This window comes from Monodelphis domestica, chromosome 7 (genome assembly GCF_027887165.1).
Source record: "Monodelphis domestica isolate mMonDom1 chromosome 7, mMonDom1.pri, whole genome shotgun sequence".
Taxonomy (NCBI): Eukaryota; Metazoa; Chordata; class Mammalia; order Didelphimorphia; family Didelphidae; genus Monodelphis; species Monodelphis domestica.
In genome coordinates, this window is record NC_077233.1 from 189125298 (window position 1) to 189413655 (window position 288358).

Here is a 288358-nt window from a genome sequence, read left to right on the forward strand (position 1 = left end):
CTTTTGGGATTGATGTAATATTGAACAATGGCCGCCAAGGAATTTTCTTATGAAATTTATGAAACTTATGAAACTTATGAAATTTATGAAACTTATGAAACTTATGAAAATTCCTAAAAATGAAACACTCAAGTCAGAATGGAGTTTATGGAGGTTTAATCACACTGGGAGTAGGGAAAGGAGAGGGAGAGAAGGAGAGAAGAGATAAGGGAAAGGGGCTACTCAATCTCTGACCAAGGCAGAGTGAGTTCTAGGCCCAAAGGGCCAAGGTGGAAAGAATCAGTCCTTAACTCAAGTGAGTGATCTGAAGGAAAGCTGTCTGCGGGCGTCCTCTCCCTCCAAGCTCCTAACACCAACTCCCCTCTAGCTCTCTCCACAGGAAGTGAGCGAATTCCGGAGGCTGTTCCCTACCTCACTTCCTGTGTCTCACAAGTGCCAATGGTTGGCTCTAGCTTAGCTTAGGACAGCCCAGGTGGGCAGTTAGTTATTTCTGATTTGTCATTGACTAGCACATGCCCGTGTGGTGTGGGTGTGCACAATTTTTGGGTGCTAGACCAAGATGGAGACTTTTAAAATTCATAATCCCTCCTGATGATGATTGGGAGACTAGTCTCCCCAATTGATCACTAAACATAAGCATACTGCACCCCAAAAATTTCTAACTGTAAGTGTATACAAAAATTTTTACCACTAAGAGGAAAATTATAATAGTTGTAAATATGGGGAAATAGAGGAGAGAGAAAGACAGCAAACCAATGTTTTGCTGGGCGCATTAACAAAAGCCAATTAGGGGGCAGTCCCCTTTGGCATAAGAGTGTACATTCAAAAAATGTTCAATCAACCACACCCCAAGGTTCATTCTGGATCTTCCTGTAGTGAAAAGGTTTAGATATCCTTCTGCAAACAGTTCATTCTCTGGATTCAGTTAGTTAGCAAGCTTCTTCTCTGAAGATTTATCTCGAACAAAATTTAAATCTTGGATTTGATGAAATACAATCCCCCCTGAAGAAAGTGTTGAAAAAACACTGAGTCCAGCTGAGGATTCAAGTTTTAGTTGTGGGAGTATGTGAGTTAATCCAAAAGAAAAATAAAACAAAATGAAAATAAAATAAAAAATCAAAATCAAAAGAAGAAAAAGGGAAAAAATTAAGGGGAAAATATAAACCCTTTATATATGCATATATTTATATTAAAGAAGAATTCAAAATCAGTATCAAAATTCAAAAAATCTATGTATACAAAATTTGAGAAAGCAAGAAAAAAAAATATTTTTTTTTCCACAGGCCCCTGTATTAGGGTCCAGTTAAGTAATTTCTAATCCCACAAGTCTGTAGGACAGAATGCAGCATATTTTTACTTCCCCATTTGCAGCCAAGGCTACAGGAAGTTGCCATACTATAGGAGAGAAAAAAGAGGACCAGATTTTTATTTTATCTCTAGGGAAGTGTTATTCCCTTGTCTGATTTTACCTTCGTTCTCAGGGATGGATGGAGCCAGGATGGTAGCCAACCTTTGGTACTTGTCTGTAGGTACTTTCACGAAGAGTGTGGATACAGGGAAGGCCTACATCTTAACGTCTGTCAAGTGTCGCAACCCAGAGTCTCACACTAGGTTCAAGTCCTTAGTATTGGCTTAGAAATGCATTAATCCTACCTGGATTGGTCTTTTGATTTTTAGACCTGTGAGCTCTTTTGGCATTATCCAGGTTATCTCTGTGCTCCTTTTTTGATCCTGTTCCTAGAATCAGACACAAACATTAATCATAGTCCCACAATAATTATCAATAAATGGCAGGTTCCCATAGTCTAAAGCTGTTTGGGTGCGTATTAATAATAACAGCAAGTATATATATTTAAACTAATATTGTAGAATAAAATTAATATTGATCATATGTACCTTAAGTACATAGAAATGAAAAAAGGGAAAAAATAAAATAATGTAAAAAAATAATAATAATAAAATAAGGAAAAGAGAAAAAAGGAAAAAAGAAAAAAAATTAAATTTAGGAATTCAATGTGTCAAAAGCAGAATAAAACAGTTCCACTTGTCAGTGGGTAGTTATCTCCAATGCATGTATAGGATAGAGTCAATCAGTCTCAACAGAGGATGCTCTCTTTACATGAGAACAGTGAATCCAAGAGTCCTTTTCTCCAACCTTTATAGATGTTGGAGTAGTTAACAATATTTGGAATGGTCCTTCCCAGGAAGGCTGGGTTGCTCCTGTAAGCTGGAAGTTCTTTATATACATGTTGTCTCCTGGGTTCAGGTCGTGAAGTGAAAAGTCTAGTGGTCCAGCTTGTACTGCAGCTCCAGATTCATGTAGCTCACGCAGTTTGTGCTGTAATTCCTGTATATAGGAAGCAATAGTAGTATCTCCCCCTAATAGCGATGTATAAGCCGGGGAGAAAGGCTTAGCCTGTATAGGCGGATGTCCAAAAAGCACCTCAAATGGTGAGATGTGTAGGTCTCCTCTAGGCCTGCTTCTAAGATAAAATAGTGCTAGAGGGAGAATTTCAGGCCATTTTAAATGGGTCTCAGTGCATAATTTTCCAATCATAGTTTTAAGTTCTTTGTTCAAAATCACACTGGGAGTAGGGAAAGGAGAGGGAGAGAAGGAGAGAAGAGATAAGGGAAAGGGGCTACTCAATCTCTGACCAAGGCAGAGTGAGTTCTAGGCCCAAAGGGCCAAGGTGGAAAGAATCAGTCCTTAACTCACGTGAGTGATCTGAAGGAAAGCTGTCTGCGGGCGTCCTCTCCCTCCAAGCTCCTAACACCAACTCCCCTCTAGCTCTCTCCACAGGAAGTGAGCGAATTCCAGAGGCTGTTCCCTACCTCACTTCCTGTGTCTCACAAGTGCCAATGGTTGGCTCTAGCTTAGCTTAGGACAGCCCAGGTGGGCAGTTAGTTATTTCTGATTTGTCATTGACTAGCACATGCCCGTGTGGTGTGGGTGTGCACAATTTTTGGGTGCTAGACCAAGATGGAGACTTTTAAAATTCACAGGGGAGGGGACTTAGATGGTTTCCTTAAAGATAGCGGGGTCTGAGGAGAGAAGGGAGGAGGTTTTGCTCTGAGCGAGGTGTCTCTGAAGGAGGACTGAGGAGGTTGCTCTGTGGGAGGACCAGGAGAGAAGACTGGCTCTGAAGGAGGAGAATTCTCTGGAAACATTTCTTGAAAGGAGGCTCTCTTGAAGGTGGAGCCTGAGGTTGGCATGAGAAGCCTTACCTAGAGAGATCTTGGGTGAGTGATAAAACCAACTGACTGATTTATTCATTCTTATTCCTTTCTTCCTTTCTCTCTTTTTCTATTGATTAATCAGTGTATTATAAATTAAAATTCTCTATAAAACCCAGTTGGCTTGGGCATATTCATAAATTGGGAATATATTCCCTGGCGACCATCTTATATTTATATAAAACCAAGACACAGTAGAAAACATATTTCAGTGGTCTTAATTGATATATATATATTTCCCTTGCTCCCAAACATTTTAATTATCACACTTGCTTTCCAGAATATCATATTCCATGCCTTTCGGTCCTTCAGTGTGAATGCAACCAGATCCTGAGTTATCCTCACTGTGTTTCCATGGTATCTGAATGGCTTCTTCTTGGCAGCTTGTAATATCTTTTCTTTGGTCTGATAGTTTTTGAGTTTGGCTATAACATTCCTGGGTGTTGTCAGTTGGGGATTAAATACAGGAGGTCATCTGTGGGTTCTTTCAATCTCCACTTTCCCCTCTTGTTCTAGGATATCGGGACAGTTTTCCTGAATAATTTCCTGTAGTATTATGTCCAGGCTTTTTCTTTTGTCATGGTCTTCTGGTAGACCTATGATTCTTAAATTGTCTCTTCTCAAACCATTTTCTAAATCGTCTGTTTTGTGAATGAGATGCTTCACATTTTCCTCAATTTTTTCATTCTTTTCATTTTGTTTTATAGTGTCCTGCTGCCTTGTGAGGTCACTTAATTCCAGTTGTTGTATTCTGATCCTTAAAGACTGGGTTTCATCCCTGCCTTTTTGGTCATCCTTCTCCTTCTGGTCTGATTTTCTTTGGAGGTCATCTTTCATCCTCTTTACCTCATCTTTCATCTCCTTTTTCTCCTTTTTAATCTTCTTCATCTCATCTTTCATCTCCTTTCCCTCATTTTCAAGCTGGTTGATTTTGGCTTTCAAGACACTATTTTCTTGTTTTAGTTCAAGTGCCTCTGTTTCCAGATCACTTATCTTAGTTTTTAAGTTCTTTTCCCAATTGTCTTCAGCCTCTTTTAATTGTGTTTTGAGTTCTTCCACAGCCTGTATCCAATTTACTGGGATTTCTGATTTATCGTTTGCTGATCTCTCCCCCTCTGTTCCATTTACTGAGTAGAAGCTGTCTATTGTAGTGTCTTTCTTTTTTTTCTGTTGTTTGCTCAAATTCACCCCTTCTTCACTCCCCATATTTGTCTGTGCTCTTGCTCCTCTCATTTTTTTTTTTTGATTTGGGGGCTTCTGTCAGTCTTCCCCCTTGGAGCTTTAACAGGAGATCTCTTGGTGTAGTGTCTGGTGGGGGGTTGTTGGGGTTTGAGCTTCCCTGTCCTCTGGAGGCTTTTGATTGGATTAAAGTCCAGCAGTCAATGAGGATGGGTGTGGAGCCTGGGCTTCCCTGTGTTCTGGAGACTTTTGATGGGATTAAATTCAGCTTAGTTGAGTTGGGTGTGCTCTGAGTCCAAAACTTCCTGGAAGGCTGGAGCAAATATGGAGGATCTCCACAGCTCTGGCCAGGCTGCCAGGTCTATGCTCCCTCTCTAGCTCCTTCCCCGCCGTCTGTGTTGGACACTCTGAACTTATCACAACCCTCGTTGCAATGTACGCCCTCCAGACCAGCACCTTTGCCCACCCAAAAGTTCCCACTTCCGCTGGAGTCTGGGAGTCTCAGTGCTCTGGGTGGGAGGGGGATATGGGTTCTGGGACCTTCCTTCTGTCGTCTCCTTAAACCTGAGTATTCTCAGATTCTGGCTTTTTGGGGGCGTACCTTTTGAATTAAGTCCAGCAGGAGGGTTCCTTGGCTCTGTCTTGTTGTTAAGTTTGTTTTTGTCTTCTGGGAGCCTTCAGTTTATGATCAGTTAAGAAAGGTATTCAGAGGTCTGAACTTCTGCTCCTTCTAGGCTGCCATCTTGACTCCGCCTCCCGATATGTGAATTTTTATTTAGGATTTAGTTGCAGCAAATAGGGCAAATGCGCTTTTTCACCCCCTGAGAGAATTTCCAAGAGCCATGCAGCATACAGCTTTTGGGTCATTTCTCTAAACAATTTAAGGTCAACAATATTACACAAGAGGAGAAAAATGTTTTTCAATATATATGGAGAAAAAAAATCATATTGTATATGGATGGATTTTGAATGAAAAGTTAAAGGAAAGCGTAAGAATGGCGACTATTTAAAATTGAAATAAAACCTTCCCAGTTCTCTAGCCTTATTTCCTATGAGAAATTTTCTTTTTAAAAATCAATTTCATTGATATCTTTAGTTTTTATATCACAAAAATTTCTCACTGTATGGAGCTATCCTTTATAATAAAGAATGAAAAAAGAGGAAGAAAAATAAATTCATCAAAACTAACCAACATATTGAAAAAAATCTGGCATATGTACGCTTTCCTTTTCTTACTAAAAATGTTCATTAGTTTATGAACACATGCAGCTAGGTGAAATAACATTACCGAGGCATTTAAGTCCTTAGAAATGAGACAGTTGGCTGAATCAGTAGCAGTTTTGTGCCTTTAAGAGTGAGGTTTATATTTATGTGGACTGATTATGTGCCCACTTTTGACTTGTGTGTTAAAAGAGGTGAGGGACCATTGAGTAGCAGATATATGGGTGAAATTGTGAAGTACACTCACTGTTCTATTCCCTACCATAATATTTACTTGTGCTAATACAAATACACCCAGCAATGTCTGTGTATAAGCATTCTATTGGCTGGGTAGACAAGATCACATCTAGGAAGGAATCGGAGCACTTGGTGGCATACACAGAGCAAGAGATCTAAGCCTAATTCAGTAGCTACTTCATCAGAAACAAGGAGGTTTTTCTGGGCTGCTTTGCCTATGTTGGAGATGATGGCAGTAATAGAGTCTCTTGGGAATATCTCTGCTGAGATGGAGAAATTGGCTCAGGATACAGTTCAAGCCATCTCCTGAACTTCTAAGGTTATCTCCTTCCTCCAGGAGACTGATTCCTTAGCAAAGACAGTCACACAAAATTGGTTAGCTCTCACTATGCTTACAACTGCTTTGAGGGGATATTTGTGCCCTTATTAACCAAACTTGTTGTTCTTATGTAATTAGATTAGGTGAAATTGTTACAAATGTTCATGAGCTTCAAAGGATTTTGAATGATACTTAGCAAATTGCTTTAGAGATCCATGTCTCTAAATGTCTGATGATGTGTGGTGGAAACTTTCATAGCTATAGGGAACAGGTTTGTTGGCAACTGTAGCCAAATGGGCATGTTTAATCCTGGGAATTTGTGGCTTTTCAGACTTTGCCTTAGTTGCATTAGAGCCTATGCCAAGCTTTTACCAAGAGAAAAAATGATATGCACTTATATTGAGGATCATGACCATGCTAAGGAGACAAGAGATTTAACTTTCTGTATTTCTCTTAATGCACATATTTGATTGTTACAGTGTTTAATGGGGTTTGAGCTATGATCTTCTTTTTTATTTTTTCCTTTATTTCCTTTTTCTCATTTACGTTTTTTTTCTTAAAAAACATCTGCGTTTATGGAATTATGACTGATATTTGATATTAAAGGATCAGTTTACAATGTCTAACAGTCTTGACAACACTGAATATACCAGGGTTGAGACTATTGAAACCTGCCATTGGTTATTAAATCTTATGGGACTATATCTGATGTTTGAGTCTGATTTCTGGGAAAGGGACTGCTAACAAACCCTGGATCAGTTTTGATGAGCACATGATGACTGATGTCAACGACCCCTGTGGGGATGTTGAATGTCAATGCCAAAGTAGGAGAGCTGTCTCAGGGGACTCAGTGAAGCAGCTATTCAGCAAATTCTGAGGTTGGCCTTCTCTGTTTTAGCCTATAAGATATGAGGCTAAAATATATCCTAAAAAATAGCCCTATTTGGCTCTAATTCTGGTTTGCTCTCCCTATGACTAGAGTAGAAATCAGAACAGGGGACCACATTCCCCTTTTTGCCAGATTTTAGTCCTATTTTTTTCTTTGGTACAGTAGCTTTCTTTAGTCAAGGCAGATGTAACTGCAATATTGCTGCACCTGTCCTACATGCTTGTAGGATATAAACTACTTCAACAAGACCTTGAATATGCATCAGGGATTTGTTATGATTTTAATCTATACATATTTAAATATTTTTTACATTTTCTTTCTCCTCTTGTTTTTGGGAGAGGTGATCTATATATTATTTGATGCCTTCTTAGATCAATAACCTAGTAGCCTAGCCACATATCCTCTGTCAAGACTATTATTGCTGTATCAGGTTATGTTAGATTAGATACTGGTCAGTATCCTATGTCCCTGAGGGGGGTGTTGTGAAGTTTTCCTAAAAGTCCATAGTCTAAGATCTTTTTAAAGCAATTTAGGGAAAGATATCACCAATAACCTGGGCCAGGAAGGCAGATCTCCTACAGAAGATGCTACAAGGACCATCATGATTCCAAATGGACTAAAAAGATAAGAACAATAGAGGATGTCCCTAGAATCAAACACTACATTATGAGATTCTGAGTGAGCCTTTGGATATAACAAACTGAACTGTGGTGGGTTGGACTCTCCATTCACTTTTGTTCTTCCCACTCACCATTATTTTATCCTGATTGTAAAACCCTTTTGCCAAAAAAGGGAATGCCCCAATGGCTCCTTGTCAATGCACCTATCAATCATTTTTTAAATGTGTTAAGAAGCATCCAAATTATAGGTACACTCTTTATGATATGTATATCTTTGTTCTCTTATGCACCCTGGTGAGACAATCCTGAAATGTAATAGACATCACATGTGGGATGATTCATTGGGGAGACTATCATGTTTGTCCCCCGAAGAATCAAGAGCAGGGAGACTAATATTAATCTCTTAAAGAATCAGAGTGAGGATTGTTTGGATTTAATATAAAATATACACCCTTACTCCACCAGACTAATCCCTTTAGGCAGGACACAAGAGATCACATGGCTCTCTGGCTTTCTAGAAGAGGTTGGCTTAATTGTCATGTGGCTATCTGAAGTCCTGACTTGTAGAAGTTCCTATGGTGTCTGGTCTGGACTCCGGGAATGAGGACCTGGACAGAAATTAAGCCTGGCCAATCAGAGATGCAGGAGGAGAGATGTCATTGGCCTTATAAGAAAGGGGAAGGGGGCAGTTGTGGGCTTTCTTTGGCATGGGACTTTCTCTCCTTTTTCTGGAGTGTTTATGACTTGGCCAGCTCTGGTCTTATCTGACTGGCCAATCTCAACCAGTGACTTCTTGCAGCTGCTTTAGTTGTGGCCAGGAACTGGGACCAAGAAAGTGTGCCACAGCTTAGAGGTTTTTTAGTTAGGGTGGACAGGTGTTCTTTATTTTCTCCCCCCTCCCTCCCTTCCCCCTCCCTATCCCCCCTCCCCTCTCCCTCTCTCTTCAACTTTTACTAATGAATAATTATGAATTAATATATAGTCTAAAGGAATTTTAATCATTACACTTAATAGCTAGCGTATATACCCTAATCCATTTTACAAATGAGGAAAGTAAGGCAGACAGGTCACTTCCTAGTGACATGTGGCACTATCTAGCTATTTCTTATTAGTCATCATATTTCAAAATTATGTTTAGGTTACATTGTGCAAAGTATTTCTCAATTCAGTATCTTCATTTATGTCATTCATTCTGGAATGTCCATGACTCTCCCTCTTAACTTAAACCAAATTTATGCTTCAGGACCCAACTCAAGTACTACCATCTCTGTGAAGTCTTGCCTAAGGGATTTAACCCTAATTTTTCTTTTTTCTTCTGAAATCCCATGATACTTGTGTCTGAACTCCACATTTAAGCACTTATCAATGTAACAGTTGTCTTATGAAAACAAGGGTTGGTTCACAGTCCCTACCTAGGAAATTAGGGAAAAGAAATACATAGTATTCTGTTTCTGGTTTACTTAGACCATTTTTTTTACAGAAAATAACTTTACAGTATTCCAGGGGAATATTTTATTAAAGGGGGGGAAAGGAGGAGGGACCAGAATCCTTGAGTGACCAACCAATGGTCCTAAGATATAAATAAATCTCAAGTCATAGTCACAAATGTAATTTCTTGCCAGTTAAAAGGTGATTGTTGAAGATCTGGGAATTGCACAGGACAATGTCTTTAATTTTCTCTCTTGTCAAATTGTTGATAACAAGATTGTTCCTCATGGCATTCTCAGTTCAGTAGAACTGCCGAGATAACCCATCACTTTCTCAGGCAAGGTGATAATAAGTCTCATATTTCTGTGCCATCTTCCCAGGACAAAATGAGGGCAACACTCACCAGGACTCACTTGCTATATTCTCCAGGTGGTTACTTCCCTCTTTCTTCTCTGGTCTTTCTCAGCTACCAGCCTTATAACACTATGCATACCTTTGGGTAGAAAACCTTTATTTTTCCTTAGTTATTCAAATGGATGAGAAAAGAGAAAGGAGGACAATATTCTAGCATTTGTTATATTTTCCTCTGGTAAAAAAAATATAATTCTTACAAATCATATCATATACCAAGTATAATAATTATCTAAAATATATGTATTCCCATGAATCATAAGATATATATTCTACAATGTTCATTCAATAAATTCCCATGTAAAAAAACTTTACTTACATTCTATCATTTGCTCGCTGTTCTCCCCAAGATGCAGTATTCTGCCTCATGATAGCAGACACCCATGTTTATATGAGTGACAGGTGGGCCAAGTTAGTTTGATCATTGACCAAGCAATCAGAGCACTTTTTGTGATTTACTGGTATTTTGGATCATATGGGACCTGGGGACTTCAGAGCCTATCTAGTTCACCCACCTCATTTTATAGGTGAGAAAATGAGGGAGCTATAATTAGTGAATCCAGAATCCCCCCTCCAAGAATTTCCAAGGGGTTCATGGATACTAATCATGAACTAATCTTTTTTTGCACTAAGCAATTACACAGATGTCTGCATTTATTTTCTGCTTCTGAAAGAAATGATATTCTCTTTCTTTGCTATACTCCCAAAGAAGGTGCAAGGAAAAAAGCAAAGAAGGAGTTTTGAAGTGAAAGAGTGTCTAATAGTTTCTTTTATGTAGACCATGAAGAGAGGGGCACCCTCTCTGATAAGAGTCCAGTTCCTCTTATTTTCAGTTATCATTCATCTTGGAGGCACCCCCGAGCCACTGGGAGTCAAAAGTGGAGCACCCCGTGTTCTCTAAAAGAGTTGTGTGGGCCAGCTTTTCTCAATGGGCGATGCCTTCCCAATGCATTTTGTGCCCTGTAATCACATCAAATTGATGAGGGAATTCATTAGACTGATTAGCATTTTGGTTAGTAACTCCCCCTCATCCCCTTACACCAATATGAAGAGATTAATTTTCCTCCATTTCTCTCATCTCCTCAATTCCTCGCCCTTTGAAGCCCAGAGAGGATAGCAAAGCTAGTTTAATGAAAATGTGTCAGGTTATCCAAGCCAATGTGGTCTCAAGAAATAGGTCTGAGTTCTTGGCATCTGCATTTGTTCTTCTCTGGTTTATTTGAAGAAGATTGGTGCCCTCAACCTTGGAATTTCAAAAGCTCAAGAGGACAGGCATCCTTTGGCACTTCAGAGTCCTGGTCTGCAGCAGTGGCAGAGGATGCCCTGAGGAATAATCAGTGATCTTTGGGACTGACCTTCAAGTCCAGTGGTAGCATTCAGCATCAGTGCTACCTTTGAATGTGAACTTGGTGGAACTAATATTTTAGAGGAACCAGGGCTAAGTCGACTTCCCTTCAGACTGAGGGGGTATAAGAAAGAGTATATACCCCTGAGATTCTGGGGGAAATATTTGAATGTTTCTTCTTCTTTTTTTAAACCCTTACCTTTCATATTAGAATCAATACTGTGTGCAGGTTTCAAGGCAGAAGAGCAGTAAAGGCTAGGCAATGGGTATTAAGGGATTTGCCCAGGGCAATGCAGTTAGGAAGTGTCTGGGGTCAGATTTGAATCCAAAATCTCTGGTCTCTAGGATTTACCCTCAATCCATTGAACCACTGAGGCGCCTCCATGCGTTTCTTCTTGTTTTCTCCCTTAGTAAAAAGTTTTTAAAATGTCATCCAGACAACTGTCTTAAACTGTAAATTGTAAAACAATTAGTCTGCATTAATGGATAGTTTTTTTTTATTGAGACTTTACTACATTAAATAAACTTACAAGTGTAACAACAAATCCAAGATTATTATCCACTATACCAAAAGTCTAAGCTCCTCACAGATCTCTCTCATCTGTCTCTCTGTCTTTCTCTCTCCCTCTTCTTGTCTCTGTTTCTCTGTGTTTAAAGGAGTCTAGGTTAGTGGCAGTGAGGTGACTCAGTGGACAAAGACACTTCCTAGCTGTGTGACCCTGGGCAAGCCACTTAATATCCATTGCCTAGCCCTTACTGCTCTTTTGCCTCAGAACCAATACTTAGTATCAAGTCCAAGATGGAAGGTAATGGAGCCTGGGTCCTTTTTCTTTTGATCAGCACATTAAAAAAAAAACAAAACCCTTACCTTCTGTCTTGGAATCAATATTGTATATTGGTTCCAAGGCAGAAGAGTAGTAAGGGTAAGGCAATTTGGATAACTTGCCCAGAGTCACACAACTATGAACTGAGGTCATATTTGAACTCAGGATCTCCCATCTCTAGGACTAGCTCTCAATCCACAGAGCCACCTAGCTTCCTACCTTGATTAGTGCTTTTAAAGTGCTACTTTATATTTCAAAATAAAAATATACAGTGTGCTCCAAATTCTTAATGTACTTATTAAGCTTTAATAATTTATTAGCTTGAGTAATTAATATATTAAAATTATAATAACTGTAATAAGTTAAATTTTCCCTAAGAATTTTGGGACGCCCTGAATGTTGTGATTCTTCATAGTAAACTAGTAGTATCCTTTGCTAGTTTCTCTGATTGCCTTTCTTGTAATGTAGTTGCCAAAGCACTCTTATTGCCATTTCAGGTCAGGATTGCATACCAGTCATCTTACAGAACCGTGATTGGTGTTTAGGAAGCAGATTTTGTGTGAGATTTGTAGCCTCAACTCTTTGGGACCCTCTTCTTCTTTATCAAGCTTACCTTGGCCAAATCTCTGAGGCTGAGTCAAGTGAAAAATCAGTATGGTTAGAACAAACGTTCACATCTGAAATTACACTCAGTGGAGATCAGGGCAGTAACTAAATCTGCAAGAGGATTCTAGGGAAAAAGGCCAAGTGAAGAGCTAGGCAGATCCTGACACCACTGACAAAATTAACTGGATACATGTTAAAAACTATTCTTGATTTTGCGTTTTGTCAACACAGCTTGACAGAATCACTTAAAGTTCTTTCTTCTTTTTTGTTTTAAACCAGGGTAAAGGGGTATAGACGATTGAGTTGGTTTTTCCCCCTCACCCCACCAACCCCAGCCAATTGTTTAGGTGTAATTTTGCATGCTAGTGAGATAATATCTCATTTTCTAAAGCAAGGACTACATCTATTTATCTGTCTATAAGCCATGCCTGCCTGCTTCCATTTCATGCCCCACATCTTTTTATTTTCTTGGCTAAACAATGAAATTACTAGTTATATTGTTCAGAGATGGCTCAGTAGGTTGAGGACATTGATGGAAGTATTCCACATTAATCTTGTGTTCTCAATTGACCATAATCACAATGCGCTGTGATAACATGGTATTGTTATGCTATTTCTTGCATCCTTCTACAGGTGTAATTTGGAGCATGATGACTATTGGTCAGGCATTATGTCTAATTCTATAGCTTGTACTCTGTTTAGCACATAATGCATTAATATTAGTAACATTTTATTTCGTACAGTATGATTCATAATCTGATCTATTTCGTGTCTCATTGCAACTAACAAATGTTCTCCTTCTGAATCAGCATTATCCAGATGGTATTACTGACCAAAATTAGACCACGTATCCCTCTTTTTTAGCCCCATGAACATCGAACAATATTAATATTTCTTAATATGGATTACATACCCAGGCCATGCAGTAAATATAAATTGGCATTTGTGTGGTATATGCATAGTACAAAATCAGAGGGGAAAATCAACAGTGTTTAAGTTGTTATGCAAGTGTTTTGTTCTAATGAATCGGTAGCATTAATTCGAGTTGAAGAATCATGTTATGATTATACAGCTTCTTTCCTACAAAATCCCTAAGGTTTATAAAAGAAAAAGCCTTTTAATAGAGAAATATAATTTGGAGCTGGCTCTCACTGTTTTGGTAGGTTTGCATGTATATCTTCATTCCAATAAGCACTGATTCTTTAGATGAACAAAAATATAAGATATCGTATATCATCCTTTCACTTCTCTGGTTAATAGATTTTCTCTGTAGAATGGGGAACTTTTAGGGGAATGCTTGGTGTTTAAAACATCTAAGAAAGTCTGTGGAAGATCTTTAGTGATTTTAAAAATAAAAAAAACACTCACCTTTTGCTTTTTTTGCAGGCAGGGGAGACTGATACATAATCCAACACAACCCAACACAACCAGTCCAATACACATTTATTATTAACTTCATGCTATGTGTGAAGTATCGTGCAAAGGCACTGGAGGATATAAATAAGAAAAAGACAGTCCCTGCCCTCAAGGATATTATAATCTAATGGGGGAGACAATATACAAAAGGAAGATGAAAAGAGGGGGCTGCACAATCAAAGGGTACCTGATGGGGGAGGTGGCCCTTTCACAAGGCATGAATGATGATGAGGGCAGAGTTTAATCCAAGCAGAACAGCTGGAGGTAAATGAAAGGATGGTTGGGATTCTAAGCCCTCTTTAGAGAGAGGTTTAGGGAAGAATTTTTTTGCTTCACCCTCCAGCTGTCCAGTGAGGAGGCAAAAGTATCTGGGGCACAGCTGAAGTATGAGCGCCAAAGTGGAAGTGGTCACCATGATGATGAGTTTTCTGGTGATGAATTTATTTGGAGGGGGGATGGGAAATAATTGTGATAGCAGAGTTGAAACCAAGTAGAGCAGCTGGTGGTAAAGAAGAAACTGAGCTGTAATCTGCCTCCTTACAGATTATACTCCTTTAGTTCCCTCCTCTGAAGCAACATAAAATAAAAAAGTACATTTCCAAATTCAAATTTTCTGTTTCTGAGGTTTCAAATGATGAATATGACTAGACTAGATGGGGCAATGGAGAGAGCATTAGACTAAGATCAGGAAAACCCAAGTTCTAATCTTACTTCAAACATTTACTGGTGTGTGACTCTGGACAACTCACTTAAATTTTCTCACACTCATTTTCCTCACTGGTAAAATAAGGATAATAATAGCACCTGGAGCAGCTAGGTGGCACAGTGGAGACAGTGCCAGGTCTGGCGTCAGGAAGACACTAAATAGATATAGAACTGTGGCCAAGTCAATAACCCTGTTTGCCTCAGTTTCTTCATCTGTAAAATGAACTAGAGAGAGAAATGGCAAGTTTCTCCAGTATCTTTGCCAAGAAAACCCCAAATGGGGTCATAAAGAGTCAGATAAAAGTGAAACAACTAAACAATAACAAGAATTGTACCCACCTCTCAGGATTGTTGGAAGGATTAAATAAGATAATAAATGTAAAACATCTCACAACACTGAAAGCACTATGTAAATGTTCACCTGTTATTCTTATTTTGTCTCTACTGTACACTCCACTGTATACTGTATACCCACAGTGGGAAAGGAGAGAAAGAGGCATTTGAAGTAGGAGCATGACATTGATGGGCTACTCCTGCACTTACTTATCTCTAAAATAAGAAGATTTGTGATGCTTTGGGCTAGTCATTTTTTCTCTGCCACATTCCCATAGAAGGTCATCTATATAATGTTGTGGGACAGGGGATGGTTCCAAAACCAAGGTAGCTTTTGGATTGCTTGAAGAACTTTGGGGTAGGTAGACTGAAAAAATCCTACTGAGTCAGTACAGATTCAGTCCCTTGGAGTACCAGGCTCAGGGACACTCATGAGATGCCCAAGTTGGGTCCAGTTTGATCTGAAGGTCCTGAGGCAGCTCAATGGTTCCCTCTTTCCCCACACTCCTGAATCTTCGAGGCACTGAAGGGACAGAATTAAACTTACCTGGACAAGCCCCAACTGTTCTGATTTGAGAATGGAGATGCACTGTTGTACAGTTGAGCTTGTCACAGCACAGATGTGGCACCTAGCCATTTTGGCTCCAAATTTGGAGCTTCTCTTGCCAAACCTTATTCTGCTTTCAACCAACTCACTACATTTCTGCCTTTGGATCACCTAATCCAGAACAACTGGTTGGCTTAATTTAGTTGTATTCAGATCTTCCCATTCCCAAACAAATAAGGTAATATTCACTTAGTTGTTCAAGTCATTCATAATTATTTTGTTTTAGTTTGAATATTTCATTTTTATCTTTTTTATTAAAACCTTTACCTTCCATCTTGGAATCAATACTAAGTGTGGGTTTTGAGGAAAAGAGTGGTAAGGACTAGGTAATGGGGATTAAATGACTTGCCCAGAGGCACAGAGCAAGGAAGTATCAGAGGTCATATTAGAACCTAAGACATCCTCTCAAAGCCAGGTTTTCAATCCATGGAGTCATCCAGTAGAATTGTGTGTCAGCTACAGGTGGGGGGAGGGGGGAAAAGGAAAGAATATGAATAATGTAACCATGGAAAAATATTCTAAATTAATTAATTAAATAAAAAATTTCAATCAATCCATGGAGCCACCTAGCTGCTCCTATTTCATTTTTAGCCTAATAATTTTTTTTTTTTGGTGGGGGCAACTTGGTGGCTCAGTCAAGAGAAAGTCAGATCTAGAGATGAGAGGTCCTAGATTCAAATCCCATCATAACACTCCCCTGCCTTATCACAGATGGGGAGGGAGGAAGCACTTCCATTGGACTGCTGGTCAAAGGGGCAGGTCATGGGAGAAATGTCCTCAGGTGTAGAGGGGGGAGGGGAACAGCCTCCTTTGGCATGCATGCCATAGGTTCTCCAACATGGTTCTAGCATCTTTTCTAGGACTTCTAGCTTTAGAGAGTTGTGTAGAACCCTGAGAGTTTTACGGACTTGCTCAGGATCACACAGCTAAAATATATTGGACACAGGACTTGAAACTCAGTCCTCTTGGCTTCAAAATCAGCACTTTACCCACTGAAACCTGCTACTTCCATTCCAGTGAAAATCCCAAAGTCTCATATCCTGGAAGTAACACCTTATCACTTCTGGCCACTGGAAGAGGTTTGTTTTCTCCATCAGATCATTCATTAGGACACAGATAGATGTTTTCTCCTCTTTTGTGCCTGCCATGATAATAATCACAACATATGGTATAATGCTTCTTTGGGAAAAGGACTAGATTGCTAGCTAGAAGCTGGAGAGGGTACAGTGTTCTCAGAAGAATCTGTAGGGATAGCTATGGATTAGTCATTATATTCATTCATTTCTAATGGATAATAGAGTCCTTACTTGCATTATTTCTGATTTTCCTAGACCCTGCTAAGATGAAAAGAAATCAGTCAAATGGATAATGTATTTCAAAGAAAAGAAATTGCTCTAGGTTCCTGGAGATATTAAGGGCAATTCGGTGTCAGTACTAAGGCCTTGAACAACTGGCATATGTATCAATTCCCACATTCTCTCTTCTTCCCATGACTTAGGATGGAAAATGATACATATTGAAAATGATTTGATATTTTTTTAGAGTGCTTCATGATGACATCTTAAGTAATTGGAATATTTGAATTAGATTCAACAAACAATTAAATGGTCACTGTGTACTATGCTAGGCACTGAGAAGATCTGAAATTTATTTATTTTATTTTTAAAATTTAATTTAATTGCCTCCCAATTACATAAAAAGTTTCCAACATTTAAAAAAATAATTTTGAGACTTAAATTCTTTCCCTCCCTTCCTTCCCCTCCCCTTTTATGATAAACCATCAGATACAGATTTTACATGTGCAATCTTGTAAAACATTTCCCCATATTCATTCTTTTGGGGAAGGAAATTCGAACAGAAAAATAAGAAAGTGAAGAAAGTTTGCTTTCTCTGGATTCAAACCCTGTCAGTTCTCTTTCTGGAAGCAGATGGCATTTTTTATTGTGAGTCCTTTGGGATTGTTTTTGGTTCATTGTATTATTGAGAATAGCTAAGTTATTCGCAGTTGTTCATTTTACAGTATTCCTGTCAATGTATATAATGTTCTCCTGGTTCTGTTTACTTCACTATGCTTCAGTTTGTGTAAGTCTTTCCAGATTTTTCTGGGCTCCTGCTCATCATTTCTTATACCACACAAGGATTACATTGTAGGCATATTCTGTAAGATACAAAATTTAAATAAGGCATATAGAGCTTATTTCTTCATAGAACTTACTCTATGGTAGCTGTATGCATTATACCTATCCTTTATGCCTATCATACAGATCCAGTAGGTATTTGTAGTACAAAACAATACATGCTAAGATTGGCATGGGAGGTTCAAATTTGGGATGGGAAAAGGTCATTATTGAATGAGTGGATCAAGGAAGTTCTCATGGAGAAGATAGTATTCAGGTTGTGCTTTGGGTAGGAATCTAGCAGGAAGAGAAGGGCTGTGAAGGAAATAGAGGCATAGTTACAGCGTTTGGAAGGAGTATCAGGAGAAGTTGGTGATCCAAAAGCCCAGGAAGAAAAAGAGTAACTTAAAGAAAAGCACCATTAATTGCTACCCAGCAGTCAAAGAGGTCGATTTTTAAAAGAAGTTTAACAGTAATTAGGGAACAATATGAAAGATGGGAAACTGAAGGGCATATATGAGAAATGGAGAGTAAATATGGCTTGACTGAAGGTTAGAGTAAATGAAGGGAATAGCAAGAGAAAAACCTGGAAAGTTAAGGTATTACGTTGTGAAGGGCTTTGAATGCCCACACAAAGGAGTCTGAACTCTGAGCGGAACTACCTGTTCTTTTTTTCTGTTCCCTACTCTCCTATGAGCCTCTCTTTCCCAAGTCTTCCTTTCAGGAGATTCCCAAGAGCTGCACCACACCCCTGCCTCAGAGGAAAACCTTCTCAAACTTCTATTTCCTAATCCTTCTCCCACAATGCTAGGGTCTTTTTATGTGCTCGGGGCTTTTTAGGACCACCTGATTTCCTTTTGATCTTTGCTTTGGGGGCATGTAATAACATGCTATCAATCTTTTAAAAATCTGTTTTCTTTCTAACTCCCATTAGCTAGAAATGTTAGTGATTAGAAACAGAACTTCGGATTGTTGACCATTCTTTTAGTCTACAGCTGACCTGTGGTTGAAGTCACTTAGGCACAGAGGCTGTAGCAGTTTGCCACTCCTAACCACTACTTTCAGCTCAGTTACACTTTCCCTGACATCATTGCCTCTCACAAATGTCTCTTGCTCTTCTCCTTCCTTTAGTTAGGGTAAGGACTGGGCTTCTAGTCACAGTCTCTAGGTACTCCAGAGATCAAATAGATAAGCTTTGGTGAATCCGTAAGTTATATGCATGTAAGGAAGATACCTCTTACAGCACTGTGGAGAATAACTTGGAGGTAGGTGGGAGAGAGGAGAGGCAGGAATACCTGCTAGGAGGCTATTGTACTAGTACAGTGGGTGGTAACGAGAGCTCCTACCAGGGTAGGGAGAGGTGAGTAGAGATTTTATGAAGGTAGAATCAAAATGATGATAATTGAAAATAAGAGATGAGAGAGATGGGGAGAGTCAAAGAGAAGACCAAGGTTTCTAGTGTGAGAGATTGGGCAAATGGTGAAGCTGCAGAACGAAATAGTGAAGTCAGTAGAAGGGAAAGGTTTTAGGGAAGAGTCATATTGAATTTTAGTGCCCGTGGAACATCCAAGTAGAGTTGTAAATGTTGGATTGAAGCTTGGGTCAGAGCTGAAGATATAAATTTGTGAATGACCTGCATAAAGGGGACACATAAAGTCATGAAAATGATTGAGATTTCCAAGGAAGATAGTTTAAAGGGAGAAAAGCATAAGAACCTTGGGGGAATACCTACCTTAAAAGGCCAGAATCCTTAGGGGAACACTTACTTTAATGGATGGAAACAAGGATCCTGTGACAGAGACATAAAAAGGAATGACTAGGGAAATAGAAGAACCAGATGAGTGTGTTGCTATGAAAGCAAGGGGAGACAAGAGTGATATAAGGGAGATATAGCAATATTGTCAAATATTGCATAACAGTCAAGGAGAGAACAAGAATTTTTTTAAAGGTCATCAGGTTTGGTCATTTGGTGATCATTAGTGATTTTTGAAAAAATAGTTTCAATGGAATGGAAACCAGATTTCAAAAGGGGAATGAAGTAGAGGCACTTATGTAAGCAGCTTTTTAAAGAACTTGAGCAGTGAATGGGATAGGAGAAAGATGGAATACTTGGAATTGGATTGGGGACAAGAATTAAATGAATTTTTAAAAAAAGATCAGGTAGACCCGACCTTATTTGTAGGAAGATATGAAGCTATTAAAAATACACAGACTAGACAAGCTCAGATTTCAGGGCAGCTAGGCAGCTTAGTGGATTGAGACCTATGCCTAGAGATGGAAGGTCCTAGGTTCAAATCTGACCTTAGATACTTTCTATGTGATCCTGGGCAAGTCACCTAGCCCCCATCACCGAGATGTTACCAGTCTTCTGCCTTAGAACTAATACACAGTATTAGTTCTAAGACAGAAGGTAAGGATTTAAAAAAAATACATTTAAAAAGGTTGATTTACCAGTGGAATTGCTTGTCAGCTCTGAGAGAGGGGAGGGAAAGAAAATAAATCTTGTAAACATGGAAAAAATCTTTAAAAATAAGTAAATAATAAAATTTAAAAGGTTGATTTATTGTTGTCTTCATGTATAGAAGTATAAGTACAATCCTAATAAGCCACTATATTATATATGCTATACACATCATGAATGTATATGCCTATGCATATTGTTAGTTTAATAGGTTTTCTCTTTTAGTTAGGAAGTTTTGATTCAGTAACTTCAAGGAAGATAAGAATGCAAAACATTAAATAGTTAAGAATCACTCATTGCTGGGAATATATACTTCTGATGACCTGGCCTTTCATAATTTTATCTTGTATCCCTTCTGAGTCATTGGTCTTCTGAGGGCATGCAAGGCACTGAGCCAGGATGTGAATCCAAGGATAGAAAATCACTCCAGAACTTTTTCAGTTATTTAAATTGCCTCATTGACACTGAGAAATAGTGCAAATAGGGAGGTGTTTTCCTTTTTTGCTTCAGGGTTGAAATTTTGTCTTTCACTAAGGTTCCAAAATTAGATTATTTGACTAGTATTTTTTAAAAGAATTATGGCTTAGAGAATAGGGCCATTGAATATAAAACACCAGATCCAACCCAGAAGTTAGTTGTTGTTTTTTTTAATGCCCATGCTTTATATTCTTAAAGTCACTCTATTTTGTGACGGACAATGTTATTCAGAGTTTCTGGAAAATAATAGCACTTGGCACTTTTTGTAAGCACTTAGGATCATAGACTTCAAAACAAAAGGGAGCTTAGAGGCTTCTTCAATGAGTGATTGTATCTGGGGATACGATATTCTTACCTCTCCCTTCACTTCACATACATACAGATATTACCATCACAGTTATACACAAAAATGCAAACGTTGCAGAGGTATATAAATGCACAGTCACACAAACACAACCTCCCCCCAAATCTTGTCCACACACCAACATTGACAGATTTGCATTCTTCCTTCAAAGATGGATACAGGGTCCACAGACATGCTCACGAATCTCACACAAAGCTGATCACCCTGCTTACAGATGACACATAGCACTCACAGACAACCATACACATACAGTCCCCTGACACTTTTAACCTTTCCTCAAGACTCAGAAGCAAAGATACATCATGGGACAAATATCTTGCTCACTTTCTCTTGGCTGTTCTGTTTTTGTTGCTGTTGTTTTTCAGAGTTATTTCCCGGCCCTCTTCTCGCAACCCAGCCCCCAGATCTTTCCCGAGACACTACTGCGCATGTGCTCCGCATCCCTCCCCTTCCTGGGTACCAGTCGGGCGCTCCCCAACTCTCCCGGCGGAAGAGATGCAGTAACGTCACGGGCGCCCAGCCCCTTAAAACGCTGCTGGCTGGAGCCACCTCCCTCCCTGCAGCCCGCTGGGGGGGGATGGAGTAGAGGAGACCCATCGACCCACCAGTGGAACCGGCAATGGAGTTAAAGCAATCCTTGTCCGCCCACCTGGAGGCTGAGAAGCCGCTGAGGCGCTATGGAGCCGTGGAGGAGACTGAGTGGAAAGCAGAGGGACTGGGGAGAAGTGAGTACCCGAGCGGGGAGAGTAGAGCAGCTCTGCAATCACGCTGGTGGTTGCTTAAGCGCGGTAAAACCTAGAGACCCTTCCCCGCCCGGCTGAAGAAGGCGCCCCCGCAGCGGGGCTTTTAGCTGAGGGGGGCGATGCGCAGCACTGCGCGGGTTTAGGCTGCTAACAAAGGGGGACCGGCACGTCATTCCGGCTGGCTTCTCAGCCTATGTCCAGGGGACTTTGAGAAGCGAGCCCACTGGGAAATGGAGAGGGGATACCAGTTCCTAGGCTCTGGTTTGGGCTTTCGAAATCCTGGTTTAGTCGCTTTGAGATAGCCCTTGAAGTGGGATCTCTTCCTCAATGGCAGGCAGGCAGGGGAAAAGATTAGGGGTGTAGGATGATTTTTCCCACCCTGATGCTATGAGAACTGGACTCTACATTTCTAAGCGAGTCAATTGTCCAGGATCAGTCTTCTTGGTTGAGGATGCATGTGAAATACTCAGCAGCATTCCTTCTTTCTCTCCAGGCATACCTACTTCACCTGTTTGATGGGGAAAGGTGGCACTTGGCTCAACTAAAGGTTTTGGTTTTTCTTCACTGTCATTGTATAACAGATGGGCTCTGCTTGCTGGTGCTCTCTAAGGTCTTCAGTGTAAAGAGCATCTTTCCAAAGAGGAAGCATTTTTTTTTTTTGCAGGATGCAACAGTTGACACTTCTGCCCCTGAGTGCAAAGGCAGAAGAGTGCTTCTTGGGGGCACTAGGGACATAATACTCCTTGCAAAAACATAATGAGACTCCAAGTGCCCTTCACCTTGCTTGCTTTAATGCAGCTGTTTGCCAGATGTGAAAAGCCATCTCCCTTTCTCATTCAGCTTGTAAATTCTTGCCTTTCCTCTAGACAACTGTTCTCAGAATTAGTCAGAAAGCAGGTATATAGATTTCCAAGCTACTGGGGATAGAAATGGGGATTTCATAGATACATGAAATATTTGGTTTAATTTTTATAAAGATTTCCTTGGGCAACTTCCAGTTCTAATGTGTGTGTGCTCCTTGCATCAGTACTGTCCAGTAGCAAAATGTATATTTTCACATTCTTACCTTCTCCAGTCACTGAGATTTAGAAAGTCCTCTTAGAATGGCACTAATGTGTACTGATCCAGGTGTATTCAGGTTGAATAGGGATGACAGGTTAATCCCTGTATGGACGTCTGGAGTGTTTTACAGGGCAGCACAGGACTCTCTTTACTATCTTAACCTTTTCTTTTTGTCTCTGGTTCCATCTTTTCCACACTCAAGTGTCAAACTCTCCTACCCTCTTATTGTTTCTGCTGTGATAGTTTTGTTGCAGTATCTGTTATGGGATCAGGACTGAATGTATCAATATTTCTTCAAACTAGATTGAAAAGACTCCCAGGATATTGTTTATTAATTTCACAAGCATGAACCAGTTCTGGCTGTTTCTGGTGTCTACCATGTTATAGCACAATAGGCATCTTTTTGGACCTGCAAACTGATGTTATTCTAAATGCAACTTTTTATAGCATCTCTTTGCATAGAAATATCCCGGAGTAATACTGAACTTTTGATCATCACTCACTCCTATTACCTTACTGTAGCCTTTGCCCTGTGAACTTCTTAATCTTTTGGGTCACAAGCTGTAAGCTGTCCAGAGCTTTTTAGATAACTCCTTTATACTTCTTTCTTGTGGTAACAAAAGCCCGTCATCCTCATGCTGTTTTAGAACTCTGATCACAGACTCTGGTCTGTTTTTATAGGTATCTTGAAATCCAAAGTTATTTTTTAAATTACTAAAATTTGGAATCTTTCTAATCTTAGTTGGCTAGTTGTTAGTTTTACCTTTTGGGGTTTCAAACTGTTGGTTATATAGTCTGGGCCATTTTTCTTGCTAAAAGATATTTGAGAGAAAAATAACAATAAGGAGCTCTTTGGGGACTCCTGCCCACCTTTCTATATCTACGCCATCATACATAACACTTATAAAATATATATATATATATATTCATATAGAATGATGATTATTACTATTGGTTTCCAAAAATAAAAACACCAAGCTGATGTAAGGATATAGCATTTGATGTTGAGGTACATTTTTATGTGCATAATGTGATGGAAATGTAGACTCAAGGTAGTGATTCATTTGCCTTTTTAACAGGAGAAAGAGCTCTCTGTTCATGGAATTCCCTACAGATTTAAATTTATTTTGTTAAACAGTAAGCATGTGCTTAATTAAAAGGCAGCATAAAAGAGAGAGAGACCAGAGGGCTGATTTTTTTTTTTTGTTAAACTGGATTATATCAGATTCTATTATTAAATGTTATTAGCAAAATAATAGAGAAGCTGAATATAGAAATGAATAGAGCAGAACAGTATTTGAGGATATTAATTCAGTTTTTCAGTTTGTAAATTCTACATATTCCAGTTTCTTCTTCTATATAACTGAGATAATAACCCTATTTTCCTTATAAGAAATTGCTTTGGATCCTTGGAGAGAGTTTTATAGAGAAAATGATTTGGTTTTAGAAAATGTTTGACCTTTTTTCCCAATTACTTCCCTCTGTTATTAAGCCTCATTGCCTTCTGGATTTGCACTGGGCTTTTAAGGGTGGGTAGGATTGAGAGAGGAGAGGAGGGGGCAGGGCATTCCAGGTGGGTGGAAAAGCATCAGAGAAAGTATGGAGGTGGGAAAGAGCATGCTGTGTGCAAAGGACAAGAATAAAGTAGAAGGCTCATGCAACAAATTTTCCCATAAGCAAAAGAGAACGTGACTCCAGTTTAAAGGCCCAAGCTTGTGGAATGATTAGTAAGTTTGTTGACACCAGTCAAACAAATGCATTTAGACTCAAACTGAACAATATTTCAGGTTTATCAAAATAGTAAAGATGGAAAGAACATAATATATCTTTTAAAAATAGGTTTTCTATGAAAGTTTGGTTTGCTTTGGTTACTTTCAGGTGTATGAGGCAAATGTTTCTTGAACTGATTAATAGGGTAGTTAAATCTTTGAAGAGCAGTAAGGACTTCCTCAGCAGCATGGAATAGTGAAAAGAGATCCAGATCTGGAGTCAGAGTATCTGGGTTCTTTCCAATAGCATTATAATCAATGTTTAAAAGCAACCAGGGGGTGAGGGGGGGGGGAAGGTACACATCACATATTTAAGCTTCATATGCATTATAAACACTTTCTCCATCATTTTAGTAAGTGCAGAAAAAAAATTAAGCCCTGATTGTATCATTCACTGTTTTCTGAGATGTAAAGGCTCACACTGAGAATTTTAAAATTGGCTCCCATGGTTCTTGCCAACAATATGACCTTAGGTATATCATTTTTTCTCCAGAGGCCTCAGTTCTTCATCTGTAAAGTGAGGGAGTTCAATTTAATGGTTTCTTAGATCCTTTCAAGCTCTACATTCTATGATCCCAAGATGTGAAGAAGGAGGCAAGGCTGTAGAGATGGTATGAAATAGTCATTAGTGAATAAAGCAAGCAACTGAGATATAAAAGCCTTGCATCTAAACTCCACACCATTGCCAGAATGGTAACCTATATTGTGCAAGTAATTGAGGGGACAGAATTGTAGAGTTACAAAGAAGATGACTATACACTCAATGTTTTAGTCTCTAGCGTCTAGCACAGTTCCATGCATGTAGTAGAATGGTGTCTGAATTAGGAAGCATTTTAAAGAAACATATCATTATTGACTTTTTTGTGTAGGTTCATCACTTTAAAAAGTAAATCTAATAAATAGAGAGACATTTTCATCTTCATCAGAATATTTAATGATCTTAGGGGTTCATTCTTACTCATTAACTGGTGGAGAAAAACAACCACTTGCTCTCATTCCTGTTCTCTACACAAAATTTGCAAAGGACAATAATATGAGCATTTATAGAGCTCTTCAGTCAGTCAATCAATAAACATTTATTAAACATTTACTATGTTCCAGGCAGTGTGCTAAGTATTGGGGTTACCAGAAGAGACAAAGGACAGGCCCTTCTCTGAAGGAGCTCACAGTCTAAAGGGAGAGACGGCATGCAAACGCTATGTACGAACACGGTATATACAGGATAATTTGGGGTGGGGAGTCTCTACACGTAAGGAGGGCTGGGTAAGACTTCTTGCTAAACATGAGACTTGAGGGTTTGCATACTTTAAAATTTGCAAAGTGCTTTACACAGGTTTAATGTTGTTGTTGAGTCATGTCTGACTTGTCATGGGCCCATTTGGGATTTTCTCAGCAGAGACACTGGAGTGGTTTGCCATTTCCTTCTCTAGTTCATTTTATAGATAAATAAGTGACTTGCCTAGCATCACTCCTTTAGCAAATGCCTGAGGCCAGAATTGAACTCGGGAGAATGAGTCTTCTAGACTCAGGTCTGGCACAATATAGACTGTGCTATCTAGCTGCCCCTTTACCCAAGTTGTCCCATTTAATCTTCATAACAAACCCTGTAAGATAGGTGTGATTATTATCCCTATTTTACAGGCAGAGAAACTGAGACTGAGAAAAGATAAGTGCATCATCCAGGTTCATACAGCGTAGAACTAAGTGTTAGAGGCTGAATTTGAATTCCAGTCTTCTCCAGAACAGCCCAGTGTTCTACCTACAACACTATTTAGATTTCAGGGCAAGGAAAAATCGTTATTGTCCAGTGTGCCAGTTGCCCACTCTTACTTTCCCTTTTAACTGGATGAAACTCATGTCTGCTGTTCTCATGTCACAGAAAACAATGTCTGTCTTTTCCACTCAGGTATCCTGTCTGCTGGTAGAACAGACTGGAGCTTGGCACAGATAGGGAATCTCTTTTATTGTGTCCTTTCCAAAACACTGCTCCCAAAGGCCCCCAAAAGTTATTGGCTATTTATTAACAATCACACAAAGAAGTAGATTATAGTAGTCTCTGTGCACTGGAAGCCAAAAAAGAGGAAGATCGATTCCACAAACTTATTAAGCACCAATTGTGTGCAAGAGAATCTAGCTTCTATTCTCCCATCTCCACTATCTCCGCTCTAATGATACCTTCTTGTAGAATACTGTGGAGACATCAAGGGACCAAAATGAAAGAATATATATTTTAGGGAATTCCAGGTAACTCCATTATTCCAGATAGTAAATTATTTTTATTTTTCTTATTTAAACCTTTGCCTTTTATTTTAGAATCGATACTAAGTTATCGGTTCTAAGGCAGGAAAACAGTAAGGGCTAGGCAATTGGGGTTAAGTGACTTACTTGCCCAGGATCACACAGCTAGGAAGTATCTGAGGCTAGATTTGAACCCAGGATCTCCTGTCTCCAGGTCTGGCTCTCTATCTACTAAGTCACCTAACTGACTCTGTAAATTATTTTTAGACATGTTTCCCCTCTATACAGGGGTTGTGAAATGGGAAAATAAAAAAAGGGAGGGTCATTATAATATGAAAAAACTCAATTATTATAATTATAGTATAAACATATAAATAAGTAAAGCGAGGAAGTGGGCCAGCTTGGCAGGAGCAGCAAGCTATCATAATGGAAAGACAGGAAGTAGCATGTGCCAGGTAGGTCAAACTATTGCCACTCTCTTGTCTACTTCCCTCAGAACTCAGAGAGATCCCTTGCACCCAATAACCCTGTGACTAGTAGAACCCCTAAACCATTGACGCTGCTTTGAGCCCAGCTCTTGTAACCATCATAGATGGGTGCAACCCTTATGGGAAGTGTTTGACATATCTATAATCACAAACTGCTGATCAGCTGTCAATAATGGGCAGGGTTTATTGCCAGAACCCAAGAATGGACAGCTCTTCAGACCATTGAACCTGCCCAGCCCTCTTTGGTGTAGTGGGGCAACCTTGTGGAACTGCATATAACAAATGTCTCTGCAAGTGTTATAGCCCCTACTTCAGGAGCCAAAGTTCCTGAAGACTCCCAAAATAAAGTTCTTAGCATCAAAGCCCTTGCATCATCAGAACATTCAACATCAGAGGAGATATGGTTTCATCAATGTATATAACACTACAGAAGATGCATTGCCATATGCTTTGCCCCTCTACTTTGAGAACCACTGGACCTTTCTAGCTGATTTGCAACTGATCCTATATGTGTTAGGTCTCGTGGTATAATATGATCTCCTTGCAATTCTCTTTGCAAAAGACAAAACATGATGTAAATCTTAGCTATTATTTTTCTCTGCATCCCCATGGCTTAGTATAATATTTTGCAAATCTTAAATGCTTTCTAAATAGTTTTCATTCATTCATAAAATATGGATATGGATTTGCGAAGTTGGTTCTCCCCCTCCTTTTTAATCTTGTTGATGAATATCATTGTCTGGTTTATTAATCTTCTTGCCTGTCCTAACTGGTCCTGGCAAATCTGAGATCTTCACTTGTCTAACTCAGAGTCAAATTACAGTAGATTGGAGTAGAAGAAGCAAAGTATCAATAAATCTAGCTCTAGAAGTAGGGAAGGAAATAAGCATTTATTAAGTGCCTACAATGTTCCAGGAATTGGGCTAAACACTTTACAAATGTTATATCATTTCACCCTCATAACAACTGTGGGTAGGTAGGTGCTGTTATCATTCCTATTTTATAGATGAGGAAACTGAGGCTGGCAAAGATTAAGTGATTTGCCCAGGGTCATAGAACTAGTAAGGGTTTGAGGGTAGATTTCAATGTAACATTTAAACAAAAACAAAAACAAAGAATCCAGTCTATTATCTTCACATGGCATTGGGCAGCGGTTGCTAGTAAGTTGCAAGCTCTGCAGTTACTACACTGATTGTTTTAAAATATGAGTTCAAAATTTGTTCTCTTTTTTTTTAAACCCTCACCTTCCATCTTAGAATCAAATAATGTGTATTGCTTCCAAGGCAGAAGAGTGGTAAGGGCTAGGCAATGGGGGTCAAGTGACTTGCTCAGGGTCACAAAGCTGGGAAGTGTCTGAGGCCAGATTTGAACCTATGACCTCCCGTCTCGAGGTCTAGCTCTCAATTCACCGAGTCACCCAGCTACCCCTCCAATTTGTTCTCTTGTCAAAAGTTTAATTCAGGTAAAGTTGTCAGGTGGTGTTCTCTCAACCTGAGCATTCCTCAGAGGCAGAGCACTACTATCATTAAAAAAAGGTCTGGTCAGATAACATTGAACCTTCATGGGATGTAAAAAAGAAAAAAATATCCTGTCATTGTTCTGCTACCAAAGGCTATATTTATCTTGATGGTACAATTTAGTATTGATGGCTTTATTCATATGAGCATCACCAAGGGAGGCTCAGAGTTTAGTAGTGTTCTCTCTCTGTCTCTCTTTTTTAAAACCCTCATTTTCCATCCTAGAATCAATACTGTATATTGGGGGGCTAAGTGACTTTCCCAGGGTCACATAGCTAGAAAGTATCTGAGGTCAAATTTGAACCCAGGATCTCCCCTTTCTAGGCATGGCTCTCAATCCACTGAGCCACTTGAGTGCCCACAGTGGTATACTCTTAAATGGACAGGGAACTCTGCAGGCAGAGCACCAAGGAGCACCTGGACAGATATGGTCATATGGTCTCATGTTACTAGCTCTTTGGACTTGAATGAAACAGATTATTTGATTTTCAGGCTGGACACTGACAGGCTTTACTTCTGTTTAAATAAGAGATTGAAAGACTAAATGGCATAGCTCTTTTCAGTTTATTACATGAATGAGTTGCATTAGTCCAAGTTAAACGCCAGAACCCAAATGGTTATATTATAAAAGCTGGGAGGTTGTAAAACTTGGGACAAGGGACAGAAGGGAATTTTTCTACTTGTTGCAAAGAAATTCTCACTTGCCCTGAGTCACACAGCTAGTCAAGGTCTGAGGCCAAATTTGAACTCAGGTTTCTCCTGATTTTAAGCCTAGTGCTCTATTTATTGAACCATCCAGTTGCCTTTCAGCAGAAGAGTTAGAAGTATTTCTCTCTCTGTCTCTGTCTCTCTGGCTGTTTCTGTCTTTTCTGCCTTAGTAACAACTCTAAGACAGAAGAGCAAGGGCTAGACAGAGTTAAGCAGTTTCTCTGGGATCACACTCTAGGAAGTAGATGAAACCAGATTTGAACCTAGGTCCTCCTGACTCCAGGCCTTTGCATTCTATCCACTATGCCACCTAGATGCCCTGTGTCTTTCTCATAAAGGGAAGAATTTTGGATCTCATACAGAAAAGAGAAAAAAAACTTATGAAGAGACCACTACCAAGGGGATTCACTAAACAGATATCTTATTGTCTTATGGGCCAATATAATTTTATTTCCCAAATGGGAATTCACTTATTCAACAAAATATTTAAAGTGCCTAATATGTGCAAATCACTGTGCTAGTCACTATAAAGAGAAATAAGACATAGTCCCTGTCCCAAAAGAGTTTTCTGTCTAGAAATGGAGATAATTTATATAAGTTGTTACAATGTTACATATATGAATTACAACTATTAGTCATGGTGGCATAAATCTAGAGCTGGAAGGGACTCCAAAGGCCAGTTAGGCCAACACCCCCATTTTACACATGAGGAAATTAAGGTCCTGTTAAACTAAGGTTAAATATCTTTCACCAGATTTGCAAACTATGACCCTTTAAAATGAAGGTAAAATGACTTGCCTCATAGAATATGCCACACACACACACACACACACACACACACATACACACACACACAGACACATCATACATATGAACACCAGAGGAAGGATTTGAACCTAGGTCCTCAAATCCCAGAGCCCTAGCTTCTCCCAATATACAACATGACAAAATCTAATGCCTTATTGCAGTTTGGAGGTGATACTAGGTTCCTGAAGGCTAGTATATTGGCCAATAGTATATTAGGCCAATAGAGCCTCAGTTTTGTCTGATTCTTCCAAGTTGGAAAGCCTTCAAGTAGTGTCCTAGCAACAGAGTATGACAACTTTTCAAGGACCAGCCTGACTAAGTACAGTGTGGCTCATCGCTGGGATGCTAGCTAGGTAGTGATGAATTCTTTGGCCTTGGCAACTCATGGAAGAAAGGAAAATGTGAAATGGCCTCCCGTCCTGTGCAGCCTCTTTCTAATTCTGTGGTGACCATGGTACAATGATTAAAAAAAAGGAAGGCAGAAGTGCTAAGAAACACAATTTTTAGGTCATCTATAATCATTAACTTATCTGTTGTCACTCTTACTAGGAGTTCCTTGACCCAGTGACCTTTTGGACATACTGTATGTAACCAGAGGGACTAAAGCATATGGATCTTGACATTCTAGGTATCAATGAAACCAGAGGACAAAAGGAAGTTACAGTTAGATGGAAGGCTAGCCCTCAGGTACCTCTTTGGAGAATCAAATAAAGGAGTTGACACAGTTGATTTTATTGTGTATACATCTGACAGTAACAAGAAACATCATTTCACAGACCACCTGGTCACCTAGAATTGCTGTGCTCATGATAAGCATTTGTAAAAAGACTATCATGGAGTTAATTGCAACTTATGTGCCCAACATCTGTTGCAAAGGATGAGGAAATGCAGAAATTCAGTCTCCCTGATAAGACCCTCTAAATTAAATTGACATGTATTTGGATGACTTTAATAAAGGTAGGCAATAGAAGTAAAACAGAAATCTCAAGCCTATACATGATGAATAATTTATTAGAGTTTGGAAACACTAGACTTGGGGACACCAAATAGCATAGCAAAAAAGTGACATTTATTGTACTTAATAAGTAGAAAACAACTAGTTGAATCCAACTTTTTACTGATTTATTAGAACAAAGATTACATTCAGTTCCAAATTGGGAAAAAGAATGAAAATTGAGATGATACTGTATACATTTGAGGTATCTCCAGAAAGAATAAAAGAACAGACATTGACATGGACTATCATCTTTTTCCTAAGCAAGTTTACTTGATATAAATTAGTTGGCCCAGTGAGATGACTAAAAGACTTTAGTCACCAAACATTTTATCTCTTTGTCAAATAGAGAGAAAAGAAATGACAAACAACAATGGTTTAGAAAAGGGTTTGCAAACCACAGTCCATAGTCCAAATCTGCCCACTGCTCATTTTTTACATTTAAAAATATGTTACCAAAAACACATGAAAGCCACTCTTAGCCAGCAAACTATACAAATACTTTTGAATACAATATTTAAAATATAAAACAAACAAACAAAAAACACAATTGTTCTTAATTTTATACAAAAATAGGGAGCAGGCTGGATTTGGCTTATGCTTCATAGTTTGCCAGCCTCTGGTTTAGAATGCAAATTGAATTTTAGAATCTTAAAGGGGAAGACAGTGGAAGATTTTGAACAACACTGCTTCATAAAACATTAAAAAACAATGAAGATTAAAGCAGGTTTCAGAAATCTTAGTGAGAGAAAGCCAGATCATCCCATGGCTATTTAAGGATGAAACTGAAAGAAGGTCAATGAAAAGACCAAAGCAGAAAAGATCTGGAAAGATTTCCAAGTAAACGGCACAAAAGCAAAACCACCACATTTGGACATTATTATCCCAGAGCAAAATAGGGCCACAAAGGATCTTTTCCAACAAAGTGTTGACCATCAGTATGGTAGAATGGTACAAGATTCTTTGAAAGATTTAACAGTGATAGCTTAACTCCATGACCCTATGAGGTTTAGTATCAAATTAGGCACCTAAGAGTGAAAGTTTTGTTCATCAAAAGTGTTTGCAACTACCACAGAAGATGTCCAGTACAGAGTCCAAGTGTAAGAGATGACAGAAGTTTTTCTAATACTCTTATTTACAAGTGACATTGTGTTGAATTCATCAAACCCTGACTGACTACAGATCTTTCTAAATGAAATCCACAATTCTCCAAAAGGGTTTGGGCTATCTGGTTGGGGAAACCCCCCATCCCAGAAAACTCATCGAGGTCAGTCCATCAATCCATATAATCCTATACTGGCATTGCAAATGCACAGTGAACTGGATCTAGGATTGACTAGAAAGAGAGTGGGATGGATTGACTTAGGGAAATTTCTGTGTGCTTTTCATGATTTCAAGTTTGTTTGTTTTTTTCCTGAGACAAAGATCCACCTTTTTGATGTCAATATTCTTCTGGTGACACTGTATGGCCAAAGGACTACCCAAATCTCTGAAGAATTAAAGTTGAGAGTCACCCGAGGGTCACTGGAGAGGCATGTGATGGAAGTGGATAGGATGTAACATTTTAAGGACAAAGAATTGCATGGGGAAAATCACAGAGAGGATGGTGATATATGACTCAGCACTTAGCACAGTGGCTGGCACATAATAGGTGCTTGATAAATGTTAATTGATAGACTGGAAAAGCAGGCAGACCAGTCAAATAGCAAAGTAGTAGACCAAGAAGTAGTACAGGAAAATGGATCATATCGTCTATGCATTTACAAGAGTTTTCTGAAGGAAGAATCCTGTATGATAGGTGGACCCAATGTAGAGCTTTTTGGGGAAGATAAAGACAAGAATTTCACAGGAAAAGAAGGTTTGGGAGAATTGCAATTTATGCTTTGGGAGGGAATACCCCCACACTGATGAAATTACTACTTGTTAAAGCATAGAAAAAAGGGAAAAACAAAGAGATGTACTCTGGGGACAACAGGGAAACTATACTGAGGAGGGGATATTTGAGCTAAACCTTGAATGGTTTTCATAGGAGGTTTGGGATAGTCAGAGATGGCAGGAAATGCATTCCAAGCATGCCACATGCCACGTAATAGACATTTCCAGCAAAGGCTGGAAAATGGACAAGTAGAAGACATGCTTGGAAAATAGAGAATGTCAGCTGCCTAAAGCACAGAGTACATGATGGGGAATGATTGAGACAGGGCAGAAAATATAGACCCAATTTAGCTTATAGGAAGCTTTGATTCGAATGATGATATTAAGGAGTATAGACTTTATTCAGTAAGTGAAAAGCAACTGCTTTCCTTGCTATGCCTCACATTTGTTTTTTATCACTCTAATTTTATCAATTATTTTTAATTTGTATCATAGTTCCCTCCTAAACCACAAGCTCTATGAGGGCAGGGGACACGGGTAAAATAAACTTTTATCTCCCTCATTACCTGGTGGTACAGTGTGCTGCATACAGTGCATTTTTTAAAAATGCTTCTGTTAATGAATTTAATTGAGTAGAAAGAGGAAAAATTTGTTAGGAGGCTATTGTAACAGTTCAGGGAAGGAAGGCCCTCAAGTGGGTGGTACTTATGAGAAAGGAAATGAAGATACAGATTTATGAGGTAAAAAAATGATTCTCCCAGATAATTATTCAACATTTTTTGAGTGCCTACTATATCCTTAGTATTTTTTAGGAATTGTGGGGAAACAAAAGAAATATGATTTTAATCTAAAAAAGCTTGCAATCCATTTAGGGACAAAACTGTTACATGAGCAATAGAAAACTATTAACTACAAAATTGTAGGAGCTGGAGTAATAAAAAAAAATCTTTATGAATCACGTACAGCTTTAACTAAGTCTTGGCAGATGAATAGGATTTGGTTAGGTGAAAAGGAAAAAAGGAAGAAGGACATTCAGGTGTGTTAAATAGCATCAGCAGAAAAATGTAGTGAAAAAGAATGGAGCTAAGGTCACTTGAAACCCTAACATTCCATTCTAATTTTTGGTCTTTTAGCTTTGTTTTAGTATTTTGTGTTGTTCTATAGAGTTATTAATTTCTGTTTGATTCATACTGCTTTTCAAAGAGTCTGTTATATAGGTAAAATTTTGTACCACTTATAGTAAGCTGTACCACTTAATTCTCTTTTCAAGTCTGTCCTGTTGCATAATGGTGTCAGACTCATAGGGACCACCACAGCCTACATAAACATCTTCCTGAGCAGTGCATTGATCTAGAAAAATCACATATGAATATTATCTGTTTTATTGTATTTTTATGTATTTTGTTAAATATTTCTCAGTAACATTTTAATCTGGTTTGGGCATGGCTCAATCATATGCATATAGCCCATAGGCTGTATTTTTGACATCTCTGCTGTAGGACTCTCTCTTTTTTTAAAAATTCCTTTCTCTAGAGCTCACATTTAATTTTGAATTCTTTAAAAAAAAAATCTCTTGCTTCCTTTCTTCCAGGAATTTTTTTTGACCTTGAAGCCAACTATTTTTTTCCCCTTTACTTGTAGGGTTTGGGAGTTATTCTTTTCTTCTGGAGTTGGACTTGTCTCCATAATAGCTCTTTATTATCAGTTTCTTTTTTTAATTTACTTATTGTTCTAGTCTTGCTTTCAGAATTGAGATTTTGTAGTAGGGCCAGACTCTGGTACTTCTGCAGGAAATGATGGGGTTTTGCATGGTCTTGGTCTGCATTATCTGCAGTCCTGCCATGTATTCTCCAGATTTTGAGAACTGTGTTCTTCAGTGATATTGGGGGCAGCTCATGTTAGGAAACTTCCCTTTCTTGTTTGAGCTTTGTAGGTCTCTGGACTCTAGTGTCAATCTAGGCAACACCACTAAGACTTACCTCCTGGTTGGGTCCCCAAAAGACAGGTACTGGCTCCAGATTCTGTTGTTTAGCTGGAAGGTTCTGCAGATACAAGGTGACACAGTTGCAGGCTCACCCCTACCTACTTTATACCCACAAGTTGAATCCTGCTCCTGCTCTGGGATCAGAGCAACAGAATTGCCAGCCCATCCTTACAGTGAAGTTCCTATCCTGGTTGTTTGCTTATGGGCTGAATTCATGACTAGGAAAAACATGACCCAATGTGGTTTCTCCTTGGATTTTCTAATTACTACTCATTCTCATCAGTCTAGAGCTCTTCATAGATCTATGCTCGAGTAATTGTGGGAGAGAGCTGGACTGCACAGCTTCCTCCTACTCTTCCTTTTTTGATGCTTTACAATTCTATTCAAAGAACCATTTCTTAATTATTTGGGTATAAAATAAAGTGATACTAAGATAGTGGCAGTGGGATTAAGATTTTAAAGAAAGAATCAACAATAACATAGTTACATAAAGGTTAAATATAGAAATATACAGGTTTAAGGATCTTTCTTCAAGCAGGAGATGACCAGTGTCTTATGTGAGGTTGTAGATCATAGAGATACAGTTAGAAAGGATTTCATTGCTCATTGAATTAGCACCCTAATTTTACATATAGGAACACAGCATCATAGGTTCAGAGCTAGAAGGGTTCTTAGAGGCCCTTGAATCCAATTCTTACATTTTTCAGATGAGAAAACTAAAACACAGAGGTTAAAAGACTTGACCAAGGTAACACAGCTAGTAAGTCACTAAGACAGAATTCAAATTCAGGTCTTTCTGACTCCAATTCTAGCATTCTATACATTATGCCACCTAGACCTAGAGAGGCTTAAGTGATTTTCTCAAGGGTCACATAAGTTTTTTTAGTATTTAAAGAAATCGGCATCTCTACATCCCCCATTGACTTTAAATTAATGTTGGCACCACCAGATACATAATTTTAAAGGACAAGGAATACAGGCACCATTAAGCAGAATTACATAAACATAGAGTCATGTAGCAAGGGGGTGGAAATTTGCTGTTTAGGTCAATTTGGATTCCTAAGATTCCAAATTGGAAAATTGAAACAATTCTTATTATTAATAGCTTATTTTATTTTTGGTTCCTCCTACAAATAGCCAAGGACTCAGTACAATTTGGAATGATAACAAAGCAAATACTCCAGGGGGTTAAATAACTCTTTTCAAGCCCTACCAGAAAACTGAAATCAGGATGGTTATCTGCCCTGCACTCTGTACCTGTCCCACCCCCACCCCCTTCCCAGGGCTCCTTGTGCTCTTAGCTAAAAGCCATCAAATAAATTCAGATGGAAAATAGCATTTGCAGATGGCCAATAGAACAAGCTCTGAAAAGGTCAAACCAAGTTTGATGGGTTAAACCAAGTGAGTCAACAGTTAATAATTAGGGCCCCAGACAGTGTTCTGTGTAACTTAATTGTGCTTTAGAATCATTTGCAAATATTTTATGTGATATTAAAAAATCAATCAAGGCAGCCACAGCAGAGTTTCTGTTGGTCTGTACAAACAAATTTGTGCCCGATTTCTGCAGTCGGATCAGCATCCTTGATCTCCTGCTCTCTCAGGTGAACTTACAGCTTTTCAGTTCAGATGTAGGCTTATCATGTGCTATATATAAGCACATATCTGTGCTTAATGCTTAGAATCTCCCAGGGTGGATCAAAATCTCATTTGAGTTAGATAAAGAACAGGGAAAGTCAAGCAATGATGTTCATTTCCATTGATGATGACTTTTCTGAGCTCTGCTGCCATTGAGCATTCCTCAAAGTTCTTTCTAATTGCATATTCCTCCTGGTAGTACTCAGGTTGGCAATTGGAAACTCATTGCTCTCTTTGGTTGTGATTCTTGATATAAACCTGGGATGGTGAGAACAATGATCAGAGGAAGGACAACCAGAGACTCATCCAAGCCCTATTCCAAATGATATGGTTTTTTACAAGGGAAACTGAAAAGTGGTCATTTGTTTTGTGTGGGGAATGAAACTACTTAATTTTCCTTTCACATCCAGCACCCCAGAGTGTGTGTCACCCACTCCATATTTGCCATGCATTTTTGCAGACTTGGCCCTGGCACCCATCCTAGAATCTCTACTTCTCTCTGCTCAAACATACATAACAAGGGGCAAATTTCCTCCCATCCTGCCTTTAAAATCCTATGCAAATGATGCAGATCCTGAAGAGCAGCTCAGCAGATGCTGGGGTTGTTTGAGCTCTGTTCAAGAAAGCCAGATATATTCCAGGTCCTAAAGACACAGAGGTTATTTTCTAGAGAGCAGTCAGATACTTCTCTTTGATGCTCAGAGCTCAGGCATACTATTTTTATTATATTTTTTAACTTCCTCCTTTTGTGATGTTTTATCAATTTGGCATTGGTCTTTCACTGTGTAGCTCTCCATCTATCCACCTTGCCAGTGACCATTATGTGGGAGATTCTATGAAGGAAACCAAATCGTCTTTCTGGAATTTATAGACTACATGACTACCTAAGGAGTTCTTGATGTGGGTTCCATGAATTTATTTTTTTAATTTAAATTTAAATATCATTTTATTTGGTCAATTTCAAACATTATCCATTGAATACAAAAATAATTTTCTTTTCCTCCCTCCTCTCCCGCAACTCTCCCCACATGAATTTATTTTTTTTTAAATGTCTTGGTAACTATTTTTCAGTATAATCTATATCCTTTGTAATCCCATGTATTTTTTTTTCCAAAACATTAGTCTAAGAGATCATGAAGGAGTTCATGACACAGAGAAGGTGAAGGGATTCCTGATCTGGATGGAGAAAGAAGACACATGACAAAGAAAGATAAATAACAAGACAAGGGATAAATGAAAGTTCAATATAAACAGTAGAAGATGTCACAAGGTGGCAGTGTATAATGAATTGTCATGAATGTACCCAGATAGCATGCCCTAGAGGAATTCAGAGGAGGGAGAGACCTCACTGAGGGCTAGAGAGGTCTGAGAAGGCTTCTCTTTGGAGGACTAGTGCCTGTTTCTTGAGGGACAGGTAGGAAATACATAGATGGAGAAGGAGTATTAACAGAAAATAGGGGGTACAAGAGAAACTGATTCAAGGCGAAAATATGAGGAATCTGGTTTTAGATATGCAGACTTTAGGGTTACATGACACACCCACCTAAGAAAGATCAATGATCTTGTTAGTGTAAGAAGCTCTTTCTAACAACCACGACCATCTTACTTTATTCATCAGCACTAGGGAATTGCATGAGACGTTTAGATATTAAGTGTCTTGTTCAGCATCAGAGAACAGAATTATTTGAAACTACGTTGCATATTAACATTGAGCTAGAACCACTGACAACATTTTACATATTTATAACTTTCTACTTATATGTAACCACTTCATGGTGAAGGGCAGTGGACTCATTATTTGTACTAAACAGAACAAAGCCCTGGATTTGAACCCAAGTACTATTTTTATATTAAAAATCTTACTTTCTATCTTAGAATTCATATTAGAAGAGTGGTAAGGACTAGGCAATTGAGGTTAAGTGACTTGTCCAGGGTCACACAGCTAGGAAGAATGTAAGGTCAGATTTGAACTTAGGTCCTTCTGACTCTATTCACTTTGCTACCACCAAGTATTATTTATCCACTATGTAGCTTGCCTTGATAGCAGAGTTTTTAACTTTAAGAGTATGTGAATTTAAAAAAATATATGGTTATATTTCAAAATAATTACTTTAATTTGTTTTTCTATGTATTTTGTCTTAGGCATTTAAAAACATTACTCTGAAAAGGAGGTCAAATACTTCGCCAGACTGCCAAAGGGGACCATAACACCAGAAAAGCTAAAAATACTTGTTCTACAGCAAGACATTAAAATAGAGATGCCCAACAGGAAGTTGGATATTTGGGAGGGAGGTCAAAACTGGCCAGCTAGTGGCCAGCTAGGAAGTTTTACTGGTCCAGAGTCAGATCTGCAGACCTACCTTTGGTTTGTGATTTCTGCCTTGGTTATTCCTCTGCAAGCCTTCAATTTGAGTGCCCTGGATTACTGGAGAGAGCTGAGGGAGGAAGTGCTTCCTTTGAGTGGCTGGGCAGAGGTGTGGGACATGTAAAAATGTCCTCAGGGGTTAGGAAGAGAGGGAATGGATCAGCTCCCCAAGTGCCGGCTCTGCATGCGTGCCACATCTTTACCAACACTGGACTAGAAGCTGGAACTGAGTGAGACCTGTGCTCCTCCTAGGGTCCAAACTATACTGTTGCTGCTTGCTCCTGTCTTTATATACAGGTATCCCTTCCACATTGTGATTTTCCCTATCACAGTTTCAATAGTTTGAGGGTTGGCAAAAGAAATTAAATGGACATTTTGGGAGAATTTTGTGGAAGCCACAGACAACACATGAAGGCCAGTAGATGATACAGAAAGAGTTTAGAAATTCAGAAATGCATAAAGTGTATGTCTACTATTGTATAATTGTATAATATCAACACATTTTATCTTTTAATACTGTAAATGTGCACAATTTCTTTTTTAAAGTTAAAAATATGTGAAAAGTGAAAGTTTGCAAAAAGAATGTAAAAGCTGGTACAAAAGCTAGAAATGTTAACTATGACCTACATAGATAGCCTGTGATCAAATATTTAACCAAAATTTTATAATAAGGTTTTGTAAACACCTTATAAAAGAAAAGAGAAAAAGAAAAAAATCTCACTTCTTTTCTCATATGAAGGGAGGGCCAAAAAATTGAATTTTTCAGAATGTGGAAGCATCCCTAACCCCATTGATATGAGACATCTGTATAGCCTGGGGCTTTCCACTACTCCCTACCTGGAAAGGCCACTCCATGGCCCAGGGCCCTTCAGTCTGCCCTAGAGCTGGATAGCATGCAACAAAATACCAGTTGGCATCCACTGCAGTGCCCTGGCATGGGTCTGGGACTTTCTTTTGCCCTGACATATAGCCAGACACCATCACCCCATCCTCAGGATCTGCATATCTCTCTGATTCTCTGTGCCTGGAAAAATGAGTCATAATGACTTTTTATTGGATCTATCCATCAGGATTCAATCTGGTGCATTTTCTAGATCTATTTGAAGGGTTTTTTTGTTTGTTTGTTTGTTTTGTTTTGTTTTTGTGAGGGTGGAGTGGGGAAGCAGAAGCTGCTACTCTGTCATCTTGGACCTTCCTTAATCATGTTTCTTTTGAAGTATTCATTCAAACTTGAGCTTTTTCTCTTAACTCTGGATTGGGGTGGGATGAGATCTATGTGCATTACTGAATTATCTTCAAGGAGCTTAAATTCTATTGGGGAAGATGACACATAAAGGGATTTAGAAAGAGGAGTCTAGGCCACAGGGTAGATGCATCTCTACCTTGAAAAGGTTCATGATGTGAAGGTGATGTTCAAAGACTGCGGTTGGGAGTGAAGTGAGACTGCCTTGGGTTCCCCAAGCTCTTTTGCTCAATCATTTACTCAAAGTTTCTTGACCTCATGGATAGGAGAATGCTAGTCAGCTCTACTTTGGCACTATATTTGAGTTTTGCTTGGGGCCTTGTATCACCTCCTCCAAGGTGATAGACATTCTAGCTACTCTGATAGTGTTGTGAGGATTTCTCAGATTCTCTTCCAGAAAAGTCATTGGATTTTGAATCAAAGACTGTGGCTCAAATCCCAACTCTGTCACTGACTACCTGGGGAACCTTGGTATACATTAGATGTCTATAGAGTCAGTGAGGGGTTAGGAGGGGACAGAAGGAGAAGAAAAGTTTGGACCTATCGTGTTTTGAAGAGAGACTCAGACCTTGGGGAGCCTCCTTGGTCTGGGAAGGACATGACTTCATTGTTAGAATTTCTTACTTGATATAGCTATTCCTCTGCTAGTTCATTGACTGAGGCAAATTGAAGGTGGCCAGGAGAAACTTATGTGTGTCTGATTCCCATTTCCCTGGGCATCATGGATGCTATAACTCTGTCTGGTATCTCCTCACTGGTGGACGGAGCAGTCTTCTGGTATTAAGTAAATCTAGAATGACAACCATCCTGAGATATCCTATGACACCATGTGGTCAAGGGGTCACTTAGCCTTCTGTAAATGAGGGAGTTAGACTCAATGGCCTCTAAGATCTCTTCCAGCTCTAAAACTATTAATCCTGCAAGCCTAAGATCTAGAAATAGGTCAGATTAGATAATTATGAAGTTCCTTTCATGAGACAGCCTAGACCTACTTCTCTGAGATGATATCTCTCCAAGACTCTCCCCATAAGACTCAAGAGTGTTTTTTTGTTGTTGTTGTTGTTTTTAAGGATTCTGGACAGAATACTAAGCCTCCTAGAGGTAGGAAGGTATATATACTGTCTTGATTTCTAGTTCAGGTAAGGGCATGGGACCAGAGACCCAAAGACCATTATATGGAACCCAAGGGCCGAGGTGAATAGGTCTAGCATGGTCATGTTGTGGGGGACTGAGGCCCCTGGTTTACTTACCTGGTTTAGGCTTAGTTCTAATTCTTTCCTGCATTTCCTGACTACCAAGTCATCTCTTCTCATTTTCTGATCTATGACCATATAAATTGCCAGACCAATTCAACAAATGTTTATTAAGTTCATGCTGTGCTAGGAATAATAATTCATATTTACCTAGTCCTTAAAGATTTATAGAACATTTACCTCACATCATCCCTATTAGTTGGGTGGAACACCTATTAGTTGGGTGGAACAAATGTTATGATCCTATTTTAGTAATATAGGATCATAAAGCTGAAAGGAGCCAAAGAAGACATCAAGTCCAATCCTCTCATTTTACAGACAAGGAATCTGAGGCTCGGGGAAGATAGTGTCTAATCTGTAGAACTTCTCCAATTTCCATTTGCAGCTCCATTTGGGTAAATGGGTTTCCTCTTCATTGCCCTTCATCACAGGCTTTTGTGTAACTGAAGTTTGATGAGATGGGGCAAAGCTAGCAAGGGTAAGCTAAAGGCTACCGTCTCTTCCCCTTAAGTTGTCCTGAACATTCCATACTCTTAGACTAGATATTGGAAAGGTAGAACATACTTAAAAGTCTTGTTCAATACTTATCTTAGAGATTGGAGGAGTAATTTCTTAGCGTTGGCAGTCTTTGAATCCTGCCAGTTCTGCCTCTCTGCCAGGCTGATGGGAGTGATATTATGATCTTTATTCCACTCTCCAAAGAGATGAGCCAGATTTAAGATAATATTTACTAATATAATACCATCTGGAAGCCCAATACTAATATTTCCCTTCATTTAGACAACCCAAATATATGCACACATATCATATATGTATATGCTATACCATGTTATACTATAAAGCTAGGTGGCACAGTGGATAAAGCACATGGCCTGATATCAGGAAGACTTGTTCAAATTCAGGCTCAGAAACTAGATGCTTGTTCCTGAGAAAGTCACTTAACCCTGCTTGCCTCAGTTTCTTCTTCTGTAAAATGAGTTGGAGAAGGGAATGATAACCCACTCCAGTGTCTTTGCCAAGAAAACTCTGAGATTAAACTTGAATTCAAGTCTTCTTGACTTAAAGTCCAGCACTCCATCTCTCCTACCACCTAATTGCCTAATTGAGTGTTTGCTTTTTTTTTTTAAATAAAAATCCTTACCTTCCATCTTAGAATCAATCCTGTGTATTGGTTTCAAGGCAGAAGAGTGTTAAGGGCTAGGCAATGGAGGTCAAGTGACTTGTCCAGAGTCACATAGCTAGGAAGTATCTGAGGCCAGATTTGAATCTAGGACCTCCCATCTCTGGACCTGGCTCTCAATCCACTGAGTCACCCAGCTGCCCCCCTAATTGATTGTTAATTGATTAGCACAAATGCAAAACCAATAGATGGAATTTATGGGGAGGCAGATTTCATCTCAATATTAAAACCTCTTTTTTTTAAGCAATTAGAGAACTCTAATAATAGAATGAGCAGCACCCAACTTTGGTACTTCTTGCATGCTCCTCTTCCTCTTCATTACCAAATCTGGATGACCACTTGACAGTGATGCTATAGAAGTAGTCACCTCAGGAAGGCAGTTGAATTTGATGAGCTTCATCATAACTTCAATGTTCTGTTTTTTCACTACGGTCCAAGTTTTTTGCCCTTTTCCCTTCAGAAATCTCAGTCTTGTACAAGAATATTCATAGCTATGCTCTTTGTGGTGGCAAAAAATTAGAAAAAGGAATAATAAAGTGGAGGAATTCCATGGAGACTGGAATGACCTCCAGGAAGTGATGCAGGGTGAGAGGAGGAGAACCAGGAGAACATTATACACAGAGACTGATACACACTGTGGTACAATCAAATGTAATGGAATTCTCCATTAGTGGCAATGCAATGACCCAGGACAATTCAGAGGGACTTATGAGAAAGAACACTATCCACATCCAGAGGAAGAACTGTAGGAAAATAAACACAGAAGGAAAACAACTGCTTGATCACATGGGTCGATGGGGATATGGCTGGGGATATAGACTCTAAAAGATCATCCTAGTGCAAATATTAATAATATGGAAGTAGGTCTTGATCAATGATACATGTAAAACCCAGTGGAATTATTCGTTGGCTACAGGAAGGCAGTGGGAGGAGGGGACGGAAAGAACATGAGTCTTATAACCATGGAAAAATATTCTAAATCATCTAATTAAATAAAATTTTCAAAAAAGAAATCTCAGTGTCCTATTTAACCAAAGAGCCCTGGAAATATGAATAAGGTTGGATGGTTTTAGCACTAATCCAGCCGTATTCAGTCATGCCATTTCCTGATGCAGAATGAAATCTCTCCATGCAGAAGGAGATTTGATTTTTGTTAAAGGCATTCCTGTCTGTGAAGATTCCTAGCTATCACAGGTTGAAGTGACAAAAACTAAATTGTCCCTTTCACTTATAAAGAGAAAAAAAAATTTTTTTTCCAGGTAAGCTGCACAGGAACACATTTGAAAACTAGCTTAGGGACAGCAAGGTGACTCAGTGGATGAAGAACCAGACCTGAAGACAAAAGGTCCCTGGTTCCAATCTGACCTCAGAAACTTCCCAGCTGGGTGACCCTGGGCAAGTCACTTAACCCCCATTGCCTAGCCCTTACCACTCTTCTGCCTTGGAACCAATACACAGTATTAATTCTAGGACAGAAAATAAGAGTTTTCAAAAGAAAAAGAAAAATAGCTCAATGTGGTTTAGTGGAGGCATCACTGGATTTGGAGTTTTCTTTTCCTATGGTGAGTTCTATCTCTGCCACTTTACTGTTTTTGTGACCTTGTGCAAGTAATTTAAATTTCAGAGGTTTCAGTTTTCCCATCTGTAAAATAATGGTTTTAAATTCATTGATCTCTAGGGTGTTTTTTTTTTAACCCTTACCTACTGTCTTAGAGTAAATACCATGTATTGGCATAAAAGCAGTAAGGGCTAGGTAATGGGAGTTAAGTGACTTACCCAGGGTCACACTGCTAGGAAGTATCTGAGTTTGGATTTGAACCCAAGACCTCCCATCTTTAGGCCTGGCTGTCAATCCACTGAGCCATCCAGCTGCCCCCTCTAGGGTTCTTTTCAGCTCTAGATCCTGTGACTATAAGTTCAGAAGAATTTATTCTAGGATCCTTAAAGATTGATTAAGTTTCCTGAAAAAAAATTTATCTTCCAAGACTGGTTTGAATAGTTCTTCTTTTCTTGTTTTTCAAAGTGTTTGTGGGGAATAATGAAAGAAACAAGAAAGTAGGATACTTTAGATGACAGATATTATATTGAACACTAGCAAATTGAAATAAGCATTTCTATTCAACCTTATGGCTGATGGGCATACTAATACTTAATTTAGTATTCCCAGAAAGATTTTGCAGAAATCTTGGGTTGTCAGTCATGTTTGATTCTTCATGACCCCATTTGGGATTTTCTTGGCAAAGACGTGGTTTGCCATTTCCTTCTCCAGGTCATTGTATAGATGAGTAAACTGAGGCTAACAGAGGTGATTTGCCCAGGGTCACACAGCTAGTAAGTGTCTGAGGCTAGAATTGAACTCAGATCTTCCTGACTCCTGACCCAGCATTCTATCCACTGCAGCACTTAGTTGTTCCTGATAATTCAAGTATATCAACTAGGTTGTATTTATGTGTATTCATTTGTGTCTATCTCATTTTTAAGAACTGAAGCTTCTAGTAAAATAAAGGCTTGTGCAGTGGGAGTCATCTCTTGGGATGCAGCTGAAAAATAATTCAGCCTGATTTACAGTGAGAAAGGAAGAGAGTGGGAGGAATGGACCATTTCCTTTTGTGTATTCACTGAATCCTCATTTCTTCCAGCTCCATCATAAGCCACGGAGTCATCCATGTGATCACCTAGATCCAGGAACAGAGACTGAGCACGATCTATTGGAGACTGGGGTGGGGAGGATAAGGTCCCTGAGTACTCTTATATGCACTCCAATTTGTTAAATCACTACTAGGGGAAAACACATATGGTCTGCCTTGTTTTAGAGGGTCAGTGGTACCATCCAATATTATTTGTGTTCTATTCTTCTGAGATGCAATATTGGACTGCTAGATGCCACAGTAGATAGAATGCTGGTCTTAAAATCAAGAAGATCTGAATTATAATCATTCCTCAGATACTTACTAGCCATGTGACTCGGGGCAAGTCACTTAACCTCTGTCTGGCTCAGGTTCCTCAACTGTAAAGTAGGGATAATAGATAGTTCTTTCCTCATGCAGTTGTTGTGAAGACCAATCGAGATATCTGTAAACTATTTAACATAATGCCTGTGCATAGTAGGCACTTAATAAATGCTTATTCCAGGGGACAGCTAGATGGCACAGTAGATAGAGAGTTAGGCCTACAGACAGGTGTTGGCCAAATGTGGCCTCAGACACATCCTAGCCCTGGTCAAGTCACTTAACTCCCATTGCCTAACCCTTACCACTCTTCTGCCTTGGAACCAATGCACAGTATTGATTGTGAGACCTTTTGTAAGGGTTTTTTTTTTTAAATGCTTATTCCTTTTATCCATTAAATAAGTCATCTCCCAAGGAAATATTCTGCAGTATGACGTTTCAGTTGTAGTATAAATCCACCCATAATTCCAATGCACAAAAATGCATGTTTAGAGAAAGAAATGAGAAAAATCATGATGACTTCTCTGGATCCTTGTAGAAGATATCCTGAAGAGGAATGAGCAGTGAAGTAATTCCTTAGTAACTAATTAATTCAGTTTATCAAGATCACTCTTTTTTAAAAAAAACTCTTACTTTTGGGGGGGCAGCTGGGCAGCTGGGTAGCCCAGTGGACTAAGAGCCAGACCTAGAGATGGGAGGGCCTGGGTTTAAATCTGGTCTCAGACACTTTTAAGCTGTGTGACCCTGGGCAAGTCACTTAACTCCCATTGTCTAGCCCTTACTGCTCTTCTGCCTTATAACCAATACCCAGTATTGATTTTAAGATGGAAGGTGAGGGCTTAAAAAAAACCAAACCCTCTTACTTTTTGTCCTAGTAACAGTTCTAAAACAGGAAAGGTAAGGGCTAGGCAATTGGAGTAAGTGACTTGCCCAAGGTCACATAGATAGTGTAGCATACCAGGCATGTTGGCATTTGGGAAGTATGGTTGACGTATTGATATTGTATTACCAGACACATGGTCAGACCTCTTAATGTTCATTGTGTAATAGGGACAGTCCAGGGGACGAGCAAGGGATGGGCAAATTCTTGGGCTGGGTGTGGACAGCCTCTGCTCAGAGTAAGGAGTAAGGTCATTAACATATAGCCCAGTTCCATTGGGGCGTTGCCCCAACTACACACATTTACAATTATGCATGGATTAAAACTCCACCTCTTTTATCTCATCATTGTCAATTCAACCAATGTTAAAACCTATGTCATGTTACATATAAAACCCTCCTACATATAAAACCCTCAGTAAATACTGGGATCTAGCGAGAAACTCCCTCTTACATTCTCTTAAGAACTCTCTTTCAAATTCCTTCCTTACTAACCCCTCTCTTACTCCTCTCTTGCTCTCTCTTACCAGCTCCCTCTGACTAGTTTTTTCGCCCTTCATTTCCTCTCTCCCTCCTCACCACTTACTCTCTTGCTTCACCATATCTCCTTCATAACGACTTAGTCGTTATGAAAAGTAAGACTCCACTTTTCCTAGCAACCATTGTTGCCCCCAAAGCAGACTCTCTTGTCTAGGAGTATCAAGGGGTTGATACTCCCCACCAATTTCTTGTTCCTCTTACTTCCTTGGAGTTTGCGTTACTCCCCATGTGTTTCCACTTCTGTCTTTGAGTCATTATTATTCTCCCATTTCCTTAGCCTCCTCTCCCCACCTCAGGTTATTCCCCCAGATAAATGTTATAGCACTCCCATGGGGTGTCACTAACCCTCCCACAGGGAGGCTATAGATAAAAAGTATCTGAGGTGGCATTTGAACCCAGGACCTCCTGATTCTGGGCCTGGCTCTCTATCTACTGTGCCACCTAGCTGCCCTCCGGGATCCCATTTTTCCCTCTTTTCTTCTTACCTTTTAGAATTATATAATTAGTAACCATCAACAAGAGCAAAAGAACATTTAAGTAAACAAATGCAAAAGAAAATTATGTACAAAACCACAAAATCCACATTGCTTACAAATTTATAAGTTATATATGTATGCTAGTATGAGCATCTTCTGCTTCTGGGTTTGTTTTCCTTTGATACTTTTTTCTCTTGATTTTGTGGCTGTTCCCAGGATCACGCTAAAGAAAATTCTGTGACTGTTAAAAATTGTTTTTACACTTAATTAGGGAAAAAAAAAGTCCCTGGCGTTGACGCTGAGGTACCACCTCACACCCATGAGACTGGCTAATATGGCAGAAAAGAAAAAAGGAGTCAGACTGCATGACCGAAGGCTTTGTCTACACGGTTACAGGGCAGAATCCAGCTTGCCGCCAGATACGTTGAGGTAGTCTCCCTTCAAAGCAAGAAGCCCCCAGCATAGTGTGCCTAAATCAATATTTCCGGACAGAAAGGACGTTCTTCACTCCCAAACAACTGCGAAAAAGAGTGCATCGGTCTCGCCTACGCGGATGGTTATCAGTTAAGGAGTGAACCTGAGTGGGGAAAGGGAAAATGACTTTGGTGGCTGTAGGACTGGAAACCTGCATCCAGCTTTACTCCATTTACTCGGCTGGTTTTCTTACTGTCCCAAAACAGATTCAGACAGATGAAAGCTGACGACAGTAAGTCAGAAAGCCTTCGCATTAGGTTACTTCCTCTTTTGACCATCTCTGTTTAACGTAGAGAGATCTGGTGGCTCCCCAAGGGAACCCACTGGAGGGAGAAGTAATGGGGCAAACCCAAGGAACAATCTGCGGTGGTCGTGGTGGGGAGGTTCTTCAGCCCTTACAACATCAGCCCAGCTGGAATTCTTGTTGCCCAGGGAAGCCATTTCCGTAATGGCTCTGGTCCTTTATCTCCAAGGTCAGATTTCCATTTCCAAGGTGAATACATTTCTACAGTCTTGGAAGGACAGAGAAATTACTTTTGACTAGGGGTGATTAAGTGGGGCTTCATGGAGTAGGTGGCATTGGAAAGTCTAGTGGTTGCCGGTTGCCAGACAATTTGGTCTCAGAACCTTACACTTAAAAAAAAAAAAAATTCTTACCTTCTGTCTTAGAATCAATATTGATTCCAAGGCAGAAGAATTCCAAGGCTGGGCAATGAGGGTTAAGTGACTTGCCCAGGGTCACACAGCTAGGAAGTGTCTGAGACCAGAATTGAACCCAGGACTTCCCATATCTGGGTCTGGCTCTCAATCCATTGAGTCATCCAGCTGCTCTCCCTCACCTTACACTCTTAGAAATTATTGAGGACCCCAAAGAGCTTTTGTTTGTATGACATATCTATCAATGTTGATGGTATAAGAAATTAAAATATACCATTTAAATGTGTATTCATTCATTTTGAAATTTGAATTCAATGAATTTTCAATTTGAAATGAAAATACCAACCCATTACATTCATAAATATTTTCATAAAAATTATATTTTCCAAAAAACATCAGTAAGAAGGGTGGCATTGAGAGTTTAGACTGCTAAAAAGTACAGATAACGGGTACATTAGGGCCACCTTCCTTCCTGTGAGATGGACTCTTTTTTATTTATTGACATTGCTGAAGGGCTTAAAAAAAGTTTGTTTTTTTTTAATTCCTTTTGGGTAGGCTGCATAGTGCATAGAGTTTTGAAATAGGTTAAACTGTAACCCTTTCTACAATGCAATCCATTGGGTAATGTTGCTTCCTCTCCCCCCTCCTTATTTCACTGGTTGGAATGCTTTTGTCTCTGCTCTGTGGCTTAATTTTTTTTCTTTGTAGCAAGTTACTCTGAATTTTATAAATCCATGAAAATCAGTGTCAGCATAATGTTACTCTTGATTTTTGGTCAGTTTGTTTTAAGCTGTTTGCCATCAATGAAATATTAATAAAAACCAAAAAAGAAGAGTGGCATTGATTTGCATTTTTTGCAAATCTCTTTTAATGTCTGACTTTATATGATCATAATAATTAGCCTTAATATAGTACTTCAAGGTTTTCAAAGTGCTCTTTGTATATTATTTGATTCTTACAACAGCCCAGTGCGGTAAGTCCTATTATGATTCCTAATTTATAGATGAGGAAACCGAGGCACACAGAGGTTGAATGACTTGCCCAAGGTCACACAAGAAGCAAGTATCTGAAATAGTATTCAAATATGCGTTTTCCTCCCTGAATCGATCCAATATGCCTGGCAGATAGGTTTCCATATAGAATCTGACTTCTATAGAAGAAAATCTGACCTCATCCAGTTATGTAGTTAGAAAAAGGAATATTTTAGGGAAAATCACATCTTAGTAATATTATGGAAGTTGTTTTGACCTCATGGACCACCTTCATGGATCTCAGGGGACCTCCTGTGGTCCTCAGACCCCACTTGGAGAACTACTGTCCCAGACTATCACAATGCACAGAGGAGACTTCAATTTTGCTTTAGTAACTTAGATATTGGCTGTTCAGTTCAAACAATATATGCTGAGGGCCTGCTGTGTGCAAGGCACGGTGCCAGAGAATGTGGGCTGCAAAGATGAAAAAAAAAATCCCCACCATGACCCTAATTAAAACCAAACCAAACCAAACAAGAACTTGTTTCTGGTACCAAAGAATTTAGTTCTAGGGGAGACTAGTTTAAGAGTGAAAATTATGAGACTGGCCATAAATGAATAATTTTATTAATCAAAAGTAGTAGGGGAAAAGGAAGAAAAAAAATAAGAGAGAAAATAAAAGACAGTTTTCTTATTGCTCCATTTAGCTTGTGGCCATTAGGGCCTCCTACCCACATGTCCAGACAGCAACAAACATGGAAGAGAAGAGAGTAAAATCCACTCTTGCCTTAGTTTATCAGACTTTCTCTCTGCCCACTAAACCTCATACATCATGTCTTGGGAGCTAGCTATGGCTTTCTATTTTGCCTGTGCCACCCAGGGGGCAGTACAGGGGGCATTGCTGAGAAGATCGCCTTGCCCCCTGCCTGGTGATCTCTTGATTCTACTGTTGCATTTGTCCACCTGTCATTCTATCCTCGTGACTCATTTTGCCCCACGATTTCCTTCACGTGATCCTGGCCTCTGAGTCAAATAATCGGCAGGAGATGAGGTTGAGTGTGTGACCCCAGGAGAGGGAGGAAGAATAAGTCTCCTTCACACACAAGATAGAAACAAAAATCTTATATCCCCAGGCATGATGTGAAAAGTACGATAGTAGAGGTGCATGCAAATGGTCATGGAAGGAGAGCTAAATGACTTTTGACTAGGTGTGATTAGATGGGGCTTCATGGAGTAGGTAGCATTTGAGAGGAGACTTATGAGACATGTCAGATTTTGACAGGTAGAGGTGAGGGCAGGAAGGAAGGAAAGAAGGAAGGAAGGAAGGAAGGAAGGAAGGAAGGAAGGAAGGAAGGAAGGAAGGAAGGAAGGAAGGAAGGAAGGAAGGAAGGAAGGAAGGAAGGAAGGAAGGAAGGAAGGAAGGAAGGAAGAAAGAAAGAAATCTTTCTGCCTGTTGATCTGGCTCTCTATCCATAATTTTCCCATCCTTTAGATATCTTCGTATATAGTTGTAGCAGTTACTAAGTGCCTACTATGTGCTAGGCATTGTGTTAAGCCACAGTGCCTACTCCCTAGTCACCATTCTAGGCTTTACGTAGAAGAGAAAAAAGGGAAGGAATAAATTATAACACAACTTCCCAGCCCCAGTCTCAGATAGCCAGGGTGGGGAAATGGCACTTTGACTCATTTTAGCCTAGGGCAAAAGAAAAAATCCCTAGAGCCAGTTTAGCTCTGCCTTTTGAGGAATTTGTTAAAAATCAATAATAATCAGAATCATAAGATTTTCTCACAGTCATCTCTAGCATTCTACACAGAAGTTTGATCCTCTAAAGCATTTTTTATTTCTGTGTATACAAAATAGTCATTGGTGTCCTTTATTTTCTTCTCTATCCCACCCTACTCCCTTTGTGATATGCATCACAAATAAATGACTATTAATCATAGTTTTTGTAGAAAACAAAATCAGGAAATAGAAACAGCACAAAGAAACAGAGAAAATCATATTGAAGTGTTTGTCAGCAGCAAACAAGGGGAGGAGACTCAAACTTTGGTTTACTTGAATTGATTTCCTCCTTGGGTAACCAAGCATTCATTGCCAGTCTGTCCCAGTTGCCCTTACCACCTCCAGTATACCACCTTCAGCCACTGAAGCCAAACCTTCAGGTCAATGACTATTCTCTCTGTCTTTGTCTCTGCCTCTGTCTCTATTTCTGTCTCTCTCCCACTACCTCTCCTCCCATCCTTTCTGTCTTTCTGTCTCTCTTTCCCTCTCTGTCTCTTTGCTTCTCTTTGTCTCTTTCTGTCTACCTGACTGTCTCCTTCTCTCTTCTTTCCTCTTTATCTCCCTCTGGATTATTGTCCACACTGAGAGTTTACAGGACAGGAGGGAGAAAACAATACTGTATATTCAGAACTACAATTCCCAGAAGTGAGTTAGGTTTTTTAATTTTTTCATTCTCTTCAGGAGTTGGGGGGGAAATCCATCCCTTTAAAATAAAACTTCTAGAATATGGCAAAATTGGGGCACTAATACATTGTTGGTGGGGTTTCAAACTGATCTAACCATTCTTTAGAGCAATATAGAATTATGCCCAAAGGGTTATAAAACAGTGCATACCTTTTGATCCTAATTAATACCACTATCAGGTCTGTATCCCAAAGAAAATTTTAAAAGGGGAAAGAACTTACTCATACAAAAATATTTATAGCTGCTCTTTTTGTGGTAGCAAAGAATTGGAAATTGAAGGGATGTCCATCAAATGGAAAATGGCGGAACAAATTGTGGTATATGATGGTGATGGAATACTATTGTCCTATAAGGAATGATGAACCAGGTGATTTCAGAAAGAACTGGAATGATCTACATGAACATGAACTGACACACAGTGAAATAATCAGAACCAGGAAAACATTATACACAGTAATAGCAATATTGTAGAATGATCAACTGTGATAGACTTAGCTACTAACAGCAATACAATGATCCAGAACAATTCTGAGGGACTTATGTAAAAGAACCCTATCCACCTCCAGAGAAAGAACCATTGGTGTTGGAATACAGATGAAAGCATGATTTTTTTTCTTATGATTTTTCACTTATTTGGCTATATGTTATGGTATTTTGGTTTTATATTATTATTCTAATATATATATATTGTATATATAATAAATGTGTTAACATCCATTTATAACCCAGATTGAATTGCTTGCCAGCTCTTGGAGGTGAAAAAGGAAGATAGATAGAGTGAGAGAGACAGAGACAGAGACAGACAAGTTCAATCATATAACCTCAGAAACCTTGTGTGGAAATTTGTTAATACATGTAATTGGCAAAATAAAATTAAAATGAAAAAATAAAATAAAACTCAACTCCTCCTTTGTTTCTGAAAGAAATCAAAAGAGTCCAATATGACATGTAGGCTTCATTTCATCCTAGTATTGTACCTCTCCTTGGCAAAGTTCCTAGAGTTACCTCAGGGATAGGTATCTAGGATAACATTTAGTCTAATTAGCAGCAATTACTTTTAGTTTTCTTTGTTATTTGATAGTGTAAAGTAGAAATCAAATGATGCTGTGGTCAATCCTACCACTCTTTAGTCAGAAAAAATTATGAAAATATTGCTGTAGTGGCCGTTGCTCATGCTTTATTGATAGGAAACAAATCAAGAAATGAAATTTATTTTAATCAGATTCAAAGATAAGTCAAGATAGAAAAATTGCTCTCTTTTATTACCTATTGTTCTAAAACTAGTTGACAATGCTCCAACATTGTAACATAGCTTTCTTTAGCCACAGTTTTGGTATCCCCAGTGGGCAACAGAGACTAATGTTATAAGGAAGATGTTACACATGGGGACTGGAGGGAAAAGGATATTGGTGACCTAGAGGGCACTGCTCAGACACAACAGTCTTTCTGGCACTGGGTAACATTTGTTCAGTTGTTTTCACTTATGTTCAATTCTCTGTGATTTCATTTGGGGTTTTCCTGGCAAAGATACTGGAATGGTTTGCCATTTCCTTCTCCAGGTCATTTTAGAGAGGAGGAAAACGAAGCAAAGAGGGTTAAGTGACTTGCCCAGGGTCCCACAGCTATAAGTGTCTAAAGTCAGAACTGAATTCATGAAAAAGAGTCTTCCTGATTCCCAGCCTAATGTTCTATACACTTTGCTACCTACCTGCCCTGAGGCATTGACCATAGGAGCATATTTCCTAGTGACAGGAGTATATTTCCTAGTGACAGACAAGTCCTTGAGGCGACCTGGGACACAGTAGTACTAAATCCTGGATTAGAATTCTTGGAACCATGGAGCCTCCTGATGTGGTTGACCAAGAAAATCCTTCATACTTAGCATAATACTTGGCACTTAGGAGAGAGGAAGGGAGGGAATCAACATTTATATAGCACTAAGTGCCAGGCATTGTGTTAAATGCGTTATAAATATTATCTTGTTTGATGCAACAATCCTGGTTAGTAGATATCTCCTGAGGTACTAAGTAGGGGTACTAAAAGAAAGTCTGATTCACACTTCACAGTCTGGTGAGGCACTAAATAGGGATACTTACGTTAGTGTTAACCAAGTGTTAACTCAAAATAGACAAAGAGAATAAAGAATTCCCTTTCGCAATAGTATTCCATCACCAACAGATACCACAATTTGTCCAGCCATTCCCCAATTGAAGGGTATCCCTTCATTTTCCAATTTTTTTTACCACCACAAAGAACACGGCTATAAATATTTTTGTATAGGTATTTTACCTTATGATCTTTTTGGGGTACAGACCCAGCAGTGCTATGGCTGAATCCAAGGGCAGGCAGTCTTTTAAAGCCCTTTGGTCATAGTTCCAAATTTCCATCCAGAATGGTTGGATCAATTCACAACTCCACCAGCAATGAATTAATGTCCCAACTTTGCCACATCCCCTCCAGCATTCATTACTTCCTTTTGCTGTCATGTTAGCCAATCTGCTAGGTGTGAGGTGATACCTCAGAGTTGTTTTGATTTAAATTTCTCTGATTATGAGATTTAGAACACTTTTTCATGTGCTTATTGATAATTTTGATTTCTTTATCTGAAAATTGCCTATTCATGTCCCTTGCCCTTTTAGTAGGTGTTATTATTCCTATTTTATAGTTGAGGAAGCTGAGGCAAACAAAAATTAAATGACTTACCCAGGATCATATAGCTAGTAAGTATCTGAATCTGAATTTGAATTCAGATCTTTTTGACTCAAGACCCTAGCACTCTACTGTGCAAACAGTTGGCTTCAGGGGCTTAATAAGTGCTTTTTGACTGACAGACTCTTCAGTATAAGTTTAGACAACCTCTTGTTAGTGTGTCCCATTCCCACTTCACAGATAAATAAGAGGTCTTATTTCAAGGACACTGACTTCCAGATTAGCTCTTCCCTGCCCCTGTATTTTGGCTGAGAGGCTGAGAGTCTTCAGCCTGAGGGAGTGTGTTGTTTACCTGGGAGGGCTGAACCAGGATGTGGAAGATTGTACTTTGTGATATATAACCATAGTGTTGGTTTACCCAGTTATTACCTAATCCAATTAAACTATTGTTCAATTTGACTTTAAGTGGGATTAGTGACCAAAGAACCATTGGATTTGGAAAGAAAGGGGTATGGGAGGAATAGTATGAGTAAGAGATCATGGTTGACACATACTCCTAAAAAAAGAGTCATAGTTGTGGGACACTTCAGACTAGGTGATGGCCCCAAGGCTCTGAGTATTGACAGCATCCAAGATTCTCTGTCATTGGAGAGTTAAATACTAACCACTCAGGAGTATCTCCAGTGATTTCTAAAAGGAATTTCTCATGGAAAAAAAATTTTATTGAGTTAACCAATAATATTTCATACTTTTTGTTAGTTTTGGTGATAGGAAATTGTTTCACATTTGCTCACATGATATTAATTTTAATTCCCTTTAATTAGAAAAATTTGTGATATGGCACTTTGAGGGGACAGAAAAAAAGATTTCAAATCAAATGATAATAGGAATGAACCAAGCAGGTTGGGAAGCACTGGGATAATACTTAACTCACATAAATTAACTTGTCCTCTGCTAACTTGTAATGATTACACTCTATTTAAAACCTCTTTCCTAAAAGCACTTGGCCTACAGTTGGGGCAAGGAATGTTTCAAGCTAATATCTGGTCTATCTGACTTAATCATGATTTAAAAACCCAGTTTTGGATTAACAAACTCCTACTCCTCCTATAGTGATTTATGCTAAATAATGATTTGCAATGTTGGTTTCTTGGGAGGGGGGTGGTAATCTCTTGTGATTACAGAAGGGTGATGTAAAATTCTCAAAAATTCCCTTAATAAATTTTAATTCACCTTAATAAAATATAGATATATTCAACAGAAGATGCTGTACTTTTAGGAACTGGAGAACTATGCTACAGCATCAAACAGATAGTATTGACAGTCAGAAAGGCTGACAATCATTGGACTAACACTTTTTTAGAAAGTAATTTATTTTTATTGTTGTCTTTTGTTTTTCCATCATATATATTTCCCTTTGTATCTTTCTCCTTCCTTTGCTCAGAAATCCATTCATTATAACAAAGAATTCTTTTAAAAATAAAGAAAGAAATCCCACAAAACCAGTTAATTCACCGGGAAAAAAATCTGATAACATGTAATATTTCATACCTATGGATTTTCTATCTCTTCAAAGGAGCAAGTAGGGGGAAGGATCTTCTCATAGCTCTTCTTTGGACAGAACTTGTTCTTTATGCTTTAGTGACAGTTTCTAGTGTTTTCTGGTGGTTATTCTTTTTTTTTTTAAACCCTTACCTTCTGTCTTGGAGTCAATACTGTGTATTTGGCTTCAAGGCAGAAGAGTGGTAAGGGCTAGGCAATGGGGGACAAGTGACTTGCCCAGGGTCACACAGCTAGGAAGTGTCTGAGGCCAGATTTGAACCTAGGACCTCCCATCTCTAGACCTGGCTCTCAATCCACTGAGCTACCCAACTGCCCCCCTGGTGGTTATTCTTTACATTTGAATCTTTATAGTCATTGAGTATATTGTTTTCCTGACTGCTTACTTCTCTTTGTATCAATTCATTTATGCCTTTCCATTTATGTTTCTCTGTATTCATCATATTCATAGTTTCTTACAGTACTATAATAGTCTGTTACATTCATATACCATAGTTTGTTTAGCTCTTTCCCACTGATGGGCACCCTCTTGGTTTCCAGTTCTTTGCTACTACAAAAAGTGCTACTATAAATATTTTGGTGTACATGAAGTCTGTCTGTTTGTCAATCAAGTTTATCTAATACGGATACATGCTCAGTTATTGACATTTATGATTTGACCTTCTAGGGGCATATGCTTAGCAATGGAATCTCTAGGTTAAAAGGTCTTGACATTTTTAGTGACTTTATTTAACTTATTATTTTTTCAGTTCCTAAATTGCATTTCAAAATGTTTGTACCAATTTGAGACTCCATCAACAATGAATTAGTTAGATGCATTGTGGGAAGATGGAAGAGTAGGCCATGAAGCTTCCTCACCCTTCTAATATCCCTACAAACAGCCAAAAATAACTCCACAGAACTGATGCTGAAAGCAGAAAAAACAGACAGGAGTCAAGAGTAAAACTGAATGGTCAGGGATTACTAAGGATGAAGGTTTCTGATTTCTCTGACCTGGGTACCTCCACTGTAGGCCTTGGGGGCATGAATAAAGCAAACAGAGTGAAATCAACTCTGGAATACACAGATAGAGGGCCCTCAAAACAGGTGTTTATGTTATAGCATTGGCTCCAGAGATCCCCACTGGCCCATAGCTGGGGACTGAAGGAATGGAACCGGCAGAGTTTATTGTGCCAGGCCCTAAGGACAGGAACTCAACCCTTACTGCTAATCAATGAGGGACTTTGAAGTTCCCAGGAATATGGACTAGACATATGTTCTATCTCAGGCTGTGGCAGTAGGAGATGAAGAATAAAGAAAGGATGCACACTGGTGAGTGTGTTTGCTGAGGGACCGGAGTCCTTTCAGCTCTGGTCACCCCAGAAGAGTAGAGACCCTAACTGCTGCCACAGAGGGAAGTGAACTGTCTGCTTGCAGTTCAGGGATAAAAATGATCATGGGCTTTGGTTGGAGCAGTCAGCCCCAGACTGGGGTTTGAGCAGGTGACTGGGATTACATCAGACTCTGGACTATAAAAACTGGAATAACTAAAAAGGACCCAGGAAAAATACACACATGCACACGCACACACAAATCCTAAAATATGAAATACTAACACACTAGGAACCCTGGGGCTCTAGCAAAAAGCCAATAATTAAGTCTATTGGCCTGGTTGCTAAAATTTTTTAAATAAGTAAATAAATAAAAATGAGCAAGCAAAGGAGAAACAACACAACTATGGATAGTTATTATGGGAAGACAGAGAAGACTTTGGCTCACACTCAGAGGACAGTGAAGTAAAAATACTTACTTCAGAAACAGCAAAAAATAATGGCCACAAGCTCAAAAAGAGTTTTTGGAAGAGCTTTAAAAAGACCTCAAAAACCAAATGAGAGAATTTGAGGAAAAATTAGAGAAAAAAATAAGATCAATGCAAGAAAATTATGAAAGATCATCCAAATGGAAAAAGAGATCAGAAACTCACAAAAGAAAATAATGTATTAAGAACTAGAATTGGATATGGGGAAGCTAACAATTTCCTAAGGCAATAAGAAATAATAAAACAAAATAAAAAGAATGAAATAATAGAAGAGAATATGAAACATCTTATCACAAAAACAATTGACCTGGAAAATATATCAAGGAGAGGCAGCATAAGAATAATTGGACTCCCAGAAAGTTACAATAAAAAAAAGAGTTTAGATACTCTACTCCAAGAAGTCATCAAGGAAAACTGCCCAGAAATTCTAGAATCAGAAAGTAAATTAAGAATCAAAATAATCCACTATCACCATTTTAAACAGAACCATAGATGAAAATGCACAAGAATATAATTGCTAAATTCTATAGCTCCCAGGTTAATGAGAAAATATTACAAGCAACAAGAAAAAACAATTTAAATATTGTGGAGTGACAGTCAGAATAACACAATATTTAGCAGCCACAACATTAAAAGAATGTAGGACATACAACACAGCATTTCAAAGAACAAAAAAAACTTACAATTAAGAATAACATTGCTGGGGGGCCAATATTTTTAATTGGACTCACATTAATAAAATTTCCCAACTAAGGAACCAATTTCTCATTGGTATGATCCTGGTTGGCCTTCTCTCCTTTTGGTGTTTTTTGAAAATCTCTCATCTCCCATTGCTCATTTTTCTTTATGGAGACTCATTGCTTCTCTCCATCCTGCTGTATTACTGCACCCTAGTGGTAAGAAAGATTTCAGACCCATTCAAGCTTGTGTTAGATCCCCTTATGTACTACTTATCCAAACAAATAAGGGTTTTTCCTCTTTACAACGTACTTCCCCCATGACTTTTAAAATTTCTTGTTCAGGATGTATTTTAACAGTCTGTCTTAATCCTTCCATTCCTGCTACCACTGTATTTGTTGTTAAACAACCACCTTTTATTATGATTCCTGATAATATGACTACTGACTGGTATGGCGACCCAGGCATTTATGCCTTACAATGAATTTCCAACAATTTAAGCCACCCTAAGCACTTCATTGCATCCTTTATTATGAGTATTATTGCCCTTATCTCTTTCATTGCATCCCTAGCAGCCTCCACAACAGCACTTGTCCAGGAAGTCTACACTGCACAACATGTAGATAATCTTTCAAAAAATGTTTCTCTTGCTCTTCTAACCCAGAAACATATTGACAAAGGATTGGAGGCTTGTATTAATGTCCTTGAAGAGGCTATTCTTTATATTGGAATCCAATTACAAAATAAAAAAGTGAGGTTCAAGTAAAAATGTCATGCTGACTGTAAATGGATCTGCGTTTCTCCCCTTCCCTATAACCAATCAGATGTTCCTTGGGAGAACCTACAACAGCACATATTTGGTATATGGAATCATTCAGTTTTCTGTTGATCTAAAAACATTACATAAACAAATTATGGATATTAGTCATTCCAGCTCTTCACTTTATTCAGCCTCCTTCATTGCAAATTCATACTCATACCCTTATTGCTTATGGATTTGCTCTTGTCTTAGTTTTTCTTATTCTTTTTTGTTTTCCAGTCATCATCAGATCATTAGGTTCTACCCTTCATCAATTTCAAAGTGAACTGAAGTAACTTCATTTAAAAAACAGAAAAGGGGGAGATGCCAGGGGCCATCAAAGCTATGATTTTTTGACATGATCACTTGTGGAAACCAGAGATCACAAAGTGACCCCCAGGAAGGATGGAGACATCCACTCAGACCCCATCTGTGTGACTTCTATCACTAACATCCCTTACTATTGGAATTGCTAGGATTAGTGTTCTCTCCCTAGCTTCAGGAAAAATAATATGAGAGAAAAATAATTGCAGGATTAATACTTATGTTCCACATTATTCCCCCAGAATATTACCAAAAGATCACATTTACAAAACCAAACCTAAAGACTCTTATGGGTTAAAACTTTTAGCAAGACTGCACTCAAAATTTCCCACCTTGGAACAAGCTCTCCTGAGCAAGTTTATTAATTATCCTTCATTATACCATGCCTCAATGGCTTGTTTTGCCAACTAAAATCTGTCTTGGAAACCCCCAATGTAACATCAGAAAAATGATATTGATATTTAAAACTGGATTGTTTCTGTTACACTTTGATCCCTCAACTTAGCAACAGTATTTGTTGATTGTCTTCTAAGAACTCCTGATTTACTATCTATTTTATTAAAAGTAACAAATTATTTTCTTTGATTGTCCACATATCCAAAGCCCCTCACAGATTAATGAAAAAAACTGACCTTTAGCTATGCTGCCTGTAACAAAATAATTTATCTTTTGCAAAAGCTTTGTGTAGGTTGTCAGAATCAACAGTAACAATATAAGTATATAGAATGATCATAGAATGTTAATCAAATAATTTGTTAAAACTTAATGTATTACTTATCCAATTATCTGCATTTGAACATGCATGTTGAATAATGTAGCTATGTGCCAAGAAAGTATGTAATCATTTGGGTATAAAAATGAAACCAAGGGGGCAGCTGGGTAGCTCAGTGGATTGAGAACCAGGCCTAGAGACGGGAGGTCCTAGGTTCAAATCTGACCTCAGCCACTTCCTAGCTGTGTGACCCTGGGCAAGTCACTTGACCCCCATTGCCTACCCTTACCACTCTTCTGCCTTGGAGCCAATACACAGTATTGACTCCAAGACAGAAGGTAAGGGTTATAAAAAAAAAAATGAAACCAACCCTGGGCCTAGCGAAGCAATTCTATGCAAAGCCTGGTCCAGGCTGACACTCCCAGCTGTCTTCCATCACTCATTTATGCCTTTATCACCACACCTAGTCGAGGACCCCATAAGCTGTGGACAGAGCAGGTCCCCAAGAACACAGCATAACATATCCAGCAAAGATAGGCTTAATTATTAAAGGTTAAAAATGGATATTTAATGAACTAAAGGAGTTTCAACTATTACTAGAGAAAAACCCAGAACTCACCAGAAAATCTGATCTATAAGAAGCATGCAAAGGTAATGAAACCCGAAATATCAATGTGTTTGATTTCTGTCTGGGGAAAATGTCACCTATGACTCCTTGGAATAGTATCATTACCTGAGTATTTTAAAGGGGCGTGTATGGATAGAAGACTCAAGGTCAAGGTGGATGTAATATAATGAGCCCAAATGGTAGTAAAATAGGACAGGAATTAGGTTGGAATGGTGCTCAGTATAGAGGAGGAATGCATGGAGAAACTGCCATGGAAAAGGAGAGGAGGGAGTACAAGGCTGTTAGTACTAGAAATCTATTCTTTATTGGGCCTGGGATAAAGAGAGAACAATATACACAATTCTTAATGTGCAGAAAAATAGGAAGGAGATAAGATAAGAGAGGGACTGGGAGTCCCCCAAAGAGGGCAAAAGGATAAGTAAAGGGAGGGAAGGAAGAAATACCTAGAGGAGAGTTCATATTAAGAGGTATGGGAGTAAGGTGAGGGGATAAGGAGGAGACTCTTAGGACAAAATAGGAGAGGAAATTTTTAGAATCAAACTCATATCAAGAAGTAGGAAGACAAAGGTGGGAGGATTTTTTGAAAGATGGATAGAATAAAAAGGTGAGGGGAAGGGATAAGGGAGAGTCTGGGGAGGAATATGTTGGAAAGAAAGAGGGGGACAAACAGTGAGGAGGAATGGAGTAGATTGAAATAATGACATTGAGTATAAATGGGATGAATCACCTATGGGAAGAAAACAGATAGCAGAAAGGATAAAAAATCAGTACCTGACAATGTGTTGTTTACAAGAAACACCCTGAAAGTGAGAGACACATATAGAGTGAAGGTGAGGTGCTGGACCAGAATATGAGGTGCCTCTGCTAATCCAGAGAAGGCGGGTAGCAGTCATGATCTCTGACACAGTTGGGGATAAAATAGATACAATTGGAAGGGATGAACACAGTAACTGTATTATGTTGGGTTGGGCGGGAAGTGGTTTCCTTGGATAATGAAGCATTATCAATATAAGATCTGTATGTACCAAGAGATATCCAGATTTTTAAAGGAAAGAAATATAGAGAAAGAAATCTGCTACTACATTGCTAAAACAACTATGAATCATTTTTTTAGAAAACAAGATGGAAATATACATCAAGAACTGTAAATCTATTCATGTTTATTGATATAGAGATCCTATTACTAGGATTAGGTCCTAAGGGTATTATTGAAAGGGTGACAAGCTATGAGTTTGCCTATCTTCCCATAAACTCTCCATCATTGACTTTTTCTATCTTTTGTCATGTTTATCAGTTTATCAGATGCAAGTTACAACTTAGGGATTCTTCTGATTTCTGTTTTATTTATTATTTGTGTTTTAGAGCATTCTTTTGTATGTTTATTAATAATTTATAACTTTTGAGAATGATTTGTTCATATCCTTTGACCATTTTTCTATTGGAAAATGGCTTATAATCTTATTTATTTCTATTGCCTACATATCTTGAATATTGAAGTATAAGGATTTGATGCAACTATCTTCTCTTATTATAGATAAATTGTTTGTTCAAAAGCTTTTCAATGTCATAAAATTAAAATTACCTAATCTTTCTAGCCTTTGGTTAGGAATTCATTTCCTAATAGCTTCTTTGATGTATGTCTCTTTTATTTTTTATATTTCATTTATTATCCAGTTGACATAACCACTTTGAATTTATTGTGGAAAATAGTATAAAATATTGGTCAAGTCTTAATTTCTGCCAACTTGCTTAAACTTTTTCTCAATCACTTTTATCAAATAGGGAGGTTTTTTCCTATATAGCTTGTTTTCGAGTTTATCTAACACTGATAAACACTGAATTAGTGAATTTATTTATTTCTAATTCTTTCTGATCTAGTCCATTATATAGAGCTACTTTTTCTATTTTTAAACCAGTGCCAAATGATGTCGATGATTGTTGCTTTGTAATACAATATGACACATGGAAATGCTATTTACCCTCTATTCCTATATTTTAAAATTTCTTCTACATTATAGGTCTTTTGTTTCTTAAAATGATTTTTGTTGTTATTTTATATAGTTTGATTGGTATAATATTAAATTGCAAATTAACTTTACTAGTATGGCCATTTTTATATTGGCAGGTGTCCAGCCATGAACACTAAAAGTTGTTCCAACTATTTGTCTTCTTTCTTTCTTTCTCTGTTTCTCTCTCTCTCTCATTCTCTCTTTCTTTCTTTCTTTCTTTCTCTCTCCCTCTCCCTCTTTCTCTCTCTCTTTCTTTTTTCTTTCTTTCTCTCTTTCTCTTTTTTCTTTCTTTCTCTCTCCCTCTTTCTTTCTCTTTCTTTCTCTTTCTCTCTCTCTTTCTTTCTTTCTCTCTCTCTCCCTCTTTCTCTTTCTCTCTCTCTTTCTTTCTCTCTCTCTTTCTTTCTTTCTTTCTTTCTTTCTTTCTTTCTTTCTTTCTTTCTTTCTTTCTTTCTTTCTTTCTTTCTTTCTTTCTTTCTTTCTTTCTTTCTTTCTTTCTTTCTTTCTTTCTTTCTTTCTTTCTTTCTTTCTTTCTTTCTTTCTTTCTTTCTTTCTTTCTTTCTTTCTTCCTTCCTTCCTTCCTTCCTTCCTTCCTTCCTTTCTCTCTCCCCCCCCCTCTCTCTCTCTTTCTTCCTTTCCTTCTTTCTTTCTTCTTTTCTCTTTTTAAAAGTCCTTACTGACTTCCATCTTAGAATCAATACTGTGTATTGGTTCCAAGGAAGAAAAATGGTAAGGACTAGACAATTAGGGTTCAGTGGCTTGCTCAGGGTCAGACAGCTAGGAGGTATCTGAGGCCAGTATTCTTTATTTCTTGAAGAAGATTTTTATAATTGAATCTGTACAAGTATCAAGTGTGCTTTGATAGACTGATCCTCAAGCATTTTATCCATTTTGTAGTTATTTTGAATAAGCCTTTTTGTTATTGCCTCTGATTTTTGTAAGTAGAAATACTATTGATTTTGTGCATTTATTTTATAGTCTGAAATTTTGCAGAAGTTATTTTCTCTATTAGTTTTTTTGTTGATTCCCTCAGTATTTTCTAAGTAAACCATTATGCCATCAGCAAATCAGGATAGTTTTGTCTCCTCTTTGCCTATCTTTGTGCACTGGGCTAATACTTAACAGATATTGCTGAACTTTTCCCTTTGCTGACTTGTCATGATTATACTCCAAGTTATAGTCCATGCTTCAAGGCTCAGAAGTGTAACTGCGATATTTTCACATCCAGAACAAACCAGCCAGCCAGCATAACTGAAACTTGCTGTTGTGGGGCATTAAAAAGGCTGAGCCAAGCCACGTGGACCTTGCTCTGTATTCAGCTAAGTGCATGACATTGAGTAAGTTTGTGCCAAACTGTAAGATCAAAATTGATTTCTTATTTCACATTAAATATTATGGGACAACAGGCAGGGCAAACAAAATGGGGAAAGACTAGAATATTATAAATTTTACCCAAACTCAGGTTACTAAGGACTACCTCCATTCATATACTCAAGTTATCTTCCATTTCTAGGCTATGCTCACTCCTTGGGTCCATTTTCCAGAATGGTGGTCTTCCTTCAAGGCTCAGTTCACATGCTACATCCTCCTTGAGGTGGTTAAATTTTCAGTGTGAACTTTTAAGAAATCTTCAAATTATAAATCAAGCTTGATTTATTGTTTTGTTGATCTTCTGGAATTACTCTAGACTTGAGAAAGGGATGGGGAAAAGTTATTAATACAAATTAAATGCAGAAGTATGTCTTGTGGTTTTTCCAGAGAGCTAGTTGTTAAACATTTACCAGTATAGGCTTGCTTTGAAGCCTTGATTCTTCTCCACCTTCCTTCCACTCCCACTCCCAGCTAAAAATGTTCTCTCCCTTCTCAAATTTTTCTAGAGGACTTTTTCTATCTTTCTGCTTCGTCTGCATCACACTCTATCTTAGCTGGGTCTATGCACTAGATTTCCTCAACTCTAGTAGAATTTAAACATGTTTTAGAGTAGGAATAAAAAAAAGTTTGTATCAGTATTATAGTTATTTAAGCATGGTAATCAGTTAATAAATGTTGAATTATATATAAAGAAATACTCAGAATACACAAATTGTTTTGTTGTAGAGAAGTTTTGTTATAAGTACTGTTTGGTATATTGTTCAGTTGAATCTGACTCTTTGAGGTTTTCTTGGCAAAAGATTAGTTTGCTATTTTTTTCTCCAGCTCATTTTAGAGATGAGGAAACTGAGGCAAACAGGGTTAAGTGACTTGCCCAGGCCAGGGTCACATAGCTAGTATATATCTATCTGAAGCCACATTTGACACATAAAGATGAATCTTCCTGATTCCAAGCCCAGTGCTCCAGCCACTGAGCTACCTAGATATACCTATTAGTAGCTACCTATGGATAAGAAGTTTGCTAGAAATCATATTCTTACTCAATTAGAGCAGCAGAAAAATCTCTCATCTTACAGTAAAGGAGCAAATGAAATTCTCTGAACCCAGAAAGGAAAAGTAAGGAATGTCACATAAATACCTCCAACTCTTTTCTTCCTCTAAAAAGGAAGTTAGCGGCAGCATGGCTAGACAAAGGGTTGTGTGAAAAAGATCTTGAAGGGTCGAGGGGGATTGCAAGCTCTATATGAATGGACAAGTGACTTGCCATCCCCAAGAGTTAATACAACTGAGGCTACATTAATAGAGGTATAATGTCCAGAATGAGGTAGGTGACCATTCAAACTGTATTCTGCCTTGGTCAGATCACATCTGGAATACTGTCCTGACATCTGAATACTACATTTTAGGAAGGACATTGACATACTGGAATGTGCCTGCAAGAGACACCAGAATTGGGGAAGCTAGGTTTGCACAGTGAATGGACAGCCAGGCCTAGAGTTGGGAAGTCCTGGGTTCAAATCTCACCTCAGATACTTCCTAGCTGAGGGAGAGGGAGAGAGACAGAGAGATGGTGGGGGGAGAGAGACCCAGACAGACAGACAGACAAAGAGACAGAAACAGAGAGAGGAAAAGGGAGAAAGAGAGGAAAAGAAAGAGACAGAAAGAGAGAGAGGGAGAAAGACAGAGAGGAAAAGAGACAGACAGAGGGGGGGGGGAGTCAGAGACAGAGAGACAGAAAGAAGGACACAGAGAGAGAGACAGAGGCAGAGTCAGAGGCAAAAATGGAGAGAGAAAAAAATAAAGTTAAAGATTTAAAATTTTTTTTTTAAATGAAGAGAGACAGAGAGGAAGAGAGACAGAGACAGACAGAGAGAGAGGGAGAGAGACGGAGAGAGATGGGGGTAGAGACATAGACAGACAGACAAAGAGACAGAAACAGAGAGATGGGGTGGGGAGAGAGGGAGAGACAGAAAGACAGAGAGATAGAGAGGAAGGGAGGGAGAGAAAGAGAGGGAGAGAGACAAAGACAGAAACAGAAAGAGATGGGGGGAGACAGAGAGACAGAGAGAAAACAGAATGTTGACAGATAGAGGAAGGCGTTGAACCCTAGTTCTGCTCCTTATTACTTATGGAAGAATTGAATGAGTTTGTGAAGGGTATAAGGCAGTGCTGGGTACATGGTAGGTGCTTAATAAATGCTCGTTCCCTTGTGTGGCCTAAGCAAGACTTCTCTGAGTTTCTGTTTTTTCACCTGTAAATGAGAAGGATGAAATAAACTCCTTATGATGTCCCTTCAGTATCTACATCTGAGATCCAATGAGCCAAGTCAATCCAATGGGCCTTTCACAGGCAGTGCTGAACACTGTGCTAAGGCCCCAGATCCAAAAATAAAACAACAAAAAAAGCATTCCTACCCTTAAGGGATTTATATTCTGCTTGTGGGAAAATAACATGCAAACAGATAAGTGTATACAAAATCATTTGGAGGGAAGAGAGAAACACTAGAGGAGATGAGGAAAGACCAAGCCTGGAAAGGTGCTCTAAAAGGTAGAGGGAAGAGGGAGTGCATTCCAGGTCTTGGGAGAAAGCTGGTGCTCAGCAACTAAGTGGCAGAGTGTAGGTAGAGCACTGGACTTGGATTCAGGAGGACCTGAGTTCCAATCCCACCTTAGACATTTACTGGCTGTATGACTCCAGGCTCGTCACTTAACTTTTGTTTACCTCAGTTTCCTCAACTGTAAAATGGAGACAATAATAATAGCACCTCCCTCCCTCCCAAGGCTGTTGCAAAGATCAAATGAGATAATGTTGTAAAGCACTTGGCACAGCACCTGGCACATAGTTGGCACTATATAAAGGATTTTCTTTTTTAGTCATTTTAAATTGTGTCTGACTCTTCACGACCCCTTTAGGAGTTTTCTTGGCAAAAAGACTGGAATGGTTTGCCATTTCCTTCTCCAGTTCATTACATACATCAGACAGACGAGGAAAGCAATGCAAAGAAGGTTAAATAACACTTTACCAGTAAGTGTCTGAAGTCAATTTGAATGCAGGTCTTGCTGACCATAGGTCCAGCACTAACCACTGGAATGCCGAGCTGGCATATATAAATTCTAGCTATTGTTCTTATCATTTTGAATGTATTTTTAAATTAAATAATTAAATTTATTTTAAATTAAATTAGAATGAAAAATAAATGAATTAAAAATTATTTAAATTTTATTTTGTTGTCATACAAAACTCACTTCCATATAGTCACTGTTTGTAAGAACACACTCAACATAACCAAAAGCCCAAAATAGAACCCTAAACACAGTGATGTGAAAGATAGTCTGCTTTCATCCACATCCATTGAATTCTAATAGTTCTTTCTCTGGAAGCTATTATTATTACCACAAAAAATTATGGAGGCAACAAAATTCAAAGCCAGTTTGGGTAACAAGTGAGACAGCTTGGCCATGTCTAATGAGCCTAGAAAGGTAGGATGGAGCTGGATTGTATAGGGCCTTAAAAGGCCAAGCTGAGAAGTTGGCCTCTCCCCTGGAAGCAATATGGAACCCATGTAGTTCTTGTGCCTTAGTGTAAAATTAAAATTAATATCCAATAACTCCAAGTATTAGATTTTATAAGATTTATTAATAATCACTTGAAGTAGGGGAAATAAAAAGACAAAAGTAAAAGCCTAAGTAAAAAGAAGTTTTCCTGACCCCATTCATTCTCTCCTCTCATTCATTCCACATCCCTTCTTGAAAAGGGTAAGATCAATTATGCATGTGAAATTACATAAAATATTTGTCCATATTAGCCATGTTGCAACAGAAAAACCCAAGAAAGAAAGCAAAAAGTATGCTTCAGTTTACATTCAGAGTTCCTCAGTTCTCTCTCTGGAGGTAGATAGCATTATTTACCATAAGTCCTTTGGAACTGTTGTGTCCTTTTGAAGAAGTTGATAATTTCAGCTACACAGCCAATCAAAAAATGCTCTGCCCAACCGAGGGGTTAGTCAACTGGGACCAGTTACAGAATGTCACCACAGTGTCTTCAAGGCATTTTCTTTTCATGTCATCACAATTCTTCCAGGAGCCATCTCCCTAGTATCCTCCATGTAGAGAGGGTACATCAGTGGAAAAGGCTGATGGCATGTGCCAACCTCTATTATAGATATGATTCAGAGATTCTTGGTTAGGTACCAGTTGTACTTTATGGTTTCTGAAACCCTTTACAGAAATTGTATTAGATTGTTTTAGTGGCTATTTTGAAAATATAACTTATTTTCTTTCTTGGCAGAGCAAAAGTAGAGTTGATGGAGGTAGGGAATGATGGGAGCTGAGAATCACTGAGATTCAAAGTGGGAAGGGCAGTTAATTATAAGATTTAAAGCAGGGACTTTAAACTGAGGTCTATGGACTCCCAAGGGGTTTATGAATTTGTTATTTAAAAATATTTTGATAACTGTATTTCAGTATAATTGGTTTCCTTTGTAACTCTGTATTTTATTTTATGCATTAAAAAATATCATTCTGAGAAGGAATCCACAAGCTTCACTATTCCATTAAAGGAGTTCATGATATAAAAAGTTAAGAATGCCTGGTTTAAGGGGCATTTTTTACTCAAAAATTACAGAATTAGCTAGGGTAGCTAGGTGGTGGTGCAACAGAGTGCCAGGCCTGAGTCAAGAAGATTCATCTTTCTGAGTTTAAATGTAGCCTGAGAGAACTTATTAGCTATGAGACCCCGAGGAAGGCATTTAACCTTGTTTGCCTCAGTTTCCTCATCTGTTAAAGGAGTTGGAGAAGGAAATGGAAAACTGCTTTAGCCTGCTTGCCAAGAAAATTCCAAATGGGGTTATGAAGAGTCAGACATGACTGGAATGACTGAACAACACAGAATTAACTACAGAACTATTATGTCATCTTTCTTCTCCCCCATACCCATTTGCAATGCTAATAGACACTTTTATCAAAGGCTTGGACATGAACCAAAGAAAGAAAACTTTTACATCAGATTATCCTTTTGTTATATTGGTATCAGTGACAAGTTAAAGATAAAAAGTCTATTCAACCTAGCCAAAATTTATTACTTTAGAAACTACTCGGTATAAAATCCCATCTTAAAATTATACGGCAAACTTCAATATGTTAACACAGAAGGTTCAGAACACAAAGGAACTCAAATAATATCACATCACACCATTCCTTAGCATACTTACATAATAGAGTGTCTGATGCCCCTGATGGCCACATACTCTGGCCTGGGATAGCCTTGTTGTTGCTGTTATTGTTATTGTTGTTATTTTCAACCCTTACCTATTTTCTTAGAATCAATACTGTGTATTGGTTCCAAGGCAGAAGAGTGGTAAGGACTGGGTAACGGGGGTTAAGTGACTTGCCCAGGGTCACACAGCTGGGAAGTGTCTGAGGCTAGTTTTGAATCTAGGACCTCCCATCTCCATGTGTGGCTCTCTATTCACTGAGCCACCCAGCTGCCCAATAGCCTTTTCATTATGGAGAATCTTCTTTTCGCAGTGTCATTCACTAAAGTGTCTTACCTGTGTGATGAAATGAGGAAAGTTTTAGCCTGACTTTCCAGCTATATGCTATTAGAAGACCAAAATCAGTGCCTAACTTGAAAGGATCTCTAGCTAACGAAGGTGGCATAATTCAGTTCAATTCAACAAACATTAAGCAACATACTACAAACAACATACAAGGATAGACATGAAAGAGACCTTGTCCTCAAGGAAATTGCATTCTCTTCGGAGATATAAATGTGCACAGCATATATTCTGGAGCAACTATACCAATCCCCACTTTTATTGACATATCAGGTACCTGAGGTATGAACCCAAGAAACCCAAGAGATTCTCAGAGAAAGTCTAAAGGATTGAGGTGTCTTTTTAATGCTATATAGTTTACAAATCCCTACAAATGTGCTTCCCTCCATAATTTAAGGTCGATATCAACGAGTAAACCAGGCTTCTTTAGCTTTTAGAAAAGGGTGATAGAGTGAGAATTGGTACAAAACATACCCCAACTACATATATTGTTTATAGGGGAAAGTGGGCTTAAGCTGAGAGAGAGTATGTGGCAGAAGTACAACTTAAAGCTCCTGGAAGTCTTTTTACTGTTGTTATTAAGATGTTCCCCTCAAGTTTCATGTTGTTTCTTTTTCTCAGCAATAGTTTCTTTTTTTTTTAAATATATATTTTATTTGATCATTTCCAAGCATTATTCATTAAAGACATAGATCATTTTCTTTTCCTCCCCCCCACCCCCCATAGCCGACGTGTAAATCCACTGGGCATTACATGTTTTCTTGATTTGAACCCATTGCTATGTTGATAATATTTGCATTAGAGTTTTCATTTAGAGTCTCTCCTCTGTCATGTCCCCTCAACTGCTGTATTCAGGCAGTTGCTTTTCCTCAGTGTTTCCACTCCCATACTTTATCCTTTTCAGCAATAGTTTCTTGATGAAGTTTCTTTTTGGTTTGGCATCCAGTCTGTATTTGAAACCCAGTGCAAATACCCACTGGTCATTCTGGGAGTATTACTAGGTTGTCATTTGCAAGATGGGGAGTCTAAAATCCTCTTTCTCTTCAAAACTCACATTGTCATCCTCTGACAAAGTAGGGAAAAGAGACTGAGGCTGAGGCATTCTTTCCTTCCCCCCAACAAATGTTTACTTCTCAAGTGCTGGGTTCAGAGATTCTTTTTTTTTCTTAAACCCCTACCTTCAGTTGGGGAATGGCTTGATTTTTTCTGCAACTGATTTAGTTCCTTATAAATATGAATGACTAGACCTTTGTCAGAAGTTTTTGCTATAAAGATTGTTTCCCATTTTGTTGCTTCCCTTCTAATTTTGATTGCATTGGTTTTGTTTGTACAAAACCTTTTTTAATTTAATGTAAATCCAAATTATTTATTTTGTGTTTTGTAATTTTTTCTAACTCTTGCTTGGTCTTAAAATCTTTCCTTTCCCAAAGATCTAACAAGTATACTATTCTGTGTTCATCTAATTTATTTATTGTTTCCTTCTTTATGTTCAAGTTGTTCACCAATTCTGAGTTTATCTTGGTATAGAGTGTGAGATGTTGATCTAAATCTAATCTCTTCTATACTGTTTTCCAATTTTCCCAGCAGTTTTTGTCAAATAGTGGATTTTTGTCCCAAAAGCTGGGATCTTTGGGTTTATCATAGACTGTTTTACTGAGGTCACTTATCCCAAGTCTATTCCACTGATCCTCCCTTCTGTCTCTTAGCCAGGACCATATGGTTTTGATAATCATTGCTTTATAGTACAATTTAAGATTTGGTACTGCTAGGCTACCTCCCTTTGCATTTTTCATATTTCCCTTGATATTCTTGATCTTTTGTTCTTCCAATAAACTTTGTTATTGTTTTTTCTAATTCTGTAAAAAAAAGTTTTTTGGTAGTTCAATGGGTATGGCACCAAATAAGTACATTAGTTTGGGCAGGATTGTCATTTTTATTATGTTAGCTCGTCCTACCCATGAGCAATTAATGTTTTTCCCGTTATTTAGATCTAGTTTTAATTGTGTGGAGAGTGTTTTGTAGTTGTGTTCATATAGTTCCTGTGTTTGTCTTGGCAGATAGATTCCTACATATTTTATATTGTCTGTGGTGATTTTAAAGGGAATTTCTCTTTCTAACTCTTGCTGCTGGGATGAGTTGGAAGTACATAGAAATGCTGATTATTTATGTGGGTTTACTTTGTATCTTGAAGCTTTGCTAAACTTGTTGATTATTTCCACTAGCTTTTTAGTTGATTCTCTAGGATTCTTTAAATATACCATCATATTATCTGCAAAGAGTGATAGCTTGGTCTCTTCCTTACCTATTTTAATGCCTTCAATTTCTTTTTCTTCTCCAATTTCTACTGCTAGTGTTTCTAGTATAATGTTAAATAATAGAGGTGATAATGGGCATTATTGTTTCATCCTTGATCTTATTGGGAATGTTTCTAATTTATCCCCATTGCAGATGATATTTGCTGATGGTTTTAAATATATACTGTTTATTATTTTTAGAAAAGGCCCATCTATTCCTATGCCTTCTAGTGTTTTCAATAGGAATGAGTATTTTTTTGTCACAGGCTTTTCTGTATCTATTGAGATAATCATGTGATTTTTGTTGGTTTGCTTATTAATATGGTCAATTATGTGGATGGTTTTCCTAATATTGAACCATCCTTGCATTCCTGGTATGAATCCTACCTGGTCACAGTGAATAATCCTTGTGATGACTTGCTGGAGTCTTTTTGCTAGTATCCTATTTAAGATTTTTGCATCTATATTCATTAAGGAGATTGGTCTATAGTTTCCTTTCTCCATTTTTTACCTTCCTGGCTTTGGAATTAGCACCATATTTGTGTCATAAAAGGAATTTGGTAGAACTCCTTCTTTGCTTATTATGTCAAATAGTTTTTTAGTATTGGGATTAGTTGTTCTTTGAATGTTTTATAGAATTCACTTGTGACTCCATCAGGCCCTGGGGATTTTTTTTTAGGAAGTTCTTTGATAGCTTGGTCAATTTCTTTTTCCATTATGGAGTTATTTAAGTATTCTATTTCTTCTTCTGTTAATCTAGGCAATTTATATTTTTGTAAATATTCATCCATATCACCTAGGTTGATATATTTATTGCCATATAATTGGGCAAAATAGTTTTTAATGATTGCCTTAATTTCCTCTTTATTAGAGGTAAGGTCTCCCTTTTCATCTTGGATACTATCAATTTGGTTTTCTTCTTTCCTTTTTTTTATTAGATGGACCAGTACTTTGTCTATTTATTTGTTTTTTCAAAGTAACAGCTTCTAGTATTGTTTATTAATTCAATAGTTCTTTTACTTTCAATTTTATTAATTTCTCCTTTAATTTTTAGGATATCTAATTTAGTTTTCATCTGAGGATTTTTTTATTTGTTCACTTTCTAGTTTTTTAATTTGCATGCTCAATTCATTGACCTCTACCCTCCATAATTTGTTAATTTATTAACTCAAGTATATAAATTTCCCCCTAGGTACTGCTTTGGCTGCATCCCAGAGATTTTGAAAGGATGTCTCACCATTGTCATTTTCTTCAATGAAATTATTTGCTTAGGGTCACATAGTTAGTAAATGTCTGAGGCTAGATTTGAACTTAGGAACATGAGTCTTCCTGCCTTCAAGGCCTGGTCTGGCACTCTATCCACTTCATGACCTAACTTTCCTGGGTATTTAAGTACAAGGCAGCTACTAATGAAAATAATTTTGATATAAAGGTAGCTTCTTATAAGGCTAAATTGTAAATACAGAGCTAGATCTTGGCAGCAGACATTTATGGAAATCATTTGTATTGTTCTCTGTGCCTCTAACAGATATTCCCATAGCAGGACTAAATTAAATGACAACAACAGAATACTTTGCTCCTTTGCTCAAGGCAGCAAGGCACTGTGGGAGTTAGAAGAACACATGCCTGAGTAAACAGATCTGTAATCTCTTCTGGCTTCTACCCCTAAAAAATTCTGCCATGTTGGGCAAGTCACGTTAACCTCTCTTGGCCTCAGTTTCCTCTTTTGTTTCATGTGGGAGCAGGAGACATCATCTCTAATGTCCCATCAAACTTAAACATTCTATAATTCAGTGAAAATTGAAATTGAAGGCCAGACCAGGAGATTTGAAGAGCCCTGAGAAAATTATTCCATGGAGTTCCCTCTGAACATTTTTATCTAGGTGAAATAATAGTGTGACACAAACAGTGGTGTCAAAGGGAAAGAGAAGTCACAAAAGTATACCCAACATGCATATGAGAAATAGAGGCAGTTCCCTGTTTAGGAGAATTGTAATGGGCTGATTGCAGGCAGCGTTGATTATTTTTTAAAATTTTTTTATCTTAATTAGTTAATTAAGTTTATTAGTTAAATATTAATTAATTAAGAATTAATCTTTTTTAATGTAGTAATATTTATCACATCTACTTCACAGGGAGGTTGACCTAGTTCAGCTGTTTTGAAGTAGAAGAGAGATGTGGGCAATGAAAGAGAGAAGCTTCAACGGCATCTGGGCTGGACCTTGAGGGGCACAAAGAACTTCAATAAGGAGAGGATGTAGGGTGCTACATAGTTCAAGAGGGAGGGTAATATAGTGAATGAGAATTCTGGGACTGGATTTAAGAAAGGGTTAGAGACTGAATCCCTGATTTAATTGGTATAGAGCACCAGATTCAAAGTGTACATCTCAGGGTCCTGGGGACCTTTTTAAGGGGTCCTCGAGGTCAAAAATATTTTCATAATACTAAGAAAACCATCAAGGAACTCCCTAAGAAAAAATCCCTAGGATCAGATGGATTCACAAGCGAATTCTATCAAACATTTAAAGAACTAATCCCAATATTACACAAACTATTTGACCAAAAAAAAAAAAGCAAAGTAGTCTTACCAAATTCTTTTTATGACACAAATATGGTATTGATTCCAAAGTCAGTCATATTAAAAACAGAGAAAGAAAACTACAGACCAATCTCCTTAATGAACATAGATGCAAACATCTTAAATAAAATACTAGCAAAAAGACTATAACAAGTCATCACAAAGGTTATCTACTATGACCAGTTGGGATTTATACCAGGAATGCAAGGCTGGTTTAATATTGGGAAAGCTATCAGCATAATTGACCATATCAATAATCAAATCAACAGAGATCACATGATTATCTCAATAGACTCAGAAAAAGCCTTTGACAAAATACAACACTCATTCCTACTGAAAACACTAGAAAGCATAGGAATAGAAGGGTCTTTCCTCAAAATAATGAACAGTATTTATTTAAAACCATCAGCAAATATCATCTGCAATGGAGATAAATTAGAAGCATTCCCAATATGATCAGGAGTGAAACAAGGATGCCCATTATCACCTCTATTATTTAACATTGTACTAGAAACACCAGCAGTAGCAATTGGAGAAGAAAAAGAAACTGAAGGGATCAAAGAAGGCAATGAGGAAACTATCACTCTTTGCAAATGATATGATGGTATATTTAAAGAATCCTAGAAAAATCAACTAAAAGGCTAGTGGAAATAATCAACAACTTTAGCAAAGTTGCAGGATACAAGATAAACCCACATAAATCATCGGCATTTCTACATATTTCCAACAAAATTCAGCAGCAGGAATTAGAAAAAGAAACCCCATTTAAAATCACTCCACACAATAATACTAAGACAACATTTACCTATTAAAATATTGTTCTCTTTTCCAACTACATATCTTCAGGAAACCAGATTTTCTTCATATATTTCAACTGAAATAGCATATCACAACAGATTGAATGTAGAAGAAGATAGGAGACTCTAGCTGTCTTCCATGAAGCCAGATGCTAACAAGATTTGCAAAAATATACAAAACAATGGCATACTTCTCACCAAATCTTTTTTGAAAATAGTTGTTTTTCATGGAAACATTTATATGAACATATAATGGGATTGTTGCTATTTTTAATGAGTTAATACATTTTAAAGAATCAATTTTAATTTCTAATGTAATAAGTACTAATAGATATAACCTACAAACAAGTTCTTTGGAATCCTCAAAGAGCATAAAGGGGTCTTAAAGGCCAAAAAATTTATTAATTGCCAAAAAGTTTAGAGAACTTTAGGGTGAGAAAACACTGTCTATCAATACAGGTCAATACTTTCCCTACAGCTAATAGCCTTGGAAAATTATCTAGAGTGGGAAGAGATTAAGCACTTGCCCTTAGTTACATAGCTAGCATATGTCAGAGACAGAATCTGAACCCAGATGTTCTTGGACCTTGGGCTAATTCTCTATCCATAATACTTCCCTTCCTCTCTGAGTAGCATCATAGTAAAGCAAGTCCAGAAAATTTGGGTTCAAATCCTGCCTTTGATAGGTGCTAGCTATGTGACCTTGAACAAGCCACTTGGCCTTAGCACCTACATTTTAGGCATCTAGGTGGTGCAGTGGAGAGACCACTGGATTTGGAACTAGGAAGATTCATCATCCTGAGTTCAAATGTGGCTTCAGACACTTGTTAGCTGTGTGACTCTGGGCAAGTCACTTAATCCTGTTTGCCTCCGTTTTCTTATCTGCCAAATGAGCTGGAGAAGGAAATGACCAACCACTCCAGGATCTTTGCCTAGAAAACTCCAAATGGAGTCACAGAGAGTTGGACACCACTCAAAAGTAAGAAAAATAGGGATAATAGCATTGCTTCCAGCTCAGGGTAATTGTGAGGCTTCAAAGCACTTTACAAACACCAAATCAGTATGCAAATCTCAGTTATTGGTAGTTTTAAAATCATTCATTATTGTACTGTGCAAGATGTCGGAATACAACAATGAAAAGTAACAGTATGGAAGTTGGTCAACCAGGATTTAATATGCATTTACTATGTTCCTGACACAAAGTTAGGTGTGGAGGATACAAATGTTAGTCCCTGCCCTCAAGGAGCTTACATATAAAAGGGAGATGGAAAGGGATTGGGGGGAAAATGGGTTAAGGTACCCCAAAAGGAGAAGGGAGGGATGGAGTTGAAGTCTGGAGAATCAGAAAGCAAAGTCAGGAGAGGAGGGCATGTTAATATTTTGCTGAACTGAGAGTCAGGAAGTCTTGAGTTCAAGTTCAGATACTCACACCAGCCGTATAACTATGGGTATAACAGAGAGAATATTCTATTCTCTCTGAACCTGATTTTCTTCAGTAGTAAAATGAGTGGTGGTGGGAGAGGGTGTATTAGAAGGTCTCTGAGGTCCTTTCTGGTTCTAAATGCACGATATGATGGTCCCTGCCTCCTAGCGAATTTATTAAGCACCTACTATGTGCCAGGTGCCGGGCTTTTTCTTGTTTTTGGTTCAGATCTGTGATTTAATCCATTTTAGGGAACTCTCCCTACCAGTATAGATCTATTACTGTGGCTGGGGCTAGAGATAGGAAGGGGGGGAACCCAATTACTGGTTTCAAGGAGTCTGTAAATTGGAATAAATTTAAGTGGGAAGTCACAGCTAGTGAGGATAACTGTACAGTTTTGAAGAGAGAGCAGGGCAATCTGAAAAAGAGGTTTCAAAGGCAAGGCCTTGAGGGACAGGAAAGCTTTTGATGGGGAGAATTTGGGGGATGCTACATAAATAAATGTCAGGCACTAAGTTTTCATTCAAAAGAGCCTGGCTAGTCAATGTGCTAAATCCCTCTATTGCCAGAGGTCACACAGTATTTATATGGAGCCAGCCAAATGATTCTTTTACTATTCAAAATTCTCTGCAAATAAAATGTGAATTTGGCTGTAAATACTCTCCAAGCCCAGCATTTTAGAAAGCAGAAGTGGTTTTCTAAGGCCAGTTTCTTGTAATTTAAATGGAAAGTACTGCATAATTGATCTCTTACAGAACTCTTAAAGGAAGCCTCTTAGAAACTAGAGCAGGCTTTGTTGTGCCTCCCTGATGGGAAAATATATATGTCTGGGATGAAGGGGCATTTCTGTACCATAAACCACCACTAAAAGCCAGACTGACAGGGAGAGCCCCAGCTGGAAGATATCCAAAATGACTTAGAAAGAATAGGTACAAGGAAAAGGACAGCTACCTGGCCATTTGTAATGATATCACAATATGTGAACATCATTGTAAGTACTAATCAAACAACAAACAAATAAACAAGTCCATATAAATAAAGGAATTTAAAAAATCATTTATGAAGTGCCTACTATGTGCCAGGCCCTTTCTTAAGTGCTGGGGATACAGAAAGAGGCAAAAGGCAGTCCCTGCCCTCAAGGAGCTCACAATCTAAAGAGAGGACAATATATATAATGTGTGTATATCTATCTATCTATCTATCTATTTCTTGTTGTTAAATTGCTTTTCAGTTGTGTCTGACTCTTCATGACGCCATTTGGGATTTTCTTAGCAAAGTTACTAGGATAGTTTGCCATTTCCTTCTCCAGCTCCTTTTACTGATGAGGAAACTGAGGCAGAGTTAAGTGACTTGCCAAGGGGCTCATATCTAGTGTCTGGGGCCAGATTTGAACTCAGGAAAATGAATCTTCTTGACTCTGGGCCCCACACTCTATCCACTGCACCATATAGGAGCCTATTTCTCTCTCCAGTCTCTCTCTTTTTCTTTCTCTCTTTTTCCCTCTCTCTGTTTCTTTCTGTCTCTCTCCATTCTCTGTCTCTGTCTCTGTCTGTCTGTCTCTCTCCCTTCCTGGCTCTCTGGCTCTCTATCTGTCTATATGTCTGTATGTCTATCTGTCTGTCTGTTTTTCTGTCTATCTCTGTCTTTTTCTCTGTCTGTCTGTCTCTATCTGTCTCTCTCTATCTGTTTCTCTGTCTGACTGTAAAAGTATGTGTGGTGTGGTGGATAAAGAGCCAGCCTCCAAGCCAGGGTTTAAGGCAGACGTTAGTTACATGCTGACTATATGTAACAGTACAGATCAGGCTGTATAAGTCATTTAAACTCTAAGTGTTCTAGGCCAATGGTATCAAATTCAAAAGGAAATAGGTTCCACTTCATCATACATAAAGGACCCTATGGGCACATATTGACTTAGAAAACCATATATTAACATTATCAATGTTTTCTTATATTTTTATTTATTTTGTTAAATATTTCCCATTTACATTTTAATCTGGTTCCTACCCTGAGACAATTAGTTGCCTTGGTAGAGGGATTTCCTCTTATCAGGAAAATCACCCCGAATCCCCCTTTAGGAAATATCAGGACTGTACAGACCAGTGATGGAGGACTTCAATATTGAAGATTAGGGGAAATGGTTTCTAAGTCCAAACTAAAGGTTTTATCTTTGCTGAGAGCCATTATTTCAACCCTCTTTTCTCTCAAATTTCCCCATCCAGCCTTGGAACCCCATTCATGTACCTCTTTCCACTTTAAAAGCTAATTTCTTGGCATTATGGGAGTTTTCCCAGCCTCTTTTGTTGGAGTCCTCTAATTACATTTATGGGCTATTTATGTCATCATATTTTCTGTTTTGTGATGAGATATAAGTAGTGCTTTTTTTTTCCCCACCAAGATCCATTATGGAATACAAGTATCTTAGAGGGAAAGAAATCAACAGGCCATAAAAATAAAAAAATGCTATTCTGCTTTACCAATTCTCCTCCTTCCCCCAGTAAGTCACTCCAACTATTTTTCAGTTTCTGAGAACTGGAAGCTTGCTTAAAGACATAATTAGATATATTTGAGAAGTTTTTGCCCTTCATCCAAGGTCCTCTCTTTTGGGATAGAGAGACAAACACCATTGCTACTCATGGCTTGACTACAGCTCTCCCTGGGAGGAACCAATGATAGAATAATCTGGAGCAAGAACCCTAAAAGGAAGGGAAAGGAAAAGGGGAAAAATAAATGAGCCATGGTGACAAGAACTAGCCAAGGGGAGCTATGTGTGATACTGAGGTATTCACAGCTGCTGGACTGTGAACATCATCTTTGTCTCTGAGGAGAAAATGAGTCTGCACGATTTATTGACTTAACAGTCTGGTTTGACGTCAGTGCCAAAACAGAAACCTGAGATGCAATCAGAGCTGCTCTCATCATTGCCACTGACCATGAGTGAAATCAAGAAAATGAGAAGGGTCACTCTTGGCCACAGGAACCATTCATGGGGTCAGTTTTCTGTTTGCTCATCCTCTATTGATATACTGATTGCTCCTTAAAGAGAGGAAGGCAAGTGAGGAGGGCTGAGCCCAGGTAGATTGCAAATGGAACTCTGTACCTCTTCACCAGGGGACAAGAAAAATGGTAAAACAACGTGATGATGAGCAAAGCTTGGATTTTGAAAGTTCATGAAGAGGGGCACTTGTGGAAACAGAACACATCTCAGACACTATCTCCCATTTCACATAATTTCATGGAGAGCCACTAAAGTACAATCAATGGCAGGAATTGGGTTTATTGAAAGAGAAAAGTGTCAAGGGGATGCCAGGTGGGAGCTCCCTACATTTTGGAAGGGACAGAGAAAGACCAAAGGGAATATGCTATACTTAAGATATATCCAAAGTGTAGTGGACAGAATGTTGGAGTTGGTGGTTAAATTCAGCCCCACACTTACTAGCAATGTGGCCCTGGGCAAGTTACTAACTTCCCTAAGCCAGCTTCCTTATGGGTAAAATGAGGATAATACTTCCTAGTGCAGTGAAGATCAAGATCAAATGAATTAATATATATAAAGTAATTTACAAACTTTAAAGCTCTATGGGAATGCTAGTTATTATTAGTATTATTAGTATAATATAAGGTAAAAATAAAGAAACTTGGGAGCCTGGGAGAAACACTGTTAAATTTTATCTTTCGTCTTCTCTCATCTAATAATCTCCAATAGAAGTTGCCAGGAAAAAAAATGGAAACAAAGATTCAAATGAGCCCTGGTGGAGTAGGCTTTTGTTAGTCACAGAATCCTAACTGGAAGAGTCGTCAGGTGCCAGTTAGCTCAGCTTGTACCTGAACAAGAATTCCCTCTACAATATACCTGACAAATCACATGACTTCTGCTTGCAGACTAGATTTATAGTTGGAGAGATGGGGAAGGAAAGGGATTCACTACTTCCCACAGCAACTCATTACACTTTGGGATACCTCTGATTGTCAAGATATCTGATTCCCTAATTTAAGGCTAAACTTGTCTCTCTGTAGCTTTTACCCATTGCCCCTAGTTCTACCCACTGGGGCCAAGCAGAAAAAGTCTAATCCTCCTTCCATATAATGACCTAGTTTCTACCTATTGGGACCAAGCAGAAAAAAATCTAATCCTTCTTCTCTATGATGAGCTAGTTCAACTCATTGGGGCCAAGCAGAAAATGTCTAATCCTTCTTCCATCTTCAAAAACCCTTCAAAAGGGCCCTTCAAAAACCTGAAGACAGTGTTCATGTTTCTTTCCCTCCTTCCTAAAGTTTCCTTTTCTCCAGGCTAAGCATCCTCAGTTCTTCTGACCATCTGCTAGCACCTACGTAGTGTTTTTGAGGTAGCTAGGTGTTGTGATAAATAGAGCATTGGGCTTAGAATCAGCAACACCTGAGCTTAAATTTAGCCTCAGATATTTAGAAGCTATATGACATTGGGCATGACACTTAACTGCTTCCTGACTCAGTTTCTTCATCTATAAAATGAGATAATAATAATAAAATGACAATGTTTGTAAATTGCTTTGCAAACCTTAAAGTGCTCTATAAATTCCATTACTAGTGTTTGGAAAGCACTTTATCCATGTTATCTCATTTGATCTTACCAACAATGCTGGAGATAGGTGCAACTGTTATCCTTATTTTACAGGTAAGGAAACTGAGGCTGAAAGAGTTCCAGTGAGTTATTCCAGGTCATACAGCTAATGAGCATTTGAGGAAGGATTTGAACCCAGACATTAGTGGCTTCAAGTCTAGTGCTCCTTCTACTATGATACCTAACTGCTTCATGGCATAGATATGTATAATATTGATGGAGGTCCCTCATAAATTGGGTTACCTTCCTCTGGAAAGTCTCTAGCTTATTAGTGACTTCCCTAAAATGTGGCATCCAGAACTGAATAAAATCCCTGGCATGTGTTGTAGAAGGAAAATTCAGGCGCACATAGGAAGGAAGCAGGTTAATAAATCACTGCAAATTGACATATAATGTTTTCTGGATTACTTTTCCAACACCTTTGAAAAGGCCTGCTAGGAGAGCATCTGTTCACAAGGAGTACGTTGTCCTGAAGTCATTAAGGGACCAGATCCCAAGCTGAGAGCTTCAGGGTTCTAATCAGGAGATCTTTGACATAAGTTGTTCTGAAGACAAATCTGAGCCTTGGGACCATTGTCATAATTATCCATCTAGTAATTACTTACAGTTTAGCCATGTTGTGCCATCCAGGTGCTCACCAGCACATCAAGATATACAAAGACATAATCACTGTGCCTAGAGATTTTTAAGACTGGAAGACCTGGGTCCTATTCCTGATTCTTAGATTTAATAGTTGTATCCAATAGTTGTATCATCCAATACTGTATGACCTTGGGTAAGTCACTTAATCTCTGTGTGCCTCAAGTTGGTCCTCAGGGTTTATGTTCAATAGAATATATCCTACTCTGACACCTTAACTTTAAGGAAGAAGATGTGACTCTCAGTCTTTAACCTTGTACCTCTTACTCTTCTTTGCAGAGGTAGATTATTGGAGTAGTGGAATATTGCATGAAAATTTTTTTTAACATTCATTTTTTTAAATGTTGAGGTCCCAGCAAAGGAAAGTAATGAATATTATTGGGGATGTGGCAAAGTCGGGACATTAATTCATTGCTGGTGGAGTTGTGAATTGATCCAGCCATTCTGGGAAGCAATTTGGAACTATACCCAAAGGGCACTAAAAGACTGTCTGCCCTTTGATCCAGCTATAGCACTGCTGGGTCTGTACCCCAAAGAGATAATGGAGAAAAAGACTTGTACAAGAATATTCATAGCTGCGCTCTTTGTGGTGGCCAAAAATCGGAAAATGAGGGGATGCCCTTCAATTGGGGAATGGCTGAACAAATTGTGTGCATGTTGGTGATGGAATACTATTGTGTTCAAAAAGAATAATAAAGTGGAGGAATTCCATGGAGACTGGAACAACCTCCAGGAAGTGATGCAGAGCGAGAGGAGCAGAACCAGAACATTGTACACAGAGACTGATACACTGTGGTACAATTGAATGTAATGGACTTCTCCATTAGTGGCAATGCAGTGACCCTGAACAACTTGGAGGGATCTACTAGAAAAAACACTATCCACATTCAGAGGAAAAACTGCAGGAGTAGAAACACAGAAGGAAAACAACTGCCTGATCATATGGGTCCAGGGGGGATATGATTGGGGATGTAGACTCCTGGTGAATGTCCTAGTGCAAACACCAACAACATGGAAATAGCTTCTGATCAAGGACACGTGTAAAACCCAGTGGAATTGTGCATTAGCTACGGGAAGGGTTGGGAGGAGGGAAGGAAGGGAAAGAATATGATTTTTGCAACCAAGGAATAATGTTGTAAATTGACTAATTGGGGGGCAGCTGGGTAGCTCAGTGGACTGAGAGTCACTTCCAGAGACAGGAGGTCTCTGGGTTCAAATGTGATCTCAGACACATCCCAGCTGTGTGACCCTGGGCAAGTCACTTAACCCCCATTGCCTAGCCCTTACCACTCTTCTGCCTTGGAACCAATATACAGTATTGATTCAAAGACAGAAGGCAAGGGTTTTTTAAAAAATAAAAAATTGACTAATTAAATAAAATTTTAAAAAATGTTGAGTTCCAAATCTCCTCTTCCCTCCAGCTTCTCCCTCACTCTTTAGAAGGCAAGCAATATACCCATTATTCATGTGAAATCATACAAAACATAAATCTATAATAGGCATGTTGGGAACAAAAGAAAAGCCAGAAAAAGAAGAACAGCATGGAATTTCAATGTTGGATAGTTTTGATGAAAATTTTCCCTTTGAAATTTTTTTTCTCATAAGTGATAGTTCTCTGTGAGGGGGCGAAGGAAGGTATATTGTGGCAAACAAATAATGTAAATAAAAATATTGATAATTTTTATATATACATGCATATATACATACATTTATATGTATATTATATATACTGGTATATTTATATATGCACACACAAATAAACAGGTAATATGTTCATAATGCAATACTGTTGATACCATATATGAAATATATGAATATATAAATTCATATATAGTATCTGATGTTGACAAACCACTCTAGTATCTTTGCCAAGAAAACCCCAAATGAGGTCACAAAGAGTCAGACACAACTGAAATTACTAAACAACAGCAAAATAATGTCTGATGCATGTATGATATGCATATATACATGTATCTATCCATCTATCTGTATGTCTTTCTGTCTGTCCATCTGCCTATCTACCTCTATTGATCTATCTATTGATTTACCTATCTCTCTGTCTGTCTGTTGATATGTCCATCCTTCCATCTGTCCATCCATCTATCTGTCTGTCTGTCTACCTACCTATCTATCTATCTGTCTGTCTATCTCTATTGTCTATCATTGTCTGTCTGTCCATCTATATCGAAATTTCTATTGATCTACCTATTTCTCTCTCTCATCTATCTGTCTTTCTGTTTCTCTCTTTTTCTATCAGCCTAATGATCTGCCTGCCTACCTGCCTATCTGCCTATCTGCTTATCTGCCTATCTATCTATCTATCTATCTATCTATCTATCTATCTATCTATCTATCTATCTATCTATCTACTTGTCTATCTATCTACTTGTCTATCTGTCTGTCTGTCTATTGGAAGCTGGCCAGCTTCCCAGAGGTAGGAACCAAATCTTTTTGTGTACTAAATCAAAGATGTGTTGTGATCTTCATTGATGAAAGGAGTTCCCCATGATGACAAAATCATAGACTCTTCATGAATATAGGTTTATCATCTAACATAAATCTTTTTTTTTTAAACACTTACCTTCTGTCTGAATATCAGTTCCAAGGCAGAAGAAGAGTGGTAAGGTCTATGAAATTAGAATTGTGACTTTCCCAGAATCAAACAGCTAAGAAATGTTTCGGAGGGTGGGGGTGGGCAAGTGGGTGGCTAAGTGTATTGAGAGTCAGGCTTAGATGGGAGGTCCTGGGTTCAAATTTGACCCCAGACATTTCCTATTGTGTGATCCCGGGCAAGTCACTTAACCCTCATTGCCTAGTCCTTACCATTCTTCTTCATTGGAACTAATATATAGTATTGATTCTAAGACAGAAGGTAAGAGAACAAGAAGGAGGAGGAGGAGGAGGAGGAGGAGGAGGAGAAGGAGAAGGAGAAGGAGAAGGAGAAGGAGAAGGAGAAGGAGGAGAAGAAGAAGAAGAAGAAGAAGAAGAGGAAGAGGAAGAGGAAGAGGAAGAGGAAGAAGAAGGGAAAGGGGAGGGGAAGGGGAAAGGGAGAAGGGAGAAGGGAGAAAGGAGAAAGGAGAAGAATCTCAGGCCAATTTGAACCCAGGACTTCCTGTCTTCAGACCTGATTCGCTATTCCGTGAGCCATCTAGATACCCTTATTATCCAGTGTAATTCACCTCAAATTTCAGTTCCTCAGAGTCCTTCTCTGCAAAATGGGACTTCATCTTATGTCTACTCACACAGAGTACCAGGCCTGGAGAATGTAGGGATTTCCCCCCCCCCCATCTTATTCGGATTCATTTTTTCAAACAGGTGATTAAGTGGTTGGTCACTGAGCTATTGCCAGCTTGATTAATGTAGCTTATGAGAAAACTGCTGCCTCACTTTCTTTGCTGCAGGAGTATTTTATATTCGCTTTGATAATCTGAGTAATTGGTTCTGAGATGGAGTTTATTTTCTCTTCCTAAATATAGACTGTTATTTCTAGCTGTTTTACTTGAGGGAAATGAGATAGGAGAGTTGTTTTCTCTCCATAAAAACAAACTGAAGATTAAGCTGCTTTTTTAACCTGTGCTGCACCTGAACTCCTCTCCAGTTTGGTTCTGCCACCCACTAACCAACAATTCTTGGGAACTGTCACATAGATAAGAACTAAGGAAATAGCTGAAAACACTCTCATCCTATTATTTCAAATAACCTAGATTTTTGACTCAAAGAAAGGCAGAAACCTGGGCATCATTTTATGTGCAACCTGTATGATCTCATTTATCTTCCCCCAAAGTCCCTTTAGGTCATAGGTGTTGTAGGATTATAGAGGTTTGGAAGTGGAAGATCAAGGTAAGAAAGGAGAGCCCTTCTACCCTATGTCCCCCAAATGAGATAACTAGAATTAAATGTCTCTATTCAGGGCAGAAGGGCAAAAATATTTATGAATCCAACTCAATACATGTACTATTTCAGTCCAGATTCTTCCCTCAAAAAATGCAAGCTTTAATAATGATAATACTAGCTACCATTTATGTAGAATTTTAAGGTTTGCAAAGTATTTTTTAAATATCTCATTTGACCCTTATGACAAACTTGGCAAGTAGGTGCTCTTATTAACCCATTTTATAGATAAAGAAACTGAGGTTAATAAAGAAAACCCAGGTTTAGTGACTTGCCTACAGTCACACAGCTAGTAAGTATCAGACACTGGATTTGAGTGCAGGTGTTTTTGACTTCAGCTCTAACACTTTATCTACTGTACCACCTTTGTTGTTATTGAGTTGTGTCTGGCTCTTTGTGGCCCTGTGGACCATAGCATGCCCTGATATTGTTCATGGGGTTTCTTGGCAAAAATACTGAAGTGGTTTGCCATTTCCTTCTCCAGTGAGTCCCCATTTTATAGATGCAGAAATGAGGCTAATAGAGGTTAAGTGATTTGCTTCTTGGTTACACAGCCAACTAGTGTATGAGCCATCTTTCTGCCTCCTGGACTGGGTAGCTAGGTGGCTCAGTGGATAGAGCGCTATTTGGAGCCAGGCAGATGACAGTTTAAATCCAGCCTCTGACACTCACTAGCTGTGTGATCCTAAGTAAGTCACTTAACTTCTGTTTGGCTTCACCCACTGGATAAGGAAATGGAAAACTAGCCTGGTATCTGTGCCAAGAAAACTCCAAATGGAATCATGAAGAGTTGGATACAACTGAACAATAGCTATACCACCCAATTGCTATCAAAAGTGCTATTTCTAAAAGTGCCACAAAAATACTTTTATGATTTAAAATGTATAAGTATTGTCAATATTGAATAGATACCATTTCTGTTTGCCACTAAATAAATAATAAGGATGATTTGGGACCTAGCTTTCAAATTATCTTTAAAAAGGCCTCTTTCATAACTACTTTAAATGGGGGCAGCTAGGTGGATAGAGCACCAGATCTGGAGACAGGAGATCCTGGGTTCAAATTTGGCCTCAGATACTTTCTAGCTATTTGACTCTGGGCAAGTCACTGAACCCCAACTGCCTATCCTTTACCAGTCTTCTGCCTTAGAATCAGTACTTAAGTCTCAATTCTAAGACTGGAGATAAGAGTTAAAGTAAATAAATAAATGGAAGTAAATGAAAAAAATTAACATTATCCACTTTGAAAGTTGGAAAACTAGGTTTAGTAACTTGTTTAGCAAATTAGCAAGAACTTAGCAGGACTAGGATTGGGAGCTTCAATCTTTAAAACTCAATTTCACTAAAAGGGCAGTTAGAGAAAGGCATTTATATATTTAAAAAGTTCCAACCGGATTATTCAAACAAATTGTAGATTCATAAAAGGGGGAGGATAAATGAATTAAAACACATTTCACATATTATCATTTCCTACAAAAGTTTAATGAACTAAAATAAATCAACACAATAAGAAGGATAAAAAGATTCCAGAAACCTCCTCAGTCAACAAACATTTGATTTCTTTGCCTAGCAGAGAAACTGGAAACCACGGTCAACATCAATTTAGATTATAAACTAATTTGGAAAATGCTTTGGGGGATGAGGCTAGAAGATGCAAGTCACAAAACAAGGAAGAATTGTGTACAGAACAACCCTGTAGAAAGATTGGCAAAAGACCCAACTAGATTATCTCAAGAAAATTTATAGATTAAGCTCAAAGTAGAGCAAAAGGCAAATTAAAATTGGAACAGCCAAAGGCTTTAGAGCAAACTATTTTCCTCCTTAGTTTTCTTCATATTTATTTTTTATCTGGATTTATCTGTTTTTGAGAAAGGAACGTTGAGATCCCCTCACTGGTATGATGATTTTTCTATCTATTTCCTCCTGTAATTCATGTAAAAATAGCAAACCATTTTCACCACTGACGAGCATGGAACCAGACCTTAGTGTGTAAGATGAGCTGTAAGAAAGAAGTAGATTTGATAGCATTGAAGATTAAAGGCAGCTAGGCTAGGCTAAGCAAATAGAGAAGATATTTGTATTGAAGCTAAAAATTTGAAAAGCATTGAGGGATGGATTTTAAAGATATTTCAAAGAGGAGAAGACAAATAACGGTTAGGAAAAAAATCAGAGATGGTTTTGTTACCAAAAAAAGCAATCAAGACAATGTGAATTGCTATCAAACTTTTTGCCTTCTTCCTTAACTCTGTGTAGTTCTCGCACAGCCCTTAAAAAATGAGGGGCTTCTATACTAGTCATCCCAGGTTACAGGTATTCAGAGGGTCCACACCCATTCAAAACAGTGGTTTATGAGCCCTTCTTCTGTATTTACTTTCTTCTCCCTGGTCAGTCAATTATCAGTTGATTCAAAGTAAAGGCATTTAATGAAATAGCATAGCAAGAAGATTTGCAATAGAGCAATAAGCCTATTGAAGTAAAATGAAATAATATTTTTAAGTGCTTAGCACAGTGTCTGGCACATAGTAGGTGCTTAATAAATGCTTATTCCTTTCCTTCCTCTATTCAAATGCATATTCTCTACCATGCTCATTCTCCCCACTGATGTTACATGCAGAGCATCAGTGAGGAGAATGAGCATGTATAGGGATCATGAATGAGGAACCAGTGGGTGAGAAATTTTATAGAGAGGCAGGAAGGTGATGCAGCAAATAGAGTGCTGGACTTGGAGTCAGGAGGACCAGAGTTCAGTTTTGACCTCAGACACTTACTAGCTTTGGGACCTTGGGTAAGTCATTTAATCCTGTTTGCCTCAGTTTCCTCATTTGTAAAATGATTTGGAGAAGGAAATGACAAACCACTCCCATACCTCTGCCAAGAAAATCCCAAATGGGGTCAGAAACAGATAAACGTGTCTAAAATGACTGAACAACAAATTGAAACTTCCACCTCTGAGGCTGCAGAGACCAAATATCTTCTTCACGTTATTCTCACTTGATTTGTTCCTGTCTGGTCACAGAGTCTCTCATGGATCTGTTGCTTTACTGAACTCTGCTAATTTGACTGTAGTCTTCTTTGGCTTCAATATGTAATCTCTGTTGGTCTGGTGGTTACTTCTGCACAACTAGTTTCTGTTGGTGTCTTGTCATTCTGTGGGTCAATTTGACACTATAATTTCTCCTCAAATAGTAGATGAGATGGATTAAACAGGAAGGAAAAAGCAGGTTGGATTGCATTTCAGAAAATCTATAGCAATTTCAGCAATCTGAAGGTTCTCCTTGTGGGAATTTGAGTGAATCAGACTGACTCCATCTTTAACTCAATTCTGAATATAGCTCAGTTCCTCAGTTTCTGTTTAATGATGGGTCTAGCCCAATTTCTGTCTTGTAAGAAAACTTGATTGCATTGTTAGAATCTAGCCCTGTGTGGCTGGGAAGCTAGGTCACCTTTACCTACTACTTCGAGACACTTAGAGGTATATGGGTATTCAAGGAGGACTAACACGTCCAGTACGAGGAGTTGCTGAGCCCTTTTCAGGGCTATTCATCCACATTTGATGCCCACCTGGTCCTCATCTCTCACCTGTGGCTCTAAGAAGCTGTAGCATGAGCAGCTACCACACTCTGGTAAACCATCTCAGCAGATAAAGGCTAAACCAGGTCCAGGTTAGTTATGGGGCTGGTGAGTTAGTGGGGTGTCTACCACAGGCATGTGAAGACTTTCCCCAGTGGAATGGTCATATTAGAACAATTTGTTTCAACTGAGGCTCAACTAAGGAGCTGTGGAGTGCTTAGAGTTTGGTCAGATGCTGAAGATACCAATGTAATTAACTACATTCCAGGCTCTCATCAGTTGTCCTGACTGTTGTCTTGCCAGAAAGTGAGACTGACAATTTTTGCAACCCTGCCTCACTTAAATTCAATTTATGCACAAACCAAGACCATTCCATGATGTCACTGATCCTCTTCAAAAATGAAGGAAAAACAACAAGAGTCTCATAACTAAGGATCTAGGTTACACTGACCAGAAACCCAGTCAAATCCATAATGATGAAAGGAATTTCCTCTCAATTATACATCTCAAAGAAATCATATGTCATCTGGAAACTGGACCTGTACTGGTCAAGCAGTTGTTCCTTTGATTGTTCCTTTGATTGAATACAGACACTTGTTTGGAATGTGATACTTCTTTTTTTCTGATTTTAGGGCACTGTACCCATTCACTCTCATTCTCCCAACTTGGAAAGTCTCTAATGCTTCCTCTATTTAGAAATCAGACTACCTAATACCTGGATAACTCTTTTCTTTTAATTAATTGGTCTTATTTGGTTAATTGTTTTTAAGACATAAACATCAAATTCCATCATATTTGAGGTCCAGTGCCAAAGGTAAGGAGACCTGGTTCCGACTTGTTATACAATTGTCAAGCGTTGCTTCATAAATTGATGGGCTCAGAAGCTTAAACCTTTGTTTGTAAGCCATAGTTATTTTGAATGGGATTTCTGTGTCTAGCTCTTCTTCCAAGGTTTTGTTATAATATACTCGCTAATATATTTAGAGAGATACTGTAGGTTTGGTTCCAGACCACCACAATAAAATGAATATCACAATGAAGCAAGTCACAAGAATGTTTTGGTTTCATAGTGCATGTAGAAATCATGTTTACACCATACTTGTAGTCTCTTAAGTGTGTGATAGTTTATGTATTAAAAAAACCCCAATGCACATACCTTAATTTAAAATACTTTAGGGAGTTATAATCTTTTTGCTGGTAGAGGGTCTTGTCTCCATGTTGATAACTGCTGATTGATCCAAGGATGGTGGTTACTGAGAGGGCTGTGACAATTTCTTAAAATAAGACAATGAAATTTGCCCTCTGTTGACTCTTTCTTTGATTTGAACACTTACAGGTCATTGCAAGATTATTAATTGGCCTAATTTCAACCTTACTCTGTCTTAGGGAATAGAGGAGCCTGAGGAGTGGGAGGGAGATGGGAATGCTGATTGGTGGAGCAGTCAAGCAAGAACACACACTATTTAAGGATTAGATTTGCCATCTTATATGAGCATGATTCATGGTTTTCCAAAATTTACAATAATAACTTCAAAGATTACTGATCACAAGTCATTGTAACAAATATAATAATAATGAAAAGGCTTGAAATGTTGTGAGAATTACCAAAATGTGACACAGAAACATGATGTGAGCACATGCTGTTGGAAAAATGGTGCCAATGGACTTGCTTGACTTAGGGTTGTCACAGACCTTCAATTTGTAAAAACTAAAATATCTTGTGAAGTGCAATAAAATGAAGTGTGCTTGTACAAGAATGCTAATAATTTATATAATTTTTTATATTCTGCAACTTTGAAGTCATTAATTATTTCAGTTGAATTTTCATTGACTTTCTATAGTTTGGTCAATCTTTTGCCCCTAGGTTGGCCCATACCAAAATGATCTGTTTCTAAATAAATGTCTGCCAGACAGCCTTTTTGTCAGACAGCCTGACCCTTCTAGTCCTTTTTATAGTAGACTGTAGACAAAGGACTGTAGCCTAGCACATGGCTGAAGATGGAAGTACATACTATTTGACTTCTAGGCACACAATAAAGAACTCTTATAATGGTAAATGGGTCAAAACATGGTATCTGTGACTGAATTAGTACTGAGATGGGATCCAGAGCACTGTGTTTTGGCTCCTTGTTTATTATTCTAAAAATATAATCTGGGATTTCTCTTGGTCTGTGATGGAAGAGAGTCAATATACAAAGAAATCAGGTAAGAGTGAGATAAAACTAAGGGCAGGCATACAAAAAATGACAAATATGAAGAATTCAGAGAAGCATGAAAAAACTTATAAGAACTAATGCAGAGTAAAGTAAACCAGGAAAAACAATATATACAATGATTATAACTAGATCAATTAAAAAAAACTAAAACAAAACATTGAATAATTACAATGACCAGGCTTGTGCCCAAAGAAGAATAGAGGGAAATGTGCCTCCCTAACCACACATTTTGCAAATGTAGGGGACTACAGGTAGCTAAGTAATTCAGTGGATACAGTACTGGGCCTGGAGTCAGAAAGATCTAAGTTCAAATTTAGCCTCAGACACTTACTAGCTGTGTGATCCTCCTGGCCATGTCACTTAACCCTATTTGCCTCAATTCCTTATCTGGAAAACGGGAACACACTGATTTGCAATGGCAAACCATTCCACTATCTTTGCCAAGAAAACCCCCTGGACAAAGTCCAAGGAGTCATATAGAGTTGGATATTACAACCAACAATACAGATATGGAATGCCACATATAGTGCCAGACATGGCTGATATCCTGGCTTTTTTTTCTGACCTTTTTTCCCCTTCTTTTCTTTGTCACTAGGATTAATTGAATGGATAGGAGAAGAGGGAAGGAATATCATCAGAAATGATGATAAAACAAAAGATATAGATTAAGTTAGAAAAAATAAAATGGATTGAGAAAAAAAAGCAAAGTAGGAAGAAATGTTCCAAAGGGAATGTTTCAAAGTATGTATATAGGAAAGAAGAAAAAGTAATGAAAGCATTTTGTAAACCTTCAGTTGCTATATAAATATGGACTACTATTAAAGGGCAGAATACTCATCACTTAGCAACATGAAATACAGAGACCAAATTCATATTAGGGAATCTCATTTTTGAAAGCAATACAGTTTGATTATATCTGGCTTTCTTGGGATGAAAGTTTTAAACTTAATGCTTCCCCAAGAAAGAAGTCCAGAGGACTGGCTCTTCCAGGGCTGCATTACCTGATTAGCTGAGGAAATTTAAAAATGGATCTTCATTTATATTTAGGCTTGCCAAGCTCAGAAAGCTCTGTTCAGAGGGAGGTTGTATTATACAAAAGGGAATGATGCCAAAATGAAGCTAAAAACCCTTCAAAGAAAAATAGGTGCAAATAGCAATGTCCAGTCCCTGGCAATCCTCCCTCACTTTTTGTTCATGCCATCTGGACACAGAATGAGATCCCTAGGTAACGTCCACAACCAAAATAGGTCACAGTGAATAAGAGAAGTAGGGGACCTTCATGGAGTTACAGACTTGTGGCACCAAGCAGGGCATGAGTCTTGCCCATTTCTCCACCATCAGGCAGAAGCATAATGAAATCTTCCCTAATATATAAGAATTGGGTATCTTTGCAAAGACTTTGAGAACAAGTCTGCACTTCCAACTTTAGCCATGTGCTAGACCACTTTCTTTTGTCTATTGTCTGCTCTAAGAAAGCTAAGGATGCAAGAGTCAGACTCTAACAAATATGGCAGACACTTTTAAATAGAACCTACTAGTAAATTCACTACTGAGCCTAAAGAGTTCTCATATCCCAGCAGTATTTATTTCACATATTCTTGGGATTATGCCTCAATTTCCCCATTTGTAAAGTGAGAGAATTAAATTAAATAATCTCTAAAGAATCTTTTGGAGGCAACAACATGGCAGTAGAGTGTGGAGTTCACATATGACTTTTGACACATTGGCTGTGTGATTCTGGGCAAACCACTTAACCCTGTTTGCCTCAGTTTCCTCTTCTATAAAATGAGCTAAAGATGAAAATGACAAACCACTCCAATATCTTTGCCAAGAAAGCCCCAAATGGAAGTCCCAAAGAATTGGACACAACTGAAATGACAGGACAACAGCACGAAAGGATCTTATAGCTCTTAAGGAAAGAAGGAAATAAATATTTACTAAGCCTCTGTTATGTGCCAGGCACTGTTACAAACATCATTACATTTGATCCCCACAACAACCTCCTGAGATAGGTACTATTATCATCATTTACTTTTTCTTATTAGGATACCATTTTTCAGATGAGGAAACTGAGGCAGACAGAGATCAAATGATTTGTCCAGTGTCACACAGCTATAAATACCTGAGGCTAGTTTTGCCTCCAGACTATCTGAGTCACTTGATTCTATGAATATTCATGGAACCCTTTAAGTCTGAAGGTCTTAGGAGGTTGTATAATTAATCTCCTTTCCTTCAGGTTGGCTCATCCCCAAATTACCCTAGATAGATGAGATTTTATCTATCTTTATTCCATTGACTTGTATTTTGTAATCTAAATGATGTCATCAGCAGTCTAGCAGCAGTCTAGCTTCCATCTGACAAGCTAGTGAGTGATTAAATGAGCCCCATGATTTTCAGCCTAAGCAATTTTTTAAAATGAAGTTAATTTCCTTCTGTATTATAATTACTTTAGCCTTCACCAAGCAGGCTTTTAAGGTGCTCCATTTGGTTTTTCTTTCCATCCTGTTCCTGCCACCTGTTCCTTTTGCTTACTTCTGCATTGGCTTGTAAATATTGTGCGGGGAAGGCTCAGGGAAGATGCATGAATGGTTGCTCAAGATGCATTTGTAATTGTATGTGTGCATGAAATCATCCCCAAATTGCCTTAGTAAGAGGATGGTCCAAGAATGAACTTTGAATAATAAGAAGAACTTGCAAAAGTGATGAAAAACATTAGCCGTTTATGAAACTTTAATTGGCACAGTTATCTTGCTGCAATTACATGGTCTTCAATTTCCATACTCGTTTGACAGTTTTTAGCAGTTCTTTCTGAACAAAGAATAATTTGTTCTTTCATATCAGGCTCTCTAAGGACCTATAAACAAATATGATACCCTCACCTTAGAGATGGTGAAATACATTCATCACCGAGAGGCTTGGTGACTCACTGAGGGTCACATAACAATTAGAGAAAGTATGAAATGTGATTATGACTCATGTGATTGATTGTTTAACAAACATTACTAAGGCTCAGAGACATAACCAGATATTTTTGTGCCAGGAAAAAGTGACTTAAAACGTATCCTCAGGTGATTGTGGGTGGAGGGGAGCCACTGAGACCCCAACACAACAGCTCCTTTTGAGGAGGGGGACTCCAGATTGTCCTATTGTAGCTTTCTATTTTAAGTAGTCTTTTGTTGTTGTTGTTTTTTAATCCTTACCTACTATGTCTTGGTTCTAAGGCAGAAGAGTGGTAATAAAGGCTTGGCAATGGGGGTTAAGTGACTTGCCCAAGGACACACAGCTAGGAAGTGTCTCAAGCCATATTTGAACCCAGGACCTCCTGACTCTGGACCTGACTCTCCATCCACTGAGCCACTCACCTGTCCCTCAAGTAGTTTTTCTTGTTAACTAAACTGCTAAAGGACTGTAAATGCTCTTACTTTAATTTAAAATTTAGCACTCTGAGGCAAAACCACAGTCATTCCATCCCAGTTTTGGTTATACCAAAGCTTGTATATTTACACAAACCTAGTATGAGCAAAAACAGAAGTAGAAATTTTCTTCAACCTTTTTCAGGGTACAAGAGAGCGGTAAATCTTTATCCTTTGAAGATAAATTTAATTCAAGTGTTGCAATTTTTATTTTTAAAAAGAGGTATGAAGATAAAATAATAATGGCTGTCAATATGTAGCATTTTAAGATTTTAAAATATCATCTCCTTTGATCCTGACAACAACTCTGTGAGGTAGGTGCCAGTGGTATTCCATTGGAAAAACAAGTAAACTGAAATGCAGAGAAATTTAAAGGACTTGTCTATGCCCATAAATCTAGTCAGGGTAAAACATGGAATTTGAACCCAGGAAGTTTCTCTTAACATCAAGGCTACCCCATTTCCCAACTAAGCCATGTTGATATTTCTTATTTTTAAAATAATTATGAATTGGACAAACATTAATGAACATGAACATTTCCTTATGTGAAGAACAGAAAAAGACAGTTGTATATGAAACCAAGAATCTCTAATACATGCTTGGAATTTTTTTTTTAAGTATATCCTGGGTGGGGAGGCAGCTGGGTGGCTCAGTGGATGGAGGGCCAGGCCCAGAGATGGGAGGTCCTAGGTTCAAATTTGGTCTCAGACACTTCCCAGCTGTGTGACCCTGAGCAAGTCACTTGACCCCCCATTGCCTAGACCTTACCACTCTTCTGCCTTGGAACCAATGAACAGTATTGATTCTAAGATGAAAGTTAAGTTTGTTTGTTTTTTAAGTATATACCACATTTAACACAATAGTAACCAACATTGCCCTATTTGTGTCCTCTTCTGAATTTCCTTCTGCTCTCTTCTGTGTATTTTAAAAACAAACATTTAATTAATATCTTCATCTTTCTTATTTTTCGTATTACTCTTTCTACTGACTAGTTGCCTCTGTATAACTTACCCTTCCCAAACAAAAGCCTTCTTTCTTTTTAAAAACAAATAACTTTAAGCAAAACAAATTCACATATTGGTAGTATTGGAATATTTATGTCTTGTTCTGTATGTATATTGTTTGTCTCTTCTCTACTGGTAGGTCATAAGATCACAATGGGAAGCAAGTTTCATCATCAGTCTTCTGGAGTTTGGGCTGGTCATTATTGCATTAGAGTTTTTCTTTATATTTTTATAGTTACTGTCTAAATTTTTCTGGTTCTACTCACTTAATTCTGCATCAGTTCATATAAATTCTTCCAGGTTTCTCTAAATCCATCACTTTCACTATTTCCTATAGTTCAATAATTTTCCATCTCCATAACCTGGCTAGTCATTCTCCAATTTATGAGCCATTCTTTTAGTGTCCATTTTTTTGCTAGTATAGAAAGAACTACTATTTTTTTTTTTTGCATATGAGACCCTTATTACTGGGTCAAAGGGGATGCAATTAATATGAACTCTCAATGTCAAACCCGATTCTCTGTCTTCTGAGATAATAACACCAGCAGCCTATGCCCCCTACTTATAAACTTAGTAATGATTTTCTTTCATGCTTTCATCTTCATAATGTTTTTTTTTATCCTTTGCATTTTCAGATCTGTCATTTATTGACAGTTACTTCTGTTTGCTTTAGCTGATGAGCAGGTTTGATCATGAAATCAACCTTAAACAAGATCATTCCACCATAGAAAATCATGAGTGTAAAGATTGCTCCCTTTGTGCCTTCTTATCATTAGCAACTATTTGATGTTTGTGGAGTTTTTTTGTTTGTTTGTTTTTTTTGCAGAGCAATTCTGTTCTGTCATTCCTACTTGGCTCTTCCTGTGTGAGTCCATCACTCTGTTGTATTTTTTTCCCCCTTACCATCCTAGGAAGAGCTGGGAAGCTCTGCAATCTAGTCAAGCTGTTCTAATATTCAGCTGGGTTCCATAATCAAAATGGTGGGGGAAGCAGCAACTGGGACGACTTCGACTTGACAGCTAAGCAGGCATCTCAGCCTGTTTTGTCTCTATAGATCTAGAGATGAAAGTGACCTCACAGGACATCTAGGCCAATCTCCCTCATTTTACAGATGAGAAAACTCAGGGCCATTGAGGTCCTTGACGCGCTCAACATCATACAGGTAGCATGTGTGTTTGGCTATATTTGAACCTACTTCTTCTGATTCTTCAGTTGGGCTTCTTTCCATGGTACCATACTGCCTCCACCTGTGTAATTCTTCAGACCCTTGTAATAAGAGTTTGGATCTTCTGATCCCCTTGGGCAGCAAGGCTTTAGGGACCTTGCTTAATAGTTTGCAATGTTTCTTAAAAAATAATCCTCCCAAACTATAATATTTTAAAAACTAGCACTTTAAAAATAAAAATAGGTTTATTGTTTAAAGTATTTATTAAAATATTTTAACTTTGTCATCTATAATTAAAGATTATACTTCAAAGGACCTTGTTCTCTTCAAAGTAGGTGCTCACCATCCATCTCCTCATCTTGTGTGATTCTTGTCCATGTTCTCCCTGAAGACTTGCATTTTTGTCCCCATTGTATCCCCATCGAATGAGGGCAGCTAGATGTGCAGTGGACAAAGTGCTAGGCCTGGAGTTAGGAAGACTCATCTTCCCAAGTTTAAATCTGGCTTCAGATACTTACTAGCTGTGTGTCTTTGGGCAGGTTACTTAATCCTATTTACATCAAGTTCCTCATCTGCAAAATATTCTGGAGAAGAAAATGGCAAACCCCAAATTGGGTCATGAAGAGTCTGACACAGTTGAAAATGATTGAACAATAAAATTCCCATTGAATAAATACTTTAATTAACAAAGTTCCTAGCACAGTGACTGGCACATAGTAGGAACAAAATTAATTCTTACCATCTGATATATTCTTCCAGCAAGGAACCACTTCATGTGTTGACGATCTGGGTTCTTTTACATTTCATGAGTAATGGGGCAGTCCTGGGGTAGTCTATCTGTTATCCCTTTAAATTCCTATCTAGCCAAAATGCTGCTTTGTCTTTGAAGATGACACTTAAAATTAAAATAAAGTGTTACTAGTTTTGTTCTTTCTGTTTTTTTAGAGTTTAACAACTACTCATAAAGTAATAAAAATGAAATTAGATTTAGAAAGTATAAAACTATCAATTACAAATGGAAAGAAATAATAATAAACATCAGTTTTATGTATAATAAATAATAAAATAGGCTATAAGACATAAAAATAAAATGAATATTTTATATTCCTAAATTTGATTGAGCATTTTTTGCTATAGATATAATTTCATATTTAATATTTTAGAGGAAAAGGACAGCAGCAGCCAATTTTCCAACAGAATCCCATTCACATCATGTGGAGCTCCAGGGCTTCATGGAGCAGAGCTTGAGGAATATTGTTGGATGGAACCTTGGCATATAGTCTCAAACTTTCATTTTACCCATGAGGAAAATAAAGACCGTGCTTCCTGTTTTACTGGAAACGCTGAAGCCATGAAGAGTGAACTCTTTCATCTCTACCATTCAGTTGCCCCTTGTCTCCAAAGCCAACCCCTCCACTGTGCTCTCTACCCTGTCCTTTTTCTTTCTTTTTTCTTCAGTCTTCATTTTTATTTATTCCCTTTCTCTCTAAACTGTTTGTTCTCTTTCTAATTTGTGCCCTTTGGCCTTCGTTCATTCTCTTAACCAGCATTTGTCAGTTGGTTAGTAACTAAGTATTTATGAAACAGCTTTTATGTGCCAGACTTTGTGTGGAGTTCTGGGGATACTGAGGAATGAGTAGAGCAAAGGGAATGGATTCTAGAGATGTGAAGGTAGAAACAAGATGGCTCTATGGGGTAAGTGGGTTCAAGGTATTGAGGATTACACAAAGATTGAAAGCTTGAGGGTCTGAGAGGATGATATATAGCCCTTGACGAGGGAAATTCACATCGTCCCTCAGCTCATGAATTTACTTTCTACCTTGGCTACCTTTCCTTTACAGTATTAAGCCTTAAACTCTTTGATGGAACTTTCACAATCTTTTCTACTCTTGCCCCAAATTTACTTAACCATCTCCCCCCCCCCCATGACTCCCAACATGAAGTCTCTGTATTTAGCCAGATGGGTCCCCTTCCCGTACAACTCCCTCCCACCTCTGGTATATTACGCTTGCCTCTATCTCCCCACCTTTAAACATACCATTTCTATGATCTGTAGTTCAGACCATCTTCCCGATTTTGTTCACTTTTCAAGGCCCAGTCCAAGTCCCAGGACTTTCATCAGTCCTTCCCAGATGACTCCAGCCTATGTTAATCTCTCCCCTCGCTGAATTCTTTTTTCATTTAATGACTGTAAAATCCAATTAGCACCTTCTTATATACAGGACTCTTCTTTAACTGTCTTGCACCTCAGAAACTTAGCACTTTATTCTAACAGTGTATAATGATAATATAAATAGTTCTATCTTCTTCCTTCGTTGTTTCTTGGCGCTTATTTCCCCCAAGCCCCTTGTTAAATAATTTGTAAGTTACTTGAGAGCTGAGAACATTCCACCCGCAGTGCCTAGTATGGTGTTGAGTACTTTGAAAGTTTTCAGAAACTATTTGACTGGCCTATCAGAGGGATGGAAGAATTCCTTGGCTGGGGCTTTTCCTGGTCTCTGTGCTGGGGAAACATCATTGTGCAAACATTGACCCAAGGAATGGCCTATGGATCACAAAGATTGGGAATGAGGCTTTTATTAATAATGCTTATTAGCAGAATGGGGTTTTCCCCCCTCAAGAGGCAGAGGCAAGATTGTTAGAGTCATAGAAAAACTGTCAGATGCATTCAAATAAGAATAATAGCTAACATTTATAGAGTTTGTGCTATCTGTTTGGCACTCTGCTAAGTGGCTTAAAACCATTATTTCATTCGATCTTTGCAACAATCCTGGGAGGGAGGTGGTATAACTATCCTCATTTTACAGATGAGGAAACTGAGGCAAATAGGGTTTAAATGATTTGCCCAGGGTCACACAGCTAGTGTTTGAAGCTGGATTTAAACTCAGGTCTTCCTGACTCCAGTTCTGGCACCCCATCCATTGGCACCTAGAGGTAAAACACAGAAAGAAAGAAATCATTTCCATATGAAGCAACTGAAGGTTCTCACTGGCCTAGTCAGTCCTTAGTGAAACTTCTTTTTTTCCTCCTAACCCTTACCTTCTGTCTTAGAATCAATATTAAGAATTAATTCCAAGGCAGAAGGACAGTTAGGACTAGGCTCATGTCCAGGGTCACATAGCTAGTGTCTGAGGCTAGATCTGAACACAGAACCTCCCATCTCTAGACCTGAAACTCTATCCACTAAGCCACCTAGCCTGCCCCCTATTCATTCTTTCTGACAAGGAAATAGATCTAGTTCTTATACATTTGTATCAATTTCTAGTATATCAGGATTTTATTACGGATATTTGCTGCAATCATTTTCCCTCTAAGTCCTCTAATTATTCTACATACATTGATTTTGTTCATGTGAAACCTTTTCAGTTTTATATCATCAAAATTATGTATTTTATCTTCTATGATTGCTGCTATTCTTTGTTTAATGAACTATTCTCCTTCAGACGTATTACACAAGGATCATCCTAATGTTCTCCTTGATTTTCATTTTTATGCTTTGACCATTTTTATTTAGGTCAAGTATCCACTTGGAACTTATTGTGGTATATAGTGTAAAATGATGGCTTAAATTTAATTTCTATGAGACTCATTTCCAATTTTGCCAACAGTTTTTGTCAAATAGGGAGTCTTTGTCCTGTTTTTTGGTGCCCTTGGGTTTACAGAGCACTAGGCTACTTTTTCTGGCCACTTCTAAAGCCCCACTTTCCCAGAAAGCTATTCTTCAGAAATATAATACTACCCTGGTTGTCATTTCCATGAAAAGAGAAAACTCAGGGCTAATGAAGAGCTAATTCCTGCCCCCCATATCTGTATAGTCTCCACCTCACAGTACAAATGTAATTCAAAGACCAGATTGGTTCCTCTGGATCAACAGTTCTAGGTGTCTACTTTGGGGATTCCTGGGGCTCCCCAAGACCCTTTCAGAGGGTCTTCAAGGCCAAAACTATTTTCCCAGTATTACTAAAATGTCTATGTAAATGTTTTAAATTACAATTAATTTAATAAGTAATAATAAATTAAAATATTTATTTATGTTTAAAGATTCTTTAAAAATTTGAGTTCCAAATTCTTTCCCTCCCTGCCTCCAGTTCCTCAACCATCCACTGAGAAGGCAAACAATGTGATATCAATTATGCATATGAAGTCACATAAGACATGTTTCCATATTAGCAGTGTTGCAAAAAAAAAGCAAGAAAAATAAAGAAAATGAAAAAATATTCTTCATTTTACCTTCAGTTCATCAGTTCTTTCTCTGTTGGTAGACAGCATTTCCCCTAATATATACAGGTATCTCTTCCCCAATCACAGGGTTAGCAGTATGGTGCCCCCTAGATCTGGAAAATCTGGGTAAAATTTTTGGCCCTCTCTTAGTCCCAGAGAAGTCTGAATTTTTTCTTTTTCTTTTATGGGGTGTTTTCAGTACCCTATTAGGAAATCTGGATTAAATATTTGGTTATAGGCTTTATATAGGTCAATGTTAAGTAAAAATCCTGAACTATACTAAAAAAGATATGAAAAGGAAAATTTAAAAATACAAAATAAATACAAAAGTTTTAAAAGGAAACAAATTTGAGGAGAATAATACTGAGCACACTGTAGAGGTAATATATATAACAGTATGATATTTTATGTATTTGTGAGTTACTAAACTTTTAATAATATATTTCCATTTCTAGCCTTTGTGTGTCAGTTGCTGGTTTTTGCATTCTTTATGCAAACTTTAGCTTATTTATTTTAACTTTTAAAAATGCTGTATATTTATGATATTAAAATATAAAATATGTTGATAGTATACAAATCTAAATGGATAACATTTCTGAGTTTCTAAACTTTTTCTGTACCATCTGCTGGTATTCATGCATCATCTGTAGCTTCTGCAAAACTCCCCCCAAATTCCCATTTAATTTCGTATGCCAATCCATGATGTATCAAAACCAAGATGGGAAAATAGTGATGTGGAAGTGTATAATTGAAAATCTGTTACCCTAAAAAAGAACTACATTTTCTGGGAGCCCCCAGAAGGGATATCTATATATACATGTATTTTTAAATATTTATATGTAAGATATAATTCACATAAATAAAAACTCTCTGGGGAGGAGGGGTCCTCAATAAAAGGGCAAAAGGGTGTCCTGACCAGGATTTAGGAAAACCAAAGCCAAGGCCAAGGACCATGGAGTGAGTGAAACTTACTTCTTCTTGGCTGGAGCTTTGGTTTGGTCAAAGAATTTGACATGATGTACAAGCTCCTCTGAACTAGGAATTGGATCTACCCTTCCATCTTTGCCATTTCACTACTCAAGAGGTTCAAGGATTAGGGGGAAAGTTGCACTAGAACACTGTTTGTCTCCCCCACTACCCCACTGAGACTGGACTTCATTTTGTGTGCATAGTCCCATCAGCTCTGCATTTTTCTCTAGCAGTGATCCTTTCTCTGCGTCCTTGAACCTTCCTTTTAAAGATTATGGCTAAGGGTGTAACTCAGGTGTCAATCATCAATGAAGTTTCAGCTAGGTAATGAGCACTCTTCAACTTCATTATCAAGGTGAGGTTAACTTGGCAATACTCTGGATAGCTTTGTAAAGAGTTGACCCTGGGGATAGCTTGGTGACTCAGTGGATGGAGAGCCAAGCCTGGAAACAGGAAGTTCTGGGTTCAAATCTGATCTCAGACACTTCCTAGCTGTGAGACTCTGGGCAAGTCACTTAACTCCAATTATCACTCTTCTAGTTTGTAATCAATACCCAATATGGATTTTAAGAGAAAAGGTAAGGGATCGAAGGTTTTTTTTTATTTCTATATTTTTTATATCTTTTGTGTAGATTTTATATAAATAAGAGTCAACTCCATTAGGGAATTTCAACTTATTTTTGTTTTTAATTAATTAATTTGTTTGTTACATTAAAGTTCCCAGTTATCTCCCTTTCTCCCATCCCTCCTTGAACTAGAGAAGGTATTTAATAAAAACATATAAATATATATGTATGCATATTAAAAAGTATATCTTGCTTATTTCTATTTATCATGTCTTTCTCTGGAGATAGATATACACAAGTCATTCTTCAAACAATATTTCTGTTGTTGAATGTAATTTTCTCTTGGTTCTACTCATTTTGCTCTTCATAATTTCAGGAAAGTGTTTTCATGGTTTTTGAAAACCCTACCTTCTGTCTTAGAATTTATAGTAAGGACAGGTTCCAATGCAGAAGAATGGTAAGGGCAAGGAAATTGGGGTTAAGTGGCTTGCCCAAGGTCACACAGCTAGGAAGTTTCTGAGGCCAGATTTGAACTTAGGACTTCCCATCTCTATGCCTGATTCCCTATCCACTGAGCCACTTAGCTGGCTTTCCATGGTTTGTTTCTTTTATTTTTAATTAAATCATTTTGGGGGGAGCTGGGTTGCTCAGGGGATAGGGAATCAGGCATAGAGATGAGAGGTCCTAAGTTCAAATCTGACCTCAGACACTTCCTAGCTGTGTGACCCTGGGCAAGTCACTTGACCCCCATTGCCTAGCCCTTACCACTATTCTGCCTTGGAACCAATATACAGTGTTGATTCCAAGACGAAAGGAAAGAGTTTTTTAAAAATAATAATAATAAAAATAAATTAAATCATTTCTCATGATGCAGTAATATACCCTCATAATTATATGCTACAACTTATTAAGGAGACATCATCAACGTCAGAACAAAGTCTTCATTAGTTGGCAATATGGTCTTTTGTATTCTCTATAGAAGATTTTCATAGCTGGTTCCAGAGCAGTGTTTGGGCATGTACATAAAGAATTACCATAGACTGTGAACTTTTCATTAGATTGTGAGCTTCTGGAGGGAAGGGACAGTTGTCTCTTTTTGTATCCCCATTGTTTAGTACAGTGCCTGGCAAGTAGACAGTTAATAAATATTTATTGATTGATATTATTGGAAAGATGAGGTTTTTGTCAGGGAGCAGCTTCAGATTGTTGAAAGTGTCCTAGAGTTTTTCAAATGCAATCCTGTCTGCTCTTTTCTACCTATAAGTGGGGAGACACTATATAGTAGAAAGAACAGTGTCTGGTATCAGAGAATCTAGGTTTAAATCCTATGCCTGGTGCCTATTACCTGTGAAGCCTTGGGTAAGTCACTTAACCTCAGTTTCTTTATCTGTGAAATGAGAGGGTCACATTAGAGGATATTTGAGGTGCCTTCTAGCCCTAGATCAGTGATCCTATAACTTTTGGGAGGTGGTAGTAGTAATAAGTTATAGCATCTTCCTTGTTGGAAGTCTGCAAGTAAAGGTTGGATGACCATTATTCATGTATGTCATGCAAATGATGCTTTTATGGGTCTGAGTTAGACTAGATCAGTAATGGGAAACCTTTAAGAGATGGAGTGCCAAACCCTGCCCCCAGATCAAGTGTCCATGCCCCTCCCACAGTCTGTGCCTCTCCCCCACACTGAGTGCCTGGCACGCCCTGTGCCCCCTTACTTTATCCAGGAGAGGGAGGAAGCACTCCCATTTGACTGCTGGGCAGGAGGATGGGTGATAGTCAGGCTTGGGGAGAGGGAGAGGTGAGGAGGGGTAAGCACTCTGCTTCCCTCTATTTAAAAGAGCTATGATGCCTTCAAAACGAGGGGTAAAAAAGCAAAAAAGTTCTAGTTTACAGGAAAATCCCTTATTTATAGGAAAATATAACCCTCAGGTTAAATCACATTATCCTGACCCATTCACCCCATCAAGTTCCAGCATTCCTGAAGGGGGTATCCTCCAAATTAATCTTTTTAGCACATGGTCAAGGGTTTTAATCTGGATGCAGGGCTGATTGCTACCTCTAACAAACCACTATTGTGTTTTCCAGAGTTTCTAGCCCACCTGTTTTCCCTCAGGCAGGCACCTCTTGGAATGCAATTGAACAGCTTGGGGGGAAGAAGAATGAAAATTAAACCCAAGTTTGCTTATGGAAGAAACTGGGGAAGGGAGCTGTAGAATAGTTTGAAGAAGTTATTAGCCTAGCCTCAGGTTCATAAAACTTATTTCTAAATCACTAGACTATAGTTTTAAACATTTTTAAAGTACAAACTCAAAAGACACAGCCCCAAGTCCCAACAATACTTTGTATCATCAAGATTGCTTCTGATAATAAAGACATAAGTTGTTTCTGTCTCCCTCAAGCCAAAGGTAAAGAAGAGGTCATTGTATTCTGAATGGGGTGGGGCAGTCTTGTCCTACAAGGGATGCTGTTTTGAAGAGATCTGCTTACTAACTCCTACTGGTGAGAGGGAGAAGGGAGCAGCCCAGCTGTACCTTCCTTTGGCTTTCTAGTTAGGAACTCTGGTGAACTCTATGCTGTAGGGACAGGCTCACTAGGTCTGTGAGGGCACTGGGTCCTTGGCATGTGCACCCATAGAGATGTCTATGTGTGCCATCTCTGGCACACATGCCATAGGTTTGCCATGAGGGGACTAGATGATTCTCAAGCTTCCTTAATTTGGTGATTCTGTGAGTCACTGTTTCTCTGCAATGCATCTTGAAGACTGTGGATAGCATCCCACTCATTGGGATCACAGATCCGTTTGAGAAATGAATACTGAGTATGTTTTTTGTATCTTTTAAGTAGATGTTGTTTCCTTCCTCCCCTCCACCCTAAATGTAAGCTCTTCAAGAATAGTTTTATTTTTTTTTTTTTTGCTTTTTAATTCTCAGCACCAACTGCAGTGCCTAATATATGTTAGGTGCTTAATAAATGTTACTTACCTTTGATTTTGATTCAAGAGCTCCTGTTCTGCCTTTACCCACAACTGGTATGTTGGCAGAAATATAACTATCCCTTGTTGATAAGATGATGGACTAATTTCCAATAGTACCTCACCTCAGAAGATGTCTATTATTCCTTGAGTTTAATGATTCTTATTGTCCTTCATATCTACAGGACTTAGCACCTTTATCTAGTATGTAGCAGGCTATTAAAAACACACCTTACTTTCTATCTTAGAATCAATATTAAGTATTGATTCCAAGACAGAAGAGCAAATAAGAGCAGGCAAATGGGACAAAATGACTTGCCCAGGGTCACACAGTCATGACATGTCTGAAGTCATATTTGAACCCACATCTTCCAGACTGCAGACCAGGCACTGTGGCCATGTGTGATAGTGTCCCTATATAACTGCCCCTATAGTAGGCAATTAATAAATGTTTATTGACTGGCTTTGCCTTGCCATTATTCCTCTCCAGCTAGTTTGTCTGCTCCTTATGACTTAAAGACAGTATTTTCTGTATTCCTTATACATCTTTCACAGTGGTAGGCAGACAGTAGATGCTTAATAAATGTTTGTTTGATTGAATTATTGGATACTTACAGGTAAGTGTTTTTCAGAGAAAGGACAAAGATGAGAACTCAGGGTGTTCTCCACAGTGGCTCCCTCCAAGTATCACTGGACAAAAATACTAACTGTAGTGGAACAGTCTCAGACACATTTTGGTCTTATTCTTTTACATACCAGCAAGTCAATGACCCATAGCCATTTTTGAGGAACAGTGAATAAACCTGAAGCCTAATCTTTTTATCTTTTCATAAGTTTCAAGCAACTTTCCAGTCCCATTTCCTTACCCCACAGATAATCTCAGTCCTGCCTTTCAGACAAACTCTCTCAACCTGGTAATTTGTAGTGAGCCATACACCCCCAGAATTATTAGTCATTATCTAAAGATGCTGATGGGGATACTGAAAAGGAGGAATGCACCGGACTCAGTTGTCCCCTTCCCCCAGAAGTGACTCAGCTCCTAGAAATATGTGAACAATTTCCAAAAGACTGAAGCTAAAGAATATAGGGATGGGTCTTATACAGGTCTTACAAAGTTCCTTCAGTGGAACATCAAAGCAAATTGCCTTTGATTTTGATTCAAGAGCTCCTATTTTGCCTATGCCTTTTAATGGTATGTTTGCAGAAATATCTAAAGCTCTATTCTGTCTTTACCTACAAGAGATATATTTGCAGATATTTTAAAAAAGATATTCTATTTTCCCAATTACATGTAATAACAATTTTCCACATACATTTTCTGAAGTTGTAAGATCCAAATTGTTTCTCTCCCTCCCTTTCTTCCTCACTCCTAGAGATGGTAAGCTATTTGATCTGGGTTATAAATGTATTATCAGGCAAAACTTGTTTCCATATACTCATAGAAAGAACACTATCCACATCCAGTTGAAGAACTGTGGGAGTAGAAACACAGAAGAAAGACATTTCCTTGACTGCATGGCTCTATGGGGATATGATTGGGGATGTAGACTCTAAAGTATCACTCTATTGCAAATATTAATAATATGGAAATAAGGCTTGATCAATGATACGTGTAAAACCCAGTTGAATTGGCTATGGGAGGTGGGAGAGAGGAGGGGAGGGAAAGAACACAAAGCATGTAACCATGGAAAAATATTCTAAATTAATTATTTTTTTAATTTAAAAAAATGAAAAAGAAGAGAATATACTCATATAAAACCAAAACCACAAAATAAGAAAAGAATTAACTAAAGGGATGTGCATTCTGACTCCAATAGTTCTTTCTCTGGGGAGTGAGTAGCATGCTTTGTCATAAATCCTTCAGAATTGTCCCATATTATTGCATTGCTAAGAGTAGCCAAGTCTACCACAGTTTACCATAGTACAATACTGCTATTACCGTGTACAATGTCCTCCTGGTTCTGCCTATTTCACTCTGCATCAGTTCACATAAGTCTTTCTGGTTCTTTCTGAATTCATCTGGTTCATCATTCTCTATGGACAATGGTATTTATTCCATCACCATCATATGCCACAATTTGTTCAGCCATTTTAATTTTTTTCTTTGTTCCAGCACTTACTGGGTTTTAGTTGCTTACAGAGGTATTCCTTTGACTTCCAAGTTTTAGGGAAAAGAACAAAGAATATCAGGACCCAGCCTAGAATGGTTGAACAAACTTATAGATTGAGCAGAAGTGATCTCTCTACAGTATTCACCCATCATACACTACCTTTCTCAACAAAGAACCATTTTTACCTCAGGGAGAAGTGATCTTAGAAGTCATCTATTCTTAGGATTGCAGAAATTGAGCTGGAAGAGACCTCTAATTCAATCTTCTAATTTATAGGGAAGGAAAAGGAGGCCCAGAGAGATTAGCATCTTGGAGAAAGTCACCCAGTTAATTCAGGAGCTGAAATTCAAACATATATCCTCTAATTCCCATTCTAGTACTCTTCACTCTACTGCAACAACAGTAACAATAGTCATCACTTACATAGCACTTCAAAATACTTTACAAATATTATCTTGCTTTTGGAAGATAGGTGCTATTGTTATCTCTGTTTTATAAATGAGGAAACTGAGACAAACAGAGATGTTAAATGACTTGTTTATGAGCATACGGGGGAGAAGATGAAGGAAATAAGTATTTATATAACAAGATAAATGTCTTGTCCAGAGTCACACAGCTAATAAGTGTCTGAGCTCAGATTTGAGCTCAAGTCTTCATGATTTCAGGCCTAGCATTCTATCCACTGAGCCAGCCACCCAACTACCTCTTCTATATGTTCATACTCCATGGTGGTTTTCCTTAGGAAGTACACGAAGAGGACTGTAGTTTGGCTGTTGTTCATGTCTCCTGTTCCTTATTCTAGCCTCCAATCTTCTACTCTGCCAGGAGTGAGCATTTACAACTTAGAAAGCATCAAACTACAGATGAGAGCTTGATTTATTGTTTGTTGATTGTCAACTTAAGAAAGTGATGGAGAGGCACCTGGATAGCTCAGTGGATTGAGAGCCAAGCCTAGAGATGGGAAGTCCTAGGTTCAAATCTGACCTCAGATATTTCCTAGCTGTGTGACCCTGGGCAAGTCACTTAAACCCCATTGCCTAGCCCTTACCACTCTTCTGCCTTGGAACCAGTATTAATTGTAAGACAGTAGGTAAGGGTTTTAAAAAAAGAAAGTTATAGAGAAAATGATAATATTGCTGATTAAACTTAAATCCAGAGAGCTGGTTGTTAAAACTAGGTTTTAGAGGAATAAAGTAGAGAGAAAGATACTGTAATAAAGGTGTGGGGAGAGGAGAGAGAGAGAATGGAGTCCTCTCTCTCTCTAAGGCAGTGACAAAGGAAGAGGAGGAGGTGTTGTTGTGGTTAAGCCAAAAGAGAGAAGGAGGATGAGTTTGTCTTTTCCCCCCTTCAGTTCTCTCTGACTAAGCCCCCTCACTTTGGCTGCCCTTCACTCTCAACTGCCAGGCTCTCCTAAGGTATCAAGCTTCTTTCTTCTGGGGAGACAGAGGGCACTTCTCTCTCCCCTCAGCTTGGGCTGCCTTTCAATGAAGCTTGAGTCAATTCTGGGTCCTAACCACAGGTTTATTTCAGGAGAGACAAGGATAAGGGAAAAGGCAGAGTGGAGGGTAAATTGGGGTTCAGGAGGGAAAGATGGAGAAAAGGGTCCCTATCTGGATAATACCCTTCCCCCCAAAGTTAGGTAACTCAGGTCTGGTGGTCTGAGCCCAGAGGGGTTCAGAGTAGTGAACCCTGGCTTCTTGGCTGGCACAGCAGGCATCCCCAAATTCAGGGTAAAGGGAGATTGTAACAGATCCTCTTTGTAAACTATTCTCTTCTTCAAATCTTTTCCCACTTTGGGCTTTTAAGGGGGTTGGGATCAGGAATTCAGGGAGAGAAAGATTTCTGGGTTTGGGATCCAATCAGAGATTGAACCCTCTCCTCAGGAGGTCTCAAGTCAAGAGAGCAGCTCCAACTGTCTCTCTCAGGGTTTTCTCTCCTTTCAAAGCTCCAAACCTTTTCTGTGCCCAACCCTCACTGCTGGTACAATCCTTGTTGCTCATCCAGGCTTTTATTCCAAAAGTCTCTGGGTTTATCTCTCTTACAATACATTGATGGAAGCAGTTTCAGAGTTCCGGATTGTGGAGGTAGCATAGTCCAGGGTAAGAGAAGGAGATAGGGATTACCCCCTGAGATTTCCTTGGAACAGCGAACTTCCAGATGAGGAAAATCTTTCTCCCAGGGCAGGCTGTCACCCTCTATTCCTCTTACAGAGTCAGAGTTGCCCAGGACACTGAGAGGTTGGTTAAGTGAGTTGCCTAGTACCCTACAGTCACTAAGAACCTAAACAAGGTTTGGCCAGCACAAAGGCCAACTCATCACTTTGCCAAGCTACCTCTCCCTTTTATATACATACTTCTACTTGAGCTCCACATGGGCCAGCAAGGTAGCACAGTGAATCTGAGCACCCAGCCTTGAGTCAAGAAAGTTCATCTTCCTGAGTTCAAATCCAACTAAAGACACGGCTAGAGCTGGAGAAGGAAATGGCAAATGACTCTAGTATCTTCATCAAGAAAACCCCAAGTGGGATCATGATCCATGGCACGACCAAAATAATAATTGAAAACTTGAGCTCTAAACTATTATGCCTCTTTACTAGTGAGAAAGAAGTGCTCAAGATTTCTCATCAGGGTCAGCCACATCCTCAAATTCCAAACAAATGTTCATTTCAACAAATGAAGTCAGACAATGCCATCTTCACCTTCCCTGAGGGTTGAGGGCAAGTGCCAATCCAGGAGGCATGATTAATTTTCCTGATCTCACATGCCACTTCCAGGGTATGGTGCCATTCCCAACATTGTACCTCTGCAGGTAGTGGAAAGGGGGAAAGATTATGTAATACAAGCATTGGCTAGTGTCTTAGGGGAATGATCATTTGGGCAAGAGTTCAAGCTGGGGATTCAGAGAATGAGAAGCCAGAAAGGTTTTCCATCCAAAACTGATGTGATGTGATGGGAATCCAAAAGCCATTAGACTTTCTGCTTTGGATCAAACTTAAACCCACTAAACAATAAATGCTCAAATGATAATTTCAGTGATGGATGATCAGAACAAAGCATCTTTGATCAGTGATGTGAGCAAGTATGACCAGCCCCTGACTTTAAAAGTTAGTGTTGAGCACAGTGCCTGACACATTATAGACATTTAATAAAAGTTTATTGACCAACTAAAAAGGCATGAATTATAAATAAACCATTCCTACAAAGGGCTACTAATGCTTCTGGGCTCCCAGTCCTTCCCAAACCCCATTGTTTTCTCCTTACATCCTCTTTACTTCCCATGGGGCCCTTTCTGCCAATGCCTTGGGAACTATAGTGGGGAAAAAATCCCAGAGCTTTTAAAGTACATCATACTTGGGAAATGGAGTAAGGAAAGAGTCTGTGAAAAGCAAAATGACTTTGGGGAGCTGACCCTTAGTTTCTCAGGATGAACTGACTGGATTGCCCAAGAGTATCTTCCTCAACTCCACTTGGAATTTTTTTTCTTCACTTTGGATTGCTCACAATTTCTCTGTGTAAAGATTTTTCTGAGTTAATGAGCATCCCCTTCTAAAAATAAGAATACCTTTGAGTGGGTTAAAAGGTTGTCAAGCATTTACTTCTTAGTGTGAATTAGTTCTGTGAGGTGACTTTGCTCCCACAACTAGTTGAGATTTAATGCATTGGCTGGAAATAGAGTTTTGATGGGGAAAGAAGCCCTAGAAGTAGGATAGGCCATTTGGGATGGAGTGCATGGAGCACTATGAGGGAGAGGGAAGGAATAGTTGGAGAAGTGTGCAGCAGTAGGGGTTTATGGCAAAGGCATGTAGGACCCGGGAGAAAGGACACCATGTGGTAGGAGATAGGGCATGAAATGGAGTTTAAATGATTTTGAATCTAAGTAAATCTGTTTCAGTTTTAAGAAATTACAGGGCTCCTGTAGTTTGCTAAATAAGCAAAATTTAAAACAATGCATATCTGTGGGGAAAAAAAAAACCTCCCTGGACCCCATATCCTATTTGAACAGCTGTTTCTTAACTGTAGTTAATTGCTTGTATTATGTCACCAATGCTATTTAATTATCTGTTCTATATATCACTTAACATCTTTTAAAGCAGATGTTTCTTAATTGAGTTTTCCTGTACTGGCATAGATTCTTGTGCCCCACCCCGCCATGTATTCTTGTTGGTATAACCAAGCAGAATAATGAAATCATTCCTTTAGATGTTGTTGCTTTTCTGCATAAAAGAAGCCTCCTGGGAAAATCTAACTGAGTTTAGTTTATTCAGATCTATATCTTCCTCTTCTTTTCCCTTTCTCTTCTGTTCTATTCCTGCAGTGCATGAAATCCTCTGTTCCTGGAACCTGGAGCACAAAGCTACTGCTGTGGAGAGCCTCATTTCATTATGGGATATATAGACTTATGTGACCTAGCTTAGGAACCTAACCATCATTTGTAGTGTTTCTATGAGAAAATGTTCTCTCAAAACATCTCTCAACTCTATATACCTCTTCCTACTCTCAGACAGCTATCATTCTAGTTGGAGTCTTCTTTACCTCTTCCCTGGATAATTACAGTAATCCCCCAGTTGGACTCTCTGCCTCAAATCTCTCTCTCCCTCCCCTTACCCTCTCCTTCTCCTTCTCCTCCTCCTCCTTTTCTCTCTCCCTCTCTATCTTTCTTCCCCCTCCCCTCTCCTTCCCTATCTCTGTTTCTGTCAATCTCTCCTTTCTTCCTCTTCCTCTCACTCTCTCTCTTTCCTTCTCCTTTCTCCCTCTTATCTCCTCTCTCTCCCTCCCTCTCTTTCCAACATCTCCATCATGTACTCCCTCAAGGGTACCTTTTTCCTTTTTCAGTTTCCTTTTATGCACTCCATTAGAATTGTAAGTTCCTTGAAGATAGGAATCATCTTTCTTTTTGCTTGTATTTGTATTTCTAGAGCTTAGCCCAGTACCTGGTAAATATTAAGTGTGTAATACAAGCTTGTTGGCTGCCTGATTGACCATTTTCAATATACCCAGACCCTGGCAAGAGGCTTCTACTTTTCTAGTAACTATACATTAATCAGCCAAACATTTATTAAGAACCTATGTCCTAGATGTATGTATGACCCTGGGCAAATCACTTTACCATAATTGCCTAGGCCTTACTGCTCTTCTACCCTAAAACCAATATTTACTAAGATACATAGAAGGTAAGAACTAAAAAAGAAAAGAATCTGCTAAGTACCAGGCATTAACTTCTGAGCATTCTACTGCTGACAGGGATTCAGCTAGCCTTTTCCAGAGGTCTGGTGTGCCCACATTTCTGTGGTGCTTTGGGGGATTGAGAAATGCCACATAATCTGGCATAACCCGATTTACATGTCTCTTGTTTCTTCTTCTGCCTGCACAGATCAACTTGACATCATTTCCATGGCTGAGACGACCATGATGCCAGAAGAAATTGAGTTGGAGATGGCAAAAATTCAACGTCTTCGGGAAGTCTTAGTCAGAAGGGAATCAGAACTCAGGTTTATGTAAGTACCAAAGAAAGCAAGTGTGGGAGACCCAGCCAATCAGAAATGGTACTGATGATACAAGAAGAGATGGAGAGACTGATGCTGGGAGGTGGGGGAACATATTTATGGAATACTTAGTGGTATGAATGTCTTTGAAAATAAAGAGGGCCTGAATGAGCAGATTGTGCTCTCAGCGGTACCCAGGGATGATGGATGGGCTTTCCAGGGAAAGTGCCGTTTTTCATTTGGGACCTGGCAGGGCAAATAGCAAGCTGGCAAAGACAATCTGGGCCATGAATAGTACTGCTCCCTCTCCAGGATCACTTTATTCTAGAATAAGTTGAACAGCCTTGTAGTTTTTTTTAAAAACCACTCCATTTTCTTTTTATAGGAAGGGAAGAGAAGGCTTTATTTGTGCTCCAAAGATCTAAAGAGAGAACCATAATGTTTACAAGTAAGGGAGGGTTTACATTTTTTTTTTGCTTTCTCTGATAAGTTAGAAAAGGGAAAAGTAATTACAGATGAGTCCTTTTGGATTAAGTATGCATATCTACTATTTGTCTGACTCTATATCTATTTATCTGTCTACCTGTCTCTCTGTCCATCTCTCTGTATTTTTCTTTGTCTCTCTGCCTGCCTACCCACCTGTCTGTCTTTCTGTCTGTCTGTCTCTCTGCTTGCCTTCCTGCTGATCTGTCTTTGAGTCTATCTATTTGCCTTTCTGTCTATTTGCCTGCTTTTCTCCCTGTCTTTTTATCTATGATTTTTGTCTGTCCATCTATCTGCCTGCCTTTCTGTCTATCTGCCATTTTATCTCTCTCTCTGTCTCTACCTACTTGTCTATTTATTTCTATCAGTTTCCTCAAAAGTCTCCCTCTGACATCATATTGTGGCACTAGGTGACTTTGGCTTCCTGAAAGCTATGCAAAGTGGAGCAGAATCTCTGCCAGGTTCTACCCAAGTTGAAAAAGCTTCAGATCCAGGCCAAGGGATAGATCACGTGCCTGCCATGTGAGGGTCCATCTATCTCATTCGATTGAATTTAAGAATCACACGTTAAGAGCCTCTGATGTGCCAGGCGCTGTACACATGTGGGAGTCATCATCGCCAGAAGGCTAGCCACCAGGGGATGAATTTGAAGGGGGGTTTGGGGGTGGAGATGGTGCCTCATGAAGAGGATCTAGGAAAACTTGGCAGAATTGTGACCTGAGGCAGTGGAAGAAAAACCCACACACAGACAAAATTGTGGTGCCTTGGAGGGTTGAAGTATGAGGATTAACCAGAGAATTTAGACTTCTTGTTTGTACTAAGGCTTTGGAGGCAAGGGCGATGGAGGATGGAATGGAATGGAGGCATGGGAATGCTAATGATTCCTTGGTTGTTATTGCTGATCAGCCCTGTTAATAACCAGATCAAGACTGGTTTTATCACACCCACTGCTATGTAATCAGATTAATATCTTTCAGCCCACAGAGACCAAGGGATTCAGATGAATGCTTCATGGTTGGGGATGTTCTCTGACTCCAAAAATGATCCTTTAAGAAAGAGTTCAGCATAGGAGGGGGTCTCAGGTGCTTCGGGGTCCCTACCTGTCCTGAGAAGTATCCTTCCAGAGAGAGCTACAGCTGTGTAGCTTCCTTCCCCCAACCTACTCTTTCTTCCTCTTTGCTAACATTGGTCTTCCTTCTCCTGTTGCTTCTCCATCATCTTGTTTTTTTAACCCTTACTTTTTGTCCTAGAATCAATAACTAAGTATTGGTTCCAAGGTAAAGGAGTGGTAAGGGCTGGGCAACTGGGGTTAAGTGAGTTGTATGGGGTCACAAAGCTGGGAAATGGCTAAGTCCAGACCCAGCTCCAGCCCTGACTCTCTTTCCATTGAGCCACCTAACTTCTCCATAATCTCTCTTTAAACAATAACAACAACAATAAAACCCTTACCTCCCATTTTAGAATCAATACTGTGTATTGGTTCCAAGGCAGAAAAGCAGTAAGGGCTAGTAGGCATTGTGAGTTAAGTGACTTGCCCAAGGTCACACAGCTAGGAATTATCTGAATCCAGATTTGAACCTAAAACCTCCCCAATTCTAGCCCTGACTCTCTTCCACTGAATTACCTTGCTGCTTCTCTATCATCTCTCTTTCTTTTTTAAAAACTTTTACTATCCATCTTAGAATCAACATTGTGTATTGATTCCAAAGCAGAAGAGTGTTAAGGGTTAAGCAATTGAGATTAGGTGAGTTACCCAGGGTCACACAGCTAGGAAGTGTCAGAGACCAGATTTGAACCCAGGACTTCCCATCTTTAGATGTGCCTCCAATGTCTCTTAACAAAAGAAGCTTGAGAAGGTCATTAAAGTCATACTTAGATCCCTTATTGTATTTGCCTTCCTCCCTTAGATTTTAGGGCAAACTGGGTAAGTTGGGTCACCAGAAGCCAAGGCATCATGGACAAGGGTTGTTTCTAGTGTTCTACACATCACTCTGACCAGATCTAATGTGAAGTAGACTGTAGACTTTCTTCCCCCACCCACCTCATGTTTGGAGTGTGTTCCTCTCTCACCTCAATTTCCTTGCTTCCTTCAAGAGTATGGCTCAGAGGGGCATCTAGGTAGCTCGCCAGATAGAGAGCCGGGTTCAAATTTGAGCTCAGATATGTTCTAGCTGGGTGACCTTGGGCAAGTCATTTAACCCCCATTGAAAAGGTCTTGCTGGGCCAGGGCTTGGGCTTTGGACCTCTCTGTGTCACTTCCCAATATTGGACGTGTTCCCTTGGGTCACAGTGATGATGTTCCTGCCCAGACAATACCAAACCCAAAGTGGTTCCCATAGACGGAGTTCTTAATTCAGCCGATGGCAAGTACCTGTTTATAAGCAAATATTCCTACGGCAATGTGTGTGGGTGCCCACCTGGTTACATATGTTTTCTTAAAACAAATCTGACATCAGCCCCACTCAAAAATTCTTAATGGTTCACTATCGCCTCTAGACTAAAACAGACAGTCCTCAGTGCATCATTGAAAGCCCTCCCATACCCTGATTCCCACCTGCCTCCCCAGTTCTAATTCCAACGAATCCTACTCACATATGCTCCGATCTGGTCAGACTGACCCTGGCACCAGACATGACTTCCCCTTTCTTCCCCCACCCACCTCATGTTTGGAGTGTGTTCCTCTCTCACCTCAATTTCCTTGCTTCCTTCAAGAGTATGGCTCAGAGGGGCATCTAGGTAGCTCGCCAGATAGAGAGCCGGGTTCAAATTTGAGCTCAGATATGTTCTAGCTAGGTGACCTTGGGCAAGTCATTTAACCCCCATTGTCTAGCCCTGACTGCTCTTCTGTCTAGGATTCAATTGATTCCAAGACAGAAGGTAAGAGTTTAAAAATATATATATATATATGTATGTATGTATATATATATGCATATATATATATATGTTGTTGTTGTTTTTAAAGAAAGAGTATACCTTAGGTAACTTTTCTTTTCTTTTTTTTAACCATTCACCTGTTTATTATAGAAACTACAAGTGTTCCAATGTTGAGGCCAGTGGAGGTGGGGGGATTTCACCCCAGAAGGCTATTTCTATTTCCCCCCACTAAAAAAGAAAGCTTCTCCTTCCCACAAGAGGCAGCTATGTGGCTCAGTGAATAGACCACCTGGAGTCAAGAAGACTTCTCTTCCTGAGTTCAAATCTGGCTTCAGACACTAAGCACTGTGATCCTGGGCAAGTCACTAAACCCTGATTGCCTCAGTTTCCTCATCTATAAAATGAACAGGAAAAAGGAAATAGCAAACTACTCCAGGATCTTTGCCAAGAAAACACCAAAATGGGTTATAAAGAGTTGGACACTATGGCTGAACAACAATAACAATCCTTCCCTCCCCTGAGGAGAGGGGAGAGGCACAAAAGACAGACAGGAGAAAAAATCAACATGTCTTTTTGCAGGATGAGGATAAGTGGGGGGGGGGGCAGTTGGGTAGCTCAGTAGATAGAGAACCAGGCCTAGAGATGGGAGGTCCTAGGTTCAAATCTGGCCTCAGACACTTCCTAGCTGGGTAACCCTGGGCAAGTCACTTAATCCCCATTGCCTAGTCCTTATATATAGTATTGATTCCAAGACAGAAGGTAAGGGTTAAAAAAAAAAGATGAGGATAAGAGAAAGAGTCTGAAAGACCCCAAAAGACCCCTATAGACTATAGACTGTTCATCTTCAGTCTCCTTGAAGGAAAACCAATGAAAGATGAGTGGATCTTACACACTTATCACTGCACCCTCAGAACAATGTGAAGTGTTTATCTTGGGTGGGAGGAGAGAAATGGCCCCAGATTCCTTTGGTTCTTCCTCTCTATCAAGCCTTTCCTGCCCCAGCAGGAGCATTCTGTTCTCCCTCTTGAAGTTCCCCTGTGTTTCTTTGTATTTCCTTCTCTAGATACATCCTGTTGGATTGTAAACTCTCTGAGGACTGGGATGATGTCATGGTTGGTTTTGTATCCTGGGTGCCTTGCACATCCTGGGCACTTAATGTTTGCTGAACTGAATCATGTACATGAGTGATTCCAGGTTCATTTCTCACATGCTTGGTAATAACAATAGCTAGTACTTATCTATGTGTGTTAAAGTTGGCAAAACATTTTACAAATATTATCTCATTTGATCCTTGCAGTAGCCGTATTTGTTAGGTGCTATTATTATCCCCATTTTAGAGATTAATAAACTGAGGTCGACAGAAGTTAAGTGATTTGCCCAGTGTCTGGGGATGGATTTGAAACTCAGATCTTCTTGACTGCAGACCTTGATTCCCCAAGAATGCCTTCCTGATGAGTAAGCAATCCAGATTTCCACTTGACAACTCAGTCCAACAACTATTGATTAAGTACCTGTTGTATACAGGGCAACTGAGAGGCATCTTCTCAAAGCTTCCCCTCTTACAACGTGGCCATTTCATAAACTCTCTCTGGTTGTCCTCAGCAAATATGTCTCTATTGTGGAGAATAATGACTAAGACAAAAGAGCAATAAGGACTTGGCAATGGGGGTTAAATGACTTGTCCAGGGACAAACAACTAAGGAAATGTCTGAGGCCAGATTTGAACTCAGAATCTCCCGTCTGTAGTCCTGACTATCCACTGAGCTTTTTTCTCCTTGCTTTAGGTGCTCTTCCTGTTGCCTAGCCCTCTCTCTCCCCAGTGCTACCTGACTTCAGGGGAGAACTTTGGTGATAAAGTCAATAACTTCAGACTCATTTCCTTGCCCTTAATTCCAATGCTGAATCCCATCATTAGCTTTTAATAACTCTATTTGCCAGCTCCTGGATGCCTGCCTTGGCTTCTTTGCGTCACATGGACACAACACATCCTGCTGTTTATCTTGGTTTCGGATAATTAAATATTCCCATCCATGAAAGGGTTAGGGGAGAATTTGTTTTATCTTCCTTTACACCCGCTGGCCGAATTTTAATAAAGAGGATATAAGGACAACGTCTCATCGCTTGCCTTGGGCAGGAACAGTTTTTAATCAGCATCAGCCGGAACTCGTGCCATGGAGAAAGCATCTCTATGAAAAGAGGCTCCTTAGAAACTGGAGAGATCACCCTGGAGCGGAGGAAGCGAGTTCAGATGTTTGCTCCTCCCCTGGAGAGCGGCAAAAACACAGCGTTGGGACCATTAGCTAACGCTCGCCTAACCCAAGTTTGGCCAAAAGCAGAGGAGAGGGCTCGTGACTTCTCTTTAGGGCTCCGAGCTGGGCTTTGGGGCTGAAGATGTGGGGTTGGCCATTGAGATGAGTCCCAGAACAAGGATGGCGCCGTTGCCGGTGCCCTGACTTTGGCGTCAGGAATATGATGGCAGCTATTAGGGTTCAGTCAGTTCAGTCATGTCCAACTCTGCAAGACCCCATTTGGGGTTTTCTTGGTAAAGATTCTGGAGTGGTTTGTCATCTCCTTCTCAGATCATTTTCCATCTCAGGAATCAAGTTAAATTATTTGCCCAGGGTCACACAGCTAATAAGTGTCTGAGGCTAGATTTGAACTCAGGTCTTCCTGACTCCACTTCAGGCTCTCTGTCTGCTGTACCATCTAGTTGCCAGGATAGGGACTAGCCTTGTGAGTTTATTGTTGTAAGGGACACCCAGATAAAGAAATTCCTTTTACCAATGTAGGTGGGCACCTTCCATGCAACTTCTAATCTCAGTTGCCCTGTAGCACCAAGAGGTTAAATGACTTGCCCAGAGTCACAAAGCCCCTACGTATGAGAGGCGGGCTTTTTAAATGGCTTTGCAGCCTTCCAAACCTCAGCAAGTCACTCTTCTAAGTATCAGTTTCCTCATCTACAAAATGGGGACAACAATAACATCTATCTCCCAAGACTATTGGGAGGATCAAATGAGAGAAACGTGTAAAACGTTTTGCAAATCTTAAAGTGCTATATAAATCCTTATGATTATTATTAATAATTATGACCTACACCGCCCTGCCCCTCCATCAGGAATGCCTGGATTCAGAGCCTTCCTCTCCCTCTTGAAAACTGTGTGACCCTGGGACACATGGGTGAGACCAAGGCAAGAGATAAGGATGGTTCCAAACCTGTGAACCTGAGTCCCTGGGGGAAAGGTGGTGCCCTGAGAAGAAACAGGGAAGTTTGGAGAAGGGATAAGCTAAAGAAAATACATTGAGCTCCATTTTGGAGATGTTGAGTTTAAAATGTCTGGGGGCTACCAAGGAAAGAGCACCAGCACTAGAAGCAAAGGACCTGGGTTCAAATCCTGTCTCTGATGGGTATGACCCATGGGATCTTGGACAAGTCACTTCCCAGAACCTCAGCTTTCCCATTTTCAAAATGAGAGGAATTAAACTAGATGACTTCCAAAATCCCTTAATATCTATGATGCTCTGACTCTTCAGTTGGAGCTGTCCAGCAAGGAGGTGGTAAGGTGGGCCAGAAAACTTGGGAGGAAAATAAGGGCTTGGATATAGACTTGGAGCCTGTCTGCATAGAGATAGTAGTTGGAGAGACTCAGGACAACACCTTAGGGAATATACCCATGCTTAATGGGCAGCAAGGAAGGAGGATCCACATAGGCAGACTGAAAAGGAATGGTCTGACAGATAGGAGGAGAACCCTTACTCCCAATCTACTTTTTTTTAATCCTCACCTTCCCTCTTAGAATTAATACTGGGTATTGGTTCCAAGGCAGAAGAGGGGTAAGGGCTAGGCAATGGGGGTTAAGTGACTTGCCCAGGGTCACACAGCTAGGCAGTATCTGAGGTCACATTTGAACCCAGGACCTGCCTCTTTATCTGCTGAGCCACTTTGGCTGCCCCTCGAAACTACTTTGTATTTAATTGTGTCTATATTTATTTACTTATATTTATGCTGAATATATATTTATATACTTTATATTTAGGTTCAATATTTTGTATATTTTGCATATACTTTGTATTTGCACATACTTTATATTTTGAACATATGTAATTTATACTTATGAACATAAATATTCTTCAGAAATACAAAGTGTGTATGCTTTTTATTTATGCTGAACATTATATATGTGCATATATGTACATATCAGCATAAATATGAAGTATATCTAAAAATCTAATGTGAATACATATTCAGCATATACTTGTCTTCACCACTGGGATATAAGCCCTTTGTGCAGGGACTATTTCTCTTTGTACTTGGACCTCTAGAGCCTAGTAGTGCTTGGCACTTAAATGCTTATTGAGGGGGCATGTGGGTGGCTCAGTGGATGGAGAGCCAGGCCTACAGACAGGAGGTCCTGGATTCAAATCTGGCCTCAGACACGTCCCAGCTGTGTGACCCTGGGCAAGTCACTTGACCCCCATTGCCTAGCCCTTACCACTCTTCTGCCTTGGAGCCAATACACAGTATTGATTCTAAGATGGAAGGTAAGGGTTAAAAAAAAAAAAGGTGGCTGATTGATTACACTAAAAATAAACAAAGAGAATTTGAATTCTCTTTCACAGTTAAGTCAAGAAGCCCCAATTGCCTAACTCTTGCAGCTCTTTCTGCCTTGGAACCAATATTTAGTTATCAATTCTAAGACAAAAAAGTAAGAGTTACAAAATAAACCTAAAGCTGTTAGAAGTGAGCATAACCTTTTGCAAGGAGAGTGACTCTCCCCCAAGTCTGCACACATCAACACAGGATCATGGCAACTTTGGCATACAATTGGACCTTAGAGGAGGCCGACTAGGGTGATGGAAAGAGTCCTAGGTTGAAATGAGGAGATTTGGCTCAGACACTTATTAGCTGTATGACCTTGGGAGATCAGTTTCCTCATCTATAACAATGGAAATAATAATAGTTATATCACTTTCTTTAAGGCTGTTATGAGGGAAACACTTCATAACCCTTAAATGCTATAGAAACATGAGTTGTTGCTAATCCCGTCTGCTATCCCCAAATGAATCATGTCCTGGTAGTGTATGGGATTAGGGTTTCAATTAACCAGAGTCTCGGACTAGATTATGTGTCGTATTAGGGGATTATTTTTAGAGGAAAGATGATAACAACATTACGGTGTCAAATTCAATACCTTTTTTCAATACACATCCAAGAAAGTCTCAAGTGGGTTCATCAGTTAGCTTTGGAATCTGAAGATCCAAAATCAAAACAATTGGGGTCAGCTAGGTGGCTCGGTGGACGGAGAGCCGGGCCCATTTCAAATCTGGCCTCCGATATTTCTTGCGTGACTCTGGACAAGTCGCTTAATCCCAATTGCCCAATAATCCCAATTGTCTTTCTTCTGCCTTGGGACCAATACACAGAATTGATTCTAAGAAAAAGAAAAGGGTTTAAAAGAATCAAAATAAAAACTACCAATCAGCAAGTATTTGTTAAGTATTTATTGCATGTCAAGCCCTGTGCTAAGGGTTGGAGATAGAAAGAAAGTCAAGTCGATCAGCATTTATTAAGGAATCACTAGGTCCAAAACCATGTGCTAAACACTGAGAATACAAAGGCCAAGACCAGTCCCTTCTCTCAAGTAGCTCCCAGAGTCATGGGGCAAAAGCAGTCCTTGCTCTCAGGGACCTTCCATTGTAACAGAAAGATAATACTCATATAAATAGGCACATTCTCAAGTTAAATGAAATGAAGCTTTAGAGGGGAAACCTCTAGGAGCTGCAGTTACTGAGAAAGATCTGTAGAAGCATTCCGGGCATGGGGAGCAGTCAATACAAAGGCAAAGAGGAGAGATGGAAAGTCATCTCCAAGGAGCAGCAGGTAGACAGGAAAGTTGCATTGTAGAAAAAATGGAGAGAAGAAAAGTAAGCAGACTAGAAAGGTAGGAAGGAAAAGGTTGTAAAGAGCTTTACATGCCAAAGGACTTAACATAAAAAAAATTAAAACATTGAAACCTAAAGGAAGGCAGAGTCTTGCTTCCCTAGAATTCTCTCTAGGAGAATGCCTAGAAAACACTCTTCTTGGGGCAGCTAGGTGGCTCATTAAATAGAGAGCCATCCCTGGAGACAGGAGGTTCTAGGTTCCAATTTGACCTCTGATATTTCCTAGCTGTATGATCTTGGGCAAGTCACTTAATTCCAATTGCTGAATCTTAATCTGTCTTCTGCCTTGGACCCAATTCTTAGTATTGATTCTAAGACAGAAGGTAAAGATTAAATAAAAAAGAAAAAGAAAACTCCCTTCTCTCCCTGTTTCTTGGCTAGGTGTAGCCACGCTCATTAGGAGCATGCCGGGATGGGGTTGACACACCAGTATTATCCCTGTCTAGAGTTCAGCTCCTCCACCTCCAGGGAATCTTTACATTTTTAATGTGTTCTTAATTTGCATTTTTCTTTTCCCATCTAGCAAGTTGAAGTCTGAAGAAAAAGCTTCATGTCAGGGGCAAATGGAAGCATGTACATTTATGTAACTTGACACATCTTGGCCACGTTCTGCAAGTTTCATTGTCACCCCAGTTGCGCTTTGGGTTTTAAATAGAACCCCCTGAGCACAGATCCCCTAAGAACAGGTCACTGTCACTCCAGTTGTTGTACATGTCAGGCAGGAGAAGAGCCATTGCTTAATTGAAGAGATTTTAAAAGCAATTTGTCATAGCAACTGATCTACAAAGATCTGATGAGGGAGGGAGGGAATAAAGGTGAGAGCAGAGGATGCTGAGCTCCAAAAGAATCAAGATGGATTTCTGAAAGGAATGGCATGACGCTGAATTTTTCTGAAGGTTCTGAAGGTTTCTGAAGGTGTGATGTATGTGCATATAGAATGGTTTACATTGGAAGCGGGGCTCAGGAGAAGGGGAGATTATATCCAAAGGTAATGCCGAGCAAGCTTCTGACACCCAAAATGGACTGCCACCTTCCAAACTGGTATGGAAATTGTCCCTTAGTCCACAAGCCCCTTCTGTGAGTTGGGCACTATGGCAAGCCCTGGAGATACATAAAAAGGAAAAAAACGACCCCTGTCCTAAAGCAATTCATATTCTAATGGGAGAGCTGACATAGGATAATAATAATAATAACAATTAATATTTATATAACCATATGTGCAAGATATGTAAAGAGAACATAAAAAGTAACCTTAGGAGAGAAGGCATTAGTGGCTGGAGATAAACAAGGCTGAGCCCAAACGTTAATGTACAAAGTAGTAAATAACAGGTATAGGATAGCTATTTATTTCCTCAACTACAAGAAAAATGTTTAAAACATAAAAGACTCATAAACGAGCATTGACAAATACTTAAAACATGAAATGGTAACCATCATTCTTATTCTAGACTTCTGGGGAACATGTAGGACTGCTCAACATATTTCAGTTTCTCTTTAGACTGCTCAGAGTGGCTGTCCATTCCTGGTCCAGAGCTTCTGATTATCTGGGCATGCATGGCTCATTCTTTGGGTGGAGGTCATCTGTTTTGAGAAGGGTGAAGCTGCAGGATGTACCTCCTTCTGGGCATCCAGCACCCAGAATTCTCCATGACCACCAAGGCTGGAAACACCCATCTCAAGATTTCTTTTAGGTCACCTGTGCTCAAGGAAAGAAATATAAAGCAGGAAAGGCAGCTAGGGATGTGAGATCCAGTTACAAGCTCACCCAAAGATTGTCATGTGCTGTGTTCTAGAGATGGGGAGGGCTATTGTTCTCCACCACATACACTTTATTCCTTTCACTATCCTTTGCTAGAAGTCCAGTGGAGAGTTCTGTTGTTGTTGTTGGGGAGAGTTTGGGAGAGCTCAGAATGTTACTCTGCCTGCCATCTTAGCTCCTGGAAGCAGAAGTCCTAGCAGAGAGTTCAGAGTCCAGATAGCTTCAAAAGAGGGAAGAGGAGAATAAGAGCAGAAATTGTTTTCTTTAAATTCTTCTGAGAGAGTGGCTGCTCCTGCCCAGTCACTAACTTAAGGCTATTCATGGATGAATTTGAAATAAGGATATCGAGATTGAGGAATTTGAAAAAAGGAGAGTGATCAGATTTTCCTACCCATTCTAATTTCTACAATTGGCAGCAAATACTTCTCCAGATGAGTGAGTATGTGGTAACCCAAGCATCCTCACTAGGGAGAGGAATAGGAAATTCATGCATAAGACTTTTCTATCTAAAGGAGATTTATTAAAAGATATTCTTTATAGCTTGTTGGAGTTGGCAGGGATATATCTTGAGCCTCTAATCTATATCCAAATTGAGGTGATTTGAAAGTTCCACACCTAGTTTCCCAGCTTTCCTTTAGGAAAATTATCATCTGATATGCATTAGAGATGCTTCTTCTTTTTTGGGGGGGGGGAGGAGTTCTGAAATGGTGTCTAGTCAGAGCAAAATAGTTTCTACTTCCACTGCTTAAAAATCTACACTTTGAGATCTTTGAGTGCACTAATTAGTTAGTTAAGAGTGTGATAAAAGACTGTTCCTTGATTTATTGAAGATTAGCTAGTGAGGGGGCGTGTAGTGTCTTCCCTATGATGCCAAGTGCTATGGGGCCACCTGGGCCCAGATTGACACTTTATCTTTGAAATGATTATTTATTTAAGAAGGGAACATTTTCCCAGTTTATTTGGGGGAGGAAGGTGAAAAAATAAAGCAAAGATCAATTAACACTTATAGACTATGTGCAAATTATCTAGCAAATGCCAGGAGAATGATCTTGAGTTATTCTCTCTAGTGAAAGATCAAAGTTTCATAGAGATGTTCCTATTTTTTACCCCTCTGGGGATTCCATACAGCTAGGTTCCTATTACCACACATTTTGGATCCCTTTGAAGCAGTTAGAGTTTTTGAATTTGAATTGCACATTTCATTACGTTGGAATCAATGACCATATTTTACATAATTATAACTTCAAATAGTTTGAATAAAAAAATATGGGACCACTTCAGGGGATTCATTATTTGTACTAATCAGGGCCTAGCTCTATGTGCAATGCCAACTTAGATTCAAATGAACATCACACCAATATCCTAAAAAGGGAATAAAGAGCATTATTATAGTTCTATATAGGGGAAAGATCCTAAAAAGAGGATAAAGACTTTATTGCTATAGCTATTTATAAATGTGCATTACACATTTATATGTAGTCTTTAGGAAGGAATATAAATTCATCTGCATTCCTGAGAGTGAGGAACTTATAGTTACAAAAACATACTTCATATACACAATAAAAAAAGGATACTAGAAATGACTGGGCAGCTAGGTGGTAGCACAGTGGATAGAGTACCAACCCTGAGTCAGGAAGACCTGAGTTCAAATATAGCTCCGGTACAAGCTATAAGATCCTGAGCAAGTCACTTAATTCTGTTTGCTCCAATTTCCTAAGTTGTTGAATGAGCTGGGGAAGGAACTGGCAAACTATTAAAGTATCTCTACCAAGAAAACTCCAAATGGGTTACAGAGAGTTGGGCATGACTGAAATGACCCAACAACAACTAAAAATTACAGAGATCAAACGTTGAGAAAGCATTGCTGAATGCGGTAGATAAGAGCACTAGTATTAGAATCAGAAAGATGCTAGTAAAGTAAAATCCCACCTCCTGTAAGTTGCTTAAATTCTCTGTGCCTCAGTTTCCTCATCTGTAAAATGAGAGGATTGAACTCAGTGTCATCTAAGATGCCTTCCAAATCACAATCGATGATCCTAAGTTAAAATGTTAATGGCCCTGTTCATTACTAACCATCTTTAATACTGCTTTCCGTGTGGGAACTATGGGGAATTAGGAGTATGTATCCACATATGAACTTATTGAGGTACCATAAAAGCAATTCCATCATCATTTATGGTCCCTGAGATGGCCCCTATAATCCTAGAGCAATGTTGGTAAGCCTATGGAATATGTGTCAGAGGGGGCTGCCCCATTCCCCCTCTCCATTGTACCTGAGGACATCTCTCACATCACCCATCCCTCTGCCCAATTGCCCTACAGAAGCCCTTCCTCCCTCCCCTGTCTGGGGTAAGGGGGAGGCTCACATGCAGCATGAGGATACAGTTTGGGCACTCAGTCTCTAAAAGGTTTGCCTTCACTATCCGAGAGCATAAGGCTTTTAGCCCTAAGCCAGAGCATATACATACTTAGCTGGCTTCTGTTAAACAAAACATACACAAAGAAAACATTGTACAGGTGGGAGAACAAGAGTGCCCTTGGGTGGGGGAGACCTAAAAGGTCTCCTATCAAGTTAACAATTAAGCAGAGCCATGAAGGATACTATAGGGCAAATGCTGTCAACCCTAGGGTAGGAACTTCTTTCAAATATCTTAGTAACTGTATTCCAAGATAACTGGTTTGGTTTTTTTTTTATATATAATTCTAAGCATTAGATTTTATACATCTCAAAACATTATTCTAAGGAGTCATAAGCTTCATCAGACAGCCGAAAGGGTCCAGAACCCTGCCCCCTCCCAAAAAAAGAATAAGGATTTCTGTTCCAGGGATTCCAAGAGATGGAAGGTGGGAGAGAATGTATTTAAATGATAAACCAAGAGCTTGTCATCTCTGGGGCAGTGGGAGTGAGGAACACCAGGAAGATTAAAGCTAAGACAAAATGAAAATGCTGGCTATGGGGAATTTCTTGCTTCCTTATTTTGTAGTCTGTTATCAAATCTTGAAACCTTCCATAGAAGCCTATACCTAGGGGGGGAGAGGAGGATAGGATGACAGCTCATAAACGGCAGAAACGAAGTTCCTTTCTGCCTGCCTCTAGACATGGCTGCTTTGATGGGCAGGGACAGTTAAATATCCTAGCTTGTCTCTAGCTTGTTGATGGTTTCTATTTAGTGGCAGGATGTCCCTTGCTGGTGTTTAAGTCCATAACCAGCCAGAGCTTGGCCGATTCCTGTTTCTGCATTTATTCTTCAGATGAGAACCTTAAGAGACCTGAGGCAAGCTTCTCATCATGTTTCTATAAGAGAAAGCCCAGAGAGAAATGTGAGAAGAAAGAAAGAAAGAAAGAATCAATTCACTAGATATTTCTAGGGTTTTCCTTTGTATGTTCTGGTCCTTTCAAGATAGTCTTAGACATTTCTGATTTTTACCTTTCTAAATATTTAATTTGTTTGGAAAGAAATCTTAGAGTATCATAAATTTAGGGCAGAGATAGACCTTAAGACATGAAAAAATCCAATCCCCTCATTTTATAGAAGGTAAAGTAAGGCCCAAAGAATTAATCAAGTGACTTATCTAGGTAGTAATTATTTAATGCAAGAAATAACTAGTGATAATAGCCAGCCCTTATATAGCACTTTAGTTTTTGCAAAGCATTTTACATATATACTCATTTAATCCTTGTTGTTTTCCATTTTATAGACAGGGAAACTGAGGCACAGTGAATTTAGTATTTTTTAAACCCTTGCCTTCTGTCTTAGAATGGATACTATGTATTGGTTCCAAGGCAGAAGAGCAGTAAGACTTATACTTTCTAGCTGTGCTACCCTAGGTAGATCACTTTGCCTTGTTTGCCTTGGTTTTGTGTCCAGGAAGCTCATCCCCTCCCCCTCCTCAGGAGCTTTACCTGTCTATCAAACATTCCTGAGATAACCCAGTTGGGCCAGTTTTGCATCATGAAAGGTCAAGTTTGGGGGCTGCTGAGCAGGAGAATCAAGAGAGAATGGGGGAGAACAGAGAAGAGAACAGAGCAGGCAGGTAAAGGAGGAAGGAGTGAGGAAGAGACTGGCAAGCTAGGCACAGGTTACTTAGGAATGTTTGTCTACCCTTCCAATAAACTTTATCAAATATATGTCTGGGTAGAAATATGATTTAATTATTACAGTTTCCTCATCTATAACGAACTGGAGAAGGAAAAGGCAGACCACTCCAATGTCTTCACCAATAAAATCCCAAATAGAGTCATGAAGAGACAGCCATAACTGAACCAACTGAACACCAACAAGAACGCCCAGTTCAAGATGTCCAAAGGGGCAGTTGGTCTAATAATCAAATGTGGCTTATTTTTCCAACTCTTTCATGATAGTTTCATAGCTGCAGAGAAGTCATATTCTCTCTTTGGGGTTTCCTGAGGTTTCCAAAATGTGGGCAACAAGAAGACCCTGGGAAAGGTAAAGTTTTCTGAGTTTCCTTTATGAAAATTGCTGGAGTAGAGTAGGAGAGCAGAGAAGAGAACCTAGAATTTGGCTTAAAAGCCCCCTACCCATCTTTAATTCAACATGTTCCAAACAGAGCTTGCTCCTTCCCAGAAAAGTCTCATCCTCCAAACTTCCCTATAACTAAAAAATAACACTTTGGATCCCTTAGTAACAACTCAAAGACAGAAGGGAAAGGTTAAGTGACTCATCCAGGATCACACAGCTGGGAAGTGTCTGAGGCCAGATATATACCCAGGTCCTCCTGATTCTAAGCCTGGAGTTCTAGCCACTGTGCTACCAAGCTGCCCCCTACATTTCCCTATTACTCCTGAGGGTACCACTTTCCTCCCAGTCACCTGGGCTTATACCTTGCCCTCTTCAGACTCACTCCATCTATCCAGACCTAATTATATGTAATTCCCATTTTTTAAGTGACACGAGAAAATGTCTGACCATATTGATTATAAATAGATGTTTTTGCCTAACAACAGACAGTGAAACATCCCAGGTCATTAAAGCATTTAGTCAGTCAGCACAGTCCTTCATCCTTAAAGGGCTGATAATTGCAAACCGTCAGGCCAGCTCCCCGTAGACTCATTCAGCTTCTTAGACCAGTTAAAACTAACTAGGAGCTCTTCTCCCTTCTAATCTTGGGAACAATTACAGTCCGTTTGGCTGAGTTGGGATGGAGCTCTAACTACACACTGGCAAGAAACAGCCTCGAGTTCATTAAATAAGTGCTCTGGCCTTCTCCATGCTTCCATTCCATCTTTCTCCTTTTGTTCATTCGTCTTTTTTTTACTATCTTGGGGAGGGAAAGGTCACAGTTCTTTTGGCTCATAGCACTGACATATTTAGCCAGAACTGGTCTGTAAATGAGAGAGACCTAGGAATCCTAGCAATATTACTCAACCGAGGGTTCATAAAATCCCAGAATGTTAGGGCTGGAAGGAATCTCAGAGATCAGGTAGTCCAATCCCTTAAAACTGTGAATCTTAGTAACTTATGCCACCTCTTAAGCAAAGGGGTTCAGTTGAAGCAATAGATTAGTAGTACCCAGGACTGATTGCCAATAAATAATAATAATAATAGCAATAGCTAGTATTGATTGTAGGGCTTTAAGGTTTGCAAAACACTTTTCACAGTATTCCCTTTTTTCTTTTCTCTTTTTTAAATATTAAACCTTTAGACACATTAATACCCAGTGGAATTGTGTGTCGGCTATGGGAACGGTGGGTGTAGGGGAGGGAGGGAAAGAATATTATTCTTGTAAACAAAGAACAATGTTCTAAATTGACAAAATAAAATTAAACTTAAACTGGGAAAAAATTAAATAAAAAAATTAAATTAAACCTTTACTTTCTTTCTTAGAATTGATATTAAGTATCAGTTCCAAGGCAGAAGAGTGGTTAAGTGACCTGCTCAGAGTCATGCAGCTAGGAAGTATCTGAGGTCAAATTTGAACCCAGAACTTCCCCACTCCATGCCTGGTGCTCTATCCACTGGCCTACCTAGTTGTTCCACCCATGTTGTTTCATCGACCCTCCCAACAATCTCATAAATCAGGCAGATATTATTTCCTTCTCCCATTTTATAGGTTAAAAGAAATTTAAGTGATTTAGCAGAGTGACGGGCACATAGAAAACACTTGATGAATGCTTGGAGATTGATTGATTTGCCCAGAGTCATACAGCTAGTGAGTAATTAAGATGGTATTAAGGCAGGATTTGACCAGAGCAGGTCCTGGACTCTATACACTGATCCATCTAATTATCTCTAGGATGGGCATTCTAATGGTAACCTATAAAATGAAACTGCTATTGAAATTAATTAATGTATATTGTAATAATGGAACCATATCAATATGGGGGGGGGGTTGGAGGCAGTGAGAAATCAGGAAGTGTGATCGTTTCAGTGTATATAACTCTAGGGGTGGAAACACCTGTCATCCATGTAGGCTGGTGACTCAACTGTAATTTAAAATTGCCTTGGTCCTTGAGAAGTTGAATGTCCTGCCTAGGGGTTGTTATAGAGCTAGTGTGTACGTGAATCAGTTCCTGAATTCACCTATACTTCTACCCTTAATCGCCTTTTGGAGGGATAATTGATTTCAACTTAGAGACCACACTTTATCCTTTCTCTTGCTTAGAACAAGACTGACTTTTTGTCCCATCTTGAACATCACGGGCGCCATATTGTGGTGCTGGCCTCCCTCTACTCTCCCATTGGCTGTACTGTACCGTCTCTTGTACCTAATCTGGCTGCTCACCATCTCCTTGGAAAGGAACCAAAAAACTGTTGGTGGAAGTGGAAGGAAGCCAGAAAGATATGGTGGAGTCTGCCCCCTCTCTCCCTCTTATCTGTCCCTACATCTCCACCACCCCACACTATCCTTCAGTGGTCTTCCTTGCACTGTGGATGATGCTGTCCCGAGTCCTACCCCATGTCTTCAGAGCCCTATTTGTTTGTTAGGAGAAGTGTTTTGTTTATACTAAAAATCACTGGGACAGCTAGGTGGCCGAGTGGATAGAGCACCAGGCAAGGAGTCAGGAAGACTGGGTTCAAATTTGGCCTCAGATATTTCCTAACTGTGTAATCCTGGGCAAATCACTTATCCTCAGTTGTTTAGCCCTTGCCACTGTTCTGTCTTAGTACTGATACTAAGGCAGAAAGTAAGAGTTAAAAAACAAACAAAAATATTTCCCCATCCCCATCCAAAAGTCAAGATGTGGGTTCAAGCACTGCCTCTGATTCATATTACTTGAATTACCCTGAGCAAGTTACTTATTAATCTCTCAATGCTTCAGGCAACTCACTAAGACTAAATTCCATTAGTAGGAGTTTCCTCAATAAGAATTTCTTACTCCAATTGCAATCACCCAGTTAGACCAAAGAATAAATTGAAATGGCAAAAGGAAGTTGTAGCTCACTGGAAGGATGACTCCTGAGTTCTCCTTAGAGAGATAAACAATGCAGCTGACCCAGTTGGTTTCGTTATCCACTCAAAGGCAATTAGAGAAAGTTGTTTTATGGAGTACTTAGCCATTTCCTCCTTTTTAATTTTTTATTTTGAGGCAAATAGAGTCAAGGTCATTTAGCCAGTAAGGGGCTAAGGCTGAATTTGAACTCAGTTCTTTGTGGCTCTGAGCCCAGCACTCTATCTACCATGCCACCTTGCTGCTCTGGTCGTCTTCTCTTGCAGTATTTATAATGATGGGTATAGCCTAAAAAATAAAAAAAGGGACTTACGTGTCGGCTATGGGGGGTGGGGGGGAGGAAAAGAAAATGATCTATGTCTTTAACGAATAATGCTTGGAAATGATCAAATAAAATATATTTTAAAAAAATAAAATAAAATAAAAAAAGGAACAAGTTACTCCCCCATCCTAATCACGAAATTGAAGCGCAGAGAAGTGATGTGAATGGTGGTGTAGGAGATGAGTTCAACTTTTGCCTCAGACACTCTAGTGTGACTGAGCAAATCACATAACATCTCTATTCCCCAATTTTCTCATTGGTAGAATGAGGGGGTTGGATTCAATGGCTTTCCAAGGCTCCCTTCGAGCTCAAATCTTTGATTCAACTGAGCTTCTAAATAGAACCTGTGAGCCAGGAAGAGCCTGCTTTAAGGCTGGGGCCACTGGTCTAAATAATGCCTTTTCTCTCTCCATAAATGAAATGGCATTGTTCTGCTTGGCCTGAGTCAGGAAGAGAAGCTAAGCTCCCTATCTTCAGTGGTTTTGATAAGATTAACTCAGCATGTGAAATGTAGAGCGATAACTGGACAGCATCTGCAGGCAGGGTGATAGCTTAATTCTTTTTCCAGCCTGAAAAGCTCCTCTGGCCTTCCCAGATCCAAAGCTGTCTGCTCCCCAGATGGCCCTGGTTCCTAAGCCATTTCCCCCATTGTTAGGGAGCTGAGCTCCTCCTTTACAAAGAAACCAGCCTGCTGTTCCTCATTCCCCTTCTGGAGCCATGACATTAACCAGGCAATGATGTGTAAACATAAAGTTTTGATGGGTTGGTTTTTTTTTTTAAACCTGATTTAAAACCAATGCTTGGGTTTATTGAAATAGCCTCCTATTGTCTCCCAGCATGTGGTCCCTTCCTTCTTTCCTTCTCTATAGGCATCCATCTTTCATATAACCACCAAAATTATTTTTCTAAGGCATAGACTTCTCTGGGACCTCTGATGAAGAGGTTGACATTCAATGGCTTCCCAGTGCTTCTGAGATAAGAGCAAACCTCTAGCATTTAAAGCCCTCTACAATCTGGCTCCAATTTACCTTTCTGAACTTATTTCATATCATTCCCCTCCTCCTTTCAGCCAAATTGGATGATTAGCTGTTCTCTAGACTTGACCTTCTATTTTTTTTTTACCTTTGTATCTTTGCAATAGTAAGTAAAGCCAATTAAAAACAAAACAAAATAAAACAAAAAACTCAGCAAGATACTCAATTTAGTCAACTTGTTAAGGGGGCATTTAGACATAATGGCCTTCTCATTCTGGCTGTTCCTCCACTAAGGGAGTTGGGAATTGGCAATAGGAAGCAAGAAGAGATGCAGCTGTGGCATTTACCCTACCCAAAGAAAGAGAACATGGAGACCAGGACTGACAAAAGACAATGTGGCCCCTTGCTGGAGTTGGGCAATGAGCCCCAATCATTCCCTGGACCTTTCTTTGCTCATGAAAGGAAGGAACCAAACAAGGGGGATTTTCAAAGTATAAGATACAAAAGGTGTAGGAAAAAATTTCTGGCTTATTACTATTCAAAAAAGGCAACCAAAAAAACACCAATAACTCCTAACCTTCTTTCCCACATATCTAAAATGTTAATGAGGATCATTTACCTATGAATGGAGACACATGCATGAGAGTGTTAGAAAAGAACAGACAGGCTTCAAAAGTGATATTTTGGGGAAGGGGACTGAATGGTGTGTGAATATTTCTCATTCTTCTAATACCCCCTACAAACCACCAAAAATATCTCCACAGAATCAAAGACAAAAGCAGCAGAAACTGACAGGAGTCTAGAGTGAAGCTGAACAGCCTGAGAAAATTAGAGAGGAAGTTTTCTAACTTCATTCCATCCTTCATTCCTTGGATTTTGCCATCAGGACCCTACATGGTTATCTTCCTTCCCTATTTCCCCATGCTCCCTCTTGCTTTTCAGCTCCCTTTCATATATTGTCTTCTCTTATTAGAACACAAGCTTCTTGAGGACAGGGGCTATCTTTCTTTTTTTTTTTTTAACTTGTGTTTGTGGCTTGGATGCTTAACAGAGTACCTTGTATTTTGTAAGTGCTTAATAAATGTTTGATGACTGAATTATTGATGGCTGTCTTGGAGGAGGTCTAGTGTAGAGTCCAAGTTGAAGAAAAATTTCCTATAGCTAGTAAGTTCCCAATGTGCTCCTCTTTTCAAGACTACATTGTACTGATTGCCTCAAGCCATCAAAAGAACACTGCATGACCTCATGGATGACATCTATGTACTCTTTCTTTTTTTAATCCTCCCCTTCCATCTTAGAATGAATACAGTGTATTGGTTCCAAGGCAGAAGAATGGTAAGGGCTAGACAATGAGGGTTAAATGACTTGCCCAGGGTCACACAGCTAGGAAGCATTTGAGGTCAGATTAGAACTTCAGTCTCTAGGTCTGGCTTTTAATCCACCAAACTTCCTAGTTTCCCCCTAAACCATGTACTTTTAAAGAGTTTAACCTAACCATCCGAAATTATCTAATCTAAATTGTTTCCCTCCCTCCCTTTCCCTCACCCTCCCAGGGTCAGCAAACAATTTATTGTGGATTATACATGTATTATCACTCAAAATATCTTTTCATGTTGTTCATTTTTGTAAGTGAATAATCTTATAAACCAAAACCCCCAAACATAAACCCAAATAAACAAGTGAAAAATTGTATGTTTTCATCAGCATTCCAACTCCAACAGTTCTTTCTCTGGAGAGGGATAGCATTCTTTGTCATAAGTCCATTACAATCATCCTGGATCATCGTATTATTGAGAGTAGCTAAATCTATCATGGTTGATCATTCCACAATATTGCCGTTTCTGTTTACAACTTTCTCCTGGTTCTACTTATCATCTAACAATTGTTAATACTCTCTCCCTCCCTCGATCCCTCCCTCCCTCCCCCCTCTCTTCTCTCTCCCTCCCTCTCTCTCTTTTTCTTCCTCTCTCCTCTACCACCTCCCTCTCTCCCTCTTTTTTGTTCTCTTCTCTGTTTTCTCTCTGTCTCCCTTTTGTCCTCTCCCTTCTTCCCTCTTTCTCTCTCCTCCTCTCTACTTCCTCCTCTCTCCCTCCCTTCCTTCTTTTCTCTCTCTGTCTCTTTCTTTCAACTTTCTCTCTCCCTCTTGGATTTGCTTAGCTGTGCATATTTCATGTTTCCCACCACTGGACCTCCCACCCACCCACACAGTTGGAGCAAAAATGATCTCATTTTCAGTTTTTTCATCCCTGATGCCTTGCATAATATTTTGCATTTACAGAGTGTCCCCAAAGCTTTACTGAAGTTTTATGCTTTAAACCTTTTGGAAGACTCTGTATAATAAGTATTTAATAACTGCTTGATGATTTGAATAAGTTGTGAATTAAATTGAAAAGGCTCTTCACATCCCCTTTATTTTTATTGTCCAGTCATGTCCTATTCTTTGTGACCCCATTTGGGGTTTTCTTGACCAAAATCCTGAGTGGCTTGCCATTTCCTTCTCCAGCTCATTTTATAGATGCAAAAACTGAGGCAAACAGGGCAAAGAGACTTGCTTATAGTTATACAATTAATAAATATCTGAGGCTGGATTTGAGATCAGCTCTTCCTGACTTCAGATCTGGCACTCTATCCACTGTACCACCTAACTGACCAATCACTTCCTCTTATGGTTCAGTAAATCTGGTGTCTAATGGGACTTGTAGGTGCCAGCAGTCATAGATGGCACAATGGATAGTCCTGGACTTAAAATCAGGAAGAACTAACTGGTTTTATGCACTTACTATTTGAATAACCTTGAGCAAATAAATTAACCTCTGTCTGCCTCAGTTTCCTCATCTGCAAATGGGGGTCATAATAATAGTCACTTCCCAAGGTTGTTTTGAGAATAAAATTAGATATTTTTTTGTAAAAGACTTTGTAAACCCTAAAGGACTAAGTAAGTAATAAATATTTTTGTTATTATTGTTAGGAGTAATAGTAGTCATCATAACTACAGCGTGCTGTCTCTGAGAGAAACACTAAGTTTTTTGTTTGGCACATAAGTGGGACTAGACTGAGGGTGTGGTTAATAGGACCAAACCCAGCTCTTTAGACTAGATAGGAAACAAAGAAGCAAAAAGGTTTGTCCTAGAATAGGGACCCTTCGTAGACCTCAGCTGAAGGCACTTTCATTTGCCCCTGGGATAAAGGTGAACTATTAGGGATGAAGGATGGAGGGTAATTGAGAGACAATCTAAAAAGTACATGATTCTGGGTAGTCCCTGCTTCCTTTTCTCCCACCAGAGAAGCCAAAAGGGGGTCTTTGTTTTTATCATCATTGTGATCAGCCAACTGGGAATGAGTCTCCCTCTACTTGGGTAAACTGGTTCTAAGAAAGTAAACACAGACTGTTGCCAGGACTGAACTTGGAAGCTTTCCAGTATGGTAGAACCTGCCAGAATTAATGTTCCACTGGCAGAGCCCTCAGGAACCTAGGATCACCTTTGTGCCATTATGAAGTAGGGATTCATGGGGGACATGGGCAAGAGTTGCACAGGATGAGCAAACACAGATGGGTAGAGATCTGCTTTGATGGAGGGAATGGTCGCCTTGAGGAGCTCAAAGCTCCTTTGGAGGAGAAGGAGTTTAGAACCAGGAGAGCATGACAGAGGCTTCAGGAATACCCTAGCTGACAGGTGAGTGGGTTGGGCTTGAGAGTGGGAGCAGGGAGTTGGGAGCAATTACAGAAAACCAGTGACAAGTCATGGGGAACTGAAGGGCCAGGATGCTCCAGAGGCTTGGAATAGAATACAATATTAATGGGCAAATGCAAAATTGTACTGTTTCTTGATCAGATGTTTAATCGGAACTCACTCGCTCTCTGCTGATAGATGGTGTTCCCAATAGTGAATGTCTATGGTAGGATTGTAAATTCCCCATCACCACTTCTGCATTCTTCAGGGAACAGTTTCATGCTGCTGGAAACCAGAGTTTCTTCATTCTATTAGTGCGGAGCTGATAATTAGTGGAGTGGAGGGATTCCTCTCTTCCAAAAGTACGTGCCCCAGGAATCATTAGGGAGTTACCAACTTCTCAAAGCAAGGGGTGGTTTGTTTTTTCTTCATACTCCCCCAGTGGCCAGCACAAAGCCCTTAGCCCAGCAGGTCCTTAACCAAGGTTTGAGGCCCTAAATAAATGGTGAATTTAGTAGAATAGATGTAACTACTTTCCTTAGAGATAAAGGACTACAAATTTATAGCTTGGAGGTCTTCTAATTGGATCAAGCTTCTTATTTTACTGAAAAAACTGAGGCTCAAACTGGGGAAATGATCTACTCAAGGCCACAAAGGCAAGACCTAAGTCCTGAGATTTTAGATTTGGGACACTTTCCGTGTTGCTCATTATATTCTTGGAGATACATATGAGCACAGGGTATTGGAGAGAAGGAGGAAGAGAATATTTTCAGAAATCTGACCATGACATATTGCTGCTAGGAGAGGGCCTGGCCTTCTGATGAACTAGCTGCTTCTTCTCTTATCACAAAGCAGTTGCTTACTTCAATGTACATGAGGGGAGTTCAAATTCTAGAGAAATGCTCTATCTTCCTTTCTTGAGGAATCCTGGCTCTACCATTTACTAGGCACGTGGCTGTGATCTTAAGTTAATTTTCTCCAAAGCTACATTTTCTTAGGGAAAAAATAATACTTGCCTTACCTTAATTCTGTCCTTTTCTTTCTGTAATTATTCCTGTTTATCCTGTACATAGTTTGTTTACTGGTCTCCCTCATTAGATTGTAAGCTCCTTGAAGGCAAAAACTATCTTTTGCCTCTTTTTGTATCTTCAGTGTTTTAGTAGTAGTGGCACCTAGTGGGCACTTAATAATGCTTATTGATTGTTCAACTACCTTCCATACAAATTGTCTTGATCTATGGGAAATTTTTGTAGGTTGCAAGTGCTAAGGAAATGACAGCTCTCTTTGTAATCATCATGAGAGAGAGAGGGAGAAAGAGAGGGGAGAAAGGAGGGAGGGAGGGAGGAAGGGAAAGAAGGAGACAGAGAGAGAGAGAGAGAGAGAGAGAGAGAGAGAGAGAGAGAGAGAGAGAGAGAGAGAGAGAGAGAGAGATGGAGAGACAGAGACAGAAACAGAGAGACAGAGACAGAGAGAAACTTCAATATTCCTACTCAGGGAAGAAGAGAGAAAATTATAGATTTTATAAAAACTGCCAGATCTCATTACCCTAAGCACCAGAAGGCCAGCTTCAGCTTCTATCTTATAATGTCACATTCCCAGCTGCAGTTTCAGAGATGAACTTTGTCATTGCCATGACTGTGTCAATAAGACAATAGGAATCAGGGCAATTGGGTTTTACCTCCAACACAGTAAATTCCTCACTCCTTGGACCAATCTCTTGGCTATTCCCCATCTCTGAATTGGGAACATCACTTTTTAGTGAAAATCAATTAATCAGACAACAAGCATTTATTTTGTGCCCACTATTTGCCAAGTGTATAGTGCCTAAACACTAGAGATTCAAAGAAAGGAAAAACAATCTCTGCTTTTAAGGACGTTGTTCTAATGTGGAGAAGAACACTGTGTTGGGCATTTGGAGATCCATATTCTGGTCCCAGCTGTCCCCTTAATGAACTCTATTTTGGTCAAGTCACAACTTTTTTGGTCTAATTTCCTCATTTGTAAAAGAATGGGGTTGAACTAACAGACCTCTTATGCCCCTTCCAATGCTTCCTAATGACTTCTGCATCAAGTTCAACCTCCATTGCCTGATACGCCAAGTCCTTGCATAATCTGGGTTTACCCAACCTATCCTAGATAGCTCTGTTCTGTAATATACACCCTCAGTGCCAAATGAGCCAGTTAGTCTTATCATTGACCCTTTCCTAACCCACTATTCACACTCCATTTCTGTCTTTCCTTTCCTTCTGCCCTTTCCTCCACTTTAGCATGCTCTTCTCTGATCCTCTCCATCAGCTGATGGGGTTCCTTGAGATAATAGACCTTGATTTGGCAACAAAGGCAATCAAAAATAGATTTAATCAAAGATTTAGAGTGTTTTTCTTGGCTTGAAAAAAAAAACTATCTAGACCTTAACCCCAGCTATAACAAAAGAACAGTCATCCTGCTCTTTGTAGGGAGAGCAGGTCCTTAGCAGACAAGAGCATGGTCAGCTGGTGACCCTAAAGAGATGAACCTCAGAACTACTAGTAAAGAAAAGTTCAGTGACCAACAGAGCCATTATAAGTCCCAACATAGACAATGTGCCCAGAAAAGAGCACAGACATACCTCCCAAAAGAAAGCAGCATAATCTCACCAAAGAATATCAGCAGTCTTGCAGTGCTGGAGATGTATTATTATGACCATGGGTATGCCTTGGCCATGTATGAGCTTCTTCATGTGTACCCTCCATGTCTTCCTCCATGTTCTCTGAATATGTGCCTTCCCATGCTGGTGATGTAATAGCCTATAGGAGAGTAAACATCATGTGCATATGCAGAAATCTCATCATTTCATTTGCTTTTTTGTCTATTTAAATACCTTTTCTGTGAACTAATTTGTGCTCTGGTTGATAGGTAAAAGTAAATACATCCATGGGGGCTCACGAGCTATAGTTTTAAGTGGCTGCCAACCCATTGGGTGATTTAAACCAGGATTAGCTTTTTCTGGGGGCCCGTGTGTGAGAGGATGATAGCACCTCTGTATTTGGCTATGGGGAGACTATCTCTGGAGCATTATATTCATTTCTGGGAGAGAGATTTTAGGAAGGATGTTTACAAACTGGAATACAGCTGGAGGAGGACAATTGGGTTGGCAAAAGGGATTTGAAAATAGGCAATAAGATCTGTTCAAGGAAATGAGGTTGTTTAGCCTAGAGGGGGGGAAAAAGCCTTAGACAGGGAACAGCATCTTTCTTCTAATATGTGAAGGGCTGTCATGTGGAAAAGGAATTAGATTTGTTTTGCTTGGTCCCAGAGGGCAGAATTAGAAGCAGTGGTTGGGAGTTACAGAGAGGCAGATTTTAGCTCAATGGAAGAGAAATTTCCTACCATTAGAAATGCCCCAGCATGAAAAGGATCGCTCTTGAAAAGCTAGTGAGTTTCCCATCATAGGAAACTGGAAGACCACTGGCTCAGAACTGTCACATAGGAAATTCTTCTTCAGGTATCAGTTGAACTCTGAGATGACTTTCGACTCTGATATCCTATAAGTAAGCCTACGTATAGAAGGAGAGATGACCATTCCACCCATGGATGTAGACAACTTAGCATCTTAGAGTTGAAAGGATTATCCAGTCCTGCCTGCCTCTTCCTTTTAGAGAAGAGAAAATTGAAATCAAGGAAACAACTTACCAGGATCTGTCCGTCAACTAGGCAGTGGCAGAAATTGTACTGACAATCCCGTCTCCTGTGACCTGGAAAGAAGAGAGGTCCAATGGCCATAAATAATACTTCAACAACCTGGGCTTTCCTTAGAAGAAAATGTCTCATTGTTCACTCCAACCTATTAACTAGAATTACAAAAACACATTAGTCCCACACATGCCACAGTTAAGATTATATGCATCATATACACATATTTGTGCCAACCATCCATGCCTTAGTGGGTTCCTGGGGCTATTTCTCCTCATGGGAACATTTAAAATTAGTTAAATTGACAAAGGACAAATAAACAAGGCACCAATCCTGTTGTCACCTGGCCCTGGGACAGACCACTAGCTTCTTCCTTCCATTCCAGGATGAGAAAATCAAATCAAGCCTGACCCTACAGCTGAAAGGTATAATATTCTCCTGCAGGAATTCTTAACCATTTTTGAGTCCAATCCCTTTGGCATGCACTATAGACCTTTTCTCAGAATAATATTTTACAATTTTTATATAATGAAGAATGCTAAATTTTAGTTATAAGTTAGTGAAAACAAAAGTGTCATTTTCTTTCCCATTCAAGTTCATGGACTCCCCTAAAATTTGTGCCTAGATTCTTTAGTGGTCTGTGGACCTTAGATTAAAAAACCTTGATTTGGGGGCAGCTAGGTGGCTCAGTGGATTGAGAGTCAAGCCTAGAGGCGGAAGGTCCTGGGTTCAAATTTGACCTCAGACACTTCCTAGCTATGTGACCCTGGGCAAGTCATTTAACCCCCATTGCCTAGCCCTTACTGCTTTTCTGCCTTGGAACCAATACACAGTATTGATTCTAAAATGAAAGGTAAGGGTTAAAAAAGAACAAAAAACAACCTTGATCTACTGTCTCCACTATCCAGTGGCCAGCAAACTCATCTTCTCTTCTAAGAATTCCTGGGATTCAAGAGAAGAAGGCTGCCTCAAGAGGATTTTATGTTTCATCCTGAGCTAATAGCTGGGAGGAGAGCTCCATTGAACATCAGACAGCTTATGCCTTACTATTTCCTCTTTTTCTTTTCTTTCAAAAATTTCCCATATCCCCTAAAGTACACATTAAACATAAAAAAGAAATCATTTCCCCTGGCATTTTGAGAAAACCTGCCCTTTTCTTCAAGTCTGCCTTTGTCTCTGCAGGCCTTACATTAGGTTGTAGCTTAAATCTCTGGTGCATAAAGACCGTGTTGTTTTGGATTAAATTTTGTAGGGAACCACATATTAGCCTGACAATCCCTCCTCACCTCTCCCCACTGAACAGAGACAAAATGATGTATTTGTCCCACCTGGCCCAGCATGAAAGACCAAGGCTTGTAATCACACCAGCAGGGCCAGCCGGGTTTCTTTCTCTTCCTTCATCAATCAGGGTCTTGAGTCCTGGAAGCCTTAGGATTGCAAAAGGAGTGCCCAACGTCAGTCAGTCGGTAGCATTGAGGAAAATCGTTTACAGGGGTGGAAGAAGGATGATATAGAAGCAAACAAGGGGCAGCTAGGTGGCTCAGGGGATGGAGAACCAGGCCTGGAGACCAGTCTTGGGTTCAAATGTGACTTCACCCATTTCCTAGCTGTATAAACCAGGGCAAATCATTTAACTCTCTTTGAATAGCTTCTGCCCTTCTGTCTTAGAAGTGTTACTAAGGCAAGAAGTAAAAGAAAATGTTGTGTTCATGCCCTTGTCCCCTTCCCATCATTATCTGTTTCCTATAACTCCTCTTTCCCCACAGAATCCTCCCTTCTAACAAAGTGCATTAACCAAAAATACGTCAGCACAGGTTTATTTTGTAAGAGAAGATAAATGATGGGGGCAGCTGGGTGGCTCAGTGGATGAAGAGCCAGCCCTGGAGCCGGGAGATCTTGGGTTGAAATGTGTCCTCAGATATTTCCTAGCAGGGGCTATCTTTTATCTTTCTAAGCCCAGAGCTTAGCACAGGGTCTAGCATGATGCTTAGTGTTTAATGACTGACTGCCTATCCACTGGTAGTCATCTCTATCAATTGTCTCTCAGGAACAGCTTTCAGCTCTGAGTTACCAGAATAAAAGAGGAAGGCTGAGTTGTAGTGAAATTCTCACTTCCTAAAGAGTTTACGGGCCAGGATGGAGATGAAGGTGCCTGGTGCAGGGCCAAATTGCAGAGAATCCAGAATGTAACCTAGTTGAAGAAATGGTTGGCCTGGGCATCCTCCTTCAAATGGAGGTTCTAGGAGGAACCAGCCAATCAGAGGAAGCATGACAAGTGTAGAGATTATTTTCCATGTGAGAAATATCCGGAGCTGGCAGAGAGAGTAGAGGGATGAAGAGGTTTTTTTAATTCAGTAATTTTAATTTATTTATAAAATCCTTACCTTCCATCTTAGAACCAATACTGTGTGTTGGTTCCAAGGCAGAAGGACAGTAAGGGCTGGGCAATGGAGGTTAAGTGACTTGCTCAGGGTCACACAGCTGGGAAGTGTCTGAGGTCAGATTTGAACCCAGGACCTCCCATCTCTGGGCCTGGCTCTCAATCCACTAAGCAGCTGGTGAAGAGGTTTTTATGGCACAGTTTAAAAAATCTTGTGGAAAGTCAAGAGTACAACCTAGAGAGGAACAAAGACATGATTGGCTGGGCATCCTTCTTAAAATGGAGATTCAGAGAGGAACAGGGCTTTAGTTTGATTCAGTACTCCAAATGGCCTTCTTAAAAAATAAACAAAATCTAAAAAATAAAAAATAGAATCCCAGAACAGCCTCCACAAATGTAGTATCCCCATAGTCACAGCTCTTTTAGGGACTATCAAACTAAAATCTCCAAGCCTCTGTTTCCATTGAATCCCCCAGATCAACCCAGCAGACTCAAGTTCAAAACAGAAAACATTTAATGAATCAGGATGCAAGATAAATAAGAAATGGGATGGAGTATTTAGCTTTCCAGCACTTATCCTTATACGGTTGCCTCCCCCAACTCTATGGATGATAACTATTCCTCCCATTCTTACTTCTTCCTCTGTTTATTGCAAGCCTCCTTTTCATTCATCCCTTTGAGACTTCCATCCTCTTTTAAATTAGATATGCTTGGTTATAAGGGGCAACTAGATGGTGCAGTAAATAGAGACTACCTGGGCTTGGGGCCAGGAAGATTCATCTTCAAGAGTTTTAATTTGGTCGCAGACATTTACCAGCTGTGTGACTCTGAGCAAGTCACTTAATCCTGTTTATTTCAATTTCCTCATCTGTAAAATGAGCTGAAGAAGAAAATGGTAAACCGCATCAGTATATTAGCCAAGAAAACTCCAAACGGGGCCACAAAGAGTCAGACAAGACTGAAAATAAGTGAACAGCCACAAATTTATAAGGCAGAGCTTCTTAGAATGGCTAGTGATGTAAAAAGAAGGAAGGAGTGAGGAAAAGGAGGAGAAGGAGAAGAAGGAGGAAAAGGAGGAGAAAGAGGAAGAGAGGGGGAGGAGAAGAAAGAGGAGGAGGAAGAAGAGGAAGGGGAGGGGTGGGGAGGAGGAGAGGAAAGAGAAAGAAAGAAAGAAAGAAAGAAAGAAAGAAAGAAAGAAAGAAAGAAAGAAAGAAAGAAAGAAAGACAAAGCATTTTTTAAAAATATACCAAAGAGAGCAAAAAGGGCTGCAAAAACAGGCCTGTTTTGTTATTACAGTGTTAAATTTAACATACACTCTAAAAACAAACTAGATAAGTGAAATTCATTTTCATTTAAAATCCTATTTTTCTTTTCTCTTTTGTATATTAAAATGTTTGTATTTGGGGTGTTTAATATAAAAAAGAAAATTTATATTAAAAATAAACTGGTCTATTGAGTTCATGCAGTCTTCTAGGAAATGTAGTTTACAGACTTCCCTCAATTAATGAGGCCCTCTCCAAAGTATTTTTTGGAACGTAACATCCTGGACCATTCTTCTGGGTCTAAAATGGAGATATTTTTATTGCCGCTGTCCAAAGTTTTTTGAAAGGAAAACATTTTTAAAATTTGGGTACTAAGTCGGACTTCTACTTGCTGTAGCTCTGTGACTTTGCATATTTCACTGTGACCTTCTTTAAACCCCTTTTTCCTTATCTGAAAAATGAGGGAGGCTTCTGCCTTACCTAAGTCATGAGGTTGCTAAGAGAAACAAATGAGATTGTATAAAAGTTCTCTATTAAGTGTAAAAACAAGTGCCCTCCCCAGAGATACTACTTTGTATCTCCTTCATAGCTATACTTTGTATGCAGATACTTTCAATCTATATATCATTATCTTTGTATACTCTGTGTTGTTTCTTTCCAAAATTATAAACTCCTTGAAGGCAGGGCCTGTTAGTTTTTACTTCAGTATCCCCAAAGCCTAATATTGTCCTTTTGTTGTTCAGTTATTTCAGTTGTGTCTGACTCTTCCTGACCTGTTAGGGGTTTTCTTGGCAAGGATCCTGGAGTGGTTTGCCATTTCCTTCTCCAGCTCATTTTACAGATGAGGAAACTGAGGCCAACAGGGTTAAGTGACTTGCCCAGGGTCAGCTAGGAAGTATCTGAGGCCAGATTTGAACTCATGAAGATGAGGCTCCCAGATGCCAGACCTGGTGGGCTATCCACTGTATCACCTAGATGCCCAGTATTGTCATGTACCTAATAAATGCTTATTGAATGAATGATATAATGAAATGGAAAGGATTTTATTTTCATTGGGGATGAACTAAAGGATATTCAAATTTCTGGCCTCTCACAAAGGAGAGAGACAGAACTTGTGATTTCATTGACATGGAACTCCCTTTGCCCTTACAAGGCAGCACCTTCTCTGTAACTTGGAATCTTAGAGTGTTTCCTAGAAAAACAGAGAAGTTCAATGACTTACCCAAGTTAACACAGCGGGTATGTGTCAGAGGCAGGACCTGATCTAAGCTCTTCCAGGGTTTCAGTCTGGCATTATTCCACAACTCTACTTCTCAGCCTTTCAAAATGAGTTGTACAGGGCAGGTTGGTGGATAGAGCACCAGGCTTGGAGTTGGGAGGATCTGGGTTCAAAAATGACCTCAGACACTTCCTAACTGGGCAAGTCACTTAACCCTGATTTCCTACCGTTTTCTGCTCTTCTGTCTTAGAATTGATACTGACAGATAGTACACGTTTTTAAAAATATGGGTTGAAATTTAAAGCTGCTTAAACTAAGGAATAATTGCCTGCCATTATTGTTTCTCCCTTTTTTACTCCTCTGCCCTTAAATTCCTTCTTTCTCCTTTTTCTTGTCTGCCTAATGTTTTCTTTTTCATATGAAAAATTATAATTCTAACACTTTAGGCTGATTTCACATGTCAATGAATGACAGGGCAGGGGGGTATTTTCAAAGCAACACAAGGGAAGCACTAATAAAAAAAGCAGCTAATGAGGAACCGGCAGGGAACATTTGTATCCATCTGGCCTGGCACAAACAAGCCAGAGGGAGAGCGGACACCTGCTAAGATTCTCCCCTCCTCCCCTGCCCCCCCCACCCCCCATATACACCTTTCTTTTTTTTTTTAAGTGGGTTGTTTATTTTTTTAAACATTATTTTATTTGGTCATTTCCAAACATTATTCACTGGAAACAAAGATAATTTTCTTTTCCTCCCCCCCCCCACCCTTCCCTCTCCCATAGCCAACGCACGATTCCACTAGTTATCACATGTGTTCCTGTTTCTAACCCATTTCCATGTTGTTGGTATTTGCATTAGAATGTTCATTTAGAGTCTCTCCTCAGTCATATCACCTCCACCCCTGTAGTCAGGCAGTTGCTTTTCCTTGTTGTTTTTACTCCCACAGTTTATCCTCTGCTTGTGGATAGTATTTTCTAGATCCCTGCAGATTGTTCAGGGACATTGCATTGACACCAATGGAGAAGTCCACTACCTTCCATTGTACCACAGTGTATCAGTATCTGTGTACAATGTTCTCCTGGTTCTGCTCCTTTCACTCTGCATCATTTCCTGGAGGTTGTTCCAGTCTCCATGGAATTCCTCCACTTTATTATTCCTTCTAGCACAATAGTATTCCATCTCCAACATATGCCACAATTTGTTCAGCCATTCCCCAATTGAAGGGCATCCACTCATTTTCCAATTTTTGGCCACCACAAAGAGCGCAGCTATGAATATTCTTGTATAAGTCTTTTTCCTTATTATCTCTTTGGGGTACAAACCCAGCAGTGCTATAGCTGGATCAAAGGGCAGACAGTCTTTTATCACCCTTTGGGCATAGTTCCAAATTGCCTTCCAGAATGGTTGGATCAATTCACAACTCCACCAGCAATGAATTAGTGTCCCTACTTTGCCATATCCCCTCCACCATTCATTACTTTCCTTTGCTGTCATGTTAGCCAATCTGGTAGGTGTGAGGTGATACCTCAGAGTTGTTTTGATTTGGATCTCTCTGATTATAAGAGATGTAGAACACTTTTTCATGTGCTTATTAATAGTTTTGATTTCTTTGGCTGAGAACTGCCTGTTCATGTCCCTTGCCCATTTATCAATTGGAGAATGGCTTGATTTTTTGTACAATTGATTTAGTTCTTTGTATATTTGAGTAATTAAACCTTTGTCAGAGGTTTTTATGAAGATTGTTTCCCAATTTGTTGCTTCCCTTCTGATTTTAGTTACATTGGTTTTGTTTGTACAAAAACTTTTTAATTTGATATATTCCAGATTATTTATTTTGCATTTTGTAACTCTTTCTAAGTCTTGCTTGGTTTTGAAGTCTTTCCCTTCCCAAAGGTCTGACATGTGTACTATTCTGTGTTCGCCTAATTTACTTATAGTTTCCTTCTTTATGTTCAAGTCATTCACTCATTTTGAATTTATCTTGGTGTAGGGTGTGAGGTGTTGATCTAAACCTAATCTTTCCCACACTGTCCTCCAATTTTCCCAGCAGTTTTTATCAAATAGTGGCTTTTTGTCCCAAAAGCTGGGATCTTTGGGTTTGTCATATACTGTCTTGCTGAGGTCACTTATCCCGAGTCTATTCCACTGATCCTCCTTTCTGTCTCTTAGCCAGTACCAGATTGTTTTGGTGACCGCTGCTTTATAATATAGTCTGAGATCTGGGACTGCAAAACCCCCTTCCTTTGTATTTTTTTTTTCATTATTTCCCTGGATATCCCTGATCTTTTGTTCTTCCAAATGAACTGTGTTATGGTTTTTTTCTAAATCAGTAAAAAAAATTTTTGGAAGTTCCATGGGTATGGCACTAAATAGATAGATGAGTTTGGGTAGGATGGTCATTTTTATTATATTGGCTCGTCCTACCCATGAGCAGTTAATGTTTTTCCAATTGTTCAAGTCTAGTTTTAGTTGTGTGGAGAGTGTTTTGTAGTTGTGTTCATATAGTTCCTGTGTTTGTCTTGGGAGATAGATTCCTAAGTATTTTATTTTGTCTAAGGTAATTTTGAATGGGATTTCTCTTTCTAGTTCTTGCTGCTGAGCTGTGTTGGAAATTATATAGAAATGCTGATGACTTATGTGGGTTTATTTTGTATCCTGCAACTTTGCTAAAGTTGTTGATTATTTTGATTAGCTTTTTGGTTGAATCTCTAGGATTCTTTAAGTAGGCCATCATGTCATCTGCAAAGAGTGATAATTTGGTCTCCTCCTTGCCTATTTTAATGCCTTCAATTTCTTTTTCTTCTCTAATTGCTACTGCTAGTGTTTCTAATACAATGTCAAATAATAAAGGTGATAATGGGCATCTTTGTTTCACTCCTGATCTTAATGGAAATGGATTTAGTTTATCCCCATTGCAGATGATATTAGTTGATGGTTTTAGATATATACTGTTTATTATTTTTAGGAACAGCCCTTCTATTCCTATGCTTTCCAGTGTTTTTAATAGGAATGGGTGTTGTATTTTATCAAAGACTTTTTCTGCATCTATTTAAATAATCATGTGATTTTTGTTGGTTTGCTTGTTGATGTGGTCAATTATGTGAATGGTTTTCCTAATATTGAACCAGCCCTGCATCCCTGGTCTAAATCCTACTTGATCATGGTGAATGATTCTTCTGATCACTTGCTGGAGTCTTTTTGCTAGTATCCTATTTAAGATTTTTGCATCTATATTCATTAGGGAGATTGGTCTATAATTTTCTTTCTCTGTTTTTGGCCTGCCTGGCTTTGGAATTAGTACCATGTTTGTGTCATAAAAGGAATTTGTTAGAACTCCCTCTGTGCTTATTATGTCAAATAGTTTGTATAGTATTGGAGTTAGCTGTTCTTTGAATGTTTGAAGGAATTCACTGGTGAATCCATCAGGCCCTGGGGATTTTTTCTTAGGAAGTTCTTTGATGGCCTTTTGGATTTCTTTTTCTGATATGGGATTATTTAAGAAATCTATTTCTTCTTCTGTTAGTCTAGACAATTTATTTTTTGTAAGTATTCATCCATATCACCTAGGTATATTTATTGCCATATAGTTGGGCAAAGTAGTTTTTAATGATTGCCTTAATTTCCTCTTCATTGGAGGTGAGATCCCCCTTTTCATCCTTGATGCTGTTAATTTGCCTTTCTTCTTTCCTTTTTTTAATTAAATTGACCAGTACCTTGTCTATTTTGTCTGTTTTTTTCAAAGTACCAGCTTCTAATCTTGTTTATTAGCTCAATATTTCTATCACTTTCGATTTTATTAATTTACCCCTTAATTTTTAGGATCTCTAGTTTGGTTTTCTTCTGGGGGTTTTTAATTTGTTCTTTCTCAAGTTTTTTGATTTGCATTTCCAATTCCTTGATCTCTGTCCTCCCTAATTTGCTAATATATGCACTCAGGGATATGAATTTTCCTCTAAGTACTGCCTTGGCTGCATCCCATAAGGCTTGAAAGGATGTCTCGCCATTGTCATTTTCCTCAACGAAATTATTAATTGTTTCTATGATTTCTTCTCTAACTAACCGATTTTGGAGTATCATATTATTTAATTTCCAATTAATTTTTGATTTGGCTCTCCATGTACCCTTATCGATCAATATTTTTATTGCCTTGTGATCTGAAAAGGCTGCATTTATTATTTCTGCTTTTCTGCATTTGAGTGCCATGTTTCTGTGACCTAGTGTATGATCTATTTTTGTGAATGTGCCATGTGGTGCTGAAAAGAAGGTGTTTTCCTTTTTGTCCCTATTTATTTTTCTCCATATGTCTATTAACTCTAATTTTTCTAAGATTTCATTCACCTCTTTTACCTCTTTCTTGTTTATTTTTTGGTTTGATTTATCTAAATTTGATAGTGGTTGGTTCAAGTCTCCCACTAATATGGCTTTACTGTCTATTTCCTCCTTCAATTCTCCTAGTTTCTCCATTAAAAATTTGGATGCTATACCATTTGGTGCATACATGTTGATTAGTGATATTTCCTCATTGTCTATACTCCCTTTACACCTTTCTTTTAATAAAAGGGTATCTCAGGTGGCTTTGGTAACAAACACCTCATCAGGCAGGGATGAAGTGATGGGTTCAGGCCCCTGCCATTAGAGGCAGCAATTTTTGAGTAGCCAAAATCCCATTATCATGGGAGTCTGGGGGGCAAAGGTAGATTCTGACAAGGCTTCAGAGAGGAATAGCCTGCTTCTGCTCTTGAGGTGTGACTTTCTCTCTCTCTCTCTTTGCTGTTTGTACAGGATGGATGATATCCAACTGTGCAAGGACATCATGGACCTTAAACAAGAGCTGCAGAATTTAGTCGCCATTCCAGGTAACGGTTCAGATGTTTCAGAAATTCTTGGAGTGGAGTGGGGGGGGGGGTCCAAAAGCCTGTTCTCCCCCCGATTCACTAAGCCTGGAAGACCTGGCCATTCTTCCCTTCTTGCTGTCTAGTGTTAGCTTTTTGTGTGTCCCCAGTGATTAGTGAAACATGTGGTACACAATAAGATCTTAGTAAATAAATACTTGTTGTTTTTAAATTCTGTTTTATAACCCTTACTTTCTGTCTTAGTAACAACTTGAAGACAAAGGGGCAAGGGCTAAGTAAACAGGGTAAGTGCCTTGCCCAGGGTCACACAAGTAGGAAATGTCTAAAGTCAGATTTTAACCCAGGGCCTCCCAACTCCAGGCCTGGCACTCTATCCATTATACTTCTTAACTGCCCCTTAGTAAATAGTTGTTGACTGGCTGACTGACATCTGCAACATGTATCAATTAAATACTTCTAGCCCACATACTTTCCCCACTGGCACTCTCTATAGATCAGTGATGACAAACTTTTTAGACATAGAGTGCCAGGCCTCACCCCCACCTCATCCCCCAGATCATGTACTATGCCCCTCCCCACTACCAAGTGCAGGTTGCACCCTGGCCCCCTCCTTACCCCACATAGAGGAGGGAGAAGCACTTCCATTGGGTTGCTGGGTAGAGGGACAGGTGAAGTGATGAATGTCCTTAGCAAGTATAGAGAGGGGGAGGGGAGTGGCCTAAGCACTCTGCTCCCCTCCAGCTCTGCCACCTGTGAGCCACCCACCTTACCTTCTGTGCACTCCCATTGGGCTGCTGGGCAGAGGGGTATGTCATGTGAAAAAATGGCATCAGGTGCAGTGGAGAGGGGGAAAGGGAGCAGCTCTACCTGAGTCCCTCTGCCTTTTTAGTAACAAACTGGGAGGCAGGAGAGGGTGGAGCCACATGGCCCCAGAGAATGCTCTGCATGCCATATTTGGCACCTGTGCCATAGGTTTGACATCACTGCTATAGAACTTTCTACATAACCCTTCTAGTATGATTCTGACTTCTCTCCCTTGCTCTGTAGGAGTAATACTCATTAAGATACAGACTTCTTATGCTAGAAAAAAACTTCATCAAATCATATGGTACAATAGAAGAGCTGACGTAAGGTGTTCCAAAATAGTATACCTTGTATAACACTTTAAGGTTTACACAGCACTTTCTGTGTATTATTCCATTCAAGTCTTACAATGATCTTTCAAGGGTGGGGAATGGGGAAACAGGTAAAATTATCTTAATTTTACAGACAAGTAAACTGAGGCTCACTGAAGTTAAGTGGCTTGTTCATGGTTGCAAGACTAATGTCAGGGGTGGTATTTTAACCCATGTTCTTGGAGACAGCTTTTCCTGTCTCCAAATTCAGGGCTGTATCTGCTGCATCAAGTTCTACCTCAACTACTGGATTTAGACTCCAAAGACCTGGGTTCAGATCTCAGCTCTGCTAACTTATTTAATTTAAACAAATTGCTTGACCTTAATTTCCTCATCTATAAAATGAGGGGTCTGTGATAGTTGATTTTGGGGGGGGGGCAAGGAGTAGGGTTGGTTGCTTTCTAGGGTCCCTTTGGCCTTCTCAGCTTGTAATTCTCATGTGACACCTCCTTTAATTTATAGATGAAGAAGTTGCACCCTAATGAAGAAAAGAGCCTTGCCTAAGATCACAGTTTGTAGCAGAGGAGGCAAAACCATAGCCAAGCCTTTTGACCCCCAGCCCTATGTTCTTTCCACTACAAAGTAACCTCTTCAATTATAGATGAGAAACCAGAAGGAGAGGCCAAGAGATTTGCCATGCTGCTACTGTAATGCTTGTTTGAGGGTGAGCACTCCCATGGTCATGGCTCCTTGGTCTAGAGTCTAGCTGATGCCAATTTTTTTCTCAGCCCAGCTTCTTCCCTGAATAAACCAGAGCACTCAGTAGGCACCCTCCTCCTTATCTTTACTCCACCTCCTTATTTTCTCACCAAGAGTTCTCCCTTTCTATTTTCAGAGCTGTACCAGGTCCTAGATGAATTTAGCTGAGGTTAGAGGAAAATCAGAGCTCTTGGCAATGTGTCAATAAAAGTATTAAGTTAAAAATACACCAAATCACAGGAAAATTCTGTTTCCCAAGGCAGGGACAAAGCAGAGCCTACCTCCTCCTTAGCTGCCGATGTGAAGATGCCTTTGGCTGCAGTCACTTAAGACCACTCTGCGGAGTTAGTCTCTGAAGGGCACAAGAAAAACCAATCCCAAACTTCATTGTTCTTCTAAGCCTATGCCTGAATCCCTTCATTGAGGAGTGCAGCATTTTTCAACCATTCGTCATCATTCCTAGAGATTCATGGTGTTCCCCATCTCTTCCTTTTTTGAATCTTTTCTTAGTTCTCTTTGCATTATCTTGGTGATTCCTTGGTCTCTTTTCCAGTGTTTTATTTTTGATCTGGCCACAGGATAGGGATGGGTTCACCTATCTGGCCTGGACTTGGGCAAGTCTGGAAACTTGAAACAGATCCATAATGAGTACATTTAGCTATTCTGTTCCTCTTCTTTTTCATTCAAAATGAAAAATTATCCCTCCTATTCTAGGCAGCTATGTGATGAAGTGGATAGAAGGATAGAAGTAAATTCAAGAAGAATTGAGTTCCAATCCTGCATCATTTATTTACTAGCCATGTGATCTTGGTCAAGGTGGTCTTGGTTTCCTCTTATACAATGGGGACAATAGCATCTAATTCTCAGAGTTTTTATTAGGCTCAAATGAGACAATATTTGTAAAGTGCTTAGCACAGTGCCTGGCAAATGGTAGGCAATTAATAAAAGCTTGTCTCCATCCTCCTTTTATTTTCTCTCTTCCTTCTATGGGGATCATTCTTCTGATGAAACAATATTTGTAAAGTGCATTTCGTTTGCATATACATTCTACAATTATTCCCTTTCCTTGTTAAAGTCTAGAGTGGGAGACCACAATCCAGCCTATAACCCAAACAGCCCTGGGGAACACTTTCAGAATGGCTTCCTGACCCCACCAGCATCATGTCATCAACCATTTCTGTTCTGCCTTACAGAATGACAAAGGAAGGGGAAGAAGGAGGGAATGGGAGGGGGGGGTGGGAAGGCAGAGAGAGAGAGAGAGAGAGAGAGAGAGAGAGAGAGAGAGAGAGAGAGAGAGAGAGAGAGAGAGAGAGAGAGAGAGATGGAGAGGGAGAGAGGGAGAGAGGGAGAGAGGGAGAGAGAGAGAGATGGAGAAGGAGAGAGCACTTTCCATCAATCATAGAGAAACAAAGTTGACAATCCCAGATTCAAAAGAAGGAAAGTTATATTAGAAATGAGAAAAAAATACAAAATAAAACAACTGAGGGGAAGAACCCAACTAAGAAAAACGGAGACAAAATGTAGAACTAGCAGTTTTATTCATATTTTATTATACTCCTTTACATTTATACAGTGTTTTACCAATGACAAAGTATATTTGCACATTACTTCCCAGAGGATATGGTGTAGAGGGAAGAGGATACTAAATGATATACTGACTGTTGCCCATGCCTAGAATGCTCTACCTCCTTTGACTCCATTTCCTGGCTTCCCTAAAATCCAAGTCCCAGCTAAAATCCCACCTTCTACAGGAAGCCTTCCCAGTCCCTCTTAACTCTAGTACCCTCCCTCTGTTGATTACTTCTCATTTGCCCTATATGTAACTTGACTGTTCATGAATGTTTACATGTTGTCTCATTGGACTGTGATTTCCTTGAGGGCAAGGATTGTCTTTTTGCCTTTCTTTGTATTCCCAGTGCTTAGCATAGTGCCTAGTACACTTAATCATTATTAATTATGGCACACTTAATTTTAAGCAAACTGGTGCTTAATAAATGCTTATTGGCTGACTGACTTGCTAGGCATAATGGGTGGCATGCTGGGCTTGGATTCAGGAAGATAAGATTTTCCTGGGTTCAAATCTGAACTCTGATGTTTACTAGCTGAAAGAATGTGAGTCATTTAGTCTCACTGAGGCTCAGTTCCTTCATTTGTAAGATAGAAATAATAGCATTCATAATACCTGACTCACTGAGTTTCTGTGAATCTCTAATGAAATATTTGTAAAGAGCTTTGCCAACAGTAAGACTCCCCTCCCATTCCTACGCTCTCTGTCTGTCTGTCTGTCTGTCTCTGTCTGTCTGTCTCTGTCTCTCTTTCTCTCTGTCTCTGTCTCTCTCTGTCTCTCTCTCTCTCTCCCCTCCACCCCTACCCCCACCCCCACCCTTGTCTCCATCTCTCCAACTACCTACTGGGTATCTCCAGCTAGATGTCCCATACACATCACAAATCCAATATGTCTGAAAGGGAACTCTATCTTTTTCCCCAAACCCGCCCTTCTTCCTAACTTCCTTAGCTCTATCCAGGTCACGGCTATCCTTGCAGTCATCCAGTTTCACAACAATGGAGTCTTCTTTATAGTTCCTGTCTCTTCCCCTTCCCCTAACTCCCCATGTCCAGAGGGTTTCCAAGTCACAGTGATCATCCTCCCTCAGTGAAAGATCTGTCCCTTCTTCTCCACTCTCTTACAAGGTCATGCCCCTAGTCCAGGTCCTCATCACCTCTCACCTGAACTGCTGCAATTGCCCTCTTAAAAAAATAAAATGAATCCTTACCTTCTATCTTAGAATCAATATTAAGTAAGCAGTAAGGGGTTACGAGACTTACCCAAGGTCATATAACTAGGAAATATGTGGGTTCAAATTTGAACCCAGGAGTTCCCATCTCCAGGCGTAGCTCTCCATCCACTAAACCACCTCTCTGCCACTACAATTGTCTTCTGATTGCTCTCTCCTGTCTCCCGTCACCCTAGTCCATCTAGGGCTTCCACACACACAGCTTCCAAAACGAATTTCCTCAAGTAGAGAGCTTACCAAGTTCCTCACATGCCCCCAAACTCCCTATTACCACTAGGATAAAGTACAGATTCCTCCATTTGCCATTTATAACCTGGCTGACTCCAGCTTAGTTTCCAAGATTATTTTATATATAATATATACATATATAAATATATATAATATATCAGCCCCTTTTTCTCTCCAGACAAATCAGTTTGCTTGCTCTTTCTTAGGCAACATATTCCATCTCCTGCCTCTGTTCACATGATGCTCCTCATTCTTGGAATGCCTTCCTTCCCTCCTTGACATTTTTAAGTGTGTATTATATTTAATACCATGGTATTTATAATATAAATGTTCATTCATGGGCAGTTGGGTGGCACAGCAGTAGAGTGCTAGGCCTTGAGTTAGGAAAGCCTATTTGAACCCAAGACTCTTAACTAGTCTTGTGACCTTGGGCAAATTATTTGACCCCTGAGTTTATCCCAGTTTCCTCATCTGAAAAATGGGTATAATAATAGCACCTGCCTTCCAGGGTTATTATGACGATAAAATGAAATAATTGTACGGTGCTTAGCACAGTGCCTGACAGATCGTGCTATATACATATTAAAAACATTTTTAAAATTTAAAATTTCATCTGAGTGCCCTATCGGCCTTCCATCTGTTTCTTTTATATTTCTTTGGCTCACTTTTCTCCCCCGTCCCCTCCCCATCACTTTCATAGGGCACCAGTTCTTCCTCCTCTAATCAGTAGACACCCTTGCTCCGACAAGTTAAAACAAATAAAACATATTGGCTGCATCTAAAAATGTATGTCTTATTCTGCACTTCTGGTTCATCTCCTCTGCCAATCAGTGGGAAATGTGGTTTATCATCAGTCATGATTGGTCAATGCCCAGAGTTCTACCATCTTTCAAACTTGTTTTTCCATTACATTTTTGTAGTCTTGTAAATTGTTTTGATTATGCTCACATCATTCTTCAGTTGATACAAATTCTCTCAAGATTCTCTTTTGTTATTTTTATGGCAAAGTAATATTCCATTATATTCATATGCCATCATTCATTTAGTTGTGTTCCAACAGATGGGCACCTACTTTATTTCCAGTTCTTTGCTACAACAAAAAGGTTGCTCTCAATATTTTTTTGTGCATGAGTCCTTTTTTCTGTCTTTGATTTTGGGGGATAGACAGTCATTAATTTTATCACTGAGTCAAAGGGCATGGTTCCAAACCTGTTTCTAGGATGATCGGCATGGTAAGAATGAACTAATGCATGCTGATTGCTTGAAAGCTCCATAAAATGTCAGTTGTTATTTTTATTACTTTAAGCAGGAATTGGAGGAATTCAACTAATCTGGGTCTCTCGGGATCAAATGGATCTCCCTCTTCACATTGACAATAGTATCTGTTTCATCTAAGTTAAGTTGGAGATACAGTGTGCTGCCTGAGACTCTCCTGGCCTTCCTCTAATCAATGCCTTTTGTTTTCACATCCACTTCAGGTTTCACCAATACCTTGCTCATCTGTCTCACATCTAGTGAGCTCTTCTTTATAACAAAAAATTAAAAGAGAAAGGGGCAGCTAGGTGGCACAATGGAGGGAGTGCCAGGCCTAAAGCCAGGAAGACTCTTCTTTATGAGTTCAAGTCCAGCCAAAGACACTTACTAGCTGTATGACCTTGGGCAAGTCATATAACCATGTTTGCCTTAGTTTCTTCATCTGTAAAATGAGCTGTAGAAGAAAATGGCAAATCACTCTAATATCTTTGCCAAGAAAGCCCTCAAATAGGTCATGAAGAGCCAATCAAAACTGAACAGCAAAAAAAGAAAGAGAAGAGATTCAGAAAAATCAGTCACTACATTGCTGTGTCTGTAGTATCATATGCAATATTCTACTCCCCTAAACCCCAACTTCTGCAATGAAGGAAAGGAGGTGCATTTTCCTGATTCTTCTTCAGAGCCTAGAGTGACCATTACAATTATATAATGTCTAGTGGTCAGTGCCCTCTGAAGAGCCAAAGTAGCACTTTAATTAATTTCTTTCTTTTTCCCTTTCTCTCTTTTAAGAAAAAGAAAAAACAAAACTACAAAAGCAGAGGGAAGATGAATTGATCCAAAAGATCCACAAATTGGTGCAAAAGAGAGACTTCCTGGTGGATGATGCTGAAGTAGAACGGTTACGGTGAGAGTAACAGATGGCCCTGCATCAGGTCTCCAGAGGAGACAAAATTTGGAGCAAGTCGAGACATCCTTGGATCCAGGAACACTGTTCATCCTGCTGTCCTTGTCATGCCCATCATTGAAATCATCAAGGGCAGGGGGCAGCTGTGTGGGTCAATGGATTGAAATCTAGCCTCAGAGATTGGAGGTCCTGGATTCAAATTTGACCTCAGACACTTCCAAGTTGTGTGATCCTGGTCAAGCCACTTGATTACCATTGCTTAGCCCTTTCTGCTCTTCTGCCTTGGAAACAATACACAATATTGATTTTAGGAAAGAAGGGAAGGGTTTTAAAAAATCATCAAGAGCATCATGTAACCTACCCACCCAATATTGGAGCCCTTGCTAAAAAAATCACTGAAGGGGCCCCCAAAGAGTCATTCTTTTGAAGTTGATATTCTGGGGCCAACCTGCAATAATCATCCCTATTATGTTCCACTTGGGCAAGGCAGAGGCTCAGAGCAGGTGCCTCTCAACAGATCCATCTTTTAAGGCTGGAATGGAAATGATCCTCAGATAGTCCAACCTCTCCTTGGTCATCTGGCATTTAGTTTTTATTTCCTGGGAGGCTTGGGTTTTTATAACACTTTGGAAGAGAATGGAAAAGTGTTGATTGAGCATCTGTTCTGGGCCAAACACCATGGGAGATTTGGGGATCCCAGATTAAAAAGCGAGACAGTCCTTGTCTTGAAGGAGCTTCCATTCTATCAATGAGACAGCATTTCCAAGGGAGCAGTGACCAAGGGAAAAAGTTTTGTTCTGAAGAATCATAGGAATAGTAAAATGGAGCCTTAGGGAAGTCCGTTATCAGGCCCTTTACAGAAATAATGGTAATTTGGGTTTGATTTCTGTTCCTCCTGGAGGTAGGAGGACGAAGAGGATATAGGTGATGACAGAACAGCTGGCAAAATGTCTAAACTAGATGGAAACATGGAGCATGGTCATGGGCAGACTAGACAGAGTGAGGGAGGTGAATTCATACTCATTCACTATCAGGAAGTTTCAGCCCCAGATAAAATTCCAGAACTGAGAGGGGTTAATTCTTCCCTCTGATCTCAGCTTGGTCTCTAGAAATCTGAACTGGTGGGTCCTTTTCCAGGGTGGGGACGGTGGGTAGGACTGATGGCCAGATGTCTGGAACAAAAGGAGGAGATGATGGAGTGAATGGGTAGAGGACATCCTTGGGCTCATAGCATTGGAGAAACAGTGGTACTTTAGGCAGCCTGAAGGTGAGAGGTAGCCAGTTCTGGTCCCATATGCCAGTAAGCATAGCAACAAGGACTTCATTGCAAAGGGATGGCTGCCTTCAGAAGGCACAGTCTGCCCTGGTGCTCTGTGTTTGGAAACTAACTCAATCAGACCTTTACTCAGCAGTTCTTGGAGGGCTTCCCAGTGTAGAGAGCCCCGGATGCAGTCTGAGATTACTGCAGGGCTGATAAGTTTATAGTTGGGGACCTCTTTGCAGAGTTTGTCACATGTCGCTTTGTCAGACGGAACCAGATGGTTGAGCTTATCTCAAACTTAATGATCAGGAAACTGTACTCACCCTGATTCACAGGTCTCAGTAGAGAGGGTTCTATAGACCTTGGAATTCTACCCTGCGCCCCAGTCAGATTTCTGCCCAGGCATGTAAAACTTGATAGTCCTTGGGTCATGTCTTCACATTCCTCTCCCACTATACTTTGTCCTCTTCCAGTTTTTATTATAGATTTAAAGACTCTTTAATGCTTTCGTAGTTCATAGGCCTTTTCTCTTCTTTCTCCACATCTGTCCTAACAGGGAACAAGAAGAAGACAAGGAAATGGCAGAATTTCTGAGAATCAAGTTAAAACCTCTAGAAAAAGTAACCAAATCTCCAGCCGGTGAGTGTCTTATTCTAATTTTTTTTTTTTGCCAAGGGGGGGGGGGAATGGGAGAGGGGCTGGGAATATGGAAGAAGCTCTACATTTAGGTCAGAATACATTACATGAACAAAGTGAGATACTCTCTAGAAAATCATGACATGGCAACACATATCTTGGTCTGTCTAGTGTTCAGGAAAAGGAGCCTTGGATACGGAGTCACAGGACCCGAGTTTGAATTCCAGACCTGCTACCTTGGGCAATTAGTCAGGCAGTAAATAGTCATTAAGCACCTGGGCACTGGAGGTGTAAGGAAAGGTAAAAATAGTCCCACCACCTACTTCTCTGAGAAACTCAGTCTAATGAGGGTAGACAACAGGCCAGCAACTGTGTACAAATTATATATATAGATGATGGATTGGAGATTATCAACAGAGGGAAGGCTCTAGAATTAAGGAGATTTGGGACAGGTTTCCTGTAGAAGCTGAGATTATAGCTAGAACCTGAAGTAAGCCAGGGAAGCCAAGAGGTAGTTGAGAAGGGAAAATATTCCACACATAGGAGCCAGCCAGTGAAATATGCCTGGAATGGGGCAGCTAGGTAGCACAGTTCAAATTTTGCCTCAGATACTTCTAGCTGTGTGACCCTGGGCAGGTCACTTAGCACTGTTTGCCTAGGCCTTGGCCTTCTATCTTAGAGTTATTACTAGGACAGAAAATAAAGATTCTTTTAAAAATACACCTGGAGTTGGGAGATGGATTGTCTTGTTTAAGGAACAGAAGGAGACCAGATTGCAGAGCATATGGGGAGGGGGTGTAATGTGTAAGAAGACTTGAAAGGTAGTATTGGAGGTGGGAAGTCATAAAGGTTTTGAGCACTTGAGGATTTTGTATTTAGTCCTGAAGTGATAGGGAGCCACTGAAGTTTATCAAGTAGGGCTGGCAGCATGGTCAAACCTGCAATTCAGAAGGATCACTTTGACAAAGGATGGACTAGAGTGGGGAGACACCAATGACAGAAAGACCAACAAGTGGGCGAGTCATTTTATTTCTCTTGACCTCAGTTTCCTTATGTGGGATGGGACTAGTAGACCTTCAAGTTCCCTTCTAGATGTAGTCCAGGCATTGGTTTTCATCCATGAAGATATGTGTTCTCATAAGCAAGGACATAGGGTTTGAGGCTAAGGGCTTCAGGAGCTCTCTGAGCAGGCTGCAGGATCCAGGAGTCCATCTGCTGGAGAAGGGCTAAGGTTCCATAAAGATACCAGACCCTTCTCTCTAAGTGGATCCCTAGAGGACTACACAGCAGCTAGGTGGCTCAGTGCCTAGAACTGGGAGGCCCTGGGTTCCTGGACAAGTCACCTAGCTGCAATTGTCTTAGGCTGTCAGCCCTTACTGCTCTTCCGGCTCTTGAATCAACATTTAGACTTGATTTACGATGGAAAGAAAAGGTTAAGTTAAAATGATAAAGTCAAAGGCTAACCTGCCCCCTGTCATCTCATGTAGGGGAACTGGTGATGAGCAGGAGAGAAGAGTAGAGGGGAAGAGGGAGAAAAAGAGAATGAGGGAGGAGGAGGGTGGAAGGGAGAGGGGGAGGGAGACAGAGAAGGAGAGGGAGAGAGAGAGGGAGGGACAGAGAGAGAGGGAGGGCAGGAAAGAGAGGGAGAGAGATAAAGAGAGAGGGAGGAAAGGAAGGAGAGAGGGAGATAGAGAGAAACAGAGACAGAGAGACAGAAAGAGACAGACACACACACACACACAGAGAGAGAGAGAGAGAGAGAGAGAGAGAGAGAGAGAGAGAGAGAGAGAGAGAGAGATGGAGAGAGGGAGAGAGAAGGAAAAGGAGAGGGAGAGAGAGAGGGAGGGACAGAGAGAGAGGGCAGGAAAGAGAGATAAAGAGAAAGGGAGGAAAGGAAGGAGAGAGGGAGAGAGAGAGAAACAGAGAGACAGAGAAAGAGAGAGACAGAGAGAGAGGCCATTAATGATGGTAACAAGTCACATTTCTATCGCAGCAGGTTTATGAAGTATTTTCCTCACAAAGCCCTGTGTAGAATAAATATTATGATCCCCATTTTTAACATGCATGGGGAAAAATGGAATGATATTGAGTGAAGTTGGTTAATTAAAGCCCAGGGTCCCATCTGCAGACTCCTGCTCTCCCCAGTTACAAGCCCAGAGCTGGGTGTTAACACAGAGTGTTGGACGCAGAGCTGGGAAGGTGAGCTCCAATCCTGCCTTGGGCATTTACTAGCTGGGTGTTTCTGAGGCAAGCCTTTAGCTAGCCTCTTTGCCCTTCAGTGTTTCCATCTGGAAAGTCAGAGCGACAGCATTTACCCCTTGGGGTCGTTAGCAAGGCTGAAAAGTCTTAAAATCCAGTGTCCGCCAGGCGGCCAAAAGCATTTCTGCAGAGTGCGCTAAGCTGTGGGGCACAAAGAAAAGGCGCGCTGCAGTGTGTCCTCGAGGAGCCCACCCTCTCACGGAGCCATTAAACATGCAAACGACCAGGAGCTAACAGCGGGACTTATTTTTTTTTCTTTACTAGCATTTAGCTCTTGTTAAAGACTTTCCACACTCCTTTACTCCTCAGGACTGCCCGAAGGACCCTCTGGGTGGGTGGGGACGGTGACTCAGAGGTTTGGTTAAACGGGTCGCTTTAGCTGGGCGCGGGGCAGGCGGGAGTTACGGGCGGAGCTGGGGCTGCGATGCCGCTCCGCCAGCACATCTCGGGTTCATTCCTCTGCTCCCACAGGCTCTCCAGCAGAGAAGAAGGCAGAACCTCCCCCTACCAAGCCTACGGTGGCCAAGACGGGCATCGCGCTCATTAAGGATTGCTGTGGGGCCACCCAGTGCAACGTCATGTAGCCCCCGGAGGGCTCTCCCGTGGCCTTGGGGCCGCCTCCACCCTCTCCTCGTCAAGGCCCCATTTCACCGGGGCCAAATGAAACAAAAACTTTCCAAGGCAGAAGGGATGGAAGGCAAGCCCGATTCTGCCTCTGGGGCCATGGGCATGGTGGGGCCCAGCCGTCATGTACAGAGTGTAGCAATAGGGAGTCCCTCACTGTTGCATGGCCCTCCCCACGCGCATGCTGAATACAGGAGTTATGTATAGCAGTTTATCCAACCATTGGGAAAGAGCTGTCTTTTTAAAAGAAAAGTATACATATATACAGATTATATATATATATATATATACACATATATATATGTATAAATCCCATTGTGCAAACAATCTGGGAGAGGGGCATGTTCCCCGAGTGTGTACAATTGTGATTTTTAACAATTTAGCACTTTATAGGACTAGTCCCACGCCCCTTATCTCGTAGGAACTGCCCCACCTCCTGTTTCCCACCTTGCCCTCCCCTGGGCGGCTTGGCCAACGCCCTGGGCGGACGGTAGGCTTCTGAGATGCCAGCCTGCGTTCCCCCGTGGGAAGATACTGATCTTCCCCGTCACGGAACCCCCCAGACTATGGACTCCTTGGGTCGGGGAAGAAGGGGAGGAGGGGACGCAGCTCCTGGGGCCACTGGCCGTTGGGCATCTTCCTCAGTGTTGTTGGAGCGCGGGAGTGGCCAATCCCTGCTCCCGTGTTCTGTGGGTCATCTCTTCCCAGCCCAAGTCTCTCAGTAAAGCTCAGGTCCCCTTCCGCCATTTTCTCTGGGTACCACCTTGTCTGCGCTTGGCCTCAACCCCAATAGGGGTGAACCCCTCAAGGCTGAGGGGAGCTGATCTACACGCTTCTCCTGGGCCTGAATTCTAGAGGGCTGAGCCGGTCGGAGGGGATAAAGGATTGATGGGGGCCTTCTACTCTGCCAGTGGGGTCACCAGAGAAGCTGCCACGAGGGTGTCCGTCTCAGCAGCCAGATCTGATGGGAGGAACAAGAGCGAGCCAACCATCGGGAGAGTCGGCTGGACCCCACGTCTGTGTTCCGCTGTGCAGTGACTTATTTTAATCAGTCTGCCAATTCAACCCATGTAAAAATCTCTTTGTACATTTGCTGTAGCCGGCAGGGCACGGCTTGTGCAACATCTCTATGTGTGTGTGGCCTAAATAGTTATGTGACTCAAGACTTGATGATGTGCAATCATCCATCTGGAAAAAAATAATAAAAATGCAAACAAATGAGCATATATCACTTTGGAAAGGCCTCTCCCGCCTGCTGCCCCCAGCACGCAGAGGGACTCGAGGTCCGGATGCACACTTCTCTTTAGCCCCTCCCGGTGTAAAGTTATGGTTATGGTTGGAAACTGAAACCGAGAAAAACACCTTTCAGTCAGGTGACCCAAGTTTGGGAAACCCAACCTGGGTGAAATAGAGCAGATGGTTGCTGTTCCCCACACCTCCACCCAGGCTCCAGAGGGCCTGGCTGTTCTCCCTCCCCACAGAGAATGTGGGAGTCAAAATCCCAACGCCAAGCCCATTACCAAGCAATAACTCACTGATCCAACCAGCAAATGTGGATGGAAGTCTTCATAAAAATGCCACTTCACATATGTCTACCTGGCCCTGAGCTAAACTGAACTCATACTCCTGCCACTCTTATTGATTTTTTCCTTATTTATTCTAGCCTTTCCCACAAAGGAGGGAGAAAAGTAATTATCCAAGCAGGTCTTGGAACACCAGTAATTCTACACAGATCTGAAAAGCCTGCTCAGAATGTCACCCACCCACATTCAACTCCACAAATATAGAAAACAGCTCTAGCAAAGAGGTTATCCTTTAAAAAAAAAATAGCCTTGAACAGGATTGTGAGATCAGAGCAAATCCTTGGGCCCTTGAGCCCGGCCGGGGTTCCCTTTCAGAAGTCACCGAGGAAGCCTGTGGGAGAGAGATGGCCATTCTCCTGGGGAGCCTTCTCTTCCAAGATGCACCGTGTGTCTGAAGTGAAGCTCTCTCCAGATAACGTGCCCTGAGCCAGGTGACAGAGTACATCGTCTGTCACAGCCTGGCCACACTCAGAGGGTCACCCAGCCTGTAGCTGCCACGCAAACCTGCAAAGGGCATTTCTGGCTGAATGGGCGTCAAGTGGGCAGCAGGGGCTGTAAATGTTGAAAGGAACCTGCCTGAGGAGTGGGGGGCTATCTGGCAGGCTGTGGAAAAGATCGGGAAGCTGAAAGCTAGATCCAAGAAAATCACAAACCTAGACCAAATATCAGAGCCCACATTAGTACAGCTATAAGAGACCCAGAAAGGAACCACAAGGGACAACTAGAGTTGTAACCAAAATAGGGATAAAGCTCTCTGAGAGTGAATCGCTGCTGGGATAAACTCTCTAGTAACAGGATTGGGTGGCTTTTTCACGTCTTTTCACTAGGGTCCTGCCTAATTCAAAATGTTAAAGCATCAAAGCTTATTAAGTCTGAATCTTGATATTGCCTTAAATTTTAATTTTTGCCCAATACAGGCTCCCGGAGTAAGTTTGTATTGGCCAGGCTCATTACTGCTTCTCTGAAATGGGTCTCATTGTGACCCTTTTTCCAGACAGGTCAGTATATAAATAGGAACTTGCAAGGAAAAGTAGGGGGAGAGAATTGAGCATCAGAACCAGGGAAATATAGAGTTCTCTACACTCCCTGCTGTTTGCTAAGGGTCCTGTGACCCAAGAGAATAAGGAAGAGTACAGAAGATGGTAGAACAGCCCTTAATAATTATCACTGCCCAACCCTTTCACATATTCCGTGCTATATATACTCCCAGTTATTTGCAGCACAGCACACTGTAAGACTTTCTCCAGGTTTATGCATATATAACATAGGGGCACCCAAAGACACAAGAAAAGGCTACCTAGGTCACTAAGCTCCCCAGATTGTGCATCTCTGCCATGGAGAGGCCATTGTATGCTTTCTTTATGTTCTCTGTAGCTCAATTGCCCAACCTACCTATGTATGGTAACATTTTTTTCCTTGTTCTAGAAAACCAGAATTCTAAAAGATCTACCCTAATCCCAACCTCCAACAAGTACAGTTAGACCAGGAACTCCCTCCATTCTGCTGAGGAATTTGCCGATACTTGGCTTCTAGGGCTGCCCGTAACTCCTTCCCATTGGTGATGAGGGGGTCCGGGGTCCCCTTTCAGCCACGCTGCCGTACTGACTAGTCCCTCTCCCCAGCCAGAAGCAGCTCATTTGCCGACAGTTTGGATGAGAGATTTCTTCCAGTGTCAGAGGCAAAATGAAGATTCTTTTTTATTTATTTAATGTTTCCTACTAAAGCACTCTTCCCAGATACCCAAGCAGGCTATAATTGACTGGAGGTGACTCATGGCCAGTCAGGGGGACTGCAGAATCTTAGATGAATTTGCTTGTATTAAATTGTCGCCTCTCTACGCGGAGGTGTAGGGTCCATTGCAGATCCCTTAGGAATCTTCTCCAAGTCTCATTTGCTCAAAGCAAAAGAGGGCAGTATCTGTTTTCTTACAATAGAAAAAAAGAGAGCAGCCAAAATGGTAGGACTCATCTCTGAGGGAGTCAGTTTATGGCGCTGAGTTCAAGGCTAGACCGCTTGGTTTGGTTTGATGAGGGGGAACTGGTGGTGAAGGAGAATCCGCCAACGGTACTGACGGCAGGTGGCACAGCCAAGTTGTTCCTGGGCCAGGGTGAATTCGGGCCGGCACCCCCAGAGCTGCGGGAATTGGGGGCTTCTGTTTAAGTTTATCCCAGAGCACATCCTTTTGTGAGGGAAGGCACACTTCCCAGAAAGGCCATTGATATCTGGATGCATTTATCACAGAGGCATCAAAGAGAGAACAACAGGCTAAAGTCGCAGCCCTTGAATGTTGTGTTAAGTGGCTCAACGGAACAAATACTCATGTGAAGTTGGTTGGCTGATGTCGATATGGCTGCTGTAACAATCTGCTAACTCTGCAAGGGAGAATGTGTCATTTCTGCCTTTGTGAGGAAGGTCCTGCCTGCCCTCCCTGTAGTCTACGGTGGGGTCGTGGGGCAGCAGGAGAGGAATCCAGGATTCCCAAGGCAAGACAGTCTCTCCCTGTGTCCAAGAGGGAATTAAGGATACATTGGGGGCTGTCTTTGCCACAACTGCAGCTCCAGGGAGATCTGCCTGCCGTCTTTTTCAAATGCCTCTTTCACAGTCCTGTCACGTATGTACCCCAAATCCAGCATCCTGGCTCAGAGGGGTCCTCCAACTGACCTCTCTCTCTGGGGAGATGCTAGAGCATCACGGAGCTGTCCCTCAGGACTGCTGCCTGAAGCTGAGGCAGAAGTCAGGTTATCCTGAAGTCCTACTTTGTTCAAGGCACGGTGCCTGGTGTGATGAGGTTTGGCAGGATCCAAACACTCCCTGCCCTCAAGCACGTCACATCCTAAGGTCTAAAAGATCTGTTTTAATTCAATTTTTCCCTACAACCTCAGAGCAAAGTTGGGCTGCTTGAAAGTTGTACAACTTAGGAGAGGTTGCTGTAGGCAGATGATCGAACGGGTTTAGACACAATGAAAAGAACGTCGGAATTGTTAGCTCGAACCTACTTAGAAATGGAGAATCCTACAAATTGGGGTGCAATTTAAAGAGTACCAGTTCCGGGATCAGAGAACTTGCCTCCAAATCTTGCTTCTGACACTTAATGCTCTTCCGGTCTTGGGTAAGTCGCTTTTGCTCCCTGGCCTCAGTCTCCTCATTTGTAAAACAAAAGGGTTACTGGATGGCCTCTAAAGTTTCTTTTAGCTCTAGGTCTATAATTTTATCATCTTAAACCACTGAAGGGTAAGAAATTGTGATTTTCCAGCACTGACAACAGAATACTCTGAACTCTTCTGGTTATAAACCATCAAGGGCCCCGACTTTATCTTGGCCAGCATTTCTGCTCAGTTAGCAGCTCTCCTCCCATCTTCATGTGATTTGTTCAGACAGGAGGTCTCAGTTCTCTCAACTTGGCTTTACTTCTCCTCAGGAATTCCTCTGGCACAGCTCTTTCCACACCTTTCCACTAGCCAACAGGGAAATAACTCAGAAAAGGTGACAGACAAAAGGAGTAAATGATTAATGCTGGAACATTAAATAGTGGCTGGAAAATGGTTTTTTTGTCCAGCAATCTTCTGCTCAGAATATGCACCAAACCCCGATGAACTATTTCTAACCAATGAACTATTTTTGGTTTTGTTTATTTTTTTAAAAGATCGAAAGTGGGGCAACTGGGTGACTGAGTGAATTGAGAGCCAAGGTTAGAGATGGGGGGTCCCAAGTTCAAGTCTGAATCAGACACTTCCTAGCTGTGTGACCCTGGGCAAGTCCCTTAACCCCTATTGCCTAACCCTTATCACTCTTCTGCCTTGGAACCAATACACAGTATTGATTCAAGATAGAAGGTAAACGTTTTAAAAATAAATTAATAAAAAAAATTTTTTAAGACTGAAAATTCAAAGAATTAGAAAGAATTAGAAATAATAATAGGCACTCATGAGGGAGGCACACATATATCAGTCAGGCTCATTAAAAAGGAAGCTTGATTTATTAGAATACAAGCATTTCCAAATTAACATGTGGTTAAAGGATAGGAACAGGCAATTCTCAGATGAAGAAATTAAAACTATCTCTAGTCACATAAAAAAAATGCTCCAAATCACAATAATGAGAGAAATGCAAATTAAAATAATTCTGAGGTACCACCTCATACCTATCAGACTATATGACCAAAAAGGAAAATGATAAATTTTGGAGGGGATGTGGAAAAATTGGGACACTAATACATTGTTGGTGGAGCTATAAATGGATACAACCATTCCGGAAAGCAATTTGGAACTATGCCCAAAGGGCCATAAAACTGTACATATTCTTTGAATTAGCAACACCACTGCTAGGTCTATATCCCAAAGAGATCAAAGAAAGGAAAAGGACCTACTTGTACACAAATATTTATAGCACTTTTTTTGTGGTGGCAAAGAATTGGAAATTATAGAGATGTCCGTCAATCGGGGAATGGCTGAATAAGCTGTGGTATACAATTAGAATGGAATACTACTGAATCATAAGAAACAAGGAATAAGACAATCACAAAACAGGCCTGGAATGACTTATATGAATGATGCAAAGTGAAGGGAGCTGAACCTAGATGCCCCTTTCCTTAGAATTCTTCACACACATCATTGCATCTCTCATTGCCTTTTTGCTGGCTTGCTCTACCACCTGGAACAGACTCCCCTTCTCACCACCACCTCTTACAATTCCTAATTTCCTTCAAAGTTCAGCTCAAGGCTCACCTTCTACATGAAATTTTCACTGATCCTCCAAACCACTAGAATATTTGGAATTTTTTTCCCCAAAAAAAGGAATGGTTCCTTTCCCTTTAATATTTCACTCCTTCTATAGAAAGTAATCTTCTTGAGGGCAGGGACTTTTATTTTTGTTTCTGTATCCCCCTGCAATTAGCACAGTGCACTTGATCAAGGAGAGTTGTTGTTTTTTTAAATTTTTTAAAGTTTTTCCTCATGGTTACATGATTCGTGTTCTTTCCCTCCCCACTCCCAGAGCTGACAAGCAATTCCACTGAGTTTTACATATATTATCACTCAAAGCCTATTTCCATATTACCCATTTTTGTAGTAATTAAAAAAAACCCCAAACCCCACATCCAATACCCATATGCATAAGTGATAAATTGTATTTTCCTTCTGTGTTTCCACTCCCACAGTTCTTTCTCTGGATGTGGATAGCATCTTTCTCATAAGTCCTTCAGAATTGTCCTGGATCATTGCATTGCCACTAATGGAGAAGTCCATTACATTCGATCGTCCCACAGTGTATATCCGTCTTTGTGCACAATGTTCTCCTGGTTCTGCTCCTCTCGCTCTGCATCAGTTCATAGAGGTAATAAAGGACACTTTAAATAAATGACCTACTGATTCATTTCAAAAACATTTATTAAATACCCACTTTGGCACAGGGCTATCCAGGCACCAAGAACACAAAGACAACCACCACCAAAAAAACAAAAAACCCAACAGTATTTGCCCTCAATGACGGTAATTAATTACACTCTACGATCTGCTCCTTTGTCTTTGAGATTCTAGGAGCAGGTTGGGTATTCTGACCTCCAGAACTCTGCAGAAGAACAGAAGGCCCAAAGAAACAGAAGCTCTCTAGAATACTCACCGCTATTATGGACTATGCCAAGCTACAGATCTGGTTAACAGAGGCCTGCTTCTTCACAACTTCATCATTCCTTTATAATTAATTCTCTCTGACAAGAGCAAAAGGCACTGAAAGGAAAGACAACATGATTTCTTCTCACCAAGAGTAGTTCTTATGGAGACTGAGCTGAATAGAAACTACTTTAAAAAGAATTTTTTCACCTGTTTTCTTTTTTTAATTTTCCATTCTTATTGGCAGATTCTGTTTTTCCAGGCCCGACTTTCCCCTTCTTGGTCTGGGTCAGTTGTATTATGACACAAGAGTCAAGAAGATAAGCATAATTATACCTGCATGACCTATCTATAACAGTCATTGAGAGAAAAGGTTTTTGTAAAGATCCAAGCAATGGAAACGTGAGTCATTGTTGACTCAAGCACCGGAATTCTTTAGGTCAACATCCAGGGTCTGGAGCCTCACGAGTGGGTCATATCCTGGAGTGTCACCTGACAGGGGTGACGGGAGAGGCTGAGGAGTGAACCCCAAGGAAACAATTCCCCGAGCTTACTCCCCAGCTAAGCGGAGAGCCTGAGAGCCAAGCTCGAGCTGCACTGTGCAGAAAGCACATGCCCACGTCAGCTTTCTCACCCTCTGCCCCATAAGCTTGTCGCCTCACTGCACCATGCAATTCCAATTTTGAACAGTTCACCAAATTCTAAGACAAACTTTTCCATACTAAGGAATATCACCTTAGCCAATAGTCGTAATTTCTTGCTTAACTTTGTAGGCATTCATAATCTTTCTCTATGTCATGGCAGCCCGATGAAGCCCACAGACTGCTTCTCTGAAGCATTTAAAAAAATATTTTTCCCCAAATTACATGTAAAAGCAATTTTTAAAATTATTTTTTTTATAAATTTAGAGTTCCACATTCTCTCTCTGTCTCCTTCCCCTCTATGAGACGGTAGGCAATCTGATGTAGATTTTATATGTGTCATCATGTCAAACAGTTTACCATATTAGTCATTTTGTGGAAGAGAGCTCAAATAAACAAAAAAGAAAAAGTGAAATACAGTATGTTTTGGTCTGCATTCAGACTACATCCATTCAGAAATGTTTTTAAACATATAAAATAAACCACACAGTATTACGAAGGACACCTGAAATATAATTAACAAAATATTTTTTAAAAATGAAGGGTTGGGGAGAGCCAGGCCTAGAGCAGAGACGGGTTCAAATCTGACCTTAGACTTCTCTACTAGCAGCAATGCAATGATCTAGGACATTCCTGAAGGACTTAGGAGAAAGAACGCTGTTCACATCTAGAGAAAGAACTGTTGGAGTAGAAATGCAGAAGAAAAGCATATGATGGGTCACATGGATCAATGGTACATGATTGGGGATATTGACTTTAAATGATCACCCTATTGTAAATAGCAATAATATGCAAATGGGTTTTGAACAATGATACATGTAAAACTCAGTGGAATTGCTCATCAACTCTGGAAAGGGGGAGAGAGGAGGGGAAAGAAAGAACATGAATTATATAACCATGGGAAAATATTCTAAATTAATTAATTAAAAAACAAAATAAAAAAATAAAGTAGGAAAAAAATTTTTTTTTAAATCTGCCCTTAGATACTTCTTAGTGATGTGACCTTGGGCAGGTCACTTAACCACATTTCCTAGCCCTTACCCTTCTGTTTTAAAGTTGTTATAAGACAGAAAATAAGCATTTATAAATAAAAAAGGATCCAGTAGGGGGGAAAGGGTGTAGTTTGGGAAGAATTTTACTTCTCCATTTTTTCCAAAGGAGAGAAGAGTAGAAGAGCAAAAGCTCAGCCATGCTTTTTCCTCTACACTGATTCCTGCTGGTTTCATACTTCACAGGGGTGGATTTAATACTGGAATCTCCAGGGTTCCAAGAGGATTTCCACCTTATACCCCTTGTTCTGGGAATTCTGCACTCTGCAACTTACAAGTAGTAATACTACTATCTACAGCAAGGATTCTTAGCCTACAATCCATGAACTTGCTTTTAAAAATATTTTAATTGTTTTTCAACAGGATCCTTTGTACTTTATTTTATGCATTTGAAACAATGCTAAGAAGAGATCTATAGCCTTCATTAGACAGGCAAAGGATTTCCTGGCACAAGAAAGGTCCCAAACTACGGGCAGGTTTGTGTAGGATCAAAGAACACTGTATGTGGAGTCAGATTTTGAAAACTGATCCCTCACACTTACCATTCATGTGAATGTCTTTTACTTCCCCATCCAAAACAGAACTTTTGGGACTTAAGGAAATTTCACCAGTCTTTATTTCTAAACATTCTAACTCAGATAAGGAAAGACTAGAGACCTAATATAAATAAAAGTAGATAAGAAGGGATGATCAAGAATATAACTTGGGAGACCAGAACTTCAAGAAAAATGGTCTTCAGGACATTACAGATAGAGGAAAAGGTCAATGGTCCTATGTGAGGCTGGCTCTGCCTGAGTTCTATCAAGCTTTTTAAATATCATATCTCCTGGTTGATAGGATACCTGGGACTTTGATCAACAGTAGTGACTTGTTTTGTTTTTTTTTTTTAATTTTTATTTAGTCAATTTAGAATATTTTCCCTTGGTTACAAGAATCATGCTTTTACCCTCCCCCCCCCATAGCCGACATGCAATTGTCCAACAATGCATTCCACTGGGTTTTACATGTGTCCTTGATCAAAACCCATTTCCATGTTATTGTCGTTTGCCGTTGGGTGATTATTTAAAGTCTACGTCCCTAGTCATAGCCCCCTCAACCCATGTGATCAGGCAGTTGTTTTTCTTCTGGGTTTCTATTCCCACAGTTCTTTCTCTGGATGTGGATAGTGTTCTTTCTCATAAATCCCTCAGAATTGTCCTGGGTCATTGCATTGCTGCTAGTAGAGAAGTCCATTCCATTCCATTATGCCACAGTGTATCAGTCTCTGTGTACGATGTTCTCCTGGTTCTGCTCCTCTCGCTCTGCATCAATTCCTGGAGGTCATTCCAGTCTCCATGGAATTCTTCCACTTTATTATTCCTTTGAGCACAATAGTATTCCATCACCAACATATACACAATTTGTTCAGCCATTCCCCAATTGGAGGGCATCCCCTCATTTTTCCAATTTTTTGCCACCACAAAGTATGACTTTAAATATTTTTGTATAAGTCTTTTTCCTTATGATCTCTCTGGGGTACAAACTCAGCAGTGCTATGGCTGGATCAAAGGGCAGACAGTCTTTTATCGCTCTTCGGGCATAGTTCCAAATTGTCTTCCAGAATGGTTGGATCAATTCACAGCTCCACCCGCAATGCATTAATGTTCCAATTTTGCCACATCCCTTCCAACATTCATTACTTTCCATAGCTGTTATGTTAGCCAACCTGCTAGGTGTGAGGTGGTACCTCAGAGTTGTTTTGATTTGTATTTCTCTAATTATAAGAGATTTAGAGCACTTTTTCATGTGCTTATTGATAGTTTTGATTTATTTGAAAATTGCCTATTCATATCCCTTGCCCATTTATCAGTCGGGGAATGGCTTGATTTTTTGTACAATTGACTTGGCTCCTTATAAATTTGAGAAATTAGTTCTTTGTTAGAGGTTTTTGTTGTAAAGACTGTTTCCCAATTTGTTGCTTCCCTTCTAATTTTGGTTGCATTGGATTTTGTTTGTACAAAACCTTTTTAATTTAATGTAATCAAAATTATTCATTTTACATTTTATAATATTCTCTATCTCTTGCTTTTCTTAAATTCTTTCCTTTCCCAAAGATCTGACAGGTAAATTATTCTATGTTCACCTATTTACTTATAATTTCCTTCTTCATATTTAAGTCATTTACCCATTCTGAGTTAATCTTGGTAGAGGGTGTGAGATGTTGATCTAAACCAAATCTCTCCCATACGGTTTTCCAATTTTCCCAGCAGTTTTTGTCAAACAGTGGGTTCCTGTCCCAAAAGCTGGGATCTTTGGTTTTATCAAACACTATTTTGCTACGGTCATTTACCCCAAGTCTATTCCACTGATCCACCCTTCTGTCTCTTAGCCAGTATCATATTATTTTGATGACCACTACTTTATAGTATAGTTTAAGATTTGGTACTGCTATGCCACCTTCCTTCACATTTTTTTTCATTAGTTCCCTTGATATTCTTGATCTTTTGTCCAGAGGAACTTATGAGAAAGAATGCTATCCACATCCAGAGAAAGAACTGTTGGAGCAGAAATGCAGAAGAAAAACATATGACCAATCACATGGTTTGATGGGGATATGATTAGGGTTTTGATGTTAAAAGATCACTCTATTGCAAATATGAATAACATGGAAATAGGTTTTGAACAATGATACACATATAACCCAGTGGAATTGCTTGTTGGCTCTGGGAATGGGGAGGGGGAAGATCATGAATCATGTAACCACGGAAAAATAATCTAAACTTTTTTAAAAAGGAAGGGCCCCAATAAAAACTAGAATTTGATTTTTAAAGATGATCGCAATGACCTTAGCCAAATCATTTATCCTCTCTGGTTCTGTTTCCATTTGTAAAATGAAGTGGCTGGAATATTTTCATATCCCTTCTACTCTAAATCCCACAATGATCCACAACTCAACTTGGCTTCAGATTGTTTCAGACAATGTTAGGAACACACGCAATTATTTCAGAGCTCAAATTGAGCTGATTTATCCAATAAGCATTTATTAACAAGTATTTATTAAATACCTACTGTATGCTAGGTACTGTTAGGCACTGGGAATGCAAAGCAAAAGAAAAGCCCTCAAGGAGCTTACATTGGTTGTGGTGGTGGGAATACAGAATTTGAAGAAAAAAAGAACAGGGAAATCAGGAAAGGTTTCTTGTAGGCCCTGGCACTGGTCTTTGCAGAGGTGAGAAGGGAATACACTCCAAGCATCAATTATAGACCCTGAGAAGTGCAGAGGCAGAAGACAGAATGCTGAGTCTGGGGAATAGCAAGTAGCCCAATTTGGCTGGAGCAGAAAATGGGTGAAGGAAGTAATGGGATACCTGGAAATGTAAACTCGTATGACATTTTGAAGGCCTTTACAAGGGGAACTAAGGAATCTGTAATTTTATGGGGAGGCAATAGGGAGCCACAAGAAATTCTCTAATAGAGAAGTGACAGTCCAGTACAGACAGTACAGTACAGATATGAAGACAGGAAGACAGAGATAGATAGATGGATGGACAGACAGATAGGAAGACAGAAAGACAGATAGAAAGAGATAGATAGAGAATTTATTAAGCATTATGGGTTAGGCACTATGCTGAGCTTTGGGATACAAATCCAAGCAAAGTAGTCCCTGCCTTCCAAGAATTGACTTTTTTTTTTTGTAAACCCTTACCTTCCGTCTTGGAGTCAATACTGTGTATTGGTTCCAAGGCAGAAGAGTGGTAAGGGCTAGGCAATGGGGGTCAAGTGACTTGCCCAGGGTCACACAGCTAGGAAGCGTCTGAGGCCAGATTTGAACCTAGGACCTCCCATCTCTAGGCCTGGTTCTCAATCCACTGAACTACCCAGCTGCCCCCGAGAATTGACATTTTAATGGAAGAAGTAAACCCATAAAGGGGAGTCAAGAGGGAGTTTACATTAGTCAGGAGACAGCATAGAGACCTGATTCCAAGAAAAATTAAGACAAATTTTCCCCCCTAAGAGTCAGAGGATCCAGAGGCAAAGTCAAGAAGGGTAAGTAAGACTTGAGCAAGGAGCCCAATTAGGTTACTGACATAATCCAGGTGAGAGGGACTAAGTTATAATAGTGGACAAGTAGAGAGAAGGCAACAGGTGAAGAAGTGACACTGATAAAACTTGGCAATACAGGATATGGGGAATGGGAGGAAAGGCAATCTGGATGTTATAGTGCCCCATAACAAATAAAGAGGTTTTAGCTGGAAAAGATGAGTTCTTTTTTGGACATAGTGGTGTTTGAGATAGTTGCAGGACATCAGGGTAGAGATGTCTAGCAGGCATTTGGAAATGTCTATAGCTCAGGAGAGAGATTAAGGCTCAATTCAGATGTGTTAGTAAATACAGAAATATTAACTTCTTGAGCAGTTCCAGCTATCCTCTATGTTTAGTATTCATTTTTTTAAAATGTCACGTCATTCCTAAAGAATTCCTCCAAACTTCCTGGTCTGTAAAACCATTCCTTATAATAAATAAAAAAGAGGGGGTAAAAGTCCAGCAAAATAAACATATCAATCTATTATATGTACTATATATATACATATATGTATATATATGCACATGTGTAAGTATGCAGTATTCCTTACTCAGACTCCCACCAAAGAAAAGGGAAAGGGGAAGTTGGCACCCATTTTCACAAACTACTCTAAAGTTTGCCAAAGGCCTTCAAATTTGCTTCTCAAATGAGTCACACCTTTCCAGTCACCTGTCCCCAAATAAAATCTCTCCTTGCATGGTCAGGAATCACTGTTCAAGAAAGATAAAATATTCTAAGTTATATATATAAAATGTTCTCTGGGGCACATAAGAGAACCAAGAAAACCATAAATTAAAAGTAACTAAATTTTCTTAAGGTAAGGAATTTTTTTTTGTTGTCATCTCTAGTTATCTAGAATTCCCTTAATAAATGCCTGCATTGGAATGAGAGGAGCAGAACCAGGAGAACATTATATAACATTATATACAGAGTTTGATACACTGTGGTACCATCAAATGTAATGGACTTCTCTACTATCATCACTGCAATGATCCAGAACAATTCTGAGGGACTTGAGAGAAAGAACCTTATCCACATCCAGAGGAAGAACTGTGGGAGCAAAAACACAGAAGAAAAATAATTGCTTGATCACATGGGTCAATGGGGATATGACTAGGGATGTAGACTCTAAACGATCACCCTAGTGCCAACAACATGGAAATAGGTTTTGAACAAGGACAAATGTAAAATCCAGGAGAATTGTGCATCAGCTTCAGGAAGGGGTGGGAAAGAATGTGATTCTTGTAACCAAGGAAAAAATGTTCTAAATTGACTAATTAAATTAAATTTAAAAAATAATATAAAAAATAAATGCCTGCATTATTAAATTCACCACCACCACCATCCCTGCCTTCACCCCCTATCCCTCCTCCACCCCACTATGTACCTTGGGGGAATCTAAAGAGAATTGTGAAAGGCCTGGAAACATGATTTGTGAGGAAGAATCCATGATGGAGAAGAAGAGACTTAGAAGGGAAAGGAGAGTTTTTATTTATTTGTTTAGCCCCAGAAGACAGAGTTGGGAGAAGTGGGTGGAAGTAACAGACAAGCCAATGTAAGCTTGATAAAAAGAAAAACTTACTAATAACTAGTGCTATCCAAAAAATTGGATGCACTCTCAAGAGACAGTGGCTCCCCATTTTACTGATGGTCTTTAAGCTGGTTGGAAAGATTTTCCTGTTCGTATATGAGCTGAACTAGATGACTGCTGAGGTCCCTTTTAGCTCTTAAGATTCTTGAATATATACCTATAACAAGAATAACAAAAGAACTCAAATCTTGGAATCACATTTAATAACTCAAAAGCATATGAACCTGAAATGTGGCTATCATAATCAGACCCAGTCAATCTAATAATTCTCTTTTCCCGGTATACCCAGAGTAAGCACCATTGTAGTTCTTCCCAATGGCCAATACACTTCGTAGTCCTCTTGTGCAGTGATTACATCCCAATTTGTATTACATTTAACAGACTGTAACCACCTTGAAGGGAAAAGGCCAAATCTTATTCATCTTTATAATTTCTTCAAATCATCAGTACAAGTAGGTACTTAATAAACATTTGTTAATGAATAGATGAAAAGGGGAAAATTATGACTGCTTTAGGGGAAAGGAAGTGATTCCTTTTTCACCCTAGATGATTTAAGCAACTATAGAGTAGATAACTTCCATAAGCCTAATGTCAAACTCTCCTCAGAATAAGAGGGGGAGAACATAGTTAATGGAAAGGGTCATAATTAAAACTCCTGGGTTCTGGTTGTAGCAAATCAGACTGACTTTAGGATAGGTCAAGTAAAGTATTATCTTTTTACCATTTTTTTTTCATATTTGCTTCCATTGGTTTATCAAATGAGGTTCAGATGCATTTTTAAAAATTGCTAAGGCATAATTTTGTCTACCCTACACATTTCACACTCATAATTCTGGCTACAAATCTTGTTACTATCTAAAGGGCATAGTGATGGAATAATTCTTTCTGCAAATAGGCTTGGATGAAAGATGTTTCAAGTAACACCAAAGGAACTGTGGTTTTGTTGGGTGGGAACTCAACTGATAGTTGGAGTCCAGAGAGTGCAACACCATCAATGTCAGAGGAAGAATTGTAACCCAGGTAGCTCTATTCATCACACCATACTATGTCTCAAAAGAACTATCAAATGTTTTAAAGAGCTTCTTTATGTAAAGCAACAACTTTATATAAAGAAACAAGTTATTTCAACCTTTGTGTTTTTGTGTCTTTTCATATTATCATGGGGGATAAGATGCCTAGTCTTGACCACAGAGGTCTAACTAAAAAAGCATTATACTAACCAAAATTAATAATTTAAAGTATGTTCAGTAGCAGTAAAGCAACATAAAGTAGTACACAAAATAAATTCTTCTGGAAAGGCAATTCTAGGAATAATTCTGTATTTATCAATTAAGGGTTGGGTGGGCATGAGGAGAGGTTTATAGTTACTGACTTTTCTAAGTCAAACAACAAAACTAAAATTGGAATTTTAGGAGTCTCAGCTGAGTGTAGAGCTATACTCACAACTGGCCAGGTTGTTAAATTAAATGTGTCCCCTACGAAATGACAGTCAAGAAATCCAGTTTCCACATTTTGCACACAGTCACTACTAGGTAAATGATAAATACAATTTTCCCAAAGATTAGGTAGGGCATAGGGTGTTCAAAATGCAAAGAGACAATAGAAAATATAGAAGACAGTTTAAAAACTTTCATATGAATACTCATATGAAACACTACCAAATACTCATATGAAACACTACCAAACTGTTATGCTTGCTTGTAAATTTTATTGACAACTGTTTGGTCCCAACACACAAAACAGCACTTTGAACCACAAAAAGTGTTCAAACAAAGTAGACAGTTAAGAAAACATCTCTTCCCCTCTGCCCAATCCAAAACAAACAGTGTAGGACGGGAGGAGTTTGGGTGACTTATTTTTTTAAACAGACAAATCTAAATGGGTAATCTTTCCAACCAGAAATAATTTCATTGTCCTAATTCTTATAGATCATTTAGTTACATCATTTAATTAAGCCTTTGGATTAAAAAAATATATTGCAATTGGATTGGCCATTTTTATAATACATCATGAACACAACTTCCCACCTAATGAATTTTCTTAGTTTCAAACAGCGATTTATTAGAATTACACATGGACCTAAGCCCACTTCCCTGACCTCCAAAAATGGTACAATCACCACATTCATAAGACATAGTAGGATTGCGGTTTCTTCTTCCCTTATGAGAGCCTCAAGAACCTTTTCTTTTAGACTGTTTCCAGTGACTTGTAATTACACCTCTTATATTCTTTAAGTCCACAATATTTTGCATATTTTCAAAACAAAAGTCCCCCTTATGAAATCTATGTAATTAACTGATGTTTTCGATCACTAAACTGATGAAATATTTAAAAGCATCTTTAAAAAAAAGTGTTTGCAATTTTTTTTCTCATTACACTATGTCTGTAGAGGAAATATGCCTGCAGAAGGAGTCACACTGTACCATTATACTCAGAAAAATTTCCAGTGAATCTCCATCTGAATCATGGCCATATACCAAGTACTAAGAATCTCTGGCTGCTCCTGCTTCTTCTTTTTAAACAAAACCTAGCTTGTAAAATTATCACTGTAGTGGCTATTCTGTGGCATTTCCCCAAATTCTGGCTATGAAATCTGAGCCCATTTTCTGGCTTTCTAGTATATTACAAAAATGTTAACTTCAAAAAAGAAATCACTCAACTAGTGGAAGACATCGTGTGACAGGTTCTTTCTGTTTCATGAGCACTTCCCATCCATTTCTTTGCCCAACAAATACAATCCATTGTAAATGTTGGGTTTACCCAGAAGGGGTAAGAGGCCATCTGCCAATGGACATTTCAGCCAACTCTAAAGTAAGGCCATTCCACTAGTGCAGTGCTACTTCAAAGGCTGGCTTTTCCAAATGCCAAGATCAAATACCACAAATAACTGAACACGCTTCCAACACTAGAAGTAACCATCAGAATAAAAACAGTTAAAAGACAATATGGCAATATACACACAAAGCTTCCCAGTTACCAAAACCTGCTTTAAAAGTGCAAAAACAAGGTTAAGCAGATCAACCTTGGCCTTCCCATGTATAGATAGAATCACTGTGTCTCTTTCCAGTGGAAATAGTATTGATATCTCTTAGGTTAAAGCGCTTTTCATAACCTGCTCTGATTCACAATTTATGCATTTAATGCATAGTTTAGAAAAATCAGACCCTTTCCCACCAATACGACCTCTAGACACACAAAAATGTGTGTGTTGTAACCCAAACACTGACTTTAAACTTAAGAAACCAAGACCATCTCCTTTTCCTTAACCTAATCCATGTCAAACTGGAACATAACATAAAAGGGAAGCTTAAAACATCCTCAACTTCCTAGAAAGCTCCTAAATGGAACTGAAAGTGACAAAGAACATTTAAAATAAATTTTGTCACAAAGCCACATTTGTCATCTCCAGACATAGTAAAATGAAAAATGAGGTGGACTTACAAGGCACACAGAAACAATTACTGTTCATACCCCTACCTACAAAATACATTCAAAACTCCTTGCTTATCTGTTCCATTCTAGTGCATAAACACTTAGGTTTACTTAACAGGCTTTTGAAAGACGGATCATGCATTTTATTAATACTGTCTGAAAACAACATCAGTAAGCAGTGGTCTAATGAATATAATATGCTACATGTAAGATTATACCACTGATGAAGTTTAATGTAAATAAAATCCAAATCTTTCTCATTGAGTTTTTACTTCTTTCTTTTTACCGAACACCATTTTATTTCATAATAATTAGGAAAATTTGGTAAAATATCTAAGGGCTTCTTGAATGAATGCTAGGAAGTTTTTTCAAATAATTAAAAAAACTCTTCAGCCAAAAGCTGTGTTCAAGGTAAAAGGAACAAAAACATTTTCAAATCCATCTTGATAGAAATTAAATGGCTCAATAGGGGTTTTCATTAAAACATGAAAGGGCGTGCAAATAGCTTTGAACCTATTTTTGTGTGCAGAGTCAGACAGTGCTTTTTCCCTCCTAATTTCATGTCTCGAATAAAAGTTAAAGCTTAGTTATGGGAGCAAAAGAAAAGTTGGCTGCCAATTTCACTTTATTTTTGTGTTGCTTTTTGGCTGGGCTCTCTATTGTGTCTTTGCTTGGCCGAGACTCTGAGACATCCAACGATGAGCAAGGAGGTACTGAGACAGTTTCCAAGGCATCAGGCACCCCAAGACCAGTGGCCAGTTTTCCTTTGCTTATTTTCATTTTCATTTGTTGTTCTTCTGTTAAAATCATAATTTCTGTGAAAACAAAGATAAATGAACTCATTTAGCTTCATAAAACAGGAGAACAACTTGCTCTCATGGTATCTCTTTTCCCAAAATATATATCTATAGACCATTAGTGTAGTGAATCTTAGTTTGAGATCAATAATACTAAGCTCAACAGAATTTTCTATGACTTGGGTAGGAAACGCCAAGAGTTTCTTAAGACACTTAATTAATGAGAATTTTTTTTAAGCCCTTACCTTCTGTCTTAGAATCAATACTGTGCATTTGGTTCTAAGGCAGAAGAGTGGTAAGGACTAGGGAATGGGGGTCAAGTGACTTGCCCTGGGTCACAAAGCTAGGAAGTATCTGAGGTCAGATTTGAACCCAGGCTCTCCCATCTCTGGGCCTGGCTCTCAATCCACTGAGCCACCCAGCTGCCCCCAATTAATTAGAATTGCTTAGAAATTAATTTGAGACACTCAGAGATTAAATGACTTGCTTAGGGACACACATCTTTCTATTGATGTAAAGAACAATTTCAGATATTCTCTCCATTTCTGGTTGATTTCATAATGGGCAATAACTTCTGTCACTTTTTTTGTCTAAAGATTCTGCCAACTAGAAAATGATCTATATATGAACTTATATTCATCAGAAATGCCACTCGAAGGAATTCTGAGGTGAACTTCTTTGTAATATAACAAGCCTTCCTCTAGTTAAGGTTGGGAAAACTTGATTTTCTTATATAATGGCTTTCCTTAAAGGAAGACACATTGTTCTTAGGATTATGCAAAGTATTTCACATATTAAAACATTCAATGAAGAATAAGTATTAATACTTTTAAATTTTATGTAACTTATATAGAGGTGTACAAATAAATTTGCCTATCTACTTTCAACTACATAGAAAGAAATCATCCAGATCATAGAACATCCAATCTGACTATTATTCAAAGTCCTTCAAAAATTAAGATATCCTCCACTTTCCCCTTTCCAGTTTTCTTACACCTTTCACTATCTCCCCCTTCCTAGTCCCACTTAATTCTAGTACTTTTCTTTGGTTGTTTATTTACTGTTTAGCCTGTATTTAGCTTTTGTGTAGATAAACTATGAGTTCCTTGAAAGCAAGGACTGTCTTTTGCCTTTCTTTGTATTCTTAGCACTAATCACAGTGAGTGGAACATAGTAGATACTTTAAAAAATGTTTACTATTAGGTTATATTAAGGGTATCCAGGGACAGGGGAAAAAACTCAAACCAGTCTATAAATTGCCTTTAAAAAAACAACAACACCCTTATCTTCTATCTTGGAATCAATACTGTGCATTTGGTTCTAAGGCAGAAGAGTGGTAAGGACTAGGCAATGGGGGTTAAGTGACTTGCCCAGGGTCACACAGCTAGGAAGTGTCTGAGGCCAGATTTGAACCTAGGACCTCCCATCTTTGGGCCTGGCTCTCAATCCACTGAGCTACCCAACTGCCCCCTATAAATTGCTTTTGCACAGCTCTAATAAAAGTTCTCTGGGCAGAAAATTCTCTATAAGTGTAGAGCATAATACATATCTGTGATACTCTCTTTGTCCCCAGTTTGTAACAATAACTGAAAGGTAACCAAAAAGGTCAAATGCTGGGAATTTTACCATGTAAAATAACGAATTACATACTCAAATTTATATAATACTAAAAAAAAGTATAGTAATAATAACTGCTTGTTTCCTGGTAAATGATGAAATATCAGTGAATCCTACCAGAAGTAGTGCGGGGGTGTTCCTCAAACTGAATAAGATCAGTAGACGCAAGAATGACTGGATCAGGTCTCAGTTGTGGGGAGGGCAAGCAAGAAGGGACTGGTTCACACAAAAGGTCTACAGGTGAAGTATTAGTTAAGCAAAGGAGCTCCTGCTCAGTTTGATTAGGACCTGTGGGAAGAAAAGAGCAGGAACACTCAGAAGTCACTGATTCCGCAGACTTCTTTAAAGCCTTTAATATTACAGAGCATGTGAAGTTTAAAAAAAAAAAAAAATCCAGCAACTGCACAGTGAATCATGTCACAGTCAGAACTCCTTTTATAAAGGAAGAATGCTATATTCCATTAAAAAATAGACATTTGAAGACAAAAGACCCCCACTCTTTCTGGCACTCAAAAAACTTTAAAAAGTCCTAGCAGAATAAATTAAATGAATTATAGTGATTCAAAGGAAAAAAATTAATTTCTTGAAATTACTGATTTATCTTTGTCTTTAACCTTTTCACTTTTTAGATGGGAAAAATGCCAATAGCCTCCTATACCTCAGAGGGCTATATGAAAATAATATTAAGTAGTAAATATGAAAATGTTTTTTTGAGGTAAAAATTAAATTCAAACACCAAGGTTTTAAACCTTTGTCAAGCCTATTGGCTTCTTAATTGCAGACAAAAAGAATTGATATATCATACTATCTAGATTAACCATAAGATCACGAATTTTTAGAATTGAAGACCTTGGAGACTTCTTTCTCCATGGCTTTACATCAATTTAATGGGGAAATTGAGGACTACGAAGTTAAATGACTTGCCCACAGTCATGATACTAGTGTCAAAACTTGTCCTCAATCCTTGCTCTCAAGTCAAATTGTTTCTATTGATGCTTGGAATTGGATTAATATTTATTGCACCAGCAATCCTCTCCAAAAATCTTTAATCTTTATTAGACAAGAAGAACTGTCAAAAACTTCTCTATATTTTGTATTTAAAACCAAAAGGTATAAAGCTTTAACTTTATCTATGACCTTGTTTGTGTTAACTTATCCTAAGTTTTCTCTTACCATTAGGACATATTCCTAGTGTGAGTCCTAAGGAGGCACAAGATTCAGGTGTCTCCAGAGTGAGTTCACTGTTGTCTTCTGTCTGATTTTCATGATCACTCACATGACTGGCAGGAGAGAAACTGGGAGAACTCAACCGAGCTATAGGACAAAACAGACACAGGTCAGAAAATAAAATACAAATATTGGCCTAAAATTTTTTTTTCCTTAAAAAAGTTTACTCACTTTTCATGTCATTTTTTAAAACAACAATTCTCTTGTGACCATGTCCTTTTATCCAGACTACCTGCAACAAAACATATTCCTAGTCAATGGAGAGGAAGGTGGGAGGAGAGACACCCACACATACCCCTAAATCTTATTAAGCATGATCTTCTCAGCCTGTCAAGAATTCCAGATCCTTCAAAAATCATAATATTTAAATAAAAATTGAGAATTTAGTAGCTACATGGAGAGAAATATGGCAGGAATGTTGAAAATACTTTTCTATAGTCTTTTCCTCAGTTTTTGAAGCATTTGGACTAACTAAAGAGAATTTACCTATATTAAGTTAATATTTATAAATTACAGGATATTTACCTTCTTTCAATTCATAATTTCTTGAACTCTTATGAATCAATTTCTTGATTAAAATATAATTTCTTTGGTGTACATATAACTTACTACTATATAAAAATACCTTAATGTTTTTACTTACACAACACTAAAAAAAATGAATATATACTTGAGTCCTTCACTTTAGTAAATAATACAGTTAACCTGGTATATGTTTTGAAATGCTAAATTTAAACTGCCTGCCACTGTATTAGTCTGGCAACAGGGTGAACATATAGTTCTATAAGAAGGCTCTCAGCTTATATCAAAATGTAAAAGTCTACCTGTGGAATTGATCCCAAGAGTTCCTCCAGGCTACTATAACCATATGTCTTGGGCTGTAACACTTCTCCTATATATTTGGTATAGGCCACAGGAAATTCATGAAGAAATATTTGCTGGTAGTGGTAGGTGTGCAGGAGAGATCGGACATTTTTTGCAAACAAATATAAACTGGTGAGCTTCACATATTCTTCTGTCGTATCAGTAGTAAAAACCTATTAACATCAACAGCAATAATTAAAAAACCAAGCAGCATTATAAAATAAACTACCTTATTTGGGAAGCCAAAATAAGAACAAAATTTCTTAAAATCTAAAATGCAAATCCAACCAATGTATTAAGACTATTTTAAAAACTAATGTCAAAGAACATTTATACCTCAACCAAGTATGGTAGACTCTTCAAAAGTTCAGATAGGGTCATGAATCCATATTCACAAGGGTTGAGAAAAGCACTATAGGTAGTTTCATAATGTCTCTTAAGCTGATCAACAGAAAGAAAAAATGCTTCTTCCCAAGACATTAACACCACCAGTAGCTGGGCAGTGAGAGACCGAAGAGATTTCCTATTTATCAGCTGAATCTGCCTGCCAGATTCTGTATCAGCAACCTGAGAAAGGACAAAGAATTTGAACTTTAAAAACAGATCACCTAGGTCACATTACCACAGTTATACTTTTTGTGGTAAAACCTTCTGATAAAGAGATAATGTTCCTGAATTATTTCTCCTGAGGTAAAGTGTTATCCATTAGACCAACAGTTAGGTAGATGAGACAATTTGTTTCCCAAAATTCCAAGAGGAAGTTTGAGAGCAAAATGATCAGATAGGAGACAGAGTGAATCCATCAGTCCAAAAGGTTAACATGTTGATTTGAAAATGCAGCAGTGAGGAAACAAGGCCAATTAGCCACCTATTTACCTAAAAACAGGTTGATCATAACTTACAAATTATTGTTTATGCAAAATATGTAGGAGTGTTATAGCATAAGAAATATGGTTTTAATATCCTGAGGCAGCTCTTGCGAGTAATTCCACAGCTGAGTGTTTAACACAGTAGACTCCTAATGAGCACCTGTTGACTGATTGATGGACTGGAAGATGAGGCTAATTTAAATGTTAAAGCATTGAAAAAATGTGAAACACATAATCACACTGCTACAAAATTTATTCCAAAAAGAAAAATAGTTTACCTTTACAACATGGCAAAGTTTCTGCATTAATGCTGGAACTGAACTGGCATCATAGTCTTGGAGACGCAGGGTATAACCAAAAGTTTTACCATACTCTGTAAGTAAATCAGTCATCATAAGACAGTTGTCTTTCTGAGACCGAAGAAGTTTAACAAACTGAGCAGCTAAAGCCTTGACGCGCTCTACCTCTGTTAAAGTAAGGATCTTTTCTTGTCCACATTCTAATACCTTCAAAAAAGGAAAGAAAGAAAAAGAAATGTTATAATTTAATAAGCAAATAATAGGCATTCATATATAAAACTCTTAACTAGAAAGTGTTTTTGTTTATCTTAGCAATAATGTAATGGCTTGAAAGGGTTTAAGTTTTTAAAGATGTTTTTCTCAGTTTCCCCAACTCTTCCATGGTAAACACAGCACTTGGCATATTTTTGCATTACTAAACTCATTAATTATAAGAAATGGATATAAAGTCCTTTCAGTAGTTCTGAAGATGCAGTAAACTAATACAGTATTGGATGGGTATATGGAGATAGCCTATCATTCAGACAACTGTTCAACTTTTATTTTTATCTTGGCAGTTATTTCCTGTGGACAGTTGTATTTAGCTGGTTTAAAGGTCAATAATTTTACATATTGTTAAAGCCTAGACATAGGGGCATCGAGGCACCTAGATAGCTTAGTGGATAGAAAGTCAACAGGAACCAAAAGGTCCTGGGTTCAAATCTAACCTCGGATATTTTTTAGCTGTGTGATCCTGGGCAAGTCACTGAATCCCAATTGCCTAACCCTTACAATTCTTCTTTGGAACTGATATTTAGTCTCATTTCTAAGATTTTAAAAAAGGCCTAGACACATAGAAACAGACAGAAGTAACAATAAAGGCCATTTTCTCTCCTATGCCCAAATAAGTTTTCTGGTTCCTGGCCTTTGAATGTAGATGCCACTATATTTAAGTGGCAGTGAAACATTTCCAGAGTGTACTCCTTTCTTCTTTCCATCTCTCTACTGTTATAAGTAAGAGAGGGTTATAGCACGAGAGGATGGTCTGCAGGGGACAGATACAGAGGATGGAGGCATGAGACTAACAGGGAAAGAATTCTGGAATGTTGAAAAAGAGGGTTGAGCTGAAAAACTGAGAAGCAGTTAGTCTCTGGGGTTTGCTGATTGCAAGTATCTAGGAGGCTTTGCTGCCAAGCTACCTTGGGGATTACCTTTGCCTGTCTGTTGCTCTTAAGACCTATGGTTCCTGAGAAGAAGATCCTTAAACTGAAGCTAGCCTGACTCAACATCCAGTCAAGGGCAGCTGTTAGTGAGTGAGATCTGAGTCCATCTGGACTTGGGATCTTTCCCTGGATCCTGCTAAGCTTACCACAGACCATTACTCTTAGTGCAGAATTAGCTAGAGCAGGGACTAGGAATTTTAGGTAATTGAGGTGGGGAATAGAGTAGACCAACAACTCTGTGAAGGCTCTCTGCAAAGAGATATTTAAGATCCTTGGGGACTTGTAGTTAGAGGAAATTAGTATCAGGGTTACCCTATTTCCCTCTCAATCTTTCCCTATTTAATTAAAATACTTTCCCAGTTACTGAGTGATCTGTGTGTTGATCTCAGACTAGGCTCTGCCCTGGTCTGAGTGAACTGTTGGCTTTCAACCTACAGGGTAAAATCTTGTTATTGGCCCAATTCAATCCATTTTATCCCATCCCCAAAACCACCCTAATACACTACTCCCCAAAACAAGAGTCCTTCCTCTGGCACAATTCTAAAGTAAAGGCTCCCTTTCTGTGCTGGGCTAACCTTAAGCAACATCCTATATATTTTAAAAAGTAAATTATATTAAAGTGGTAATGCACTCTCCAACTCACACCTAAGAGTTTTAAAATATCTTTTAAAATACACAAATCATGAAAGAAGCAAATCTGAAAGTTAACTATAAAGTTATCTGAAAAATCAATATTAAAACAAAATCAATTATTTTTATTTTTAAATCGCATGCATACTCTTAACCAAAGAACTTCAGTCATGTGTACCTGGAATACTCATCTTTTTTCTACAATTATTATGCATGGTAATGTAGGTTTTCAAAGTGAAACTTCTTATAAACTGCACTTTTATAATAGTAACTTTAATTTTAAACATTAGAAATTCTTTTGAACTTACTTGTAAAACATCAGGAATGGCTTCAAAAAGTTCAAGTAGTTTAGTAAATCCATAGTGTGCAAGTTTACACTGTCGGCCAAAGTGGTGATGATAAGAAGGAATAAATTTGTTAAAGGGCATCCGGAAATGAGGTTGATGACGCAACAAATCAACAACTTCTTTGGAGAATTGTTTTGTCCTTTCTATTTCATCTTGAGTTCGTTCTTTTAAAAAACAAAACAAATATCACAACTTTTTCATCTGTTTACATTTATTTAGTGTCCATGGTGTACTAGAGTCCCATACACTGGAACACAATCTTTGTCTTCTAAGAACTTACATTAAAGAAGGGGGGGGGGGGGGGGGAAGAAGACCCAGGATGATGACAGATGGTAATGATGGACAATGTAGAATGGATAAAATAAATTCACAATATGATATTGGAAATTCCTTTGTGTAAATAAATTCATCTTCCTTTCCAACCAACTATTCTATCAGAGGTTGTTTTCTAAAAATCAGAACTGATTGATTTGAACTTAATCACTTCACATCCTAAAATGAAGGTTTTCTTTAATGCACAAAAAGATGTCAGAGGAGCTCAGTCTGAATCCTGCCAATGCCTTGTATGAACCTGGGAAAGCCATTTAACTTTTTCAGTCCTCAGTTACTCATCTATAAAATACAGGAATTAGAATAAATGACCTCTAATATACCAAATGTCACTGGACTATGTAATGAAGAGAGTAAAATATGAGAAGACTGGAGAGGTAGGAAGGGGTTTGGGTATAAAGTCAAGCAGAGGATTTTTATTTGATAATAAAGACAATAGAGAGCCACTACAGTTTACTGAATAAAAAGTTGACAAGGTTAGAACTACATTTTAGGAAAATCACTGTGGTAGCCAAATGGAGGATGGCCTGGAATAGGAAGAGATTTGCAACAGATAGACCAATAAAAAAGGTTATTGCAATAGTCTAGAGCCATGTTGGCAAACCTATGGCATATGTGTCAGAGCGTGCTGGAGGGAAGACTGCTCCCTTCCCCGTCTCCACAGCACCTGAGGACATTTCTCTCATCACTTGCCCCTCTGCCCAATAGCCCAATGGGAGCACTTCCTTCCTCCCCTGTATGGGTAAGGTGGGGGAAAGGGGGAGGGGGCGGCTCACATGTAGCATGAGGATTGTAGTTTGTTTGGGCACTCACTTTCTAAAAGGTTTGCCATCACTACTCTAGGGCATGAGGTAATAAGGATCAAATCCAAGGTAGTGAAATATAGACTAAAGTCAAATCTTTAGCAAACTAAGACCAACACACCTTTTTTTGGGATGCAAATCACCATTTCATCATCTTGTTGGGTTAAACAGATTGTTGTATCTGGAATTTCTGATATGATATCGATCAACTCACAAACACCATATTCAGTAACATCCCAATCTTTTGAGAAACACCTATGTATTAAAAATGGAAATGGAGAAGAGAATGAATAAAATAATTTGCTCAAATTACTTTATTAGATTTTTAAGGGAATATAACATATAAACATTATATAATCTTCAAATCTTTAGGGGAAAAGTATTTACTCTTTCTTACAAACTTACCAATGATAAGCCTGCAAAAATTCTCTCACAATAACTTGTTTGCTGGCCTGGGATTTGAGAAGTTTTAATAAATCTTGGGTAAAACGCTTTACTTGGGCCCTATGTGTTAGAGTCAGTAATCTTTTGGAGCCCATTCCAAGGATCTGAAAATTAAATATTCTCTGAATTAAAATCATTACATTCATTAAAACAAACATCCAACAAATAACTGAGTGCAAACTTACAAAGCACTGAGTAACTCAACAAACAAATCTCATTTACCAATGTTATTTTCTGACAAAACTTACTATCCACTTTCTTTTGCCCCAGAGAACACCTTTACTATGAGTTTGAATAGATATACTTGTTATAAAATGGATCTGTAAAAACAAGGGAAATTACTTAAAGTGACACTGTTCCTTCTCCAGCTTCCTACAGCTGTTATATATACCTTGAAAGGGTTATATCATTAGTAATGTAAAGAATTTGATTAATTCAGAAAAAAGATCCTTTTGGCATGCCTAAGAAATTCACCTTGTCTTCTGGAAAATGCTAACATTCCCAGGCGACATGAAATAATTTTATTATATTGCTACCACTCAAGTTCAAAGAATTATAGGATTTACAACTGAAGGGGCTGCAGATATCATCTAGTCCAACTCCTTCATAAAAACAAAGTGGGAAACTGAAGTCCAAAAAAGGTGAAATGACAGGACTAGCCTTGATCACTGATTTTCTGTCTCCAAATTAGGACTCTTTCCAGTACCCTGCAATGGTTCTTAGAAACACAACACCTAATCTAGTCAACACCAAGACACTTTATTACACATCCAGTGAGGATGTGTAATGCTAACACTTTTGCATGCAATGTGAAATAATAAGTTGATAATATTGAAGGAAGGGATATAGACCTGATGCTTCATCGTTTGGTATATTACTCAATGACTAGGCCTGAGAAGCAACTTGTGAATTCAAACACTATCTGATTATTCATAAAAAAAAAAAAACAGTAACTTAGTTTTATTTATATTCAAGTAAAGAGGAATGAGGAGGACCAGGGAGAAGGTGTCACTAAGTTTTAAAATCTAGATTCTCCACCCAAATTCCCTCTATGGGCCTTCACGGAACCATCTTCATAGATCTTTTGGCTACACTGTCCCTCTGTACTAAAAACCCTTACTAATGATCTAATCTCAGCTAACTGGTTCTCAAATTATTGATAGATAAGTTAAATAGTTTATCCAGATAAGATAGCTTGAACTTTGATAAGTTCACCCTTGTAGGCCAGGGATCAAAGGCCCAGATGGCTGGCCTGTTCTCATTGGCAGATTCCACTGGGTCTTGGCAGTTCTCTCTCTCTCTCATACACAGTCAGGAACTCTCAGGGACACAAGAGCTTATAGGATTCAAAGGGAGATGGAAATTAGAGACAGGGATGGAAATGATCTCAGGAATCTCCGGATAGCTGGAACAAACAAACCTCTGAATTTCAGGGAATAGGTAAGTTACCTCCTTCAGACCTAGACAGAACTAGCCAACAGGAAGTTACCTCTTTGCTTCCCTGGCAGGACAGGAACAACGGAAACCCAACTGCCTTAGGTGTCTTGTTTTATCCCTTCTCCAGATTCTGGAACAACTCTTTCAGTTCTGTGTGTGTGACCAGACCCTCCTTTGCAAAACCCTGTCTTTGGCCTCTTTTGCAAAAGTCCTGCTTTCCTTCATTCTCCCTTACAAATATTCTCTTATCTTTAGCTTGTATTTTCTGTCTTTAAGCTAGCTTTTATCAGTAATATACTGTTCTACCTGAAGTGGTAAATCATTTTTTTTAAAGGAAGCTTTTTAGATTGCCATTCAAATTAATTCTAAGTTTTCTAATCTTCTAACTCATAAGGCAATCTATCAATAATAAAACTTAATGCCACATAGATTTTTTTTAACAAATCAAAATTTCTCTCATTTCTGAATTTCTTACATAATTATTTCTTCCAACAAAATTTCCTGAGGGTCACTCACCTGCAATACATGAGGCACTGCTTCAAGTAGTTCCATTAACCTGGAATATCCATAGTCTGATACCCGGCATTGCTTTGCAAAATGATGATGATAGCATGGGATGAATTTGCCAACAGATATGATACAAGATGGCTGATTCTTCAGTAAGTCAATTACTTCCCTACTGAATTGGATAAGCTGTGGGTTCCCCACAGGACTTTTGGAACGCAGCAGCCAAGGGTCTAGAATGGGAGACAAAAGTGAATATTTAAAAACAAGTAAATAGAATTTTCAATAGATAATTAGAACACTAGAGGCACTGCTTGAAGTCACTAAAAATTTAAATCAATCAAGTAGAAAAGAACTTTGCTTTATTTACTTCCAAATTTAGGTATAGCAAAAAGTCAATATTAGCCACAAGTATTTATAGGCTAGCAGATGTTTCTGTACTTATTTCCAAATCTAAACAATAAGACCAAAAATAAATCCTATTTTTCATAATTTTCATAATAGTGCTACTTTCTTCAAAAATAGTTATAAAAACATATATAATATATACATAAAATAAAACATAAAAAAATTTTTTAAGTTATAAAAAATTTCAAAAATCCCAAATTTGTATGGTGCTTTAAGGTTTGCAAAACACTTAACTTTCATTACCCATTATCATCCCAATTTTACAGATAAGGCAACTGATGCTGAGAGAGGATATTTAGTCAATTTAGGTTCCCAGATTCACCTACACAAACTTGTTTAACCACCAATGAGCTTGATGTACAGTACAACCACAATAAATACTTTAAATGCTTTTTTTAACACTAATTTTAAAAAACTTCAAAACTTTCTAATTCAACTTTCTTAAGTGGATGCCTATAATTTAAAAAAAGAGGGGGTCATATTTGGGAAGAGTAAGAAGGAAATGGAAGCTTTTGTGGAAATTCTTAAAGTGACTTCTCTGGACTTGTTGAGAGGTCAAAAATGTATGGTAATGGTTCTATCTAATTTTACTTCAAAGTAAAAAATTTTCTTTTTCTAGCTATCTAAGTATCAGTAGCACTACTATTCTTATTGGTCATGATTAGAATAATTTTTTTTTGGTTATTCACAACTAGCACAAAGAGATAGAAAAGGGCAAAAACATTCCCTAAGATTTTTTTCCTTCACAGCTGAGCAAAATTTACAATAGAGAAAAAGGAACAAGAAAATTAGGTCTGGTAAATTATGAGAAAAAGATTGCCTAACATTGGGCAGTGGATGATGAAAGACTATTAAAAAATTCAGAGGAAGCACAGAATGAGTACTACTTTCTTGAAGTAGATGATATCCCTTGTTCCGACTACCAGCTAGTAGTCCTCACTATGAACTGTCTTTGCCCTCTTCTTATAATCCTGGCACTTAAGCACAATGCCTGGCATATAGAACATAATTAATGTTTATTGATTGAGCTAAACTAAATAAATATCAAAGAAGTAAAGTGTTTTTCAATATTACCTTCAGGTCTAAAAAACTGTCTAATTTTTCAAATAAGCCAAGTTACAGGGTAAAAATATGAATATTTTATATTTTATTTTATTTATATTTTAAAATATACATTACAAAAGGCAATTGTGTTTATAGGTATTTCATCCTGAATTTTGCCTTAAATTTTATTTACATAGATCACAAGTCAAAGATAATTTCTGATCAAATTTTTAAGAGTTCTATAAAGTATCTGCTATTTCAAAGTGGAGTTTTAAATAGCAAAGGAGAAACCTGTATGTTATTTTCAGTTTGTTAATAAAAAATCAGATAATTTTAAAATTGACATATTTGTGTTTGTACATATATGTGTATTCTCCACATGTGTTAGCAAGAATTCCAATGGACTAAGTAAAAGAAATAAAGACATACCAGTGTTTGGAGGTGGGGGCTTATTATGTATCCACTTAACTACTTTTATGCCATTCTGTGCAGTAACAATGTTTACTCCGGGAACACAGGTGATGAGATGTTCCAAGGGAACACCACCTTGATTTTCCTGCACTACTTCTAGGTCACTGAACTCTGCAGTGTAGCAATCTGGGAAACTACAAAGAAACATACAAAAGTTAAAGCGAACCGACTCATAAGTTAAAGATCCATTTTTTCTGTGTACATACAACTCTCTGCAAACCATAAAGGAATATAGAAATATCAGCTATAATTTAGAAGTAACACAGGAGCTCCACCATTTGAACTTGAACTCAATAATAAAAACCTTATCAAGGAAATAAGATTTGCTCTAACTGCTCAGGTCATGTTTTCCCAATTCTGTAAGGAAGTGGTATTCCACTTTAGAGCTCCTTCGTTAAGTTTAGGTCAACTGAAAAAGCAAGCCAAAATTTCAGGACACAGCTTCACTGCATCTAGCAAGAAAAGACCCTGCACCTGAGTTTCAGTAAAAAGGGGAACAGGGAAATCATTTTACTCTGATTTTGACATTAAAAATGATATCCAAAATTATTCACCTCAGTAACGGCACAGTGCCCTCATGCGTTTGTAGAAGACTATGAACCTGGGGTGCAAATGTCTTCAGAGAGAGTATAACATAAGGGATTTTATATGAATCTGGATCAAATTCATGTTCACTGAAATAATGAGAAAAAGTATTTAGTTGCCTATTTATGTTTTAGTTAACAACTATCTTATCAATTATTTCTAAAGAAAAAATAGGATGACTTTTACAAAAAAGATTCTTTTTAGTCTACCTGAAATCTTTATTTGAGCAGTGCTGCTTGCAGACAGGTTCATGATATTCTAGTTCTTCAAATATAATGGGACTACAATTAGCTGATGAACCATCATGTGACTGAGAAGACCCTAATGGGCTCTGTCGGGCCTGACTACTAGATAGCAGACACACCAACCGCCCATTTCCTTGATCACGGATTGCTATTGTGTCTGTTAATTTATATAGGTCTGACATGTTCAATTTGTGTCCAAACCTAAATAAGAAAGGAGAGAAGTTAAGTACAGAATTTAAGGACATAGTTCAAAAAATTGTTCTCAATACTATATAGAAAAAATCACCAGTTTAAGTAACTTGACACAGATAAGAAAAATAAACAGTACTTATTTTATTGCCAAATTCACAGAAATAGAAAATTGAGTTTGCTAAAAACATAATAATCCTTTAAAAAGCAACTTCAATAAACTTAATTTCAGTTGACTTACTTTTTTTCATAAACGTCTGTGAACTTAAATAGAGGCAAGCAACAGGCAGGAGCATCTTGAAGAATGGATATTGTTTCTGAGCTACAAATACAAACAATTAGAAACAATTCTCTACAACTTGTTCCAAACCATTTTTTGTAAAACAGATTACATATTATCAGTAAACTTGTTCACACAATAAATTTGAGCTCCTGAGGTTCTCCAGACTTATTAAAACAAAGATTTGGGAACCAAAGTACAAGGTGAAGTTACATATTATAAACTTTATGGAATGCAATCAGAAGATGCCCTATTGTACTAGAAAGTAAAATTAATAACATTCAGCATTAGCACTATATAATTAGTATTGAAGGGCACACTTCAATAGAGATATTAGATTTAATGGAAATTAAAATTGCTATGGTTCAGAAGATTATGATTTAAAATGGTTTATTAGGGACAAAAAACAATTTAAGACAAAAAAGGGAGGCGGCTTAGTAGCAATGAAAGCCTAAACCACTCTGACAATCCTTCCTAACCAATCTTTAAAAACCATCTCAAAACAACAGGAGTCAAAATTGAATAGCAAGAGAAACATAGACAGAGAGAGTCAATTTTCACAGGATAAGGGGGAACTGGAAGCAAAACTGCACACAGAGAAGTGCTGGCCAACCATCCCACCACCCCCTCTCAGTGCACTAGGTTCCACGATTAGGCATAGGCTAACTTCAGGATCCAGGGACAACAGATTATTCCCCTTCCCCTTGAATCCCCAAGGCCCTAGCACCAGCCTGTAGTGAAACCCAGTAGTCCATAGCACTAGTCCCTTTCAAGCCTGCCCTGCTGCAGTACAGACCTGGCCCCAGGGCAAAATAGCTCACACTGCCAAACCCAGCAAGCCAGCAGCAAAGGAGACAGAAGCAGCAAGCAGCTTTCAGAATTTCCAGTCCACAGGCAAAAAAAAGGCTAAGAAAATGAGCAAACAGCAAAAGAAACATTTAATGCTCAAAAATCTCTAGGGGAACAATCAGCAAAGCACAGAAGCAACAGGAAATGGCAAGATTCAAGCAACCACAAGCAAAACTTAAAAAAAAAAAGGGAATTAGTCTTAAGCTCTGAAAGAACTTAAAAAGGAATTCAAAAAATCAAATAAGGAAGGTCAAATAAAAATGGGAAAAAGGAATGAAAGTAATGCAAAAAGAATATAACAGCCTAAAAAGTAAAACTAGTCACCTGGAAAAAGGTACAAAAATCCAATGAAGAAAAGACTGCCATGAAAAGAATGGATCAAATGGAAAAGAAGGATCAAAAGGTCATGGAAGAAATTCAGGCTTTAAAAATCAGAATGGGACAAATAGAAGCTAATGACTTCATGAGATAGCAAGAAACAATAAAACAAAATCAGACGAAGGAAAAAAAAGAAGAAAATATGAAATATCTCTTTGAAAAAAAAAACAATTGACTTGGAAAATAGATCCAAGAGAGACAATTTAAGAACTATTGGACTACTTGAAAGTGGTGACCCAAAAAAAAAAAGCCTAGACATCATGTTACAAGAAATTATCCAAGAAAACTGCCCTGATATTCTTGAACAAGAGAATCCACAGATCACTTCCTGTAATAAATCCCCAAATGATAACTCCCAGGAACATTATAGCCAAGTTCAAGAGCTCCCAGGCCAAGGAGAAAATACTGCATGCAAGCATCCAGAAACAATTCAAATATCATGAAGCCCCAGTCAGGATTACACAAATGACAGATTCCACAGTGAAGGACCAGAAGGGCATGGAATATGACTTTCCAGAAGGTAAGGGAATAGATTTACAACAAAGAATCACCTATCCTGACTATATTCTTTCAGGGGAAAATATAGTCATTTAATAAAATAGAAGATTTCCATAAATTCCTGAAGACCAGACAAACAGAAAATGTGATGTCTAAATACAAAATTCAAGTAAAGCATAAAAAGATAAAGAAGAAAGAAAAAATTTAAGGGCTTCAATAAGGCTGGTAAATTCCTACATGGAAAGATATCTGTAACTCTGAAAAATTGTTATCATAATCATAGTAGTTAGGAGACATATACATAGACAGAGGGTGTGGTCATAGGCTATTTAGGATGATATGTAAAAAAAAGGACAAAAAGGATTACATGTTTTAAACAACTTATCTTTTAGAGAAAAAGATATTTACCTAGTTACCCAAATTGATCATACAATCACAGATCCTAACAGTAACCAAATCTACTATCCTAAACCAATCAAGCAAACAATAAGCATTTATTAAGTACCTAATACATGCCAGGCACTAAGGATAAAAAGACCAAAAAAAGGAAAAGAAAAAAAATCATTGTTCTCAAGAAACTTATCAAGAGGATAGATAAATCATTATCATCACAACAACAAAAATAGTATTAGCTAGCATTTATATAGACCTTTCAATTTTGCAAAGCACTTTATAGATGTTATTTCATTTGATCCTCACATCAATCCTGAAGTAGATGTTACTGTCTTTATTTACAGATTAGGAAACTGAGGTTAAGTAGTGATGTGACCTGTAATTATTATAGGAGACCCAAGCAGTCTTCCAAGCCCAAGCTCACCTCTCAGCTGTCCTCCATAGAGTGACCTGCAAAGTGATTTTTCACAAGTGTCTATCTGACTATGTCATGCCTCCTTGATCAACTCTAGTGGCAAACTACTGCATCTATGATAGAAACTCCTAAGTGGTTTTTAAAGACCTTCTAGAATACAATCCTTCCTTGCTTTCCAGTCTCATTATAAATGGCTCTAATCTAGCCAAATTCTTTTCTCATTGTTCCTCACATATGGTACTCCATTTCCCTTCTCTCTTTGCTATCTGAAATGTACTCCTTCTTCCCGTCTACCTCACTTATCCTACACTTCCTTTAAGAACAAAGTTAAATACCTTCTACACAAAGATTTCTCTGAATTCCCCAACTGTTGGTGTCCTTCCTAGAAGTAGTGTAGCAAATGGAGTAGTAGACTTGAGGCAGGGAGTGTTTGGGAGGAAAGAAAATGAGTTCTCTTTTAGACACGCTGCATGTGGTGTACATGGGACATCCAGTTTGAAATGTCTAAAGAGGCAGTCAGTGCCATGAGACTAGAACTCAGGAAAGAGAATGGGACTGAATATGTAGAACCAGGAATTATCTGTACAGAGATGATAAATAAACTGATGGAAGTTGAGGAAGTCCTCAAGAGAGAAAGTGTAACAAGAGGGCTCAAGGCAGAGCTAGAATATATCCACAGAGGGCATGATATAGATAAAGTTAAAGAAAATGCTCCTAATATGAAAAAATTCAAATAGGTGATTCTGCTAAAGTCAGGACTGTAACAACTAATTTTCTCTATAATAATATGAACGTAAAAGATAGAATGTGAAAGATAAATGAGAGTAATAGAGAACCTATACCTAATATATGAGAGAGAGGACACCACATGTGGATAATTTCACTGTCTTTTTACTGGTTTGAAAGTAAGGATTTTCAAGTCTTTTTGTTTTGCTTTTTAAGTTTGATTTAATTTTCTATCACTTGGTATATGCAATATGCAGATGATTTATTTCTTTTATTACTGAGTGCTCACCACAGTTAAGTTGTATTCCTTAAAATGATTGATGTTGAAATTATAAACATGAACAAGGATGAAGAAATCTTATTTCCAAATGCATCAATTTGTAAGTAATCAAGTATTTCCAGATATGTCAAGAAGCTAAGGGATTAGGGCACTAGATTTAGAGTTCAAATCCAGCCTCAGTCACTAACTAGCTGAATGAACCTGAGGCAAATGACTTAACCACTCTCAGCCTCAATTTCCCAATCAGCAAAAATACAGATAGTAATAGTATCTGCTTCATAGAATGTTGTGAGGTAACCTATATAAAGTGCTTTCTAAATCATAAAGCATTATATAAACTCTAGAACATTAGCTATGATAATGCTGATATGATCATTTTATAGGTCAAAACTTGTTCTCCTATAATAGAACTTTTTTTTTTACCTTAGCAAAGAGAGTGATTTATTAGCAGTTCCGGTGGCTAAAGAGACTTGGATTCTTTTGCTGCCAATTTTATATCTGTGAAGACTATTCACTGCACTGATTGCTTCCTGCAAGTTTTCCATCTGAACGATAGCTTTTAGCTGATAATCTGTATGAGGACTGAGCTCTATGCTCTTTACCTAAAACAGCAAAAAGCAAAACTTTACAAGCCTTTTGTCATAGAATTCTAACACAGCAAACCTTTAAAATGTGTCCTATTTCGGACCTTTTTTGTCCTGTAATTAAGGTGAAATTCTGACCCCCAAGTCAAAGTCACTAGATTTAAAGGTCACATGGTACCAAACTCTGAATAAAAACATTCATGGAGTTTTCACCTGACTGTTCTAAGATACTAGGAAGATACAGATCAAAACCAATAATTGGTATATTGTTAGCAAGCTGTACCTAAAAACAGGACAACTAAGATGGATCAACATACTAATAAAAAGTAATTATAACAATTCTAAGGAAATTTAGCAATTAGTATATTAAAAAGTATCATCGGGGGCAGCTGGGTAGCTCAGTGGATTGAGAGCCAGCCCTAGAGACGGGACGTCCTAGGTTCAAATATAACCTCAGACACTTCCCAGCTGTGTGACCCTGGGCAAGTCACTTGACCCCCATTGCCTAGCCCTTACCACTCTTCTGCCTTGGAGCCAATACACAGTATTGACTCCAAGACAGAAGGTAAGGGTTTATTAAAAAAAAAAAAGTATCATCAATTTATATTTAAAGTGTGATTTAACCCAGCCTCCATGATCATACTAAGGGCTCCTAACATCCCCCCTCAGAGGATGAAGAATACTGTTTCTGTAGCTTTGCTTTCTATAGTTTGAAGAAGAGCATTAGCAAAAAGCATGGGAGTTCAATTTCCATTTTTAAATTTATAATAATAGTTTAATGCTTTATACTCTAATAATAACCTTATGTGTTGAATTAGGCTACACTAAACCACTAACCTATACTACCCTAAACATTTATACGATTAGTGTTTGTTGCGCTAAGCCACTTAAAACTCTTTTGGCAATAGAGACAAAAAACTAAACAAGGCAAAAACACAAAAAATAACATTAAGAAAAATGGAATGATTACCTTGCCATGCCTAGAGAAAGCTTCTTGCATAACTTGCTGCAATTCCTTCCGAGACAGTCTGTAGTCAATATTACTAATCTGAATATCAGCACCATTTGCAAATGGGTCAGGGCAGTCTGTGCTGCTAGGATTTGTAATGTTGCAAGTAAGTGGGGATGCTCTGTTCAAAAGGTTTGGAGATACACTCCTGCTTAAAATAAAAGTATATTAAAATATTACACCAATGCTTTAAAAAAATTTTCACTATACAAATGGCCCTTAAAAAGAAAACAAATTTCTTTTTTGTTTAAACATCCTGTGCATATGCTATACACAGATGATTTTTCTTATTTCCAAAATAACAACTGGGTACTATTTGTTGACTTCTAATTTAAATTGTTAAATACCTTAATTATTCTTAGCTTTAAGAAATTTTGTGACATTGTAGATAAGATATTGATCTTAAGAGTCAGGAAGTGTTAAAATCTCATTTTAGATATTTACTAGTTGTGCTATAATGTTACTTAACCTCTCAATGTTTCCTCAACCGAAAAAAAGAAAAATATCCCTTGCTACTCCAAAAATTGCTATGGAAAAGATTTTTTTTTAAAGCTTAAAGCATCAGTCTATGATCTCAAAAACTTGCTTAGAATATGAGAGGGTAAATAACTTACCCAGAAACCCAGAGCTAGTATGACAGAGGTAGGATTTGAATCCAGGTCTCCCTGGTTCCAAGGTCAGCTGTCTATCCACACCATAAGACCTCTCTAATTTGGTAAATTTATAATAAAAATTTGAAAATATATGTAGCTGTTTTGAGTCTTTGAAGTCTTAAATAACCAGTTATTCTGACTAATAATTATTGAATTAATATAACCAGTAATTAACTTGACTCTAGGTCAAGTCTCTTCAGTAGGTTCACAAAAACTGATGGTAAACTCATGGCAGATTTCTCAGTTGTAATCATATTCTTCTTTTTCTCTGGCCAGAAATCTTAGCTAAATTCCCCCTTTCAGTCATTAGCCAAAATCATCAGTGGAGAGTAGAGCACAATTATGCTGTTTCCATTCCATAAGGTCATTTTCAACTTCTTTCATAAAGGTTCTCCACAGGTTGAGGACCACTGACTGATGGGTATAGGTCTACTCATTAAGGAAGAGTAATTATAGAAAACTGATTATCAGGGATCACAACTTCCCCATGGGACCTAAGTATACATGATAATAGTGTACTTTCAACCAAAAATAGATAAACATTTCCTATAATTTCCCTTTCTATAAATTTTCAAATAAAAAAAGTCCCCATGAAAAATCTGGACATCATATGTAAAGCTGTTTTTTACCTAGAAGACCAATTCTGAGACACAAGCAAAGGACTGAGTTGCCTTGATGTAGTTAACTTGCTAAAAGCAGATGGATAACTGACTTGGAACATAACCTCCTCTTTATCTTTTTTCTCAATAGGTGAACTGGTAATACTTCGGTTACTAGAGTTCTCTTTCCTAATTAAAAAAAAAGAGTAGAGGAGAGAAGTTACTTTGTGCCATAATAAACTAATTCAGATTAAAAAAAATAAAATAACTTCACATACTTCTGACAGCTTTTATAAACAGATTCTGCTGTTCCTGCAGTTTTAGCTGTCAGAGTTTCAGCACTTGCAGCACGAAAATTGTTTTGTGGAGAAGGTGTATCCGTTCTTAGTTGATCTTGCTGGTGGTGGTGTTCACTGTTTTTATTATTTGTATTCGATTCAATTCGGCACAATTCCTTAAAAAAATACAAAGATAATTAAAAATGTCCAGCACCAGATCTATGGTACAGAATACAACCTATAACTAATGAGTCTATCAATGTTATACAAAACTGAAGTCAAAGATGAGCCACACAGAAATTCTAAAAATCAGTCAATAAAGTCAACAAAAAATCAGTCTAAAAAAGCTGTCAAAATTACCTGTAAACTTTTAATGTTAGTATTTTTTGCAGCAGATCCAAGATTTGCCTGTAACCCTTTTCCAGGCATGACTTTGGCACTGGGAGATTGTTCACTTCCATCTTTGACTAGGCACAACTTTGGATTCTTGTTGACCTTTTTGGGGGATTTTGCTTTGTCAGGAACAGTGTTTGAACTCTTTATCTCACTAAGTTCCTTATTTTTGGGAGTAAATGACACAATAATTCTATTGCCAAAAACATCTTCATTTTCCATTCGCTTCTGGGCACGTTCTGCACTTTCTTGGTTCAAGAAGCGCAGAATGGCACTACTTCCAGAAAGACTGAGCACTTTGCCACCACAGTTGTCTGACAGGCGTCTAAGGCGGTTGCTCACACTTTTGCCATCTCTATTTGTTGGAAGGTTATAAACATAGAGCAAAGTGTGGCACTGCTGCAAAAGATAAAAGATTAAGTTTCATCAATCTAATTACAACCATTTAGAAACCAAAGAAACAAAATGGATGGTCTTCAACCCATAACTGATAATGAAAGGAAAGGACAAAGAGAGATGGCACAATACCTCCTTGCCAACAGTTTTTATCGTGATATGATTCTTCTTAAAAAAGTCAATCTCCTTAAACATAGTAAACATAGGAGATTAGAAATCTCCTATATTATTAGAACTCTCTCTTTCTAAAAGGAAAAACACCAGAATGTATAATAACTAAACTGAAATTTTGCAAAGTCTCTCACTCAGATTAGCACTGTAGACAGGATGGAGAGATATGGCCCAGACAATTTGGTAGATTAGGAACTGGCTGAATGACTAGAAACTAAAGAATAAAAACAAAGAATAATTATTAACAACATTACTGATGTTAAGTTAGAAAGAAAGCCTCCAGTACATTGTTCTAAGTTTAGATCTCAGGCTCTATGCTATTGAGCAATTTTATCAAAAACTTAAAGGTAGACACAGCATACTCATCAAAATTTTCGGATGACACAAAGTTGGGAAGGACAGCCAACACATTAACTATCTTAAACATATAAAGTCAAGATCCAAAAAGATCTTTAGTTGACCAGAATCTCCATGAGTAAGACAAGGTTGTTGAAAAAAGCTAATAGAAAGAATCTCAGAATTCAATAAGAGACATATTGTCCAGAATGAAGCACACAGTCTGGTCAGAACAGGTTTAGATTATCTGTTCAGTTCTGGTAATGACATTTTAAGGATATCTCAAGATACTAGAGGATAACATATATCAATAAAGAAAGTTTAGGAACTGAAGAACATGCCTTACAAGGGACCAATTAAAAATACAAAAGATTCTTAGCTTGGAGAACAGATAACTTCAAGAATACATAATAATTATCTTGAATTATTTATAGGGTTGTCATAAGGAAGAACTGCCCTTTAGCAAGGACTGGAATTTATTTATTTCCAAGTTCACCAATTATTTAATTAATTTAGAGTGTTTTTTCATGGTTACATGATTCATATTCTTTCCCTCTCCTTCCTCCTCCCCCCCTCCCATAGCCAAAGAGCAATTCAACTGGGTTTTACATGTATCAATGATCAAGATCTATTTCCATATTATTAATATTTACAATAAAGTGATCATTTAGAGTCTACCTCACCAATTGGTGATCAAGGAAATGCTTTTCTTCTGTGTTTTTATGAGTAGAATTTAAAAAGAAATAGATTTAGGCTCAGTGTAAGAAAAAACATACTAACTATTATGGTTATTGAAAAACTGAATGGTGTGCCAAGAGATAATGAGTTCCCCTTTACTAGAAATATTTAAGCAAAGAAGACTAAGTGACCCAATTGATTAAAAATGGAGGGAATTTCTTTATGGTATGGATTAGAAGAGATGGGGTATAACAACAGAAAGACTGTGAGCAATCAAGTAACAAAAATCTTCCTTAACATTTTTCTTAGTAAATTATCATATAATAGTCTCCTTTGAGGGGTCCACAACAACAATATACAGAAGTTACATTCTTACTCAGGAATCAGGCTAGAGAAACCTGGGGTTATTAAATTTTTTTTGTGTGTCACTGACACCTTCTAACAAAAATGTTTTTAAATACATAAAACAAAATACATATAATTACCAAGGAAAGTAGTTTTATTGAAATAGCTATCAGAATATTTTTTAAAAAGTAAGTTCACAACTGGAACAACCTCCAGGAAGTGATGCAGAGTGAAAGGAGCAGAACCAGGAGAACATTGTACACAGAGACTAATACACTGTGGTATAATCGAGTGTAATGGACTTCTCCATTAGTGGCAATGCAGTGATCCTGAACAACTTGGAGGGATCTATGAGAAAGAAAACTATCCACATTCAGAGGAAAAACTGTGGGAGTAGAAGGGCAACCGCTTGATTACATGGGTCAAGGGAGATATGATTGAGGATGTGGACCCTAAATGAACATCCTGGTGCAAACATCAACAACATGGAGACAGGTTCTGGTCAAGCTCACATGTGATACCCAGTGGAATTGCTTGTCAGTTACGGGAGGGATGGGGGAAGGGGAGGGCGAAATGGAGTATGATTTTTGCAACCAAGGAATAGTGTTTGAAATTGACCAAATAAAAAAAAAAGAAAGAAAGAAAAAATTTTTAAAAGTAAGTTCACATACCCCAAATAAAAAAACCCTGAGCTAGAGTAACATGTTTAAAATTATTAAATCCTCAAAAGGAAAGTCTTCAAAGAGGGAGGGAGGGAGGGAGGGAGGGAGGGAGGAAGGGAGGAAGGGAGGAAAGAAGGAAGGAAGGAAGGAAGGAAGGAAGGAAGGAAGGAAGGAAGGAAGGAAGGAAGGAAGGAAGGAAGGAAGGAAGGAAGGAAGGAAGGAAGGAAGGAAGGAAGGAAGGAAGGAAGGAAGGAAGGAAGGAAGGAAGGAAGGGAGGAAGGGAGGAAGGGAGGAAGGGAGGAAAGGAGGAAGGAAGGAAGGAAGGAAGGAAGGGAGGAAGGGAGGAAGGGAGGAAGGGAGGAAGGGAGGAAAGAAGGAAGGAAGGAAGGAAGGAAGGAAGGAAGGAAGGAAGGAAGGAAGGAAGGAAGGAAGGAAGGAAGGAAGGAAGGAAGGAAGGAAGGAAGGAAGGAAGGAAGGAAGGAAGGAAGGAAGGAAGGGAAAAATCATAATAAAGACAATTTGAAAGATGTTTTAAAAATTATGATAAAGGGCACAAAATTTGGACTGTTCTCTACCTTTTCTTGGGAAATGATTTGATAGGTAACTGAGTAAAGGAACGTTAAAAGTGTAGCTTAAAGAATTTGAGGCCCTATATAAAAATAAAATAATTTCCAAATTTAATATTGTGACATAATTAAAATATTCTTAAAACCCCACGCACACACACAACCACTTACTGGCATTTTTAGTGGTAACCTTGGGGGCAAGTCTGAAATGAACTCTTCAAATCTGATAAGCTCGTGAGCATGATGTAGCAGTGCTTCAGAAGCCTGGTTTTTATGTACCAAAATAATATGGAAACCATGTCGGTGCCTCAAGTCACTAAGTTCCAATGCAAAATTGACATCAGCTGAAAGAGAAAAGTGTTTCCCTCTTAATATTAGAAAATGTGGCAAACAATTCTACTAATAATCATTGAGGAAAAACCACTAGTTATACAAATGAATGTGAACTTTCTTCCAAAAGCTGCACCTTCTTTAAAGCACAGAAGTACAGACAGAAACTTGTTATAATTTTGAAATTTTGCCACAGAGCAACACAAAATAACCCCTCCTTTAACCTACATTGTATTTGGCATTTTAAAACATATTAGATTCAATACAATAGAGTAGCAAATTTCAACATATATATCCTCAATCCTTAGATTTCATCTACCATATTGTAATATGTATAAAAATAAAATTATAAACCAAAAACTCATTTTCAGAGGTAGATAATTCTATTAGATATATAGTAAGCAATTCTTCTCGGGGAAAACAGATTTAGAAAACTTGGCACTCTGAAGCTCTTAATATGAAATTCAGAATCAAAACTAACAATGTGATAATAATAAACCAGATTTTATATACATATATATATATACACATGTATATATATGTGTGTGTGTGTGTGTTCAGTATATACATATACTGAAAAGGAGAAAAGAAATGAATTAAAATATCTAAATTAAAGCACCTTAATCTTTTACAGAAACAGACTCCTTTGGGTAGTCTGGTGAAGCATATGAACCCCTTCTTAGAATAATGTTTTTAAATGCATAAAAAATATAGCATTAGGAAATCAAATGGCATTGAAATACAATTATCAAATATTAAAAACCCAAGTTCACAGACCCTAGGTTAAGAACTCCTAAAAAGACATCTGTTATAATGAGGCTCCAGTTTAATAAGCATCAGCATTTGTTACATATTCCTTTTAAGGGCATATTTTATTTTACAAGTTTTTAGATTCCAAAGTAATCTATAACCATTAACACACAGTAAATTTAACTTAAACTATCAAATATGTTAACACAAACTTACTAGACACAAGAACCACAGTGGCTGGTGCAGTATGAGTATCTGCAAATCTTCTAAGACTCTGTCTGAGTTTATCATCAGCAGCATTTTTTGCAGTAGCATTGATATGTGCAACTGTCACCTACATGTATCATAAAAACATCAAAGTGAAGATTAAAAGCTATTATATTTGCATATTACCTTGTAAATATCTTCCTTAAGAAAGAAAAATAATACTATTCTTTAACTGCCATTTTAACAAGGAAAAACATAAATGGTCAGCTTTCAATTAACTGGGTTTATTTTATAGAATTTATGAATTATCTAGATTTTTACTACTAATTTCTCCTTTCATTGATCACTTTTTGTTATTTTTTCTCACTTCACTGTTTAATTGTTATATCAGAAGATGAACAGAAGGAAATTAAACATCTTTGGTTAAAATATGTGGATAATGATAAAGATTTAAAACTATGGTGAAAAATAAAAATCTGTAGATTATATTTGTAAGTTAATAACCTCCTAAGAAATTATGACAAAGGGGTGACAGGTGAGGAACAAAGAGGAAGGATGGGAATGGACAAACTCCTGAAATTTTGTATTTTTATGTCAGTTATAAGGGTCATATAAAGCAGTGTCTCTACTTGATTCCCTCAACCTCAACTCTAACATGCAAAAAATAGCAATGGTGAGGCACATAAATGTACTCTTTCAGAAAAATCTCTATTTCCAGAAGTCCAGTCACATAAAATATACAAGTAGGAAATTTCAGTAGATGTTTAATAGAAACATATAATTTTAGATAACCTAATAATTATAATGCTTCTATTATTAAAAAGGACCTAGCAATTCAATAACAGCACATCAATTTTTTTCATTAGGGAATGTGGTTGTTAACTAGCACAAAACTATAACACTGAAAAAAAATAATAAATACCTCAAAGAAGTAACTATCAGGTACTTGACTAGCTGAAATGATTGCTAATATATTTTTAAGTTGTGTAGAACACAATTTTAGATTTGATTCTGTGACCTAAAACTCTCAAAGTAATATTAACAATAGCAATATTTATTGAATACTTTAAAGTTTGCAAAACATGTAAGTACCACATTTTAATTAAGCCTCACGACAAATCTATATAGTTGATACTATTATTATCTCCATTTAAAGAGGCTTTGATTTTTGTCTAATTGCATAGGTAGGAGGTAACAAAGCAAGTCCTCCAAGTCCAGTATACAACAGAATGCAACACAACCCCTCAAAAAATATTTTCATCTATCAACTAATATTTATTATCTACTGTATGCAGGGGACTAAAGGGCATAAATAATAACATCAAAGACCTTCCTTTTCAGCGGGAAAATAACTAATCCTGGGGAGATAAGGCAAACACATGAAAAAGTCATAATATTCAAATAATATAAAACAAAAATATTATTGTCTAAGATTGGTTAGATACAACTGGGAATTATTATTATTATATTATCTAGGTGGACAAAAATAATACAGAAAGGTAGATAATTTCTTGTGATCCTTATCAGTCAACAGAATATACCCAATAAAAAATGAAAGAATTATTATTGAACATTATAATTTGAAAAAAATTCAAGTTATATACCATAACAGAGTATTTTCTTTTACCTGGCAATTATTCAGCTCTTGAATAACTTCTTTGTTTTCTTTACTGATGTCACAGACACAGATGAATTCTGCTTCTCTGTGGCCTTTAAAAAACTTTTCGCGAATTCGTTGTACAACAGTCACAGCTGACCGGCCAGAAGGAACAGAGCAGTTTTCAATGTCCCAAAAAACTCCAATGGGGGGTAAGTTTTCTAGCACCTGTCCTGCTATGGCAACTTCTGATGACCCTTTAAAAATTTTAACATTTTTAATTGTAATTATGGAAAAATAAAAATTAGTGAAAATAAAATCAAGTATGATTCCTACTATTTTTTCCAGCTAATTATACTTGGTAGAAAAGAAACACTTTATTATATATCATATTCCCTCAAGGGGAAACCATGACTATGGGGCAAAAATACCATATTTACCATCTGAGATGCCATCCCCATTTACAAGGAAAAACAAACAAACCTAAAGCTGACATGATCTTGTAAAATACATAAAGCAAGTCAATTTACAAATCTGACTCATTTTCTGACCAGTCATATTTCTCTGAAACCAACATACACCTGAAAGACTATTGCAGCTATGAAAGTAAAAGAAAAAGAAAGTACCAGAAAATATAAAAAAGATTGAGCAGTTACAAAGTGCTTTAATATGTAGCAGTGCATTAACACCTGATTTAATATCATTTTTAAAAAATAAGACATAATATTGAACAGTACCTCTATGAAATAGCTGTTATCTCAACATACAGTAGGGATTTTTAAATACTTTTGTTAATCCCTATGACAAATTCTTTTTTCCTTTAGACAAAGATGAGGACTCAGTAACAAGACTCAACACAACTGTAATCCTAACTTGATAGTAACAAGGTAGTCTCTTCCAACTTTAATTCTCCTAGCAAAAGAGTCTCTACTTATGATAAAATAAAAAGCTATTGATTTAATGGGCTTTAGAATGTTTTTCTTTTCTTGATTTTTTTTGGCTAGAAAGAGAAGGAAACAGAGGGCTTTAGCACCGCCCCCAAAATTAACAAAAATAAAATATATTTGTGATATTAACATTTTATATTCAAAATTAAACTAGTATAAAATGTGGATTTAAATAGCATTTACCATATTTTGATGCTGTTTTGCTAAGACTATTTGCAAGTAGCAAAGCTGTCTCATTCCCTGTTCCTTTGGTTCCACAGCCATTACACAAAGGGATAGAGATCGATGCAGTTTGAGTATTTGGAGGTGGAATATTTGGCCAGACTTTAGCAGCATCAATTATACTATTTCTTGCCGGCTGTTAAAAACAAGTTTTTCAATCACATTATTTTAGACTTTATAATCATACTCAATACCCAAAAAGCATGTAATGAATATCCTAAATACTTTTCCATCCCTCTATTAAAATTTTCAGTTTTATTTCCTGGAACCTGTAGTCATTAAACTTAGAAACTAAGCCCAGGCTATCCTTTACTATCTGTCACAAAAATAAGACCATGCAAAGAATGGCCAGAGAATTCAGTGTTTGAAACTCCACATTCTGAGGCTCACAACTTCTACAAACTATTTCTTTATATACATATCATGGGCATTGGGGCAGGTAGGTGACACGGTGGATAGAATGCTAGGTCTGGAGTCAGGAAGATCTGAGTTCAAAAATCCATCTTCAAACATTTACTAGCTGTGTGACTTTGGCCAAGTTGCTTAATGTGTTTGCCCCAGTTTTCTCATCTATAAAATGAACTAGAGAAGGAAATGGCCAACCACTCCAGTATCTTTGCCAAGAAAGTTCTGAAATGTGGTCATGAAGAATCAGCCACTACTGAAAAGACTAAATGACAATGAATCTTGTGCTTTACATTAAAAATATTAAAATTTTTCATATGAATGCAGTCATACATATCAGTCAAGTGTCAAGTTCCCAATTTTACTATAATATACTCAACTAAATTCTGAACTATATTATGACTGAGTCTGTAAAATCAAGTCTTTTAAATTTATGTCACAATATTCTTCTTAGTCTTTATTCGAAGTCAAAAGGAAAATTGAAAATTAATTTGGTTTTGTAAGTTCATGTAACATAAATAAGCATTGGTAAATGTATTTGTTGTAATTTAAGAAACTCTGAGAAGTAGCATGGTGTCAGAAAGACATAGAAAGATATACACCAGCTGTGGTATCATGGGCAAGTTGCCAACTCTCAGTGCCCCAAATAACTTTTAAAGACTAATTAGATACAAATTATTGATCTGTATCAGTGGAGAGTCTACAAATAAGCTTTCCCACAACAATGAAATTACAGGTCCAGATAAATATCAAACAAGCTCTAGGAAGCATGAATTACCTGGCTCAGTCCAAGTACTATTTCTACATAATTATATTTTTCTTTTACCTTCAATGTCAGACCTAATTCTTACTGTTGATTGATTTCATACCGTCCTCCAGGATCAGCAAAAGTTATACTGATTAATAAAATTATCTTCTAAATTAAAAATAAAATCTTGTCAAAAGTACAATCTTACATCAATAATGTAAAACTTCTTAGAAATTCCCATTTCTAAAACCCCAAGTGAAAAAAATAAAATAAAACATATACAAACCTTGCTTAAACAGTCTTCACAGTAATGAGAGCCTTTTAAACAAACCGATGGTGCCACATTTAGATGCAAAGGGTTGGTGCACATGTGGGATGTGAGCTCCGACTGTGAAATGTGCTCTTCCAAATGCCCAGGAGCCCCACTTGTGAAATCAGAACAGGGAAAATAGCCAGAGGAAGTACAGCTCGGAAGAGCTGGGAACTGATGCAGTTTGCGCACATTACCATGACATGATTGGAAATGGAGTTTTCCACAACAGGGCAGGTGTTTACAGGAAGAGAAGTTACTTTCTATACACATGCTGGAAAAGTCACTTGCAATGCCTGCCAAATTATTTCTAGCTGGAGCATTCTTCAGTGAAGATGCAGACTGAAAAGCAAACCCTGACCCTACTTGACAAGTGATTGTTCCAGTGCCTGGTGAGTCTAATAGTGAGCCAGCGTGAATCAAGCCCCCAGTACCTCTGCCACCAGTGCCGCTGCCACCACCAAAGTGCATCGGAGGAGTTGAAGGGTCATTAGAGCAACGAGCACAGCAGCTTACTTTAGGACCAGGAGGTTGCTGAAGAGGATGAATATCTGGAATTGGGGCTGCTGGGAAAAGTTTAGCGCCAGCATGAAGAGGAGATGGTACATCCTTTAATTCTACAACAACTTTGTTCTCCATGTAATCTTTCTGAAAAATGAAAGATTGAGATATATCTTAGATTAGAATGTGAAGTCTAAAATTTCCCTCATATTCCATTCAAAAGAACAAATCCTAAGTCTATTTAAGTAACTACTTTATTCAAGAAACAAAAACCAAACTGGGGAAACAGACAAAAATCATCTCTATTATTCAATTTTAAGGGACTGACTATTGAAGCAGATGAAGAATAAATCAACATAAGTGAGTTCATATAAAAAGGCCACTGAACTTTGCATCTGGAGATTTCACTTCAAATCAAACACTTACATAGAACCTACTGTGTGAAGAACACTGTGCTAGGGGTTATAATAAAAAGTTGATTTCATGAAGTTTTTAATAGGAGAAATATAATACAAATTAATACATGACAAGTCTATAAGAAAGGGTTAAAATACTATTGTAGGTCAAAAGAAGTACCTAGATAGGAGAAGGAAGAGGCAGTCCTTGAAATGGATAGGAATTAAAAAACAAGTGAAGAGCATTCCAGGCAAAGAAACAATATAAGCAATAGCAAGAAAGTATTGGGCATACTATTTCCATATATATATATACGTATATGGAATAATAAAGGAAATGGTACCATATTGTTGAAGGTCTCAAATATCAAACTTTACTTTTCTTAAGTCTGTTTGGGTAGAGGAGAGCTGTAACCAGATAAATAGAGAAGATGAATCTAGTGATGGCATGAGAGATATGAGAGAGTGAAGGTAACTGCAATAGCCCAAGCAAGTGGTAGTAATTACCTATAATAGAATGAAAGAAAGGAACAGGTATAAGAAATTCTGAAGGATAGAATCAATAGGGCTTGGAAATTGGCTAAATATGGGAAACAAAGGACAAAGAAGTGCCAAATAAATGCCAGGGTGTCAAAAATGGAAGGCTAGTGATATCACTATTGACAGAAAATATGAAGTCAGAATAAGGAAGAAGTTTAAGGCAAAATATATTAAACTTTATTTTGGATGTGCTGAGTTAAAGGTTAAGATATTCTGTAGGTAGGCAGTTAGAGAACTGAGTGTAGAAATCAGTCAACAAGCACTTATGAAGCACTGATTATGTGCCAGGCACAGTGGTACACCCTGAGAATACAAAGAAAGTCAAAACCAGTCTTTGCTCTTAAGAAGCTCACATTCTAATAAGGGAGACAACAGAAAAATAGCTCTGTATATACAAGACATTATATCCAGTAAATGGAGGGTAACTGAAGAGTGAAGGGACTTGTGTGGGCATGGTGATAGGGGTGGCATAGACCTTCTTCAGAAGGTAGAATCTGAGCTAAGTCTTGAGGGAAAAAATGGTAACCGAGGAGGCAGAGGTGAATAGGAGTTCTAGCAGTTCAAATTCAGAGAGTTTGGGAGATAACCTGCTATGCAGACTCCATAATAAGTGAGCTTGTGTAGCTATATCATATGTACAAGGAAGGGAATAAAGAATAAGACCTGAGAGATAGGAATTTATTACATTGGTTTCCATGAAGATATAATTATCATCCCTAATGTCAATAATTCAACCTATTTTCTAGCCTCACCTGTCTCCTGTCTGTCCTCTGATCTCCAATTACCTATAAAGACACCTTGAATTAGATGTCTCACAAACAACTTAATCTCACTATCTTCCTCTGAAACTCTCCTCTTCCTGACTCTCCTATTACTATCAAGGGTACCACCATCTTCCTCATCACTCAGACTCAAAACCTAAGTATTACCCTTGACTCTTCACTCTCATTCTCATTCTCCCAGCATACAAACAACAGTCAAGTCTTATTGTTTATGCCTTTGCAACATCAATCCTATATACCCCTTCTTTCTTCAAATAATGACTCCTTCTTGGTACAGGCCCCCATCCCCTCACACATAGACTATAAGATATAGCCTTCTGAGAGGCTCTCAGTTTCAAGTTTTTCTAATGGACTCTCCATTTAGCCATCAAAATGATCTTCTTAAAGCTCAGGTCTGATTATTTCACCACAACCCCATCCCATTCAATAAAGTCCAATAGCTCTCTGTCATTTCTTGGATCAAATATAAAATCCCCTATTTGACATTCAAACTCTTCCAACCCCAGCTCCTTCCTACATTTCCAGTTTTCTTATACTCTACTCCCCCACCTCCACATATTCTTTGATCCAATTACACTGGCCTGCTTTTTGTTCCTCACACACAATACATCTCTTGGATCCAGGCATTTTGACTGGCTGACTTCCCTGCCTAAAACTCTCTCCTTTCCTTTCTGTCGCTTGGCTTCCTTCAAATTACAACTAAAAGCACACCTTCTATAGGCTTTGTCTAGTCCTCCTAAATCTTAGTACCTTTCCTTTAAAAATATCTCCAATTTAAATTATGTGTTTATGAATACATATTCACATATGACACATACACACATGAGTGCTGTGCGCTCACTCCAATCAGGAAGACCTGAGTTCAAATTCAGTCTCAGACACTCAGTAGCAGTGTGACCCTGGGCAAATCACTCAACTTCTGTTTCCCTCAGTTTCCTTAACTATAAAATGGGCATAAAAACAGCACCTACCTCCCAGGGTGATAGTGAAGATCCAATGAGGTAATATTTGTAAAATGTGCTTTGCATAGTACCTGGAACATAGTAGGCACTATACAAATGCTTATTTCTTCTTTCCCTTTCTTTGTATCCCTGGCCCTTAGCAGAGTGCTTGGCACATGATAAATAAATAAAGCACTTAATAAATACTAGCAAACTTGTTTAAATTGGAGCTCATAGAAGCCAATGGAATTTATTGAGTAATGGGCTGGTAATTGAGTGTGTGCCAGATTGTAGCTAGAGAAGACTTAAAGCAAGGAGACTGAATAAAAAGTTACTGTAATAGTCCCAGACAAGAGGTGATAAAGGCACCTAGTGGTAGCTGTGGGAGCAGAGAGAAGGACATATTGTGAAGGTAAAAATGACAAGATTTGACAACAGATGAATATATGGGATGAGTGTAAATTGGGAATTGTAGTTAATAACTGAAGAGAAGGGACAGTGATAAAGAGTAAGATTTTAGTCATTCAAACAGAAGTAATAGTTGATGCCCTGGGAGTAAAAGATTGTCAAGAAAGATGACAAAGTAAAAAAGGTGGTTAAGGATAGACACATGGGAAATACCCAACTTAATAGACCAGAAAGAACACAAGCAAAAAGCAGAGACAAAGATCAATAAGAAGTAAGAAGAGAAACAAGAGTACTAGTTGAACCTGAACCAGATTAAAATATAACTGGGAAATGTTTAACAAATAAAAACAACACAATATAATGTTAATTTGTGGTTTTCAAAGTCAACATAGGGAATGCCCCACGAGTATCTGTTTCTTTTTGAGTTTGCCACCACACTTTTCTAGAGCAGAATATCTAAGAGGAGAGGAAGTAGTGAACAAAACAATATACTTTGGAGGGGCCATGGAGAACCCTGGTGATTCTTCTAATCCCACCTTAGTGACTAGAGAAAGCAGTTTTAGCAGTATTGAGGAGAGAAGTCAGACTGTGAAGGGTCAAGGAGAGCAGATGATGTGGAAAGTGGAAGTATCAGATATAGACTATTTTGCAAGAAGTTTCTATTTCTAGTGCTGATGAATTTAACCTAAAGCAGATACTTCTTTACAACTACTCTCAACTGACCAAAATTTCCAAGAATGAAACAATGTCTAAAAAAGCAATATAGTAGCAAACTAAGTTCCTTACTGACAATTTTCAAGTAGCCCATGCCAAAGAAAAATTTCTTACACTTCTCACATAGAACCAAACTGGCTATAAAAAGAGCTAGACGGAAACAGAGAACAGAGAGAAACAGAGAACAGAGGTGTGTAAAGTAAAAAACTAAGTAGTATCAATATTCTATTCAGTGAATCTTTGTAATGAATGTAAATTCGAAGAAGAAAAACAAATTAGAAAAAGCCCACATAAACTAAAACAATAAGCACTATTAGGGTAAGAAAATTTTTGCATAGAAAAAATGTGAAATGGTTAGGAAAATTTTGAAAGGAAATGGCTTGAAAGAGATGACTCACTGGGGTAAGAGAGGGGACAAGAGCAATATAATTGGAAATAAAAGTAATTCAGGCATTAATAAAAAATAAATTTTCTTTAAAAGAAAAAGGTAATAAGGAGTTATGATGAAACAATCTATTGAACAGAATATAGAAAACCAATAAAGCTCTCATTTGCCTTTTCTGTATTATAAGAAAAAGACTTTTAAACTCAAGATATAGTAAATATAACCTTGAGTTTAATTTTTTTTGTTATACAATTTATCTTTAGAGTGAATTGATGCCAGGTCTAAAGGGAAAAAGCTTTCCTAAGAGTCTGACATTAAATATTCAAAAGTATCTACTCTCCTACTATACATAGGAGTTATGAAAATATACTGCTCTTTAGTTAGAAAATATAATAATGAACAACAAAAGAACATTACCAAAAGTATGCATAATAAAGTTTGACATTGTCCACAATGACACAAACAAATTACTGCACAAAAGGAACTACTTTAATAAAGAATCTCCTATGTCACTAGTATACCATAGTTACCGTTTTTGGACTAAGTGGCAATGTTTGTTCAGGACGAGAAAAGCAATTAGAAAATTTCCAAAGCCATGGCTTAGCATCACTATCTTGTTGAAGCCATCCACGTGACCTATTGCAGGGGTTCTCGGTTCCGTTTCCTTCCATCATACAACCATGCAGAGTAGCTCAACATTCTTTGGTCTTTCCTTTCTTTCATTCTCCCCCCCTGTGAAGTACAAGATTTGAACATTATATTTCTAAATGCAAAATTTTAAATTATTTTCTTTACATTAATGACTTTAATATGTTTATAGTATAATCAAGTCTGTTTAATGATCAATTTTTTTTAAATCAACTCAACATCACATACAAAAATTCAGATCATTTTCTAAAGAATTCTGAATACTATTAATTTGCTATGGGGTTAGTTATTTCTATTAACACCAAAGTTTTTGTAGGAACAAACTATCCATATTCACTGCCAAAAAGATGATTTCAAAATGTGCTAAAGCTATTTACTCTATACCATTTTTTAGGGTATTGTAAAATCCAATCTTTCACGAATAATGCCTAGAAAACCAATAAAAAACTAAGAACTTTGTACTTTGTTCAGAATACCCCACCAAATGAAACTGATTCCACTATTTATTTCAGTATTATAAACTGATTTATCACAAAAAAAAGTCAGCTATTCTCTCTTAGAATTGATGATTTTATTCTGAGCAGTACACTCATAATCTAGAACTACAAATTACAAAGACATTACTGAAATTTAACAAAACAAAGACAGCAGATCAAGTCAATGTTATCCATTTACCTAGGGAATACTTAACAATGGCAAAAGCACTGTTTCATTCCCAAGTTCTTTCCATCTTATACACAAATACAATCTACCATCAACCCTGATCTTCTATTTTAAAACTTTCTGAGATAGACACAAGCATTTCCTCTCAGTAATTTCCCAAAAAGAAGGCACTCTTAAAGTAACTTAAAAAAAAAATCACACCCAAATATTTCTTCCAGGCTATCTTCTTCATGTGTTCTTTCCAAAAGATAACTTTTATAGAGAGTACCCAAAATCTTTTAGCTAACTTTTCTTTGACTAATCTAGACACTATATGGTATATGTTGGTGATGGAATACTATTGTGCTCAAAGGAATAATAAAAGTGGAGGAATTCCGTGGGGACTGGAACAACCTCCAGGAAGTGATGCAGAGCGAAAGGAGCAGAACCAGGAAAAGATTGTACACAGAGACTGATACACTGTGGTATAATCGAATGTAATGGACTTCTCCATTAGTGGCAATGCAATGACCCTGAACAACTTGGAGGAACCTACAGAAAAACTACTATCCACATTCAGAGGAAACACTGTGGAAGTAAAAACACAGAAGAAAAACAACTGCTTGAATACATGGGTTGAAGGCATATTGTTGGGGATGTAGACTCTAAATGAACATTCTAGTGTAAACAACAACATGGAAATAGGTTCTGATCAAGGACACAAGTAATAACCAATGAAATTGCACATTGGCTGACTAGACACTATGGTTTCAGTGGGACTTAAAATCACATGTGAACTTTTTTTTATTGATTCATCATAAGCTTGTGTTATATTTTTTAACTTATTTCATCTCTAACTCAACTATTCTTTCTAACTGCCTTCCATTGTCCTCCTCAAATACCAACCCATGTCTACAGACAGGAGATTAACTCAACTAGAGCATTCCTCCAAACTCTTAATTTTTCTGCAGGGGCTCCTAGCAACCCAGTTTAATAGAAAATAACAGGACTGACTGTATCTGCAGCTGAGTGCTGATACTGACAAATTTTCCCTTCTCTGCCCTCAGGAAAAAACAGGCCCTCAAAATTAATTTAGGAATGTGAGAATATACATAAGAGCTCTAACTTATAGAGATATGCATATCTGTAAAATTATCCAAACTTATGTGGGCAGATCAAGTAATAATAAAGTATTTTTTTTCCGGATATACTAGTGTTTATCATCCTCTGGTTTTGCTACAACTCAGTTGAGTCAGAATCTTCAAAGAGCAACAGACTCACTGGCTGAACCTTTTGGGATTCGAGGTAAAATGAAAAAGTACAATGTTTATTTTTATGAGATACTGGATTCTATATTACTAGATTCTACTGTCATAAATATAGACCATTCTTAAAAGTATAATTCAATATGCATTTATTAAATGTCTATTAGGTATAATAAGGCTATGGGGCTACAATGACAAACCCAAATAATCCCTGCCCTTAAGAAGTACACATTTTATAGGAGGGAAATAATATATACATGGATAAGTAAAAGCAAAACAGATACAAAGTATTTTGGGAGTAGTGAGAGCTAACATCTGTGTGATCAAGAAAAGGCCTGGAACAGAAGGAATGGAACAGGCTTCATTTGGTCAATTTTCTTCTTACTGCAAAACTTTTATTTTCCATGTTCCTACCTTGGTACCTGATACTAACCCACCCTACTTGAAATTCACTGTCATCCCATCAAATAAGGTTAAATATAGGGATCTTATATGCTCATGTCAAGACAAGAGAACTATCAATGTTCCAGTCTCAAAATCATTAACAGTTCATTTACAATTCAACTGTCAAACTTTATAGGTAATGGGACAAAGTCAACTTTAGTATGATCTGTCCAATATACTCTCATCTTCCTTTTCAAGAACAAATTCAAGAGGTGAAATGTTCTGAAAAGGAAAAGAAGAAAAGCAAACCACTCCTAATAGTACCCTAGTCTCAAATTCTACCAAATTGTCCCTGGAAATCACATAAAGTAAAATAATCAAATCAAGATGTTGGATACGGTCAACAAACATTTATTTATTAAATGTCCATTATGTGCCAGGCACAGTGCTAAGTGCTGAAGTTACAAAGAACAGCAAAAAAGCAGTTCTTTTGCTCCCAAGAAGGTCACGATAATAAATGAAGGTGACAACAGGAAAACAAACTATGTACAAAAAGATATATTGTACAAAAGGATAAATTGTACCAGAGTCCTAGACTGAATGTGTTCAACTTAATATAAAAGTTGAGCTTTTTCTAGAATAGAACCAGAAATTCAACCAGTCTCTTACAGATGTCTAGGATGGTATAAATTCCAAGTACCACGTCTTAAATTCTTTCCTTGAAATTATAATGGTATGTGGTCTCCTCTCTTGAGGTATAAGGATATGTGGTTCTTTTATGGATTTTATATCCTATGGCATTTGGCACTTTGCTGAACCAATTGTGATGTTACAAGTCTCATAATAAAGAATTTCTTTAGTGATATACTCAAACATGCCGCATTTCATTTTGGAATAATTAGTTCTACAACAAACAGTGGCAACAGTTTTACAGCGGTTCTCTATATACACTTAAGTGAAGATAAGAAGTGACTTCTGTCACCGATAAATCCAACATTCTCTTATTTGTAGTCACCTTTCCAATGACAAACACAAAGTAAATATTGCCACCTCAGACGACTAGGGGTAGGGGGTAGGAGCAGAGGAGCACGGAAGGGCGTGCAAGACAGTCAGATAACCACGGGCTTCTTTTACTCTACTCTTCCCCTTCACAACTGTAAGCTAGAGAGCCCTGTGCTATCTGCCCCCCACCACAGCCCTCTAAGTAAAAACAAGGGGTTCACGCACGGCTCAGCAAAGCTGCCAACCCCCAAGCAAAAACTGCTTGCAAGAGAGGAGGCAAAGGACGCGAGGGCCCAAGGGAGGGCTGCTAGCCGACTCCCTTAACCAAGGCAAAGGGATGGGGGATGGGGGATGGAGTGGGGACAGTGTCCTCAAGGCCGCTGTGGGGCAGGGCCAGGACTGGGGAAGCAGCGAGTCCCCGAGACGGCGCGGACCGGAGGGGAGCAAAGCGAGGAGCAGACCTCCCAAGAGTTGGCGGGGGGAGGGGGTGGTGGTGCTAGGAAAGGTTCTTATTTCAGGTCCCAAAGACAAAAAAAAAAAGGGACCACAGGGCTGGGCCACGACCCTTCCACTCCGCCCCGCCCCCCCCTCACGCACACTCACCTCAGCCACCTGCTCCACCTGTTCTCACATGCCGGCCATACCGCCTACCCCCCCACCCCCCCAGCCCTTTGTTTTGATTCCCGACTCCTCAGCTCCCGCCGCCGCCGCCAAGCGCACCCACCACTTCCGCTTCCGTAACGCACCGCCCTGTCGCAAAACCGACGCCCTCACGCACACCCTTCTCACCTCTTTCCCGAACCCCCTCCCACTTCCCGCTGGACACCTCCCCCGCAGGGCGTGCTGGGAAGTTTAGGAGGCGGGGTCTAGAGGACTTTCCACACCTACTAGGGAAGCACTTCTCCATATCTAACTAACTACCTTCTCCCCACCTGCCCCTTCCCTTCCCTCCTATCCCCTCCCAACCCCAGACTGAGCTCTCATTTAGACCTCTGTCGGCTTGGGCTCTTTTCGTTTGTCTTGGACCCCCTGCTGCGATGAAAAACCAGCGTGAAAAAAAACCCTGGGATTTTAACTCAGATGTACATGGATCACAGAAGCTAAATTTAGGATACTTTCTGGGTTCAAATGGTGCTTTTCTTTTGTGACCTTAGGCAAGGCACTCTTTTTGCCTAGGTAACCTTAAACAAGTCACCAATCTCTCTTAATAACAGTGCTTTCCCTCTGTTGATTATTTCCTATTTATCCTACAAATAGCTTACTTTGTGTATATTTGTTCTGCGTGTAATCTCCTCCATTAGACTCTAAGCTCTTTGAGAACAGGGATTGTCATTTTCCTCTATCCCAAAAGCTTAGCACCTTTTCTGGCCCATAGTTGGCTGCTTGCTAAATGTTTATTGAATTGAATTTAGCCTCTCAGGCAGGCAATAAGACTTTATTAAGCTCCTTCTATGGGCTAGGCACTGTGCTAAGCTCTAGGGATAGATATATAGACAAAAGACAGTGCTTACAAACAAGCTATACCCAGGATAATTTGGAAATAATCAACAGAAAGTAGTCTCTAGAATTAAGCATTTCAGTTTCCTCTGCTGTAAAATGAGGGGGCTGGTCTTGAAGACCTTTGAAGTCCCTTCAACTTCTAAACTTATAAGTAGGTTTGGTGCTTCTGGAACTAGGAGGCAGGAAATGAGGCCCTCTCTCTCTCTTTAGATTGAAGAATGCTCAAAACACCTGTCAAAGTCTTACAAGAATGTTAAGGAGTAATAGTACAGTGGAGTAAAGGAGCAAATCATTAAAAAAAAAGCATTTATTTAGAGATTAACATCTGTTAAAAATCATTAGCTCATTTTAAGCCTAGGAGGGGATATAACATGACCTTAGGTTTCCACCTCCAAATTTAGGGTGTTTATTTTTTAAAAGAATTATGAGTTCAGGGGACAGTTGGGTGGCTCAGTGGATTGAGAGACAGGAGATCCTGGATTCAAATATGACCTCAGATACTTCTAGCTGTGTGACCCTGGGCAAGTAACTTAACCCCAGTTGCCTAGCCTTTACAGCTCTTCTGCCTTAGAACCAATACACAGTATTGATTCTAAGATGGAAGGTAAGGGTTTTTAATTAAAAAAAAAAAAGAATTATGAATTCAGTCACAGTTCCTCCCAAGCCCTCATTTAGAAAAACTTTCTAACAAATGGGCAAATGTTAGACTCTCTTCCTGTCTTCACATTTATGACTATCCTCATTAACCCTCTGGCCTCTAGATACTGTAGTGTCTGTGCAAAGACAAGCATATCAGGGGAGATGAGGGCAAAGAACTGGCCTCTTCTTGGAACTTTTCTTTCTCCCTTCTCTGCCACAACTCAGTAGCGTCTTTGCTTCTAGGATACATATGAGGCAGTCACACATTCTAAGCTACTTCTCTTTGTAGCAAATTGAACTTGATGCTTAATACAGGGTCCAGAGGGCTGAACAAAATCCCCCATCCAACTGGAATACTTGCCTTTTGTAATTTTATTTCAATGAATTTAAAAGATTTTTTCACACAGTTTAAAGTCTTCTGACTGATTGAGTCATTGTTCTCACCTAGCTATGGTATCAGAGCTTATTCTGTGCCAGGCATTATGGCTAAATGCTAGGACTACAACTTCAAATAGAGACTCCCACTCCCTCTCCCTCTCCCTCTCTTCCTCTCTCTCTCTCTCTCTCTCTCTCTCTCTCTCTCTCTCTCTCTCAAATAGTATTACTATTAGACTATATAGAGCTCTCTTTATAGACTATTATACGTGTGTGTGAGAGTGTACAGAAATGATGGCCAAGGAAGAATGTTTTGATGGAGGAGTGGAATTAAATGCACAATGGCAGATGGCAAAAAAAAGATGGCTGGGGGATAACATAGGCAGGTCCGAGGAGGCCAGGATAGCATAGTTTCTAGTCAGAAGTTCCAAAACTTTGCTTAGCTCCTCCAGGGCATAGTCTTCAGAGGTCTCTTTGGAAGAGCACAACAGAAGCAGGGAAGATGGTGGAGTGAAGTCCTCCTTGAAGGCTAGGCTGTTTTTGCTTTTTTATCCCACAGTGCTTGGCAGTAGTAGTAGTTGTTGTTCAATCATAGATGACTCTTTGTGGCCCCATTTAGGGTTTTAATGGCAAAGATACTGGAGTGGTTTGTCACTTCCTTCTCCAGCTCACTTTATAGGTGAGAAACTGAGGCAGCCAGGCTTAAGTGCCTTGCCCAGGGTCACACAGCTAATAAATATCTGAGGTCAGTTTGGAATTCAGGAAGATGAGTCTCTTCCTTACTTCAGGCTGAGCACTCTATATCCATTGCAGTTGTTGAATTAATGAATTAAAGAAGTTTTCACTTTCCTTCCTTTTTGGGAAAAAGTTCTAAACTACACCCACTCTGATCTAAAAGAGATTCCAAAGGCCATATAATCTAATCCATACCTAAACAAGAATCCACTCTACAATTTAGCTAGACAAATGGTCATCTAGACTTTCCTTGAAGACCTCCACCACTTCCTGAAGTAGCCCATTACACTTTTGAGCATCTCTAATTGTTTCAGTTTCTCTATTCAAAAAATCTCAAATCTGTGCCTCAAAAAGTTCTCCCCCTTAGTCCTTGCTCTGCCCTCTGGGCACCCATAGCAAATGGCAGCCCTTTAGATAGTAGAAGACAGAAATCATGTCCTATGATGGCATTTTGATTAGACATCCTGGAAATTTTGGTGCCTTATTTCATTTTTCAAAGGCAAGAGTAAAACTTCATGATAATTTAGTGACTATTTCTATACTGCATCCTTTTAGTGCCACCTTGTGGTCATGCTGGAGAAAATTCATTTTCATTGTGTTAAACTAGTAAATTTCAGGTTTCTGATACCAATCAGTAAGTATTTACATAGCCTTGCACTGAATGTATGGTAGCAATACAACTACAAAGAATGAAACAATATCTCACTGTTTACTCCCTAACTGAGGGAGCCCCACAAGGTCAGGATCTATTCCAAAGGTGTAATTCTGGAAACATAAATAAAAACTCATATGGGTTCAAAGTAGGTTGAAGAACTGTTATCTAGAAAATAAAGTTCTCTAGAAAAGAAATTAAATTACATTTCATAACAAATATAACTTTAAAATGCCAATTTACATGTTATGCAATTATTAGCAATGTCCATTACTATATTAGTTTAAAAATAATATTTCATTGAGACATTTTTTAGGGACAGACAAAGAATTTGTAATTTTAGGGAAGGATCCCCTACACTATTCATACAGTGCCAATGGTATTACTATTTTGTTTGGCAATATAGCATTTATATAAAAGTAAGTCCACTTTTTTGTAAAGAATCAAGATTTTGTAGCTAAAATGTCAGTAGATTTGAAATATTGGTCATTTTAGACAGTGAACAGATCTATATAATCACTAAATTCTCACCTCTTTTAATAAGTAAGATTCATGGTTATTTGCCACAAATAATTGTTTGTTTATAAAGATTTTAGTTTTTTCTAGATTACATCAGTACAGTTTTCTATAATTGTTTCTGATATTTTGCAATCCATGTTCCCTCCCCTATCCCCAAGATGGTAGGTACTATAATATAAATTATACATGTTATTGTATAATATATATTTCAATGTTCATGTTGTAAAAGAAGGCATGTCACTTACACTAGGGAAAAATTCATGGAAGAAACAAAGTAAAGAATAGCTCACTTCAATCTGCACTCAGACTTTGTCAGTTCCTTCTATAGAAATGGATAGCCTCTTTCAATAGGATCCCTTGGAATTGTCCTGCATCTTTGCATTGCTGATAAGGGAAGTTATTCACAATTGATCATTTTATTGCCCTTACTGTGTGCCACAAATAATTGTTAATTGCCTTAGGTTATTTCTACTCTACCTTAATTTCTTGAGTTTCCTAAGGAACTAATTTTGGGGGGAAGAAGAAAAGAAACTCTTCTGATGTATAGTTTTGATGATCCTATACACATAACTTACATTAGTGGCTGACAATTAGGATGAGAATTTAGGAAAAGCCAAGACAGTGACATAGACTTGTACTGTATGGTTGAAGGCAATATCAAACAAGCATATGAAACATCTTTTATACTTGGATTTAACTTGCTAGAAGGCGGAAGTCAACTATAAGCTGGTTATAAGATGCTGAACAACTCTTCATTATGTATATGTGTGAGATATTTTCCAGGTGATAATCATAAAATAAGATTAAAAACAACCTTTTTTTTGCAGTGCTTTTCCATTCATTGATTCATTAAAAACTAATTCAGCATCTGCTCTGTACAAAGACAGCAATATAAAGTTTAAATAATAATAATGAAGCTCTACAGGAGAGGTTCTTAACCTGAAGTCTGCCAAATTTGAAAAAAAATATATATTTTTTTTTATAACTGTATTTCAATAATATTGGCTTCCTTTATAATTCTATGAATTTTATTTTATGCTTTTAAAAACATTATTCTGAGGAGTCCATAGGTGTCCTAGAGTACTAAAGAAGTCCATGACACAAAACAAGTTAAGGATCTCTTTTCTAAAGTTTTCAGAGCTCTTTATATGTATAAGATGTACTCCTTGACCTCAGTCTCCCAGAGCTAGGCTGGTGCTATTTCCCGCCTCAGGGTTCTCAGGGCACCCTTTCTCTACTGCTACTGGTGAGCCAATGTTTTATTCTTCCTCAATCCTTCCCCCACCCTCCTTAGCTTCTAGTGACTGAAGGCTCTGTCCAAGCTAACTGATTAGCATAGGTGGCACACTGTGGATAGAGTGTTGGGTCTGGAGCCAAGAAGACTCATTTTCCTGAGTTCAAATGTGACCTCACACTTACTAGCTGTATGATCTTGGTCAAATCACTTAACCCTTTTCCCCTCAGATTCCTCATTTGGAAAGTGAACTAGAGAAGGAAATTACAAACTACTCCAGTATCTGAGCCAAGAAAACCCCAAATGGGATGACAAAGAGTTGGGGAAATGGCTGAAGAAAAACCTTTTACAGAGATATTAATTTCAAAGATATAGCAAGAACAAAAGAACTACTCATGTATATCAGAAGCATATTCTCCCCCCTCCCTTCATCCTGGTCCCCAAAAGAGATGACTCAGAGTTAACTCAGTTTCTACAAAGCTTTGGCCTCACCTAGCTGACTCCCAAATGTGGCAGTATAGATCAGTCCTACTTCTATCTACCCACTACTGAACTGGGTCAGGAGGTCACACTTCTCAATCCTTGGAGCATGCTTGGACCCAGCTGGCTACAAAGCCTGATACAATTCTACCCTTCCACTTTGGGTGGCTCATTTGGCTGATCTTGGGAAGGTCAGGCTCTCCCAAATCCAAAAGAACAGATACCAATGTTGAAATCTAGTGGAGAGGACCCACCCCATAGGAAGATGTCAGCTAAATACAGGAAAGATGAGGGACCTTATGAACGGACCCCTAATTCCAGCTAAACAGATAGCGACAGCCAATCAAAGAGACTCCTATTCATCACATGGTTAGTAGACTGCAGTCCATGATAGAATGTTCGTACATTCTACAATATACACTGGGGGTTGCATCAGCTGAGCATTCTGCTTATGGTGGACTGTGCTCACTGCCAAAACCAAAGCACTGGAGGATGTAAGGGCCATGATGTGGATACCTTGTCCTTTGCAGACAAATATGAATCATATGGACTGTGAGAGTCTAGAAGAAAGAAGCTCACTCCCTCATAATCCTGTTTGCTCACCCCCTTGGTATGTTTGGGAAGAGGAGGCACTTGACCTCAGAGTAGCACTATTAAATCAAAAGTAGAGTTCAAAATAAGGGTGAACTCACTTGCAACCTCAGTTTTCTCTCCTTGCGGAGGCACCTACCAAGAATAACATGGTCTAGAGGATTGTAGAGTTCCTGAGGAGAGGTAGGGATCACTGGAGAGAAGGAGGGATTTTGATTGCTTATAGGCTTGGGTGATAGTCATTTGTACTTTTTTGTGCGTGTTATAAAGCCTTTGGGTTTTGTTACCCTGAGTACTGGGAGCTGAAGCTCACTCCCTGGCTGTGGCACCCAGGTCAAGTTACTTAGCTTCTCTCTGCCTGCCTCAGTTTTCTCATAGGTAAAATAGGATTAATAGTAATATTTGCCTCTTAGGGTTCTTGTGAGGATAAAATGACATAATTGTAAAATGCTTTCTAAACCTCAAAGCACAATATAAATGGTAGTTTTTATTATTGCTCTTGTTATTTACTTATTCTCTAAAGATGAAGAAATGAGCCAAATTCCAATATTCCCAAGGGAAACTTTGAGTGCAAAATGAACTAAATTCTGATGTTTTTCAGTGACAACTATTGGATGATTGCGTGAGCCAAAATGACAGATTTTTATTACAACACTCCCAAGTTATTTAGTCCATGTAAAACCATAACTTCAGTTTGGGAGCTAAGGTTATTAATGAAGGGACTAGAATTTTTCTCTCCCGTTTTTATTCTAGTTGACTAACAAGCAATATGAACTAGAGATCCCAATTCAAGGAAGCAAATTTGACTTAATAGATATTTCTAAGATTGGTGGGCTGAGCCACAAAATATGGCTCTGGAAAAGTATTTTCTTCTTCAAAAGAAACAGGATAAGTATAAGGAGGGGCAGGGCAACAAATCATATATTAAGAAGAGGGGGCAGCTGGGTGGCTCAGTGGATTGAGAGCCAGGCCTAGAGATGGGAGGTCCTAGGTTCAAATCTGGCCTCAGACACTTCCTAGCTGTGTGACCCTGGGCAAGTCACTTGACCCCCATTGCCTAGCCCTTATCACTCTTCTGCCTTGGAACCAATACACAGTATTGACTCCAAGATGGAAGGTAAGGGTTTTTAAAAAAAAAAAAGATATAGTACTCATGTGTGGAAATTCAGAAAACAGAGGGAGAAAGTATCATGGAAAACACTTGGGTAACAATCAATTGAGGCAGAATGGTGAGGCAATAGCATCATCAGAGTAAACTATAAATCAACTGAATAAAAAAGGAAGTAGTTGAGTTTGGTATGCATATCACAAGCCTGGCACAGATGCAAGTCATAGCAGTGACAGGGGAACTCAATTCTTCAAATATCTTCTGGAATTTTCACTCTACCAAAAGCATAGCAGTTAATAATTTCTTGATTTGCTTTAATGATGCCTATCTTCTTCCAAAGACGGAGGAACTAACATGGGGAAATTCTGCCCTGGATATGGTTTTCAACAAGAAGAAAGAATTAATTGTTGGATGAAAATTACTGGAACCTTCAGGGAGAAGTGATCATTCACCTTAGACGTTGTGATAGAAATAGTGAAGAAAGCTGAGAATGATCAGACATACCCTTTAGTTTTGAAGAGAAAAAATTTCAGAGTTCAAAAAGATTGATAGGCAGGAATTCATGAACTAAAATTATTCAGAAGTCATCCCAGAAAAGATGAAAGAAGTTTTCTATCAAGACATAATTGTGCCATGGAATTGCACATTGGCTTTGGGAGGGGAGTTGGAGGAAGGGAGGGAAAGAACATGAATCATGCAACCCCGGAAATATTTTCTTAATTAAGCAATAAAAACATTAAAAAGAAAATAATAAAAAAGACCTAATTGTGAGGAAAGGAAGAAAAAGAATTCTAATGGGAAGAAAAGGGAGAATTATCTTTAAAAAGATGAATGTAGATGTACAGGGAACTCAATTAACTTACTTTTTAATAGGTATGTATACAATGGAGAAGCAAGTATGGGTATCAGAGGAATAATAAAAAATGTGTGGCACAATCCCATAAGGATAACATCAGAAACACTGAATAGCCAAGGCTGGCGAGGGTTTTTTTTTTTTTATTCATACTGAGGAAAAGAGAAGAAGGATCAAAGAAGGGATAGGATGATTGCTGTAGGTCGATAGGATGATTATAATTGACAAGACAGAGAAAGAATTGGTGTTCAAATATTATTTTGCTTTTGTTTTCTCTTCCAAAAAGAAAGATCTTTGGATTGGAAAAGACTGAACAAATGTGGTAAATAGGAATTTGATATCCATGATGAATGAGGCATTAAAGAGGAAGTACCCAGATGTCCCTTTATTAGTTCATGTTACAAGGATTATATGAATATGAACAGTCTGACAATATATACAATTTTGGATCATTTAATTAAACAATCAATCAACACCCATTTATTAAGCACCTATTAATGTACCAGGTGCTGTTCTAAGGGTTGAGGAAACAAGTAACAAAAAATAAGAATAATAAAACAACCCCTTTTCAAAAGCAGCTTATATTATAATGGAAGAGATAGAAAATTAATATATAAAAATATATAGCATAAATATAAAATGTATAAATACAAATATATGGAAAGTACCTAATCCATGGTAGTTTAGGAGGATATAGATCAGGAAGGACTTTATGTTGAAGATTGTACTTGAGTTGTGTTTTTAAGGACAAGAAAGATTCTGTTAGTTGGATATAAGAATGAATCATTCTAGGAATTTGAGTTGATTAGTACAAAGACATAGAGGTATAAGATGGGATAGTTGTGTGTGAGGAACAGCAAAAAAAAAAACAAACAGTTTGATTGTATCAGAGTGCAGGAGGGGGAATAATTTCTCTTGAGGCTGAGAATAAAGGTAAAGCTACTGCTAAAATCTCTCATGCTATTCTTAGGGAAAAGTTGGAGAGATGTGGGCTAAACAATAATATGATTAGATGGATTCGGACCTGGTTGCACAGTCATATCCCAAAGACTAGAGATAATGATTCCAGTCAACATAGAGGAAAAGTCTATAGTGGAGTGCCCTAGGGATCTATGTATGCTATTTAATATTTTCATTAGTGACTTGGATAAAGACAAAATGGCATGCTTATCAAATTTTCCAGTGACACAAAGCTGGGAATGATAGATAATATACTGAGTGACAGAGTTAGGATTCAAAAAGATCTCAACAAAGTAGAACATTGGGTCAAACAAGTAAAATAAAATTTAATGGAGTTAAAGGAGAAGATCAACTTTTCCACTTAAATCTCCTTCACGCACAAGTGTCTTTGTGCACACTCATCTACATCACAGATGAAAGCGCACAAAGACAATTGCCATCCTCTGTTACCTAGAGACTACGACTATATTACACTTGTATTTCTTTTTAGATAAGCTTTTATTGATCTTTTGTTTTTATCACCAGGATTCCCCCCAGTATCCCTCCCACCCTTCCAGAAAATCATCTTCTATAACAAATAGCATTTTAAAGGCAAGAAGAAAGAGGAAAAAAATCAGAATAATTGATTGACATACTGAAAAAGTCTGAAAATATATACAGTGTGCAATGTAGACCTCCCACCTCTGAAAAGGGGTGGGAGTATCTTTTGATAGGTCTTCTTTTGAGCTATGACTGTTCTTTATAATTTTGCAATTGTCACTTTTGACTTTTTTAAGGTTGCTCTTTCTGTTTACCTTGGTGTAAACATTGTGTATATTATTTACTTGGCTCTGCTGACTTCACTCTGCCTCTCTAGTCATCACATCTGTCATTTCTTAAAGTGTAGTAGCATTACATTTCTATTACATTCATATAACAAAGATCTGTTTAATCATTCTCTGCTTGACGAGTATTTAAAGTGCTTCTATAAATATGTTGGTATATATGGGGACTTTTTTCTTATTAATGACCTCCTTACAATATAAGCTTAGTAATGGAATCTTTAGAGCAAAGAGTACTAGACATTTTAATCACCTTATCTGCACAATTCCAAATTGCTTTCCATAATGGTTGTCTTGATTCACAGTCCATCAATAGTGCACCATAACTGTTCCAATTTTATTTTTACTATATTTTGTCATCTTTGCCAATTTGTAGGTATAAGGTGCAATCTCAGTGTTGTTTTGAGTTGTATTTCCCTTATATCATTAGTGATTTGGAGAATTCTTTCATATCAGTAATTTACTATTATTTTAAGAATTATTCTCATATTTTGATCATTTATTGGGTAGGAAATGGCTTTTGGTTATACATACATAGAAAAATATATACATAAGCATTTTTATCTGTATCTCTTTATAGCTGCCTATATATACAGATATAGATTTGTATATATATATATATATGTACATATATATATATATGCATTTCTATTAATTATTTGTATATCTTGGATACCAAACCCTTACCAAAGAACCTTCCTAATTGAGTAACAAAGGTATGACTCAAATAGATCTTGACATATTAGAACATTGGGCTAAATCAAGTAAAATAAAACTCAGTGGGGATAAATGTATAGTCTCATTCTTACTCTTAGGTGTTTTTTTTTTTTATCAGTTTTGCAAGCACAAAATGGAAGAAGCATAACTAACTATGTAATTGTTTGTCTAAAAAAGGTCTCAAGATTTTAATGGACTGTGAATGCATTGACATGAATCAATACTGTGATATGAGAGCCGAAAAAGCTAATGTGATCTTTGGCTGCATTAAGGGCCTAGCCTCAAGAGATAAAGATGTGATTGTCCAGTTGGATTCTAGCCTGGTTAGACCACATCTGGATTCAACTATGAGCACTTCATTTTAAATCAACAATAAGATGAAGAAAATCTAAAAAAGGGTAACCCAGATGGTGTAGAACAGGGATCCCCAAACTACAGCTCATGGGCCACATGCGGCCCCCCTGAGGCCATTTATCCAGCCCCCACCGCACTTCCGGAAGGGGCACCTCTTTCATTTGGTGGTCAGTGAGAGGAGCACTGTATGTGGCAGTGCCCCAAAGTGCGAGGTCGCTCACGTACAGGACTACTTCCGGTGACATAATCCTTTCTGTGGCACCTTGTTCTGAGAGTACCTGAAGGAGAACGAGGCACAGCACAAAGGCTTATGTGGCTGCACAATGGAAGATGTCAGCATGATGAGCAGCGATCTGGGGGAGGGTATTCCGCAGTGTGTATACTGCTGCCCGGTGGCAGTGATGGGCCTGTGCAAGGTGTGACAGGCCCATCCCAGCCAGCGCTGCAGCCTCCGCTATCCCAGACAGTGGTATACAGATTTGTTCGTAGTTTTTTTAATAGTCCGGACCTCCAACAGTCTGAGGGACAGTGAACTGGCCCCCTGTGTAAAAAGTTTGGGGACCCCTGGTGTAGACTTAATAACATATGAAGAGGTATTGAAGGAACTAGTTTAGCCTAACAAAGAGAACATTTAGAGTGAATGGGATAATTATCTTAAAGTATATGGAGGACTATTATCTGGAAAAGAGAAAAAGCTTCAAGTTTGCCAGAAATCTTTTTTTTTTAATTTAACATTCATCTAAATCCAAGCATTTCTAGTTTAGAGAGAAAAATGCTCAAATCCCCCAAGCCTCCAGACATCATTTTCTACCCCAAGACACATTAAAGTTACATTTATATTCCATCTTGAATAAAGAAAAGATTAAAATATGTTAAATATGGTTTGGGATAAAAATTCTTGAATATATCATTTTATCTTCTAAAACTACTAGATTCTTCCTTTGGTTCTTTATCTCAAGGCCTGAAAGGACTTTCTCTTAGTTATCAATATTTTAATCCTTAAATGAAAAAAAGATACTTCCGTAGGTAGATGATATCACTTTAGGGAAGTGGGGAAGCAATTGTTTTAACTAGACAATAGGTACTCTTTGTTTTATGTTTAGCTCCCCCTGTTCCTATTCCTGACACCTTAACTTTAGTTCTCAATTTTTAGCCATTTTCCTAAAGGGAAAGGCCTGGAAAGTTTTCTCTAGTGGAGAAAGTATTATTTCTTAATAAGTTGAAAATAAGGAGGAAGATATGCATCCACATCTCTCAGTGCCCCACAAAAAAATTCAGAATAGATGCAAAGTATTTGTTGCTGTCTTGGTAGAGCGTTTCCTCTCTGAGAAGTCCCTATAATAATGAATCCATAGGACTAGTTCCCCCTATACCTCTACTCTACCCTCCTAAAAAATGTTGCAAAGAGAAAAATTTAAACCTAAAATCTGAAAAAAAAATACTCTAACATTTAAAGCTATTCAAAATAACCCACCTTGGGTTAATCAAATTGAATTGCATTGAAGTGAAATGTTACCTAGGCATGCAAACAGCCAGGGATGTGCTAGTAAATGATTAACAGTGATAGGGGGAGGGGGAGAATGTATGCATAATTTACTTTTAAGTTTCATCTGCATTATTAGCATCTCCACCACTTTCTTAAGTCTAGGTGATCAATGAAACAAATCAAGTCCGGATTTGTAGCCTTTGCCTTTTCCTGAAGTGTAAATGCTCACACTGAGAATTTAACAATCAGGAATCCTTCCCATCTCAAGCGCCATACTGCATACAGCCTTAGTGGGACTTTACTACAAAGCCAAAGGACCCAAGTTTTTCATAAACTGAAAACGTTGGGTTGCCTTGGGAGGTAGTGATACTAGGTATGATGCTGTGTGCTTTAAGTGTGGCCCAGGGATCAGTAGCAAAATTTTACCCTGGAATCACTGCTAAAGGTGAAAGAATTATCTGGAGTATTAATTAAGTGCTTCTAGGATTAGGGATTATGCCAAGAATCCTAAGGATTGCTCTCTAGGTATTGCCAGTGTCAGTGTGAATTGGGGAAGAAGTCCCAGAGAAGATGCTCAATTTAATATTAGGAATTCCTTAGGATTGGGATTAGGAAACTCCCAGGACAGTGAAGGTCCTTATAATCTTAGAGAGTTGCTTATAGGACTGAGAGGCTAAGTTCCTGATCATGCAGACACTCTGTGTCAGAGACAGGGCCTAATACCAGCTCTCTGCCCACTATACCACACTGCTGAAGTGGTTTCAATGACCAAATTAACATAAATATACCAAATATATACCAATAACCAAAATTACACAAATTAGACCATAAAGCAGGAGTGGGAGCAGGGTGGGTCAGAGCTCTTGAGGGACAAGATGGGAGAGAGCTATAGAAGAGAAAAAGCTGACAAAGAAGAGAACGGGGCCAGAGAGCAGAGGAGCATATTGAACCAAAAGAAAACAGGACTCCCTAGCAGTGAAGGTAGAGATTAATGGCTATTGAGAATTCTGGGGACCAAGGTCAGTTATGGGAGCATCCTATGTGAAACTGTACCAAATCCTAGGAGTTCAGAAGAACAGAAACCAGAGTGGGATCCTCAAATGGAACCACCACCATTACTCATTTTAAGATCATGTTGTCTTGGGGATTCTCCAAGAATTATTCAGGGGTTTGTTTGTTCCCTTTTTTTGTGATATTTGCATAATAAAACTACCTCTGACCTCTAAAATGAAGTTTTCTGTGGTCAGTTATTATTTATCCAGTACATGGACTAGCCCACAATTATGATGTAATCCTGGATCTTCGTACTTTTAGGGAGTTACCAGGGTTATTTTGTTGGTACCATTTATGTGTATGTTGTCTTCCCTTTAGAATGAAGCCTCCTTACATATTGCATGATAGCACTGGTATAACCCTATATCTGATTATCATTTTAGGAAGGAGGGAAGGAAAGAATAAGAAGAAAATGTGAAAACAATTGTTGAAAATTATTTCTTTATATAATTTGTAAAAAAAGGAACAGGCCTATTTTTTTTTAAAAAGAAAGCTTCATAAGGTTGGGGAATTTTGTTGTTTTTTCTTTGTGTCTGGCACAGTAAATGCTTAATAACTGTTTCTTCATTGATTGATGCTCAATCTAATTCTTACATGCTCATTCTGGTCAGGCTGTTCCCTAGTTGTAGTACATACCTTCTTTAGCTCTGCCTTTTGAATTTCTTTTCTTCCTTCAACGTATCTCCTCTATAAAGCTTTCCCTTAACTACCTCCAGCTGAAAGTGATCTGAAACTCCCCAGCTGAAAGTGATCTCTTCCTCAAATTTTCTCTTAACACTTTGCCTAGATCTTTTCTCTGCCTTTACCATATTCCATCTTGTTTTATTCTTACTTATATACATTTTGTATCCCTTCTGTTAGATTCCAATCTCCTTGAGAGCAGAGACTGATGTTTTCATTTTCATACATCCAGTGCCTACCATAGTGCCTTTGACCTATCAAGCACTTATTAAAATGTTTGTTGAACTGAATTATAATTATGTCTGTAAAGTCAAGGGTTGATATTTACTCAGTCAAGTCTCCTGACACTAAAGGAATAAGTTATAAAAAGCCCAATATATAATTTAAATCATAGGCCTAAATGTGAAAAGTCATTGAAAACTTTCGATAAACTTTATGATGCCAGACAAAAAGTCTGTTTCAACTGACTGGGAAACTTCATTACACTCTCTGAATCCTATATAAAAATATCAAGTTAGCTGGAATCTGAGGACTCCAGAAACTGGAATGAGTGTAGACTCTAGCTAAAAACCCCTGAAATGGCACTACCTGGGTGAAAAGAGAGACACTGCTTTAGTTCTGGACCTCATGCCCACCTACCTTTGGCCAGAAAAAGAAACTGGGAACTTCAAAGGGTCTAGAGTCATGGTGGCAAACCTATGGCACATGGGCCAAAGGAAGCTGCTCCTCTTCCCCTCTCCACTGTGCACAAGGACATTTCTCACATCACCCACCCTGCTGCCCAGTTGCCCAATGGGAACATTTCTTCCCTCCCCTGTCTGGGGTGAAGGGGCAGCTCATATGCAGCATGAGGGTTGCAATTTGGGCACTCAGTCTCTAAAAAGTTTGCCATTTCTGGCCTAGAGGATTTGTGACTTTATATCTTCCCACTGGCATCCTTGAAATCATCCCAAGATAGCAGTGCCTGGTGGCAGGATCTGCATTGCGAGCCAAGGACAAATGAATACAGCTTCACTATGTTTAAGGGAAAATTCATGAGGTTCCCCACAAATGGAAAAAAAAGATTTCCAGCAGTGAGGACCTATAATTTATCCCTTTGCCACATGTACATTCTAAGATTGTCTACTTTCCCCTGGACTCTGTTCTTGTAGAAGAATGTGTCACAATTTGGGGGGAGGGGGATGTTTTGTGCTGACATCTTACTGTACCACCTCAGTAAATATCTTTCTAAAAGCTAATTATGACTGGCTGCCTACATTTATCCTCAACTGATAACTTCAGCTGGTGGGAGCCTGACCTAATGGCATTAAAGTATTACACCTCTAATTCTTCGTGGATAGCCCCTGAGACCTGAACCAGGGATCTATTCAAGTTCTTTTGGCCCAGTTTATCAATATGAATGGAAGTTAGGATAGGGTTCCTCCAAGCTCATATGAGTTTTTTTTTTATTATTTTAAGTTATTTAACTATAAAACCATTCAATTGCCAAATGAAGTAAAAACTGAAAAGTCCTAAGTCTGGAAAGGGGAGAAGACTATTCTCTTCTAAGTCCTGGTCAGACTACCTCTGTAGTACCAAATTCAGTTCTTGGTGCTGCATTCCAAACACTGCCTAGCTACAACCTTCTGATTGGAGTCCATTGTCACTCTCCCAAGCTACAGCTGTAAGAGCCAACCTAGAAGTTCCATATCTTGTCATAAAGATATATAGGCGAAGCAGGATATAGGCAGTAGAACAGCAGGTTGCCACACAATGTTTGGAGAGTGCTTCAGGAGTTTGACACGATCCTTTTAGTGTTAGGCACACAAGACAAGCTGGATTGTTATCTCTAGTAGTTCTTGTATGTCAAAAACTCCCTTGTGCATTAGTCTGACTCACACAGTATTGCAAAGGGGCTATTGCAGTATACATAACATCTTTTTATCTTTCTTCTAATTTGCTGTTGATTTTTGACTTACATTCAGATGAGTCAATGGTTTTAATTGGGAAAAGATACCTCATTTGCAAACAACTTCCTATGAGTCACCAGTCATTACCTGTCTGTCAAGATCTTCCTGGCGTCCAGTTCAGCTTCCTGTCCACTGCTCAAGACTGTCTCTTTGGCTAGTTAACATTGGAAAGTCAAAATACCATGCCTGTTGTTCATTTGTCCTAACTGCTACCTCCCCTAATCTTTTACATTTAGCAGCATCACCATAATTTCATGTACTAGCGTGAATGAAGTCTATAATCCATCTGGCATCCAAGGGCTTCCACAGTTTGACTCTGCTTTATGGTGCCATGTTTATTTCGCTAGGTTATTATGCCAGGTGGCATAGTGGAGAAGTATTGGGCCTGGTGTCAGGAAGACAAATTCAAAACTAGCTTCAGAGACTTATTAGCTTTGTGACCTTGGACAATTTGCCTAACCTCTGTCTGTCTTAGGTTCCTCAACTTTAAATGGGGATAATAATAGCACCTAACTTAAAAACTTACTGTATCCAATGAGATAATATTAGTAAAGTGCTTAGCACTATGCCTGGGACATGAAAGGATATTAATAAATGTTCATTTCTCTCCTTTTACAGGATCATACATTTGGGGCAAGGAGGGAAATTAAAAGAAAACTGGTCCAATTTCCTCATTTTACAGATGGCCAAGTAGGAGGAAGCAAGCTCAATGTCACACAGGTAGCAAGGGAAAAAGCTGTAATTTGAACCTAGATTGTCTGACACCTAATTTAGTATTCCTTCTACTTTACTATATAATTTCTCTGTTTACTACAAATTATAAAACTTGTCTTTTACCAAATCTCTTCTAGTTATTTCTAACTTGGTGCCTTTGCTCAGGTTGTTCCTTATCAACTTCCAGGAAACTCTTCTTTCCTCACTGAGTTCAGTGCATGGTTTGTACTTTTTCTAGCCCCACTCCTGCCTTTCTTCTAACAGATTTCAACAGACTTAGTGATGCTCTTTCAATAACCTAGCTTACCATTTCCTTAGTCTATTCAAGTCAAATAATTTATTCCTTTACTTCACCTCAGTTACACACAATAATTGTCATATTATTGATCTTGCTATCACTCATAAGTGTTCTACTTCTATGTTAATGAATTCCCAAATTCCCCTATCTGATTATAATCTTTCTTTTCATTTACTGCCTTCCAACCCCTCCAATCTTATCATACAACTGCTTCATCCAAAAATCACCAGTGTTCTCTTGATCATCAAATTTGATGGCCTTTTCTCTGTGCTCATCCTATTTGACCTTTCTTCAGTAATTGTCAAAGCTGATCATCTTTTTCTCCTGAATATTCTTGCTTCTTTAGCTTTTCATGTTATTATCCTCTCCTGGTTCTCCTATCTGTAGAAGTCTTCCTCTATCTTCTTTGTCATTTCATGCCCATTAGTCTTGTATGTCCTCCAAAGCTCTGTCGTGAGCCTTCTCTTACCCTTCTGTACTGTTTCATTTGGTGATCTGATTAGCTCCCATGGATTTAATTATCTGGGTAGATGATTCCCAGACCTAGATATCTGCCTATAGTCTCTTTCCTTAACTTTATGTAATCTCATATCAACAAATAACTTTGTGATGTCTTGAATTGGATATCTTGTGAGCATTTCAAACTCAGCCTGTCCATTTTTCTTTGAAGTTTTGCATGTGGTTGCTTGGATCTCAATATCACCTATTGACTCTGTGCTTTGCTCTTTGTCACCATAGACATTTTCTAGGGTTAGGTGTTTCTTTTGCTGTTTGTCCATTTCCCCAGCCTTTGTTTACCTGTAGGCCTGGAATTCTGAGAACTCCTGTTCTGTCTCCTCTGCTGATAGCAGGATTTAGCACTGTGAGCTATTTTGCTCCGGGGCTTGGTCTTCACTATAGGGCAGACATGAAAAGGCCAAGGGCTATGGACTTTTAGGCTTCACTATGGGGTGGTACCAGGGCCTGGGACTTTAAGGAGCTGGTCTGGGTTTGGGGTGCTTTGTTGTTGGTATTGCCAGGTCCCTGGGATCTCAAAGTTGGCCTATGCCCAGGTTTGGAACTTGGTGCTATAATGGGGGGGAAGGGGGGGGGGGGATGGAGAGCCAGCATTCCCATTCAAACAAAATAGAACTTATTCTCTTTTTCCTCTTCCAAACTTCATATTACTGTCAAAGGCATTACTAATTTTCCAGTAACTCAAAATCACATTCTTGGTGTCATCCTCAATTTGCCACTGTCATTCACCCCACATATAGAATCTGTTGCCAAGACTTCTTTCTATTTTTTAAAGTTTCTCATAAATATCTCACTTTTCTCCACTTATACAACCTTATTCTGCACTGAACCACCTACTTGCCTCCTAGACTTTCTTTGAAAAAAAAATTACATTTTTAACAGGTTTGATTGCATGTCTTGATTATGGCTTGGAAATTGACATTAAAACTATGCTTAAGAAATACATTTACTCCCAGAACACCTTCCCCTCCTCCACAAGATGACCATTCTGGAGAAAATCAAGTTCAAAGGTCATCTCCTTCAGGAAACCTTTGATCTCTCACATCAAAAGTGATATTTCTCTCTTTTTAAACTCTGATTTATTCTTTGTTTCTACTTCTCCTATATACTGTTATCATTTGAATTATATTGGTATTTATGTTTTATCTCTCCCTACTATATTGTAAGCTCCTTGTATTATTCATCTTAGTATTCTCAAAGCATCTAGCATAGCATTTTGCATATTACAGAAGCTTATTAAATGTTTGTTAAGCTGAAAGTTGAAACGGTGACTCCTACTAGAACTAATTCAGCACTTCTTAGAGATTTCCTTTCATGAGTGGAAAAGAATAATATTTACTTTTGAGTGCATGAATATTGTTTTTCTTATTCTTAAATCTTATCTCCTTTACAATGATAAATTCCTTTCAGGGAGAGACCTATGTAACTTTGCATCTCTTTCAGTGCCTCAAAAGTTCCTGGCAAGTGGTTGCTGCTTAATAAATGCTTGTTGATTGATATTACACAAAGGACTTTCAATTAATGTCTGAAGGATGAATGAATAGACTAAATATGCCATTATAATTTGTTTACCCTGTTCATTTAGGAAGTAAATTCCTTTACCACAAAACAAAGTTAGATTTCAGTTAACCTCTTGTAAAATTTTATAAGAAATTACAAATTAATGAAGTCTGAATTAATTAGATCATTGTAGATACATAATGTACCTTCTGTTCCAATACTATGATAGCTGAATTTACCAAACTAGTAGTGAAGGAGTTTTTTCTATAGCAACCTTCTCTTCTTTCCATGTTGGTGTTAGTATATTGAATTAATAAATCATGATCTGAAGCCCATTGAAAAGAAACAAAGAGCTTTCAACTGAGAGGCCCAAAGATATAAGAAAGATACTGAAAAAATGCATTAGATAAGAATAAACTTTTTTAAAGTTCTTTAAGTATTATTTTAATTGCTTAGAGGTTTATAAAATGACTACGGTTAAGGATTTTCTCTCTTCTATTATTATATTCATTCATTAAACAGACATTAATAAGGTTTGTAGTAGAGGTTAGGAGAATCTAAGATAAGTAAAACTCCACTGTACAGGATGGTAGCTATATAAATAATATAAAACAGAATTTAAGTGCAAAAGAAGAGTATAAAGTGCCAGGAGATTAGAGGATGAAGAAATCACTACAACTGTAACTATCAGGGAAAAGTTTATATAGAAGATGGACTTTGAACAGGGTTTTGGAAAATGATAGCTTAGAAGGCATGATGTGAAGATGGGAGAAAATTGCATTCCAGGTATCCCAAAAAGGCACTGGTAAGAAAGAATGCACAGAACCTACTTAGATGGACAAGGAGTTAATCTAATTTGGCTAGCGTGCAGAACATCAGGGGTAGTAGTCTGAAATATATACAATTATTTTAAAGATCATTTTTAAGGGGACAGCTGGGTGGCTCAATGGATTGAGAGCCAGGCCTAGAGACAGGAGGGTCTAGATTCAAATCTGGCCCCAGACACTTCCCAGCTGTGTGACCCTGGGCAAGTCACTTAACCCCCATTGCCTAGCCCTTACCACTCTTCTGCCTTGGAACCAATAGACAGTATTGACTCCAAGATGGAAGGTAAGGTTTTAAAAAAAAATTTTTTTAAAGATCATCTTTAAAAAAGAAATCATGGTGTAAGTGGCTAGAGGGCTAGTTGTGCAGTTGATAACGCCTAGTTCAAATCTTTCCTCTAACAGATTCTCTATGACCTAGGGTAAATCCCATAATCTCTCAACTCTCCAGGTAGATCTCTGAGATTAAATAACTGGCGAGTTGCCTAATTGTGGGGAGATTCTAAGCTGGGATTCACAACCCAGATGAAATCACCGGTTCGAACCAAAAAAAGGTCCTTCCTTCTATTGTCTTCCTTCTACTGAGGGACTCGCGATCCAGAAAATTAAGAGGCATTTAATATTCTGAAGCTAATTAATAGGAAAGCTTGATTTAGGATTACAGGTCTCTAGTTTCTCAGTTATAAACCATTTCACCCTATTGAGCACCTCCGAAAGTTTCGAGTGACTGCCGCAAGGTTAAGAGAAAAGCAACCGGCCAGGTACGCTAGAGAGGAGTATAGATTTGCCCAAAGAGGAGTAGGGTGGAGAAGAAGCGGAAGACTAGTTTTGTCTTCCGTGCAAAATCCGGGGGCAGTGCATAACAATGGAGAGATCCCCAAATGAACAAAGCACCCATTAACACCAGTTCTTCTCTACCTTTGCTTGGATTGGGGGGGGTTTGGTGGTTGGTGCATAAAGTCCGGGAGGGTGGGTGTCAGAAGTGGGCAGCGCATGCTGTCCATGCCCAGGACCTTGTCCATTCCAGACACAAGGGGAAGTTAAACATGAGGTTCAGGAGGACAAGGTTGCAGAGTTCAATTTCAACAGCAGGTGAGGCAGAGCAGGCCCAGGGGTCCTAGGACAAGATTACCACATTCCACTCCTCGGAACCTTCCCCCGGGTCTCTCCTCCCCCCCAAGCCTCCCGAAGGCCTTGGAAGGGAGGGGAAAGCTGAGGAGGAGGGCATTGGAGGGGAGGGAAAGGGAGGGGAAAACAGAGGAGGGCCGGGAAGGGGGGGGGAAAGAGGGAGTGAGATTAAAAGTTTCCAAATGGCGCTGAGCGATGCTGATTGGTAGAGGAGGTCGCGATTCCGTGGCAAAACGACCAATGAGAGGCGCCGCCCCAGGGGCCGGTAGGCGGGGGCGGGGGCCCGGCCTGGCTGTGCCGCGCCGCTCCCGCCCCTCCCGCCCCTCCCGCCGAGTCCTCCGCCGCTCGGATCCCGGGTAAGTGCAGCGGTTGGCGGTGGGAGTGGGAAGGAGTCTAACTTCGACTCCAGGGAGGGGTATGTATCGGGAGAAGCCGTCCAGGCTAAGGAAGGAGCCGCGAAAATCGGCCGAACGGTATCGGGTACAGCCGCGGATCTCTAGCTGCTACCATCGGCCTTTGCTGGGTCGTCTTCTTGATGCCCGCCGACCAAAGTTGGTGTCCTGGCCCTTTCTACTTTCCCAAGTTCCGTCCCTTTCTCCCAAACTTGGGGTACCAGGCTTCGAACTTCTAACTTCTCTCCTCGCTTTCCAAACTCCCCTTGCACCCCCGCTGCATCCCCGGGCTGCACGCTCCCCTTCTTCCCCACCCTTGTTCCACCTCCAGCTCGTTTCCAGCTCTTCCTTCCTCCCTCCTGGGTCCCATGATGGGGGAAGGATCCCTATCCTCCGTCCTCCTTTTTCTCCGGGAACCCACTCTCTTTTGGGGAGCACGAATCTACCCTCTCCTTCCTCCTTAAATCCTCCCTGCGACTTCCTTCCCCTGTCCCACCTCCCACTCCCTCCCCTCCTCTGGTTTCTGCTGCCGGCAGTTTCAGATTTCCCCAGACAGCAGTTTTGGGTGGTGCTGGATAGATTAAAAAAAAAACTCGTCTACAGCTTGAATTTCAGGGACTGGACCTTGCGGCTTTTCTGGGGGTCATGGGAAACCCCTCCAACACAAAACATCCTTTTTGGAGGCTGATTAATGGTCTTGGCAACAAGGGTTCTTAACCTCTTTTTTTGTGTGTCGTGGACTTCTTTGGCATAATTGTGAGGACTCTGGATCCCTTCTCAGAATATTTTTAAATGCAGAAAATAAAATACATAAAACACCAAAGGAAACTAATTTTATTGAAATAAAGTTGTAGAGACCCACCCTCAATATCCAAGTTCATGGACTCTCCTTCCCCCTAGATATAGCCATTGGATGCTTTAATGAGATTTAGAGATAGATGCTACTTTAATTTTGAGCTTCCTCTGCCCCCTTGCCCAGGGTTTACACAAAGTTGGGGGCTGCCTTTAGCTTTAGCCTGCTAATCCTTTTGGCTTCTTTTTAAAGTGTCCTTCTTAAAAAGTATCTTTTAAAAGTGGCCTTTTGTGGAGTTTTGTTGGGTTGGAGTTTGTCACTGTCCTTGCTGTAGCTCATATGGACGATTTTATAGTGCACGAGGAGGATGCTTTCAAGGATTCCTTATTTCAAACTGACCCCTACATCATTTGCTGTTATTTGGTTCATTGATGAGATTTCCTTGGGATCCTCTCTCCTAGCCATCTATATCCCTGCAGATGATTTGTACATTTTCTTTTCATTTTCTTTCTTTCCTTTTCATTTTCTTGCCTGTGGCTTTTCATAAATCTTTTATAGAGCATCCAATCGATGTGCTAGCTTTCTCCCTGTGATTCTTGTACTCTCTGAGGTTACCATTGTTCCTTTTCTGGTCATACGTATTCCCCCTTCTTGCTAGCATGTCATCATTGATAATATATTTTCCATCTACTATGCCCACCATCAGCCTCCTTCTTAAGTGCATTAATTGCATTCAGCCCCAGTACACTCTTAAGTTGTTAGGAACTTTACATCTCCACACATTCAAAGTGATAAAAAGAAAGTGAATTTAAAAGTATGGGGTGATATCTAGACAGTGATATGCAACTGGATGGATAACCTTGTTGAGAACCTAATATTTTCTTTGTTATATATATATATATATATATATATATATATATATATATATATATATATATATATATATATATAAACGCAAACATGCATCTCTCTTGGACATGGACTGTAGACAGAAAACTGAAAAGTTCATTGCGCAGAAGCCCATTTTAGTATAGATTTTCTCTGCTTATGTTTGTGAGTCATGGAGCACCATGATCACTGAAGAATCAAAATTACAAATAACCAAAAGAATAATTGGAGGAAACAAGCATTGATTGCCTACTGTGTGCCAGACACTGTAGTCATTGTTGTTGTTCAGTGGTGCCTGACTCTGTGACTGTGCATGCTAACACTGGCAGTTGGATTTTCTTGGCAAGGAAAAAAAGTAATTTGCCATTTTCTTCTCCAGTGGATTGAGGCAAGCAGGTTAAATGATTTGCCCAAGGTCACCTAGCTCCTGAGTGTCTGAGGCTGGATTTAGATCCCAGTTTGGATTTAGATCCCAGGTCATCCTGACTCTAGGCCTAGCACTCTTATCTCCTGAACTATATAGCTGCCTCTAATGTGCTCAGCAGTTTCTACAAACATTATCTCATTTGATCCTCACAGCAATGATGGGGTAGGGAGAGAGAATATGGAGGAAAAGAGAGTGACATCAGTTCCTGTGGCTTACATAGTTTTTTATTGTTGGGGACTCACTGGGAGGTAGGTGTTGTTGTTATAATCCTCATTTTACAGTTGAGAAAACTGAGACTAACGGAAGTTAAGTGACTTGCCCAGGATCACTCAGGGTTTCTATGATCTTCTTTGACCAACAGGTCTTCCAATTCCAGTCCTGATACTGTGTTCACCGCTCCACCTAGCTGCCTCTAAAGGAAAGACTCTTATTTCATGCCTAACCATTTTCCAGATGAGGCTTTACCTCTTGCATTTAAGATTAGGTAGAAATAAATTGTGCTTAGGAAATTTTGAAGCCCCTGACTTGGCAGAAAGCCATTCATATTTTAGAGAACAATTCCTTTAACCCAGTTCATTCTTCCAGGAGGTTGTTTTTAAGATTTTGAATGTTTTATTTTGCTTCATTGAGTCTGAGCTTATATTTCAGTCTTACTCCTTGTAGTATTATTCATAGTATGATAGAGGCATCCTGGTATAGTTGATAGAATGCTAGTCTGGGAACCAGGAAGAGTTAAAATCTGGACTCTGACATGGCCTATGTGACCCTGGGTAAGTCATTTATCCTCTGTGTATCTTATCCTATTCCTTAGGACTTAATAACTAAGTCATTTCCACACTTATTCGAGTCCCCCATGTTGAGAAAAGTATATATCCTTCTTTATGCATCTGCATAGTATAGGCTTTTTGTACAATTTTAAAGAACATAGATATTAAAACCGAAGGAGGCGCACTTGCTCTGAACCCAGTGACCCATATCTACAACACATAGAACTTACATTATAAATGTAATGCTATTGGAGTATGACAGTAAGTTCTTTACCAGTCTTTTCTTCCCTGCTCCCTTCCCCATTTGTTTTCATCAGAAGCTGTGTATGATGGGGTAGGGAGGGAGAATATGGAGGAAAAGAGAGTGACATCAGTTCCTGTGGCTTACATAGTTTTTTATTGTTGGGGACTCACTATGCTGACTTTCTGTACTAACAGGAAACTTGAAAATTTGTATCTTGTTCTGCTTTTTCTAGTATTGTGAAATCAGAGATGCACCCTGAACTTGTTTTTCAATTTCAAAGTTCAATTTCTAGGAGGTTTAATTAATGCTTATATATAATAAGTAAAAATCTTTTTGTATACAAAAACAGATTTTTGTACAAGGAATACATAATTGCTTTTTTGGCATAAAATACTTTGGTCTCATTAATCCTAATTTTATTCCTCTGTTACTTGCATGTTGTGGCAAGTATGTAATGCATTTCCTATGCAGATACTTTTTCTCAATAGCTACCTAGAATTGCTTGGGCATGTTTTCTGAGAACACATTTAATGTGATAGCATCATTTAGTTGGAAAATAAGACTGAGCTTGAAATCTGAAGACTTGGGTTCTAGTTCTTGCTCTGCAATACTAACTCTGTGTAACTTTGGACAAGTCCCTAAACTTTTCTGGACCTCAGCTATGGAGTGAGTGCTGGAATGATATAACCTAAGTGAAAATTAGTGAAAACTGGAAGTTTTGATTCGAAGAACATTAATAGTTGGAGGAAAGTCCAGCCTTAGTTAGAATATCTGCTTTTTTCCAGAAAGAATTCTAAAATCAAAAATCTACCCTCTTTGCTCTTAAGCTTGGTTTTCTGGCAGGCTAACTTTTGTATGTGAAAAGGCAATGGAATAAGGCAAGTTCAGATGGTTCAGTGATTGAGAGCTAGGCCTAGAGATGGGTGATGTGGGGCAAATCACTAAACCCCAATTGCCAACCCCTTACTCTCTTCTGCCTTGGAACTGATATTGATTCTAAGATAGAAGGTAAAGGTTTAAAAAAAAGGTAATAATCTTTCTCTATGTCAAAACAGAGGTGTATGAGGTATTTATATGATTATCTTCCAGGTTTAATATATCTTTTGGTGAAATTAGTAATTTAATAGCATTAAAAGCAGAACTAAAAATCTCCCTCTGCTGTAGGATCCCAGGCAAGTCCCTTTCGGCTCTAAGTCTCTGATCCTATGATCCAAGAGAAATGACTCAAGATGATAAGATTGGATTAAGTACATTTTTGGCTGCTTGGGACAGAAGGAAGAAATTTATAGCCAGTCTAGTATACTGGGATGTACAAATGAAATTGGGCTTAAGAACTTTCTTAAAGACTAAGGCAATTTTATCTTTTTTATTTTAATTTGTGGAAAAGAACTCTGAACTTTTTTATTTGTGTAAACTTTTTTGTTTTACATTACCAAATAATGCTATAAAGAGATAAATAAAGGATTGTTAGAGAAGCAAGCCTTTGAACTTTATTGAGTTTGGGTCGGGACAAATAATGTTGCATGTCATTATTACATTCTATGCAATTTTCAAGTAACAAAATTTTAAATTAAGATAGTTATTTATTAAGAAAGTTGAACTGTCGTTGGCCTTCTTGCTGTGTAGTTTCCCCACAGGTCAGTTTTTAAGATGAAACTACTTGATTTGTGTTTCGTTCTTAAACATTTTCATTTTCAACTAAAGGTTTAAATAATTGTGCTGACTCAGCTGATGTACCCCATTTACCCCATGCAAGGCAGTGTTTTGTAAGGAAGTCCCATGATTCTGCTTACCAGGTCCCAAAGTCTATTATTGTATTTTATGTGAGTCTGACTGTAAGTAGGATCTCACCCCATGGGAGGATTTTTGCTCTGGAAACACCTAGATTTTGTCCTTTCTCCAATCCATAAGGATATAAAACATTGGAGAGAAAGGTTTTACCCTTAACTTTAAAGATCTACTTTTACATTTTCCTTTGTTGAGACAGATGGCATCTCTTGAAATGGAAACCCTTTAATTCAGTTTTATGTGCCTCCTGGCCTTTAACTACTAGCCCTTTCTTATCAGCTCTCTACTAAAGTGCATGTTTATTTACAGATGTAAATTAGGCACCGAATGGGGACTTTCCCCATCCTTAGCCATTTATTTTATTCTACTTAGTTCTTTTTCACATGTTTGTTTTACTTTTTAAATAGACTTTAAAAAGTTGAACCTATTCCAACTGATATTTGAGAGTAATATATACTTTATCACAAATAACCACATGTCAGTGACCTCTATGTGTTGTTTTAAAATTATTTTTGATTATCCAGTCACAAAACTATAAATACATAAGTTAGTGAATATATTTCTAGTTCTTTTTTCTTTGATTTGTATTGTGGCTTATATATTTTTCCATATTTCTTTATATTCTTTTTTTTTTTAATAAAACCCTTACTTTCCATCTTGGAGTCAATACTGTGTATTGGCTCCAAGGCAGAAGAGTGGTAAGGGCTAGGCAATGGGGGTCAAGTGACTTGCCCAGGGTCACACAGCTGGGAAGTGTCTGAGGTTATATTTGAACCTAGGACGTCCCGTCTCTAGGGCTGGCTCTCAATCCACTGAGCTACCCAGCTGCCCCCTATATATTCTTGATAATTTTAATTTTAATGGCATTGTTATATGGTAGTCCATTCCATTCAGGTGTACCTAAGCTCATTTTTGTCAGTTTTTGTGACAAATAACGGTTTTACAGATGGCCCCTTCTTTCTTTTTAAAAATGACATCCTTGGAGTATATCTCTCATGGTAGGATTATTCACAGTTTTGTAATTTTTGTTATTTGTTTCTTGGTTGCTCCTTTAAAAAAATTGCATCAATTTTCCATACCACTCACCAGGAGTTGTAAGGCTACCTATTTCCCCATAACCTGTAAACATTGTTTTCTTTTTTCCCATGGCAGTCTGATGAACCCCAGATTTTGTCCACTTTTCATTTTTTATTGTTATTGAAGGTTATTTCTGATTATTACTGAGTTTGAACTGTTTTTAGTGATTCCTTATGATTTATGTTTCCTTTTTTATTGTCTATTCATAACCTTTGACTAGATGATTCATTGGAGATTAGCTACTATACCAGTTATACATATATCACATTATTATAAATTCTATATGCCAGAATTTTATCTGACATTTTTGCTGCAAAGTTGGGAAAAATTAATGTATTACTTATCTAATTTGCCTATGGTTTTCATTGTACATAATTAAAGTTTTTAAATAAGCAAATCTACTTTGTCTCTAGTAATTTATTTCAATTTTTAAAAACTTTTACTTTCTGTCTCGGTAACAACTCTTAAGACAGAAAGGCAAGAGCTAGGCAAATAGTTTAAGTGACTTGTCTATGATTATGCAGCTAGGAAATGTCTGAGGCCAAATTTGAACTCAGGTTCCTCCAACTCCAAACCTGGCTTTCTATCAACTGTGCTACCTAGCTGCTCCAATTTATTCCATTTGTTCAAGAAATATTATTCCACTTCCACAGTCAAGATAAATTTTTATGGTTCATTTTAATGTATATTTACTTCATTATTCTGACTGGCATATGCTGTTATATAGTATAAGAATCTGTTTGTTTTTCACTATATTTGTATCCATTTTCTCAGTATTTTGAACAGTGATTCTTTTTGCTAATGCTTAATATCTGTACTTTTATCAAACACCAAGCACACTTTGTTTACATTTGGTTTTATTATCTATTTGATAATTGTTGCTTTATATATTTGAAAGTTTATCCTCTTTAAAGTGACTGACAAAAGGAAGAATTACATAACTTTTCTTTTACTTTTCTTTGCCAGAGAAAATGATCTTTGGACTGGAAAGGATAGAACAAATATGGATAAGGGGGATTTAAAACTCAAGATAAGTTAGGGAGATAGTAGTTGCTCTCAGTTACTTCCTGTAACTAGGTCCAGATGAATTACATCCTAAGGTACTGGCATATATATGATTGCTAAGTCATTGTCAGTGATCTTGAAAGCATCATGGATCATAGTAGAGGTACCCCAGAATTGCAGAGGGAAAACATCTCTGTTTTTTAAGAAGAAAGTAAAACGTCTTAAAACTGTAGGCTAATGAGCTTGTCTTTGATACCTGGCAAAATTCCAAAATGTATTTAAAGTATGATGATGAAACATGCAGCAGAAGAAGCTGTGATCACAGGGAGGTTACATAGGTTCATTCAGAACAGGTCATACCAGATGAGCTTCCATTTCCTTTTTGCAGGGTTATTAGATGAGTAACTCAGATGAATGCTTTGGATATATCACTTATCTGTATTTTAGCAAAATATTTGATAAAGCACCTCTTATGGAAAAGAGAGAGATTTGGGCTAGCTGATAGTACAATTGAGAAAAAGTCAGAAGTGGTTCAATGACTGGACCCAAAGCATATTTATTAATGATTTACTTTTAAAGCAGTGGCTTTGGAATCTGAGGACCTGTGCTTGAATCTCAACTCTGCTCTTGACTTGTTACACCTAGGGCCAGTCAACTTTAACCACTCCCAGGGTCCTGTGTTTTTACATTTTTAGTGATGACTTGAATGAAGGCATAGAAGGCATGTTTACCACTAAATATGCAAATATCCCAGAGCTGGGAGGGATAACTAACTTGCTGAATAACAATCAGGATCCAAAAAGATTTTTTACAGGCTAGAATGTTGGGCCTGACTTATTAAGTTGAAATTGGATAGGTATCAAAAAATTAGATCTGGAAATTTTAGTACATTGCAAGCCAAATATAAATCAACAATGTGATTTGGCAGTCAAAAAATTTGGTGTTCAAGATTTAGGAAGGTGTGATAACCTTATTTTACTATGTCTTAGTCTGGCCACATTTTAGGGAAAACATTGGTAAGCTATCAAGTTTTCAGAAGAGGGTAATGAGGACGGTGAAAGGCCTCAGGTTGCTATCCTATGGGACTCCATTAAAGGAACTAGCACAGTTAACCTGGAGAAGTAAAAACTTGGAGTTATGATAGCCATCTTCAAGTATTTATGAAGCTAAGCTATGAAGAGACTTGTTCTGCTCAGTCCTAGAGGACAAAACTAGGAGCAGTGGATAAAAGTGACAGTGGCAGATTTAGGTTGACAGAAGAATAGGCTTCTTAAGAATTAAATCCTCCAAAGTGGGATAGGCTGCTCAGGAGGTAGTGGATACCATTTATTAAAAATCTTTATACATCTTGTCAGATATATTGTAGAGAAGGGTTTGTTATTGCTTTTGTGGATTTTATTTGGTTGTATGTGGGTTGTATTCATCCTTTAGGGTTCATTCCAACTCCTAAATCTGTTTTGTGAACAAAGAATATTCCCCTCATTGTTCATTGTTTCCTTTATTTCTGTCAATATTTGAGATTATATAATATTTTGGATCAGCAATACTGGCAGTCCTTCAGGCAGCTTTCTTAGACTAAATTGTAGAAATGATGCCATACCATTCACAGTGATAGGGGGAGTTTTCTCATCCAGAAATTCCCAAAATCATAGACATTGCCGATCTAGTCTGTCCTCCATACCGAAATTTTTGAGCACTGTTTGGGCACAATAAAGTTTGCTTTGGGTTAAGTAGATGTGATCTGGTTCCTCATAGATCTGATAAACTAGATCCAGTGTAAACTAGAGAAGTTTTGATAGAAATTGATGGCCTAAGAATAGAATTGATAGCATAAACAAGGAATGGAAAGAGATGAGGCAGATGATAATGTTTGATTGTTTATTAAAGGAATTCATATCATCTTTCTCTGCTCTTCCTCTCCAAATAAAAACAAACTTGTTTTTTTTTAAGTATTAAGAATATTTTGTTCACCAAAAAGAATATTTTCACTCAATTGAAACTTTTCTCTGAAATTTTTAATGGTTTCTAAATAGTTCTTTTTTTTAGACCTCATTCTTTTTAGTCTTTTTGCTAATGTTTGACACTGGTGACCATATTCCTGTATACTATCTTCTCTGACTTCATGACACTTCTGTCTCCTGCTTATTCCCCTATTCCTTCTCAGTCTCCTTTGCTGGCTCATTATCAGTATCGATGCAAGTGAAATTTAACAAAAGGATATAAACTGAGACATTTTTCTGAGCAATATTATGGTTTATTAGCAGGGGCACTATCAACCAATAAAAAATAGGTCAATGGCTTGCCTCAGTTTCCAGCCAAAGACCCAGGATTGAAGATGTAATTCGTTTTTAGAAGTGTCAAACAAAGGCCAGAACAGAAATTCCATTGGTTATGGAACTGGTAATGCCATGAGGTTAAGGAATCATGATTGGTTACATTAAAGAAAGAAGACATAATACACATGGGATGAAGACTGCTTCTCTCTGTTCCTAAGGAATTCAGCTACACCTCAAGGTTATTGATAGGGACCCAGTGATGTAGATTCACTGGCACTTAGGTATTAAATAAGACTACCTTTTTAATTGACAAGGATGAGGCTAAAGATGGAACAAGGTTAATTAGTTCGATTCTCAAAGATATCACACAAACCTTGCAGGTGATCCTGAGATTACAATTCCTAGAAAATTAGAATGTTTTATGAGAGTATTAAACCTCTAAGAACAGAGTTTTTCTTTACCAGTGATTACAGAAAAGCTTAAACTTTTTGCATCTAACTTTGAGAGAAGCTGAATTTTTGAACTAGTGCTTCTATACTCAGAGACAAAGAGCCTTGGGTTTGTTATGTAGAATGTGGTTACAAAATAAAGTCAATTATAAGATACAAATTCAGTATTAATTTTTACATTATTATACCCTGTGACTCCTGAGTATCCTTCAGCATTCTAGCCTAAGCCTTCTTTTCTTCCCCCCTCTATACTTTTTCAGTAAGGTTCTTCAGCTCCCATGAGCTTAACTTATATCTATGAGAATGAGTTGTAGCTCTGTATAACCATATACAGCTGAGGAAGTCTCCAGATGCAACGACTTTTCGTGCCACTGGACCCAGGCTTCCAACGCCAAGAGAGTGGGACTGTCTCTGTGCATCGACTTTTCCACTTAAATCTCCTTCACGCACAAGTGTTTTAGTGCACACTCATCTACATCACAGATGAAAGCGCACAAAGACAATCGTCATCCTCAGTTACCGAGAGACTACTACTAAGTCTTTCCCTTGAACTTCAGCCCACATCACCATTTGACTATTTGCCACTTCAGATTAAATGCCTAGGAGACATTCTAAACTCCACATCTTCAAAATTGAACTCTATCTTTTCTCCTAACTTTCTTCCTCCACCTTCCTACTTTGGTTGAAGGCACCACCATCCCTCCAGTGTCTTAAGTTTCTAACTTTAGCATTAGCTCGAACTTCTCACTATCCCTTACTCCAAGTATCCAGCCATTTGCCAGATCTTGCTGTTTCTGCCCTTTCTCTTCATTCACACAGCTGCCACTTTAATTAAGGCCTTTTTTACCTTGATTATTCCAATAGCTTCCAAAAGTTTCTCCACTTCATCACATTCTGTACCCCTACTACCAAATTTTCCATAAGCACAGATCTATGTGTCTCCTCTCAAATTTTTCTTGTGTCTTGTACCCCCTTTGGCAACTTGATGAAATTTCTGGATTCCTCATCAGACATGTTTTTTAAATGCATATAATAAAACACTGACATTACAAAAGAAATCAGTTATAAAATGCAAATATTTAAAAACCAAGTTCGCAGTCTTCAATGAAAATATTCCGGCCCCAGCCTATCTTACCCTTCCTAAACTCTGCATTTTAGCTAAAATGGCATAATCCTTATTTCTCACACACAATCCTATATCTCTTTGCTTGAAATGTGCTCCATCCTTACTTCCACCTCAGAGATTCTCTGTCTTCCTTTATGAAACCCCTTAAACACCATCTTTTTCATGAACCATGCCCATGCCCTGATTCCAACTGCTAGTAACTTCCCCAAATATCTTGTATTTAACTCCTTTGTATATATTTGTATTGCCACTTTATATTTATGCATATATTTATATCTATACTTCTTATCTCCTCCATTAGAATGTAAGCTGGTGGAGAGTAGTGCATTGTTTCATTCTTTGCACTTGTTTCCCCAGCCCCTAATGTAGTGCTTATAAAGTAAGCTTGTCACTTGACTGATGGCCACTTTTGCCACACTAAGGTGAACCAGGGACTATTAATAGCTGATACAAAGAATCTAATCTGCCTCACTTCCATTCACCACAGCTCAGATATAAATGAATATTTTAAAAACTTTATTTACTTTCCATCAAATAGGGTCAATCACTTTTTTTTTACATTTTTAATTTTATTTTCATTTTTCATTTTTTTTACTTTTAAACATTATTTTATTTGGTCATTTTCAAACATTATTCATTGGAAACAAAGATCATTTTCTTTTCCTCCCCCCTCCCACCACCCCTCCCATAGCCGAAGCGCGATTCCACTGGGTATCACAGTGTCCTTGATCTGAACCCATTTTCATGTTGTTGGTATTTGCATTAGGGTGTTCATTTAGAGTCTCTCCTCAATCATATCCCCTCGACCCCTGTAGTCAAGCAGTTGCCTTTCCTCGGTGTTTTTACTCCCACAGTTTGTCCTCTGCTTGTGGATAGTGTTTTTTCTCCTAGATCCCTGCAGATTGTTCAGGGACATTGCATTGACATTAATGGAGAAGTCCATTACGTTCAATTGTACCACAGTGTATCAGTCTCTGTGTGTTTTCCTGGTTCTGCTCCTTTCTCTCTGCATCACTTCCTGGAGGTTGTTCCAATCTCCATGGAATTCCTCCACTTTATTATTCCTTTGAGCACAATAGTATTCCATCACCAACATATACCACAATTTGTTCAGCCATTCCCCAATTGAAGGGCATCCCCTCATTTTCCAATTTTTGGCCACCACAAAGAGCGCAGCTATGAATATTCTTGTACAAGTCTTTTTCCTTATCTCTTTGGGGTACAAACCCAGCAGTGCTATAGCTGGATCAAAGGGCAGACAGTTCTTTATCGATCTTTGGGCATAGTTTCAAATTGCCCTCCAGAATGGCTGGATCAATTCACAACTCCACCAGCAATGAATTAATGTCCCTACTTTGCCACATCCCCTCCAGCATTCATTACTTTCCTTTGCTGTCATGTTAGCCAATCTCTTAGGTGTGAGGTGATACCTCAGAGTTGTTTTGATTTGCATTTCTCTGATTACAAGAGATTTAGAACACTTTTTCATGTGTTTATTAATAGTTTTGATTTCTTTATCTGAAAACTGCCTATTCATGTCCCTTGCCCATTTATCAATTGGAGAATGGCTTGATTTTTTGTACAATTGATTTAGCTCTTTGTAAATTTGAGTAATTAAACCTTTGTCAGAGGTTTTTGTTATGAAGATTGTTTTCCAATTTGTTGCTTCCCTTCTGAGTTTAGTTACATTGGTTTTGTTTGTACAAAAACTTAATTTGATGTAGTCAAAATCATTTATTTTACATTTTGTGACTCTTTCTAAGTCTTGCTTGGTTTTAAAATCTTTCCCATGACAAAGGTCTGACATGTATACTATTCTGTGTTTGCCTAATTTACTTATAGTTTCCTTTTTTATGTTTTAAGTCATTCACCCATTCTGAGTTTATCTTGGTATAGGGTGTGAGGTGTTGATCCAAACCTAATCTCTCCCACACCGTCTTCCAATTTTCCCAGCAGTTTTTATCAAATAGTGAATTTTTGTCCCAAAAGCTGAGGTCTTTGGGTTTGTCATAGACTGTCTTACTAAGGTCATTTACCCCAAGTCTATTCCACTGATGCTCCTTTCTATCTCTTAGCCAGTACCAAATTGTTTTGATGACCACTGTTTTATAGTATAGTTTGAGATCTCGGACTGCAAGTCCTCCTTTCTTTGCTTTTTTTTTCCTTGATTTCCCTGGATATCCTTATCTTTTGTTCTTCCAAATGAACTTAGTTATGTTTTTTTCTAATTCAGTAAAGAAGTTTTTTGGTAGTTCAAAGGGTATGGCACTAAATAAGTAAATTAATTTGGGTAGGATTATCATTTTTATTATGTTAGCTCGTCCCACCCATGAGCAATCAATGTTTTTCCAATTGTTTAGATCTAGTTTTAACTGTGTGGAGAATGTTTTGTAGTTGTGTTCATATAGTTTCTGTGTTTGTCTCAGCAGATAGATTCCTAAGTATTTTATATTGTCTAGGGTGATTTTAAATGGTATTTTGCTTTCTAATTCTTGCTGCTGAAAGGGGTTAGAGATATATAGAAATGCTGATGGCTTATGCAGGTTTATTTTGTATCCTGCAACTTTGCTAAAGTTCTTGATTATTTTGACTAGCTTCTTGGTTGATTCTCTAGGATTCTTTAAGTAAACCATCATATCAGCCACAAAGAGTGATAGCTTGGTCTCCTCATTGCCAATTTTAATACCTTCAATTTCTTTTTCTTCTCTAATTGCTACTGCTAGTGTTTTTAGTACAATGTTAAATACTAGAGGTGATAATGGGCATCCTTGTTTTACTCCTGATCTTATTGGGAAGGCTTCTCGTTTATCCCCATTGCAGATGATGTTTACTGATGGTTTTAGATATATACTGTTTATTATTTTTAGGAAAGGCCCTTCTATTCCTATACTTTCTAGGGTTTTCAATAGGAATGGGTGTTGTATTTTATCAAAGGCTTTTTCTGCATCTATTGATAATCATGTGATTTTTGTCGGTTTGCTTGTTAATATGGTCAATTATGTGGATGGTTTTCCTAATATTGAACCATCCTTGCATTCCTGGTATGAATCCTGCCTGGTCATAGTGGATAACCCTTGTGATGACTTGCTGGAGTCTTTTTGCTAGTATCCTATTTAAGATTTTTGCATCTATATTCATTAGGGAGATTGGTCTATAGTTTTCTTTCTCTGTTTTTGACCTGCCTGGTTTTGGGATCAGTACCATGTTTGTGTCGTAAAATGAATTTGGTAGAACTCCTTCTTGGCTTATTCTGTCAAATAGTTTGTATAATATTGGGATTAGTTGTTCTTTGAATATTTAATAGAATTCATTTGTGAATCCATTTGGACCTGGGGATTTTTTCTTAGGGAGTTCTTTGATGGCTTGTTCAATTTCTTTTTCTGATATGGGGTTCTTTAGGTAATTTATTTCTTCCTTTTTAGTCTAGGCAATTTATATTTTTGTAAGTATTCATCCAAATCACCTAGATTGACATATTTGTTGCCATATAATTGGGCATAGTAGTTTTTAATGATTGCCTTAATTCTCTCTTCATTAGAGGTGAGGTCTCCCTTTTCATCTTGGATACTGTCAATTTGGTTTTTTCTTTTCTTTTTTTAATTAGACTGACTAGTACTTTGTTTTATTTGTTTTTTTTTTTCAAAGTACTAGCTTCTAGTCTTATTATTAATTATTAATAGTTCTTTGACTTTCAATTTTATTAATTTCTCTTTTGAGTTTTAGGATCTCTAATTTAGTCTTTATCTGAGGATTTTTAATTTGTTCACTTTCTAGTGTATTAATTTGCATGCCCAATTCATTGACCTCTGCCCTTCTTAATTTGTTAATATATGAACTCAAGGATATAAATTTCTCCCTGAGTACTGCTTTGTCTGCATCCCATAGGTTTTGAAAGGATGTCTCATCATTGTCATTTTCTTCAATGAAGTTATTGTTTTTACAATTTGTTCTTTAACCAGTTTTGGAGAATCGTATTGTTTAATTTCCAATTAATTTTTGATTTACCTCTCCGTGTTCCCTTACTAATTATTATTTTCATTGCATTGTGATCTGAGAAAGTTGCATTTATTATTTCTGCTCTTTTGCACTTGTTTGTAATGTTTTTATGCCCTAATACATGGTCAGTTTTTGTGAATATACCAAGTGCTGCTGAAAAGAAGGTATATTCCTTTTTGTCCCTATTTTTCTTCACATGTCTACTAACTCTAATTTTTCTAAGATTTCATTCACTGCTCTTACCTCTTTCTTATTTATTTGTTGGTTTGATTTATCTAGTTCAGATAGAGGAAGGTTCAGGTCTCCCACTAGTATAGTTTTTCTATCTATTTCATCCTTGAGCTCCTCTAGTTTCTCCTTTAGAAATTTGGATGCTATGCCATTTGGAGCATACATGAGTACAGATATTTCCTCATTGCCTATACTGCCTTTTATCAGGATATAATTACATTGCCTATCTCTTTTAACTACATTTATTTTTACTTTGGCTTTGTCAGATATCATGATTGCGACTCCTGCCTTCTTTTTATCAGTTGATGCCCAATAGATTTGGTTCCACCCTCTTACTTTCACCCTGTGCGGATCTACCTTCCTCATGTGTGTTTCTTGTAGACAGCATATGGTAGAGTTTTGGATTCTAATCCACTTTGCTATTCGCTTGTGTTTTATGGGTGAGTTCATTCCACTCACATTCAGATTTATGATTACTAGCTGTGTATTTCCCAGCATTTTGATTTCTACTCCTGGTCCTGCTTTTCTTTTTTTACTATTTCCTTCTACACCAGTGTTTGTTTTTAATCAGTCCCCCTAGTTCCCACCCTTATTTTACTTCCCTTTCTACCCCCCTCCCTTCTTATTCCCCCCCCCATTATTTTCCCTGTAGTCTTTCTAAAATTCAAAAAAAAACCCCTACCCCCTCCCTCCCTTGTACTGCTTCCCTCCTCACCAGTCCGTTTGTTACCCTTCTACTCCCCTATAGGGCGCAAATCTATTCTCTGCCCCAATGGATTGGATTGTTCTTCCCTCTTTGGGTCAATTTCAAAGCACATAAGAGTTGATTATTTCCTGTCTCTGACCTCTTTACCCTTCCAGTGTATTGGTGTTCTCCCCCCTCCCACCATGAGCTTCTTTGTGACATATAAATTTTCCCCCATTTGTTTCTTTTCCCATTTCTTTTAATATTAACCTATTTTTTAGCTCTAGTTATATATACATACATATATACGCATACACATGTGTATGTATTTATGCATGCATATATCTATATACCTATTTATGTCTTGTCCTTTCATCATATACAGTTTGCAGTGTTCTCTCTAAGTGTACTTCTTTTAGCTGCCCAGGTAATAACATTTTTTAAGAGTTACCAATGACCTCTTTTCTTATAGGGATACATATCATTTTAACTTATTGAGTCTCTTTTTAAAAAAAGGTTTTTTTGTTGTTTTGTTTTGTTTTTCTTTTTTCCCCTCTTTTTTAATTACCTTTTGATGATTCTCTTGAGTTCTGGGCTTGGACATCAAATTTTCTGTTCAGATTTGGCCTTTTCTTTACAAATTTTTGGAATTCTTCTATTTTGTTGAATGACCATACTTTTCCCTGTAAAAATATAGTCAGTGTTGCTGGGTAGTTGATTCTTGGTTGTAGACCTAGTTCCCTTGCTTTCTAGAATATTATATTCCATGCCTTTCGGTCCTTCAATGTGGATGCAGCCAGATCCTGCGTTATCCTTACTGTGGTTCTGTGATATCTGAATGACTTTTTCTTGGCAGCTTGTAATATCTTTTCTTTGGTCTGATAGTTCTTGAATTTGGCTATAACATTCCTGGGTGTTGTCAGTTGGGGATTAAGTATAGGAGGTGATCTGTGAATTCTTTCAATATCCACTTTTCCCTCTTGTTCTAGGATATCAGGGAAGTTTTCTTGAATAATTTCCTGTAGTATGATGTCCAGGCTTTTTCTTTTGTCATGGTCTTCTGGTAGACCAGTGATTCTTAAATTGTCTCTGCTTGAATGATTTTCTAAATCCTCTGTTTTGTGAATGAGATGCTTCATATTTTCCTCAATTTTTTTCATTCTTTTGGTTTTGTTTTATAGTGTCCCGCTGCCTTGAGAGGTCACTTAATTCTAGTTGTTGTATTCTGATTGGATTTCATCCCTGGCTTTTTGGTCATCCTTTTCCTTCTGGTCTGATTTTCTTTGGAGGTCATCTTTCATCCTCTTTAGCTCATCTTTCATCTCCTTTTTCTCATCTTTCATCTCCTTTGCCTCATTTTCCAGCTGGTTGATTTTGGCTTTCAAGATACTATTTTCTGTTTCCAGATGACTTATCTTAGTTTTTAAGTTCTTTTCCCAGTTGTCTTCAGCCTCTCTTAATTGTGTTTTGAATTTCATTTTGAGTTCTTCCAAAGCCTGTATCCAATTCCCTGGGATTTCTAATTTTTCCTTTCCTGATCCCTCCCCCTCTGTTTCGTTCACTCTTTGCTCGTTACCTGTACAGAATCTGTCTATTGTAATTTCTTTCTTCTTTTTCTGTTGTTTGCTTGTATTTACCCCTTACCCCTTCTTTGCTCCCCGTATTTGTCTGTGCTCTTGCTCCTCTCTTTTTTTTTTTTTTGGTTTTGGAGCTTTCTGTCAGTCTCCCCTCTTGGAGCTTTGTCAGATCTCTTGGTACAGTCTCTGGGGGAAGAATGTTGGCTTCCCTGCCCTCTGGAAGCTTTTGATCAGATTAAGTTCAGCTAGGTTGGGCTGTATGTGCTCTGAGGCCGAAAACTCCTAGAAGGCTGGAGCCAAATGGAAGGTCTCAGCCTCCCAGGCTCTCTCCAGTTTTCTCCAGCTGCTTCCCTGCTGCCTGCATTCCATGCTCTGAGCCTGGCACAGCCCTGTCCACAGGGTATACCCTCTAGATCAGTGCCTTTGCCTGCCCAGAGGTTCCTGTCCTTGGGAGAGGCCATGCACTCTGGGGGGTAGGGAACCTGGCCTCCCTGAGCTCTGAGGACTCCTGATGGGATTAGGTTCAACTGGGTTGGTCTGGATATGCCCCGAGGCAAAAACCTCTGGTGAGACTGGAGCCAAATGGAAGGACCCAGCCACCAGGGCTGCCAGCTCTTCGATCTCTCTCTGGCTGCTTCCCTGCTGTCTGTATTGGATGTTCTGAGCCTGGCACTGCCCTGCTCACAAGGTACACCCTCCAGACCAGCACCTTTGCCCACCCAGAGGTTCCCGCTGCCACTGAGGGCTCAGCGCTCTGGGTTGGGGGGGAGGGGCCCTGGGAACTTCCTTCTGCCTTCCCCTTAGACCCAAGTGTTCTCAGATTCCGGCTTTTGGGTGGCGTACCTCTTGAATTGAGTCCAGAAGGAGGGTTCCCCAGCTCTGTCCTGTTGTTAAGTTTGAATTTCAGTCCCCTAGGAGCATTCAGTTTGTGATTGGTAAGGAAGGGTTTTCAGAAGTCTGAACTTTTGCTGCTTCTAAGCCGCCATCTTGACTCTGCCCTCTTTTTTTACATTTTTAGCAAAACTCAGATTTCAGAAAGACTGCTAATAAGAGAAGGGAAGCTGTGGAGGAGATACAAAATATATTCCCTCTTCAAATGTGGGAGGAGAGAGGGAAATAGGTGATAAAAATGTGAATAGGTAGAGCCTGAAATGAAGAGAAGCAGCAGATAATTGCCTTGAGAAGAGAAATGCTAACAGAAAGTATTACCCTAGCAAAATCGAATTTGCTGATCATTAATAAAAGTTCTAAATATTAGCTCCTATAATGAAAATATTAATATTTTGTATGCCCTGAATATCCTGGTGATTGCTAGATTTTGTTTTGTCTTACTTTAATTATTATTTCCCTTATTTTTTGCGTGATAATACTTGTATAATCCAGACAGAATTGCTTCTCAGCTCAGCTCAGGGAGAGGGAAGAAGGGAGGAAGACTGTGGACCATATAATTTTGGAAAACGTGGAAATGTGTTATTAAAATAAAAAATTTAATAAACAATAAAAGTAAGTATTCTTTTCCCAGTATCTCTTAGTTAGAACTTTTGGGCTACAGATATGTCAAAATGTTTAAATCTTTTTTTATAGGTAGTATGCCTTGAAAGTAATAGCTCTCTCCTCATATTCTTACCATGGAGGACTTGGGTAGGAAGACTTTCAGCTCTGAGGAAGAAGAAACTAGCTACTGGAAAGACTTAGCTATCCAATATAAGCAGCGGTAAGTTATTCAACTTTCCATTGATCCTGTCACATTGTCTCTACCATATTAACTCCTTGTAGACTGGCATAATGTAGATAGAATGCCGGACTAGGAGTCAAGAAGACCTGTGTTCAAATACTGCCTCAGAGAAGTACTAGTTTTCTTGAGCCTGAGCAAGTCATTAACTTCTCTGGCCCTCACTTTCCTTACCTATAGAATGAGTGAGATTGGACTTTGATCCTTAAAATTCCTTCCAGCTCTAAATCTGTCATTCTGTGATTCTTTAACTGCTACATTTAATATCCCATAAATTCTGAAAATAGTGAAAATGAGCTATCCCCAGTATCATGTCGTAAGCATACATAGTGTATTGAAAAGAGCCCAGAATTTGGTGTCAGAAGACCAGAGTTTAAATCCTATTCTTGCCATTAAGTAGTTCTGTAACTTTGATTGAGCAAGTTGCTTAGTGTCTCTATGTCCCAGTTTCTTGATGAGTATCTACCTTACATGGCTCTTTTGATGAGAAAATAATGTATTTTGTAAACCATATAGGACTATGCAAATGTCAGCTCTTATGTTTTCTGAAAAGCAAATCTTTGTGAGGGGAAAAAAGGATATTTAAGACTTTGTTTCTTTGGTAGTCTCTGGCTCTGGGTTTGTTTTTTTTAATGGTTTCTCATTATATTATGACCTGTGGCAGCCTGATATAAGAAAAGCCCATTGGCTCTCAAGTCACAGTATCTGGGTTCAGATTTCATCTCTGATGAGTTAATAATCCTGGGAGCCTTCTTTTTTTTATTTATTTTATTTGGTCATTTCCAAACATGATTCACTGGAAACAAAGATCATTTTCTCCCTCCTCACCACCTCTCCCTCTCCCATAGCCGACGCACGATTCCACTGGGTATCACATGTGTTCTTGTTTCGAACCCATTTCCATGTTGTTGGTATTTGCATTAGGGTGTTCATTTAGAGTCTCTCTCCTGGGAGCCTTCTATGAAAAGTTTTATTCTGTAAATTATGATTCCCTTTTACTTATTTAAAGACATTTTTAGATTTGATATTATGTCATCTCTTAGATTTCAGGTATCTTGGACAAGAGGTTAGAGAAAAAAGGAAAAATAAAAGATGAAGGTACTAGATTATTCCACAGAATTCTGGGCATCTGCATATAAGTTGGTTGTTGGGAATTCTCTTTTAGGGCAGAAAATACACAAGAGGAACTGCGGGAATTCCAAGAAGGAAGTAGAGAATATGAAGCTGAGCTGGAGACCCAGTTGCAACAGATTGAAACCAGGAATCGGGATCTTTTGTCAGAAAATAACCGCCTTCGCATGGAGCTCGAAACAATTAAGGTAAGAAGGATCTGACCATAGGTCTCACTGGGGCACCAATTTTTATTTCAGAGGGTTGTTGGTGAAGTAGTCCTCCTTATCCACAAGCCAGAGGTGGTGTAAGCTGAAGTCCCATGTTGTCAGTTTTGGCCAGTGGGTTGGTTTGCTTTTCTTAACATTTCTTTGTTACAAGGGAGGGTTCTGTTGAGTGGTGAATCTTGGAGGGAAACAAAAAGAAGCATCAGTTAAAAAAAGAGAAAACGGAAATCTCTTGCAAGTGTTAAAGGAAAGTGAGTATTTTAAGTGCACAAAGACACACTGGTAAGAAGAAACCTGGCAGATACTGGAGATATAAAGATCCTGATCTTCCTGAAACAGAGGGTTTGTTTTGGGTGAAGATGGGATATGGGTAGCTAGGACCTGCAGACTGTGTGCCCTAGACAGCTGACTCCTTCACTTTCAGAAAATTATGCCCTTACTTGTTACTTTCCACTTGAGGCTTTGAACCATCTGCACATGCAATTTAATTTACTCCAAAATAAATATGTACATGTCCCAGAGAGCAGAATTTCCAGCTTGAAGAATCGTGTTCATTTATAAAAAGTAACATTGAATAGTGTTCTTTGGAACTTGCCTGGCCTATGGCTAGCAAACTCCCTCCTAATTTAGAGTCCTTAGTTTAATTATTCAAAACACCTTTCTTCTGCTTATTCTCTCTGGTCCTTCATTCTCTTCCTCCTCAGCCCTTTCCCTTTCTCTAGTCTATGTCCTGTTCTATTATCCATCCTATGGAATGGCTTAGATTTTACTGTAGACATACATTTCTTTGATTTTCATTTATATACCTTTGATCTTAAACTTTTATTTATATACCTTTGATCTTAAACTCAACAGACACTTGGCTCTCCTTAAAAGATACTACAATCCCAGACACCTCTAGTAGTGGGTATACCTTTTCCTCTGGGTCAGGAGGAAGAGTAGTTTGTTACAAGATTTTGTTCCTTACTGCCACTTTCAGTCCCTCTCTCTGATACTACTATTCCCTTGTGGATCTATTCATCATCTGTATCATCCTTCTAGTTTCTGGTTTCAGTTAATGGCTAACTCTCATGTTATTCCCCCTTCTTTTTTTTTTTAAACCCTTACCTTCTGTGTTGGAATCAATACTGTGTATTGGTTCCAAGGTAGAAGAGCGGTAAGGGCTAGGCAATTGTGGGTCAAGTGACTTGCCTAGGGTCACACAGCTGAGAAGTGTCTGAGGCCAGATTTGAACCTAGGACCTCCCATCTCTAGGCCTGGCTCTCAATCTACTGAGCTACCCAGCTACCCTCTCCCCCTTCTTTCTTAAGGAGTTTAGTAACTGGCTCAACTAGGACAAAACTATAGAAAGTGTTGGACTTAGAAAGAATTGAGTTTAAATCCTGTCTCAGATACATCTATCACCTACATGACTTCCTCAGCCTCATTTTCCTCATCTGTAAAATAGGGGTATAATAATAATAATATGTATTATTATTATATATTATATATATTAGTAATTTATAATTAATAATAATAAAATAAAATAGCACATACCTCAAAGGATTATTGTAAGCATCAAATGAAATAATATATGTGAAATCCTTAGCGCAAACCTGAAAGTGCCATATAAGTACTAGCTCCTGTTACTATTTTTTTTAAACCATTATTTGATCTTACCATTCTTTCAAACTTTGAACATAAATCTCTTTTTTATAGCTAACCACTCCAAAAGAAGGCCATTAATACTTGTTTTTCTCTACTTATTCTCCTTTTGTTTAATTCTCAATTCATTGTAGTCTGGCTTAAAAACCTCTTACCACTCAAGTAAAACTGCTTTTTCCAAAGGCATCACCATATTTTAACAGCTAGATTTGGTCTTCATCCTTCTTGGACTTTCTGAAGCAGTTGACTGTTGACTACATTCTTCTTCTGGCTGTCTTTCCTCCTGCTTTCATGACTCTTAGTTGCTTGCGTTTTCTCCTATTTTTGTGCCTGCTGTTTCTCAGTATGCCTTGTGGTGTCTTTATCAGTGTCTTGTCTCCTGCTATAGGCAAGGTCCAGCTTCACTCAAGACTCCAGGGGTTTCTGACAGGTGGTGAACAGTCAGTCAAGAAAATAACAAACAGAAGATAGCTGTATATGTTACGACCATGGGCATGCTTTGTACCTGATAGCTGCTCTGCCATCCCCAGGCCTGATGTTTATTTTTATTATCCATTTTCTTGATACACAGATACATTACCCAACACACATGTCTAAATAGAGATAATTGGAAAAGTGATACATTAACTTCTAACAAATCATTTGATTAACATTCTATATTCTTGTATTGTGATTATAGATTATTGACAGCATAAAGGTTTCACACAAGATAAATGATTTCATCACAGGTGGCTTAATTTTCTCATTACCCTGTGAGGAGTTTTGAGATTACAAACAATCAAGGAAATTAACTTACTACTTTTAATAAAAAGAAATAATCAGACAATTCAACAGTCATATCATTGAGGTCGAAAGGTACTAGGAACACAATTCAGATTTAATATTAGACTGATCATTTTTCAGGGTTTACTAGGGAGTTTCTCAAGGGGAAGAATCAAGTCACTGAGGCATGATGAAGCTTGGTGTACCTGCACGTTTTGTATGGGCCTTTATGATTGATTTGAATGCTGACTTCATGAGAATAAGTTTCTGTGAGTTGGAAAGTTCTGGGCTTGACTTGTAGCTGTGGTTTTATTGGGAACTATATACCTAAGTAAAAGTTAACCCATGGTAGTCTTTTGGGATTGGGTTTGAGGGTCTGGTCTTTTGGTGATGTTATAGAGAAATAGAATATAGATATTTTGCTCTTGTATTATTCCGTCTGAGGTTAGGGGGAATAGCAATCATGTCAATTCCATAGGTAAGGGATATTAATGAGAGAGGTCATACAAGGGGGACTAGTGGGCAATCACATCTTGCCAAAGGCCACTCTGTGGCCTCCTTAGCTACTATGAGTGACTTTGTCAAGACATCATAGCCTGATGGCTCCCAGCAGTCTCCTAACCATGTTTTAGGGCCTTTCTGTTCTGGGCCCCATTCTCTGCTTCACTACCTTCTTTGGATGTTCTTATCTCATCAGTTCCCATGGGTTAAGTGATCTCTCTGCAGATAGATAACTCCAAAATATGCTTATCCATCTCTAATTTTTCCTTTGTTTCTTCTTTCCTGCCTCATCAATAATAAATCTATCCTTCTTCCAGACTAACCTTTTTTGTTGAGGGGGTCACTATCCTTCTAGTAATTTGGGTTTGTAGCCATGGAATCATCCTTAAATCTGCCCTTTCCCTTGCCCCTCCTTACAAATTAGGTGCCAAACCTTGTCAGTTTTATATTCATAACTTCTGTTCCTTCCATTCTCTCCTCTCTACTCATACAGTTCTTATTCTCTCTCACTTGGACTATTGCAACAACTTCCTAATTAGCCTTTCTGTTTCTAATTTTCCCAACTCCAGTCCATTCTCCATACAGTTGCTGAAATTGTCTTCATAAAGCACCAATTTGACAGTGTCACACCCCTGCTCAAGAAAGTTTGGTGGATCCCTTTACCCTTAGGAAAAAACACAAACTTCTTGTTTACAGCTTTAGAATTGGAAGGGACCTCAGGTCACTAAGTCTAAACTAATTTTATTTTATTTTTTTAACTTTTACAAAAATGTTTACTTTGAAGATATAGCAAGAAAAAAGTACAAACATTTTCCTCAACATCTCTGGGACATATCTTTCCCCTATACTACTATTTCAATCTCTTATGGGGAAAGGAGGCTCAAGTCTTAGCTCATTGGTCCCACGAGTTTCATGTCCAGTCTTTGTTAAATCTGTGGAAGCAGGGTTCCCAAAAGACATTCAGAATATTGATGCTGAACTAGCCTACTTGGAACACTAGGTTATGTTAAAATTTATGGTTGGACTGAGTATATTAAATTGGTCTCCAGGGATTTAAATCCCAAAAAGTTAAAATGGAATTTATGGTAGTTTATTTTACAATAGAGGGGAAATATGAAGGAAAAGAGAACAAGGAGAGACAGAGACAGAGACAGAGAGAGAGGAATAGGGCTTGCTGGCCCAAAGGCCCAAGGCTTTGGATAGCCAAGGCAAAGAAAAGAGATCAGTCCCTATCACTCACATGACCAAAATGGAGAAACAGTCTGAGCGCTCCTCTCCAAGCACCAGGCTCAAACAACCCCCTCCCTCCACAAAGGAAGTCCCAGCCTCCTCAGCTCTCCTCTACCTCACTTCCTCTGTCTCACCTGTGCCAATGGTGGCTCTAGCTTAACCTAGGACTGCCCGAAGGTCTGTCCCCTTTGCACATGTCTGTTGAAGGCCATATTCTCAAATAATTAAATCTTGAGCTTTTCTGCAGCCCTTCCTAAATCCTGTTACCCTGAGTAGGGTGGAGATTGTAGTTTCCAACACCTGGTTCTGTCATTCCAAGTATCTCTATTGTTATTGATCAGGAAATAGCCAAATCCCATCCTCTAAAGAATGGTTTGAACAGGGTTGAGTAGTTTTGAAATTCACATTCTGACAAAGGCCTCATTTCTCAAATATATAAGGAACTGAGCCAAATTTTATAGAATACAAAGCATTCTCCAATTAATAAATAGTAAAAGTATATGAACAGACAGTTCTCAGATGAAGAAATTAAAACTATCAATAGTCATATGAAATAATGCTCCAAATCATTATTGACTAAGAAATACAAATTAAAACAATTCTTGAGATACCCCCTCATACCTATTAGGTTGGCTAATATGACCCAAAAAATGGGGGGATGTGGGAAAATTGGGACTCAAATACAGTTGTGAACTGATACAATCATTCTGGAGAACAATGTAGAACCACACCCAAAGGGCCATAAAACAGTGTACACTGATCCAACAATACCTTGTTCTGGGTATATAGCCCAAAGAGAGCAAAGCTAAGGGAAAAGAACCTACTTGTATAAAAACCTTTATTGCTGCTCTTTTTGTAGTGGCAAAGATTTAGAAACTGAGGGTATTTTAATTAATTGAGGAGTGACTGAACAAGTTGTGGTAGGTGGTTGTGATGGTATACTATTGCACCATAAGAGATAAGGAGCAGTATGAGTTCAGAAAAAACTGTAACTATTAACATAACATTATAGTTATATGAAAACTGATTAAAAGTGAAGTGAGCAGAACCAGGAGAACATCATACTCAGTAATAGTAATATTATGTGATGATCAACTCTGAACTAAACTATTATCAGCTGGTATGAGGAAATTGGAAATACATATTGCATGACAGCACTGGTATAACCTATATCAGACAATTTGTCTCTTTGGGGGAGTGAGGGAGAGAATTTGAATCACAAAATGTCAGATAATTATTAAAAATTATCTCTACATGTAATTGAAAAAATTCTTTTAAGTTAATGTCAATAAATAAATAAATGCTTGTTAGATAGATTGGATTTGCTCCTTCTAGGCAGCTGCCTACCATGCAAATCTCTAATCTCAACTGGTCAAGTTAGATTTTGAGAAGCTGTGAAATTAGAGCAGAAAGAAATTTGAACATGATGAGGTAACCAACAGGAAATCATTGCTGTTGGTTCTTAAGCAGAGTAGTAAATATGAGCCCAAACTGCATTTTAGGAAGATGAGTCTTACAGTAGTATACTAGATGTTTTGAAATAGCAAGCATCTGAAAAAGGAAAACTAAATGGCTGTTACAGTAATCCAGATGTAAGCTAAATTACTGGTGCTGGATAAGATACTAACTCAAGCATGAACGGTTATATTACTTAGACTGATCCCAAAAAGTCAATATTGGAGACTATATCAGAATTTAAAGGTGGAACAAGTAGAAAATATAGGGAGAAGTGGAAATAACTTGGAATTTTTTTAAACCTCTATACAAAAATACCATCAACAAATACTCATTTGTAAATCACCTTATAGAAACATTCAACTGAGACTGATTTCCTGACAATTGACTTATTCATCACAAGTTGAATATAAAACTGTTAAAGGAAGAAACAGAGAATCCATTGATAGCTGAATCAGCTGACAGTTTATTATAATTAGGACAAAATGAAAGCTCAACTTTTCAGCAATATTCTTTCATGTTCATCCTTTCAAAAGAGAAAAGATTTAAATATGTAAGTATATAGAGAAGTGTGTTACAAACCTGTGTTATTTCAGGACATTTGTTTGAAGGAACATCAGCTGTCTAGGACATACTTTATAGTTATTCAATACCCTCTGTTTCCCTAATATATGAATAAAGACTAGAGAACCACCCATTAAAATAAAGTGAGATATCATCAAATCTTTGGGAACTCAAATATGAGCAGCTTTGTCATAAGGGAGTGACATTAGCTTGTGCTTCCTGGTTTGCTAACTTACTGAAGTGGAGATTGGTTAAGCTGTGTCTTTGCCTTTGGCCAGGAAACTGAGCACCAAAGGGAACAAAAGCATTAAGGATGTCGAATGGCTTTTCTCTCCTCACAGTGTGAACAATGTATGTTCTTCAGATGTTCTTTCACAATGGCTCTTTCCACAACTCTCTGGCCCATTCATCATTACATCACCTAAAACACTCCCAGAGACTGACTCATATTTGTTTCTGGAAACAGCTTTGTCAACAGAACAGAATAAAGAAAAAAAATGTTATATTTTTAAAATTAAATTGAATCTTTGTCCTTCCACATAAGAAGTCGGTGGTTTTTCCATTTTAGCAGTGATTTCAGGATGACTGCAAATTACTTATCATGGTTATATGGACTTTAATTAGAAAAATTAAAAGGCAAGTCTTTTATTTTGTTTGGGTAGGTATCTTGTGAAATTTTAAAAGGAGAAAAGTAAAGTGGTCTCTAATTGAGCTTATCAAATATATCATATGACATGAAAAGACCATTGAAGGAAAGGTCAGGGAGGATCTATGTCTTACTTTTATAAGGGATTACTTAAAGCATGCCAAAAAGGCAAAGGACCTTCCAAATTTGGATATTCTAGAGGTCAAAGAAAATTCTTAAATTCCTGGTGCTTTATTGGAATATTCTGGAACAAAAGAATAGAAAAGATATTAAGGAGAATATCTTCTTTGCTAATGATATTTGATCTAGACAAATAAAATACTTAGTGAAATAGGTCATTGTGGTCTTCATTTATTGGTTAAACTGAGAGAGGTTGGACTAATTGTATTTGGATAAGCTACATAGTAGTAATTGTAGGATCAACTTTTACAAGGAAGAGAAGCAAATGGAATATTTCAGAAATGTTAAATCTTTCAAATGGCATTGGTTTAATTTCTCAGGAAAAGTTTGAAATGCAGCATTCTGAAGGTTACCGACAGATCTCTGCATTAGAAGATGACCTTGCACAGACCAAAGCAATTAAAGACCAGTTACAAAAATATATCCGGGAATTAGAACAAGCAAATGATGACTTGGAAAGAGCAAAACGGTAAGGTGGATAAACAGTTTGATTTTCATATTTTAATCTGTTTTTTTTGTTTTGTTTTTAGGATAGGAAAGCAAAATTATTTCTTAAAAAAAGAATATTTAAGATATAGAAATGTTACTTCTTTGAAGAAAGATATTTGCTTAGTTTCTTTAACCAAGCTTGCTAAAATATTGTCTTCTAAAGAATTGTATAGTGTGAACTTATGGTGTAATTTTTTTCTCAACACAGAGCTACTATCATGTCTTTGGAAGATTTCGAGCAGAGGTTGAATCAGGCCATTGAAAGAAATGCCTTTCTAGAGAGTGAACTTGATGAGAAAGAGAATCTCCTGGAATCTGTTCAGCGATTGAAAGATGAAGCCAGAGGTTAGGGTGGAGATTTATGCAATTTTACAATTTTCCCTAGCGGCCTCAGCCAGTCATCCACTTCATTCCCCACCTTCCCTGCCCCATTCCACAGCATTAATCAGACACTCCCTTTTGCTGGGAAGTTGAAGTTTGCTCTCTTAATGAATGCTCATGCAGACAAAGACTTGTTAGACTGCACATTACTGCTTTAGATCAGGAACCTCACCCTGTTGTCTGTGTGAGAACAAGAGATATTCTTCCATAGAATTTGACTATGGTCCATATGAAACCTGCTGAAATTCTTTTCTCATGTTAGGTTCTGTCTCAGTAGGCTTGATCACTGTGATAACAGTAGTCGGGAGTCTCCATTTCAGGAGAGATCTTTCATCAGTGTTGCCTTTACTTCAAAGGACATGAATTAGGGGCAAGGATGGGAGGAACTGTCCCATTCATGGAGCTCCTACCTGCCAACTTACACTCCTATGTGGCCTAATGGGAATTAAGACAAGTTTAAAATCTTGTCCCTTTCAATTCATTACATGAGGTAAAATCATTAGATTTCAGAGGAACAAGGCACCATGTTGTTCAACTCTTCTGAATTTTCCAAATGGTGGGATGGGGTATCCAAGGTCCCAACAATCAGTTAGGCAGTGCATGGCCAATGCCTGAGCTTGGATAGAAGGAGACCTTGGCATTTACAATCTAGGTTATTTGAAGGGCTAGTAGGGATAGAGGGAGGAATGGTTCTCTATTTGTACTAAATACTGTACAGGTTCTTTCTAGAATTTATCCCTTCAGTTTGTTTTTATCGTCAACATCAACTATAGATATGACAGCAATTTAGACTGAAAGAATTTTTTTTCATCCTGTCCCTTGAAAGACTTGAGACAGGAATTAGCTGTGCAGCAGAAGCAGGAGAAACCCAGGACTCCTATGCACAGTTCATTGGAAGCAGAGAGGACTGACACTGCTGTGCAGGCCACCATGTCTGTGCCATCCACACCTGTAGCACACCGAGGACCCAGTGCCAGTGTAAACACACCTGGATCATTCAGGAGAGGTAAAGGGATGGCGAGAGAAATTCCTAGTGTTTATTGAAAAGAGATCAAAGGGAGGGAGGAGTAAGGTGGTTACCCTGGTTTGTTTTTATATATGTATACATGTATTTAAATGTGTAGGAATGGATGGCATCAATCCAATGTCTGAGGTATCAGCCTTAGAGAAGAGCTGAAGTAAAAAGCTGGTTGGGTTCTGAACATCACCCAGGAAGCTTTTTTAACCTTGGCTACATAATAGAGTGAGAATTCAATGAAGTGAATTCTAGCTCTAGTGATTCCACTGATAAATTGTATGGCCCTAGCAACCAAGAATTAATATTTGAAGAATAACTAGTGAATGTCCACTGCTGGAGAAAGAACTTGAGAAATAGAAATAGGAAAGACATAAGAACAAAAAAAATTGTGTGGCCCTGTCAAGCCTAATAATTTGACTTGTACATCATATTTTGCATCTATAAATAGTCATAGAATTGCCTGAATTCTAGAATTTTGCTGAGATAACTCATAAAGATGACTGTGAAACACTTTGTATTTATTATCTAATGTTAACAGGTCCTTTTAATACAAATACTTGGTCATTCTAGAATTTGGTAGTATGTATTCTGGGCTTCCTTGGAAAAAAATTTTTTGCCATGTACTATACAGGACCTCAAGAGTTACTCACAGAACAAATCCTAAAGTGGTAGAATGTGGTTGTGAATGATGATAGAAAATGTTTGTTGTATTATTGTAGTATAGTAGAATTGGGAGCCATTCATAGTGAAAATGCAAACAAGAATCTGGCAGAAAGCTTCTCTGCCATGTGTTGGTCTAGGGTCTTGGAGCTGCATAGTGTTTCTAAGAATCTTCCCCTTCTCCATATTGTAAGGCCTAGACGACACTTACGGGGGCACTCCTCTCACGCCCGCTGCCAGGATATCTGCACTCAACATTGTAGGAGATTTGCTTCGGAAAGTGGGGGTAAGATTAGATGGCTTTTGTTTGTTTTGTATGGCCTCGTCCACATGTCGAATTCAGACAGATCAGTGACACTCCGGTCGAGATCTGTTAATTTATTGATAGAGGAGTTGTATGAATTTTGTCTTTGGCTCTTTGTGCAGCAGAACATGACACTTTGATGTGTTGTCTGTATTTGGTTAAAACTGATCTCTTTTGAAAGGTTGAATGATTTAATATTGAAAAAACTGATCTTTGTGTGTTGTCTTCCCCCATTTCAATGTAAAGTCTTAGAAGGCAGGAACTGTCTTGTTTGCTTTTATTTGTATCTCCAACACTTAAGCAGAGAGCTTGGCACATATTTTTACTTAACTTTAACAACTGAGCTTCTAAAGAGGAAAGGTTAGTAACATAATCAAGAGGAATTTCATCTTCTTTATATTGTTCCCCCCTGACACTCCTACCTGTGTACCTTAGGCAAGTCATTTAAATGGTCTAGCTTTAATTTTCTTATCTCGTATATGAGAATATGTTGCATCTATTGATGTCGTTGATTCCTTCCAGCCCTCAATCCATGAATCTGTATATTCTGGAATAGAATTCATTTAGAACTCTGTGCTTTCAAACTAAGACATACAGTCCTTTCCCCAAAGTGGCTGTATGTCATGCTGGAGGATCTACCTGGATTATTCTTCCCAAACTATCTTTTTAAAAATGTCTAGAGATTTACTTAATTCTGGAAAGTTGAGAGCTACTTTGAGGCCATATTTGTTTCTCTTTATTTCTCATGCCCTTAATTTCTTAAAGAGAATATTTTAAAAGGTCAGGCAGAAAATTTGCTTGTATATGTTTGGTATTCACTGTAAGGGAAGCTTTACTCTGGGATTAATGTAAGCAAACTTCATAATTATAAAAAAACACTACTTTGAAGGCTACAGAATACAGAGTTTATCCTATTTTCTTATGTACCCACGTTTGACTTCATGGAAAGTTGGAACTAAGTCCTCTTATGGTTCATTTCAGTTTTCTTCTTTAAAAAGCCTAATTTCATTAAAGTTATCTACTTTCCAATATATTGAACAAAGTTGAAAGTTTCGGCACCTGCTGATGTCTGTGCCAAGATCTGAGACTCACTTGATGCTATATTACCTTTCACAACATCTCCTTTCATGGGGCAAAGCCAGCACCTGTTTGGAATTTAGTTTATATTTGCATGTGTGCCTATGTTTAAAGGCCTAAACAAAAACTCCAGGAGTTCCTGAAGGTCTGGTTGTATGGCATGTTTCCTCAGAACTGAATGAGAGGGCAATTAGGGTTCATCACTTTGTAGAAAGCAGTTAATTTTTGAAATCAGGTCTCTGTAATTAACTTGACTTCCATCCTTGTCTCTAACTCAGAGATGAAAACATTTCTCTTTAGGCATTGGAGTCCAAACTTGCATCCTGTCGAAACTTTGTATATGATCAGTCCCCAAACAGAGCAAGTGTTGCATCCTCAGGGAGAGGGATCAAGACCCGAGATGGCAGCGACAAACGACTGAACAGCACCAGTGCGCCTTTGGGAGAGAAAGGGTTAGTATTTTTTTGCTATGGTTTCCTTGCAGAGGCAGGTGGAACAAGTTACTGGTTCCTTTGAAATAAAAAGTCTGCTTGCTGGGCAATGCCCTAGAAGCAGTCATATCCCTAGTAATCTTTCATGACTCTTCTACCTCTCACTGACCTCTCTGAAAAATTAAGAGAACCCTCTGAGAGCACATATTATCTTTCCTGTGTACTCTTGGGAACTGATTTGAACAATATCTAGTCTGGGCAAATCGCTAATGAGATGTTCATCTTATTTTAATATCCCATAGCATTGGCTTGTCACAACATTATGAGAATTCTGCACTAGTACTCATGTCAACTAAGTCATTTGTTCAGGAACTTACTGTATATCTTTTTAATTTCAAATTCCATTCAGTGTCTCTTGGAAAAATATTTTATTTTTTCCAGGAAATTTTTCAGGAAATTGATATTTAACTGGATCAGATAAGATTACCAGACCTAGTCACTAGATCTGGAAATACTTAGCTGTCCCAATCTGTTTTATTTGTGTGTTTGTGTGGTTTTGTTTTTATTTTTAATAAAGGTTATCAGGAGCAAGTTCTGGATTCATGGAGTTTATTTGGAAATATGTTCACCTTTTCAGACTAAGCCAAGTTTCTCAGTGGTCTCTGTTAGGCAAAAGTAACTGGGAATTTGGGGGGGTCATGCCACTATGATGTGAGAGCGATTGCAGATTTCTTCTGAATTGTTAGAAATCACTGTTTTTAGACAGTTTTTGGAACCTGAACATCTCCTTAATCCTAATATATTAAACACTAATCAGAGGCAAGTATAATCTCACCAATAGAGGAGGAAGTAATTGCATAATTATTGGCCTTTAGATTCTGCTGCTGCTTATTTTGTGTGTCCTAGTGTAAACAAATTATTACCTACTGTATTTATAACCTGATTTGTGTTCTGTCTGAAGGTTAGGAAAACGACTGGAATTTGGAAAGCTTCCTTCAAGTATTCCATCACCGTCACTGCCATCACCCCAGGGTGTAGTCAAGATGCTGCTTTAAGAATCAAGGCATTGAAGACCTTGGTGTTCTAGTTTTGTTATGTTTGAAAAATCTTTAAAATTAATTTGAATGAAATAACAAACAGGTCTAGTAGTTACCTCTATGCATTGTGGACCAAGGGTAAGATGTGGGGAGCTGGCCTGCAGGCAGAAGTTTTCTTACCAAATGTAGTTTGGTGTTGTCACTTGTTTATTGTGAAAATGGCTCTAACTTAATGGTGGCCAAATCCCTGGCCAACTCAGATGTCATAACTGGCTTTATAGCCAAGAGCATGTTTTACTTGGCATCAATTCCCCATATATGTGTCTGTAGCTCCTGATGCCTGTCTCCGTCCTTCAGAGGGCCCTCATCATTTAAAATACACTACTGAGAGTGATCTATTTTGTCCAGAATGGAACTTCTAGTGCTGTATACGCTTATTCAGAGATGGTTTCATTTAAGTTATTTCTAGGAATACAAGGAAGTATTCCTATGGAATACTTGTTTTAAAAAAGGCATAAATGGTACAGGGCTACTCCTGTTACCTAGCCAGAGCTTTTTAACCTATTACTGAGTTATGTAGGTATTTTATCCGAAGACTTTTAGTCCACTTCCAAGCTAAATTTCATTTTGACCAAGGTCAGTAAAAGTTGGTTATTTTATAAGTAAATTGTAACAATTGACTGAATCTACTTGCAGGTGTTGGTTTCATTTTCAGGTTTCAGGAGGCAAATTGAGGCAGGTCACCCCCCCCCCCCAACTACCCTCCCCCCCCCAATCAGGTAATCTATAAAAAACAGGCTTCATTCAAAGACAAATTTGAATTACTCAAGACTTTCTTTAAAAAGGCTCTTAATGGAGCTTGCTTGTTTTGGAAGGTTTCCTTTCCATCAAGGAAAGACTGATCTCAAGAATGCTTCAGACATAGAAGATTCTATGTATCTGCAATATTCCTCACTGCTTGTTTGCAACACCTTTTCTGTAACTTCAGCCTGGATGGGGGAACCACACTTAACTTCAGGGGCATATTCTCATCTTGATGAATCAAAAGCCTTTGTTTTCATGAGGACATCAAAAATCTTTTGAGTTGGGAATATGGCTTTAATTGCTACTGAAATTATTCAGTGGAAATTTTTCCACTGTTGTTTATTAATCTAAGAAATATTCTAAACTTGTATCAGAAAAAGTGCTTTATTTTTCTAAAAAAAAATTTTTTTTTGTCAAGAGAAGGTAATGCTTTAATTTGTTTTATACTAAGCAATAATTCCAAGATAGTTATGTAATGCCTTTATACATAGGTGCATACCCTGGCTAATGTCTCTACAAAAGGACAATATTGGGTGAAATGACTTTATGGGGAGTCAACTAAGTTTCATAGAGAAATATTATAAATAGGCAGTCAGTCAAATGATGTTACAGTGAGGTTTAGTGACATTATCTCAGTTTGGCTATAATTTATTAAGGATTTGATATTGTAAAGTGATAATGTTTAGAGTAGCATTATATGGGGTATGCCTTTATATGTTCTTTGTCATGTGGTTTAAAGCCTTGTTTTTTTAACCAAGGAAATGTGTATGAATTATCTTTGAAAAAAATCCTTTCCACACAGGTAGCCTTTTTAGAAACATGTTATTTCAGGTGATGGCACTGATAAAGGTGTGCTAATATGCTATCATTTTAATGGGTACTTTTTACTTCCTATAATGGAAATGAGTTGTCCTCGGTTTCCTTCTCTTGAATCTACCATATCTGGCTGAGTCAATGTACAGAATAAAGTTTGTTCTTAATAATATGTGTGTGCAAGCTGGTCTTTTGCCATCTCAATTCTGAAGGAATCCATTGCCACCCCATAGTCTGAGACACACATATACTTCAGTGACATTTGAAATGATGCTGGTCACCTGAGTTTAGAAGGATTCTTAGAAAAAAATTAAGTACCATCTCCCTCTAAAACCCTCCCTTTTTTGGGTAGTTTTGCTTTAGGCCTAGAGTGATCTTCATTGACTGTTGGTGTCGACTTCTCACTGGACTCACTGCTCCCAAGCAGCCTCTCAAAGTTTATTTTACCCCGACTCCTCTATTTTCCTTGGAGTCCATGGAGGAAATTCCCCAATAAGAAAAATCCACTGCATTCTAGTGATTTATAACCTTTTATTAGTGAAAGTGTCCATAAGCACAATCAGGGTGCATATAAAACAGTGCAACGTTTCTGTTTTAGTAGTTTGAGCAAATTATTTTGTTTTTAAAGTGTTACTAATGAAGGCACTTAGTTGTTGTGGTGAACTGTGCATCAGAAGTGTAGTAACCAGAAACAAAAAAAAACAACCCCCCCTCCCCAACAAAGGCATATGCAAAACAGACAAAGAGTATGCAGTTACAAAAAAGATGATGGGGGCAGGATCACCCGATGTGGTGACTGCATCCCCATTTCTTGTAAACTAAGGCTCATCTGGGTTTAAAAACTGCCAGTGATTCAATCCTGTGGTTGTACTTTCTAAAAATCTCAAAACATTTGCACAGTTCAGGAGGGACAGAGAGAAGGCACACATGCATGGCACATTTCCTGGTCAGTTTTTTTTCTAATTTGGTAACGACTGAACATTTCAATATATTGCCTGATGACAGGACTGTGTTTTTAAAATCATTGCTTGTAAGAGTGTTTGTTGAGTGTCTCGTGGTACTGGAACTGAAAACTGATTTAGACTGCTAAATATTGTCCTTTGGGGTACCTGGCTGCAGTGAGCTATGCAAGCAGAGTATTTATTCACTGGCTTTGGTTCCATTGAAGTCTGTATCTCTGGCATCTATTTCTTCATCTGAGCCTTCTGCATTTTCAATCACTCTTCGGCCTCCAGATCTTCTGGGAGGAGCAAAAGATGTCTCATTTCCTCGCCTGTGCATTTTGAGAAAATAAACATCTTTTAGAAAACAAATTCTTCTCAAATCTAGATTGGACTAAAAGGGGAAAAACAAATCAAGATGAGAGTACAATTTGAATTTAAAAAATCCAGAAGGCTTTTTCAGGTGTAGATTAGATCATTTAAGTTAGCCTGAACATGTCTGTTGTGCAAGTCTAAGCTATATCTTAAGCAGAAAATCTGGATTTGGAAAATTGTGATCATCATGTTCCTGTCTTTTTGTCCTTTAAAAGAAGGGCAGTTCTCCATTAAAAGAGAAGGATTAGTTTAGACTTTTTTTTTTAAATGAAGGTAGGGTTCTCTATCCTTAGGAAGTCCAGGGCTAACTTCAATCCCATAGTAGGTATTCATTCCTTTCCTTCTTCAAAATACAGTGTTATCGATTTAAAATCAGGTAGAAGAGGGGCAGCTAGGTGGCTCAGCAGATTGAGAGCCAGGCTTAGAGACTGGAGGTCAAATCTGGCCTCAGACATTTCCTAGTTGTGTGACCCTGGGCAAGTCACTTAATGCCCATTGCCTAGCCCCCACCCCCTTTGTGTCTACGTTATTTGGAGGAGGGGAGGGAAGCAGATCCATATTCAATTTTAACTTTGCTAGGCTGAAAGAAATGATTTAAGTGAGATGAGCCTGCAACTATTGGGAAAGATGAAGCAACAAGGGATGCCATTTTTACCCAGCAGAGTAACTGTACTAGTGGAAATTCATTTAGGTGTCTGAGAGGAAAGTTATTCAGCTTAGATTTTTATTTCTCTGACCTTAAGGATTGGTCTTGCTCCCTTGTCGGGATCTGAGAGCCAAGTATGTCCCATAAGAGAAGGCTATCTAACACTATCCTTCACGCCACCATAGCTTTTAGTAGACATGCTGAGGGCAAGAGAAGGCCACAGTATTTGTTTCTGAATCCCAAAGGAGCAACTCTATGGAGAGCTAAGATGATAGACAGAAGCAAGGTCCTCTATTTCATGATCACTGAGAACAGTAGCAAAGGCCGGATTGCATTAGAAACATCAAAACGCTGGTTTCTAAGGGCGGCCAGTTTTTGGAAAGGGCGTTACCCAGTGGGTAGCAATCATGAATAAATAGTTAAAGTTGTATCATGTCATTGCAGAAGACCAGGTCAGCTTCACTTCAGGGGCGAGTGGTTAGGCCTGAAAGACACCTTTCAACTTCAAAGGGTCAGCAATAACCTACAGGCCGACTATTACTTTGGTCTTAAAAGCTTCTGTGTGTTCTACTTAGACTCTCTTAAAGCTTAATTGTGGAGGATAGTATTTCCCAGCCCTTTCAAGTTAGTGGCCTACCGATGAGTGATATGGGGCAGAGTGACCTAAATAGACTTTCCTAGAAATAACCCTTCTGGGTGTGCATGCATACCTATGTACCCGCTTTCTACCAGAACTACTGCTATAGCCTTCATGCTCAAAAGTTGAGAGAAGGGAGAAAAATAAGGTAGTCCAGTATAACATAGACAACTCCATGTGTTGGGTCCTAGCTAAATAATTGAGAAACGAGTATTTTAGGGAAAATGTTGACCATCCTACATTTTAAAAATTTTAGGGACAGCTGGGTGGCTCAGTGGATAGAGACCCAGACCTGGAGATGGTTAGTCCCTAGTTAAAATCTGGCCTCAGACACTTCCTAACTGTGTGACCCCAGGCAAGTCACTTAACCCCCACTGCCTAGCTCTTACCACTCTTCTGCCTTGGAACCAATACTTAATATTAATTCTATTTAAGAAGATAAATGGTTTCCTGCCTTCTGTTCTAATTCCATTCCCCAAAAGAAACCTTGTGACCTAGAAATCTCTGTTGTGAAGAAAGTATTTTCAAACTCTAGTGCCAAGGATTGAGTTTGGGATTATATTATGAGATAAGGGAGGCCACTTAAATGTTTTATTTAAGGGCTTGGTCCTAGGACAAGTGAAGCTGAGTAAGCTTCCCCAGGAAAAAAAGGAACTTGCTTTAAGGAAGAGAGTACTTCTGGGAATATCCCTTCAGTATCCTAGGCCAGTTTCACTCCAGTGCTCCCTAACAGGTGGCAGTCTTCTCTTTGTAACAAATCAAGGCCTAGGCTTGCAGAAATAAGTTCCTGGCTTCATTAAAAAAGAGAGAACTGCTCCTTCCGTCCTTTCCACCCTCTCCCCAAAATGTGAGCCCAAGAGCTGCGTCTGGCAAATGAGTCAGGATGGTTCCTCAGAATTAGAAAGGGAGATGTAAAGCTGATAATAAAGAGCCCTTGCTGAGACATGATTCAGCTTTAAATATTTTGGTGATAGCAGCAAAGCAGAGACTGCCCCAAAGAGAAGATAGATGCAAATATTACAACAAAAGGGTTATTTGGCCTCTGAAAGGAAGCCAGGGGGTAAACTCAGTTTGCAAGTGACAATGGGAAAAGACAATTAACCTTTTCTGGAGCTTACAAGTTTCATCTCTTCCAAAAGACCTCCACAAGCATCTTTAATGAAGAGCTCTGCCCTATATGACATGAATGCATTGTTTCTGTGGTTTTGAAAAACACCAACATGAGGATGGAAGCTGGTCTTGCAGTGGCTAGCCTATTTTTTCCTGTATCTTACACTGAGGAAAGTGGCCATTGGCAGCTAGGAGATTCTCAAGCTTCATGCAGTTCAGGCACTAATAAAACATTTTGGTGATTGCTTTTTTTTCTTTCCCTAACTTCGATGCTGTTTGCAAAAGCATACCTGTGAGAAAACATTGGTTGTGGTCTCCACAAACATAGCTAGTGCTTTGTGATTTAGTGTGATTAATGAATAGCCACATGGAAACAGTTTTCCATACAAAATAAAAAATACATCAGTGGCAAAATATTGATACTCAATTTTCTATGTGTTTTTAAGGGTGCAGAAGACTACATGCAGATAAAAAACTCCAGCAATCCATTCAGTGTACAGCTTCTCATCCTTAAGAATTAAGTACTGTTCTGGTGTGAAATCACATGCTAGAGTGTTTCCTAGAAGTTGGGAAGGAAAATGGGTCAAGGGATAAAGTCTCATTGTAATATTTGTCTCTTGGGATAAAAGACAAATTGGTACCAAGATTTCTAAGCCTTCAGATTTTGCAGGAATCTCATGGAAATTTGCCAGGGCAAGAAAAAAGAAAATGGAAACTTGGTACAACAGAAATGAGCTGCAAAGCTGAAGGCATGGTACCTGGTAAGTCATTGCGAAGGTTCCTGTGGACCTCTGAAACAAAGAGAGAAGAGTCCCTGGTGGTTACCATTGGAAAATGGGGAAAGATCCATTTACTCATGTAACTTTTCAATTGAATTTAAAGAATTGGGTTTAGCACCTTTCAACCAGCTTTGCAGATACCCAGGTACCTGATGTTTGTGGCAAAGATACTGACTTTAACAAAACTATATGTCAAGAGAGAGAACTAAAATTAAAAAAATAAAAATTTAAAAATCAAAGAAAAAGATTGGGCTCGTACCAAAGCTTTCCTTAAAAAGCTGTATGTTACATCATACTTCACGAATGTCTCACATGACTGCCTACCTGCTCAGACAAAAGAGCATTCAAATGACCTCCTCTGAAACCCTGACTTTGAAACAAAAAAAGCTGAGAAGTTGTAGATCTTCAGTTTTGTCTTCCTGTGGTACATCTTCATCATGCTCATACCCTTTTACCCCAGGAAGAGAGGTAGATATAGATACCCACCATGTAACTGGCAATATGCTAGGGGATGTCTTAGACTATAGAAAAGAGAAGCCTCCTCTAAGTAAGGGCCTCTAAGTAAGGTCTATCCTGCCCAGGAAGGAAATTTCTGTTCTCTTTGGAATGCCGCATTTCCTTGAGAAGCCCAGCAATTCTCGAGGAGTTGACTTACAACCTGAGACTTTACTAGAAAGAAGCCTTTGCTCCATCTCAAAGATGAGGCGAGGCTGCCTTCCTAGACTGGGTGATAGAGGATGACATCGCGGCAAGGCAAAAGAGGTGTTGAGCTTTTCCAAACCATTATTTGATTTTTTTTTTTGTATGAACAATTTTGACTGTTGATTGCTGGTCTTGCTCATGCAGATTGGATGTCTTCTCCCTTTCCCTTGCAAGAGTTTGGTATAAAGCATCCTATGAATGCTCAATGAATGTTAATAAGTTGTTCAGTTGATATTTTATGCCCTAAAAGTAGGAGAGATGGCATGTTGTTTGGTTAGACATAACTAAAGCTGGCTAAGTTCCTTCTAACATTTTAGCCCATAACTCACTTAAAACCTTAAGAAGAAGAGCATAACAACACATCCCAAGACTTTAACTTTGTAATTTGTTTCATTAGCCTGCCTGAATAGCTGAAATTAGCCCCTGTATAATTGAAAATCTGTTACCCTAAAAAAGAACTACATATCCCAAGAGCCCACTGACTTACGAACTTCCTGTAGAGAGAGGATAAAGGGCGTGAGCTTTGGAGGCTTGCTCTCTCTGATATTGAATCAGCATTGATGGTGGTGTGAGGGGATGACTAAAAAATGGCTAACCATCCATGGGCACGTGGTCTTTATTTTGTATCTTCTTTATTTCTTGATTTCTAATGATCATTAATAAACCCCATAAATATAATATTTTATTATTAGAGATATAAATTTAATTTTTATACCCCTGTCAACCCATCCTCCTCCAAGATCTTTCAGCGACCTGCAATATTGAACTGGTCCCAGGATACTATTTTACTGCTAGCAGGTGTTGCCTGTGTTCTGTGACATGGTTGGATATTCTTTTTAGCTAGTTATCTTGAAGGCATAGATGAGAGCCATAATTCAGAGGCTCCCCTGGAGGAAGCACAAACTGCATTAGGTATTTTGGTCCCTTGTGAAAGAGGGATCTTGCAGATCTCTACAAATGGGTCCGATGGTCTCAGGCCCTTTGACTACTGAGAGCTCTTGCTGTGGATGTAATTCTTCTGTGATACATTTTCTTTTCCTACTAGAGAAGAAAGAATGGGAGGAAATTTTTTCTTTAAAGTATTAGAATGAATTAAGAAGTCATGGGAGGGGCATCCAGGTGGCTCAGTGGATGGAGAGCCAGACCTAGAAATAGGAGATCCTGGGTTCAAATCTGACCCCAGACACCTCCTAGCTGTGTGTCCCTGGGCAAGTCATATACCCCCCTTGCCTAGCCTTTATTGCTTTTCTGCATTGGAACCAATATGTAGTATTGATTCTAAGACAGAAGGTAAGGGTTTGGGAGGGAAAAAAAGAGGTCACGGAGAGGAGACATAGTTTTCATTGACTTTCAGCTAATTGTGGAAATTTCAGAAAGAGGTCTGAGTGATGAGTCATAGTCCTGTTTCCCACCCATATTTCCTTTCTTGAAACTATCCTACCTGTACCCTGGGACAGCTAGGTGGGGCAGTGGAGAGAATACCAGGCCTGGAGACAAGAAGACCCATCTTCCTGAGTTCAAATCTGGCCTTGGACACTTATTAGCTGTGTGACCCTGGGAAAGTCTCTTAATCCTAGCTGCCTCAGTTTCCTCATCTTTCACATTGGCTGGGGAAAGAAATGGCAAACTATTCCAGTAACTTTGCCCCAAAAAACCCCAATAAAGTTACAAAGAGTTGGACATGACTTGAAAACAAGTGAACACCAACAAAAATTCTTACTCTAGGCTTCAACAGGGTGAATCTGTGACCTTGCCTGGGTTTTTTGCTCTACCAGACTGCTTACCAATCAAATAAAATTTCTCAATCTGGGAAGGTCTCCTTGGAAGCCCCTAAAACTCCTTCCTTGGACCTTACCTGAGTTTGCTCTTGAGAGCATTCACCTCTCGACCCATGGCCTCATTGCTCTCAGTGGCCTCGTCCAATTCTCTTTGGAGCTTCCTGCGGTTAGCATTGATGCGCTGAGATTCTTCTTCTGCCTCCTCCAGTTGTCTCTTCAGCTGCTTCACCCTCGTGTTCCCTTTCTCAGCCTGGAAAGGAGAGGCAGAGGTCAGGAGAGGACAAAGAACACGGCACTAAAGCGGTCTGGAAGGAGACCACCTGCCCAATTGTTACCTGTTCTTTGTATTGCTCGGCTAGCTTCCTTTCGTCTTCCACTTGCAACATGACTTCTTTCAACTTCTTGTCCTTCTGGCGTAATGTCTTGGTAGCTGCCTGTTTTTCCCTGCAATCAGCAGAGAAACAAACAGGTTTACTGAGTGCCTTCTCGTGTAAAGCTGTTAGTCTTAGAAGAAAGAGAGGAAGACAGGCCAAACACAAGAGTCTGCAGTCTAGCAGCAAGACATGAGATGGCTCCAGCTCAAAGGAGATGCTTCCCTCCTGGGGGCAGCTAGAAGGCTAGGTGGACAGAGCTCTAGGCCTGGAGTTAGCAAGACTCAAGTTCAAATCCAGCCTCACATACTTAGTAGCTGTGGGGCCCTGGGCAAGTCACTTAACTCAGTTTGCCTCAATTTCCTTTTCTATAAAATGAGATGGAGAAGGAAATGGCAAACTGAAAATCCCAAGTGGGGTCACAAAGAGTCAGATATGCGTAAACAAGAACAATGATCATCTCCATTATGGAAGGCAGCGAGGTGGTTCAGTGGATAAAGTACTGAATCTGGAGTCCGGAAGACCTGTGTTCAAATCCAGCCTCAAATGCTTATTGTGTGATTCTAGGCAAGTCACTTAATCTCTGCTTGCCATAATCTACTGAAGAAGAAAATGGCAAACAACTCTTATTAACTCTGCCAAGAAAACCCCATGGACAGCGCTGGCTTGCTACAGTCCATGGGTCAAAGGAGTTGGACATGACTGAACTGGTGAGAAATGCAGAGGATGTTGGGTTTGGGGGAGGGGTGGGTTTGGGTGCTGTTATTTGTTCCTGGTTTACATTTAAATGACTTCAACAAATAGCAGAACTAAGAACTAACCAAATATGCTGAGACCTTTTACCTTAATTATCCATCATCAAAGAGGGGCTGCTTTTACTTCATGATTATCTTCTTTTGTAATTCTTTACAGTGCCTACTCCTTACCATTAACCTTTCATGAAGACTCTGGAAAAATAGTCCTGAATGGGAAAATGCCTTTGTCTGGTGGAAGATAGCTAGTATCCTCATTAAAGGATGACTCACACAACTTCACATTACGGTTATCACAGTCCTCTAATGCCTAGGATTGAGAAGACGAGGCCTGCCTTTCCCTGCCTCTAAGTCAGGACCCTTTCACTGGGTTTGGGGGCTGTAAAAATGGACTAGAATCCAGGACTTCAATCCCCAGAAGCCCTTGCTCCACTTCCCCAAAATGCTTTGTAATCTCACTGAATTCTCACCTGGGCGGAGAGCAAAATCATTATTTAAAGGGTCTCCGCCCACGGCAGGGTCTCTTCTCTTCCTGTCTCCGCTGGCAAACAGACACGTCTCATGATGTGAGTGAAATTTGGGTGGGCCTTGTGGCCCACCTAGCACGGGCTTCTCTTGCTTGTATTTTCTTTAACCCTTGACCTTTAATAAACCTCATAAAAATAATACTCCTTGCAGAGAGAAACACATTTCTACCTGCCCCAGTTTCCCTAATTTTTAATCTTTACAGGGCCAGAGCTGAGGAGTTTAATGGCCTGAAAGTGTGTGTGCAGGTGCTCTGGTACCTGGCTTCCTGTTCCACTTGCTCCTCCAGCTGGGCGATCTTGGACTCCAAGGCAGCGATGGTCGCCTTGAACTTGGATTTGACAGCCCCCTCCATCTCCTGGAGTTTGCTCTTCAGCTCCTTGTTCTGCCTCTCCAGTTGCTGCCGGGCACTCTCGTTCTTTTGGGCTGTGCTGCGCTCTGCGGCCAGTTCATTGTTGAGCTGCTCCGCCTGGAGAGAAATGAAGGAGCAAGTTCAAGGGAAGACCTGTTAAACCTCACAAAGAAAGCAAGTCGAGCTTTTAATTTGAGTGACAGACAAGCCATCTGGACCAGAATACAGACTTCCATTGACTCACGTGCAAAGTAAAACTCAGACCTCTAGTTTCAGCCAGAGGATATGTGAAACGCTGCAGGGCACAGGATAGTCTTGGGGCTTTTTTGGTTAATGGTAATAATAGTAATAATAATGGCGATGACAATGATAATAGCATTTACATAGTGCTTTAATCTTTTATTATTAAGGTAGGGTCCCCTTATCCACGGTTTCGCTTTTTGTGGTTTCAATTATCCACAATCAACCCAAAGTGATAGAGAAGTGCCTGTGGTCGTGGTCTCTTCAGCTTCCATTTTCCCTCTTTTTAAGTGGGTTTTTGGGGAGGGTTGGGGTGGCCAAGGAGAGCCAAGCAAGGGGCAGGAGCAGAAAGTGAACACATATATATGGGGGTCACCAGGTGTTTGCTTAAATCTGTGGTTTCAGCCATCCACAGTATATTTTGGAATGGATCCCCCCTCAGATATGGAACCCTATCATATTTTTGGTTTATTTTTATTTTTATTATTTTTATTTATTTTATTTTATTATTTATTTTTATTTATTTTATTTAATATTTAATATTAAAAGAAATCATGAAATAGCATTTACATAGGGCTTTAAGGTTTGCAGAGTCCTTTTTATAAGTATCTTATTTTAGCCTTACAATTTGGGTGCTAGTGTTATATGCATTTTACAGGCAAGGAAACAGAGGCAAACAGAGGTTAAGTGACTTGCCCAGAGCCAAACAGTAAGTGTCTAAGGCAGGATATGAATGTGGGTCTTCCCAGCCTCAGGATCAGATCTACTATATCACCTAGCTGCTCCTATGAATGGTCACTAGTGACTGCAAATGTGGCTTCAGAGTCCTACTGTGTATCATTGCTCCTAGAATGTTGGGAAGGCCTCATTTCATCTATTTTAGGCACTCTTGTCAAACACTTACCTGCTGTGTGGCTTTCCTGAACCGGTCACTCATGGCCTCCATGTTGCCTTGTTCTTCTTCCAGTTCTTCCTCCAGTTGGGCAATTCGAGCCTCTAGGCGGCGCTTATCATCTTGCAGGGCATTTCTGAGCAACAGAGTGGTCACAGAACCATCAGCCAGATGTCAGCCAGAAATGTGGATAATGTAATACATAATTATGATATGATATGATATGATATGATATGATAAAGCATTTAAGCCTGAATGAGATTTTTGTCTTTCCTTTCCTTTATCATTTACCCACTTCTTATCATGCCCACTTCTTTGCTCCATGTCAACTCTCAAAAAACAAACAAAATGGAGCATCCACTACTAAAAAGTTCTGGATTTGAGATGCTGTGAAGTAACAATGTATATAAGCTCCATCTGGAGAGATTTTCTACTCTTAGATCCTCATCCCAACAACAAAAATTGGTTGAGAATTTCCATGTTTCGCATTACTGCCAGTCCAAATGCTGTTTCTAGCTAATTGGGCAGTGTTATTTAAAAACCAGGGAGTAAGTGTGAGCCTACTTTGCCCAAGTCAGTGATGGAAAACCTTTTAGAGACAGTGTGCCATGCTCCCACTCCACCCCTAGAGACCAAGTGGCTTGCCCTGCCCTCCCCAGAGATTGAGTAACACCCCCCCCCCCTCTACTACCTTATCCCAGGTAGGGAAGGAAGGAAGCACTCCCATTGGGCCACTGGGCAGAGGGGCAGATGAAGTGAAAAAAAAGTCCTTAGGTATAGTGGAGAGGGGAAATAGAGAAGCCCCAAGTCCCTCTGCTTTTCTAATAACAAACTCTGGTAAGCGATGGCTTGTGTGCCCACAGAGAGAACTCTGCATGACTTCTTTGGGGTGTGTACCATAGGTTCACCACCATGACCCACAGGCTTTTTGCAATAAAATGTTCCCAGCCCCCTTCTTCAAAGTCTGAATGTAAAGGCTGGTCACTTACCTCCCAGACACACTGCTGGCCAGCTCCTCAGTCAATTCATCTTTCTCTAGGTCAGCTTGTTTGCGTGCCCTCTCAGCAGCAGCCAAATCCTAGAGGATTAAGGGGAAAGAAGAATTTGCTATTTTCAGAAGAAGAGGAGACTCTTGTGTCATTTTCCTGAAACTCAGTCATGGATTCCCTTGTTCTTTGTCCAGTTGGGAGAATGAGTCCTACCCAAAGATTGCCAATGTCTACATCTTTAGAGAAAGTAGGCCAACCAAATTGGATTTACAAATAGCCATTTAACTTCTTCAGGGAGAAAAAGGCAATTTATGTCAGGGAAATAGAAAAGAACCTTGATTTCCTTAATCTTTTTATTTTCCTTAGAGAAAGATAGATAGGGAAAAGATTGATATGGGTAGAAGAATTTAGAATACTGATTTATAAACCTCTGGTTACTCCAACCCAACTTGAGGATTTACTTTTCTAAGTGAGATCTTACCTCCTGGAGTTGCATGAGGTCTGCTTCTAAGCTCTTGGCTTTCTTCTCATTCTCCTTGGCAGTGGCAAAGATCTCTTCTCTAGAGGCCCGGGCATCTTCCAACTCTCTTTGAAAGTCCTTCATCTGAGCCTGAATTGGTTCAACAAGAGTGGACAAAAGGAAAATTATATCCCCCCAGAATGACTCTGCTACTTTTATTTTTTTTAAACAAAGTTCCATTCTTTGGTTTCTCTTTAAGTACAAACCTAAATTTTACTCTTCTTACAAGGCACCCATGAAGCTACAGAACTCCTCAGGATGTTTTGGCTTTTAGCCTTGGACCCCAAAACTTGCAGGAGTCTCTTCTTTGGCTTTTTTCTGGGGGTCCCAGATTGACCTACTTTAGAAGATGAGCCTTAATGCGCCTTGGCTACAATTCATATCTGCTGCTTATTATGGAGTCATGCACACAGTAGACACCTAGTGCTTGTTAGCTGTCCAAATGGGCCATCTTACTTATGAGGCTCTAACATCAGAAAGACCTTTCCTGTCTTTTTCTCGATTCAGAGAATCACTGGATGTACCTGGATTGGTGCACCATGCCCAGTGCACCAAGGAGGAATTCCACCCACCTGGAGTTTGCGAAGTTGTTTAATAGCCTCCTCCCGCCCTTTGATGGCCGAGTCAGCCTGGAGCTCCAGATCTTTGATGTCCACTTCTAACTTCTTCTTGGCTGCAGCTGC

The 288358-nt window shown here is 38.7% G+C and overlaps 4 protein-coding genes and 1 long non-coding RNA gene across 13 annotated transcripts in view; 3 read left to right on the top strand and 2 right to left on the bottom strand.

Moving 5' to 3' along the window:
- The first annotated feature begins 21230 nt into the window (after positions 1 to 21230).
- On the top strand, positions 21231 to 163922 carry BMERB1 (bMERB domain containing 1). Of its 2 annotated transcripts, none has more exons than XM_001366063.3 (6): positions 21231 to 21518; positions 113937 to 114060; positions 150799 to 150872; positions 157810 to 157924; positions 159742 to 159824; positions 162552 to 163922. In XM_001366063.3, the coding sequence occupies exons 1-6, from the start codon at positions 21413 to 21415 to the stop codon at positions 162662 to 162664; spliced, it is 615 nt and encodes a 204-aa protein (XP_001366100.1). In that variant the 5' UTR covers positions 21231 to 21412; the 3' UTR covers positions 162665 to 163922. The 2 variants fall into 2 exon arrangements, with proteins under 2 accessions (XP_001366100.1, XP_056662168.1); XM_056806190.1 differs by lacking the exon at positions 21231 to 21518 and adding an exon at positions 32550 to 32977.
- Positions 163923 to 166801: 2879 nt separating this feature from the next.
- Positions 166802 to 170943, top strand: LOC130455566 (uncharacterized). The gene is made up of 2 exons (XR_008913636.1): positions 166802 to 167396; positions 169815 to 170943. It is a non-coding gene; the product is annotated as an uncharacterized LOC130455566 (long non-coding RNA).
- Positions 170944 to 178925: 7982 nt separating this feature from the next.
- Positions 178926 to 220397, bottom strand: MARF1 (meiosis regulator and mRNA stability factor 1). 3 transcript variants are annotated; one of them, XM_056806193.1, is made up of 27 exons: positions 220197 to 220397; positions 216183 to 216384; positions 210963 to 211634; positions 209485 to 209659; positions 208385 to 208611; positions 206767 to 206884; positions 205642 to 205814; positions 202284 to 202712; positions 201924 to 202099; positions 201676 to 201834; positions 200355 to 200541; positions 199224 to 199402; positions 195223 to 195303; positions 194757 to 194993; positions 194517 to 194636; positions 193921 to 194096; positions 192052 to 192272; positions 190060 to 190202; positions 189776 to 189909; positions 188483 to 188685; positions 186322 to 186549; positions 185511 to 185741; positions 185135 to 185347; positions 184482 to 184542; positions 184257 to 184397; positions 183201 to 183371; positions 178926 to 181484 (listed from the first exon to the last, which is right to left on the bottom strand). In XM_056806193.1, exons 2-27 carry the CDS (start codon positions 216324 to 216326, stop codon positions 181246 to 181248), a joined length of 5238 nt encoding a protein of 1745 aa, XP_056662171.1. In that variant the 5' UTR covers positions 216327 to 216384; positions 220197 to 220397; the 3' UTR covers positions 178926 to 181245. The 3 variants fall into 3 exon arrangements, with proteins under 3 accessions (XP_056662171.1, XP_056662170.1, XP_056662172.1); XM_056806192.1 differs by having other exon boundaries at positions 202284 to 202715; positions 220197 to 220356; XM_056806194.1 differs by having other exon boundaries at positions 202284 to 202715; positions 211503 to 211634; positions 220197 to 220323.
- A 21141-nt stretch (positions 220398 to 241538) lies between these two features.
- Positions 241539 to 276236, top strand: NDE1 (nudE neurodevelopment protein 1). Of its 4 annotated transcripts, none has more exons than XM_007498608.2 (9): positions 241539 to 241636; positions 260586 to 260715; positions 261899 to 262052; positions 269373 to 269521; positions 269750 to 269886; positions 270749 to 270928; positions 271795 to 271886; positions 273282 to 273433; positions 274374 to 276236. In XM_007498608.2, exons 2-9 carry the CDS (start codon positions 260630 to 260632, stop codon positions 274465 to 274467), a joined length of 1044 nt encoding a protein of 347 aa, XP_007498670.1. In that variant the 5' UTR covers positions 241539 to 241636; positions 260586 to 260629; the 3' UTR covers positions 274468 to 276236. The 4 variants fall into 4 exon arrangements, with proteins under 4 accessions (XP_007498670.1, XP_001374895.1, XP_056662173.1 ...); XM_001374858.4 differs by lacking the exon at positions 241539 to 241636 and adding an exon at positions 241681 to 241831; XM_056806195.1 differs by lacking the exon at positions 241539 to 241636 and adding an exon at positions 260385 to 260504.
- A 347-nt stretch (positions 276237 to 276583) lies between these two features.
- Positions 276584 to 288358, bottom strand: part of MYH11 (myosin heavy chain 11) — a 134361-nt gene continuing 122586 nt past the window's right edge. For 2 of the 3 annotated variants that reach the window (XM_001366001.5, XM_001365941.5), the window contains 8 exons: positions 288248 to 288358; positions 287637 to 287765; positions 287156 to 287244; positions 286179 to 286302; positions 284943 to 285151; positions 283370 to 283478; positions 283112 to 283284; positions 276584 to 277339 (listed from right to left, as the gene is read on the bottom strand). The exon at positions 288248 to 288358 is cut by the window's right edge and continues 51 nt beyond it. In XM_001366001.5, coding sequence (XP_001366038.1) covers positions 277207 to 277339; positions 283112 to 283284; positions 283370 to 283478; positions 284943 to 285151; positions 286179 to 286302; positions 287156 to 287244; positions 287637 to 287765; positions 288248 to 288358 — 1077 coding nt within the window. In that variant the 3' untranslated portion in view covers positions 276584 to 277206. Of the gene's footprint in view, positions 277340 to 280533; positions 280567 to 283111; positions 283285 to 283369; positions 283479 to 284942; positions 285152 to 286178; positions 286303 to 287155; positions 287245 to 287636; positions 287766 to 288247 lie in introns of all 3 variants that reach the window. The other variant, XM_007498607.3, reaches the window with a different exon arrangement.

What these genes read in the sequence shown, in the direction of transcription:
- BMERB1 (XM_056806190.1), top strand. Translation starts at nt 32,782, where the DNA reads ATGTTAATTGATAGACTGGAAAAGCAGGCAGACCAGTCAAATAGCAAA. An exon ending in GAATCAGAACTCAGGTTTAT is followed by an intron (nt 114,061 to 150,798) that starts GTAAGTACCAAA and finishes CTGTTTGTACAG; the next exon opens with GATGGATGATATCCAACTGT. An exon ending in GAATTTAGTCGCCATTCCAG is followed by an intron (nt 150,873 to 157,809) that starts GTAACGGTTCAG and finishes CTCTCTTTTAAG; the next exon opens with AAAAAGAAAAAACAAAACTA.
- MARF1 (XM_056806192.1), bottom strand. Translation starts at nt 216,326, where the DNA reads ATGATGGAAGGAAACGGAACCGAGAACCCCTGCAATAGGTCACGTGGA. An exon ending in CCATTCCTGATGTTTTACAA is followed by an intron (nt 186,550 to 188,482) that starts GTAAGTTCAAAA and finishes CCTTTTTTGAAG; the next exon opens with GTATTAGAATGTGGACAAGA. An exon ending in AACTTTGCCATGTTGTAAAG is followed by an intron (nt 185,742 to 186,321) that starts GTAAACTATTTT and finishes GTCCTTTCTCAG; the next exon opens with GTTGCTGATACAGAATCTGG.
- NDE1 (XM_007498608.2), top strand. Translation starts at nt 260,630, where the DNA reads ATGGAGGACTTGGGTAGGAAGACTTTCAGCTCTGAGGAAGAAGAAACT. An exon ending in TGGAGCTCGAAACAATTAAG is followed by an intron (nt 262,053 to 269,372) that starts GTAAGAAGGATC and finishes TTAATTTCTCAG; the next exon opens with GAAAAGTTTGAAATGCAGCA. An exon ending in ATTTGCTTCGGAAAGTGGGG is followed by an intron (nt 271,887 to 273,281) that starts GTAAGATTAGAT and finishes ATTTCTCTTTAG; the next exon opens with GCATTGGAGTCCAAACTTGC.